General features: G+C 42.2%; 6 protein-coding genes across 23 annotated transcripts; 3 read left to right on the top strand and 3 right to left on the bottom strand.

Moving 5' to 3' along the window:
- Window positions 1–5997: 5997 nt before the first annotated feature.
- On the bottom strand, window positions 5998–39849 carry QPCT (glutaminyl-peptide cyclotransferase). Of its 5 annotated transcripts, none has more exons than XM_050950318.1 (8): window positions 30543–31457; window positions 28245–28483; window positions 22645–22791; window positions 18961–19242; window positions 12284–12460; window positions 11630–11729; window positions 10814–10930; window positions 5998–7963 (listed from the first exon to the last, which is right to left on the bottom strand). In XM_050950318.1, exons 2-8 carry the CDS (start codon window positions 28413–28415, stop codon window positions 7818–7820), a joined length of 1140 nt encoding a protein of 379 aa, XP_050806275.1. In that variant the 5' UTR covers window positions 28416–28483; window positions 30543–31457; the 3' UTR covers window positions 5998–7817. The 5 variants fall into 5 exon arrangements, with proteins under 5 accessions (XP_050806275.1, XP_050806278.1, XP_050806273.1 ...); XM_050950321.1 differs by having other exon boundaries at window positions 28245–28407; XM_050950316.1 differs by lacking the exons at window positions 28245–28483; window positions 30543–31457 and adding an exon at window positions 39546–39849.
- A 127-nt stretch (window positions 39850–39976) lies between these two features.
- Window positions 39977–132348, top strand: PRKD3 (protein kinase D3). Of its 2 annotated transcripts, XM_050950292.1 has the most exons (19): window positions 39996–40112; window positions 44098–45178; window positions 96684–96822; window positions 98703–98834; window positions 99744–99901; window positions 102679–102868; window positions 105973–106050; window positions 107404–107587; window positions 109030–109153; window positions 110810–110887; window positions 113101–113377; window positions 116465–116517; window positions 117300–117372; window positions 121590–121696; window positions 122331–122492; window positions 123381–123479; window positions 129092–129359; window positions 130774–130859; window positions 131817–132348. In XM_050950292.1, the coding sequence occupies exons 2-19, from the start codon at window positions 44888–44890 to the stop codon at window positions 131988–131990; spliced, it is 2673 nt and encodes an 890-aa protein (XP_050806249.1). In that variant the 5' UTR covers window positions 39996–40112; window positions 44098–44887; the 3' UTR covers window positions 131991–132348. The 2 variants fall into 2 exon arrangements, with proteins under 2 accessions (XP_050806250.1, XP_050806249.1); XM_050950293.1 differs by lacking the exon at window positions 44098–45178 and having other exon boundaries at window positions 39977–40112.
- A 3724-nt stretch (window positions 132349–136072) lies between these two features.
- On the bottom strand, window positions 136073–149596 carry NDUFAF7 (NADH:ubiquinone oxidoreductase complex assembly factor 7). 3 transcript variants are annotated; one of them, XM_050950313.1, is made up of 10 exons: window positions 149429–149596; window positions 148867–149030; window positions 147385–147465; window positions 145827–145937; window positions 143750–143963; window positions 143107–143165; window positions 142225–142338; window positions 139893–140036; window positions 139295–139468; window positions 136073–137824 (listed from the first exon to the last, which is right to left on the bottom strand). In XM_050950313.1, exons 1-10 carry the CDS (start codon window positions 149508–149510, stop codon window positions 137609–137611), a joined length of 1359 nt encoding a protein of 452 aa, XP_050806270.1. In that variant the 5' UTR covers window positions 149511–149596; the 3' UTR covers window positions 136073–137608. The 3 variants fall into 3 exon arrangements, with proteins under 3 accessions (XP_050806270.1, XP_050806271.1, XP_050806272.1); XM_050950314.1 differs by having other exon boundaries at window positions 143750–143905; window positions 145859–145937; XM_050950315.1 differs by lacking the exon at window positions 136073–137824 and having other exon boundaries at window positions 139319–139431.
- Window positions 149597–149691: 95 nt separating this feature from the next.
- Window positions 149692–176079, top strand: CEBPZ (CCAAT enhancer binding protein zeta). Of its 3 annotated transcripts, XM_050950282.1 has the most exons (16): window positions 149692–149920; window positions 150638–152163; window positions 153695–153926; window positions 155778–155952; window positions 156210–156298; window positions 156909–156962; window positions 159399–159501; window positions 159612–159680; window positions 165132–165198; window positions 166810–166904; window positions 168071–168131; window positions 169194–169402; window positions 171774–171857; window positions 174269–174330; window positions 174433–174514; window positions 175443–176079. In XM_050950282.1, exons 1-16 carry the CDS (start codon window positions 149783–149785, stop codon window positions 175580–175582), a joined length of 3186 nt encoding a protein of 1061 aa, XP_050806239.1. In that variant the 5' UTR covers window positions 149692–149782; the 3' UTR covers window positions 175583–176079. The 3 variants fall into 3 exon arrangements, with proteins under 3 accessions (XP_050806239.1, XP_050806240.1, XP_050806241.1); XM_050950283.1 differs by lacking the exon at window positions 171774–171857; XM_050950284.1 differs by lacking the exons at window positions 168071–168131; window positions 169194–169402; window positions 171774–171857; ... (1 more) ...; window positions 174433–174514; window positions 175443–176079 and adding an exon at window positions 168184–168445.
- On the bottom strand, window positions 174239–180690 carry CEBPZOS (CEBPZ opposite strand). 9 transcript variants are annotated; one of them, XR_007773998.1, is made up of 6 exons: window positions 180567–180690; window positions 178875–178979; window positions 175973–176017; window positions 175600–175705; window positions 175392–175505; window positions 174239–174336 (listed from the first exon to the last, which is right to left on the bottom strand). XR_007773998.1 is itself a non-coding variant. In XM_050950330.1 (5 exons), the coding sequence occupies exons 1-4, from the start codon at window positions 180673–180675 to the stop codon at window positions 175623–175625; spliced, it is 342 nt and encodes a 113-aa protein (XP_050806287.1). In that variant the 5' UTR covers window positions 180676–180690; the 3' UTR covers window positions 174692–175505; window positions 175600–175622. The 9 variants fall into 9 exon arrangements, 7 of the variants coding, with proteins under 7 accessions (XP_050806287.1, XP_050806288.1, XP_050806289.1 ...); XR_007773999.1 differs by lacking the exon at window positions 174239–174336 and adding an exon at window positions 174692–175174; XM_050950330.1 differs by lacking the exon at window positions 174239–174336 and having other exon boundaries at window positions 174692–175505.
- A 4129-nt stretch (window positions 180691–184819) lies between these two features.
- Window positions 184820–194604, top strand: LOC127049495 (sulfotransferase 6B1-like). Its single transcript, XM_050950325.1, has 7 exons — window positions 184820–185021; window positions 188837–188949; window positions 189212–189301; window positions 190444–190570; window positions 191234–191328; window positions 191613–191769; window positions 192650–194604. The coding sequence occupies exons 1-7, from the start codon at window positions 184820–184822 to the stop codon at window positions 192778–192780; spliced, it is 915 nt and encodes a 304-aa protein (XP_050806282.1). The 3' UTR covers window positions 192781–194604.
- The last annotated feature ends 30662 nt before the right edge of the window (window positions 194605–225266 follow it).

Here is a 225266-nt window from a genome sequence, read left to right as displayed (position 1 = left end):
TATATCAATGATGCAGAAAAAGAGAACACAGTATATGGCAGTGATGCTCTGTGTTTGTGGTACTGAGGGCCATATTGGCAACATGACTGTGCCTAATTTTCATGTACGCTTAACTATTTTTTAATAAACGGCTATCAATTAATCTGTTAACTCATGCGATTAACTCAAACTAATCACGATTTAAAAATTAATCATGACTAATTGCAGTTTTAATTGCATGGTTAAACAATAGAATACCAATTGAAATTTATTAAATATATGTGGATTTTTTCTACATTTTCAAATATATTGATTTCTATTACAACACAGAATACAAAGTGTACAGTGCTCACTTTATATTTTTATTACAAATGTTTGCACTGTAAAAATGAGAAAATAGTATTTTTAATTCACCTCATACAAGTACCGTAGTGCAATCTCTTTATCATGAAAGTGAAATTTACAAATGTAGATTTTTTTTTTTACATAACTGCACTCATGAACAAAACAATGTAAAACTTTAGAGCCTACAAGCCCATTCAGTCTCACTTTTTGTTCAGCCAATTGCTAAAACAAACAAGTTGGTTACCTTTACAGGGGATAATGCTGCCTGCTGCTTATTTACAATTTTACCAGAAATTGAGAACAGACTTTTGCATAGCACTTTTGTAGCCTGCATTGTATGGTATTTTATGTGCCAGATGTGCTAAACAGTTGTATACTCCTTCATGCTTTGGCCACCATTACAGAGGGCATGCTTCCATGCTGATAACTCTTGTTTAAATTTGTGACTGAATTCCTTGGAGGAGAATTGTATATCTCCTGCTCTGTTTTACCCACATTCTGCCATGTGTTTCATGTTATAGCAGTCTTGGATGATGACTCAGCACATGCTGTTCATTTTAAGAACACTTTCGCTGCAAATTTCACAAAATGCGAAGAAGGTACCAATGTGAAATTTCTAAAGATAGCTACCACACTCGACCCAATGTTTAAGAATCTGAAGTGCCTTCCAAAATCTGAGCGAGAGGAGGAGTGGAGCATGCTTTCAGAAGTCTTAAAAGAGCAACATTACGGTGCAGAAACTACAGAACCCGAGCCACCAAAAAAGAAAACCCACCTTCTGCTGGTGGCATCTGGTTCAGATAATGAAAATGAAAATGCATTGGTCTGCACTGCTTTGGATTATTATTGAGCAGAACCCATCATGACCATGGATGCATGTCCTCTGGAATGATGGTTAACGCATCAAGGGAATATCAATCTTAAGCGCATCTGGCACATAAATATCTTGCGACACTAGCTGCAACTGTGCCATGCAAACGCCTGTTCTCATTTTCAGGTGACACTGTAAACAAGAAGCGGGCACCATTATTTCCTGCAAATATAAAGAAACTTGTTCAAGTGATTGGCTGAACAAGAAATAGGACTGAATGAACTTGTAGGCTCTAAAGTTTTACGTTTTATTTTTGAATGTAGTTATTTTTTGTACATAATTCTACATCAGTAAGTTTAACTATCATGATAAAAAGATTGCACTACAGTACTTGTATTAGGTTAATTGAAATATACTATTTCTTTTGTTTTTTACAGTGCAAATATTTGTAATAAAAAAATAGTGAGCACTGTACACTTTGTATTCTGTGTTGTAATTTAAATCAGTATATTTGAAAATGTAGAAAACATCCAAAAAGTTTAAATAAATGTTTTTCATTATTTAACAGTGCGATTAATCGATTTTTTTAATTGCACAATTAGTTTTTTCAATCGCTTGACAGTCCTAATAAATATACATATAGCCATATTTCTCTAGGGTCCAAAAGTGCATCCCAAAAGGGCTCCTCCATTTTTCACCTTCTCATTCCCCCTTTGCCATGATGCTTCTGTGGAAGGGCCATCAGGCAATACTGCTTTCTATTTCTCCTCTTGCCCCCAATATTTGCCACACTATTCAGCTCCCAGACAGAAGTGGTCTCTACGTTGTCTTCTGCATCTCTCAGCTCTACACAAACAGGTTGCCCATTCCCATTGTCATCCTTGCCACCCAGCTCACCACACACAGTCTTGTCCCTCCCACTATCCTCGGCACAAAGGCTCTCCCTTTGCTAGCTTGCATGCTCACCAAATTAGTCCACCCATCTTAGATATTTATAGAGCACCAGTCACCATAGTCAGTATCTAAGTGACCCACAAGTTGAAATCTAATCAGATGTTATTTGAAGATAATGTGTTTGACCAGAAGGATAAAGGCCTATTTCCTCCAGAGCTAGTTAAATTAAGAAACAAACACTTCCCCAGAGCTTAAATCTTCACTTGAGGTTTTGAGACTTTGTCCCCATGCACTACTTGTGGAGTTTTGCCGTTCCACACACAAGGAAACCATTTTCACTTTATCTCCCCACTACTCACATCAGTCCACTCAGACACATGGATGAGGGCTCCCCCCACCCCCCGCGGGAAAAAAAAACAAACTATGTTCTGTAGAACCGTACCTTGGTGAGGACTGCCTGGGGCCAATCTGCTGAGACCCACAGCTATAGAGTACATTTTCACATGAGTTACAGATGGGGGTCTAACTCTTAGGGCAGGTCTACAGTACAAACTTGCATCAGCACAGCTGCGCGACTGTAGCGCTTCTTGTGAAGACACTCTAAGGCGACGAGAGAGAGCTCTTCTGTTGGCTTAATAACTCCACCTCCGCAAGAGGTGGTAGCTGTGTTGATGGGAGAAGCTCTTCTGCTGACACAGTGCTGTCTACATGGTGGGGGGGATAAGGTTGGTATAACTATGTCACTTGGGTGTGGCTTTTTCACACTCCTGAGCAATGTAGTTCTACCAAAGTAAGTGTGTAGTGTAGACCTGACTTACTCTTCCTAGCAGATGAATGAATGACAAACTGTCAGCTCAGTAAAGTGTTAGAAAGTATAAGAAGTATAATGGTATCTGAAAACCAAGCATAACCTAGTGCTAGTGAACTTTGAAGTACTGTATATTTTCAACTAGAAGAACCTTTGGTTCAATAATCACCTTTGTTTCATAACCTCACCTTCATTATGCAGCTTTTCATAGAAGTTGCATGCATTTAGGGTAAAATTCATCCCAGTAGAGAGGATATTAAACAGGTCGTTTGTACTACTTAAGCCTTAAATTGTATCACTCTCAATATAGCAGTTTTAGCAACATAAAAACTGTTCTTTACAGTATAATACTTTTTAGCTGCATTTAAGAATTGTCTCTACTTATTACATTAATTTTTGATTTTTTTTCATTTTTGTGAAATATATCTATTGTATTCATTGCATCTGTCTCCTTGCTTTTAGTAGAAGCCACATTTTAAATTGAAGACACAGTTGATTTAAAGCCCCAAAGGAGAATTGAATCCACAGCTTCTCATTAGAGATGCAGTATTTTTACTGAACTGTGCAATATTTAACAAGTACATTTAACAAGTATTTTGAATTGCTACTTTACTATACACTTTATATACTATACTGCACAGACGTGCAGGTAACAGAGGCTCTAATAGAAATACAGCTCTTCAGTTGACTTACTGTTGTAATCATGTTCATAATACATGTATAATCAGGGTAGAGTAAAATTAGAAAAAATAATTAGACTCATCTTTAAAATCTCTTGATGTGAGGAAAAAAATTAAAGGCAATTGTGGTGATTAAAAATAGAGAAAAACGTGATAACTTGTGAAAAGAATTGTCATTACCTTTTTGTATGTTGATTGTCTGAATTTCATAATAGATGGTCTTTTAGTTTTCAAGCAGCAAAGAGTCCTGTGGCACCTTATAGACTAACAGACGTTTTGGAGCATGAGATTTCATGGGTGAATACCCACTTCGTTTTCAGTCATGTAGATTATTAACAGAATTTACAGTATATATTTTGTAAATAACTTTATATATGACACTTCTGATACAAGATTTTTGTCATTCTTTTGCCTTTGCTAATTGTATTTTAAATTTCACTGTTAGCTAGTCACAATCAATGTGTTTGGTATCTAATCACACAAAAAAGCAAGTATCTATGTATGTTAAATGGGAAATGCTGATTTTAATTGTATTCACTCTCATGGCCATGAGGCTTCTGCCCTATCAGGATGACCTCCAGGGTTTGTGTGGACTGTGTTTTGTTGTGCAGAGGAGGCTGGCAGGATTCCACCTAGCAGAGGATTCTGGGTTAACCAGTAAATCAGCTCCAAATGCAATCTCACAGGGCAGTGAGTGCTGCAATGGAAGTAAGCAAATTGTATGGCCTGACTGGATCTGAGAGAGTATAAATTCTTGGAGACTGTCTTTTTTTTGTTTGTGGATAGAGTGCCTACCAGAATGGGGTTCTGGTCCATCACTGGGGCTCCTATGCATTACTCATTGCAATACAAGTAAAGTAATACATTGTCATTAGAGAGATCCTTTGTGTAACGACACTTAGTGCTTTTCCCTCTTTGTTATAACCAACACCCCACACACTTTTTCAAAGGCTCTGGTAGCAGCCACTGTATCCATACAGGAACCAAAGATTGAAGAACTGTCATATTTAGATGACTGACTGGTAGCAGCTTTATCCAAGCAGGAGGTCCAAGCAGCAGTTTTACAAGTTGTGGATCAGCAGATGGCCTGGAGTTCATCATCTTTGCTGTGTCCCACCTGGGCACAGTATTTGCCATGCAGATAGGAAAGGGGAGGTGCTGTCCAGATGCCAGCTCTTTTATACAAAGACAAACTCAGTTTCCAATGTGCTCTGAATTGGCCCCACCACCAACTTCCTGCTATTTGTCTTCTGAGGCAATGGTAAGTGATAACCCAACCCTGACTTTCTTCTACCAAATGTTGTTTTTTCTCTGAGTGTCTGTCTGATTGGACCAATCAGACCCCACCCCAAACTGTGCTTTTGATTTGTCAGTCAGCTTAGCATTTCCTGTGGCTAAGTCTGCCTTTAGCTGCTGTCTAGGCTCTTGGTGTTCTGGGTCACTTGTACCTTCCAGCACCTACTCTCTTCCAGCTGCACTGTGGACCATCTCCTTTGCTGATGTCTTCCTCCATTCTGGATCTGAGACTTGTGCCATTCCAGGTAAGCCTCTTTTGATGAGCCCTAGGGCCTGGAAACTCTTTAGGGAGGGTCCCTAGCTCTCTGAGCCCAGAGGACAAGTGTCACCTGAACCACTGGACCTTCTTGTCATGGCCAAGAATAGTCTCAGTCCTCAGAGTTGAGCTATTGCAACCCATTGAAGTCAATGAGATCTATGTCTGCTAAGTGCCTTTCAGTTCAGGCGTTAAATAGGGAGCTAGTAGCAAAGGGAAAAAGGGACACTTCCCGGGGCTAGCCTGAGGCCTCCCTTCCCCCAGGCTGGCCCAAGCCTTGCATGCCTGCCCCCTGCATGGCGCTGATGTCAGACACTGGCCCGAGCCATTACCTCCCCCCCAGTGCAGTGCTGGCCTGAGCTGCTCCCACTCACCTTCATGGGGCTGGACCGAGCCGCTAATCCCCCTTGGCCTGCGCCACTCACCCCTCAGCCCATGCGGGGCCAGCCCAAGCTGCTCGCCCAACCCCTCTCCCCATTCATGTGGAGCTGGACTGGCCCAAGTCATCCCCCCACTGCGTGTTCCTCTGTGCCCTGCTAAGGGTGGCACCCCACATTCTTGGTAAAATTGAGCATTTGTCTCATTTGCTCTTGACAGTTGATCAGTTGGCAAGAGTGAACGGGACAAATGCCTAGTTTTGCCAAAAAGTCAGGACAGCCGGGTCAGGACTTAAAAAAGGGACTGTCCCGGTCAAAACAGGACATACAGTCACCCTTAGCAAAGTGAATAAAAATCTACCTTCCAGAGGAAACCTCAGACACTTCATAAAGCTGGTGGTGTCAGCTAGTGACACTAGAATAAAAGTGTAGCACTTTTCTCAGGAGCAGTGGGGACCCTTAAATGCGCCATACTGATTTTGTAGGTCACACTTCAGACGGGAGTACATTTTTATGGGTGAGTTAGTGTAAAATAATGAATAGACTTGTAGGAATTTATAATTTCAGGCAGTTTCTTAGTAACACCATCTAACTCCACATATATGTCATACATGTTAAAAACGCCAATAAATTTTATTTTCAGAGGCCTTACAGAGCATGAAACCACAGCAAACAAACCACTTTTTAAAAATTAATAACTTAGAAGCCTTTAAATTCATGGCAGTTTCCGTACCTTTCCCTTTTGTTAATACTTTTTCTCTGCCTAATGACATTGTTTAGGTTTCTTTTATATTGCTTGGACATTAGCATAACCTCATTAATGTTCAAACCTCAAATGATTATAACTTAAAATTCTCATAATCTGTAAAACACACACACATACTAGTAATGACTCAATTTTTATATAATGTGACAACTTTTATTGTACAATTTCTTAAAAATTAGATAAACATGTATAAGTTTATTGTGCTCTGTTTTAGAGAATGCATCCAGATTATTGCATCTTAATAGGAGGATGTAACATTTAAAAATCTCATTTAAAAAGAAAAAATTCTTGCTTTTGTTACAGTGACTTAGATTATTAAAATTGAAAATACTTTAAAATCCATCGTGTGCTTTTTACCTTTTGCATTTCTCTCAACTTGGACAACGAAAATAGAAGATCAGAATTTCATTTTCAGGTTCTTATAATAGCACAATGCTGCAACTTTGTGTTGCAAACACTACAAGGGAATGTTCAGTGCCTTTAAAGTTTCTATTGGAATTTGAAGTTACGGAAATATGGATCTTAGGTTTAGAAAAGCTTATTTGTATAAAATCTAAAATACAGGCCAGTGCCATGACAATTGTTATCACTCTTGGGATGTTTCTGTTTGCTCCTCATTGTGTGGTGTTTAGACTCTCATTCTTTGGAACCTTACACCTACTCTAATGCTTATTTCATTAGCGCCACTACTCTACAGCTTGCATTGTATTTAAAAATATTTTTTAAATCCTGTAGTTTAAAAAATGCACACAAGTAAAATGTGATCAGTTCTGATTTTGCTTTGTGCTGCAATACCATCAATCCCTGGTGGGTTCTGCAAGGGCTTATTTAATTTGGGACAAACTGTGGTTGACTCTTGCATGGATGCACAGTGTGTGCAGGAACTCTGCTCTCCCTCCCCCCCTTCCCCGCCAATATCCACTCTTCTCTTACATGCCTGTGCAAGGGCAGGGCATAGGTGTAGTTCCTGCCCCCACCTTGAGCACAAACCTACCACCTCACAAAGGACAGGACAGAGAGAAGATAATATTTATGATCCTTTCTCTGCTTCACGGGGATTAAGCACATGCTCTTTTAAGGTGTGCTGCACTTGGCATGCCAAGAATTCTGGAAGCTCCTGCGGTGGGGTAGCTCCACACCATTCTCAAAACAGGCATAATCTGAACACTTATGGTTGGTAATGAGCTCTGAATTTCCATCTTTGGACTTTAAAAGTTATTCACTCTATAAAAACTGCAGCTAAACCCTAAACTAGGAAGTACTTGCATTCAGGATCTGGATTCTGTTTAGTTTTAATGTCTGGACCAAAAACAGTGATAGTGACATGGAAAAATTCAGGTTTCCCTTCTCTCTCCTCAGGTCAGAGGTGGAGGACCAGGTTCTGTCCAGGCTGACAGTTCCTGCTTAAAGGCATTTTTATCTGACTTAACTGGACTATGCAGCCAAAGACAGCTGACCTCTGACTAATAAGAGTTGTCATCACATCATGCTTTACTTTAGTGCTCTCCATTATAGTTATCTCCTGGTGAGAAATGATTAAGAACTTGACGCTTGGGGCTGGTAGCAGTATTTAAAACAGAGCAGTGTTTCAGAGCCACTGTGCTATCACAGATTGAGATATTCCAGCACAAACACTTGTAGGATTTTGTTGAGGTTGTCAACGGTGGGTTTGTGGAGGTTTTGTTCATTGTCCTCCATAGTGTGCCACACCTTAGGGAAAGGGGATGGGATCAAGTGAAGAATTTGAACACCTGAAAGAGAGGAAGGAATTTGGAGATACTCACCCAAAAGGCCTGTGTGCTAAATTAGCATGCATTACAGTACAAGTGGAGCATCTAAGTCATTTGGAATCCAGGGCTACAGTCAGACTATTACTCAATAGAGTGAATCCATAACAAGCTGGTATCGCCACAGCTTCCTTCCATTGTTCCTCTTACGCAGCTTGTGACTACAGAAGCTCACCACTGTATACGCTGTATAATTCCTAAAATTAATGAGGAGTATGGTGGCACCTTAAAGACTATGGCCAAATAAATCTGTTAAGCTTTTGTGGGTAACCCCCAACCCCCTTCTTCAGATGCATGGAGTGAAAATTACAGATGCAGGCATAAATACACTGGCATGTGAAGAGAAGGGAATCTTCTGTTAGTCTGTAAGGTGCTACCGACTCCTCATTGTTTTTGTGGATACAGACTAACACGGCTACCTCTGATTCCTAAAATTAGTCTTTTAAAAAAGACTAATTTTCCAGCACACTCTTTAAAAATACTTGTGACAGTAGTTGTGGTTGGACTGTCACAGCAGCTCTCAGCCTTGCAGTCATGCTCCTACTGTGCTTACCTGAGAGCTACGGAGGACATGTAGCCACTGTAGCTTTTCCTCAGGGTAACTCTGAATGGGCCTATTATAGCGTAGTGTTAGCCTTGCTCTGTTCTATGTAGCAATTATCCAGCTCCCTGATTGGGATTGGTTAGGATGCCTTACCTATCCCTTTACTGCCTTGTAAAATGGAGCATCCTTTGTTACACTAAGCTACCAGCATTTCCAGCATGATGGCTCTGTAATGCTGGTTAGGTGAAAGCCTCAGGCACCAAGCCATTGGAGGGGTGGGCGTGGTTGTGGTATGGAACTGTTTGTGGGAGGGACAATTAAATTTATTCTCCACCTACCACTGTTCCCTCCCCCATCCTGTTCCCTACCACCTCCTTGTTCACACAGCTCCCAAAAAGCAAACAAGTAAGATGCACCTCTCTGCCTCCTTCCCATGATGTTAGAGGAGCTTGTCACCTGCAGTGTCTGGTGACTGTGGTGGTTCTTCATCTTTTCACTGGGGCTTCTTTTTGGTAACCTCGCCATAGCTCACACATGGAAGGTGTTTAACAGGCTATGCCTCAGTGGCACCTGCCCTGCTTTCTTCAACTATGAGCTGTACCATACTGTGCTCATCACCCTACTCAGTTGTGCATGATCTGACCTTCAGAGGAGCTTGGGTTGGACTGAACCTCAGTTTTGCATTTGTCAAAGCCCTGCAGCTGGCTAGAGTGAACACATAAGATTGGCAACAGAAGCAGGCTGGGGGTCAGTACAAGCCTCATAATTAAAGTAAAAGCAGCAAATAGTCCTGTGGCACCTTATAGACTGTCAAACAGATGGTTAAGGGTTAATGCCTCTTTTACCTGTAAAGGGTTAAGAAGTTCACCTAGCCTAGCTGACACCTGACCAGAGGAACCAATGGGGGAACAAGATGTTTCAAAAGGAAGGAGGGAAGTTTTCCTTTGTTTAGAGTTTCAGTTTCAGCTGGACTGAAAGATCAAGGAACCAGCCTCTTATCAGAGTAGTAAGTTTTAGGAAGGGATAAATAGGTTTATGTTTATTTTCTTTGTAACTTGTCTTGGTACCATTAAGGAAATTATCAAAATTGGGTATTTGGGTATTTTTTTTGTAACTAAATTTGTGCCCAGGGGAACATCCTCTGTGTTTTGAATCTGTTGTCTGTGAGAGTAGCTGGTATGCTAATCTCCCCCAGAGGGTTTTCTTTTACCTTCCTTTTCTGTAATTAAAAGCCTTTTTCTTAATACCTGATTGATTTTTCCTTGTTTTTAGATCCAAGGGGATTGGATCTGGACTCACCAGGAATTGGTGGGGGAAAGGAGGGGAGATGGTTAATTTCTCCTTGTTTTAAGATCCAAGGGGTTTGTATCTGTGTTCACCAGGGAATTGGTGAAGTCCCTAAAAACTATCCAGGGAAAAATGTAGTACTTGGGGGTGGTGGCAGCGTACCAGATCTAAGGTAGTAATTAAGTTTAGAAGTGTCCATGCAGATTCCCACATCTGTACCCTAAAGTTCAGAGTGGGGAAGGAACCTTGACATAGACTAATTGATGTTTTGGAGCATGAGCTTTCGTGGGTGAATACCCACTTTGTCGGATGCACGTAGTGGAAATTTCCAGGGGCAGGTGTGTATATATATGCAAGCAAGAAGCAGGCTAGAGATGACAAGGTTAGTTCAATCAGGGAGGATGAGGCCCTCTTCTAGCAGTTGAAGTGTGAAAACCAAGGGAGGAGAAACTGGTTTTGTAGTTGGCAAGCCATTCACAGTCTTTGTTTAATCCTGAGCTGATTATGTCAAATTTGCAGATGAACTATGAAGCTCATCAGCTCAGGATTAAACAAAGACTGAATGGCTTGCCAACTACAAAACCAGTTTCTCCTCCCTTGGTTTTCACACTTCAACTGCTAGAAGAGGGCCTCATCCTCCCTGATTGAACTAACCTTGTTATCTCTAGCCTGCTTCTTGCTTGCATATATATACACACCTGCCCCTGGAAATTTCCACTACGTGCATTCGACAAAGTGGGTATTCACCCACGAAAGCTGTGCTTTTGGAAAAGGAAGATCTGTGTTCTGCTGCTATGAAATGTCTTTGAGATCAGTGGCGCTTAGCCCCTCTGAAAATGTATTTAGGAGCCTCAGATTTAAGGAACTAGGTTAACAAATGCTGGCCTATACCCAGTGCTCACTTGCTTAACATAAGCATCTGCCCCTGAAATTACAGTAAACTCATATGCTAGTTAGGAAATATTTAAAATGGATTCCAGTACCTCTTCTTAAAAATGGAATATGGTCATCCTCAATCGACCTTGGAGCGGCATTACCCCGGAAATACTGCCTTTCAGAACGGTGATTCTTCAGCAAACCCAAGCCATGTAGCTTTCGTTCTAGAATTCACAATTTAAACAAAGTTTAAATTATACTTGACAGTAAAATATCCTTCAAATAATATAGTCAACTGAACAACTTTTCTCGTGTAGTATAGGATATTTTTCACATCAAAGAAGGAAAAACAATTGGAAACAATTTGTGTTCACCTGGCATCAGTCAGTGGAGGAAGATGGCTGTTGTTTCCCCACTTGTAAAATGAGGATAACTGAAGCACAGGGGGAGGGTGGGGATGTGACCTGCCCAAGGTCCCACAGTGACAGTCTTAGAACCCATGTTTCCTGACTCCCATGTTTCTAGGCTACCCATTGGGCCATTTCATTAGAGGTCACAAGTATACTAGGGTTTTCATAGCAGTTTTCAAGTTCCTGCTAAATGTAAGATTTTTATTTTTTTAGAAAAAAATAATTCCCAGTTAATTAAACTACAGAATTATGTGAACCAGGTAATAAATTGTGAAATCTTTGAAAACCCCCATAAGTGATAGTAAAACAGAGTTTAGCAAGGACAATTTTACCAAAAACAAGCACCTTTAAAAAATTTAATAACTTGCTTTGGTTGGAAGTGGCTACCACAATTTTAGAGTCTGAACCTACAACTCTTTTGCATGAAGAACTGTTGAATTCCAGGGGAGGAATGACACTGCTGAAGAGGGCTTCCAGGATCGAGCCCTTACTTTGATGGATAACCGTCCTTACCGATTGCTTGAAGTCTGTTAAACCATTGGGCAGTGTTTGAAAAATAATTGGGAAAGGTTGGGTTTGAAGCACCGATTAAATCCAGTAACACAAACAGATCCTATAGAAGTAAAACAAAAATGAAAACTTTTAGCTTCATTAAAAATTCTTTTAAAGAAATAATATGCCATATAAATATGAGTACAAGTGAGAGAGTAGGACTTTGCTACTTCTCACTTCACTAATTCAATAATTCTGAGCAAAGAACCAGTAATAACTCATTATGTGTGAAGAGAGCTAATGAGAGCCAGGAGTGAGATTTAATATACAACAGCACCTTTAACCAGGGAAAAAAGGAGCAACATGATTTGCAAAATGCAATGGGCCAGATTCAGACCTGGTGTAAGCAGTTGCAACTCACACTTTTTCCTGCAGAAAAAATAAGAGCAAGTTGCCTCCAGTTGTCCCTGCTTTTCTCACTGAAGTGGCACAGGAAGGAGAAGCAGAAAGCAAGAAGGCCCCTCCCTCTCTCTCTCAAAAAACAAAACAAAAACAAACCCATATGTTCACTCCCATTATCTGGTGGAGTTCTCGCTTGGTGGAATTTGTTCTTTGTATTAGTTGTATGGTATTTAACTAGGAATTCGTTTGGAAATTAAAGGAGTTTTCACATACAATGCTCTGTAGTTGGTTTGTATTTGTTGCACCAGGTGGATGGGGAGTAGATTCCATTTTCTGAGCTAAGTGTCGAGATCCATAGAGAGAATCGGTAGGAGACCACCGCACAAAGGCTTCTTCACCATCAAAGAAAATCAGTTGAAGTGAAAGATCTGGCCTGGAGGCTGAACTGGTCTGTTGAGGAATGTCAAAAGCAATGTCTCATTCAATTTCTGTGGAAATACATATTGAAACACGGTCTGATCCTGCAGCTTTCTCATGAGTAGTCCGTTTTTAACGAATCGCATGAAAGGACTACCGCTCATATTCAAACCTTCCCACATCTTCCGCCTTCCATACCTATACTGTGGTATCACGATAAAGACTGTCATGCCTTAAAAGCAGCCTGTGTTGATACAATTCATTTATGAGGACTCTGTCGGTGGTTAGAAGTTTCACATCTCTGACTTATAGGAGGATGAATTCGATAACTTGAGAGAGGTCTACAGTACCAGATGGCTGAAACATTTAATGTCATCTGAGATTAGCATTTGTGGTAATCCTTGATATGAGTTCAGCCTCAGCAAGCAGACTCATAAATGAGCTGTGGTTTTTGTCATGTTTGTGTGTACTGAGTCTCATGAAAACAGTGAGGAACAAGGCACTTTTGTCATTAAAATAGTGACATTTCTTTTTCTGCAGGGTGATGTGCAGCCTTAATCTGACCCTAAAACCAAAGTTCAGGATGTGGGTGTCATTTTGGGGCTCACCCAGACCAGTAAAGGTTTCTGTCACTGCCTGTCTTGTAACATTGGGTGCCTTAAAACTGTCACTATCCTGGTATGGTGACTTCATTATTTAGGGTTGGGAAATTTCAGACAGGATGTCTTAATGTTGTCCCACTAATCCTAATGGCTCAGTGTTTGTCTTTATACAATCCAGGAAATGCTAGGTGCTTGGAGCTAATCTCCTAGGGCTGGGTGGGAACGCAACCCCTTCCTGCCTGATTGCTTCACCACTCTGCTGTGAGGTGGAGCTAAATGTTGCAGCACAGATCATGAGCACAGCTCTACACGTACACAAATACATTTACTCATAGCCATGTCTGTATACTGTGACAAAGTTCCTCCTCTACCTTGGTGGGTCCTGAGCTTATTGGCAGAGTTTCTCACCTCAGTGATCTTCCCCACAGTCTGGATCAACTCCTCCTGTGTTTGGTCAGGAGTTAAGAGGTTTGGGGGGAACCCGGGCCCACCCTCTACTCCAGGTTCCAGCCCAGGGCCCTGTGGATTGCAGCTGTCTATAGTGCCTCTTGTAACAGCTGCATGACAGCTACAACTCCCTGGGCTACTTCCCCATGGCCTCCAAACACCTTCTTTATCCTCACCACAGGACCTTCCTCCTGGTGTCTGATAACACTTGTACTCCTCAATCCTCCAGCAGCACACCCTCTTACTCTCAGCTCCTTGCACCTCTTGCTCCCAGCTCCTCACATACACTTCCTCTCCTCTGGTTCTCCCCTTCTTGACTGGAGTGAGCTCCTTTTTAAACCCAGGTGCCCTGATTGGCGTGCCTCGATTGACTGCAGGTGTTCCAATTAAGGCAGACAGGCTGATTAGTTCTAGCAGGTTCCTGATTACTCTAGTGCAGCCCCTGCTCTGGTCACTCAGGGAACAGAAAACTACTCATCCAGTGACCAGTATATTTGCCCTCTACCAGACTCCTGTACCCCACTGGCCTGGGTCTGTCACAATACATAAAGACCATCAAGTTCAAAATATTTACAAGCCTTCATAGAATACCTTACTTGGCATATTTTTGTACACAATGTATTGATTCAGTTGCTTACTCTTTGGGATTTTGACCCCCTGTTCTCCCTTTGGGGTATCTGGACCCTGGTTGCCACATTATGGAAAGGGAACACTGTAACACAGACATACCGAAGCAGGTATATTGACCCATGTCTAACCAAATTCTCAGTATTTCACTGAAGGGGGCTGTGTGTGGGCTCTGCTGAGACTTAAGAACTAGCTGATTGTCATGGTTATTTTGTGATGTTTGCACAGGAAATAATTTTAGTTACGTAGGATATTGAGTTTCAAAACTGTTGAAGTGAAACTTGCCACTTGAGGCAAGGCGGGTCTCTGGGCTAACTCAGTCAACACTGAGAACCATGGACGTCCGTGGAGCCAGCTCAGTATTTACTGTCTAGACCAGGTGCAGACTTGAGGATTTATGAAGAAAGAAAAGACCCCCCACCCCAAAAAAAGTCTCTGAATAAGGAACCCCCAGGGGTAAGAAACAGTCTGTCATTGTATAAGAAGTGAAAAAAAATCACAAGTTGTTATCTCCGCTGGCAGAATCTCTCCTCTGTAATGGATAGCTCATGAAAGGTGGATCCTAGTTTTCTGGACTGGACAAATGCTGTAAAAGCGAATTCATTGGGTGAGAGATACCTTATTAGCCAGGAAAGTAAATTATTAATGAGTATAGGCTAGAACTTGTATTTTATGTTTTTCTTTTACCTGTTACCTTATGTTTCCAAACCCTTATACTTGCTTTTATTTGAGTCTTAAGCCCTGTTAAATAAACTTCACTTTGGTTTTACTATAGATATAAGCAACTTGTGCGAAGGAGAGTGATAAACTGGGGTGCACTGCTTCCACTGCTGTGCCTTGCAGGCATCTAGAGATAAGAGACTGGGCACTCGAGTGTAACACAATGACGTATGTAAATTGTTAGCTTGCAAAGGAGAAGAGAGGGGCTTGCAGACCCCAGACTGAAGCGGTGTTGCCAGCAGCTTGTGGCTGCAAAGCGTCACCCTGGTGGGCACAGAAAGGGCTCCCTCCTGCTGTAAGCAGGTGGTGCTGATTCACCACAGACAGCTGAGGTATCCTGAAAAGTGTCAAAAAGACCCTTCCTCTTCAGCCACCTAAATAAATAAATAACGCACTGCCATCTGCAGAGAAGATGACATTTGTATTTAGGGCTGCAAAGGAGCTATCCATGTGGAATGTCTTCTCCTCTTCCACCACATGTTCCCAGCACAGGCACTGTCTACACTGTGGCCACTTCCTAAAATTTTCCACCATTGCTAATACCAGGTCTGTTCCACCCATATTAGTAACTTTGGGACACCTAGTCTAGAGAGTTGCCATTGGTGGTTTTACCATTGTATCCACTAATCCTATACCAAACATAGTTAAAACGGAGGTGGTGGTGGTGGCAGCATCCAGTGCCCTGTATGCACTAAAGCTCCCAACCTTGCTACCACAGATGGAGCTGAACCAGGGTAAACAATGGTGGGAAACTTAGAAAATTTCCCTTGTGTAGATAGGGCAATGTTGATATCCGCTCTACTGTGAAACACCTTCGCCAGAGGCTGGTCCTGGCGGGAGCCACCAGGGTCGGAGACCTCCTGGACTACGACCGGGGAGGCCGGCTGGATCCCCTGACACTCGCTCACCGCATGGGGCTCTCCAGACCTTGCACTCCCCGGCGCGTACTCCAGGAGGTGGAGGCCGCTTTGCCGCCCGCTGCTCGGGCCTACCTCGACCAGGTCCTGCGGGAGGGCACGCCCCGCCCACCCCCCACCCCAAGCCCTCTGGACCTTTTCATCGGGCCTCTGCCCCGTAGACCCAACCGGCCCCCCCGCCCCTTCTCCGCAAGCCGGCTGCACGACCTGCAGCCGGTCCGTTTCCAAACCGCGCCGAGGAAACAGCTCTACACGCTCGTGCTCCACACCCTTCACTTCCTCACCCTCGTGTCCCGCCCTGATACGAAGTGGCGGGACCTCCTGCCACCTCTGGAGGGTGAGGAGCCCCGGTGGGCCAGCCTCTACTCCACCCTGGTCCCAAGGACCATTGGGGATATCAGTTGGCGGCTTCTCCATGGGGCCATGAGCACGGGCGTGTACTTGGCGCGGTTTACCCCTGTCCCGGACACCTGCCCCTTCTGCGGCGTGAGGGAGACCCTGGCGCACGTTTACTTAGAGTGCGCCAGGTTGCAGCCCCTACATCGGCTCCTCTCAGCCATCCTCTTACGTTTTTGGTTACACTTTTCCCCTCACCTCCTTCTGTACGCACTCCCTATCCGTGGCCCCACGAAGTCCCGGGACCTCCTGGTCAACCTCCTCCTCGCCCTGGCTAAAAAGGCCATCCACGCGACCAGGGAGGGGAGGTTGGCCGATGGAGACTCCAGTGACTGTGGGGCTTGCTTCCGCTCCATGGTCCGATCACGCATCCGGGCGGAGTTCCTCTGGGCGGCGTCCACTGGCTCCCTTGACACCTTCGAGGAGCAGTGGGCGCTGTCCGGGGTTCTCTGCTCGGTGTCCCTGTTAGGTTCCCTCCTTCTGACCCTTTGACCTCACTCCTGTCCCTGTTCTTTTATTAGTTGTCCCCCGCACTCAGTGGGTTCTGTGGCCCTGTGGTTCCTCCCCTTAGGCTGGGGGAGGATCCTTTAGCAGTGGGCGGGCTTTGCCCGCCCACTTCCCAGACACCCAATAGGTACTGTGAAACACCTGCTATTTTGTAGAGGTTTCAGTTACTCCCCTTTGTTCTTTCCACTGCAAGACAGACCTCTTAATCACCCCAGAGCTCAATCACCCCAATATGTATACCAGGAGAATCTGAATTAAAATAACTTTAAGAAAAGAAGTATCTATGCCTGATTTCTTTTCTGCTTAAAATATTCCATGTCTGAATAATGTAAAAAGATATCTATGAACTAGAGTATTTTAAGCTTTACATAAATATAAATAAATTGGAAGAGCATTGAGATAGAAATCGCAACTCAAAGTCACTGTATATTAATAAATTTGGCTGAAAACATAATAGACTATTATGCTACTACAAGTAGAGTCAAAAGGTCATCGATAATGTATTCATCAGAGGAATCCCAACATACTTTGTACAAATGATGGCCTGTGAAATCTGTTAGCAAAGTAATTATTTCACCCACGTTTAAAATACTGTCTCTTCATGAAATGAAAAGTTGAAATTAAATACTGACCTAGTTCTTGCTAAAGATTCAAACCACTGAATTGGTGCCAGGATTTGTTTATATAAACAACTGTGCTACTTCATGCAAAATCAAGATTTTTAAATGACAGTTCATTAGTATATGCCATGGGGAAATACACCTCTACCCCGATATAACGCAGTCCTCGGGAGCCAAAAAACCTGACTGTGTTATAGGTGAAACCGCGTTTTATCCAGAGGTGAAAGTAAGCCGGTACACTGTGCTGGATTGGACCAGCTTCCCTGGTGGTGATTTAAAGGGCCCGGTGCTCCAGCCGCGGCCCTTAAATCACCACTGGAGCTCCAGCAGCAGTGCTTTAAAGGGCCAGCGGATATATATGTAATATACTTCGTTTTATGATAAAAATATTGTAACACTTCATAATGTTCAAATCCCCAAATACACTACTAGCACTAAAAGGTGCTATATCAACTTTTTGGAAACAATTGCAGCCATAAAAACAATGTTTAGATTACTTAGATACTTCACATCAGAACACCACAAAATCAAAATCTATCTATCATCTATACTTCGAGATTGCAGAGAGGATCAGCTTTACATATGAAACCCAGGCATATCTATTACAGGAGTGTTTTATATCTGCATGTGTGAAATAGTAGATAAGGCACTCAAAAATATGTAGCATAGCTCCTGGATTTTTTAGGGCCACTGAAACTTTTTGTGCATTGCAGATGGCCCTAGCACGAATTTACATCAGCTCTTAACAACATGGACAAGACAATTTAATATATATTACATTTCCTGTATTATGTCTTCCCATCATCCAAGACCACCACATACTTAATTCTGAATAATTGACTTATATTAAGAAAAACAAGGGAAAAAAAAACAGAAGTGAAGTTGCCATTAAAACATGGTGTATGTATCTCCTCTGTAACAGGCTGCTGCCTCTCTTTCTCACTCCAAATGGCTGCCTATCTCAGAAAACAGTAGACTTCCTAGAGATTTAAAAGTGCGGTACACACAAAGCAAAGACCTAGCAGTTACAGAGAGAAATACACCACACCCTTCTCAATGTTGTTTTGAGTGACTGAGCTTGGTGCAGGAATTACTACATGGCAGTGTATGGCCTGTATTACGCAAGAGGTCGGACTAGATGTTCATAATGGTCTCTTTGGGCTTAAAATCCATGCATTTATGACGATGGCTATGATCCATTAAATTATCCACCCTTTACATGTCATTATGAAGAGTTACTGTGTTTCTTTGTGAGGTTTAACCATTAAATTAATGGTATCAGACTTAGAAACAGAGATTATTAATGTATCCTACATTCTGAAAGCTGACACTATTAGGTTACTTTTTAGAAAGCATGGTTCTGTATATCCTGTGGTTAGAAATTTTTTTAAAAGTCTCCAGTCTTTAACTAAGTAAAAAAGTATCATTTCCATAGCATGCTATCAAATTGCTCAAACCTCTCTGATACCATTGTGCATCTATCAATGCATCCTCTTTTTTTTTTTTTTAAATGATGTGAAGTTAAACTCTTATGCAGTAATAGACCTGGGTCCCAGTTCTGTTCCCATTAAAATCAATGGGAGTTGTGCCATCAACATCAGTAGGTGAAGGATCAGGCCCATGATAATTGGGAATGACGATACAGAAGCCACATAAGCTATCACGGAAGCATGCAAAAGAGAAAAAGAAACAAGTACCTTAATTGACTGGAGCTGGCTGTCCAGGGCATGTGCTAGCTCCAGTAACATAGCGCAGGGCACAGCTGAGTCAGTGGCTCCCACAAACACTCTGCCATCCCACTGTGGACCAAAGTATTTTGAGTCATGGTGGCAAGCAAGTACCAAATGGCGCTTGGCAGAGGGATTGAGGGTGCTGATGATATTTGAGAACGTTCGGTATCCATAGGGCGTGTACCCCTGAAATGTATCTTCTTCGACTTCCCAGCCAGCCTGCAATCTTTGAATACGGCGCTTGATATGCTGGAATTGTTTTAAAAAAAAAAATCACAGTAATGTTCAGCATCAAACAGATGTTTGCAAACAAACTGTATCCGTAGCTAGTTTACAATATCAGCACTTTATTTTTTCTGCAAGGGCTATTGTATTCATAATAAGCATTTTCTGGGCTAGGCAGCTTATGGACTGAGTTCTCCTTGTGATAATCACCATCATTGTTTCACTGCTAACTTCTCTTCCTCCACTTTCACCCCATTTGCTTGGCCTCTCCCCTGTTGTCTCTTGTTATATGCTAAGATTGTAAACTCTTTGGGGCAGGGATTATCTTTTAGTACAGGGGTAGGCAACCTATGGCACACGTGCCAAAGGCAGCATGCGAGCTGATTTTCAGTGGCATTCACACTGCCTGGGTCCTGGCCACCGGTCCAGGGGGCTCTGCATTTTGATTTAATTTTAAATTAAGCTTCTTGAACATTTTTTAAATCATAGTTACTCTACATACAACAATAGTTTAGCTGTATGTTATAGACTTATAGAAAGAGACCTTAAAACGTTAAAATGTGTTACCGGCACATGAAACCTTAAATTAGAGTGACTAAATGAAGACTTGGCACACCACTGCTGAAAGGTTGCCAACCCCTGCTTTAGGCGCTACTGCAGTACCAATACTACTGTTGTTTGCTTTCTACAATAAATGTGCCTTACAAATAGCAACTGTCTTGAACAAGGCTTAAGAGTTCAACAGGAAACAACTAAATAGTCTCTTCTGTATAAACTGAGCAAAGAATGGAACACTGGAGAACAACTAACTTCAAAAATGTAATCACACAAAATATAATTCAATGTGAGGACAAAAAAGAAAACAATGGAACCTGTACAACAACCTACTCATATTAGGCAACTTCCTGCCTTGAAAGATTGCCTCTAAAATATCCCCAAATGTATCCAGTACAGAGAGTTCTGCGTCATCTTTATTATTGGTCTCTTAAGTACTCTCTCAAGGACATGTTTCTCTATATTTAGATAAATAGTGGAAAAAAGCCTCTAAAAGGGGAAAAACTAGCAGACCATTAAGAGCCCGAGCCAGCTCCTATTAAGGTCAATGGGAGTTTTGCCATTGACTTCAGTGGGAGCAAGAGTGTCCCCTTGAATGGTTTCCATTTTGTTCTGGCTAATGTTCTGAAAGTTCATGCAGCAACAAGTATTTTGTCCTGTTTGTTAACCTACCATTGCCATCTGCAGTGGATTGAGGGGAGTATGTAGTCCTAGCTGTATATCTCGGCCTATAGACTGAAATAAAAGTGGAATTTGGACCTTTCCGCAGAATGGGCTTGACATCCCAGCTGCGCTGTTGTTTTAACAAAACTCTCCTCTCTGTGCTGACAATGGAGAGTGTTTCTATGGTGTCATAAGGATCTTTATTTTCATACATTGTTGTTACCCGTAGCAGCAAAGATCCCCTACTTGAGCATGCCAGGTGGTTACCATGCCTCGGACTCTGCTCTGTTATTTTTTCCTTTACTTTGGCTGAGTAAGTCACTTAGGAACCTCAGAACTGGGTACTATGAACACTCACAGACACTGAAACAAGCTTCATTTTTCCACTCCACCAACTACAGATTGGCAAGTTCATTTATTGGACACAGTGGGCTCTGGTGGTGGTGTTAAGCCACAGCCTGCATGGCTGGTTGTGGGCACAGAGTGGTTCCACACTGGTGAGCATCCCAAGGGATGTTTTGAGTGACTCAGTCATCCTAGAGCAGAGACCATTTAACAGGTGCTGTTTGTATACCCCTGATGTGCAGATTCAACTCTGCTTGTCGGTGTGGAAGGGCAATAGGGTCACATCCCACCTTTAAACCCTCTTTACCCCCGTGGAGTCTCTAGTAGCTCCAGCAGCAGGAATCTCCTGATCCCTGTAATGGTGTAGCGCAAGGACTAGGGTTGTGCTGGTCTTTCCAAGGGGTATAAGGTAGCCTGGGGAAAGACCCCTTGTGCCCTTTCCCCTTGTGTGTGCACCTATGCAGAACTAGCAACAAACTAGCCCTTAGATTAGTCTCTTTCCATAAAAATAGCAACAAAAAATAGAATGGGAGTAAGTAGTCAGTTTTCAACATGACAAAATGTTAACAGGAGATGCGGGAGTCAAGGTTCCATGCTAGGTCTGGTGCTATTTAACTTCTTATTGCTGATTTTAAGAAGATGGATTATATAAAAGTAATGTAACTCAATAAGGCCATCAGTAAGGCCATTGTAATAAAAATGTCACCTAGCTAAGATTGAATCTCTCTAGTTAATATATTACAATATCTGGCCAGTCATGGCACTGTATGTGTGAAGGCTGAGACCTTCTCTTTAACTCTACTGCCATCTTCAATGATGACTTCAGATCATGGCCCAACTGATGCAGAAAGTAGTTCTCACCAACAGCATGTAACTCACTTTTTGGAAACTGATTAGATTACTGATGGCAGTGTCCCTTTAAATTCCATAGGTTTTTAGAGTGATTTGTATAAAACTTTGTATTATAGTTTTCATTCCTTTCCTAAAGTTCCCCAGGACTTTTCTAGAAGAGTGAGCAAGATTAGGTCTGGTTCTCCTACATCAGTGGTTCTCAGACTTTTGTACTGGTGACCCCTTTCACACAGTAAGCTTCTGAGTATGGCCCCCCCCTATAAATTGAAAACATTTTTATATACTTAACACCATTATAAATGCTGGAGGCAAAGCGGGACTTGGGGTGGAGGCAGACAGCTCACGACTCCCCGTGTAATAACCTCACACACCCTGAGGGGTCCCGACCCCCAGTTTGAGAACCCCTCTACTACATGCAACTCCCCTGAAGTTATTGGAGTTATACCAGGGCTGCATTTTGCCCACAGTTCTGTTTCAAAGTTCTACAGCACCTTTCTTCTGAGGCTCCCAAACTGAGGCTCCCAACCCACCACTAGAGCTAGATCTTTGGGGCAACTCTGTAAGAACTCCGCTCCTGCCTCAAAACCAGCAAGACCTCTCCAGGGAAGACATTTGGCTTGCCCCCCATGTGAAGTTCCAAGGGCAACTGTGCAAACATGCAAACATGGCATGTTTGTGTGAGTGCAAAGGCATCCAGATGAGTTGATTTTAGGTTACATGGAGTACTCTTTCACTTAAATATATGTTTAACATCTGATTTTCTTTTATACGTAATACTTATTGGAACTGCATAAATTAGGGAATAGAATTTAAAGTAGATTAAGTTTTGGGCCTATCAGCCTTGATATTGTGGCTTTATGGATGACATTTCTCTGTCTTCTGATGGTAGTGGTCTTACTGAATGCAGAAAATGTGTCTCCACACGTGGGTGGCCAGATCTCGGACATTTGTGGGCACTACCAGAATACAAGCAGATGGTGTCCTTTGTATGTGTAAAGGATGTTGTCTCACCTGACGCACAATATAACTTCCTGGTGATCCTGGGTATCTCTCTATCAGTATAGGATGCAGATCATTTTGCCACATTTGAGAAACATCTGTGTGTGCTGCAACTTGCTGGATACCAGAAACATTTAAAATACTTGGTTGGTGGAAGTACTGCAGAAGGAAAAAGAGGCAACTATTATCTGTTAGTTTGTGTTTTTTTCTTTAATATGAAAAATGTGATGCTATACAATGCAAATAACATACTGTACTACATTAACAACATATTCAGTACTAATCCTATTTACTGTGGCACCCTCCAGTAATATGGACAACAGCCCCTTATGAGTGTGGTTCTTCTCTCAAAAGTGACTCTAAAAATGGCATTGTGCAGTTCTATATCTCACTGGGTGCTAGACTGAATGTGCTCAGTTTACACATTTTTTCACACCCCTGAGCAACAAAAGTTTTGCCGACATAAGTGCTAGTGTACACATGGCCTAAGATAAGTTTCTTACCTAAACCAACCTTTCAGCATCACCCACCCTACCTGGTTGGTGATCCATCATTCAGGGAATGCAAAGAGTGCTGGACCCTTTATTCTCTCAGTGATGGATAACAAAGTGATTCTTTCCACTTCTTATAGTCCTATAATCCTTTGCAATGTGTTATTTTGAAGTGTACAGTATCCCCAGAAAAAGCTCCTGCTCCTTGTGCTCCCATGTGTTGATGCTATGCTGTTTTCTTAACTTCCTGATAACTTGTTTTTGTTGACTTAAAGTGCAAATGAAGTGTCCTTTGTGTTGGTTTCACAATATTTCTTTCACAGCAGATACTCCTTATAGACTAACAGACGTTTTGGAGCATGAGCTTTCGTGGGTGAATACCCACTTCATCGGGTGCATGACACCCACGAAAGCTCATGCTCCAAAACGTCTGTTAGTCTACAAGGTGCCACAGGACTCTTTGCTGCTTTTACAGATCCAGACTAACATGGCTACCCCTCTGATACTTAACAGATACTCCAGCAGCCAGGTTAAATCAACATCCCTTTGACCTTTGAGAAGAAGATTCCTGCTGCTGCTTTTGACTCCCACTCCACTCCTTTCCTTGGCTTGTGGGGGAGAAGCAACAAAGATCCTCTAGGACCTTGTGGGGACAAGAATCTAGAGGTGGTGGCTGATGAGTGTGGGGTGGGAGTTAGAGTGCTCAGATGCTCTCGTGATGTAAGCAAGGTCTGAATGAGCTCTCCCATGACATCTAGTGTAGTGACACATCACATTGGGGAGAAAAAGACTTCGGGAGCAGACCCTGTTTGTGGAGACATGCCTAGTCTGCCTAGCTGCACAGCATGATGGAGCTGCTTTGCTAAAGTGATCACTTTTAGCTGCTGTTGGTTACAAATCACTCTAGTATTCGAATGCAGGGGTTATTCTTAGTGTATGAGTAAAGGGAAACAGAACTGTACTTAGCCTGCCCTGATTGAGGAGGTCATCCTAAAGTGAACTTTACTTACTAAGCAAAGAGTAAGGGATGCCAAATCCCAGTGAAGATGAGTAGAGCCCTGCAAATCTGCAGATATCTGCTTTAGATCCACGGATCATTATTGCGGATTGGATGCATATACAAATTTTGTATCCAAGCAGGGCTCTAAAGATGAGAATGGATTGGGACAAGTGTTCCTGCCTGACGGTGTGGACTATTGATGGTAGTGGTCTTACTGAATGCAGTGAATGTTTCCACGTGTGGGTGGCCAGAGCTTCGTTTGTATTATGGTAGTGCCCTCATTGTACAACAGTGAGCTCTACCAGAATACAAACAACAGATGGTATCCTTAGTGTGTCCAGAGAATGTAGTATCACCTGACACACACCATAATTTCCTAGCAATCCTGGGTACTTCTCTATCAGTATAGGGCACAGATTGTTTTGCCACATTTGAGAAACATCCTAGAACCATTTGATCTACCCGTTTCCAGCATTTAATGATAGATCTGACTAAACTCAGTTAAGAGTCCTTGTTTCCAGTTGGTGATTCCTAGAGCTGACATCACTGCTGAGCAAGTCTAGGAGCTGAGTCTTAGCACTTCTGTGAAAACAGTTAAAGACAACATAGCGACTACACCAGCACTGAGGTTCCCCACTACCTGCTGGAATCACTGAGAGCTGGAATCACTGAGCTGATGGAACCTCAGAATGTTGTGTCACATCAATGGAGGACAGCAGCAGTGGTAGTAGAGAGCGACAGCAGAGACACAACAGTAGCAGGGGACAGCGGTCAGTGGCAACAGAAAGAGGAGGGAGAGAGAGATGAAGCAGCAACAGGAGTGCAGCAGCTGTGAGCCCGTTGCAGAGGTGAGAGCAGAAGAGGCATTGTTCAAGACCCACCCCCAGAGGTGGGAGGTGACTGCCACCTTGCCCAGGAACAGAACTCTGGAGTCTGTCTTTGCTAACCGAGGACAGCCAACTGTGAGTGGGCTGCAATTAGGGTGACCAGACAGCAAGTGTGAAAAATCAGGACAGGTGGTGGGGAGTAATAGGGGCCCATATAAAAAAAAACCCCACATATCGGGACTGTCCCAATAAAATCGAGACATCTGGTTACCCTAGCTGCAGTGGAGGGAGAGAGGAGGGGTGTGTTAAGAAACATTAGCTAGTTGGAGTTTCACACCATAAGGTCCGAAACAGAAGCAAAGGACACTGCCCAAAGCACTATGGGGTGGGTGTCTGCCTGTGGTCACATGCTTTTGAATTATGGTAGTGGTGTTTTCCCAAATAAATGTTGGGTCCCCTTTTAAAAAAAGTTTTTTCTTTTGTTATACACAGATTCAGAGCTTGCGAGAGGGGAAGTATTACCTCTTAGAAGTCCCCAGCAATAGTGTTTTGTTTTTCCAGATGACTGGGAGGGGGCTTGAGCTGGTTCTATTGTCTGTTGTTAAGAGAAACTCCTAGACCAGTGGTTTTCAAACTTTTTAGGCTGCGTATCCCTTTCCAAATAATGTAGTCTACCGCATATCCCCAACTGAGATAGGATCATAATATACCTATGATTAGATTGCATTTGATTTAGTAACACTTGGCGCTGTCTGCCATTACAGGGTATAATAAAATGCATTGTCCACCATTACCCCTTGATGAGCACTTGCGCACCCCTAAAGGTACACATACTTCAGCTTGAAAACCACTGCCCTAGACAGTGAACTCAGGCTTTATTGCTTCCGACTCCACGTGGTAGAATGGTTAAAGTGATGATGGGTGGTGTGAAGGCCTGATGTTTACACTGAAATCAATGGCAACTGGGTTGGCTCGGTAGATAGGACAGAGTGAGTATAGTGGGTGGGTGAGGTCAGAAGCAAGGTCGGTGCAAGGAAGTTTTGCGCCCTAGGCGAAACTTCCACCTTGCGCCCCCCCAGCCCTGCAGCAGTTCCCCTCTGCCCTGAGGTGCCCCCCCGGTCCGCAGCAGCTCCCCACCCCCAGGCCCGGGAGCCCTGCGGTACCTCTCCACCCTAGCTCACTCTGCTCCGCATCCTCTCCAAGCATGCTGTCCTGCTCTAATTCTCCTCTCAGGCTTGCGGTGCCAAACAGCTGATTGGCGCCGCAAGCCTGGGAGGCGGGAGAAGTGAAGCAGCGACTGCGCGGTGGAACCCCTGGGCTGCTGGTGGCGCACTGACCCAGGGGAACCCCTGGGCTGCTGGCTGCCGGCGGCGGCGTGCTGACCCAGGGGAATCCCTGGGCTACCGGTGTAACGACGCAAACAAATCCCGCTCCCGATTCCCTACTTTGGGTGCACTGAGCATGCTCACCCGAACTGAGCATGCCCAGTAACCTTCGCTGTCATCGCTGCCATCTCTCTGCCCCTCCCAATTTGCAACTCCATGGACCAGGCAGCAGCAAGTCCTGAGCAGGAGCCCAGATGGTTACATTGTCTGGCAGAAACTGCACCTAGCTGCAAAACGAGAGGGTTTCTAAAAGTGTCATCACACTGCTGGTGGTAGCTCAGACTCCCTCTCCCTCCCAGCGACAGCGGCCGCTCAAACACTTAAAAAAAAATTGGAGGGCTTTGCTTTTTGGCGCTCCCAAATCCTGTCACCCTAGGCAACCGCCTAGTCTGCCTAAATGGTAGCACCAGCCCTGGTCAGGAGAGGGAGGGTATGTATGGTGAGAAAAAGCTGGAGAGAGGTACTGATGCTGCTCAGCATTTTCTGTAATGACCCATGTAAGCATAGACTTGGCCTCAATTAGATGCTTGCTCAGTGACCTACAGTGTTGCCCCATGGATTATATCTGGAAAGATAAATATGAATTCACAACGATGAGCCAAACAGAATTCTACTGGGCACAGACCTCTTTAAAAAAAGTAAAATAATGAAAACAAATCTAACTAAACAAGTGGTAAAATGAGGATGTGAGAAGATGACAAAGAGGAAGATAATGAAAAATAGAACAGAAGAGAGCCTCACTTGTCATCTTGTCCTGGGCCTGGTAAATTCTGACTGCAGCCCTATACATCACTGGATGTTACATCAGATTACTGGAAGTCAGTCAATTCTAGAGGAACTTTGGGCTCAGATTCTTTATGATCAACTCAAAATGGGTCTAGAACATTTTTTCCATTTGAAAGTCTTGGAACATGTGATTAAATTAACCTCGAAGCTCCACGATCTATTATATTTCGTGCGGCTCAAATAACTTCTGCATGAAGAAACCATGCTAGTGTTTCATAATCAGGCCAAATAACTGTTATGTTTTGAGAGTCTGCCTGTATTTTTACTGCTGTATTATTCTATCTCACTAAGTATTAATCCTGAGATCTTATTGTTTTAATTGGTTTAAAGAAACTCAAATAACTCTGGATGAAACAAAACATGCTAATATTATCTTATTTCCACTAATTATGCAGCAGTTCTGTTGTCATTATCTGCTATAGCCCCTACCTGTATTTTCCATGCTAGACAGAATTTACTATTTTAACAGAGACCTTCATTTCCTTAGACCAACATATAATACTCTCTAAATCATTTTAATTATAGTCTCTCTCATTTATTTTCTGCAGTCCTAACAGTCTTAGATTTTGTCTCTTTTTTTCAAGTTCAACAATTCTCTGCAAAATGTTTCTTTTGTTGAGTTGCCAGTGCTAGGTTAGTGTGAATCTCATATTATCACAATAGCACATTGAGGAAAAGAATTATCTGCAGCCATTAAATTATGATGAAGGCCATGTTCTCTCTTTACCTGTCTGAGTCAGTATTATGTACACTCACAGTGCTAAGATTTACTCTGATCTCTACATTGTGGGTGGCTCAGAGAACTTAGCTCATCCACCCACACTGTATTATTATCACATCAGCAGCTCTTACACTGAAGACAGAGCCCTGATCACAGCCACAGGCTGCACAACAAAAATGCAATTCACTCCGATGTGTCTCTTATAAGGGAGGAGTAGGGATCAAATGAGTGTGTCTGTCTGAACTCCTCTTCCAGAAGCCTCCACACTGAGAGGAAGGCCTGGATTAAACAGCTCAGCTACTGATCTCCCCTCCCCACGCACACATACGCCAAAGCCCCACTCTGCATTTAAGTGGGGGTAAGAAGAGAAGAACCAGTTTGACAAATAAAACTGTGACCCACCTTCTCCTGTGTCCAGTCTGCTCTGGCTTCCCTCCCATCTGCCAGCTGAGAGAAGGTGATTGTTGCTAGGTAAAGTGCCCGAGCCAGGCAGAAGGATGCTGCTGCTTTTTTATGCCTGCTTCCCCCTGCCATCCCTCTTCTGCAGCTGCTGCTGCTCTTCTTCCTGTGCATGAGTCAGTAGCTGGAGCAGCTTCTTTTGCTGTCCACCCCTCCCCTTCTCCCTCTGCCTGACTAAGGATCTGGAGGTAGGAGGGAGAAAAGGGGCAGTGCTGGAGGAGGGGTTGGGTTGGTGGAGGGACGGACTTCCCAATGGTCTGCTGCAGGAGCAGACGCCTAACTCTATGTATGGTTTCAGAGTAGCAGCCGTGTTAGTCTGTATCCGCAAAAAGAACAGGAGTACTTGTGGCACCTTCGAGACTAACAAATTTATTTCAGCATGAGCTTTTGTGAGCTACAGCTCACTTCTTTGGATGCATAGAATGGAACACACAGACAGGAGATATTCATATATACAGAGAACATGAAAAGGTGGAAATATACATACCAACAGTAAGAGTCTAATCAATTGAGATGAGCTATCATCAGCAAGAGAAAAAAAACTTTTGAAGAGATAATTAAGATGATCCATAGAAGGTGTGAGGAGAACTTAACATAGGGAAATAGATTCAATTAGTGTAATGACCCAACCATAACTCTATGTATAATTCATTCAGCAGCCTCTCTCTCCCCTTTTACCCAGCCTTTCCCAGTTCATTTTCCTTGTGAAAAGAGCCCTGTCCCTAGCACCACGTCAGCAGCATCAGGAGTGCTGCGTGTGACTAATCCCCAAACCCTCAGGCAGCGATCACAGCAGGATGGTCTGTTCCTTCTCTCTCATGTGTTCCCTCTCGGATGTTTTCCTCCAGGGTTACAATGAGGCTCTGAGGGCTTGTGTTTCTCACTGGGAAAAGTGAGGAGAGGTGTGGATGGGTTTGTGTAGTTTTTTTGAGTGGAGATGTTAAGCATTCTCACACCTCTTGTCAACTGAAATGGGCCATCTTGATTATCACTACAAACATTTTTTTTCTCTTGCTGATAATTGCTCATCTTAATTAATTAGCCTCTTAGACTTGATATGACTACTTCCACCTTTTTATGTTCTGTATGTATATATATCTCCTTACTATATGTTCCACTCCATGCATCTGAAGAAGTGGGCTGTACCCACAAAAGCTTATGCTCAAATAAATTTGTTGGTCTCTAAGGTGCCACAAGTACTCCTGTTCTTTTTGCAGATACAGACTAACACGGCTGCCACTCTGAAACCTGTCATTAAAAAGCTGTTTGTTTTTACAGACAGGGTGTCATTCAAAGACATCAAGCACCCAACAGCTCCTGAGGCAGCGGGAGCCCCAAACCCTTTCAATAGCCTCCAGAGCCCTGCCGCCGCTACCCCAGGACTCTGGCAGGCTCCGGGGGCTATTTAAAGGGCCCTGGACCTTTAAATTGTCTCCGGAGCCCTGGAATAGCGGCAGTGGGACTCCAGCGGTGATTTAAAGGACCCGTGGCGCTTGCAGCGGCAGGAGCCCTGGGCCCTTTAAATTGCCACCCGAGCCCCACAGCCGCTACCCCAGGGCTGTGGCAGCAATTTAAAGGGCCCTGGGCTCCAGCCCTTTAAATTGCTGCCTCAGGAAGCCGGTCCACTCTGGTATGGCACACCAACTCTTGCTGGCAGGGATGGCAGGTTTGTAGAAATTTTGGTGATGCCCAGAACCTGCCCCTGCCCAAATTCTGCTCCTCTAAACTCCACCCCCACCTGCCCAAGACTCTGGGAGAGAGTTGGTGGGGGAGGAGTTCTGGGATGCAGGCCCTGGGCTGGGGCAGGGGACTAGGGTGCAGGAGGGGTGCAGGGTGCAGGCTCTGGGAGGGAGTTTGAGGATGGGAGGGAGTGTGGAGGGAGGGGGTGCAAGTTCTGGGAGGGAGTTTGGGGATAAGAGGGGGTGTGGAGGGAGGGGGTGCAGGGGTGAGGGCTGTGAGGTGAGGCTGGGGTGGATTTGGGATGTGGCTGGGGATGAGAGGTTTGGGGTGTGGGAGGGGACTCAGGGCTGAGGCAGAGGGTTAGGATACAGGGGGATGAGGGCTCTGACTGGGGGTGTGGGCTTTGGGGTGGGGCAGGGCTGAGGATGAGTTTGGGGTGCAGGCAGGCTCCCTTGGGACTGGAGCCAGAGAGAAGGATTCCCTCCAGCCCTCTCCCTGCTGGCAGCAGCGAGCTCTGGGGTAGGTACCCCCTTCTCCCCACGCCCCCGGCAGCACAATCACCCAACCACTGTCACTGCACATGCTCCTAGGGCCCCTCTCAGGTCCAGGAATCCCCCTCGCCTCCCCTATGGTGGATGCCATGCTGGAGGTGCGAAGGAGTCTGCCATCACATGTGCGCCTCCTCCCCTGCTGCTGCCCCTCACTGTAGCCTCACTGGGGCTGCCCCTTGCCCAGCGTGGGGCAAGAACAGTGACTGAGGGAAGAGGGGCAGCTGTACAGGTGGAGGGTCCCACTGGAAAATGAACGGGTACGATGGGGAAGGGCAGCCTGCCCTGGCAGTAGTGATGGTGGGCACTAGGACCCGGTGGCAGCAGTTAATGCAAGCAGGTAGCATGGAGCTGCAGGGGTCAGGGAGAGACAAATGCTCTGCTCTGGGACCCAGGGAGGTGCATAGGGGCAGCAAAGGGGAGCTGTGGCACACTCAGGGGCGGTGCGGAGGGGCAGCAGGGGGGAGACCTGGCCCTGAACATTCATGGAGCTGGGCTCCTGGACCCTCAATTTTGCTGGAGCCTGGAGGTGGAGTCAGAGAAGGAGAGAATGCTCCATTTTCTTGCCGGTAGCTACTGCACTTTTTCTTACCGGTTGAAGGGTTAAAATCCATGTGCATTTTATATAACAACTTGGTATATGGATTGTGCCAGCTTTTCTCAGACCCAAAGTCCAGAGTTTGGTCAAGAGACCAGAGGCCTAGCAAATAGCAATTAGGTAGGAGAAAGCTGGGGTAAACAGATAATCTTGTTTTGCTAAAATAGGCCTGGTCAGCAAATTGCCAGGTGTTGGAGCTAAGAACTAAATAATTGTGTCTTATTCAGAGCTGCAAATTGAACAAAGATCCCTGTTCCTATTGTGTCAGTCTCTTCTGTAGGGAACGTTCTTCCCACAGATCCAACCTTGAGTTTGAGAAGTTGGCACATGTCAATATAAGATATGGCATCCTTCCACCTCCCTTCCCAGGGACCAATGCCTGTCTTAAGACATAAGGGAGACAATCTTTATTGTCATATACTTTCACTGTTTCTTTGCTTTAACCTCTAGGAATGTACCTGTTGGACAATTAAAGGAGTTGCTCCATTCCTATGGACCCCAAATCAGAATTCAACATATATATTTTATACTAGTAACATTTCATCAAAGTATTAATTAAATGTTAACTTGCTAACTTGAGATCATGGGTGGAGACATTATGTAACCTTTTAACCATTGGCTAATGTGCTGTCTTGTCTTGCTGCAAAAACTATCCCAGGGTGTGGAACTGCCTACCCCTTCACTTTCCCCCGCCCATGGAAAATCTATATATTATATTGTAATCAATTGATTGACAGTGTCTCTGAGCCTAATAAGGCAGGTGACACTCGGCCAGTGCTGTGTGTAATAAACTCCTATGCTTGGTGTCTGCACGGTGTGGATTTATGTCTTCACCGGTCCTCTGTACCGGCCCATACCCGCTTACTTTCAGCTCTGCCACCTGGTCTCTGAGGCTAAGAACAGCAGGAAACTAGGACCTTGTTGGTCTGCAGACTTCCTGGAGTAACTAATGGATATATTAACCACTGTGGAGCTGGAATTCCCCAGGGTCATTATTTGTTGGTGACTTCAACCTAGACAATACTAAGGCTGACACAGCATCCAAAATCCTCTTCTGCATGGAAACATGTAATTCATTTTAACCACCTCTAGTCCTTCACACTCAGAGAAGAGACATGCTGGAGCTGATCTTCAGCTTAAGAGTGGCTCTCAGGGGCATCATAAAAGTTCCACTCCACAGGTCTGATCACCACCTACTCCAGACCAAGATCATGGCTTTCACTGCATTCCACCAGGGAAAGGAAGTGACAACAAAGCCACTTTTATTATGAAAAACTTGTGAATTTACAAGTTTACAGCCTGCCTTAGACAGATAACATTTCCAGCTGCAAAGCCAGGATGCTGGCAAACTGGTAGACCTTTATAATCACTTCATTATCACTACAGTTGATGCACAGGCCCCAAGTCTCCCTTTCACCCTGCACTGACCACAAAGCTCAACATGGGACACACACAAATGACATCAATCAAGATTATCCATGGGCAGACGTACTGACACATGACTAGACTACTAGTGGTGGGAAACTACTCTAAATCAATTTGCCAAGAGCACAAGGACTTCTTACAGTACTACATAATGGAACAAAAATAATATTCTGCTGCCTTGCCTTCATAGCTGCAAAATCATAGCCATCACAGCTATTCTGCATAGTGTACTGACTAATCAGTTCAGACTATGTAAACTGGACTTTGGACACAAGTACTGAACAATGCAAAGAGATCTTATCCTACCTGGCAGAAAAGCTCCATCACATATGGGAAGAACTTGCTGAGAAGTAAACTGGACTTAGGACTGGATAGTAGTATTTACTATACCACCTCTGAGCTTTGGTCTAAACCTAAAAATTAGATTGACCTTGCTGCGTTACTCAAGTGTGAAGAAGGAAAAGGCCAACTATTCTCTAAATGTAGCGGTAGACTCAAAGCTCCTATTTCTAACACAGATAAACAGTCAGGTCACAAAAGCCATCTCTCAAAATAAAAAAGTCCTCTGCACACTAGTCCATGAGGCTGGGAACAAGGTTAGGTGGGGGAATAGAAGGGGAAGTCATGTAGTCCATGTTCAGGAGTGATGGGTCTCTGCTGGGGAAAGCTTTGGAAGATAACCCTCTGAAAATTTTTTGCAACACTACAAAGCTATGGATGGAAGGCTAGAAAAAAAAGCTGATACTTTGACATCTTGCTTAGGGAAAATTAAAGGTCTTTTGTCTTGCCCATCCCCACCCCTCCAAAAAATAGGGCAGAATTCAGCCTGGAATTAATTGGAAGTATGGGATCTGAGTCTTAGTGCAGATTTCACTTGTTATCAAATCACAAAACTTCAAAGCAACTTTTAGAAACATGATATATATCACTGTTTCAGTATCTCCATTCTCGGCATGGGGCTGTCAGATAAATTATTTGCAATAAATAATTCTGCCAGCTCTATATAGTGTCTTTCCTTAAACCAGGTAATGTCACAGTGCCATCTGGTGCACACTGGAGGGAACATCATACAGAGAAAATATTTGTAAAGATCTTTTGTGAATGACTTTCAGTCTTTATTAGACTACATAATACACATATCTTACCCAAAACCAGACTCTCTCTGCAGAACTTTCTCTAGTAATTTTCTTGATTACCCTGGTTCTTAACTATGAGGAACATACATCCACTGCTGCTGACATAATGCAAAGTGTGATTCTCAGAAGGCCCAAACACCTACACATCCCATTGATTTGAATAGTCCTTTAGAATATGTGCTAACTAATTATGCTAAAACTGTCTGACCATGTATTTAGCTGTGACACTGAGAACCTTTCCCAGATCTGAGGAAGAGCTCTGTGTAGCTTGAAAGCTTGTGTCTCTCGCCAACAAAACATATTACTTCACCCACTTTGACTCTCTATTGATTTCAGCTGTCATTTTGGATGCTCAGGTCTTCTGAATATAAGGCCCAAAGAAAGGGGAAGGTAGGTATTTAATTTTTTTTAAATATCCCCTAACTTACTCAAGGTAAATTTGTGGCAGACTCATTGTATTATAGGAGTCATATAGGAATAGATTTTTGTCCACATTGTATTGTGCTAGTTTATCACAATTTGGCCTGATCCATTGCTCACTAAAGTTGATGGGAGCCTTTCTATCAATATCAGTTGGCAGTGGACCAGGCCCTTTATGATAATGTATAATCACAGGGACCCCATGTTCCCAACTGGCAGAGGACACAGGGATTATTTAGGGTTTTACAGAGACCTGCTTAATAGTTCACCAAAGGGGATCATGTGATGTCTTTACAGAGAGCCAATAGCTCCCTGGTCGTCATCATAAATTGTGAAATCATAGATGTATGTACAGATAATACTTAAGTTATGTATCTTTACTAATAACTATTCTCTTAAGGTCTTGGTGCTAAGGCAGGTCACCAGAAGTTCCCCTGCCTGAAAGGAACTTCTCCGAGGTAGCTGACATCTATCTCCCTTTATGGCCATTTGTGTATTGAGTATTGTATGCCTCAAAGTGTATGCCTGTTTGCATACTGATTACTGAGATTGCAAAGTCTACAAGAGAGGAAATCTACAGGAAGAAACAAACAGCAGTGGGTATCCTGTTTATGAATAAAGCCCATGGCATGATATGTCATGGAGTGCAAAGAGACACACTGAGTCCCTCACTTAGGAGGCAAAAATACAGTGTGCATGTTTCATGAAAGAAGGGTCACAGCCAGCCTGACTCTAAAGAGTTGCATGGATTTGGGCAAGTAATACTTCATTAGCAATGAGAATATCTTGTTAACTAAGTCTAGGCTCTAGAATGAGTAGTACGATTTTGTTTTATAGGTAACCATTTGTTTCCAGTACTTCTACGTGAACTTATATTTGATTTCACTATAAACATATGTAAGTGCTGTGAGTTCAGTGGAGTGGTGATCTAAGGTAGTACTGATAGATCTAAAACAGACCTGTTTCTTTGGAAGGAGTGAATCTGGGAATATGATGAGTGTCCCGTGGACCAGGGACACACTCGGCAAGGTCGGGCTTTGGAGTGTGCCCATCGCTAATCTTTAGACTAACAGTGGGGCCTGCAAGGCCAGAGCAGAATACTTACGTTCCTCTGGCTGGTAGAAGTGGGAAGCTGACCCATGGCTGACACAGACAAGACTTCCTCATGCTAAGGACAGGTGAGAGCAAAGTGCATTACAACCCAGGGTACCCCGGGAAGCATCACAGTGACTGAGATTTAAGGGCATCTGTTTCCTTAGACTGATATTGTCTCCAGATGCAATAATAATACAGCAGGATTCCATCCTGAAACCTTGCTTAGGTGAGTATAGCTTAGTCTTGCATTGACTTCATTATGGGAACAATAGGATTTGAATATGGTTTAAATGTGACTACTCACCTGAGCAAAGACAACTCATATCAGGAAGGGTTGCAGGATGATGCCATTATTGTCTTTATTAGTGCTGGGTGGGGGAATTCAAAAAGATTGATTGTTTTCAATGGATTTACATCTAGAATGAGTTTGCCTCCCACGATTTTAAAACCACAAGGCTTACTTCCCATTCTCCTGTTGGAGATGGTTTCTTAATGACAAAGTTTAACTTTGTGAGGAAGAAAGTTGACCTGCCCCATCAAGCCAAGTGGTTCAGCAAATTCAAACAGGCATCCAAATTTCAGGATTTTATCCAAACCAAATCTGTACTCCAGACCTATTGAGGTTCCCTAGTAATTGGAATAGAAATATATATCATGGGTTGTGACCTGCAAAGAAGGAGAAAAAATAATCCCGTATTTTACTTAAATAGCAGTTTCTATCTCAGGGTCTGAACCAGCATTCCTTGAAAACCCCAAATTCCCACTGACTCTAAGGGGAGCTTTGGTTGTGCAAAGTATGCAGGACTGGGTCCACAACAAGCAACAACCAAAACAGTGCATTGTTTCAGAGATTTTCAAACAAATGCAGAAGTCAAATTCCCTAGGACCTTTCCCCTTTTGCACACCATTTTAGATGCTAGAAGAACAATGTAAACCACAGAGAAGTAGAATGAAAAGGAATAGATTCACTTTCCTTCTAGCACTAAATTTTATCCTTATGTCAAACTTAGAACTGGAAAAAAACTCTTTTACAGTTGTTAAACAATTACTATAAAATGCACAGTGGCTACAAAAATAGTATACCATATGGAATATAAAACAGCATTTTACAAAAAATAAAACTTAGCAATAAGTCAGTTAACCCTAGTTTCAGGTATTATGCTAGAAATACCAATGGCCTAGCCAGCTGGCCCTAAAGATACCTGGGGGGGCTGGGGGGCGGTGCAAATTGGGAAATCCAGCTGATTCTGTGATTCTAATAATGAAAGATCTGACTTGTGAAGCCAGAGGACAAAGCCTAAATATATAGAGAGTGCCTGAAAAAGAGATAATTAAGAAGCCAAATATAAATGTATGAACTCCACAGGAAATATCAGTTAAATACAGATCGTGATGGTCATGGAAATGGTAAATTGGGCTCCTTATGCTGTCAATTAGTCTAGATGATCAATGCCCTAATGCTTCATATTACAGTAATGCTGTACAGTATAATCACATAAACTAGGCCCTGCGTTTATACAGCCATATGTGCTACTATATATAGATATTGAAATGCAGAGCAGCATTTAGATTTGTTTTGCTTAATAGCTCTTAAACTATGAACAAAGCATTTTGGGTGCTTCAGCAAGTCACAGTGTAGCCATATCATTCTTACAGTTCCCTGATTTGTTGTTTCTTGTGGTGCTATTTAATGGGCTATAAAAATGATTTTAACTAATTCATCTTCAATTCTAATTTCTGAAAAAGCAACTATTGTGGCTTAGGGCAACAAATCAAACAGCATCAGCCCTACTGAATGATTCAGAGTTAAGCTTCTTTACAAAGAAGCTTAATTGCTGACCAAATGATTGTTGTAGTATCTAATATCCATCTGTGATTGTTCATTAACCACTATTTTTGGGAGCTGCTATTCAGCATGTGAAATACTTGCTGCACTTAAAACTTTAGAGAGTGAATCCTAGCTCTGCTAGGGATCAGGAATAATGTTTACAAAGGTGATTTTTCTGTTTATAATGTTTGTGTGTGGGAGTCCCACTTCAGGGGAGAAAAGACACAGAGATTGCTCAGAGTTATCTTGTGCTTTGGCAACAAAATCATCTATTCATGGAACATGCTTCACTAAAAAGTTCCAGGGTGTTTTAGCATTGAGTTAAAAGCAGCATCAGCCACATTAACTTCTGCAATTTTTGTTTAAAACAATTCCGTATGTCAGCATAAAGCTCCACACTAAATATGATCTCATAACCTTGCTCCAGCTCATGGGCCCTGTAGCATTCTGTGTCAGCTGCAGTGTTTAAAGGTCTAATGTGAAGTCAGAGGAAAGACTCCCATTGACTTCAGTGGTCTTTGGATTTGTTCTTAAGAGCATAAGATGAAGGAAATGAAAAAATACATTGACCAGCCTTCCATGTCTATCTTGATGGGCAGAGATCTCAATCTGGCAACACTAAAGAGATGATAATTATTGTGCTTCTGTCTAGCTTTCTTCCTCCAAGTGATCTCAACGTGATTTAAAAATATTAAACTTAATAGTACCTCTGTACGTGAATAGGTATTATTACACCCACTTTAACATCTCTATAAAGTAAAATCTTTCAAAAGTGGCCACTGATTTTTAGATACCCATTTTGGTCCACAAAAAATAGAGGCCTCCAAAACTGGTCACCACTTCTGAAAATTTGGGCCTAATGCCCTGATCCTACAAAGACTTAGGGATACACTTAACTTTATACAGGGTGAGCAGTTCTCACTGAAGTCAGTAGAACTACTCACAGTGTGTAAAATTAAGCACAAATTAAGCATATGGACCTCAACAAACCAAGGGCCTATCCTGAATACAACCCACTAAAGCTGCATTCATCTTAGTCTAGTCATACATAAATGCATCACTTGGCCAGATATGTTAGCCATATTATTATGTATCAAGCTTATTTATTGGCCACAAAGAGTCCATTACTATCACTTACAGCGAACTCCACTCCCAACACAACCTTCCAAATAAGCATGCTAATATAGCCCAGCTCTAAAACATTCTCATAGCATGACCTACATTTTAAGGGGAAGCTTGTTGCATGGATTTCCTCCCTTTTTGCAATTCTGTGGATTATTTCCATTCATAACCACTTAACATCCCAGTAACTACAGCAATTCCCTGTATGCTATGGAGATATTTAACATATACTTAGCTGTCTTTAATGTGATTTAGCAGCTGAAAACAAGGAGAACTGGCACCATGTGACCAGTCAACTCTCCTCAGAGAAGTTGTTAAGCAAGTGCACAATGGACAATTTTCGGAACCTCTGTACTATGGTATTTTGTTACACAATTAGTCCATTTGTCCTAGTAGTTAAAAGGGTAGGTCCAGGAAGGTACAGTATCACCAAATTGTGTCAGGAGTAATCTGTTCTACAATTTACAAAGGAAAGATGGACATGGAAAGGGTGAATAAGGATACAGAGGTCTATGACAAGGGTAATCAATTATGTTTTGCCAAGGTCCAGACTCCAGAGAAAAATAATACAAAAATAATAATAGTAATAAGATTTCAAGGTCCATTCAAAAGTGTCTGGAGGCTCTGCTTTGGCCTGCAGTCTTATTGACTACCCCTGGTCTATAGAGTAATTCAGTGGTTTTTCAACATTTGTAGACACCTAAAATTTTTTGCATACAGGTGCATACTCCACTGGAAATTAGACATAGTCTGTAGACTCCTAGGGGTCGGTGGATCATGGGTTGAAATCTACTGGCATGATCTAATGAAGGGGAAGCACAGGAGACAGAGAGCAGAAAGCTGCCTAGACTTAGGGGTTTGAACAGTGACAACTTGATGAAGGACTTGGGTTTGGAAAATGCCTGTTGATTATTGTGGGTGTTCTGCCAGTTTTCCCACGTCTGGAAATTAATACATAAAGAAGGGGAATTGAGAAGCAGATTTCTTGTACTAACAAAATTACAGTGAAAAAAGTAGTAAAAACCTTTTGGAAATGTAACTTAATATTCCTGGTGGGAACTAGCAGCACTGGATGCAACACAATGAAATGTGTGGAAATTGCAGCAAGTGTGCAATGGAAGCAGGTGCACAGCAGCCATCGTGCAAATGTGCAACACACTAAGCAACTAGGCAGGGTGCAAACATGCAACACAATGAGCAGGTATGGGGCAGCGGTGACATGAAGGTGCAACTCAACAAGGCGCGTGGCAAACCTGCAACGCAAGCCGTGGTGCAACACAATGAGCAGACATATATGGCAACCCTAGTGCAAATGTACCACAACTTGGAGCAGGCGATTGGTAGCCGCGGTGCAAACGTACAACACAACGACCAGACGGCTGCCACCGTCACCGCAGACCTGCCCACTTTCCCCCACCCCGAGTGGGCAGGAGCGGGTGGGTTTGCGGGCAGGGTTCGGCTGCGCCACTCCCCTGCGATGGCGGGTTCGGCGGTTTCCTGTAGCGTTTCGGGGACACCAGTGTGCGCTGGGAGGGGCTCCCCCGGGCTGGGCGCACCCCGGGCAGAGGCGAAGCCTCTCATGGGCTCCCCACAGCGGCGGGAGGGTAATTGCACGGCGCCCCCAATAACTGCCGCGTTGCCTCCTCCTCGCCCTAGTGCCCCCCCCGCCCGCGGCCTCGTGAGCCATTCAGAGCATCAACCACCACAGGCAGAAAACTAACGGAAACTTTGGCTGGAGCTCTGCGCATGCGCTGCCCCACCCCCTCGCCCAGGTCCCGCAGGGCCTGGCGGGGGTTGTCGTTTCTTCGCGGTGCTCGGCGGAGGCAGGGAGCGGGCGGTCGAACCACAGCTCCCGGCAGCCCCTGCGCCCCAGCCTGTGGATGCGGGAGCAGCGGGGATAATGAGATGCGTGTGAAGCGGCTCTGTCCCGCGGGGCGCCGGAGTCGCTCTGTCCCGCAGGTGAGTAGCGGGCTGCGCGCGGGCGGAGGGGTCGAGGCGGGAGCCGTGTGCGGGGCAACCCCGCCCTTCCTGGGAGGCTGGGTCCGGGGTGCAGTCAGCGCAGGCTCCGGGAGCCCACGGGGCAGCCCGGGCTCCGGGCGCTGCGCTCCTACGGGGGCGGATTTCTCAGCGCCGACCCGGGCGGCCCCGGGCTCCCGTCGGGAAGGGGTGGGGACCTTGACTGGGGGGAACGAGCTGAAGCCACATCATCTCCGGAGAGAGGCGCGACCGCTCGGCGGGGGAGGTGTCGCTTGATCGCGGGTGACTTCAAAAGTGGTTCCCGGGGGGAGGTCTGGAAACTTTCAGTTCTCCCCGACTCCGAATCAGAAACGGTGTGAACGAGCGAGCCGGCTACTCCCGTTCCCGCGCGCTGCCCGGGACAGACCGACTTGTCCTCGCACCGTGCGGGGCCATCGCCCGCGCCCTTCTCCATGGTCACGGGGGGTAACGGGATCACGCAGAGCCCGCTGCAGAGCCACACGTGTGAGTAGCCCCTTCGAGCTCAGGGGCCCCATAGCATGAGTAGGGGGTTTGCAGGGCTGGACCCAAATGGTGTATGACGTGGGCCTTCTCGGTCAGTCCTGCCAAAAACTTAACTTCCAGGAGAGTGCGAAAACTAATAACAGTCCAACCAACCACTTGCCGATGAGGGAGAGGAGTCATGTTTTATTTGTATTTATTGTGGCACCCTGGAGTCTCAATCACAGACTAGGAGCCCATGCCCATGGTTCTGAAAGGTCTAAGTAAGAATAATGGGGATGAATTTGAGAGAGAAAAATGTAGGTTGAACATTAGGAAAAATTGTCTGAAAGATCTAATACTTTGGGAAACAATCATCAAACAACCATGGTGGAAGATCACTTAGGACTTTTGAAACTTGACATAACACATTGAAAAAGGTAGTGTATGGAGCAGTGTTGTACTGGCAGGGGAGAGGACCCTAGATCATCTAATAGGTCTTTTTCATCTTTGGTTTCTGAGATTCTGTGAACTATTTCATTTTTACAATTTTAAAGCATTTCAAGAATGAGCATTGATTTCAAAATTTGATTTTTAAAATATATATAAAGTAACTATTTTTTTAACCACTTTATAATTCTTGAATGGGGAAACTATAGAACTAAGTTACATTTACATGGAATAGTCTTGTTATGAACCTTTCTGGTAGTACAACAATCAGCTCCCATTTTCAATAAACTACTTTAAACATTTATGTGCAGATAATAAAAAATTGGTATGAAAAGACTTTAATACAAATATTTAACATTTTAAAATTTTTTTAGTATAAGCATTGGGAAATGTGATACCCTGGCCTACAGCATGTATCCAGTACCTACATTTGACCCGGTTTCTTTTAATTTCTAGCCACCAATGACCTCACTTCAGTTAAATCTTTCATCTCCTTCTCTTGCACACATCTCTGTGCCTCCTCCTATACTATTCCATATTCTTGGAATCCCTTCCCCAAATTTGTTCACTAAACCGCTTCTCTTGCTTCCTTTAATATGCCACCTAAAATATATTTCTGCTATCTCATCTATGAGAAGTGAGGGATAGGAAAGGAGCACATGGAAAGCACACACAACAAGCAGCTCTCAGAGTTAAAGGAACAGTTAAGATGTTCACGTGCTTTATTGCAGTGGTTCTCAACCAGGAGTATGTGTACCCCTGGAGGTACTCAGAGGTCTTCCAGGGGTACATCAACTCATCTAGATATTTGCCTAGTTTTACAACAGGCTACATAAAAGCACTAGCAAGTCAGTACAAACTAAAATTTCATAGACAATGATTTATTTATACTGCTCTGTATGCTATACACTGAAATGTAAGTACAACATTTATATTCCAATTGATTTATTTTATAATTGTATGGTAAAAATGACAAAGTAAGCAATTTTTTCAGTAAGTGTGGTGTAACACTTGTATTTTGGTCTGATTTTGTGAGCTTTTAAGTGAGGTGAAACTTGGGGAGACACAAGACAAATCAGACTCTTGAAAGGGGTACAATAGTTTTTAAAGGTTGAGACTCGCTGCTTTACTGAAAAAGCAGCAAAGAATCCTGTGGCACCTAATAGACTAATAGACGTTTTGGGGCATGAGCTTTTGTGGGTGAATGCTCACTTCATCGTATGCATGTCACCATGCAAGGCACTGTTTTACTGAGTAAATGCATTATTTTACTATCACTTTTGCCTTCTTCTCTGCTTTGTTTATGGCCCTAATTTGTATTGTGACTAATGTGTTCTTTGAGGCAGGGACTGTCTTAATTTTTCCTAGGTGGCTAACACACTTTTGAGTGTGCAAAAAGTAGTAATTTTGTTGTAACTAGTTACACTGAAAGACTAAATAGGTAAACATTTACTTTCCTTTTTTGGATGAGACAATTGTGACGAGCTACGATATTAACCTTGCAATAAGCCACCTTTATGTTGTGGTAGCAGAGCTCCATACCAGCAGTTGTGATTGCTGGATCAAGGGCTAATTTTTCTCCCATCTTTACATCTCTTTTATAATTTTTTACGTACACACACTCGTGGATCTTTGGTTATATGTGGATAAATATTCACCAGTAGTTTTAATCTGTTAAATTAGCCTTGTAATGTTAATCAGCGTTATTCGTACTCAGGGTAGTTTTTATTTCCTGAAGAAAGCATAGAGTTATTTACTTTCTTTAGGATTAATTTAATTGTTAAACATAGTAATATTCTCTATGAGCATCCCTCATCTACAAAAAATTTGATGAAAAGCATGTGAGCTTTTATGTCTTTTATTGATTTGTTTTTGAAAAAAGTACATTATATATAGTATCCTTATGCTTGGGTCACGTGAACATTCAGATAGTTTATCTTTATGGGAGCAAAGTTACATGGGGAAATGCAGAAATGTTTTTCTGTTATTTCAATGATATTTATTGAAACTGTGGAAGATACACTGATGGACCATTGACATTTCTCTGAAATGCTGTGCACTCTCTGCAAAATATGAGCATCCTTAATTTCTGAGGTTGTCAATGGGAGTCATAGAATTGCACCCTCAATCCTATTTCAGATTAGTATATGTCTGACATCACATTTCATTTTGTTTTAAACTATCTGTCATATTGATCACTGTTATGAAATGCAAATTTGCCTCACTTTGTTCTTCAATACAACCAAATAATAAAGCTCAGCGCTATTAAAAATTCAGCCAGAGCTGTTGGTGTAGACAAAATGTATTCAATGAATGGTTATTCAGCATTGCTCCTGAATGCTTGAAATGCTGTTTCAGGCAATAATATCTTACCACAAATAATCAGAGTCCATAATCACCAGATGCAGAGCAAAAAAGAATTAAAATAACAAAACAATAGTGAACCTGCCACTTTTTTGTATGTATTTACTATCAGGTATAAGAACATTAATATGGTGTACAGTAGCTCTTTTGAAAATGTTGTGTAAATATCTTCCTACAGCTAAACTTTTCTAGGTGCTGTATTTCACGTTTTTATATTGACTTGAATGAATAATGTTAGAAATTCCAAGTTAAGTGTCAGAGAATTTTCTAATGATGATATTGTGGTTTTGTGAATACTTGATTGCATTTAATGTATTAATTATCCCACCCGCCACCTACAAACCAATATGCCCATAAAACAGAGCTGTGCTCAGCCCTTCTGCATCAATAATTACAGTATTTCCTGTGACATTACTGGGAAAACAATCATGAAATGTCAAATGTAGCCGGTATGCTGGGTAGCTTTAGGCACCATATACATAGTATGGCATACAACAAGGAAGCAGTTAAGCATCTGTTATTAACCAACAAAATGAATGTAAAAATTGATTCATTACATTATATATATATATTTGCAAGGAATTAGTAATACTTTGAAACTAATGTGATTATACTGCTTTCTGCAAAATTATAAACTATTTTGAAATAATATCATTTTTTTTCCCTCTACCAGGCGGAATACGACGTTTCAAAATGCTGCAGATTATCTGGGTGAACCTAGAGATTAGATTTAATGTGCTTGTGTTTTTAGAAATGCTGTTCCTGCTTTTCATGAGAGAGAACACTTTACAAAAATGAAAAATTGGAGATTAATGAAGGTAGCTTTTTTACCATGTCTGTACATGTTAATGAACTCTGAGAAGAACTTTTGAAGAAAGAATAGATTCGTCATAAACACTGATATACGCAGTATTATTGGCTCAGGATGCTATCCACATGTTTTTTTGTTTAAATAGAAAAAGACATCTAAGTGAAGATGAGACTGTGTTTGATATATAGTGTCTGGAGTTAAGTGAGAGAAGAAATATTTTTAAAGATCTACCAACAATAATCTCTATCTGAGACCAAGATTTTCTCAAAAGAAATAAAATGAAGGACCTGTGTGAGAAAGTGGTATTGATTTATTCCTCTGAAGGAGACAATTTCATGATGATTTAAGCCTCTACCAACATCTGGATGTGATGCTAAAGGCAAGTCTGTGTCTTTGATCAGCTGACTGAAACTGTGGAAAGACTTTAAATTAAAAGGTCCTAACTTCTGGCTGAAATTCTCTTGCTCATCAGCTTGAACAGAATGAAAGGGAAAATGAACATGACGTATCAGTCAGGGGCCTCTTACTGAACTGAAAAAGGGAAACTTTAGACTGTCCTTTAAACTGTAAAATTATAACAAACACCCTGGTCAAATATTTTTTAAAAAAAGTTGACTACTAGGCAGATCTCTACAGATTTAAAGAAAGTCAGATGTCAGCAAACGATTCCTCTCCTCCATCCTTACAGAAGTTTTCTCCTCCTGCATCTCATGCTGCTGCACCACCAACCCCTTCTCTGTCTTCAAGTCCCCAGTCGGGACTCTCCAACCGGCTATCCAATGGCAGCCTCAGTACACAGAGTCTCACCAACTCCAGGGGCTCTGTGCATGGGGTCTCATTCCTGCTGCAGATCGGTCTCACTCGGGAGACTGTCACCATTGAAGCTCAGGACTTGTCCCTCTCATCTATCAAAGACCTAGTCTGTTCTATAGTTTACCAGAAGGTATAGTATAACAACAGAAAATGCTGTTGATTGTAATAATTGTTTTAATTTTACTATCATCGCTGTCACTCTTGTAATTTGGATACATCAAGTGGTTATGTGCAGAGACAAGACCAGTGTTGGAATTGTGTTAAGGTTGATCCCATGTAGTTCTAAAAGATGTATCTCCCAAGATGGGCGTTTCAATTAAAAGGAAGGGGGCTCTCCTTATGTCTGGCTTCTGAAATCCTACAACAATAGAAGTGCAGTAATAAAGTTGGACTCTTCATACAGTAATTAGTTTTGATAATATGGAAAGAATGTTATTTTTTCCCCTTGTGGTTGTAGTCAGTGTTGCTGCTCTCTAGTAGTGTTCTTCTGTGGTCATTGCTGCTATGTATTTGTGTTGAAGAAAACATTGTTCAGCAGTATTCTTGGTATAACACAGCAATTCTCAAACTGTGGTCCTTGGACCAGTGGTGGCTCACAGAACGATTGCTGGTGGTCTGCAGAGGTCTGGTGGTTCACATGGTATTGGCTCTTCTTGTTTACAGCTGCAAAATTTTATTAAAAGGCAGCTAATACTTTTCTAATATTTCTTTTCCAAGTAAGCAATTGCTATAGTTGTCACAAGGATGGAATACACTCGTCAGTGGGAGGGGAGGTATCAATGAGACAATTTTTCTATTAAGATGGGGTGTTAATAGCAGTGTGAAAAAAATCGAGGACCCCTGGTATAGTGCTAAAATGGTAGAAAGGAAATGTGCATTTCGTTATTTATATTCATGGGTTGCATTTATGTATAGATTATATGGTATTAACCAAATTCAAAGTTCATGTTAAGTTTCAAGCAAATAATAAAACCAATCTAATTTTATCAATTTCCCTCAAATGAGTTGTTATATTAAACAGTTTTATAGAAGGGGAGTGGGAAAAATCATGAGGAAATAAATACAATTGGAGTGTGGACTCAGTTGCTTTTCTTTGCCTGTAATTCTTTTTATTTTTCTGGACTATGTTTATGAATAGATAGGCTTATTAGACTTGGAATACAGTGTTCTTTTCCCATTCTTAGGATTTTTAGGGGGTGGAGGTAAGCTTGATATGAGCACCAGTATCTAGATAATCTAATTGCATTTCCTCTTCTCCATAAGATTTTTTTTGTATTCTCGTCCTGTATTCCACATTTTTGTTTAGAAATATAGTAAACATATTGATTTCACAGAAATTTTGTGACCTACCAAAAATAGTTCAATGACCCATGTAATTTTTGGTGGGGAAAAAAATATAGGTAGTACATAAAAGTTAGCATCACTATTGTTTCCAACCTTTTATGGTCCTTCTTTCTTTTTCTTTCATCTCCCTCTCTTTGCATCTGAATGTATGCTCGTTTCTTCCTGTCTTCACACTTGACACTTCTCTCTGTGTTCATTCTCTCTCATTTTGGCACTTCCTGTCTCTTCTTGGTGGCCTCAGCTATAGTCATTTCATAGCTCAAGTTCAGAAGCACATTATATGTGGAGCCATTTATATTGTAAAATTGGCTAGGATTTCAAGAACCTGCTCTTCCTCTCCCAAACTGGCTTTAACGCATCTGTATACTAACTGTTGTGACTGATGATCCCAATAGAGAGCTGCTTAGGGAGAGCATGCCCCATGCATGCAGCAAACAGCTGACCAGAAAATTGGGGGAAGGCTGCTTGTGTGTGTTGGATTTTGCAGCCAGTGCACAGTCGCAATACTGTATCCTGCCTGGAACTGATCCTGAGGTCAGGTGGCAGAGCCACAATTATATCCATAAATATGTTCTATTAACATAAAGTTCTCAAAATTACACTTTTCTCTGAGAATTATTCTGCACACAGCTACTTATTGTCCCATCAGGAATGCCTTGTAATTTGGTAATATTCAGACCTCACCTACCTGTGGCATTTCATAGCAGGCTCAGTGTTTCTTCTGTTGACCAGTTAACTTTTTCTCCCAGCCTCAGGAAAGTACACAGCTTGTTCTCATGCAGGTTCAGGAGATGTACACTTTTTAAAAACTGCTAATAGTACATTTGTAAACGTTTAGGATTTGATTTTGTTTTTTGCACTGTTTCTAACTTTTGTTCTTATTTAAAAATTTCTCAACTCTACTGATAGTTTCCTTTTACTCTTGGTATTTCTTCCCTATGTTTCTTATTAGTGCTTCTAAGTCGTATTTCAATTACATGTTATTTCTTTGTATAGCTGGGATGAGGGAAATCACTCTTGATCAGTCTCTGTAGCCTCAGCACCTCTGCATCTGAGGTTGAATTGCCTGCCTACCTTCAGTAGCTCCCTACCTCAGGACAAGTTGTAGAATATTAAAGAATGTTGGTTTGGGGAGCTCCAACTGTCCTCACAGAGTGCTGATTAGTAGCCCCGTCCTCCTGTCATAACCTAGAGCAGCAGGGGCAGGATTTCTTTGCAAGTCTTTCCAAATACCTCATATTTGCCCCTCCTTAAAAACAGTTATCTTCAGGCATGTTTTAATTTCTCTTAGGGGAGATCAGTATACTTGAAAACTACACTTCCATCAGAAAGTATAGTAGCTACTACAGGTAACAGCTAACACTTCTGTAACTGAAATTAGAGAGCTTTTTTATATATTTTTTTCAGTTTACTTAGTGTGTAGTCAGTTTTGCTGTTTTGACAATGGTCAATTGAACTTCCTGTTTCATGCACTGCCCTTGGGGGAGCTCAGATTATCCAGGGTCCTGCCACAGTAGCAGCAGCAGAATTGAAATTGAAGAGGAAGTGGGCATACCTTTTCACTGAGAGGAAGAGGAAGAGAGAGAAGATTAGAGGGCCAAATATGTCTGGTTTTGCTCTTGAACTTTGCCTCCAAAACTCCTTTTAAACATCAGGAGAGCAGAAATAAACCTTTCCAAATTGAAATTCAGACCATTCTGTGTTTAGAGTTTTCTATATCAGAACATTTTTTTAAAATTAGTCAGTTTAAACAAGTCAAGTTGTCAGTGTTCTTTAAATCTGATAGGGATGTTCCTAGAATATCCTTATTTTTACAGCCATGTGGTGGATTGTAACCATGCCTGAACCATAAATGGCACTGCTTCTGTCTTTTGTTATTTAGATTACCTGTGTACCAGCTACATTTTTGTCAGGGTGGAGTTTGGAGAAGAACCTTAGGCATAACCAAATAAAAATATAAACTTAAATTGCATGTTGTTAAAAATAGACATTCATATGTAACAAGTGTGTTAGAGCAGAGCGAGTCTTGCTATCTGATAAGATGTGGGAGCTGCCTCAATAGTCCCCGATTTATTGTTTAAATCTGCTGCTAACTGCAACTGCTCTCTTCCCTGCACTCCCTCTGATGTCAGGAATGAAGTGAAAACTAGAACTGTTTAGCAGCTCTCACTAGAAAACTAGTGTTTTAATGCATTTTGTGAAGTGTTCAGCTGACAGTGTGCTCTAAATTGTAGCTAGTATTTTCTTTGTTCTAGATAAGGTAGAGGCAGTGTTCTCATAAATTTATTGTAAATGAGAAAAAGATGTTTTACCGGTTTAGGTTTTTTGGTTCTGTTTTTCTTTAGAACAGCAATCTCTGGCAAGATCTCCCCTCTTTCCCATTCTAAAGACTCTCTTCTGTTATCTCTCTCTACCTGTCCCCATTCTTTCTCAACTCCCGTTATCCTTGATTCCCTCTGTTATTTTGGCTTTTTCTTATCTTTACCTGCAATCTCTTCTGTGGCTGATTTTCCTTTTGCCTTGAAGAATTATATTTTTGTGTTTGGAGTTCTCATTTTCTTTTCTAACTACGGTTCTCCCTTTGTCTCCAAAGTCATAGTGTGTGATTTTTTTTCACACTTAGTTTTTTTCCCCTCTTAATTTTTTATGGTCCTTCCAAGTTGGCTTCCTCCTCTCCATTTCCTGAAACTGTCCTGACTAATGATCACCACCTGGCAAAGTCAAGGGACACTCCTTGTTTATACTGATCACCTCTGAGATTTCTCTCCTCTTTGATTTCATCATTCTATGCTCTCCTTTTTCTCCTCCTATCGCCATATATGTTGGCCTTCCTGAGGGTTCTATTCTCAGTCCCCTCCTCTTCTTTCTCTGACCTCATCTATTTCCTCTGTTTCATCTACCACTTCCACACTTATTCCCAAATCTAGCTCTTTACATTCATTCTCATATTTCTTGTTTTGTGTGTCTCTTGGATTCTGATATCATTCCCCAATTTTCTGTTTTCTTCCTAATCTGCCTCCTTTAACTCTATTAACAATTCCTTTCCTTTCTGTTTGCCAGGCTCCCAATTCTAATATCTTTTTTTTGCTCTTCTCTTCTCCCATATGCAATCTCTTGTTATGTTTTGTCACTTATACCTTATCTTCAAAATCCTGCCTACCACATCATGTGCACAGCTGAAACCCATGTGTGGCACCTGGACACCTTGACTACTGTAACCTTCCCCTATTTGACATCTTTGGTTCTCATTTCTTCACCCGTCTAGCAGTAACATTTTGGATACACTAACATTGTCGTCTTCTCCCTCCACTCCAGCTGTGTTAGTCCCCTTTTGGATCCCACCATTAGCTTCCCATCTCTCTCAGCATCAAATTCAAGATCCTACATTATCTTGTCTCCTCCCCCTGTGTCTCTGGGTCTTTGTGTACTTCTTCATCCTTTTACCTGACTGTTACCTTGATCTCCTCTTTGCACGTTTGGCCTTTGCCTTTGATCATTTTGCCTTCCATGCTCAAATCTTCCTGTTATCGTCCGGCAAGATTCTGTTTGCGTACTTCACATTGTATAACCCACCTCCCCTGCCAGCAGTCCTTCATATCCTCTCATAACAATCTCCTCCATCCTTCCCTGAACTATTGCTTACTGTTTTGTCTTATCAGAATTGAGACCTCAGTCTGTTAAAAACTTACACGTGTGATAGTCTTATTGAGTTTGCAGGATCAGAGTCTTGAAGTATTTGCAGGATTTTTGGGTGGGCAGTGTAGTTGAAGGAGCACAATCAACTTGAAAGCTAGTCATTTTCAAGAAGGATAAGTAGTTTCAGATATGTCTGTGACAGAAATGGCAGTTTCCTGCAATATCTTTGGAAGATGAAGACCTCATTGTATTAAGTTTTGTATTATAGTGGGCCAGGATTATATGTAACCTCTTCAAGGGGGAGATGCGATAAATGTGAGACTTTGGAGTTCAAAACACTATACTAAAAATGTTGCAGACAAATAAGTACTTTAGGGACAATGAGTGTTAAGTGGATTTTCTTGGGATTTCATAGGGAGAGGAGGTTAATGCAAATTCCCCTACTCTGGTTATGCAGGAATACAGCCTTTTGAAGTTATGCCCTTAGGAGAGGGGCACTGTCCGCTGATCATCTGTTACAGAAGGCCAAGACCAAAGCTGTATAAATAAATGGTTGATTTGCCCAGCCTTCATTCTGGTTCTGAATCTAAGATGGATAAACTTGTAATCAGAGAGAAAATCTGGTTGTGGGTTTTGAAAGATTAAAACTTACCAGAAACCTAGGTTGTCGTTGGGGGTGACCTGGGAAGCTTGTTAGCATGGCTGTAGGTTCATTTATTGTTTTAATGTTTTGTCCGTAATATTTTTACCTTAAGAATAAATGTGCTTGCTTAGAAGGAGTTGTCTGGTAACTTACAATGGTGTGCTGTACACTGTTCATAGTCTTTGAAGAGAAAGCAAAGCACAAGCAGTGGCCTGTTAAGGCAGGTTAGCATGCCAGGAATATCACAGTGTAAGGCAAGGTACTGTGTAGTCTTAAAATCCCTAGTCTAAAGTTAGTGAGATATAGGTTTCCAAACAAGAGAGGTGACTGCTGGAACCCTAAAGTGGATGTCCTTGGTGAACCTCGGAGGTGGCATACAGGTACAGCTACCGTGAAACTGAGACAGCTATACCTGTTGCTAAGTTTCCCTGCCAATTTTTCTGATTTTGACATTTTTTCCTTTTTTATTAAAGTGTTTATCTTGTTCCTGTGTGAAAGACCAACACAAGCATTGGAAAAAATAGACTAATTGAGGGGAAACTGTGCATGTGACAGCACTTTGGTATGGTTGGTTTCAGTTAATAAATGTTATGATAATCTTGGCTGCTGCTTGAAATAATAGCAGATAAAAATCAGACAGAAGTGTGATTTTATTTTTTTGATCAGTCACTGTGCCCTTCCTGATCCATTGTAAATCTTTCTTTGATCTTTGTATAAATCTACCAATATTTTTCACTTGAAAATTGCCCAGTTCACTTTGAAGGCAAAAATGACATTTTCTGCAAAGTTTGAAGAGACTTGATCAATTTTTTTTTGAGTTAATGGTCATTTAAAAAAATTATCCTAATTTGAAATTTCTAATTGGATAACATTTAGTGTGTGTCCTAGACACAAATGGCTTAATAACCCCTTCACATTTTCTATATAGCAAAATCCAAGGTTGAATAGTGATGACTCACAGTAGCTAACTAGCCTGTACTTTTTTGTGGTGGCTGTCATTGTTCCACAATCTAAGCTTTCATTTAAAAAAAAAAAAGGCTACTAGTCCTTCTGTCTGAAGATAACTTTCAAAATGTTAACTAAGTGGTGTCTTCCTGAGTCTGCAGACAGCCTGAAACTATCCTAATAAGAGGCATTTGTTGCTTCTATTTATATGGATACACAAGTTCGCATTGAAACCTACTTATGACAGTTCAAGTGTGAGCATTAACTATTTTACTGTTGATCAAAGTAGATGAGAAATAGATCACATTATGACAGTATGCTCATGATCTACTCTGAGTGGTATCTCATGTTGGTGTCAGGAAAGAGCAGCTCAAGGGAGCGTACCACTATTGTCTGCCTTTAAGTTCTTCCCCTGGTTTAATCTTAAAAACTCATGCATAGGATATATTTGAAGAAATGAGGTTGTAATTAAGCAATGCATTAACTATGGTTGGATCTAGTTGTAATTGTTTTTTTTTTTTTTAATAGGTCGTGTACTCTCTAGTAGTTGATTGCAACAAAGAGTCCTGTGGCACTTTATAGACTAACTGACGTTTTGGAGCATAAGCTTTCATGGGTTATGCAATGTGTCTGATGAAGTGGGTATTCACCCACAAAAGCTTATGCTCCAATATGTATGTTAGTCTATAAGGTGCCACGGGACTCTTTGTTGCTTTTTACAGATCTAGACTAACACGGCTACCCCTCTGATAGTAGTTGATTGTAACTTAGCATGAGTCTTACACTACACTTATGTAAGGGATTGATTCTGCTCCCATTGATGTCAATGGCAGAACTTCAGTACACCACAATGCAGGATTAGACATGTACAGAAACTGGCAAACAGAGCTGAAAAACAGGGGATTGGTCCTGCTTTGAGCAGAGGGTTGGACTAGATGACCTCCTAAGGTCCCTTCCAACCCTGATATTCTATGAGTAGCATTATATGTTAATGATGAGGTAGACACCTAAAGAAATTAGAAGTGATGGAATGGATAAAACAGTCTGTTTGGATCAAACTGACTTTGGGGAAGAAAACTACCAGAGGTTCCCCTGGGATAGTGCTTGGGATATGCTGCAGATCCCCCCGGGATCCAATTCAGATATGAATAGAGACCTCTTTAATATTTTTAATGAAATAAAAACTACTGGGAATTGTGTGATTATGGCAGACTTTAACTTCCCAGGTATAGATTGGAGGACAAGTGCTACTAATAATAATAGGGTCCAGATACTCCTGGATATGATAGTTGACAGATTTCTTCACCAAATAGTTGCTGAATCTACAAGATGTGATGGCATTTTAGATTTGGTATTGATGGATAGTGAGGACCTCATAGAAAAGCTGGTTGTAGGGGACAACCTTGGTTTGAGTGATCATGAGCTAATTCAGTTTAAACTAAATGGAAAGATAAACAAAAATATATCTGCAATTATGTCCCTTGATTTCAAAAGGGCAAACTCTTTTTTAAAGGGTGTTTAGTTAGGGAAGTGGACTGGACTGCAAAACTCAAGATTCTGAATGTGGAGGAGGAGGCTTGGAATTACTTCGTCAACGTTGCAGAAACTATCTGAAGCCTGCTTCCCAAGCAAGGGGAAAAATTTTCTACGTAAGGGTTGTAGACCAAGCTGGAGGAGCAAGCATCTTAAACAGATGATTAAGAGAAAGCAGAAAGCCTACAAAGTATGGAAGATGGGATGGCTCAGCAAGAAAAGCTACTTCTTGGAGGTTAGGAAGTATAGGGAAAAAGTGAAAACTGCCAAAAGTCAAACAGAGTTGGATCTTGCAAGGGAAATTAAAACCAATAGTAAAAGGTTCTATAGCCATATAAATAACAAGAAAACAAGGAAAGAAGTGGGAATGCTAAGCACTGAGGATGGGGTGGAGATTAAAGATAATCTAGGTGTGGCCTAATACCTACACAAATACTTTGCCTCCGTTTTTAATAAGGGTAATGAGGCACTTCAGGGAGTGGCAGTGGAAATGAAGAAATCAAAGTAGAAATGATCACATCCACGGTGGAAGTCAAACATCTTAATGGGACTAAATTGGGAGGGAGGGGTTGGATAAATTCTATCAAATAATAATAAAGGAATAGATACATGAAATTGCAAGCCCAATAGTAAGGGTTTTTTATGGACTGTAAACTTAGGGGTTGTACCCTATGACTGGAGGATTACTAATGTAGTACCTATTTTTAAGAAAGGGAAAATGTTATCTGGAAAACTACAGGCCTGTTAGTTTAACCTCAATTGTATGCAAGGTCTTAGAACAAGTTTTGAAAGAGAAAGTAGTTAAAGACACAGAGGTGAATGATGATTGGGATAAAATACAACATGGTTTTACAAAAGGTAGATCATGCCAGACCAACCTGATCTTCTTTGAGAACATAACTGATTTTTTTAGACAAAGGAAATGTAGTAGATATAATTTATCTGGATTTCAGTAAGGCATTTGATACAGTTCCACATGGGAGGTTATTATTTAAATTGGAGAAAATGGGGATTAATATGAGAATTGAAGAGTGGATAAGGATCTGGTTAAAGGGAAGACTACAGTGGGTCATACTGAAAGGTGAACTTTCAGGCAGGAGGGAGGTTACTAATGGAGTTCCTCAGTGATTGGTCTTGGGACCAATCTTACTTAATGTTTTTATTAATAACTTTGGCACGGAAAGTGAGAGTGTGCTAATAAAATTTGCAGGTGACACAAAGTTGGAGGTATTGCCAGTACAGAGGAGAACAGAATATCATACAAGAAGATCTAGATGGTGTTGAAAACTGGAGTAATAGAAATGGGATGAAATTTAAGGCCTGGTCTACACTACGCGTTTAAACTGAATTTAGTAGCGTTAAACCAATTTAACCCTGCACCCAACACAACAAGGCCCTTTATATCGATAAAAAGGGCTCTTTAAACTGGTTTCTGTACTCCTCCCTGACAAGAGGAGTAGTGCTGAAATCGGTATTGCCATGTCGGATTAGGGTTAGTGTGGCCGCAAATCGACGGTATTGGCCTCCGGGCGGTATCCCACAGTGCACCACTGTGACTGCCCTGGAAAGCAATCTGAACTCGGATGCACTGGCCAGATAGACAGGAAAAGCCCTGCGAACTTTTGAATTTCATTTCCTGTTTGGCCAGCGTGGAGAGCTCACCAGCACAGGTGACCACGCAGAGCTTATCAGCACAGGTAACAATGCAGTCTCCTGAGAATCAAAAAAGAGCTCCAGCATGGACCACACGGGAGGTACTGGATCTAATCGCTATATGGGGAGAGGATTCTGTGCTAACAGAACTCCGTTCCAAAAGACGAAATGAAAAAACATTTGAAAAAATTTTCAAGGTGTGAAAGTAGAATGAATTATATTGTGAAAATAGAAAGGATTAAAGAAATGTTGTCTGTACCTTTAAGCAAAACTGTTGGAATGCTGCAATCCAGGTGACAGGAATACAGACATTCACATAGAACAATTGCACCATTTAAGGGCAATTGGTGAAGTATTAGCCTCAAATCCATAAGAGTTAGTAAGGAAGTAGGATATGCATGCTGTGCCCCAGGTGAATTTTACAGTTTTGCTTTCTTTGTCCCTTTGTCTAATTCCCGCTCTTTTATCTGTATAAATAAGATAGTTTGTGCCTTGCATGGTGCTCGCATATTCTGAATGCTATTGGCAGAGCGCTGTGCTAATAAAACAGAGTGGTCTGACAAATTGTGAGTCCTGATTCTAACTTTGACAATTTGGAGGTTCCACGGAGATGGCAACCGTCTTCACTGGGGCTGTGTGATTCCTGACTGTTTTTGTGGGATGACCGTGGCAGCCGGCACCTGGGCGTTTGGCCCAAGCGGTCCCCCACTAGAGCGGAAAGGCGCACAGCCACAGTGAGGTCTACGCCATCGAACCTGTTGGTTCCCACTCTGTTCTGGTAGGGATCCCGGGATCTGACATCAGGAATCTGGTCAGGTAATTATTTCTGTATTTTGTCCGGACTGAGGACTGTCCTGTCTCTGTGTCTATCTGTCCTCTTGTGAAGTGTTTGAGTCTGGGTGCCGTCTCTGTCTGGGGATCGGCTGACCAAGGGGTTCCTGTCCCCGCGGTCTGAGTGAGTGGAATCTGCACAATTGCAGCCGCACCGCACTTTGGGTAAAACCCCTGGTGTGAAAGCAAGGGCAATTGAGGCAGTAGCCTGTGGGCTCCTTTTGTGTTTGCAGCAGGCATCGCTCTGACGAACCTGAATTTCCTTCTTGTGTGATTGGTATGTAAAGTCCTCCTGTATTGGTAAACAGACGTCTAAGTCGGGACAGTTCCCTAAATAAAGGCCGGCTCATTTTATGTATTTAGGATGGGTCCAAACTCCTGTAAAAAGGGTCCAGACTCCTGTAAATTTCTGGGAAAATGGTCTAGGCTAACTCAAGGGGATCCCAAAACTCAGTGGCCACTGTTCTTAAAGGACAAACTCGGCCAACCTAAAACTAAATTTGCTAAAGGAAAGGTTAATTGTTTCATGCAGTGGTGGCAAGAGGCAAATCATAGGTGAACAAAATAAAAACTGGCCTCTCTCACTTATTCAAATAATAAGTTAAAAGCTTTATTAAAAGTCTCCTCTCCCACCACTAGACCGAGCGCTCCCCTTTACCCCGTTCTCCAAACCCCGGATCGATCCAAACCCCTTAATACTCCCATCTCATTGTAAAAAGGACAAAAAGTCCCTTGTTCTGTTCCCCTTCGTTATCTGCCTCAGAAACTGATTCTTTATAGTGTCCCACTACCAATTCAGCAAGGCTGGGGGTGGGGGGAGCTCCTCAACTAGCCCCCACCCTTCCTGGTCCCTTTCCTTGAACATTTCTTTCAAAATTGTAAAATAACCACAATATCACTCACAAATGGTTCAATGAAAAAAAAGCAGGATCGGGCCCAGACAAGCAGGCAAGCAACAGATAAAGAAACTGAAAAACAGGTTGGAAGCCCTAAGGGCATAGTGTCAGAAGTGTAAAAAAAAAAAGCAGTAAGTGCAAGCATAAATCCCTGGAACAATACTTAAAATGGTGAAATCTGAGGTGATAAAGGTGTCATTTTGGGACATAAACAAGTGATTTAACAAAAGAGAGTAAAAGTTAACTCTATAGAGGCTGGAGAGAATTAAGCAGTTAAATTTTGTGGAAAATGTTAAAAAGGACCATGTTAAAGAGAGAGAATTCTTTGTTTCTTTGCAGCCATTCTGAAGGGAAAATGGGCCCTTTTCCAGAAGAGTGCCTGTAAATAATCCATATATATATATATATACAGCTATGCAAAAACAAAGCAGTGTAAAAAAAATGTTAAGGAAAAGAAAATGTGTATGTATCTATTTGTCTGTGAAAATATGTAAAGTTCTAAGAATCTAAACCAACACATCTGGTTTGTAAAACTACTATTTTGTAGGTGTAAGATAAATTGATTTTGTTTTTGTTTTTAATGCCACTAAAAATTCATTTGAGTCTTTAATTCAAGGTTGCAAAACTGACAGACCTGTTTGCAAGACACAGGTAATTAGTGTTGTTTGGCTTTGGGCTTTAGCATTTAACCCTTAAGGGGTAACTTGATTCTTTACAAAAATTAAAATGTTTTGAAATAAAGACCAAGTCATGGCTGCAATAGGGCAGTCAGAATCAGGAGAATAGGTAAAGATTCTGGAGTCTTTTTGTTTGTTTGGTTTGGTTTTTTTTTTTGTAACAATAGCAGATAAGACCTGTAATGACAGAATAAGAAATTAACAGTGACCCTCTGAAGCAACAGCAAAGGTAAGGTGCACAAAACAAAAAGAAGCAATGTTAAAAACACTGAGCCTTAAAATAACTCTGTGTAATCAAACTGTCACTTTAATAAAAGTACATAAAAACTCTGTAAAAACAAAACAAACAGTTATACCTTATGTAAAAATTAATATGGCTAATGTTTTTGAAAAGTTATAGTATAAAAAGTGTGCATTTTCCGTAGAACATGTGCAGCGTATATTGTAGAAAGGAATGTAAAAAAAATAAATAAATGCAAATGAAACATGCTGCTAAATTAAAATCCTATTAGGGCTCCAAAAAGAGCCGCAATAGGCTGTGTTTTCTTTTTCAGATCCCTGTGTGTTAAGACAGAGTCTCTGAGCTCTGCTGATGGCTTTGAATCCAAAAGCCTAGCCTGTGTTGATGCAAATTACCTAACTAATAAAGAAAGGTGAGAACTGCCAGCACAAACGAAGCTGCAAATAAAGAACATACCTGGTCAGCACACAAACTGCCTACATAAAAGGCATGGTATAACAAGATACCTTTAATAGATTTAATGCTAATGTTACTGTTAATATTAACATTAAAATAACTTAATGTTAGTAAGTACCCCTGTAACAACTTGTAGTGTGTATCATTTTTGAAAAAAAATCCTTTAAAGTAATATGGTACTGATGCTTCTCAGCTATTACCTGTAAATAAACTTAAAGCTTAACGCAGCAGGAAAAACATTACAAACTTGGTCTGCTATATAAAAGGCAAAACTTAAGGTACACCACCTCATGAATTTAATAACTAAACAGTGGAATAATTTTTGCATAACCCTTAAAATGTAGAAGCCATTAAAACCTGGACTGCCTATAAAAAAAAAAAAAAAACCACAGGAAAATATGGGGTAATTCCTCTGTTTTGCCTGCAGTCAGGAAGGGTATTTGTAAAAGAATGGAATCTTTAAGCAATAATCAATGCCACCCCAAAAGGGGTAGAAAAATGTTCTTTTTGTCTTTCAGATAATCCAAAGTACTGTATAATGGACTATGTGTATGTGTTAATTCTTGGGGAAAAGTGTTTAAAAAGTGTTAGCAACCCACCAGAAGACAAATGTAAATGTAATGTAAGTACTGTGTTTACCAATAATCACATTTACTATTTGCCACAACAACAACAACAAAAAAGTCTCAGCTTACTGTAAGCACTGATTTACCTGAGTTCTCTATTAATCTTGGCATTGAATGGCAAACAATTACCAATCATCTGTTAAAAGGTAACATGGGTCCTAAATAAATAAATAAAACAATGTGGAAAACTGGGCTATTCATATTATACACGCCAATGGGGACATGTTAAAAATTGCTACTACAGAAAAGCATAACAGCTTACCATTGGTATAACATTTTCTGGATGGTCTCCCACAACTACTGGCATACTAATGTTACTATCCCTAATTGTTTTTGGTTTTACATTGTATGTGTTTAATTGAAATGTTTAAAATGTGCTAGTGGATAAAACAAATGTATGTAAAGCTAAAGCCACAGGCCCAAATCACCTCCCAGTGTTTTCTATTACGTGGACTAAATAAGAAGTGACACTGGCGATTAATAATCTTAGTGTCAAAAGGGGGATATGTAGGAGCAGGATTTTATAATGTCCCATAAGAACTAAAGTATAATTGATTTCATCCTGCTAGCCACTTTTTTTTAAATAGCAGAGAGAACTGACCCCCTGGGACTACAAGATTCTGTTTTCCCATATGCATTACAAATTGGGCCCCCTCTAACTCTTTGTTTTAAAATTTAAAATAGTATTTAAAATAGTAAGAGACAGGATTCTCTATTTTGTCTGTGTTAAGTAAATTAGAAAAACATTGAAGGCCTGGGTCTCAATGTAAATTGTCTTAGTTATCAATTGTAAAACTTAGCAAGGTTTAATTTGCAATGCCTCTTTTTGTTCTATATAAAATACTACTGTTTGTATTCTCAATCTATTTGTGTGAATGAGGAATGTATGCATCAGGAAAAGACAAGGTGTGAAGGCCATTGTTACAGCCAGAGTCAAGGGACAGCTGTTAAACTGTCTGGCATCTCAGAGTGGATACATGCTTCGCGGTGTAAGAATGCACCACCCCCAGTGAACCAACCACCACCACCTCAGGACCACGCAGAGTCAATTTTTTTTGACTCCAGAAGAAGACGTAGAGGAACAGCCTGCAATAACTTACAATCTACGCTCTCGTAAGGGTTGCCAGAAGCAGATGACTACATAAAGCAAGGCCCAAGAAGAAGCAGCAGTGAGCTTAGCGCCTGCTGCCTGGTGGACATAAAACTGTAACTGCAGTTCCCTCAGTTGAGGTTGTCAGAACCAGAAGGGCCCTGCCTCCAACATGCGCCTCTGGTGGTGCCTGTTCTTCGGCTGCTGGTATCTTAAGGTCTGGGGAATCCACAATGACAATTCTTTTATCCAGCAGCAAGTGTGGATAGCTCAGACCCTTATTATTTCTAAATGCTGGGTCTGCAGCCACATCCCAGCCCACTCTCAAACTGGTGTTCCTGTCCTGGCTATCCCACTCAATTCCCCAGACCTCACTGGAGGACCTTGTCCGTTTAACACAATATGGAACAGTCATGACACCTGGGAAGAGGCTATTGGCAGTTCCTTTATCCCACTTGGGGGAGCAATACACCAGGCAAAAAAAGGCTCCTAAGTAGTTAAAGGCAAATAAAACCAGAGAAAGTTTAAAAGCCCTGAGCAAAGAAACAGGGGCGATCGGACAGGTGGCCCTCCAGAACCATCAGGCATTGGACATAGTGCTGACGGCCAAAGGAGGGACCTGTGCTCTCACTGGAAAACAATGTTGTGTGTTTATACAATACCAATGAGGTAATAGATCGCTATAGCCACTTAGAACAAATCGCATATCTTCCTAATGAAGAGCTGAGTTCTTTATGGAAGTGGCTAAGTAACCTGTTCAATTTCTCTGGCATAGGAAACTGGTTGTTTCAGGGAGCCCTAACTATCCTGTTTGGAATCTTAGTGATTTTTATATGCTTTCAGTTAATCTCCTGTTGTATCTAAAATTGTGTCACCCAGATGGCTGCCCCAAAACAGAGTGCTAATATAATGATTTTGAATATCGCTGATGAACTAAGAGATAAGGAACGGTTAATTTGTGGAACTCAGTAATTGTTGGTCATGGCGTGCGCTTGACCAAAAGGAGGGATTGTGAAAGTAGAATGAATTATATTGTGAAAATAGAAAGGATTAAAGAAATGTTGTCTGTACCTTTAAGCAAAACTGTTGGAATGCTGCAATCCAGGTGACAGGAATACAGACATTCACATAGAACAATTGCACCATTTAAGGGCAATTGGTGAAGTATTAGCCTCAAATCCATAAGAGTTAGTAAGGAAGTAGGATATGCATGCTGTGCCCCAGGTGAATTTTACAGTTTTGCTTTCTTTGTCCCTTTGTCTAATTCCTGCTCTTTTATCTGTATAAATAAGATAGTTTGTGCCTTGCATGGTGCTCGCATATTCTGAATGCTATTGGCAGAGCGCTGTGCTAATAAAACAGAGTGGTCTGACAAATTGTGAGTCCTGATTCTAACTTTGACAAAGGCCATGATGGAGAAAGGCCACACCAGGGACTCAGTGCAGTGCCGTGTGAAAGTTGAGCACAGACAAGCCTATCAGAAAACCAAAGAAGCAAACGGAAGGTCCGGAGCAGGGCCGAAAACATGCCGCTTCTACGCTGAGCTGTGTGCAATTCTAGGAGGGTCCGCCACCAGTTCCCTACCCCTGTCCGTGGATTTTGAGGTGGGGTTGGTAATCTCAGCCATGGCTGAGGATTCTGCGGACGGGGAAGATGAGGAGGAGGAAGAGGAGGACGAGCTTGCAGAGAGCACACAGCACTCTGTTCTCCCCAACAGCCAGGAGCTTTTTCTCTCCCAGACGGAATTACCCTCCCAGCCCTCCCAAGCCACTAGCCCAGACAATGAAGCCATGGAAGCGACCTCTGGTGAGTGTACCTTTGTAAATATAAAACATGGTTTAAAAGCAAGCGTTTTTTAATGATTAATTTGCCCTGAGGACTTGGGATGCATTCACGGTCAGTACCGTTATTGGAAAAGTCTGTTAACGTGTCTGAGGATGGAGCGGAAATCCTCCAGGGACATCTCCATGAAGCTCTCGTGGAGGTACTCCAAAAGCCTATGCAGAAGGTTTCTGGGCAGGGCAGCCTTATTCCGTCCTCCATGGTGGACACTTGACCACGCCATGCATGTAGCAAGCAATCTGGTAGCAATCTGCCTAGCTGCGTATGGTCCTGGTGATTGCTGGCATTCAAGCAACATCCGTTCTTTATCTTGCTGTGTTATCCTCAGGAGAGTGACATCGTTCATGGTAACCTGATTGAAATCCAGGAATTTAATTAAGGGGACAAAGATGGCCATTCCTACTGGGCTGTTTGCCTGCTGCTTAAAAGAAATCCTTCCTTGTAGGTAGCCAAGCGGGGGGAGAGGGGGGAATGGCGCTGAGCTTTTTCGCGTTTGGCTAGTGAGGATCTTCCCTGCTACCAGCCACGCGGTGGGGAGGGAAGGGGGGTGTTTAGCAGTGATCTTCCATGATACCTGCCACGCGGTGGGGTGAGGGATAAAACAATCATCCCAGAGAATTGGATGAGGGGGGGCTTGGTTGCTGCTGCTACATGTTAACAGGAAAGAAGCAGCACTGAATGGGATTTGCTTGGTATTTGGGAAAGGAGGGCACTGTGTATATGAAGGCTGCAGAAGCTGAAAGACAATGGCTTACCATGGACGCATTCAAGCTGAATTCTGCTGCCCGGATCTGCATCTGTGAGATCTCTAATGCCAGAGCCGCAGGCACTCAATATTAAGATGCAAAATGCGACCTTGTAGTGAGATCACATGTGCTATGTAAGGTGAATAGTGTATAGGCATTGTTCTGTAAAATGTATCTTTTTAAATACTTCTCTCCCTTTTTTCCCTCCCTCATGCAGCTGCACATTCTGAAGGCTATCTCAGATAAGGCGGCGGAAAAAAAAGATGCGAGATGAAATGTTCTCGGAAATCATGGAAGTGACCCGCAGTGAAAGAGCTCATCTGAATGAGTGGAAGGACGTGATATCAAATTACAGGAAAGATGTCAGTGAACGTGAGGACAGGAGGGACCAACGTGAGGATTGGAGGGATGAACGTGAGGAGAGGAGAGACGCTCGAGATGAGAGGTGGCGGCAGGAAGATCAGAGGTGTAGGCAGGAAGATCAGCGGTGGCGGGATGCAACGCTGGGGCTGCTGCGTAATCCAAATGACATCCTCCGACGTCTGGTGGAGCTTCAGGAACAGCAGCAGGGTCACAGAGTGCCGCTTCAGCCCCTGTGTAACCACCTTCACCCCTCACCATGTTCCATATCTTCCTCACCCAGACGTGTAAGAACGCGTGGGGGAAGGCTTTGTGCACCCGCCCACTCCATCCCCGTGGACAGGCCAACCAAAAGGCTGTCATTACTTGAAAATATTTTTAATGGCCTTTTCCTTCCCTCCTATCCTCCTCCCAGAACACACCTGGGCTACCTTGTCAGTTCTGTCCCTCTTTTTATAACGACTCAATAAAGAATAAATAATTTTTAAACAATAGTGACTTTATTTCCTTAAGCAAGCTGTAATCGAAGGGGGAGGGTGGGTTGTTTACAGTGAATGAGTCAATCAAGTGGGGGGGATTCATCAAGGGGAAACAAACACAGCAGTCACACCGTACTCTGGCCTGTGATGAAACTCGTTTTCAAAGCTTCTCTGATGCGTACGACTTCCTGGTGTGCTCTTCTGATCGCCCTGGTGTCTGGCTGCACGTAATCAGCGGCCAAGTGATTTGCCTCAGCCTCCCACCCCGCCATAAAGGTCTCCTCCTTACTCTCACACAGATTGTGGAGCACACAGCAAGCAGCAATAACAATGGGGACATTGGTTTGGCTGAGGTCTGAGCTAGTCAGTAATGTGCGCCAGCGCGCCTTTAGACGGCCAAATGCACATTCTACCACCATTCTGCACTTGCTCAGCCTGTAATTGAACAACTCCTGACTACTGTCCAGGCTGCCTGTGTATGGCTTCATGAGCCATGGCATCAAGGGGTAGGCTGGGTCCCCCAGGATAACTACAGGCATTTCAACATCCCCAACTGTTGTTTTCTGGTCTGGGAAGTAATTCCCTTGCTGCAGCCGTTTAAACAGTAGTGTTCCTGAAGACGTGAGTGTCATGAACCCTTCCTGGCCATCCCACGTGGATGTTGGTGAAACGTCCCTTGTGATCCACCAGTGCTTGTAGCACCATTGAAAAGTACCCCTTGCGGTTTACGTACTGAGTGCCCTGGTGCTCCGGTGCCAAGATAGGGATATGGGTTCCATCTATCACCCTCCCACAGTTAGGGAATCCCATTGCAGCAAAGCCATCCACTATGACCTGCACGTTTCCCAGAGTCACAATCTTTCATAGCGGCAGCTTAATGATTGCTTTGGCTGCTTGCATCACAGCAGCCCCCACAGTAGATTTTCCCACTCCAAATTGATTCGCGACTGACCGGTAGCTGTCTGGCATTGCAAGCTTCCAGAGGGCTATCGCCACTCGCTTCTCAGCTGTGAGGGCTGCTCTCATCTTGATATTCTGGCGTTTCAGGGCAGGGGAAAGCAAGTCAGAAGGTTCCATGAAAGTGCCCTTATGCATGCGAAAGTTTCGCAGCCACTGCGAATCGTCCCAAACCCACAAAACTATGCAGTCCCACCAGTCTGTGCTTGTTTCCTGGGCCCAAAATCGGCGTTCAATGGCTGGAACCTGCCCCATTACCAGCAGGATCTCTAAAGCGCTGGGGCCCGCGGTTTGAGAGAATTCTATGTCCATGTCCTCATCACTCTCATCGCCGCGCTGCCGTAGCCGCCGCCTCCTCGCCTGGCTTTGCAGGTCCTGGTTCAGCATAGACTGGACGAGAATGCGCGAGGTGTTTACAACGTCCACGATTGCAGTCTTGATCTGAGCAGGGTTCATGCTTGCTGTGCTGTGACGTTTGCACAGTTCACCCAGGAAAAAAGGCGCGAAACGGTTGTCTGCTGCTTTCATGGAGGGAGGGGTGAGACTGTACCCAGAACCACCCGCAACAATGTTTTTTGCCCCATCAGGCACTGGAGTCTCAACCCAGAATTCCAAGGGGCGGAGGAGACTGCAGGAACTATGGGATAGCTTCGGGATAGCTACCCACAGTGCAGCGCTCCGGAAATCGACGCTAGCCTCGGTATATGGACGCACACCGCCGAATTAATGTGCTTAGTGTGGCCGCGTGCACTCGACTTTATACAATCTGTTTTACAAAACAGGTTTATGTAAAATTGGAATAATCCCATAGTGTAGACATACCCTAATAGTGCAAAGTGCAAGGTCATGCATTTAGGGACTAACAACAAAATGTTTTGCTATGAGCTGGGGACTTAAATTTAGAAGCTACAGTGAAGGTGAAAGACCTGGGTGTATTGGTTGATCATAGGATGACTATAAATGACCAGTGTTATGTGACTGTGAAAAGGGTTAATGCAATCCAAGAATGCGTCAAGCGAGGTATTTGCAGTACAGATAAGTGTTTTTGCCATTATACAAGGCTCTGGTGAAACCTCATCTGGAATACTGTGTGCAATTCTGGTATTCTATGTTTTTAAAAAATTGAATTCAGATTGCAACAGGTGCAGAGAAGGGCTACTGAGATGATCAGAAGAATGGAAAACTTACCTTGTGAGCGGAGACTAACCAAATAAAGGCTTTGGGGAGATATGATTGCTATGTCTGAATACATCAGAGGGATAAATACTAGGGAGGCAGAGGAGTTATTTAAGTTAAGTGCTAATGTTGACACAAGAACAGATGGATATAAACTAGCCATCAAAAAGTTTAGGCTCAAAACTAGGTGAAGTTCCGGAACAGCCTTCCAAGGGAGTAGTGGCGGCAAAAAACCTAACTGGCTTCAAGATTGGGGTTGATAAGTTTATTGAGAGAATGGTAGGCTCATACTGCTTGCGATGGTATATAGCCCATCTGTGACTGCTAGTAGCAAATATCCCTAATGGCCAGTGATGGGACACTAGATGGGGAAAGCTTTGAGTTACTACAGAGAATTCTTTTCCAGGTGTCTGGCTGTTGAGTCTTGGTGAAATGCTCAGGGTCCAACTGACTGTTGTGTTTGGGATTGGGAAGGAATTTTCCCCCAAGTCAGATTGGTAGTGCTTGTTTTTCTTTTTCACTTCATCTGCAGCATGGGGCTTGGGTCATTTGCAGGTTTAAACTAGTGCTAATGGTGGATTTTCTGTAACTTGAAGTCTTCAGATCATGATTTGAATACTTCAGTAACGTAACCAGAGGTTATGGGTCTATTACAGGAATGGGTGGGCGAAGTTATGTGGCCTGCAACGTACAGGAGGTCAGACTAGACTAGGGGTATCAAACTCAAATGACCACGAGGGCCACATGAGGACTAGTTCATTGTCCTGAGGGCTGCATCACTGACACCCCCTCCTCGCTGCCCCCATTCCACCCCTTTATGAGGCCCTGCTCCGCCTCTTCCCACACCTTCCCTGCTTCCATTCCAACCCCTTCCCTGAAGTTCCCACCCCAACTCTGCCCCCTCCCTGCTTCCAGAGGGTGCAGGAGGGGTGTGGCGGGGCTCAGGAGGTGTGCAGGGTGCGGCAGGTGACTCAGGGCAGGGAGTGTGGGGTGTGGCAGAGGGTTGGAGTTCACGCAGGGGGCTCAGGGCAGGGGGTTGGGGTGCAGGTGGGCTCCCGGTCAGAGCCAGAAGACGCTTACCTAGAGCAGCTCCGGGGTAGCAGCAGTGCACACTGGGGCCAGGGCAGGCTGCCTGCCCTGGCAAGCAGCTGGAACCATGTCCCTGCGGCCCCTGGGGGCTCCATGCTCTGCTTGACGCTCCTCCAGGTACCTCCTCTGAAGCTCCCATTGGCTACGGTTCCCTGTTCCCGGCCACTTGGAGCTGTGGGGGAGTGGTGCCTGGTACCAGGGCAACACATGGAGCCCTCTGCTCCCTCCTCCCACTCCCCGCCGCAGGGATGTGATGCCAGCTGTTTCAGGGAGCGGCACGGGACTTGAGGGGGGCAATCTGCTGTAGTTTTCCCACCCCTGGCCTGGAGCGTGGGCTGCAGGAAATAGCCCCATGAGGCATGTGTTTGAGACCCCTGGACTAGAGGATGAGAGTCCCTTCTGGCCTTAAAGTCTGAGTCTATGAGAGGGTTTTCCTTAGCTCAGTTGGTTAATGCCTGTATTTTGAGAGGTAGAGGGTTTGGGTTTTTAATCTCAACTCTCTTTGGTTTCATAAAATATCAGGCTTGGAAGGGACCTCAGGAGGGCATCTAGTCCAACTGCCTGCTCAAAGCAGGACCAATCCCGAAACAGATTTTTGCCCCAAATCCCTAGATGGCCCCATCAAGGATTGAACTCACAACTGTGGGTGTAGCAGGCCAATGCTCAGACCGCTGACCTATCCCTCCCCCAAGTTATTGTTAGCAGTTATTTGTATCAATGGTTTCCTTTCAGAATGGCATTCAACTCTATCTTTTATAAGCTATGAAAAAGTTGATCATGTCATTAAAAATTACTCTGGGTACGGGAGCCAATTAGCTGTAGCTCCATATTTAAGTTCTTTTTTAGACTTCCTGTATAATCCCTGTGTGTGTTTATTTCATAACTTTGCACAGGGAATATATTCTTGTGATTACTTTCGAGATAGCAGTTGATCAAGCTATTTTCAAAATATGATTGCTTATAAATTACTCTGTTTTGGCTCCCTGTAGCTAATTAGCATCTTTATTGTAAAATTTTGACCCTAATTTAAATAATAAAATCTAGGGCATTTGTTGATTAAAGATGCCTTAGAAAAATCAGCTGGTGGTTCTGATACAGTGAAGCAAGATTTGTAAAGGCCTCAGATTTATATCAACTCTTCAGGGGATTTTCTGACTAATACTACAGTTGGCATAAGAAACACTTTTAAATGCCTCCTTTCTGGAAATTTGTTCTGTTTCTCTCTTAGTTCTTTGCATTCCTCTAGCTAAACAACCATGGTTTCTTCCATATTCTTCAAGTAAACACCAATCCACTCCTCCAAAACCCTGAAATTTTCACATAGATATGCTTTTTTCCTAACAACTCTGATGTCCACTATTTTTGACAATTTAAAAGTGGAACACATAGTTATTCTAATTCAGGATAACATTTTTGAATTGCACAAGGATTAACAAATAGATCTGCTCAGCACCATCAACTGTACATCTGCGTTCTCTTGCATCTAGCCAGGGTGGATTGATTTAAATCAAGGCAATAGAAATCAGCAATTTAAATCATTAAGTGGAAAGGCTTGAATTTAAATAATCAATTTTAATCTGCTTTTTCCATTTGTACTTCAGTTATTTTACGGTTGTCACAACTAATAAAACGTTGATTTACAACTAAATAGAGCCTTAATTCTAGGGCTGTCAATCGCAGAATGAAGTTGGTGGTGACTGAACAAGGGGGGAAACATCCTGCCACCTGCACCATCCCTTCCCCACTTGACAGGGTTGACCTTATGGGTGGGCGAGGGGGGACATGGCCCAGGGTGCCATGCTCAGAGGTACTCCAGTGCATGCTTCTAGGGCAAGGATGCCCCTTCTCCCTCTGTCATGCTCCACTGTTGCTCCCTCCTCTCCCCATGTATCCGCTTGCTGCTGAGCTGGAATCAGGGAACAGGGTAAGCCTGTCTTCTGCTGCGCCTGGCTCAGGAGTGAATGCTGTCCACAGCTGCTGCTGCTGGCTAAAAAAGCATTCAGGCTCCTGAGTGGTAGTCTTAAAGAGACAGCCCCCAACACACACACACACACTCTCTCACACCAAACCAAAATCTGAAATAGCACCCCTGGTGAGCCAGGAGTGGCCAGAGGGCTGTGGGATGGCCAGCAAGATGCAGCCCCTCTGCGAGAGCACAGAGCCTGCCATGAGCTGCAGGATGAGTGCCAGGCACCACGAGCCTCCGCAGCAGCACAGAAATAAGGGTGTGTTGTAACTGAAATCAATATATTTGAAAATGTAGAAAACATCCAAAAATATTTAAATAAATGGCATTCTGTTGTTAACAGTGCAATTAAAACTGGGATAAATCACAACTGGTTTTTTTTTAATCTCATGATTAATTGCAATGAATTTTTTAAATTCTTTGACAGCCCTACTTTATAGTACATGTAGTATATTTTTTTTCTACCTAGTAGGGTATGTTTTAACTGTATACACTTATTTAAGCAATTAGATAGCTTAGTATTTTCAGAGTCTTATTAACTGAACATTTTTAGTATGCTAGAAAATGATGAATAAATATATTGCTTATTTCCTTATAATTTTTGCTTGTGACTTGTCAGACTTTATCAGGATATTAACTTGAATTGAATTCAACACACAAAACAGCAAATAAAATATATATTTATTAATCAAAGCAACTTTAAATATTTTGGATACATAACCATATCAAAACATGTTTCACATTTACTACTAAATGATTTATTAAATGAACAAAGGTATTAACTGTAGTTGGTGAATTAAACTGATTATTTCAGGTCAGCCTGGGAAAATTTTCAAATATGTCTAAGTGAAAGTGATTGGAGCTTAAGTTCCTCCTTGCCTAAGTCTCTTGAAAATTATACAAGTCTCCTAAATTACTTAGGCTGTCCTTCAGATGTTTAAAACTGGTAGATCTCATTCCCTTCCTTGTTGTTTTTATTCATAGATTGGAAGAGAGAGGCATGTTTTCTTACTTTCTCAACTCGCAGTTGATTTTTCAGCTTTGAATGAATTAGTCCAAATGAAGAAAATATTCTTTGTGTCTGAAGAAGAGGTTATTGTTATACAAAATTGGTTTAGTTCTTCCACCAACTCTGGTTCCAGGTGCTTAGCTAGTGACTTGCACCAGGACACTAGTGTGACTATAAAATATCATCAGCAAACATGTGCTGCTTGAAAGGTTCACCTCCAGCCCTGACATTTATTATGGTTGGCATGATTGCTGTATGACTATTAGATTTCCACCCCATAGAGGCAGCATCTTCTTCAGCAAGTAGGTGTCTACCCTGGTACTTTAGATTGAGAATATTGGCATGAAAATGAGGTGGGGTTAAGTACTTGATCCATCTGCTTCTTTACTACCTGCAATTTAACTTTGTTGTTCGCTATTTCTTTCTTCAGTGTTTCTTGAAGTTCTTTCCAAATTTCAGGAGCATCAGCAATACACTAACTTTCTGCAGTTTGTCCAAAGCTATGGAAATAGGTTTCAGTATATTCAGCTTATCTTATACATTTCTCTTTAGTCTGATGTTGACTTCACAAATTGTCATCAGAATTGGCCAGTTCTTAATAAATAGCTTAAAACAGTCAATCACTGAATTCCATCGTACGTTTTTGGGGAGAATTAGTGTGGATTCTCCTCCTCTCTTCAGTGAAGCTGAAGCAAAATGGCTGTTCTGGAAGTATTTTGCAATTTCAGCAATGTTTTCCTTCATTCCTAAAGTTAAGTCTTTGGCTAAAAGAAGCATCAATTGAGTGCTCCACCTGTATAAGTTTCAGGTTTCCTTCATTATCGTTTGATTTCTTCATATCTTTGCTACATTTGCAGCATTGTTTGTGACAAAGCTACGCACTTGACATATGAATTTTTTGTTCAGTTTTTCATAGCTCTTAATGCTAATTCTTATAAGTATTCTGCTGCATGTGCATTTCCTGAAGAATCAGCTGTTTCTGTGAGAGAAACAACCCCATCTTTTGTTGTTGCAAAAGCATGTATTTCTGGATCATTGTGTACATTGCTCCACCCAGCAAGACTCAGATTAATGAATTTCTAGTCAATGTTTTTTGCACACTGTTCAGTTTCCTTCTCATACACTATATCTAGCAACCTTCAAGGAAAGTCTGCTCTGCTGGGTAGAGTGTAGCATGTTCCTAATGATTGAACAATGTTAACAAAACATTTGTTCTGAACAAGATGAAAGGGAGAATTTGTTGCATAAACAAACCAAGCAATCTTTTCATCTATGGTGTCTTGCTGGAATTTGCTGGTCCTGATTGTGAACTCATCCTTGGTTTAACTGGATGATGAAGGAAGTCTTTTTTGATACAAATAACTTACTGTCTGAGGGGCATTTAGTTGCAACATTGTTGGTAGTACCAGCAGACACCTAAAACTGAATTTCAGAGTTATTGCAGAGATGAGCATTCATAATCCCTTATGTTGAAGATAGACTCTGAAACAAAATGGTAAAAAAATAAATCACTCTGAGTATTAGTCAGTACACTGCTTTAATACTGAGATTGTTAATTAAATTAAATATATTTCCTACAGCAGCTGTTTGTACTACTATGTAAATGATTTAATTTATTCTAAATCCTGTTTTATAGAGGAAAAATTAATACATCAGAAGGATTATCATCTAAATACATTTAAACCCTTATCTCCAGTAACATACGAAACAGGTTGGAATTAAAAATATATATATTAAAATTCATAAATGCCTAATAAAGTGTTGCTTTTAAACAGGAAATCTTCACCTAGGATATTTGATTACATCGAGCAATAAAAAAAATAATTTCAGAAGTCCAGCAGTAACAATAAACATGTAATTGATAAATATTCTCTCAATAAACTAACATACCAATTATATTTTCAACCGACATTTTGAAATTCATAAATAAGGAATACACTCAAAACACAAATTTATGACAGTAGTATAGATTATTATTTACTAGCATAGTAAGACTTGGTAGGCAGTGCATAAGAATGAGTTTACTAGCCGGTTGATACAGATTGTTCAGACACGTCCACATCCATCTTCAAAGTCATTACCTTCCGAGGAGCATTTTTTCATAATGTTGTTTCATCCTGAGAACCAGGCCTTGCATTTCTTTGTTGCACAGTTTACATTTGGCACGTGTTCCTTTTTTACCGAGAGGTATAGTAATTTATAGAAAATATTCCCAAGTAGGGTCTTTTTAAGACCTGCAGCTATGGTCTCCAGTTCCCAGATGTTGAAATGAATACTTAGAGGCTGTACTCTGATGAATGTTGTCCCTTCTTCCTACGGTGTCCTGCTTGTGACACCAGCATCCTTCCACACTCTGCTGCTCAGGGCAGTGGGTACTGTAGGCTGGGGGAGGCTGTGCCTCGCCAAATGGCTGAGCATGGCCTGCCCACGCTCTGCCCCCAGGCTAGGCCCCATCCTGCAGTTTCCAGTGCTCTGTCCTGGTCCAGAGTGGCTAGCTTGCCTTCCACAGGGATTCAGGGCAGCTGCCACTTGGGCCGCACTTCCTGGGGCTGGGGTGCTGCAGCTGCACCGCCTGGAGCACTAGGGCTGGAGGCGCTGCAGTCACGCTGCCCGGCGCTCTGGTGCTGGCTGCCCGGGGCTTGGAGCACTGTAGCCATGCCACCCAGCTGCCCGGCGTACCAGGGCTGAGGGCCTGCCTCCTGGTGCTTTCAGGCTGGCTGCCTGGTGCTCCAGGCCTGGGGGCGCTGCAGCCGCATGACGCTGTGCACCGGGGCTGGGGTCTTGCTTCTCGGCATTGAGGTCAGGGACTGTGGTGGAGGTGCTCTGGACTCCTGTGGGGGGTCAAAAAGGGCAGTGAAGGGGTGGGAAGAAGGGGAGAGGCAGGGCAGGGGGCTAGCCTCCCCCAATGGCGGGATCACCGGCTGTTTATGCTGCTCCTTCTCCCTTGTTATGTAACTCTCACTCCCTATCCCCAGAAAAACAAAAGAAGTAACAACAATCAAAGACTTATGTTCATGTAACTCACATGCCTTTTTGCACTGCAGTGTTTTATTTATTTAGAGACAGAGGGGGAGACAGTTGAGAGAATAATAGGTTTCTGTTTGTGTCTGTCTGTGGACACATGCAAGGAGATGGTTCAAGGCCATTTACCTGAAGTGCCCAAAACCATCCAGAAGCAAGGTCTGGTAGTTACTGGGTGAATCATTATTTTTGCATGACCTGGAGAGTAAGGGTTTGTCTACACTGCAAAATTAGGCCGATTTTATAGAAGTCGATTTTTTTAGAAATCGATTTTATACTGTCGATTGTGTGTCCCCACTAAGTGCATTTAGTTGGCAGAGTGCGTTCGCAGTACTGAGGCTAGTGGGTAGCTATCCCACAGTTCCAGCAGTCTCTGCCGCCCATTGGAATTCTGAGTTGAGCTCCCAATGCCTGATGAGGCAAAAATATTGTCGCGGGTGGTTCCGGGTACATGTTGTCAGGCCTCCCTTCCTTCCTCCATGAAAGCAATGGCAAACAATCGTTTCTCGCCTTTTTTCTGGATTATCCGTGCAGACGACATACCATGACAAGCATGGCGCCCACTCAGCTCACTGTCACTGTACGTCTCCTGGGCGCTGCTGGCAGACACGGTACTGCAGTGCTACACAGCAGCATCTCCTTGCCTTGCCTTGCCTTGCCAGCGGCAGATGGTGCAATATGACTGTTAACCATCGTCGTGTTGTGGGTGCTCCTGGCTGACCTCAGTGAGGTTGGTCAGGGGCACCTGGGCAGACATGGGTGCTGCTGGCCGACCTTGGTGAGGTCGGTCGGGGGCACCTAGACAAAAATGGGAATGACTCCAGGTCATTCTCTTCTTTAAGTTTCGTCTAATGGAGATTCAGTCCTGCCTGGAATATCATGCCAACGGGAGGCTTCTGCCTCAGGCTGCTCTCCCAGCCGACCACATCATGCGGTCACACCTACCCCTTGCTCCCATGGCTCATGAAGCCTGGACAGTAATTAGGAGCAGTTCAACTATAGGCTGAACAATTGCAGAATGGTGGTAGAATGTGCCTTTTGACGTTGAAAAGCTCGCTGGGGCTGTTTGCAGACTAGGCTGTTTGCGATTAGATTAGAAGAGCACAGCAAGGCGTTCTGCGCATCACAGAGACTTTGAAAACCAGTTTCATGACTGGCCAGGTTTCGGTGTGATGGTTGTGTGTGTTTGTCCTTGATGCAAACGCGCCCCTTTGTTGATTTTAATTCCCTGTAAGCCAACCCTATAAGCCATGTCGTGAGTTGCCACTCCCTCTGTGAGAGCAATGGCAGACAATCGTTTCATGCCTTTTTTCCGCAGATGACATACCACAGCAAGCATGGGGCCCGTTCAGATCACTGCGGCAGTTATGAGCACTGTAAACACCACACACGTTATCTTGCAGTATGCAGCACCAGAAACTTCAAAAGCAGGCGAGGAGGCGACGGCAGCATGGTGATGAGGACATGGACACGGAGTTCTCTCAAAGCACAGGTCCTGACAATTTTGACATCATGGGCTAATGGTGCAGGTTCATGCTGTGGAATGCTGATTGTGAGCCTGGGAAACAAGCACAGACTGGTGGGACCGCATAGTGTTGCAGGTCTGGGATGATTCCCAGTGGCTGCGAAACTTTTGCATGCGTAAGGACACTTTCATGGAACTTTGTGACTTGCTTTCCCCTGCCCTGAAGCGCAAGAATACCAAGATGAGAGGAGCCTTCACAGTTCACAAGTGCGTGGCGATAGCCCTTTGGAAGCTTGTAACGCCAGACAACTACCGGTCAGTTGGGAATCAATTTTGAAGTGGGCAAATCTACTGTGGTGGCTGCTGTGATCCAAGTAGCCAATATGATCACTGAGCTGCTGCTAACAAGGGTAGTGACTCTGGGAAATGTGCAGGTTATAGTGGATGGCTTTGCTGCAGTGGGATTCCATAACTGTGGTGGAGTGATAGATGGAACACACATCCCTGTCTTGGGTCTGGACCACCAAGGTATCCAGTACATAAACTGCAAGAGGTACTTTTCAATGGTGCTGCAAGCACTGGTGGATCACAAGGGGCATTTCACCAACATCAACGTGGGATGGTTGGGAAAGGTACATGACACTCGCATCTTTAGGAACTCTGGTCTGTGTGAACGGCTGCAGCAAGGGACTTACTTTCCAGACTGGAAAATAACCACTGGGGATGTTGAAATGCCTATCGTTATCCTTGGGGACCCAGCCTACCCCTTAATGCCATGGCTCATGAAGCCGTACACAGGCAGCCTGGACAGTAGTCAGGAGCTGTTCAACTATAGGCTGAACAAATGCAGAATGGTGGTAGAATGTGCATTTGGGTGTTTAAAAGCGCGCTGGTGCAGTTTACTGACTCGGTTAGACCTCAGTGAAACCAGTATTCCTATCGTTATTACTGCTTGCTGTGTGCTGTCTGAGAGTAAGGGGGAGACGTTTATGGCAGGGTGGGAGGTTGAGGCAAATCGCCTGGCCACTGATTACGCGCAGCCAGACACCAGGGCGGTTAGAGGAGTGCAGCAAGGCGTGCTGGGCGTCAGAGAAACTTTGAAAACCAGTTTCATGACTCGCCATGCTACAGTGTGAGAATTCTGTTTGTTTCTCCTTGATGAAAACCCACCCCCTTGGTTCACTCTGCTTCCCTGTAAGCCAGCCGCCCTCCCCTCCCACCTTTGATCTCCGCTTGCAGAGGCAATAAAGTCATTTCAGATTCATGAATTCTTTATTAATTTGTCACGCAATTGGGGGGATAACTGCCAAGGTAGTCCGGGAGGGGTGAGGGAGGAGGGAAGCACCGGGTGGGGTGGGGGAGGAGTGAAGGACAAGGCCACACTGCACTTCAAAACTTATTGAATGCCAGCTTTCTGTTGCTTGGGCAGTCCCCTGAGGTGGAGTGGTTGGGTGGCTGGAGCCCCCCCTCCCTCCCCCCTGCTGTTCTTGGGTGTCTGGGTGAGGAGGCTATGGAACTTGGGGAGGAGGGCGGTTGGTTACACGGGCTGCAGCGGCGGTCTGTGCTCCTGCTGCCTTTCGTGCAGCTCAACAATGTGCCGGAGAATATCAGTTTGATCCTCCAGTAACCTAAACCTTGCTTCCTGCCTCCTCTCATCATGCTGACGCCACCGATCATCTTGATCCAGCCATCTATCCTCTTGCTCCTGCCACGTGTCTTCATATTCCTTTTGTGCTTTCCTGCACTCTGACAGTGTCTGCCTCCAGGCATTCTGCTGGGCTCTTTCAGTGTGGAAGGACTGCATGAGCTCAGAACTTTTTGTCACAAGTGCGTTTTTTTCGCCTTCTGATCTTCGCTAGCCTCTAGGACGGAGATGATACGGGGAGTGTTGAAACATTTGCAGCTGCGGGAGGGAAAAAAGGGGGAGTAGTATTTACCCCACCGGTGACTCTGCCTCAGGAACCAACCGAAAGGCCCCCTGAGCTGCAAGTGAGGCAACCCGTCGATCACGCGGCAAACCCACTGCCTACACCAGTCGAAGAACTCGAGCAACAGCGGCCGAAAGATAGGCCAGCCACACCTTGGCAGACCGTCTGGATCGAGGAGCTCCAAGCGGCAGCTTCCTTCGAGGACTTTGACTTGCTCATTGACAGGCTCATCCGTGAGCTCTCTACAGAGGCTGCATCAAAGAGGGCACCAAACCAAGCGACCACCCGGCCTGCCTTCAGGCGGCCCGTCCCGAATCATGCCACCACCTCCAGAGGAGCTAGAAGAAGGAACACCAGCCGTCGCTATGACCTGGCAGCAGCCTCCAAGATCCAGAAGCTGTACAGAACGAACCGCCTCAAGGCTGTAAGAGAGGTCCTCGATGGCCCCCCGTCCTACTGCACGATCCCGCCCGAGCGCCTCTACAGCTGCTTCCTTGGAGTGTTTGGTGGCATACCCAGAAACGACGCGCAACGCCCGGAGTGCCTCCGCCCCCTGCCCCACATCACCAATACAGGTGACCTAGAGGCTGACTTCACGCCCAAAGAGGTGACAGCCAGGCTTTCCAGAACAGAGAACACCGCGCCCGGAAAGGACGGCATCCCCTACAGCCTGCTCAGGAAGCAAGACCCTGGCTGCTTCGTGCTCTCTGGCATTTTTAACTTGTGCCGGCGCTTTGGCAAGTCTCCCACCTCCTGGAAGAAGGCCATGACTGTCCTGATCCACAAAAAGGGCGAACGAGACGACCCCAGCAACTGGAGACCCATCTCCCTCTGTTCCACGATGTACAAACTGTACGCCAGCTTCCTGGCAGCCAGGATCATGGAGTGGGCAACGGCCGGGGGAGCCATCAGCCCAGCCCAGAAGGGCTTCATGCCATCGGAGGGGTGCTACGAGCACAACTTCCTGCTCCAGACCGTTCTCCAGATGACCAAGAGGGCGCGGAAGCAGTGCACGATAGTGTGGCTTGACCTGTCCAGCGCCTTTGAGTCCATCCCCCACGACCACATCTTCAACACGCTACGGGAGTTCGGGATGCCGGAGACCTTTCTTCACCTGATCCGGGAACTCTACGAGGACTGCAGCACCACCATCCATTCGGTAGAAGTAGAAATCACCGAGATCCCGATCCACAGCGCCGTGAAGCAAGGCTGCCCCCTCAGCCCAATCATCTTCAAACTTGCCATGGAGCCGCTTCTGCGGGCGATCTCGGACTGCGCTGATGGCCTCGACCTGCACTGCGAGAGGGTGAGCGTCTTGGCCTATGCGGATGACCTGGTCCTGATCGCGGAGGACCTCGAGAGGCTCCAGAGCATGCTCAACACCATCGGGGGAGTCGCAGACCGGACGGGACTCCGCTTTAACGCCAAGAAGTGCGCGTCCCTCCACGTCGACGGGAGCAAGAAAGACTCAGTGCAGATGACGGAGTTCCAGATCCAGGGCGAGTCCGTTGTTCCCCTGGCAGAAGGGCAGGCATACCAACACCTCAGCATGCCGAGGGGCGTCCGCGTCCGGCAGACCCCTGAGGACACCATCCGGGAGATTCAACAGGACGCTGCCAAGATCAGCGCATCCCTGCTGGCACCGTGGCAGAAGATCAATGCCCTCAACACTTTCCTGATCCCCCGCATCGCCTTCGTCTTGAGAGGTTCTGCCGTGGCAAAGGTGCCCCTCAACAAGGCAGACAACACCATCCGGCAGCTGGTTAAGCAGTGGCTGTCCCTGCCCCAGAGAGCCAGCAACGAGCTCATATACATTGCCCAAAGGCACGGTGGTGCCAACGTCCCCCGCATGGGTGACCTCTGCGACATCACGGTCGTCACGCACGCCTTCCGCCTCCTGACATGCCCGGACGCCATGGTAAAGAACGTCGCAGTGGCCGCCCTACGCACTGTCATCGAGAAGCGAATTGGCAGGCCTCCGTCCGGCCCGGATGTAGCCACTTTCCTGAGCAGCTCTTTAGACGGCGAATTCGCCCGGGACAGGGGCGACATCGCCTCACTGTGGTCCTGCAACGCCACGCGCCGGCTGGGAAAACGAATGGGCTGCCGCTGGGTATGGAGCGAGGAACGACAGGAGCTGGGAGTCCTGGTGCCGCGGATCGAGACGGAGGGCAACACCATCGTCGGCCCCGGAGCCAGAGGCGTGCTGGAGAAGTCACTGAAGGCCGCTGTCCACACGCTGTACGTGGACACCCTGAGGAAAAAACCCAACCAGGGCAAGGCCTTCGAGGTGACCAGCAAGTGGGACTCCAGCAACCACTTTCTCCCCGCGGGCAGCTTCACCCGTTTCGCCGACTGGCGGTTCATACACCGCGCCTGACTGAACTGTGTCCCGTTCAACGGAGCCGTCCACCACGGGAACTGAGACAAGCGCTGCAGGAAGTGCAGGTATGCCCTGGAGACCTTGCCCCACGTCCTGTGCAGCTGCAAGCCCCACGCCAGAGCCTGGCAGCTGCGCCACAACGCCATCCAGGACCGGCTGGTGAAGGCCATTGCCCCACACCTGGGTGAGATCGCAGTCAACCGCACCATCCCCAACACAGACAGCCTGCTGCGCCCGGACATTGTCGTCACGGACAAGGAACGGAAAAAGATCATCCTCGTCGACGTGACGATCCCGTTCGAGAACAGGACCCCAGCCTTCCGCGAAGCCCGAGCCCGTAAACTTGAAAAATATGCCCTTGGCTGACACCCTGCGGGCAAATAGCTACGAGGTTTACACCAACACCCTGATCGTCGGGGCGCTGGGTGACTGGGACCCCTGTAATGAACGAGTACTTAGGGCCTGTGGGGTGGGCCGTCGCTATGCACAGCTCATGAGACGTTTGATGGTCTCGGACACTATCCGGTGGTCTAGGGACATTTACACAGAGCACATCACCAGCCACCGCCAATACCAGGAGTGAGCCGGCGTGGCTTCATGCACCCATGGGGGGGGAGGAGGCATATAAACCCCCCTACTGAACCATATCCCCTGAGCCCTAAACCCACCGAACTGGATTCCACCATACGAGGGTCATCCTGTCCCTATTACCCGGCCCGCTTACTTATACCCATGACTGCGTGTAACCCACTGTATGAGCGATGTACCCTCACTGCTTCCTTACTGCTTCTTGATCCCACCCACAGTATACCCCGCATTGGGGACCTTACAGACTGTATATGTTATGTGCTAACCAATTTCCAAATACCAGCGTCCCCCTATACTCTGTATGTTGCCCCCAATGACCAATAACTGATGCTTCAAACTCTTTGTATCATCTTTATTTAAATATTCTCTAATAAACTTTTAAATCTGTTTAAAAAGACACACTTTAGAAAACAACGGGTAGACTCTTTCACTGTGAACTAAAGCTGTTAACATTACATAGCACATGCGTTTTCTTTACAAGGTTGCATTTTGCCTCTTATTTTGAGGGCCTACCGGTTTGGTGTGAGAGATCACACACGCAGGGCCGACAGGCAACAGAATTTGGCTTGCAGGCAGACGTGGTAAGCCACAGTCTTTTGGCTTCTTTAACCTTCATAATGTGGGGATGGTTTCAAACAGTAATGCCCTCATTTCCCATACCAGGCACCCATTGGGTTGGCCATTTAAAACGAGGGGCTGCAGTTTTCGGGTTAACGTGCAGCACAAACCCAACTAATCACCCCCCACACACACACCCAATTCTCTGGGGTGTTCGCTTCACCCCTCCCCCCACCACGTGGCTAACAGTGGGGATGATTTCTCTTAACCCACAATTAAAGAGCCCAGCAGGAACGGCCACCTCTGAATGTCCCCTTTTATAAAATTCCCCTATTTCAACCAGGTGACCCTGGGAGTACATCCAGGAGAGCATCACTGAGACATCCCTGGAGGAGTTCTGCTCCATCCCCATATATGTTAACAGACTTTTCCAGTAGCTATACTGGCTGCCAGTGCATCCCAAGTGTTCAGGGTAAATTAATCATTAACCACACTTGCTTTTAAACCATGTATTATATTTACAAAGTTACACTCACCAGAGGTCCCTTCACCTTCAAGGTCTGGAAGCCCACCTTGGGTGGGTTGGGAGGGTACTAGATCCAGGATGAAAAACAGTTCCTGGCTGTCGGGGAAAATGCTTTTTCCACTTGCTTGCTGTGCGCTATCTTCAACCTCCTCCTCATCTTCCTCGTCCCCAAAATCCACATCCTTGTTGCGTGAGAATCTATTGACAGAGTCCACACACGGGGGTGGGGGAGTTGTACGGGCACCCCCTAGAATGGCAAGCAGCTCATCATAGAAGCGGTATGTCGGGGCTCTGACTAGGAGCAGCCGTTTGCCCCTCAGGTTCTTTGGTAGGCTTGCCTGAGCTCCTTAAGTTTCATGTGGCACTGCTTTGGGTCCCTCTTATAGCCTCTGTGCTTCATGCCCTTGGAGATTTTTTCAAATATTCTGGCATTTTGTCCTTTGAAATGGAGTTCTGATAGTATGGATTCATCTGCACATATAGCAATCAGATCCAGTATCTCCCGTTCGGTCCATGCTGGAGCTCTTTTGTGATTCTGGGATTCCATGGTCACCTGTGCTGATCAGCTTGCCACGCTGGCCAAACAGGAAATGAAATTCTAAAGTTCGCGTGGCTTTTCCTGTCTACCTGGCCAGTGCATCTGAGTTGAGAGTGCTGTCCAGAGCAGTCACAATGGAGCACTCTGGGATAGCTCCTGGAGGCCAATACTGTTGAATTGCATCCACACTACCCCAAATTCGACCCAGTAGGGTCAATTTCAGCGCTAATCCCCTCATCGGGGAGGAGTACAGAAATCGATTTTAAGAGCCTTTTAAGTTGACAAAAATGGCTTTATCGTGTGGATGGGTGCAGGGTTAAATTGATCTAACACTGCTAAATTTGACCTAAACTCGTAGGGTAGACCAGGGCTAAGTTTCCATGATGGGTACAGTCATAAATATTCATAAATTGAGGACTGAACTAGTCAGAGCTCAGGTAGGGAGAAGCTATAAAATTGGAGTATGAGACCACCCAGGTGAACTAAGTGGATTCTCCTGATGAAATACATGATGTTGTCTTCTGGAGTCAGAGACTGGGTCTCAATGCCTATGTTGACTTTTGTCAGTCTCTTGCACACAGTAGTATAGCCCCTTGGTATTCCCAGAGGATCAAGCCCTGAGTAGAATACATGACCTATTGTGCTGTATTTATAAAACTTGACCTCAAAATTTAATGTTTTTCCCCTGAATTTTTCTTTATATTGAAAAGCAACCTTTAACTCAAAGTTTTTGATAGTGGCTCAGTCATGGAGTCAGCATATTTATTTTTTTATTTAAATATTTTGAGAGATTTTAAGAAGTTTAGGCCTTAACATATTTTGTGTTAAATTCAGATTTCATTTTAAACATTAGAGGGGTAGCTGTGTTAGTCTGGATCTGTAAAAAGAGACAGTGTCTTATGGCACCTTATGGACTAACAGACGTATTGGAGCATAAGCTTTCGTGAGTGAATACCCACTTCGTCGGATGCATGTAGTGGAAATTTCCAGAGGCAGGTACAAATATGCAGGCAAGAATCAGTCTAGAGATAACGAGGTTAGTTCAATCAGGGAAGATGAGGCCCTCTTCTAGCAGTTGAGGTGTGAACACCAAGGGAGGAGAAACTGCTTTTGTAGTTGGTTAGCCATTCAGTCTTTTTGTTTAATCCTTAGCTGATGGTGTCAAATTTGCAAATGAACTAAAGCTCAGCAGTTTCTCTTTGGAGTCTGGTCCTGAAGTTTTTTTGCTGCAGGATGGCTACCTTTAAATCTGCTATTGTGTGTCCAGGGAGGTTGAAGTGTTCTCCTATTGGTTTTTGTATATTGCCATTCCTAATATCTGACTTGTGTCCATTTATTCTTTCACGTAGTGACTGTCCAGTTTGGCCAATGTACATAACAGAGGGGCATTGCTGGCACAGGATGGCATATATTACATTGGTGGACATGCAGGTGAATGAACCACTGATGATGTGGCTGATCCGGTTAGGTCCTGTGATGGTGTCGCTGGTGTAGATATGTGGGCAGAGTTGGTATCAAGGTTTGTTGCATGGATTGGTTCCTGAGTTAGTTACTATGGTGCAGTGTGTGCTTGCTGGTGAGAATATGCTTAAGGTTGGTGGGTTGTCTGTGGACGAGGTTTTAGCTGAGAACTGTAGGTGATGGCCAGTGGAATTCTGTTGGTTTCTTTCTTGGGCTTGTCTTGCAGCAGGAAGCTTCTGGTACACGTCTGGCTCTGTTGATTTTTTTCCTTATTTACTCGTGTGGGTATCGTAGTGTTGAGAATGCTTGGTGAAGATCTTGTAGGTGTTGGTCTCTGTCTGAGGGGTTGGTCTCTGTCTGCGGTTGTACCTCAGTGCTTGGCTGTAGACAATGGCTCGTGTGGTGTGTACAGGATGGAAGCTGGAGGCATGTGGGTAGGTATAGCGGTCGGTGGGCTTTTGATGTAGGGTGGTGTTAACGTGACCATCACTTACTTGTACCGTGGTGTCTAAGAAGTGGACCTCCCATGTAGATTTTTCCAGGCTGAGGTTGATGGTGGGGCGGAAGCTGTTGAAATCATGGTGGAATTCTTCCAGAGTCTCCTTCCCATGGGTCCAGATGCTGAAGATGTCATCAGTGTAGCATAGGTAGAGAAGGGGCGTGAGTGGACGAAAGCTGAGGAAGCGTAGTTCCAGGTCAGCCATAAAAATGTTGGCATATTGTGGGGCCATGCGGGTACCCATAGTGGTGCCACTGATCTGGAGGTACCAAATTTGAAATAATTGTGTGTGAGGATGAAGTCACAGAGCTCAGCAACCAATTGTGCTGTGGCATCATCAGTGATGATATATTTTTAAAGAAAAAACCTGATTATAATTTAAATTAACAAAATAAAATCTGATTTTTACACTTTTTCAAAAAAAAGTCAACTTATATCCACCCGGCTACCAGCTTGCAGCATTGACTGACCTGTTTATGCTTTCCATGTGCCCCTGCTATGACAGGGAGGCAGGCTTTAGTGGGGAGTGAGAGAGGGTTTTGGTGGCATAAGGAGGCATGAGGCTAGAGGAGTGAGTCAGATTTGGGGTACAAGGAAGTGACCAGAGTGGTGGAGAGATGAGGGCAGAGAGGTTAGCAAAACAGGGATGTATGCAGGTCAGGCGGGAGTGGTGTGTGGGGGAGGAGGTGTGTGTGTTTGCGCCAAGGCATTGACACTTGCTGGGCTTTCTGGTGTTCCAGGTGGCAGCACCAGTGAAGAAATGTCTATATGGCAAGGCAGAGGCTGGAGAAAATATCTTTTACTGGATTTTGAAGTCTAGTTTTCCAGACAGTGGCATGAATTCTGACATGACTGGGGTGGGTAGCTGGCTGAGGGGGTAATCAGAACGATGTGACTTCAGTTAATTATAAAAATTGACAAGATTACAGATGTTTTGTGATATTAGAAAGAAGTTGGGATTAACTTTCAAATGGTATAAGCATTTGTTTTGAGTTATGGTGGGTCATGAGCTACTGGGCTGTAAAACAGTATCCGCCTTCACTAGTCCCTTGTGTAAGAGTTTTTGACGATTGGTCCAGAATTGTGTAATGTAAGTTCTGGAACTTGAACCAGAATAATTTTAAATTATTGCCAAGATAGAGGAAAAAACCCAGTTGTTTTTTTCACTCCAGCAATACTGGTTGCTGTACACTGCTTTAAGGTCCTCAATTTAATTCCAGTAATATTATTATATAAAGTGGATAATGAAGTATTGCTTCCTGAAACGTTAGTAAGTACCACTAGAACAAAGGGCAAAGTTAATTCCTGATGTAACTGCACTGATGTCAATGTAAGTTTACCAAGGCACAATCTGTTGTATAAGCAGACTTCCCCCATGTGATATCCTGTTAGATGCTCTTCTGGAACTGTTATACTTAATAACAGGCTCCATTTTGCTTTTAGGATATTTAATAATACTGGGATTAAATTTTATGCTTTGAAAAACTGCAGATTGTTCGGTGACAGGTTTCAGAGGGGTAGCCATATTAGTCTGTATCAGTAAAAACAACAAGGGGTCCTTGTGGCACCTTAGAGACTACAATTTATTTGGGCATAAGCTTTCGTGGGCTGTAACCCACTTCATCAGATGCATAGAGTGAAAAATACAGTCATCAGGTATAAACATACAGCACATGAAAAGATGGAAGTTGTCTTACCAAGTGGGGGGTTAGTCCTAAAGAGGCCAATTTAATCATGGTGGATGTTGCCCATTCCCAACAGTTGACAAGAAGGTGTGACTATCAACAGAGGGAGACTTACTTTTTGTAGTGACCCAGCCACTCCTAGTCTTTACTCAGGCCTAATTTGATGGTGTCAAGTTTGCAAATTAATTCCAAGTTTGCAGTTTCTTGTTGAATTCTGTTTTTGAAGATTTTTTGAAGAATAACAGACTTAAAAGTCACCATTCTTCAACAAAAATCAAAAAACCTTCAACAAGAAACTGCAGAACTGGAATTAATTTGTAAACTTGATACCATCAAATTAGGCCCGAGTAAAGACTGGGAGTGGCTGGGTCACCGTTCTTATAAATAAAAATAAACTGTTCTTAAACTCACTCATCTGTATTTTGTTTTAAATTTAAATTTATCTTGTGACTCTCTCAAAAAAAATAAAAAATTGAAAAAGGGTCTGATGGTTCCCCCTCAGGTATTTATTCATGTAATTGTCTGGAAGATAAACCAGAAAAGCTTTACTAGTTACTGCACTACGAAAGGGAGAATTTCTGGTGTTTTTTTATAATATTGCTTGAAAATAAGAATGTATGCAAAGTTTAGCTTTAAGTTGCTTTTCTAAAAGACACTCTTTGTAATATAAAACCCCTGCTTGTTTGCCTGTAAGACCATTGGCCAGAGATCCACATACTGCTTGTTAGCTGAGATGGCAGCAGAAGTGTGGAGCTGGTAGCTGAGCTCCTCACCGCCCCTACTAATGCAACAGGGAATGGGTGAGGTGGGGGAGGGTAGCTGAAGGGCTGTGAGGAATAAAGCTGCCAGCTCCACTCCTTCTGCTGAAGCCCAGCCAACTACAGATATGCTGACGAAACACCTGTGGCTCATCAGAGCAGGGCTTGTAGCTGGCAAACAGCTAGTAGTTCTCTAGCTGAGGAATTCCAGAGCTGGAGGTGAGAGGGGGATGCTGTGATGGATTTTGGGGATGGGGCAGAGTATGCAGCCTCAACTGGATTTCCACTGCAGGATTGCCAGATGTGGACCTGCAAGCTGGACTGTGTGATGGGGCAAAGACGGAGCAGTTAGTATTGGAGTGGTGTGGCTGGGGGGCTCTCTCTGGTATTGGGGAGATATTAAATATGCTGAAAGTATGATGAGAGGCACAAAGGACACTCTCAGCTGGTGATTTAAAGACGTTAGCCAGCTGAGGTAGTTACCTTTTGATAGCTGTAAAAGGTGACAGCTCTGTTGTAATCACTGTGAGGCAACCCTAGTGTAGACACAATAGCAAACCTTACACTAGTTGAAGTTGGCAAATGTAGATGCACTCAATCTTATTTTGCATTAACAGAAGCAAAAACAATTGAGCATTATAATGCAGACAAGGCCTTGGTTTCTTGAATGACTGTTTGGTTCAAAACCGGTTATAGAAAATGAAGGTTAGGTCTGTAATAAATTGCCTTCAGGTGAGGATGCTGTGACCTATGCATGTATATAGATACACTACAGATTTTGTGGTGGGATTCTTATGTATCTTATCTGAGGTCTGTATCTCAAGAGGCAGATTACCAAAAGGTTGAAAAATATATTCCCCTAAAATAAATGATTGCCTGTTCTTAAAATCAAAAATGAGTTTTTTTAAAGAGGGGGAAACAATATAGCATATACAGTTGCAGATATGGGGAGGCCCAGGTGCCCTACTGCTCCTCCTGGACTGCTCTTTCCAGACCGCTGCTTTGGGTCAGAGCCCAGGACCAGCTGCCTGGGGCTTCCCGAACAGTGGCTGGTGTGGCTGGTCCCTGGGCCGCCCTATCTGCTGGGGAGGCCCTGGGGTCAGCTACTGCAGCTCTGGAAGTCACAGAGGTCCCGGAAAGTCATGGGATCTGTGACTACTGTGACCTTCATGAAAGACTTGCAGCCTTACCTGTAGTACATAGTCTTCATTTCTAACACACAAGGTAGCCTCCTACATTAAATTGATTTTACTTGCATACGTCAATCTGACACAGACATCTTCCATCAATGCTTTCCTTTTCAGAAACTAATTTAATCTATCATGTAGAGCATGTCATTTGTTTGAGAGTCAAGTCTCAAAGTTCTTAGCAATACTGTAATTCTTACACCTTGCTACAGACACTTTGGAATTAGATCCTAATGGTGAGAGACTTTTAAAGCTGTTTTTTAGTAAGGAAAGAGTACTTTCCTGAATGTGGAAAGAGAGTCTGGTATGTTTTACGATTTGCAGCTACAAAGGGGATTTCCACATGGCATGCACAGTCTCTTAACTGTAGTTTTCCTGTGAGCTAGTTGCTATGTGTTTATAATTTTTTTTAATGATTTACAATTACTACAATGAGTTTTAATCTAGGACTTGTACATGAGGATGGTTAAATAGGTTTAGTTACAGCTTAAACTTTATAACCAAACATATTTTTCACCTTCCTTCGTGATTTCTAGTTAGCTGGGGGGAAATTGCTGGCGCGCATGCCCTAAAAGCACAGAACAAGGAAAAATTTAACTGAACAATCTTCACAAAAAGAAATAGAAAATGACTCCTTCAGTTTAGCCCCCTAGAAACTGCTTGTTGGTGAATCCGTGGTGCATAGTTGATTCTGTATGATCTGTCCTGAGAGAGGACTGTCAATCCTTGCTCTCTGTCAATGGTTGTCTCCCTTGATTAGTAGAACCGTCATTGCATCCATAAAAATTCTCACTTCTCATTGCAGGCAGACATAGGTGACCCTGAAAGCAAGTGCCTGCATGCTGACTTTCTCCCTGTTGCTGAAGTAAATTATTCTATAATGTGTAGTTGGTATGCTCCAACTAGGAGTCGTCATATGCATAGAATTGATTTAGGCATTAACGTACCAACTTCTATTATTAATAATACTAAAGTACCTGCAGTCTACAGCTCACAAAGCACTTTATAAACATTTGTGAATGAAACTTGATATCCCTATGATGCAGGAACATTTAATTCTCATTTTTACAAATGGAGGCACAGAGGTTATATGATGACTTACAGAAGATCATTTGAATGCCCTAGTTGTTGGTGGGGGCCACTGGGAGAGTAGTAGTAGTAGCTGACTGGCCAACAGTTCACATCTCTTATGGGGAGGTGGGGCAATCAGCACTTAGTGGCCATCTGATCTCCCCCAGCAGTGCCCCTATGACCTTGTGTGATGTCTTTGGGAGGGTGAGGAAGAAACATGTTTTGTAGGGCTTGGGATACACATATCTCTGTTGTTTTCTCGCCCTGGCCCTGGCCTTCCAGTCTCATATCTTCTTGGGTGCTACATCCCCCGAATCTCACTTGTCTTCATTGCTGCAGCTTAATTGATAAGCAACTTTATTGGAGAGGAAGCTCTTTTTTCTATAACAAGGAAGTAAAGGGATTTAATATGGACCAAAGTACAAGTATTTTTAACGAAGACTAAAGATTGGTCTTTTATATTTATATAAATATGGTAGTTGCACTCAAAACAGTTTATCAACAACTCTTTCATTTTAGAAAACTAATGCGTTGAACTTAAATAAGCCCTCTAACTCAAAAATGTCAGAATATTTTACAAGGATCATTTCCTTGTTACTGTTATCCAGCAAAGTGAAAATTGTCCAAGACACCTTCTCAGTTAGACAACTTCTGATTTAAGAGACTGTTCCAAACATGTTCAGCATGAAATGTTGGATGAAATGTTCTGCCTGGATGAAAAATAAGAGCATAAATGGTAAAATTCAGTTATTGGAAGGCTTACCTCTCTGTTAAGCTGTTGATATTTTCCCTGAGCATTTACTTAGCATAGTTGTCAGTGTAGCTTTTCATTTTGGAGGTGGTATCTTCCTTGATTTCTTTTTGTTTCTGGTAGGTGGAAGTGAGAATTACTATCTAGTTGAAAATTTAGTAATGATAACTTTGAATCATCTGTAATTTCTCAAGGTTTAGTTAACTAATACTCTTTTTATCTAACAGTCATTTTAAAATTGTAATTAAATATGGAACTTTAATAGGATTGAGCTACAACTTCAGAGTGTTCTCTAAACTCTTAACAAACTCTCCCTGTGCATATACATCATTTTGAAAACAAAGTATGAATGTCAGGAGCCACATCACCTTCTGTGTTGTAAATACGTCCTCTTTGTGTTTTGTGTAGAGTAGTAGTTTTCAACCTATTTACCATTATGTGCCTCATATGCAGCTCTCTATATATTACGTGGGCCACAGCCACATAATATATATACTACCTGCATAGGCGCTGATTCCGTGAGGCGGGAAAAAAAATGTGGATGCTCAGCTCCCACCAGCCATAGCTGTTAGGCAGCACTGTTGATCAGCTAATCGAGGGCACTGCCAAACAGCCGTTTGGCGGCTTGGGAGAGGGCAGAGACCAGCAGTGAGAGGTGGGCAGAGGCCTTGGGGAGGGGGCACAGTGTGGGTGGGAAGAGGCGGAATGCAGACAGGGGACCTCAGGGCAAAGCAGGGGTGGAACCCCCCTGGGGAAAAGTAAAATTTGGTACATATAATAATAATAATAATAATAATTAATAATTATTATTTATTATGATTAATAATAAAAAGGGTTTAGTATTTGTTATGACAGCCCTGCCCACCTGCTGCTAGTGATCCTAGTGCCGAGTAGCCTGCTCCAGCTAGGGTAATTGGACCTGTGATGCTGCATGGTGAGGGGGTGCTGAGCACCTGGCCTCTTGTTGCTGCAGGGCCCGATCCTGCAGGAGGGTTGGTGAGGGCGATGCCGCTCAGCCTGATCCTGCTCGGGGGAAGGGGCCCGATGCTGGGCCCGATCCTGTGCTGTGCCATTTTTTGCAGCACCCTCCCCCGCCCCCTTCTCTGCTCCCAGGGTAGGTTCCCCTCCTGTCGTACCCTAGTTATGGCCCTGAGGAAGTCACAAGGGCCACAGATGTGTGCTGATTGGCCACATGTTGAGAATACTAGTGTAAAGAGAGTCTGTCTTTCCTCTTTTATGTTTGTTACATTTTAAACTCACACATGCACTTGGGGCTTTGGAACAGAAAATGCTGAAACCACTAGCAGCTGGTTATTTCAATTTGAGTAGACTGTATTGGCTTTGCTGGCAGAGTTTGACCTTGATGTGGTGTAGTACAAAGTAGATTTTTACAGAAAAAGCTAACATTAAAGAAAATCCCTCTCCCCCATGGATCAGATCTGAATTTTAAAGTGCTTTAAAATCTCTTCTATGATCAGTAGAAAACTCTTGTATCGTGTCTCCCCCCCCCTTTCCTCCTGCCCCCCCCCTCCCAAAAAAAAAAAGATTTCTAGACTGGCTTTTCTCAGTCATGAAAACTTGAAGCAGTCTGGTGGAAGGGTAAGTGCTGCTTATGTTGAAGGTAATATGCTACAAGCTGTTAAAAATCTGTAGGATCCCTGGGTTCCTATGAGCAATGCTTTATTTATATTAACTAAAATATCTGGTCCAGGCTGATTATACAAGTGACATAGGCAATTTTTTTAAGCAGGTCACAAACTGAGTAATTTTGAACGAGTTAATAGTCTTTATCAGAGGTGTGAGATACCCCCCCTCACAAAGGTATGTAACATTTAATATATTTGGCATATAGTGCAATGTGTTGCTTTCTAAAGGCAAAAGTATTTACTTTTGTGTCAGGGATAAGTCTGGTAGAGATGGTTTAGTAATAGCCAGAGAAGGGGATGAGTTCCACCAAAGATGAGAGAGAACCTGTTTCCTTCAATTGAAACATTGTTGGTAGTTATATTAAATATATGAGAGCCAGAGATAAAGCATTCTCAGTTTGGGTCTGGTGGTGGAATGAATTTTTAGTAGAGATGATTAATTTAGAGTTTGACTCCCTTGAGGTCAAGCTGCAATATTTTCCTCTTTGGTAAAGTTTTCCTCCATAATCAAAATAACGTTTACAGGCACATCTCTCTTCCCCCAAATTAAAGATACCTACTCTTAGCAAAGCTTCTTATAACGCAAGAGCTGAACACTCTATTAAAAGCAACCTGGGACTTTGCTATGCAATCTAATAATTATGGTGGTGGGGACTTGAACAAAATGTTAAAATACATTGCAATAAAAATATCATATAAAACATGGTATGGTAAAAAAAGGTTTTATTCTGAGTTTCTAATAGCTGCATTGTTCTTGAGTGATGTGAGGTTTTGAATTTTCCAGACATCCCAAATGTTATAACTGTCATACCATATTAAACCATCATGTATCCTTTACATGCCATACCTTGTAAACAAAAGCTATTTGATTATGTTTGAGTCTTCAAATATTTTTACTGAAGCTATATTTTGTAACCCTTCTGCCTCTAAAGTTAGATTTTGTTAGTATAATGATTTAGCAGGCCAGGCTTCAGAGAGAGAAATTAATTATAAATACATTTCACAAATCTTTAAATAACATAAAATTACTCTTCTGTACTTAATGCCATAATAATAAGATCTGATACTTAGAATTCTGCTATGGCTAAATGCAGAAATCTAATACCTTTGGATGGGCAGATCACTTAATTCTTTCTAATGGCATAAAAAGCTTCCATTTCTGCACTGATATTCTGTAAGATATCAAGCTTCAAATTAGTTACTGGCCTGTGACTGAGTATTGTACATCCTGGAAATCAAGCCAATAGAATATTTTTTTTGAGAGAGAAAAAAGATGGAAACACTTTTTGCATGCAGTTGCATTTTGTTTTCAGTGGGACTGGCTCTAGGCACTAGCAAACCAAGTGCATGCTTGGGGTGGCACAATTCCAGGGGCGGCATTCCAGCCACCCCCTAACCCCTCCCCCCCTTTTTTTTCCTTCAGCAGTTGTGCTCTCGAAAGTTGATTTTTTTTCTGGGATTTTTTTGGCTTGGGGCTGCAAAAATCTAAGAGCCTGGCCCTGGTTTTCAGTGGATGCTGTTTGAGGCTCAGAGGATGAGTACAGGTTAAGAAGGCAGTAAAGGTAATATATCACCCTTTTTTGTGTTTAGGTATGTGTATATATAGGTATTGGTGTGTGTGTATTCCACCCCCCCTGCACACACATATATACAGTGTATACTACATGTGTTTTTCTCTTAGAGCAGTGTTTCCCAAACTAGGGTTTGCAAACCTTTGGGGGTTTGTGAAATGTATCGGGGAGTCTCAGAAAAAATTCCATAATGGCAGACAGAGACATCCCTAGGAACCTTAGGCACGGGGGCCTGGCAGCCTGACCCGTGACCATGACTTCCTGGTGGAACATAACCTTTGTTTGGATCAGTACACTAAAACCAATATAACTGCACACCTAAAAGGACTTTGCGCAACGTTCAGGCAATACTTTCCAGCTGTGTCAGGTGGTGATAACTGTATTTGCAACCCCTTTGATGATGCCGCTTTCTCAATGCAGATATTGAGCACTGAGGAAAAAGAGAAATTGATTGAGATCTCATGTAATTACCAACTGAAAAAGAGTTTCAGAAATCTGTCATTGATCAACTTTTGGCTGAGTTTAAGATGGCAGAAAAAGTTAGGATAGTTTTGTTACCGTTTTCAACAACATACTTATGCAAGAAAGTATTTTCCTTATATGCACATCTAAAAACCAAATACAGAAGCAGACTCAATGCTGAACCAGACCTGAGACTTTATCTTTCTCCGATGGTTCCGGACTTCCAAGAACTATACAGATCAAAGCAAGTGCATCCATCACAGTCAGGAGATTTAAACTTCAAGACTCCGTATAAGAAATGGAAGGGGGAGTGGATATTTTTTACTGTTTCTGAAATTAAATAGGCTGCTAGTGTTGTTTTTAAAATTATGAAGAACAAGTTTAAGCTTTGTTGTCGTTGTGCGTTGTTTGCCTGGACTGCTCAAGACCTGAATGCTTGTGGGAGGAATTCTTTATTTGAGTTGGCTTCTTAAATACCTTCAGGCTGTTTCACGTCTGGTACTCCTTGATGAAACATGTAGGAGGCTTAATCAAAGTGATAATGAGCTACAGAGGTGAAATCTTGGAAGAGTGTTGCCATTTCATAATGTAATCAAATTAATATGTAATAATAAATAATATGTAATAGTGTCGTAAAAAACCCAAATTATTTCTAAGATCACTGCTTCTATAATTTATGGTCCAATAAGGGAGAAAATCCCTGGAAATATTCATTTTTAGGATGGGGTACGTGAGATTTGATATTTTCTTGAAAGGGGTTCATGGATTGTTAAAGTTTGGGAACCACTGTCTTAGCGGATATCCTCTAGTGTTCTGCTGAACACAATAAGCACAAATGGCATCCCTCTGAATCATCAGATTCTCTGCTGGCTATGGTTTACAAGGAGACAAGTAATAGTTTAAGGGTGTGAAAACACCACATCTATGAGACATCACTATTGGTTACTGAACCTTCAGATGTCCACCTGCCATGGTGTAGCATTGCTTCATCGAGAAGGAAGAATTTATCACTGATGTGGTTGATAGCAGCTTCCTGGAAGGATGGCAAAGAGGCAGTCCTGAGAGAGAGAGAGACAGACAGACACTGGAGAAGTCAAAATTTTGAGTACAGATCTTAAAATTAGAGGTACACCTCTACCCTGATATAACACAAATTTGGACATAACATGGTAAAGCAGTGCTTGGGGGAGCTGCACACTCCGGTGGATCAAAGCAAGTTCGATATAACGCGTTTTCACCTATAACGTGATAAGATTTTTTGGCTCCCAAGGACAGCATTATATTGTGGTAGAGGTGTACTGTGTATTACTCTTATTTACAGCATTTAAGGCCATATTATCTATGCTCTGCTTAATGCAGTTCTCTTAATTCTTCACACTCTGTTTTCTCTTTTAATTCATTACTCCATATCCTATTTTCTGTCACAGCCAGCTGTAGTGTGCTGGAGCAGTACCAAAGAACACTGGAAGCCAAAATACGCTTACATTCTGAGGCCAAGAAAGTGCAGATGAGGTCACCCTGGAGAAGCTGGCTTTGCCAATAGAAAACCACCCGAAAATGAACAGTAACCAAGATATTAAGAACCAAGTCTAGAAGGCCAATTATAAAATCCTAATATTTTGAGTAAAAGTGACTTACAACACCCTAGCATGCTATTACTGATCCCTAGTATCTAGTTTGAAATGTTGAGGAAGAGGTGGGAGTTTGGTTAGCCAAACATGGGAAATATTACTTTTACAATGCATCAGTGTGCGTGTTACAAAATCTCTTCTTATGATTCAGGCACAGACTATGGCTGTACAGACATTCCCACCCTCTTTATCTCCTCCCCCGACACAGACCTTTGGGAGCTTGATGGAAAAATACTACTTTCTGATAATTCATGGATAAATGCCAGTTACCAAGATTCATCTGTGGATGATTCTGCTTGGATGGAGAGTGAAGTCGGCAATAAATGCTGGAGATTGCTCACTTAGCAAATAAGTGGGGAGATGTAGGTAATATCGCATGACAGTGATGGAATTTTGTTCTCTATCAGCTCATGTTTGATGGTTTACAATGCTCTGCTTTTGAGAGCAAGGTTATGCTGCCATAACCTCTTTCCAGAATACAACTGAAGAAAAGAGTAACAAACGTGTGTGTGGAGCATATGAGAATATTCTTCTTGCCTGATCCAAACAGCCTGCTTCTTCTTCGGAAGACAATAAATCAACTTCACAATGACTGGGAACGTGGGACGGATAACCTCAGCCAGTGTTTGTAGATGAAATGTGCCACAGTATCCACCAAGCTGTCTTTTCTTTTCTTCCTGATGTGTGTGAGATACCCATTGGCACTGAACAAGAAGAGCTGCCTGTTTTCGTGACTGCTCAAGTACATTCTGAGTGCTATGCACTGTTAACTGCTGGAAACCTGGTGACTCCTGAGTCTTGTACACAATGGTCATCCAAAGTAAACATGGATGGCATGCCCAGTAAAATAAAGATGGTCACATCAGTGTTGCTGAAGAAATGCTGGCATAAGGAAGGAAATTGTTTCCTTACCAACTGGTAAGGAAATAAGATCATAGCCATTTTGAAGCCTGGAAAAGAGGCCCCTGACCTCCAAAAGATACTGGCTCATTCCCTCCTTAGCAGTTGCTATAAGAGCCGCTATAGGAGCGGCTCCTACTTCAAAGATTGTAGCTGATACTGGAGCTACTGGTCCCCAAAGAGTAGGCCAGATTTAGAACTAGTTGCAACTGCTGTGACTAGGTGCTGGCTTTAACCAGCTACATAAAATCCGACTACCAGTGAAAATTAAAAACAGTGGCATCATTCATTGACCTTCTGCATAAGATACTGTATGGCGCAGAAGTCTCCTACTGAACTAATTAGCTTTTTGGTGCTACTCAACCATCAGACTTATCACTGAGATGCTGAGTAACAGAAAAATCACTGTACACCTTGATGAATCTGCCAACACATCGTGGAGATTGAACAATAGCCACCCGCATGGATCCATTTTAGTGCCTGCACTGTTCTCTCTGTACCAGCAACATTCTGGTCACATCGTACCGTAAATTCATCTATGCAGATGACACTGTGCAAACAATGCAAGCATCATCTTTGAAGGCCACAGAAAAGGTCATGAACAACTACCTCTGGACATTTGAGAAGTATTTCAGAGCTTGGCAACTGAAACCCAACACTTTGAAAACACCTGTCTCTGCCTTCCATTTGAATAACCATGAGGCTGAAGTGCCAAGGAAAGTGGACGTCCGTGGTCTGCCTCTACTCCATGACCACAATCCTGAGTACTTTGGAGTTACCCTTGATCAGATGCCAAGCTGTCACCAACATGTTGACAACACCGAAAAGAAGATAAAGACAAGGGTTAATATCATCAAGAAGCTCACAAGCATATCCTGGGGATGTGCAAGCACGCTTCGAATGTCAGTACAAGCCCTGGTCTTGTCAATGGTGGAGGTGTTGTATGCCAGTTTGGTAAAACAGCTCCCACACCAATCTCATTGACACTGAAATCAGCGATATCCTCACAATTAATTATTAGCAGCTCTCTCAAATCAATGCCAATACTGTGATTACCAGTTTTGGCGGACACTGTGCCAGCCAACATCAGGTGAGACATTGGTGGGGTCCAGGCGTACAAGAGGATCCTGGCCACTCTGGATCTGCTGATACACTAAGACCTTATTTCGTTGCTGCTTTCCCTGTTCAAATCCAGGAAGCCTTTCTGGATCTATGTGTCAATGCTACAGGCCAATGGAAAGGATGCAAGAACTCGCTGGCTTGAATCTTGGGCCGCTTGTGTGATATTCTGAAGACCTGACTGAAGATCCAGCGAAAGACATCCTAACATTCTGCCTTCCCCACAGGCAGTGGACTGCACTCAACCGTGTTTGGACAGTGCTCAGGGGGTGTGGATATCTCCATCACAAATGGAAAATCAAAGAATCGCCATATTGTGACTGGTTAACTACAAACAATGTGATGAATCAGACAACTGACCCATTTTTATTTGCAGTGGTGGCACAAGGGGGAATGCGGTGGCTACCCGAGAAGCATTAGAATGGTTTTCAAATCTCAAAATTTAGTTACAATCCAAGCCCATTTCTTTTCAAATGACATACAAAAGAAGAAAATACAGAAACAGTGGACACAATCATTGAATCTGTACAAATTCCCTGGCAGAAATTCACCATCAGTTCCCTTGGTTAAAGAAAATTATATGCTGTATGATACTTAAGTAATGTGGTACCATAAATGTTTAATGTGTATATTTTGAGTTTACTGGGTATGTAAAGAAATTGTAATCCAAACTTCACTTTTTAATTAAAAGTTTTGTCCCTTGTTGTATACTGTGATATGTCTCTCCTATGTTCTCCTTCCTCCCTTCTACAAACTGCTTTTGTATATTCCTTTTCACCCAACCTCTGAGTACAGACTGTTTGGACGCAAGGATGGGGGAGGCTGGGATGATAGGTTTTCACTGCTCTCCAGGACCCATTTGGGTTCTCCTTTTCCTGTGTGAACTACTATATTGATGTACACAGTCCAAAGAAAAGAAAACTCTTCTTTCCTACTGCCAACAATTGGTAACAGTACTCTTGGAAAATGGGCAAACATGGAGTCAAGTAAGGTATGGTCAGAAAAATGACAGTGTTGTAAGCATATTTGCTCCCTGTGTGTATTCAGAGTCCTATCTGCTGTCTTTGACAAAAATAAGATTTTACTCTTTTTTTATGCCTGTGAATCTAAAGGGTTGTAGGACACTGAGTTGTATTCTTCTCTGTCTCACATATCAACAGAAGTGTTAACTAAGTTCTAGTTATGTAATCTTTTATTTGGAGGTGAATGTTTACAAAGGTTAATACTTGAATAGCACCTCTGCTGGATTAGGATTACTGGTGGTGATGTTGAGTTAGAGCAAAGCTTGGCTTTCAGATTGCATGTTGAATTTGCAGATCTTATTTTCCTTTAAATGATCAAATTTGTTCTAGAATCATTGGCTGCATCTGGCAAAATTCAGACCTGTAATTCTTCACCAGTGTATCAGCATCAATGATAGCAAGAAAACATGGCTAAAAGCCTCTTTCTCTTTAGTGTAGTTTTAGGAAGTTTCCATTTTAATATACATATTTAATTTCTGCCTTTTTTTAGCCTGTGCTGTATTTCAAGTCTGATTAACTTATTTTTCAGAAGTTGAGGTATTAACCGCATCATGGTGCTCTAGTGGAATGCTTGCAGCACACAAAAGTTCTGTAGTCATATAGAAAATATTCAGTTTATGGGATTTAGCAAACTATGGCATGCACTAATTTTGAGTCTTTTTTGTTGCAGTTCCCAGAGTGTGGTTTCTTTGGCATGTATGACAAAATTCTCCTCTTTCGCCATGACCTGAACTCAGAAAATATTTTACAGAGGATTACATCAGCAGAAGAGATACATGAAGGAGATCTTGTTGAGGTTGTGCTTTCTGGTAAGTCCTTTGTAGTTGTAATGAAGCCATTCTTCTTATTGAATAAAACAGTCACACTATTACAGTACACTGTCTGCAACACTATAACCATGGGCTGTTGGTCTTGAAACTATTTGGCTGAGCAAGCTTTGAGGCAGATTTCCAAAGAAATCCAACGTGTTCTCTGAAATGGTATTTGTGATTCAGTGAATTGTCTTCCCTGTGACTGCATCTGCACTAACAAACTTTGTGGTCTTAGTCCTCAAACTCTGGTATTAACTGTGGAAGCTAAAGTATAGATAGAACTCAGGTGTGGTTTCTTTCCACCTCCCCTTTTCCCCCAGAAACCATGTTGTTTATACCTAGGTCTGCACCCTTTCTATTTTACAATTTCCATTAGTGGTGGATTACAGCAAAAAAGTGTGCTAATGTAGATGAGTCTTCTGAATCATTACCTGTCAGGATGTGGTGTTATGAGACATTGTGTTGCTTGAGTGAACCATCTCGTACAGTGGTTCTCAAACTTTTGTGCTGGTGACCTCTTTCACATAGCAAGCCTCCGAGTGTGACCCCCCCCCCTATAAATTAAAAACACTTTTAAATATATTTAACACCATTATAAATGCTGGAGGCAAAGCGGGGTTGGCGTGGAGGCTGACAGCTTATGACCCCCTGTGTAATAACCTCATGACCCCCAGTTTGAGAACCCCTGATCTTGTAGATGATGCAGAAAACAAAGGTGGTGGTTTTTAAAGAACCCATTGCATTTTTCAGAATCTTTGTGGTGTTGGTCTTTATGGATCTGATTCAAAGCCTATTGAAATAAATGGAGAAACATCCATGGACTGTTGGCAAAGTTGGAAATGGAAATCTAACAGTGTGTGTCTATTCTGCATTTTAAAATCTGTGCAGTGAGTCTTGGAGCCCGGGTCTACAGATTATGGCCTGCAGGACTCTCACTATAGCGCTAAAAACAGCATTGTAGACGTGGCTCAGGCTCTGAAACCTGCTCCCCTCCCTGGGCTTTAGAGCCAACAATTTGGCTTATATCAGTAACCCAGGGGGAATAGAAAGCAGGGGTATGATAACTGAGGCTCAGAATGCCACCTTGAATACTGAGAGGAATTTCTTGCCTAGTTTCTGAGACAGGAGTTAGATCCAGCCAGGGAAATAGGAATTGCATTGGTCACTTCTCCTTGACTTGTCTCAAGCAAAACTGGGAAGGCAATTTCCTTGAACCATGTGTCGTACCACAGTGGTGCCACAGGACTCTTTGCTGCTTTTACAGATCCAGACTAACACGGCTACCCCTCTGATACTCTAATGACTGAAAGTGCAAAATGGTAACCCAGTTTTCTTCCTTGTCTCTTGTTGGCAGAGTACTTCAGAAGACAGCAAAATTTGAGTTATCACCTTGGTAGCCTGGTTTAGCGTTACCCTTTGATTACAGTCCTGCCAGTTCTCTATTCACATAATATTGTTCCAAGTTATTTTGAATTATCTTTTAAGTAATGTTTTGTGAGGCACCCTATCAAATGTTTTAATAAAATTAAATGATACTTAATCTGCTGGGTTTTCTTCACTCATTAATTTTGTGGCTCCATATGCACCACCCCCCACTATCCAAGTTTGTCAGCACTAAATATTCTTCAGTAGCAAGTGCTGTTTGGTATTCATGATTCTATTATCTTACAGATACCAACAGATTAAAAAGTTTGGCTAAAAACTGTGCATGAGTGTGTATGAGAAATCTTCCAAATGTATGGAATTTTGGGATGTATTTTTTGTATTAAACAGCTTGATGGTGTTCTTTGCAACTACTGTTTTAAAACAATGAACTGTTTCAATAAATACTTATTCTTATAGTCACAAATATATAATTTACTGCAATTTTTTTAAAGCTTTGGCTACTGTTGAAGATTTCCAGATTCGTCCTCATGCACTTTATGTGCATTCTTACAAGGCCCCTACATTTTGTGACTATTGTGGGGAGATGCTTTGGGGTTTGGTACGACAAGGATTGAAATGTGAAGGTAAGTCAAGTGTTAATAGCTGATAGGTGAATCATGATGTTTTAGCTTTTATCTTTAGAGAAAGTTACAGGGAAAGTATATAATGGCAGGCTCTGTACCTTAATTACGTTGTATAATTAATTTGTTGGTCACCAATGAATTCAGTTTTTGGGAAGGAGCATAGTTCAATTGGAGCTTTGACTGTATATCAGGAAACCTGAATTCTGTTTGTGGCTCTGACACGCAATTTGTATGACCTTGGGCAAGACACTTAACTTCCCTGTTCCTGTTTCCCAGCTGTAAAAAAAGAGAATAATACTTAATTCCCAGGGGTTTTGAGAGGCTCAATTAGTGTAGAGTTTGAGTTCCTTGAAATAGCTTTTTTAATAGTTTAATGGAGAGAGTCCCAAAGGGGAGCCCTTTTCCATATGGCCTTTGTCCAGCTGGATTGTGGAAAATGTTGCAGCCTGTTGTCATCAGGCTGCTGTCCAGGTACTTGAAACACACCACTTCCTGCCCATTGGCTTCCTCTTCACTCCTGTGGCTTCAGCTTAGCCATGAGAGCCTGCCTGTGGAAAAAGTGAGGAAGATCAGTAGCCACACATGATCTGAGAGACCCTGTTTCCAGGTTTTATCAAGTATCAGGCAAGAGTAATTGGAAATCATTATTTAGGTAAATAGTAAACTCCAAAATTTTTAGTGCAAAGCAAGCCATTATTGTAAATTACAGTAATAATAAATACTGAGTTTCCTATTCTATTACTTTAACTGAATCTGAACAAATTGCTACATTTGTCTGTTTCTGGATTTATATTTTTCCTCTCTGCTTTATAAAATATTAATACAATACTTGCGATTTTAAAATATTTTAACTATTTGTGCTAAAGGAGGAGTTCTCTTTAGATAATTTTTTCAAACTGACATTTTTAGGCTGTGGATTAAACTACCATAAGCGGTGTGCCTTCAAGATCCCAAATAACTGTAGTGGAGTGAGAAAGAGGCGTTTGTCAAATGTGTCTTTACCAAGTGCTGGGCTTTCAATTCCCAGACCAGTGCAAACTGAATACACAGCCACAGCCACTGAAGAGGTATGTAACAAAAATGTAAAAACAAAATACACTTTATACGCAATAATGCTGAGTTAAATCCATCATGTTTCTGGGAACTAGAACCAGCCTTATATCAATTGATTTAAATTGAGTAAAAACTAGTTCGGATTAACCATTTCAGACCATGCTTGTTTATTTTTTACTTATTGGTGAATCTTTTACACTATGACATTTGATGATAATTCTTTTATTACAGGGATTGTGAGAAGTGAAATTTGAGGTGGATTATAATTTATGTATAATTTTGCCATTAATGTGTCATTCACAGTAATGTGTATTCTTTAAAAATCTTGGGATAGGAGATGATAAAATGCATTGATTCCTTTTGGAATATAGGTTTAGTGTGCAATTACTTATCAGTCTATAATAGTTAATTGGGTAAAACACAGTATAAATTGTACATTTACAGTGTGAGAAGAGAGAATGTTCCACAGAATTCAACAGAGACATTTATGTAGGGAGTAAAGATCTTACAGGAAGTATTCTTCTCATAGATATTATCCACAGTAGTCCCCCATTATTAAGAGGGATGAGAAATTAACACAAGCTCTTATATCCCAGACACAGCAACAAAACATCCAAGGGCCAATGGGGTCATTAGATCAGTTATATTTGTTACTAACTGTGACCGGTGGGTGGGAGTAAGATAACTGAAATTAAGCCTGTTCTTACCTTCTAATTGTCTGTTTCAAAAATAAAATCTAAGAGTTAATTGCAATTGATAGAAATAGTATTGTGTGGCCAGAGTTATGGCAGGGGTTATGTTGCAGTTACAAAATTTCTGCTTTGTTGTCTTTGTCCAGGATTCTGCATCTTAATTTTTGTCAAGTTTCTTTGCTGTCATATGTGTTGGGTTGAGGTTCATTTACTGAACAGATGGGTCTAAGAGATATTTATTATTGCAAAATATTCAGCCAGTAGTGATCAATTACTTATAAGTGGGAAGCTCATTAGGACAATCTTACCGCAGTTGCCTCCAGCACCAGACAGTACAGCTTCAATGTCCCTTTGTTACACAAACTTATTTATATAATTTTGTTATCTTTTCATATACATGTATACACCTCTACCTCGATATAACGCTGTCCTCAGGAGCCAAAAAATCTTACCGCGTTATAGGTGAAACCGCGTTATATCAAACTTGCTTTGATCCACCTGAGTGCGCAGCCCCCTCCTTTACCTGCTTTACCATGTTATATCCGAATTTGTGTTATATCGGATTGCGTTATATCGGGGTAGAGGTGTATTAGTTTCTCCTTTCCATATTAACTCTCCTCCCTTGTCAGTACAAGTTTAATGTTGTTCAAATTGGTCTTTTCTAGGTCTGTAGTTACTTTATTTTTTCTTGTTCTCAGAAATATGATTACTTTGCAGTTTTTTACACATACACACTTCTACATATGCTTATGCTTTTAAACATTTTAAGAGTCTGTTTTGATAATGAACAGCAGGCTTCTGCCAGGCCTAAATATGTCTCTGGTCCCAACAATATGATGCCAGAAGCTATAATAATTCCAGGCGTAAACAGTTTTAAATTTCGCTAGAGAACACAGTGAGGCATCTGCCCCTTTCAGAGCTGTTTTGTAAAAATTGGTTTTATTCCTTGAGTGACTGAACTCCATTGTGGGAAGGGGATACCAGACTTCAGTGAAGCCAACTTCACTTCGTATCAGCTGAGGATCTGGTCCAAGGTCTTTAAGATACTGTCCTGATCATTACTGTCAGACACTATTACTGTCATTTACTATGTACTGTTGGTGTGTTTGGTGTTCTACAGTATGTGGAGGGAGATGCATTTCCTAACTTCAGAGACCTTACAGTATACATTTTACAGACAGTACCATTCAGGAACACAATACGCCTTTTGGTCAGAGACGAGAGGGTCCAGTCTCAGAGTACTGAAGATAAATACAACTAAGTTATCACTGAAAATCTTTGCAGAAGTTCAGTTGAATTATGATAGAATAATCACTATTTCTCCACCTAATGTGGTATATCCAATTTTTTTTGCATACAAATTCTGCATATTTGCCCAGTGGATCTTAGATTTCATCTTTGTTTTTGTTTTCAGCGTTAAGGGGATTACATTGACAATATAGGTTACTGGATTTGCAGTCTTGTCAGTTGGTCCTATGTTACTATAGTTTGAGTTTTGCAGTGCCATATTCCTCCACCTTCTCTCATGTTCAGTGTTTTCCATATGGTTGTCCTGAAACTAAGTACTATTATTTTACTTTCATAAACAATGCACCTAGATCAGCAGTAAAGCTTTGAATATTTCATTTAAATCTTTAAATTACACATTATTTTGGATTTTTACCTAATTTAGTAAATTGTCCCGGCATGCAAGGCTTTCTGAAACAGCGTGATGTGGCAGGTGTCTATTTCTGGGGTTATTGCCTGTAACGCCTCCCATTTTGGAGGAGTCTGCACGTGAGGCTGATGTTTGTCATAGGCCTGTGCTGTTTCTGAGCCTTTACCATATTACCTGAAGAAATCAAAAGTGGGTATTTTTGGTTTTGTTTATCATTTTAGTCCTTGTGGAAATACAGATTCATAAACTTTTTCCTGCTCTCTGCAAATCTTTACAGTATGGTGCTTCCTTCAGACTTCCAAAATTACTTCTTAAAACTGCTTGGCCAACATGCTCTGCAAAAAGATGTTTGCTCAGTGTCTGGGCCAAACGCCCCTTGAAAAAAATTGTTTCTAAGCTTGACGTGTTCTTATTAGAATCTCATGTGCATCCTCTATTCCAGCGCTGCCAGCCAGAGCCCAGCAAGAGAATTCCCTCCTGGAGTGGGCGTCCAATCTGGATGGAAAAGATGGTGCTTTGCAGGGTGAAGGTTCCTCACACCTTTGCTGTCCATTCCTATACTCGTCCCACCATATGCCAGTACTGCAAACGTTTGCTCAAAGGCCTTTTTCGCCAAGGAATGCAGTGTAAAGGTAGGAGTTCAGTGCTCTACAGCAATCAGATTAATTTCAATGAATGTTACGATATTTTAAAAGTGAATCTCATTATCTAAGATAGCAGCTTTATTTAAAACAGGATTATATATTTAAGATAATTGCAGTTTTCATGCTTTGCTACATTCAAAAAGGTATTAATTGGATGTATAATTTTGTGAATAATGTACTTGAATAATAAGTTAGTTCACATGTGGATCAGCAAAGAAGGTAATCCTCCAAGGATCATTCTGAGCAGCTAAAAAATATTGTGGAAGACATTCCCTCCTTTAAAAATCACTTGCATTTCAACCAGAAGCTTTTAAAAAACAAATACAAAAACTCTTAGAGACACTGTCAAGTATCGTACTTAAAAGGACCTAGATCACATTTTTCCTGTACCAATTTAGTTTCTTTCCATTAGGTGCACCTGTGTTTATAGGGAGAACATATTAGCATATCTCTACCTCCTTGTTTATATTCTCACATCTTTCTCACAGCTCTCAGAACATGGCATATTATCACATTATTTCTCTATTGACTCTGCATTTGCAGAATACCAAACACTACAGACTTTACCTACTCAGTGTTTCATTGCTTTGTTTGTGTAAAGAGGTTGTCATTCACTGCTCATGAGCGCATCCTCAGCCCTTCTGGTCACTCTGCCTTTGGCCAGTGAGGGGGACCTGGGCCCACCCACTACTCTGGGTCCTAAGCCAGGGACCCTATGGCTAGCAGCCACCTGCTGCTTCCTTCACTACTATCTATTGAAGCATTCCTTGGGCTGCTTCTCACTATGTCCTATCAGCTTGTTGGGTCCCCAGCCTGTTCCCTGTTTAAGCAGGGTCCCTCTCAGGGCTCATTGACCAGAGAGTCCATAATAATCTGTGCCCTGTGCTCTCAGGTGCATTCACCTGGTGAGCTTCTAACAAGTTTCTGGCCCTTATTGTAAGGGCTATTTCTCCGAGGCCTCTGTGCCTGCAGAGCTTCCAAGCCCTACCCCTGCTTGGGCAGTTTTTCTCCCCAGTCTCCGTACCTGTGGAATTTCCCAGCCCGCGATTGCTCTGTCCAGTTGCTGCAGCTTTCTCAGCCAGCCAGGAACAGCATTCTTCCTCCTCTGGCTCCAGCCAGCAACTGAGCTGTCCAGGCCCTGCAACTTCTTTTATATGTGCCTTCTAGGCTCTGGTTGGCTGCCTCCCCTGCAGCCTCTCTAGGACACTTAGACAAATCTCACTGTATTGCCTTTTTCTGGGGTGGGATGTAGTAAGACTGCAGGGCCTTCCAGAGGGCCTCAAAGGGCCTGGTACACCATCACAGTTTGTCACAGAGAAAGCTAAAAATCCCAGAGTGGTGAATCTTAAAAATTAACATAGAATATTTTACAATCTGATGGACATTTCTTCCTGGAGTAAAGCAGAAGGTCCGATTTGGAGGCTAAAGTATTTGGTCATGTTTTAGTTTGAGACATGTTGCCCAATAAATCTACAGTAATCCTGTGTGTAAAAGGTTTTAAACAAAAGCTATTCTTTTGGTTTTGTTTTCTTTCATCTGTTATGTAAAAGTAACTGTAAAATTGAACACCAGACATCAGTAGATTTCTTTGCAATGGGAAGAGTTATAACCTCACATCTTTCATCTCTGCTGGTATTACAGCTTGAAAATTCTAGGCTGCATCCAGGATTATTTAGGTTTTAGAATCTGTCTTGTAGGACATGCACTGTTGATATGTAATCAAATAGCAAAGCTTAAAAAGACACTTGAAACTTTATTTTAAACTTTAGAGAGTGAAAATGGTTGACAGCAGTCACTTCAAAGAGAACTGGTCTTGAATCCATCCAGACACATGGAATTCCTCTATCTGCAATTTCAGGGAAGTGAATTTCAGTAGATATAGATAGCAAAAAAGCATACAGAAGTGAGAAATGAGCGTGAAAGAAGAGAGATGAAAAATAAAGATAACTAGCATTTCATGGAGTATGACACTTTCTTCTCAGCTCCTTATTGGGTTTCTGAGCATCTTCATTTCTCCGGCTACTCAAAAGTAAACCAAGAAACTGACCTTGTTCTGTAAATCTTACTAGAAACAGCCCTGGAGAAAAGAGACAATTACTTTGTTGACATTTTGTCACTCTAGGTGCTCAGAAGACTAAATAAGGAAGTGGCGGGATCCAGCATTTAGCTTCTTAGGTTAAAAGGTAGGAGGCTGAGCTGTTTCTGTTAATCCTATGGAAGTGAAAAACCCCTGGTGACTCCTGCTTCATGCGGGCAGCAGCAGGGAGGGCCAGATTGTTGGTTCAAAAGCAGTCCTGGAGACAAAGGAAATCTTTTAAGCTGTGATTACTGTACTGAAGGGAGAAGTATCATGGCCCTGGCAGAAGGGGAAGTCTTATAACCTTGATGGGGGTGGTGAAAGACCTGGTGTCATAGTGGCCATGGTGGTTGCAATGAAGGTCAGAGCAAAACTTTAGTCCCATAACAGCAGGCAGAACAAAAGGTGGGGAGGAGCCAATCTTTGATTCCAAAACAATGGGAAAAAGGGAACTGGGGATGGAGAAGGGAGAGTATAAAATAAGAGAGAGAAGGAGGGAGGGAGGGACAGATAGCTCAGTGGTTTGAGCATTGGCCTGCTAAATCCGGGGTTGTGAGTTCAATCTTTGAGGGGGCCGCTTAGGGATCTGTGGTAAAATCAGTACTTGGTCCTGATAGTGAAGACAGGGGGCTAGACTCAATGACCTTTTGGGGTTCCTTCCAGTTCTATGAGATAAGAATATATGGAAATATTCCTGTTTTAACTAGTGCAGAATAATAAAATCAGGATTAAAAAAACAAAACAAATGAGAGAGAGAGAGAGACAGAAAAGAATAATATATTTCTTGGAGAGAGAAGAGATGAAAGGATAGTCACAGATGCCAGTATGATTTAATGAATTTCAGTGGAGGCATCTCAGCAAATGACTTCGTGACAAGATTGTTGACGTTCTTTCTGGCCTGAAGTTTTTGAATATCATGTTGAAAATAATGTGATAGTTATTTTAGAGGCTCTTTCTGAGTCTGAATAAAACTAAACTATATGTAATGACATATGTGGGTTTTTTTCTATTTTAGATTGCAGATTTAACTGTCACAAACGTTGTGCATCTAAAGTACCTAGAGACTGTCTTGGAGAGGTGGTTTTCAATGGAGGTAGGAAAAACATGTTTTCAAATAGTGGAATATCTCTGGAGACATAACAAAATACACAAACCTTATTTTTGTTACTTTCTGATCCTGTCAACTCTGAGTATTTTAAGGCTAAAGATTATTAAATGCCCTTTTCCACTCGTCCTTTTTTATTCCTGGAGAAGAAATGGTTCCTTTGAGGTAATTGAGAATTAAAGATTTGGCTTTAAGACCTATGTGTCTCTGGTGGTTTAAAACTTACTTAAAAAAATCTTAGCAAACTCAGTATACTTCATTTGATGATTTCTCTTGAAGTCAAGAATTTGGAACATTTTTTCCTGTCCAAAGATGAGTTTAAATTGTGATCAGTCTACTCAATGTTTTTCATGAAGGACAGCTTTCTTTGTCAAAAAAAGGGCCACTTTTAATGGAGTAAAGTGGAAAATAGCATGGGGAAACATTCTCTCTCAACAATTCGTTTTTAATAGCCAGTCAGCCAAACAATACTTTGTAATGTGCTAGTAACAGTTCTGTATGTATCTGAAGAAAGAGAATTTCCACTAACTTCTTAACTTGTTGGTGTTTTGGTTCGTTTAATAGTACTCTGTTCCCAAAGGGCTTGGGGAGAAGTGTCCTTTCCTCCTAAATTCTTGAGGTTTTGTCCTTTCCAATATCATTTCTCCCTTGGCTGTCCTGACCTATTCAAAAGAGAGGACATAGGCTTGATTCTCCATTCTGTCTGAGCTTTGTGAAGAGAGGATGGAGAGGGAGAATCACAGATGACTGATTGCATCTCCCTGGTCCTGGGCCACCTGGCAATATAAGTGAAATCTTCTTCAGGGGAGCAGTTTTAACTTATGCCAATGAAGAATTGAGTGTGTATGAACTCCATTCTGCAACACCTGCCTTTGGATTGTCCCCAACACCCCCCTCCTCTGTATGCTGGAGTGGGAGGTCAGCTGGCACAGGGGGAAGCTTTCCATTGGAGGAGCATTCCCTTGGACAAGGAATTGACCATCTCTGGCCACTTTAAAGCCATTTTGCATTACTCACAGCATATGTGGTACAAAATCATTTTAGTAAAACAGTGAATCCAGACCATAGAATTTTCCCTGTAATTTTCTTATGAGGACTGTTTTGGCCAGACCTCCTTGACCTGGTATGATATGAAATGAGGCCTGTAATATGTTTGTTCTTTATACTCTTCTGCATCAGTAATGAAAAACTTTAGGGTTCCTAAATGGTTTCACAGGTGTGGTTGGCTGTCTTTTTGTTTGTCTGTGACTTGATTTTTGTGTGTGTACATGTGTGAGACGAGATCGGAGGGGAGAGTTCTGTGAATTGTCATTAACTTAAGATAATTCTATCTGTTGTTAGAACCTTCTAGTCCAGGCCAAGATTTGGACATGCCAATGGAAGTTGACAGCAATGAAATAAACAGTGACGGTAGTCGGGGTTTGGATGATGTAGAAGAACCCTCCCCTCCAGAGGACAAAATGTTCTTTATGGACCCTTCTGATCTTGATGTGGACAAAGATGAAGAAGCTGTCAAAACTATCAGGTAAGCAGCAACACAGATTGTTGTGCTACAGGCATCCCATTCCCCAATACTATATACTAAAACAGTGTTTAGCACAGTTCCAAATTTGTTGTTGCTAGTCAGGTCTTCATTTTCACAGTTTTACAAAACATTCAGTCCCAAATAAAGATGAAAACCAAGTAAATTAAAAGCCTAGATGTATGCTGGGATTTTTTTTTCTTGCCAAAGCTGCTGAACTGTGACTGTCAACCTGGAAATAAATCAGCTTATTGAAAAATGGCTTGAACTGCAGATTAGTCAATGGAAAATGCTTTGCTGACCAAGATCTTCATGCCTATTTTATGCTACTGACCTTGGACCAAATTAATTCCTACTGTAAATAGATTTAAATGGTTTTAGCTCTTGTGTTTTAATTCCTTATGAGCTGGGCTAAAGGGGGTGATATTTTAGTTTTTGTAGCTTAGATTTTGATGTGAGTGTTGATTTATCCGTGTACAGCTTGTAAACCAATTGTCTTTACTTACATAAAGTGGGGGGGGGGGGGTATTGACAGTTTGAGAAGAAGAATTTGCTACCTGATTTGACTGAAATTAAATATCTTCTTGGGCTTGAATAGGACAATCGTTATCCAATTTGGGTTAGTGTACTTTATTTTATTATGTATTTTTTTTTTAAATTTCTGTATTACTTTGAAAAGTGTCAGCGGGATTCTCTGAAGCCATGTTTGCAAACTTTTCCCACCAGTGCTACCATCACTTTCTGGACAGGGCATTGGTGGTTTTTACCCACAAAGTTGGATAAACCTGCAGATTTAATTAATTAATGTAAAAAAATGTTAGAAGCCGCCAGAGCCCTGTCCGCCCTTGAGCTAACACTAGTGGGATTTTTTTTTGGTGGGAGGGGGTTAAAATTGTTTAGTACAGGTATGGCTCAAATGAAGGAAGTCCGTCTCTAGCTAGATGTACACATATGACATAAGCTGTCCAGGCACAGATGACCAAAGGAATAGCAGTATTATGAATAGTGTAATCAGTGAAATAGAATAAGGGTATATAGGCATTAGTGATACTATTTTTTGGTTGTTGGAGAAAAAAAAAAAAGACCACTTCAGTTAATCTTTAGTGAGACTGTCTTATTTCTCAAGATATGCCTGGTTGGAATGAGAGTGACTGATCTTCAGTTTTGTAAACATATCACTCTGTTGTAAGTGCTTTGGCATTTGTACTGGGGAAGCTAGTAGGAGCCCTGTGACATGTCGCAACTGAAAAATCCTGCTATTCAACTGGATGCTCATTAAGCTAATGACCTTCAACTTATTTAGAAGCTGACCTTGTCAATCAAAGAAATAGCTTTAATAGGTAAGAAAAGATGTCTGTTCCTGAAAACACACAACATAGTACTGGTATAAATGTCTTTAAATCTTAACAGTTTCTGATTAAGTTATAACCTTTTTTAAAACTTAGTCCATCAACAAGCAATAATATTCCACTAATGAGGGTTGTACAGTCAATCAAGCACACAAAGAGGAAGAGCAGTACAATGGTGAAGGAAGGATGGATGGTTCACTATACCAGCAGAGACAACCTGGTTAGTAACTTGAAGTTTCTTCGTATATCTATTTTATTTTAAGGGTTACTTGTTTTAAATCAATAAATTTCCCTTTTTTAAAAAAAAACTGGTTTAATAATGTATTGATATCCTTGTTTAGAATTTCATTTGAATATGTTTAGATGTATACAGTAACAATATGGCTAAGCAAATCTAGCAAGACTTGATTCCCTGTTTGCTAGCCCTGCAATTATCTAGAGTGTCTGTCAACTCCATAAGGGTGTATTTAGCAATAACAGCTACGTATCTTCCTCATATCTGGGGCCAGATTGTATTTTCCCATCCTACAGTGGCAAGATTCCTTAAGGACTTCATTCGTGTCCATCCGTCCGTCCTCCCCCACCCCATTTTCCCCCTTTTGAACCTCAGTATACTGTTAGCAGAGTTGATGGGTCCTTCCTTTTGAGCCCTTAGCAAACTGTTCCCTATGCCACCTATTGATGAAGTTTGCTTTTGTAGTAGTCCTTACATCAGCTCAAAGTTTAGAGGAGAGACTGACTCTCATGACATGTTCCCCTTGTTTCAAGAAGGTTGAGTCAGTCTCCAAGTTACTCCCCAAGGTTGTCTCAGAGTTCCAGCTAATCCATTTACCTCTCAGTTTTTTTCCCCCCTCAGACCTCATTCAGCTCTTGGGGAAGCTAACCTTAGCTCAGGTGCTATAGTAAAGATACTGTCCTTTTACATCAACAAGAAAAAATCATTCAGTTATGTACCCAGACTATCCATGGCCTTTGCTGATAAGAGTTAGGGGACAACTTGTATTCTCACCAAGGTTGTCCAAGTGGGTCTTCAATTTTATAAAAAACAGTTATGAGCTAACCAAGTTAGATTCCACATTAGCACTCATTCCACTAGAGACCAGGCAGTCTTTGCTGCCTGTTTTGGTGAATGTGTCCGTAAATTTTGGGTAGCTACAGAGAGCTCCAGCCCACACTTTTACAAGACACTACTCTTTGCCAGAGGCTTCCAGATTGGCTATCCTGCAGTCATTTTTTTAAGTGGAACTCCTGGTACCCCCTCCAAGCAAATAGACAGCTTTTTGTTAGTCACTAAGAATGGAATGCAAGTGAACAGTTACTAACCATTAGCTAACTGTGGTTCTTTAAGATGTGTTGTCCACATGGATTCCATGACCCATCCTCCTTCCCCACTACTGCAGTGTCGTCCTCTGGGATTCTGTATTGGCAAAGGAACTGAGGGATGGTTGGGCCATCTCAGCCCTTAATACCCTTGGGTGGGAGGTGTGTAAGAACATCTAGGATACAGGTGTGGCCCCAGCAGACATTGGTAGCCAAAATAATTTGATCTTGCCTGCATGGGACACATGCACTATGAGTGGAATCTACATGGACAACACTTCTCAAAGAACCACAGTTACCGTAGGGTAAGTAACCATTCTTTCCAGTTTGTGGAATGTGTCTGTTCTTGAGTTTTAAAAATTGGCGTATTTATCCCAAAGTACATACTGCTTCATGCTCCCAATGTAAACTGAAAACTCTAGCAGTCGTAGCCTGACATTGTGTGCAATATATCTTGTATACCGTAAAACAACTCTGTACTTTAAGTGTCTGGAAACTGAAGTTTTAGCTGTTTCATTTGTTTGTGCCTAATGATACTCTGTGGTATGTCTTGTAGAGAAAGAGACATTACTGGAGACTGGATAGTAAATGTCTTACGCTATTTCAAAATGAATCTGGAACAAAATATTACAAGGTAAGTAATAATACTCAGCAGTTATATAGCACTTTACTTGTTACTTTACAAACATCCAGTTTATCCTCAACAAACCTTTGAGGTAGAACAGTAAATATTATCTCTGTTTTATAGATCAAAGCTGAGGCAGAAAGGTTGTGATTTGCCAAAGGCACCAGATAGGAAGAGCTAGGACTAGAACCGTAGGAGATCATGCTTCCCATTCCTCTGCTTAATCACCTGGACTAAATGTATCTCACTTTAAAAATATTTAAACTGTTCTCTAAAGATGTGTTAGCTTAGTATATGAAGTGTCTTAGCAGTTATTGGATAGTTTCACTAATTGGTGATACTCCATTCTACAAGTAGATGGTGTGTTGTACAGTTGGGGCTATAGCTTAGAATCACAGCAATGTAGGGATGGAAGGGACCTTGAGAGGTCATCTAGTCCACATCCCTGTGTTGAGGCAAGATCAAATATACCTAGACCATCTGTGACAGGTGTTGGTGTAACCTGTTCTTTAAAACCTCCAGACATTCCACAACCTCCCTGGGAAGATTATTCCAGTGTGTAACTATCTTTATAGTTAAAAAGTTCTTCCTAATATATAACCTAAATCTCCCATGCTGCAGACTAAGCTGATAAGATTTGTCAGATTTTAGAAAGAGAATGCATTGGAAAATCAAATTCCTTTTACAAAAGGTATTGGTAAATAAATAACTATGGAAGTCTCAGGGCCTTGACAAGGAATTTAACATGGATGATGCTCAACTTTACTAAGGGATTTTTCACTCCATATTACTTCTGTCATCTCACTTATTTCTGTAATTTGCCTGCTCAATCACTTCTGACAGATGGTTTTATTAAATGCTGGAGTCTTCTCTTACTATACATGTTGACTGTAAATGTTCACATGGGTTCCTGTATTTACTTTTAAGTTCCTAAGATAAAACTTGAAATTGTTCTCTGAGGAGTAATTTAACCAAGATCTGTTAAATGCATTTCTGTATTCTCATCCTGCTGTGCAGCCAATCAGTAAATAGTCAAGGCTTGCCATTAATTCCAGCAGATTGTTAATATAGTAATACATTTTGTAGTGAAATGCTCAGAATGTGCTTATAATATAAGCAGAGATTTCCCCCCCCACCTCTTGCTGAGAACGTTCAGGCTGTGTCCAAATCTTGCAGTTTCTTCCCCCAGAACATCTCTAAGATCCAGCTTCTTCTCTGTGCACGCAGCTAAAATTCTTGTCCAGGTCCTCCTCCTTCCTGTCTGGACCAATGCAATCTTCTCCTCTCAGACCTCCCTGATGCTCATATTGCTCCACTCCAGTCCATTCAAAACACAACTGTTCAGATTTTCTTCACTCGTTGCTCACGTCATGTTACTACCTCTTTAAATCCCTCCTCTTACTCTTAGTCTTTTCTACTACTTGAAGGCTTTTTGTCCTCACCTTTAAAACCCTTCACAATTTAGTCCTTCCTACTTATCTGCTCTTGCCTCTTATTGAGTGACCACAGTGCCAGCCTAGTTCACCTGCTTACCCCCTTTTTTTACAAGCGTCTTTGCACATGCTTTCCCACGCACATGGAATGCTCTCCCCTAACTGGTCCATAAACTTACAACCCTTTTTCTTCAAATCTCTCTCCAAGTCCCACTTCTGCCATGATCCTATGGTAATTTGCCAGCTGCTAATGGCAAGGTAGAGTGCCTGTGTGATTGGCTAATATTTATATAGAAGGGAATTCTTTAGTTTTTTGTAATTGTGCATGTAACTTGCCTAGGTAACCACATATTCTTAGCACTATTCCTTCTTGGTTTTGGTCACGCTCACTAGTTGTATGTGTATATTTTGCACCTAATGCAATGAGGTCCTGGCCCAAATACAAATAATACCGCTATTTAAAAAAATAAAACACAGTCCTATTACTAAGAGCCTGATCCCGTGATGTTTACTTACGCTGTGCTCCCATTTAAGTTAATAATGTTTCTGTTTGACTTGAGAGTACTGGATTGGGCCCTAAATATGAGATAAGCAGCAAGGTTGGAAATATTTCTGGGCTTGTATAGAGCAGTTTGGGAAAATTGGGGAGTTTGTAGCAATATGAAGTTTGACATTATGAAAATATCCAGTTCAATAACTATAATGACTCCTAACTTCAAGAAAGAGTTCCAATATGTTATAGCTACATGTACGTTTTCAAGTTTTGTAACGCTTAATATTTTTCTTCAGGAGATTCCACTTTCAGAAATTCTCCAGGTGAATCAGCCTCGAGATTTCTCAAACATGGTGCAGGGCAGCAACCCACACTGTTTTGAGATCATCACTGACACCATGGTATACTTTGTTGGCGAAAATAATGGCAACAGCCATCACAATCCTGTTCTTGCTGCCACTGGAGTTGGATTTGACGTAGCTCAAAGCTGGGAGAAAGCCATCCGTCAGGCTTTGATGCCAGTCACTCCTCAAGCTAGCGTGTGCACTGCAGCAGGACAAGGAAAAGATCACAGTAAGCAGGCAGACACGACACTGTTGTTCATATACTGAAGTGGTTACTGATTTAGGCTCCAGTTTGGTAAAGCATTTAAGCATGTATTTAAAGTGAAGTATTCATGTAAATGCTTTGTTGAATTGGGGGCCTTACTTAATTTTTAAACACGCACGGAATTTTATTTTAACTGTGAAAAGAATCCTTTTCTGTTGTAGCACTAAACCATAGTTAAGAATCTGTTGTCATTTCTATCATGAATGCATATTACAAAATCAGATATTCCAGGTCAATCTCTCCAAGTGCCTCCTTGAAGCCTCTTGGCAACAGCATTCATACTGTCACCCTGCTCAGGCTTATGCCTCCACACTTGATTTCTCCCTCAATGATGTCCGCTGCTGGGGCCCACGTGCACCTTCATCTGCCTATTGTGTCACTAAATTTGCAGGGAATCCTAGGATAAATTAATTTATCTCTGACTATATCAGATCCTTACCTTTCTATGGGGGTGGTGATATCAACAGCAGAATGACACTCAGATGCTGCCCTCAATCAGTGTGTGAAGGTAGATTCTGAAAACAAAATATGCTCTCAAATTAGTGTGATGCATATCTAGCAAACACCATATTGGTTTTTAATTATGGTGAGGTATTGTTTCTGTGAAATGTGATTTGTTACTATAGCTTTTTTACCATTCTTTTAAAATTATATACAACTCTACCCCATTACAACGCCACCCAATATAACATGAATTCGGATATAACGTAGTAAAGCAGCACTCCGGGGAGGGGCTGCATGCTCCGGCGGATCAAATAAAGTTCGATATAACGCGGTTTCACCTGTAACGTGGTAAGATTTTTTGGCTCCCGAGGATAGCGTTATATTGAGGTAGAGGTGTACCACCTTCTCAGCTTTAACTCTAAGATACTAATATAGGCCGAAGTCCTTTTTGGTATTTAAAAAGCCAAAAGTAATTATTTGTAACCCTTCTGATAACACGATAGATCCTGGAAACCAGTGATTTCAGTGCATTTGTTAGCTGCAGTGAACATCAGTCTGACTATAGTCATTAAAGTGGTAAGGGATATAGAGAGGTTAGCAGCTGCATACATCTATCAGATCACATGAAAAATCCATATAAATTTTCTTTTCTGAGCACTGTTTTTCATATCTGTACTGTCAATTTAGTATTTTGGTTTATGTATGTATGAAAGGAGCTTGCAGCTCCCAGGCTTCTTTTCTTAATTGATGAATCACTGACATACTACTGTCCCTCAAAAAGGATGGCTCTCTGGGTCTTTGTCTTAATAAATTAGAATGGCAGAGCTCCCCAGTGAGTGTAGCTTGACTTAAAATGAGAGGGAAGGAGACTGAAGGTAGATTCAGTATATTTCTATATCATATAGTTGTACACAGTATAGTTATAGCTGTGTTGGGTCCTGGATGTTAGAAAGTCATGGTGGGTGTGGGTTAGGTAATATCTTCTGTTGGATGAGCTCTGTGGCTCAAAAGCTTCTCTTTCACCAACAGAAGTTGATCAAATAAAATACCTTGCCTCACCCACCTTGTCTCACTAATTAACATATACAGGCAGCTTCTGAGGGAGTACTTTGAATGTAAATTAATGATGTTATTGGGTAGAATAAGTTATGCTCTTACATCTCCTCAGCTATGTGGTCAGTGGAGAACTGTCAATCTACATGTTATTTTTATACATGAATCAGCTTATCTGGAAGGGGCCGCTAGTTGCTCACCATCCATCTGCACAGTAACTGGACTGATTTAATGCTCTTTAAGCATCTCTATAGATGGGTGTCACATTTCTTAAATAACTCCAGTAATGATGATTTTACAAAGTTCCTCTTTCATTTAACCTACTTTATCCTTATTGCAGTTTAGGCTATGTATATTTTGATGTTATTTTCTACATTTCTTACAATTTTTGTTTCTTACTTCTTGAACTCAACTGTTTCTTGGACAGAATTGAATACTTTGTCCCAACTGAGGTCTAACCAGTCTCAAGTAGAAGAAGACAATCATTAGACATGTGTGAACCTGTAGAGGTTCTGGTTCAGGTGCAATATTAAGAGGAACCTGATCCCAGTGAGTTGGTATTTGTTGCCATGCCAGTTCTGTAGAGCCTTGCTTTGAGGGTGGAGCATTGATGGCAACAGGCCTTTCTCTTTTTGCTCTGGAATTGTATTCCTAGAGTTCAAAGCTCTTTCTGGTTTGACATCTGCCTGACATTCATATTGTCCAGGGATTTGTTGAGCATAGTCTGAAAATTCGCTTGGCAGATTAGTCTCTCTCCTTTTGCTGAGAAGCTTAACTCGAACCTAAAGTCAAAGGAAAAGGCAATTGTTGCTGTTTTGTCTATTTTCTTGCCTTGTACATTATGAGGTTATACTCCTAAACTTCATGTCTAAGTTGGTTCTCTGAAGAAATTTTGTGTGCTCTCAACTTCTATGGCTGCTGCTTTTACTCAAAGAGCTCTCTGATCAACTTTCCAAATTTGCTGTCAAATTTAGCAGATTTATGTCCTCCTATAGCAGATCTACAAAACTAACATTTAGAATAGAACTCAAACAGATAATATTTTCAAAATTATGATGCTTGTCTGTATCTTGCTTGACTTTATATTGTCCTTCCCTTAGTTGCTTATATTTACCTACTCAATTACATATAAGTTCCTTAACTCTGCAGACAGCTAACAATTCCTTTTGGTTAAGATAAATGATCTGTTTTACTTTTACTTTTCTGTATCACTGCCAGAGAATTGCTGCAATTTACGATGCAGTAGGCAAATTACTTTCATCTTCAGTTTCCAGCTCCTGTCCTCGTACAAATTGTTCTAATCTTTTTACCTCTTTTCCCATCAGTTTTGGCATTTTACTAATCCTGAACTATTGCTTCACAAAACAAAATCCAGACCAGTTTGTCTAAATCAACATGTGACTTTTGAGTTTGAATATATATTTTTCTGCAGAACACCAGTGCACAACCATTCACCCTAGCTCCATTGCTAGGAGTCTGTTAAATTATTTTTAACCAGTAACAAAACTTGACTTTTTATTCTCTTATAGTATTATATTTTCCTTCTTATTGCAGAGGAGTTATCTCTCAGCATCTCTGTTTCAAATTGCCAGATTCAGGAGAATGTGGTGAGTCATGTGCAAAAATGGTATTATGTACCCAAACTCTTTTAAAGCAATTGATAGTAAGATAGAATGTCTCATAAAACGGTCAAGGTAAAACACCTAAAGGTTTTACAGCCACGGAACTCTCTATTCTATTAGGTACATAAAAGCAGTCTCCCTTATTGACATCATTGATATTTTGGTGAGTGTATGTCATCATATGTAATACAATGACTAGAATTTCCTGAGAGAGAGTTCCTTCGCTTTTATTTCTTTTCCAAACTAATGACACACACAAGGGGAAAAATAAATTTGTAAGTGATGCAATAATACTCCAAATACTTAGGCTTAATTTTTTATATTTTCTTTTACTTAAGGGCAGGAGATTTGGGTGAAAAATAATTAATGTTAGTAGACAGTTTTTTAACCTTTTGTTTGACTGTCTTTATTAGAACCCAGAACAGATTGAACTAACAGTGTGTTCTGGAATTCTGAAGAATGAGATAGCAGATATTCACCAACATTCAGAATAATAAGTGTATGTTCTGTATATATGTCAGTTAGTACAAAATTATTCATTTTCTTTACCGTCACCATAGTATTAAATACAATGAGGCAGATACGACAACTTACAGCAGCTTTGAATCTGCCCCATAGTTTTAAAATTACCAAAGCAACTTTAATTTCAAACTATTTGTTAAAAGCATGATTAACCATTTAGCCTAGCCAGTACCATTGAATCTCCAAATGGACATTTGTTCTCTGATTGCTCCTAATGTTTGTGGCTTATCTCTTTCATGCAATAGGATATCAGCTCTGTATATCAGATCTTTGCTGATGAGGTCCTAGGTTCTGGTCAGTTTGGCATTGTATATGGAGGTAAGTTACTGTGAACTTTTGCTTTGTATGTGTTCATGCTGGAGGTGTAGTTGGCTAGTGTACGTATATTAGCTACAGTCACATTTCATATATCTACTCATATTTAAGTTGTCGCAATGACCTACAGCTCTGCTTCTGTAATCTTTTGTGTTAAAATGCTTAAATTACAACATATTATTTGTTTGTAATGTGAAAACATGAGCAAATGAAATTCTGGAAACGAGACAAAATCATCTGAACTGTCTTGCTAGTTTTCTTCCATTTCATGTCTCCTCTTCCCATAGCAGAATCATTGTTACCTGTTAAGACTCCACCTATCAGAAAGCAAGGAAGGAGGCAAAAGAACAGTAATTAAAGGTCAATGGAAAGAAAGAAAACATCCTTTTCATTTTGCCTTTATTGTCTACAAGCTTTGAAACTTTAATTCTTCTGTATATTAGTTGTGCTATTAATACTCTTCTTACTCTGAAAATTTTCTGATGGAGATATAAGTTGATGGGCTGGTAGCTGTATACCAGTCTTGAAAGAAATTTCTTTTGCTTCTGGACTCTATGGAAAGTGGTAACATGACATTTTGTGTAAAGATTCTCTTTTAAGGTGAGAGCCATGGAGTGGGAAAGAGAGATTATGACAGAATTAGACAATTTTCCCTGTTTATCATTTTTTTATCTACTCCCATAATTATGCTGTCCTTTGTATAGAAACTCCTCTTGATGCTGAGTACAATTACTCCTTGATTCAATACTTATTTAAGCCAATATATTTAATGCTTGTATGAAGCATTTGTCCAAAATCTTTTTTAGTTCACTCCACCATTTTAAAATGCATATATGGTATAACACATTTAAGATACTACAATCACAAAGAAAATGGGAGAGCAGGAAAAGATAATGTAACCATAGTCTAATATTAGTGTTATGTTCTGACTGCATTGATCTATTTATTGCTGAGACAAAGTTGGATGAGGTAATATATTTTGTTGGACCATCTTCTGATGAAGAGAGACAAGCTTTTGAGCTTACACAGCTCTTTGTCTCCAGAAGAAGAGTTCTGTGTAAGCTTGAAAGCTTGTGTCTCTCAAACAGACGCTAGTCCAATAAAAGGTATTACCTCATCTACCTTTTCTCACTAATATCCTGGAACCAACACTGCCACACTATTTATTGTCAATGGTTCACAGGTTGGATCTGGTACCCATTATACCGTAAATAAGAATATTCTTATTCATTTAAAATTTGGATCTACATCCTTCCAGTTAACATATAGTGAATAAAATACTTTTGGTTCATTTTTGTGTTCCTGTATTTTAGAAAAGTTCACACAGAACATTCTATTGGTTTAATTATGTCTAGGTATGAGAAAAATGTTTTGCTTTTTTTCAGAATTTAGGACAAAATTTGAACTTGTAGATACAGAAAATTGAATACATTTTGAAGTACACCTCTACCCTGATATAATGCTGTCCTCTGGAGCCAAAAAGTCTTACCGCGTTATAGGTAAAACTGCGTTATATCGAACTCGCTTTGATCCACCGGAGTGTGCCGCCCTGCCCCCCTGGAGCGCTGCTTTACTGTGTTATATCCGAATTCATGTTATATCGGGTTGCATTATATTGGGGTAGAGGTGTATTGATATCTAGCTTTTATTTCTATTTGCCCCTCTATTACATTACCTTTCATTTTTGAAAGGTGTAAAAAATGTTGTAGGGCTATGGGAGAAAATTTGGGTGATCTCTTGCTGGTGTAAGATTTCACAGCAATACCATTTTAAAGAGCTATGTTTAAAGCCATTTTGAACCAACATACAGTATTTAATGTTAATCCTTCACCTGTGTGTGAGCATAGCTCTAGTCTGTTCTGCTTACTTAACCAAATATTGTCACCTGGTTGTTTGATCTTTAATCAAGTCCAGTATCCAGAAGGAATATGTCTAGTCCACTGTTAACTTTATTTCTGTGGCATTTTGATATAATTTGATGTTTAGTGGAGCTAGAACCTCTTCCTTTGAATTATATATATATTTAACCATTACAGGAGGCTACAATTTGTCATTTTAAGAATTGCCATATGTCATCCAAGGGTTTTATTTGGTATTGATACTGAATGCCTTAAAACAGATCTCCTAAACTCCTTTGAAGGATTTGAACCTTCATGCCATTTCTTCTATCAGCCCAGGATATATTGCAAGCTTTTCATTGTAATAGTCTCTTCTAATCTGATTTAATAATTTTTACTTTTCAGTTATTGAAGTCTGTTTGGCTAGTCTGTTGCCATTTGGAACTTCAGTCATGCCTCCATTAAGTCCATTTTGTCCAGTGGAAATAACCCTTTTTTTTAACCCTTTATTCATCATATAAATCTTTAAGGCAGGTATATTCTCATGTTGATTGCTCCATCCAACAACCTTCAGGAGCAATTACTAAGCCATGACCACCAGTACTGAATACAGAACTCCAGGTGAGGTGTAGCCTAGGTTGTTTATATAGCAGTAGTGTGACCTCCTTGTAGTATTTATCTAGCAGTGCACCGTAGTATTCTCTGCGCCTCTTACACTGTAGCTGTGGACTTTTCTGTGTATTTTATACATTTTTCTAAGAGTTTTCAGCACTTTCACTGATCAGACATTCCCTTTTGTTTTTGTTACAGTCTCATTCTAGATTTAATATTGATGTGTGTGTTACATTACCAAGGTCCTTCTGTATCTGACCTCATTAACCTGCCCTCTTCATTGAGGGCTTAATTCTAACATCGCAGGAAACAACTGAGTATGGGTGGGGGTACTGGGTGGACAACTGCACGATCAGCATTGAAACATCCTGTCTGTGTAGGGTATGTTTTTCATTGAATCATAGAATCATAGAATATCAGGGTTGGAACGGACCTCAGGAGGTCATCTAGTCCAACCTCCTGCTCAAAGCAGGACCAATTCCCAACTAAATCATCCCAGCCAGGGCTTTGTCAAGCCTGACCTTAAAAACCTCTAAGGAAGGAGATTCCACCACCTCCCTAGGTAACCCATTCCAGTGTTTCACCACTCTCTGAGTAAAAAAGTTTATCCTAATATCCAACCTAAACCTCCCGCGCTGCAACTTGAGACCATTACTCCTTGTTCTGTCATTGGGTACCACTGAGAACAGTTTAGATCCATCCTCTTTGGAACCCCCTTTCAGGTAGTTGAAAGCAGCTATCAAATCCCCCCTCATTCTTCTCTTCTGCGGACTAAACAATCCCAGTTCCCTCAGCCTCTCCTCATAAGTCATGTGCTTCAGCCCTCCGCTGGACTCGTTCCAATTTTTCCACATCCTTCTTCTAGTGTGGGGCCCAAAACTGGACACAGTACTCCAAATGAGGCCTCGCCAATGTTGAGTAGAGGGGAATGATCACATCCCTCGATCTGCTGGCAATGCCCCTACTTATACAGCCCAAAATGCCATTAGCCTTCTTGGCATCAAGGGCACACTGTTGACTCATATCCAGCTTCTCGTCCACTGTAACCCCTAGGTCCTTTTCTGCAGAACTGCTTCCTAGCCATTCGGTCCCTAGTCTGTAACAGTGAAGGGATTCTTCCGTCCCAAGTGCAGGATTCTGCACTTGTCCTTGTTGAACCTCATCAGGTTTCTTTTGGTCCAGTCCTCTAAGGTAAGATGAGGTGAAACATAGCACAGCAAGACACACACAACAGGATACGCCTGTTTTCCCTAACCAGTCATTTAGAGCTTTCAGATGGCAGCACACCTGGTTGGGGCTACCACATCCCTCTTCATGTAGACTATACCCTATTGGGCATATGGCGTGCCAGCCAGTGTATTAGCTGGATTTACCTTCTAGCGCATTCCTGCACACAGTGGAAGTATCCTTTTGCTGCTGGGACAACAGGAGAGAAGAATCCTTACACCTTTTTCTATCCCACCCTGAGCATCAGCGTAGAAGAGGCCAGGATTTCACCATCTATATCTATATCTATATATATAATATCAATGCACAGATTGGACAGCAAAGCAACAGTCACTTTAAATGTATGGTGCAGAAAAATCCTGCATTTCAGGATTGAGAGAACTTACTGTCATAATTACATTCATATCACAGATACAATTTTCAACTGAGATGTGTATTAACATTTATGATTGTGAAAAATGTACCCATTTCCACAAAGAGGGCTGTAACTTTGTTAATGAATGATTTTCTGCTGTTTGACGGGTGGTGCTGCTTTTCTTTTAGGAAAACATAGGAAGACTGGAAGGGATGTGGCTATTAAAGTCATTGATAAGATGAGATTCCCCACAAAACAGGAAAGTCAGCTTCGCAATGAAGTTGCCATTCTGCAGGTACAAAATACATTTTAAATAAAATCCACATTTGAGCTTTTCGTCCTGTCAAAGGAAAAGCTTTTCTGTGATTCTGTGACATGTGCTTAAGTGCTTTACTAAGCTGGGCATAAGACCCAATCCTTGAAATCTGAGCCTATCTGTTAGAGGGGGTGCTGAAAGACAGGGAGTCTGTAAGCAGCTGGAAGCAGAGTTGTCAGCATATTGTTGGCAGTTGTCTACTTACTGCCAGCACAGACCCAGGGAGAAGATGTACTTAGGCTTTCTGGGGCCTGCCTGAAGCAGCAGCTGAAATTCATGTGACTTCTGTTCTGTTGATTGCATAACTTGTCCATCAATCTATACAAACATTTGCTCTTTTCCTTTATATTCCTGTCCGTATCATATACAAAATTGTCCACTTCAGATATTACCTTTTCCAGACAAAAGTAATCTTAATATTGGCAATGGGCACATTTCACGTGTTAAATCTTGCCACTTTGAAATGCCTTCTGCCTCATGCTCTGTTTCTAATCCCTAGCTTTCCATTTATATATGCTTTCTGATTTTATAGCTCAGTATAAGTGTAATTTTCCTATTGTTCAATCAATGCTATATCTCTTTTGTTCTTCATGTGAATGTTGTAACTCGCTAGAATTTGCACCACCCTGGGATTGTAAACCTGGAATGTATGTTTGAAACCCCAGAACGGGTGTTTGTTGTGATGGAAAAGTTGCATGGAGATATGCTGGAGATGATTCTTTCTAGTGAGAAAAGTCGGCTGCCAGAACGAATCACAAAGTTCATGGTCACCCAGGTTGGTATTCCATCTCTGTTTGCTTCTGTGAAGAAGAGGGGCTAGATTTTGGTTTCTTAAACTGGTGTGAATAGAATTTAGCCCAAGGTATTGCCTAGATTCAATCATTATTTAAAGAAGACCAAGCTTTAACAAGCGACAGAGAGTCCTGTGTCACCTTGTAGACTAACAGACGTATTGGACCTTAAGCTTTAGTGGGTGAATACCCAGTTCATCAGATGAATGTAGTGGAAATTTCCAGAGGCAGTACAAATATGCAGGCAAGAATCAGTCTAGAGATAACGAGGTTAGTTCAATCAGGGAGGATGAGGCTCTCTTCTAGCAGTAGAGGTGTGAACACCAAGGAAGGAGAAACTGCTTTTGTAGTTGCTAGCCATTCACAGTCTTTGTTTAATCCTAAGCTGATGGTGTCAAATTTGCAAATGGACTGAAGCTCAGCAGTTTCTCTTTGAAGTCTGGTCCTGAAGTTTTTTTTTTTGCTGCAGGATGGCCACCTTTAAATCTGCTATTGTGTGTCCAGGGAGGTTGCCATATACAAAAACCTGTAGGAGAACACTTCAACCTCCCTGGACGCACAGTAGCAGATTTAAAGATAACCATCCTGCAGCTAAGGTGTAACTGGTTATGTTTTAAAGGAGACACTTCAAATTTAAGTTTTCATAAAAGTCTATGTGTGGTATAAAAATATTCAAAAACTTCCTTCCCCCAAACAAAATTAACAATTGTGATTTTGATCAGGAAAAAAAATAGCACTTGCACAACGTGAAAGCACAGCAAATTGGAGATGTCTGTATTGTTCTAAATTATTGTACAACTTTGTGTCTGATCTTTGGTGCGTAGACACTTACAGTCCTAATAATTTTGAAAATACCTTTCCTCTTTTTGTAGATACTTGTTGCTTTGAGAAATCTACACTTCAAGAACATTGTGCACTGTGATTTAAAACCGGAAAACGTACTACTAGCATCAGCAGAACCATTCCCTCAGGTGAGTGAAAATTTAACAAAGGTTTCATCCTAAATCACTGTTCCACTAAAGAAGAAATATAGAATTTAGAGCTGAAAAATGATCTGTTATAGGACAGTATTACTGATGTTTTCACCCAAAATATAACTAGAATTATGTGAGCTGCCTGTATTGTTACCTTATGAATTATCTATGTATTTTGTGTACTGATTTATTGAATAAGTATAGATGTTCTTGTTTGAGTGATTGCAAATGTCCATTTTACTTCAGGTGTGTGTCAGCTGAGTGCGCCAGAGTCAGAGATTTTTCCCTTACGGGTACCTATCAGGGTGGTGTATGTGTTCTCATGCTGCTGCACAGTGATATAAAGGGCAGAGCTGCCCCTGACCCTCTTCAGTCCCTTCTAACCACCCATGATCAACGGGGTTGCTAATATTCTCTTTTTCAGGGATTTTTTTCTTGTATATAGTTAGTGTAGTTATCAATAGTTGGACCTTTAGAGTAAAGTTTTATTGTTATTTAACTTAGTTTTGCTTAGATTGCCAACTCCTGGTACCTGGGCTTTAAGGCTTGCATTGGCTGTGAGAAGTCTGGTAAGTGACCCTCATTGCAGTAGTCTAAAGTGCTTCGGTGAGGGTCACATCTGAGATTGTTCCCATAGCTGTAGAAACTTCAAGCCTTGGACCAAAGGGATGGACATCAAGTACTTCTGCCTCTGTCAGAAGTGCCCCTCCAGACCTTGCGGAAACTGTGTGCTATTCCCCTTCCCTGGTAACAAGGAAGAAGCATGGACAATGTGTCTTGAAGGAGCCAGCCTCCTCCAAAAGATCAGGGTCACTGGTGCTGTCTATCAGCAAGCAAGCTGGAGGGCAGTGTAGAGTGTCTGTCTTTGGGGAAGAGGTGCTCCCGGATACCGACTTTGTCCAGCCCAGAGTAATTGACTCTGGTGCATGCATCATTGAGGCTGAACTCTGCAATACAACAGCAAGAGACTCTCTTGGTACCAGTGACGCTGGAGGCATATGCCATGGTGTGAGACCTGCTACACCTTTTAGTACTGGATTCTTCAGCAGTGCAGGAGATAAGTTGTCTGGTACCAATGGAGCCTCAGGCTTCATCAGATGTACCTGCAAGTATGATTGGTGCCGTGGCTGGCTTCAGATTTCCAGTGCTTGCTCGCCTGGTGCCATCAAGAGGCAAGCCCAGCATGCTGTCACCAGTACTGATGTCTCTGGAGACACAATACTCCATATTGGCACCGTGTGGCACAGTGTCTTTGTGGGCAGGCAACTTGGGTTCCTCCTTGGAGTCTAAGGTAGGCTCCTGTGCCTTTCGCTCCAGGGCTAGAAGCATTACTCACCTTTCTTTAGAGGATTCAGCTCCTGGTGCCTGGCAGAGGTCCCATGGTAGTCCAGGGAGCTGGATCTTTGGGCTGGTAGAGGGTGAGATCCTATACCCTGCCAATGGATTTATGAAACTCATGGGGAATGCTCGACCCGGGTGCAACAGGTCTTGCTGGGCAGCAGAAAACCCTCCACCAGAGCAACTTACCTGGCAAAGTGGAAAAGGTTCACGTGATGGGTTTTGGAATGACATGTCCGAGCTGAGAAGGCCTCACTGCAAGTTATCCTGAATTATCTTCTGCACTTCAAACTTCAGGGCTTGTCCCTGTCATCGACTAGGGTTCATCTGGCTGCTATTTTGGCTTTCCACCCTCCATTCCAAGGAAGGTCAGTCTTCACTCATGATATGATGGCTTCGTTCGTGAAAGGTCTGGAGTGTCTTTACCCTCACTTCTGGGACCCTGCTCCTTGGGATTTGGATCTCGTGCTGTCGAGGCTCATGGGACCTCTCTTTGAACCTCTGGATTCCTGCTGTCTTCTCCTTCTCTCCTGGAATGTTTCATTCCTGGTGGTGATTGTGTCCACCTGCAGGGTGTCTGAGATCAGGGCATTCATGTCAGAACGACCCTATACGGTGTTTTACAAAGATAGGATCCAGTTGCAGCTGCATCCAACATTCCTATCAGTTTCCCAGTTTCATACTGGCCAGGACATTTTCTTACCGATCTTCTTTCTGAAGCCCCATAAATCCGAGGAGGAGCACAAGTTTACATGCCTTGGACATCAGGAGGGCACTAACCTTCTATATTGACAGGACAAGGCTGTTTCGCAAGTCAGCACAGCAATTTGTTGCGGTGTCAGACAGGATGAAAGGTCGCCCAGTGTCTGCTCAAAGTATTTCGTCTTGAATCACAGCCTGCATCTGATACTGCTATGAGCAGGTGAATATACCTCCACCCACAATAGTCAAGGCTCGCTTGACTAGAGAGCGGGCATCATCAGTAAGGCTATGTTTTAGTCACAGGTATTTTTAGTAAAAGTCATGAACAGATCATTGGGAGTAAACAAAAATTCACAGCCCGTGACCTGTCCAGGACTTGTACTATATACCCCTGACTAAATCTTGGGGGGTGGAGGGGACACTGGTGCTGGGGGAAGGAGGGGTTGGTGGAGCTGACAGGCTCCCTACCTGACTCCATGCCTCCCCGGAAGTGACGACATCCCTCGGCTCCTAGGTGGAGGCTTGGCCATGCAGCTCTGCGCACTGCCTCCCTGAGCGATGGCTCCAAAGCTCCTATTGGCCGGGAACTGCAGCCAATGGGAGCTATGGGGGTGGCACCTGCAGGCAGAGACAGTATGCAGAGCCTCCTGGCTGTACCTCTCCCTAGGAGCCAAGGGATGTCACTGCTTCCAGGGAGTGCTCCCTGTCCTGAGCTAAGTGCCGCACAGAGCCCTCATCCCCTCCTGCGCCCCAACCTACAGCCCTGAGCCCCCTCCCACACTCAAACTCCTCCTGCTGCTGGGGAGTGTGGTGGTAGCTGCTGCAGAGGCCATGGAAAGTCACAGAATCCATGATCTCCATGACAGACTCGCAGCCTTAGTCATCAGCAGCCTTCTTGGCTCAGATGACGATCCAAGAGATCTGTAGAGCTGCTACCTGGTTGTCTGTCCACATGATTGCGTCTCATTATGTGCTTACCCAGCAGGTCTGGGATGATGCTGGGTTTGGCAGGGCGGTGCTGCAAGACCGTGAATTCTGAGCCCACCTCCACTGGCGCTGCTTGTGAGTCACCTAGAATGGAAGTGACTTGAGCAAGCACTCGAAATAAAAACAGTTACCTATCTTTCATGGCTGTTCTTCAAGATGTGTTGCTTGTGTCTATTCCATTACCCATTGTCCTGCCCCTCTGCTGGAGTTTCCAGAAGGAAGGAACTGGGAGGGTTTAAGATCTGCTGCGCCTAATATACCAGCACATGAGCATGGCACTCCTGGGGGCACCACTGCTGACCCTACAGATACCACTAAGGCAAAAATCTCTGATGACCAGGCATGTGGGCATGCGCGCACCTAGAATGGAATGGACATGAGCAGCACATCTCGAAGAGCAATGGTCATGAAAGATAGGTAAGCATTTTTTCTCCATTCTGCAGAGCCTCTGTCAGGGCTCTTTTGACGTTAACATCAGAACCCAATCTGATCTTGCAGGACCACAGTTGACTCCTGCATCACAACCTGTCTGCTGTCCATTTTATGGCTTGGATGCTCCATAGTTACTGCCTTAAGAGGCAGAGTATTCAGAGAATGTACAAAACATCTTCCTGAATAGCAGAAAACCTTCTAGTCGAATACTTTTCTGTTGAAGTGAAAATGATTTTCCTTATGGTCATAGCAGAAAGATGTTTTCCAGTCTAGGCCTCTTTCTACCGTGTCTTGGATTACTTGTTCTGCCTGAAACAACAAAGCCTGTCCATTAGTATCATCCGGGTTTACCTGGGAGATATCTCCAGTTTCCACTCTCCAATCACTGACCACTCAGTTTTCTCTAATCCAGTATTCTTAAAGGGTCTGGACAGGTTATATGCCTAGGTGGTTATATCCCTAGGGTTCAAATCTGGTGTTAATGAAGTTGATGGCAGCCTGCTCTTTACTTAATCTGTCCATGAAAGTAGCCTTTCAGGTAGCTATTACCTCTGGGAGAAGAGTTGGGGAATCACAAGCCTTGGTAGCTGAGCCTCCTTATACAGCCATTTATAAGGACAAAGTTTACGTCCACATCTGAAAACTGTGCCAATTGAATTCCATCTCAATCAAGTGATATAATTTACCGACTTTCTTTCCTAAGCCCCAATCTCATAAGGATGAAGAGACATTCCATACTTTGGATGTCAGAAGGACGTTAGGTATTTATTTGGACATAACCAAATTGTTTAGGTTGTCATCCCAACTATTTTTAGCAATTGCAGAGAGGATGAAGGCCCTTCTAGTCTCAGCACAGAGAATCTCATCATGGATTTCCTCTTGCATATGTATTATGACATTGCCAACATATTCCTGACAAGCCTGGTAGTAGCACACTCAGCAAGATCTCGGGAGTTCTGCGGGTTTTTTAGCTCAAGTGCCTGTAACAGACATTTGTAGGACTGCAACTTGGTTATCGGCACACACCTTTACAACTCATTATTCTGTATCTCAGCATTCCAGAGACAACGCCTAGTTTGGACGAGTAGTCCTTCAGTTGTTTTTCAGGTAGACTCCGAAATGCACCTCCAGATTGAGCTGGTTGTGAATCACCTGAAGTGAAATGGACGTGTGCAAGACAAAATGGTTACAAAACTCTTTTGTAACTGTTGTTCTTCGAGATGTGTTGTACGTGTCTATTCTATGACCCTCCCCCTTCCCCTCTGTAACAGAAACTCTCCAGTAAGGAGGAACCAAAGGGGTGTGGGGCGGCTTCACGCTTTATGCCATCACAAGGCAACATAGGGTGCATGTGTTGCCCTGACAGGTACCACTCTGAGACAAATGGGGCGGGATAGCTCAGTGGTTTGAGCATTGGCCTGCTAAACCCAGGGTTGTGAGTTTAATCCTTGAGAGGGCCATTTAGAGATCTGGGGCAAAAAATCTGTCTGGGGATTGGTCCTGCTTTGAGCAGGGGATTGGACTAGATGACCTCCTGAGGTCCCTTCCAACCCTGATATTCTATGAAATCTCTGTCTCTGGTGCAGTGAGTGTGCACATATCCGAAGTGGGTTAGACACGTATGGTCTCAAGTTGCAGTGGGGGAGGTTTAGGCTGGATATTAGGAAAAACTTTTTCACTAGGAGGGTGGTGAAGCACTGGAATGGGTTACCTAGGGAGGTGGTGGAATCTCCTTCCTTAGAGGTTTTTAAGGTCAGGCTTGACTAAGCCCTGGCTGGGATGATTTAGTTGGGAATTGGTCCTGCTTTGAGCAGGGTGTTGGACTAGATGACCTCCTGAGGTCCCTTCCAAACGTGATATTCTATGATTCTGTGTGCAGTGAAGTGTAACACATCTCAAAGAACAGCAGTTACAGAAGAGGTTACTAACTGTTTTTTCTTAAGTTTGCTAGTAAGTTTCCAAAGTCAAGTATGTAAAGGGAGACCTCACTGAAGGAATAGGACTAATTGCTTTTTGCTTCAGTTTGTCCAGTGCAAGCAATAATTAAATGATGGCAAATGTAATGCCTGATACCATACTTTTGTTTAGACAGTTGCTCCTCTGAGATCTACTAGAGATTTTTCAGTTAACAGTACTGTATTTATTTACAGGTGAAGCTGTGTGACTTTGGTTTTGCGCGCATCATAGGCGAAAAGTCTTTCAGGCGCTCTGTGGTTGGAACCCCTGCCTACCTTGCTCCTGAGGTGCTCCGGAGTAAAGGTTACAATCGCTCTCTGGATATGTGGTCAGTGGGAGTAATTGTCTATGTGAGCCTTAGTGGTACATTCCCATTTAATGAGGATGAAGATATAAATGACCAAATCCAAAATGCAGCATTTATGTATCCACCAAACCCCTGGAAGGAAATTTCTAGTGAAGGTAAAGAAATTCAAGAGAGCGTTTGCTTTTTGAGATCTTGTTTTTTATAGCATTTTATTTACATTAACTCTTTGGAATTCAGGTATTTTTGAATTGCATTATGAGTTTGATTCAGACAGGAATGTGAAAATTGACAGCTGAATGACCCTTTGGTTAAAGGCTAACCTAATAGGTGTGAGCCAGCATGAATTTATGAAAGATAAACAATGTCAACTGGGATTACATTTAACAATTGGTCTAGAGAAAAGGGAGAACCAATAGATATAACTAGATTTCAGAAAGCTGGTGATAGAACTTGACATAATGGCTTATTGTATGAACTCACCAAATGTGGGTTTAGGTAACTTTTCTCCTGGGTGTAGAAGGTGGTGGGCTGGAGGTAAAGATGTGTACTCTTCATGAAAACTAGAAAGTTAAATCTGGCATGGCTGTATGTTGGGACTGATAGTTTAAAATACAGGCATGCATACACCTCTACCCCGATATAACGCGACCCGATATAACACAAATTTGGCTATAACACAGTAAAGCAGTGCTCTGGGAATGAGGGGTGCGGGGGGAAAGGGAAGCGAGTGGGGCTGTGCACTCCGGCAGATCAACGCAAGTTCGATATAACATGTTAAGATTTTTTTTGGCTCCCAAGGACAGAGTTCTATCGGGGTAGAGATGTATAACTAGAATTCTGGATACAAACATTCTGGTCCAGTGCAATAACGAAATAGGGGTGAGTGAAGATATTCAGATCTGGATCCAGATGTTAGCAGATTTCAAGGTTGTTCAGACCTGGGGTTTTAGCATGGGCCTAGCTCTAGCTGTGAAATTTATGATGATGATAAAATAAGTGGTGTATATACTTAAGACCTGGAGGGATGTCTGACAGTAGTGTGTAATGGTGGGAACTTACTGTTAAGAGAGAGCACTTTAAAAAGATAAAATTTTCAAAAGAGCCTAACTGGCTAAAGAGGCTAAATCTCATTGACTTCTGATGAGACCTACGTTCTTAAATACCCCAGTAGTTTTGTAAACTTTACCCCTTTTAATTTAGGACCAATTTTAGCAAAGCTTCCATTGACTTCAGTCGGACTAGGATTTTATCCTTACATTAGTACATTATTTTTAACAGTAAATCTGAAATCAATAAACTCAATTTGGAGTAAATCAGTAAACTCAGTTTTGAGTAGTGTTTTTTAAAAACAAACAAAACGCTAACTTTCTGGCTTTCTCCTAACACGAGTTAAAACGTATTGTAAAGACCACTGGCTTGGCTAAGATTCACACAATACATTGTGTATATATTTTAGGTAACACTTAAATTTCAGAGTTACATGTAAACTACATTAGAGATGACAGATTTGTATTTATACTGTAGAATTGTTGATAATTTGTTTGTTCTGTGGCATTTCCCCCACCCCAGCCATTGATTTAATAAATAATTTGCTTCAAGTGAAGATGAGAAAGCGTTACAGTGTTGACAAATCTCTTAGTCACCCCTGGCTACAGGTAAGAGCTATTGCCTGCCTTATTTTCTATAAAAGCAGCGTATAACTGTGTCCTTTAAGTGAATCACATTTTAAATTAAGTAGCTCAGAGGCTTTGTAAAGATTGTTTTTACTGCAACATTATGAAAATATCTTACAATGGACATCCATGAAGAAGGCAACTAGAATTAATCTAATATGAGAGAGAACCGAGCCTCATTGACCATGCTTACCTGCTGCATCTTTCCTATCTCCCCTTCCCACCTCTGGGATTCTGCCCATCTCGTTATGTGTTCCTTCCCTCTGACCTTCAGAATCTTACCTGCCCTCTTGTTCTCTACAATACTGTTAATTTTTCTCTCTGTTTTTAGTCTTTACTGTCTATGTGGCAGTGGTGTGGAGAGTTCATTCCCTTAGTATTGCCAATTATCAACACTCAACACCACTTGAAATACATGGCAGAGTGAGAAGCTATTTGATCTCAAGTAGAGAATGAAAGCAGAATGTGTACCATGACTCATTTTAGAAGCAGCAAGATGAGGTGAAGTGTGTTTGTAGAAGGAAAGTGCTGATTCAGTTTTCATTCGGGTGCCTTTTACTTTCTGATCTCTGACAACTACATAATCTCACAATTTTGCACACAGACAAGAGAACTCTGATGGAAAACCCACTCAATTATTTGATGGAATTAGTATTTCAACTGAAAGGACAGCATTTTTACATATATCTGAAAAATTTCTGTCTTGGAATCATTACATTTTCATAAATTGTATGTAGTAATACTTAAATCCCTCTGATTTCAGTAAATTTCAACTCATGCCCCTTCTGGTGAACCTAGTCCTGTTTGGGTTTGCACCATATCTTGTTGACTGTAGTCACCTAGCCATATTAAAGTAAAAGTATTGAATTGCTAACTTGATTTTAATGACTGTTTTGCTGCCATGGGTTTCATAAACCATTCACCTTAATTTTTTTAAAGGATTATCAGACTTGGCTTGACCTTAGAGAGTTTGAAACTCGCATTGGAGAGCGTTACATTACCCATGAGAGTGATGATGCTCGCTGGGAAGAACATGCTTATGAACACAACCTTGTGTACCCCAAACATTTCATTATGGCCCCTAATCCAGATGATATGGAAGAAGACCCTTAATATTCACCATGCTAACTTCATTATAGAAGGAAGCTTCAGATAGAAACTGATGTTGATACTTTTCTGGACAGATATTGCTCTTTGAATGTTGTTCAGATGATTCAATCTACAAAACCATGAAGGATCCTGCACTGGCAGGTGGATGAGCAAAATGACCTAACAAGTTTTTCTTCATCTCTAATTTCTTGAACTATGAAATGTGATCTGGCAATGGGATAAGCAACTTAGGTAACATTTCACTAGCTGTATGGTTACGGACGATGTTACCGAGGTGTAATGCATACAGACTGAATGCATGGTGTGTGTTTTCTGTGTTTTTTGTAGCCTATGCAATAACGAAACAATTTTTTTTTATGGTTTCCTAGTCCCTTATTTACTAAGCCATAGAGTACTGTTTTCTGGTATTTAGATACATCTCCACTTTCCTAGTTTGTACATTGTGGAAAGAGGCTGTAAAAAGAAATCAAAACCGTATACTTTGACCAAATCACAACAGAAAATGCTGGATTAGGACTAATTTAAAAGACTGAATGTTTGACAGGTATGCTAAAACAATCAAGGTAAAGGAACATGCTCATTTGCCACTGTTTTAAGCAGTTGAACACTTGACTTTCTTTGCCCTGGTAGAATTGAAAGATCTTTCTCCAGTTGTCTGAGATAAGATAGTAACACCGGATTTCATATTTCTGATGAATGCTGACAATCAAAAAGCTGTGGTAGCCCTCAATATTGTCTGTTACAATAGAGCAATAAACCACAACAGGGTGTGCATTAATATGCAAGATTGGGATGTGTCTTTGGTGTGTACCAAAGGCGTTTTGTCTTAAAATCACCAAAATAGTGCACAAATAGCATACACACTTTTATGTAGCATATCCTTCCACTGTGGAAAAATAGTTTCTAGCAGGATATGCAAAATAGTAAAGAAAAGTATGAACACTTTTTTCCTCTGCTGATTTGAATAACTTTGAAAAACATATTTTATGTTCATTTTATGTTCCCCGGACTCAGCCTGTCTGCAGTAGTTTGTGGCCTGATAGCAACTCTCGATCCTCATTTTCTATTGAACAAACTAAATTAGGAGCCCTGTTGAAAAAATCAAAATGGAGCATGAGTTAAAGAGGCTGTTGCACCACAAACTGTTGCCAACAGGGCAGCTGGATTCATGAACTAACAGGAGGAAGAAGCATTGCCTTCTATTTCAGCCTTCTAGTCTTTAACCTGCAATTCCACCCCTTCCCCACTTCCTAAACTTCACAGATTATGAAACTGAATTAGGCGCTCTAAAAAAACTCTTAATTCAGCTTCTTAACAGAAACGTCCATTTAAACATACCCAGCCACATCTTGAGAACTATGGCCAAAGGGAGAGGGAAGCAGAAGTTTCCTTCTGAAATGATGGTGCAGGAAGATAGTTTGGCAGTTAAAGTCGGCCATGTTTCAAGAAGAAAGCCTTATGTCCGCTATATTAAATCAAGGCCTCCATTTACTTAAAGTTGTGAGTTTCTGATGAAATTTCAGCCATGTATTATTGAGAGTTGATGCAAGGTTGTGCATCTCCCAGATAGGTCCAACTAGCTCATAACTTGGCTTTGGGTAATGTCCTTATGTTTTTTTGAAATGTAAATTCTGTAGGTTTCAGCTGCAAAGGTAATTGAAGCCTTTGAGGTCTCCTTACTCTTCTAGGTGAGGTAACGTTTTTGTAGGCTGACTAAAATATTTTTAATTGTAATTCTCAAAATCCGGGTGGGTGAGTAGACTTTTGTGCCCGGATTGATGCATTTTCATGATGATTTTCCGTGGTTGCTTCAGAGTTGTTAGCTGCTCTTAGATACATAAGTGAACTGGCAGTGAAATTGGTGGAAACTGCCTAAATATATCTGAGGGAAGAACAGGACCCATAATCAACTCTTTTCCTGCTTGCTTAGCTGCTGCATTTTATAGGGATCTAGGCTGTTAGCAACTAAAAATTTAGGGCCAGGTTCTGTACTATACCTTCGCCAGCGGGAAATACAAGGTGCCATCTTTGCACATCTGGGATACTGACCTACTCCTGGGACTACTCTAATGTTTGGCAGAATCCCTCCAGCCACCAATGTCAAAGCCTTCTGGCCATTTCACCCTGATGCACTCTTGCCTTGCCCCTAGTCTGAGATTTATGCAAGGGGTTGGCATAGAGCTGCCCCTACCACTCCTGCATTTGGGGACATCTCCAGGGGATTGTCCTTTCCCTTTTGTGGTGCTGGAAGAGTGTAAAGGAATTGTAGTAGGAGACAGAATCTGCCCCCTTAACCTTGCAGCCTCACTGAGGGGAGATTTCAGGATTGGTCCCTCCACAGAAAGTACTGAAACAGTTTGCATGCTAATTCAATTGTAGTTTTAACTTTTGAAGTATCATAGAATATCAGGGTTGGAAGGGACCTCAGAAGGTCATCTAGTCCAACCCCTTGCTCAATGCAGGACCAATCCCCAGACAGATTTTTACCCCTGTTCCCTAAATGGCTCCCTCAAGGATTGAACCCACAACCCTGGGTTCAGCAGGTCAATGCTCAAACCACTGAGCTATCCCTTGTAGCCAGATCTCCTGTGAAATCATTGGCTTAGTGTTTGGCCTAACTTCCTGTAAAGTTTGTCACATCCAGGCTTGGAGAGGGAAGTGACACTTTTGCTTCTAGCTGCCATCATTTGTCTAGCACTTCTGAAATTTGGCACTGGGCCTCTTATGGCTGTAATGCTTCAGACATAGTTGGACTTTCAAACATTTCTGAGTTGAGGCATTTCAGGGTTTCTGTTTGCCAGAAGCTGGGAATGGGAGAGAGGGGATGGATCACTTGATGATTACCTATTCTGTTAATTCCCTCTGGGGCACCTGGCATTGGCCACTGTCAGAAGACAGGATATTGGGCTAGATGGACCCTTGGTTTGACCTAGTATGGCCGTTCTTATGTTCTTAGGGTTGGAGGAGAGGGTTGTATCCATGGAATGAAGAGGCCTAACTGTCCTCCCTCCACCCCCTGTGAAGTCTGTTTCTATTTCAACACACAAAATAAGACCTATTCAGTATTCCCAATTTAGGTTTAAAAACAAAATGAGAATTGAAATTGGCTTTGGAGCACAAACTGTTAATGCCATTTGGACTCCTGGGGTTAGAAGCAGGTAGTGGAAGTTGATTTCCCCTCCCTCAATACACTGGAAATATTCTTATTCAAATTAGAAGTAAACGTGTGCTCCAAATTTGTTGCCCTTTTGTCTAATCCTTCTACAATGAATTCCATAGAAGATATGTTGTTTAAAATCCTCACTCATGATTTTAAAACTAATGAATTTTAGAATTAAGTAGCCATATTCTAATAGCAATAAATTAAGCATGTGCATTCCTGGATCACTGATACACTATTAAGATGAGTCAAGTACTTCAAGCCTCGAACACCTATGGCACAGGCCAGTACTGTAGCAATACACACCCTGTTGTGGCTTGATGCTTAAGATTAAAAATAACTGGAACATTTGTATTACTCTGATAGTTATCACACACATTTTACAAGCCATGAAATGAATTGCACAGCTTGCACTCTAACTTTTTTAATGAAAGCCTAAAACCTTTTCTATTAAATTTTAAGCTTTAAGTCATTGACTAAGAACCTGGAGTTATTATAATAATCAGTTGCTCCAATGCTACATAATCATTAACCTGTTTTGAATTAAGAAGTTGCATTCATGCAAGAAATAATGCTTTGTTGATGCTAGAAAAAGCTCAAGTAAAATTTGTAGCCTCAAAACGACACTGTCAAGTACTTTTTTATATTTTTATACATCCCATTGTTTGTAAATATCCTCTAAGCTTGAAAATAAAATTTATTTCCCTATCAGATTTGTTGTCCTCCAGTTACATGGATACCCTTCCTTCCCCTGTGTTAAAATGTCCTTGAAAACAACTTGTCTGTGTACCTGTTTGTGTGCTGGGATCTCTGATGTAAGCACGGCTGCTGCCAAGGGTGTACTACTACTCCCCCCTCCCCTCCATATCTTTCAAAACATTTGATTTCTTAAAAATGGATTAACGGAATTACTGACAAGGAGTGCTGGGATTTAAACAACTATACATATTTAGAATCCACAGTACATTCCCCAAATGTCTTATTACATCAAACAATGTTAATGTAGGTCAAGTATGATAATCTCTTGACAGTACCTCTTAATTGCCAAAGTTGTTATGCAATTTAACTTTCAGCTTCTAGAACTGTCATATTTCAGCTACCTCTTGTTCACCTAGTCATTCCTCGTTTGTGTTTAAATTCTTACAGAATAGGCAGTAACAGTGTAAGCCCTAGAATAGTGTCAAAAGGAAAATAAACATATCAAGGTGTATTCTGTTGCAGCATGAATGTAACTTTACTGTTAAAAGTATACTCAGAATGGAGCAAGCAGTAAGAAAATGTGGCCAAATGAGTACTATTTACTGGCTGTACAATGTAAACCTTTTATGGTAAAGTGATTTATTCATCTAACTCTTTGTTGCAGTTGACACCACCTACATATATACATGGGTGCCTTAGAAGGCAACATTTTCATTCCACCTTGGACCAGCTGCTCTGAGAAAATTCCAACCATAGAAGTGTATCAGCTTTCTCCCAGGAAAGGAGAAATGAGACTCCTGGAACTATAGTAATTAACTTTTTTTGTCCACTAGGTCAGTGGTGCTCAACCTTATTACACAGGAGGGCCATCTAAACCTACACACAATCTTGGGTGGGTCAAAATATTCAACATATTAAGATTTACAGTCACCTCTATTGATTTATATTTGTTCTGCTTGTTTCACAAATATTTAGACAATACTGTACATAGAAACAACCTATTTAAAAACAAGAAATCATTAGTGTTATGTTTACATCATTTTAGTTTACACTGCATTGGCTGTCAGTACTGTGTTGAAGCAGGCCCCAGGCCTTAGGAAATGTTCTGGTGGGCTGTAGAGCACCCCTGCAGTCGGTGATTGTGGCTGTATGTCAACTAATAAGTACAGTAAAACCTGATTTCTTAGGTATGTCGTTCACAATCAAAGTGTTACAAGTAAAAATCCACTGGAACTGTTTGAACAAATTTCAGCAGAAATATATACACAGTAAATGAGAGCAGTTTTATGTTAGCTTATACACAGGTCATTCTAGTCAATTACAGTAGCCCAGTTACCCACAACAGATCATCATATAGTTTTATCACTGCAGCCTGTTTGAGGTGTAATGGAGGGCTGAAGTTAAGAGGGGTGTAACCAGGGAAATCACTGAGAATCTGGGGAGAAATCTTTCAGCCTTCGATGCTGCCTCAGGTTCCAAGGAAACCACAGGTATGTTCCTAAGATGGAGGCACAAAGAAGCTGTCTGGGAAAGCAGCAGACCAGAACAAGGGTACATTTCCTATGCTTGTACATCAGCACAAAGACAGTGCATAACCCGGTTAAACAAATCCTGGTTGCATACAGACAAGTGATCTCTTACAAGAAAAGTTTATTTTCTTGAATATGTAAAACTATAAAATGCATAGACTTCATTTTCTTTACTGTGACTTTAATAGTTGCTAGCAGGCTCCCATCAATTATACAGTGTCTAATCTTTGGCTTTACTTCCAGACAAGTTCACCAAATCCAGCAACAGTTGCGGAAAGAGATCTTGAGTGTCGTAGATTCACTTTCTGATCAGAATGTGCAAGTCTCTGATGAGGCAGCAGGGCAAAAAAATGAAAGCGGTCCCCCATTTTCTTAGGATTCATTAACATATCATAGCCTTGAAGCAAGTGTTTGTGCATTGCTTTGTCACTTGAATTTTGCAATAGCACCTGAAAAACAATGTTCATTATACCTTTACTCCTGTTCCTCCTCTCCCACAAATAACCCTTCTACACTAGGAAGATCAGGAGACCAGAATCTGTGTATAACTGGTGAGATCCAAATGGGGCCTTATACTGAATGGAATATAAAATGTAAAACACCATTGATTGCAGATCATAATTAAAAATTAAATTTTAATAAAACTTGCAACCAAGTGACAGTATATCGAAACAAGAAGGTTTTTACATAAAACCCACTTTTAATGAATGCTTATTGCAGCAGAAGCATAGAATCATATGCTTGAGATCTCGAGAGGTCATGTAGTCCAGTCCCCTGCACTCATGGCAGGGCTAAGTATTATCTAGAGCAGGGGTAGGCAACCTATGGCACGGGTGCTGAAGGCAGCACACAAGCTGATTTTCTGTGGCACTCTCACTGCCTGGGTTCTGGCCACCAGTCAGGGGGACTCTGCATTTTAATTTAATTTAAAGTGAAGCTTCTTAACCATTTTAAAAACCTTATTTACTCTACATACAACAATAGTTTAGTTCTATATTACAGACTTATAGAAAGAGACCTAAAAATGTTAAAATGTATTACTGGCACGTGAAACCTTAAATTAGAGTGAATAAATGAAGAGTCGGCACAGCACAGCACTTCTGAAAAGTTGCCGACCCCTGATCTAGACCATCCCTGACTGGTGTTTGTCCAACCTGCTCTTAAAAATACCCAATGATGGAGATCCCACAACCTCCCTAGGCAATTTATTCCAGTGCTTAACCACTTTGACAATTAGGAAGTTTTTCCTAATGTCTAACCTAAACCGCCCTTGCTGCAATTTAAGCCCATTGCTTCTTGTCCTAGCCTCAGAGGTTAAGAACAATTTTTCTCCTTCCTCCTTGTAACAACCTTTTATGTACTTGAAAACTTATGTCCCCTCAGTTTTCTGTTCTCCAGACTAAACAAATCCAATGTTTTCAATCTTCCCTCATATTTTCTAGACCTTTAATTATTTTTGTTGCCCTTTTCTGAACTTTCCTCAGTGTGTTGACATCTTTCCTGAAATGTGCCCAAAACTGAACACAAGACTCCAGTTGAGGCCTAATCAGCACAGAGTAGAGTGGAAGAATTACTTCTCTTGTCTTGCTTACAATACTCCTGCTAAGACATCCAGAATGATGTTTGCTTTGTTTTGCAACAGTGTTACACTCTTGACTCATATTTAGCTTGTGATCCACTATTACCCCCAGATCCCTTTCCACAATCCTCCTTCCTAGACAGTCATTTCCCATTTTGATTGTTCCTTCCTAAGTGGAGTACTTTGCGTTTGTCCAGATCATTTTTAATCCTATCCTCCAAAGCACTTGCAACCCCTCCCAGCTTGGTATCATCCACAAACTTTACAAGTGTACTCTCTATGCCATTATGAGGTGTGTGCGCATTAGTAATAGTGTCTACACGCAATCATTAGACCCTACCTGCAGCCGGACATCAATGCCCATATTCTTTAAGAATTCATGTTGATTTAGTGGTCCCAACGTGGCTACTCTTCCCTGTGTCATGGTTCGGAGATAGCTGAAGTCAACATCTGCTGTCAGGTCTGCTGTACCTGGAGCTATTAATGCATCATGAAGTTCGTGACTGCGGAAACTCTGAAAAATGAAGTTACAAGATAACTTAAGCCAGTGCAAACATAGGTGGCAGTCTGTCTTTAGGCCAAAAGCACCAGAAGGAATAAGACCTGACAGGCAAATTGTGTGTTTAAAGTTTACTTTCTCCAATTGCATAAACAAAAACACTGTGATAGAATCAAGGGCCCACCTCACCCATCCCTTCCCTTTTGGGGGAAGCCCCCCATATTTATTTAGAGCCCAATTCTGCAACTTCTACTTGTGTAAACAGCCCTTCACTCAAAAGTAATTTCTCTGACTTTCATAGTAAGGAGGTTAATAGCTTTTAGTCATAGGTCTTCCTTGGGTGAATCTCTTTCAGAACTTTGGCTACTTTCTATAGTCATGGATCTACATATGCAGTAAAGAGTGAAAGATAACTGAGCATTTTAACTATCAAACTTACCCTGAAAGTGTCAGTCTTATTTCCATTGTGACCATAATCAGCAATCAGTGCAGCTCCCCCATCCTCTTGAATACGACAGGCAAGTCTCTGAATGAGGATGCCAGCATCAGGACATACTTCGACGTGATCTCTTACTTCTTTACGCTAATGCAGGAGGTAAGGATTAAATGCATAAATCAGCACACAAAGTAACGAGCTGATTTGGAGCAAAAAAAAAAAAAAATCTTTTAGTTCCTCTGTCTTGTACCTGTTTTCAGATTGTTTTGTCATACATGGATCATACCCCATATTCATCTGCTCTAGGTCACCCTAGCAGTTTCTTGAGCTGGTTTTGGCCAATGCTTTCTTCAGTTATTAATTTATATGGGAAGTGTATTGTGGTGATAGAGAAGTAGTGGAAAAAACCCACTGTAATTCAACTTCCCCATCTACCTGCCCCAGAGTGTTACGAGGAAAATTCTCCAATGAAAATGAATACTAGCATCAGATTGTCATTACTATGCCATTCTAATTGGAGGTTGAAAATGCTACTTCAGCTACCTCTCTCTCTCGAAAGGACCTCCTCAGATGAAATGTCTCACCTTATAGTCTTAATCCAAAAAAATTTTTGTAAGTAGTTTTAAGTTGGCAGTTTTGCTTCACTCAGAAAATGTAGCTTTGTTTTTAAAAGCTGACCCTAGTTTAGAAAAATGCAGTTATCACTTAAATATTGTAATGGGCATATCTAACCCCATTTCAGCAGAACACTGAAGCATACTGTTGCACCTCTGAATTTAATGATTCAAGACTGTCAAACAACACGATCAAATGGAATTTAATCAAAGGTTATTTATTAATCAGATTACTACAGCACTGTGCAATACATAATACAGAACGAAGAGATACATTATCACCCTTGGCATAAAGTAAAGAGCTGGCCTCTGCCTCTTTCTCCCTTCTGAAACTGGTGAGATACCAGTAGTTTTGCATTCTCCAACTTATTTTTCAAGCCCTCTATTTTTCATAGGGTGTGAGACAAAGAAACCCATTTTGTGTATGGAAAAATACTTTCCCCATGATTGATTTTGCCATATGTTAAGGTTTTCATTTATTGTATCTTTGTTACAAGATTGATAAGCAAAAACAGAATTCTTATCTGGTCATTATTTCTAGCAGCTAGGACAACCAGCCATTGCCAAAAACATCTTTTAATTGACCGGTTTCATCATTGCAGAAAGCATCTGCAATAACAGTTGCTCCTGTCAATCAAGCAATCCTTCTTATATTCTGTAGACACTTTTGGTAATTTGAGGGACTCTCTTTCCTGGACATTTATTTTCCCACAGACTTGGAGGGGCCAGTATGGATTATAGTCTAATGGTCAATCATAAGAAATTGCTGAATATAGGTCACTCACAGGTTATGGACCAAACATTCTAGACTTAATATCCAAATACACACTCAGTACCGTAAAGATTTTGAGAGAATAGTTAACATGTAAATGAAATCAATATTCAAAGGAAGACTTACAGGATTAATATGTAATGGCAGGTACCACCAACATGCTTAAGAGCTTTGCTGAATCAGAGCCAGTGACAGAGAGGGATGGTTTTGGGGGTAACATGCTAGCCTGGGCCTCAAAGTCTGGTTTCAAGTGCTGGCTCTGCCAAAGATTTCCTGTTTAGCATTTTGTGTCCCTCTGCCTCAGATCCCCATCTGTAAACTGATACTTTGTTTATTTAGGCCCCAGCTCGGCAAAGACTGGTGCATGTGTTTAACTTTATGCCCTACGTGAAGTCCCATTGAACCCCACTCAGAGTGCATAAAGTTAAGCACTCCAAGACTGGTCAGGATCAGGACCTGATAGTGTAAGCTCTCTAGGGCAGGAATTGTCTTTTAGGAGATGTACATGCTGCACTTCACAGAAGGGGGCCAAGAGCTACTGTAATGAAAACCAAACAACACAATGCATCAGAGTTATTGCTACTAACTTCACAAAGACATACCAGCTTAAACTTTCACACAAGCAAACAGTCTTTTGCAAGCACCGTCACAGCCAGCATTACATTTGGAAAAGGAGAGGTAGGTTGATAAGGTTTTGTAACTATTAAATGCTCCTACTTATTACTCATGAGGAGCAAAGCTCAACATTTTTCCTGAAACAATAAAACTTAAAACTGTGCAGTTTTATATGAGGCTAACAAAAGGACCGGGTGATACAGCATGAAGTAGTAGATTCTCAGATGAAGATGTTCTGGAAATCACAGAATTAACTGAAGAGCCAGTAATAACCAGATGCTTGAAAGAGTACGGCAGTGCTAATCTGATGTAATTCAGGTAGACACAATCGTACCTGTATGAAGTGTTCTGTAGCAGGCGTGGTAGATGGTGCCAGAACAAACCGCAGTTGGTCAGGAGCTTCTGGATCTATATCAATCAACACTTCACGCCATCCTTTTTCTGTTCTCTATTTAATAAACCACAAATATTTATTTGATGTTCCAAACTGTAGCCCATCAGAACTCATTAGCCTATGTATCTATTAGATTTAACTAAAGATTTATCAAAACACAGAGATGCTTATATGTTTTTATAACCATATCAAATATACATTGGACCAGAACCCCCAGCCAACTGCCTTTAGGAAAAGCCTGGGAAACTGGTCTGATAGAATGCTCTGAAGGTCAATAAATGCCGGCTTAAGTACATCTATGGAAGAGTAAGTTTAAGAGTTGGGATGTTATTGCCAAATTCATATAAAACACCCAGCTCCAGCATTTTATTCAAGTTATCTAAGCAACCTATTCCCATAAGAATCTGGAAAGATTTTTGTTTCTCCTAAAACCTTAGAAGTCTTTTTTTATTTGTTCAGTAAAATATACATACAACATAGTATCTTTTCAATCCTAATTTTTCTTCAATTACAATTTAATATATATCTCTGTAAGTGGTGGGGTTAGTAAACAAACCCCAGTCTGACTTGGTAATGAGTTTTATTCTTCCATATACACCGCTACCTTGATATAACACAAATTTGGCTATAATGAGGTAAAGCAGTGCTCCGGGGGAGGCGGGGTGGCGCACTCCGGTGGATCAAAGCAAGTTCAATATAATACGATTTCACCTATAACACGGTAAGATTTTTTTGGCTCCCAAAGACAGTGTTATATTGAGTTAGAGGTGTACCACACATCTCTTAAACAGAAAGTCACACACAATGGGCTTCTAGATGTACCTGAAATTTATGTATTGGCAAGGCATCAAAAAATTCATGTGCTAAATAAAAGCTGGTACCTGTTTAAAAAAAAAAAGTGTAAAAAGGCCATCAATGTTTCAACGTAAGTTGTTAACAGTAGTACTTTGTACTTCTAACAACACCTTCCATTTGGGAATCAAAATGTACTTTATAAACAGTAATGAATTCAGCTAGTCAACATCACTATGAGAGATGTAATTATTATTATTCCCATTTTATCTAACTGAGGCACAGATACATTAAGGACCAAATTTTTAAAAGTGGCCAATATCTTTGGATGACACTGATTTGGGTTGCCAGCTTGAGCCTGATTTTCAGAAGTCCTGCTGGTATCCAGGAAGTGAAGATGAAGTCAATGGGACCTGTATGCATTCACCACATCTGAAGAACAGGCACAAAGGGTATTAAGATGGGCATCCACAAATGGAGGATGTCAGAATCAGTGGCCACTCAAGAAAATCTGGGCCCAAATCTTGTTCAGGCTCACAAAAGAAGTAGGGGTTATTTCATACAGAATTACTTTTCTATCCATAACCACACTGCAGAGAAGTTATCAATTATACAAAGGTTACAAATAAGTGAAGAAAGCCATCATTACAATTAAAACAATAATCATAACTACCTTGTGGTACATCTTGCAGCTCTCGGTACCAGAAGATTGGAATTCCAGCCTTGCTAATACCTTTCATGTAGACAGGGGAAGTAACATCAAGCTCTGGTTGTATCTTCCCTCCTGTCAGCGTCAACGCTTGGATCTCACTTAGTTTGGGGCTCACCTCTACCAGATGAATAGAAATGTCACATTTATTGAGTAAAGAGCCAAGCTGATTAAAGACCTGTAAATAGAGAAAGAGGAATTCTGATAGAGGCAGTTGTGTGCTGCAGTACTGTAAACTTGGGTTAGGAGTGGATTTTAACTGCTTGTGCTGTTGGAGACTGAAAAATATGAAGGGAGCGTATCTGGGGTTAAATCCTGGACTCACTGACTTCAGTGGGACCAGAATTTCATCCTTGGTCTCTGGAGAGGAGAATACCCAGCTAGCTCGTCGAAGGCCTGATCCTGTCACCCTTACTTATGTGAGTATTACCCTTGGTTCAGGTCACTAGTCAGCAGCAACAGAAAGCTGCATGTTTTTATCCCATTGTTCATACGAACTAATGGCATCAATGTGGCCACATGGGAAAAATCAAAAAGCACAGTCCAAAGTGAAAAGGTAACTCCCTCCCCCCCCCACAAAGAAAAAACCAACCAAAAAAAAACAACCAACCAACCAATCAATTCAGGCTGAGAGAGCATTTTAAAAAAGATCCTCTCTCCCGCCCCATAACTGCAGGGTTCTTTTACAATAAAAGGGGTTTCCAATTTTGCTCCCATTGAAGTCAGGGGAACTTTACCATTGACTTCAACAGAAGCAGAACCAAGCCCTATGGTTCTACAAAACCACCCAATTAGAGCAGGGGTTCTCAAACTTCACTGCACTGTGACCCCTTTCTGACAACGAAGATTACTACACGACCCCAAAAGGGGGGCCAAAGCCTGAGCCCTCCAGAGCCCGACCGCCCTAGGTGATAGGGCCAAAATTAAACCCTGAACCGACATGGGGGGAGGGAGGGCAAAGCCCCAAGGGCTTCAGCCCCAGGCAGGGGGACTGTAACCTGAACCCCGCCACCCAGGGCTGAAACCCTCAGGCTCCGGTTTTGGCCCTGGGCAGTGGGGCTCGGGTTTTGGCTTTGGGCCCAGGAAGTCTAAGCTAGCCTTGGCGATTCCATTAAAATGGGGTCCCAACCCACAGTTTGAGAATTGCTGGACTAGAGGATGGAAATGCAGACCCACATCCTCAAGAAGAAGTGATAATGAATGAAAGCTTATTGAGAGTAACAGAAGTCTGCCATAAAGAAGCAACTTTTCTGACACCTACAGCAAATTTTGCTTTTGGAGTGCACTGGTTCACCAGCAATCTCGAATTTTTCCGAAGTAGGATACATGAGAACAATGTATATTATACACTCTACAATCGTTATTACATTTGACTTTTGTTTGTGAATGAAGGAGTGGGAGCTCTCAGTATTTTCCCTGGAGTACTGAATTCCAATAACAACCTTTCGGTTGATAATTTAATTAGTACTTATTAATGAATAATTGAGAATGGGCATTACATCAGAAAGGGTCTGATATCCCAGGAAGTGATAAGCCTCTGCCATTCCCACTGGAGTAAATAGGAGTTCAGGATGCTAAGCACCTCTGAGATTCAAGCCTGTAATACTGTCCTGTTTCTGTAGCTCACATTAGGGCCTCCTAATTACGATCAGCAACATTCATATAAACTGCTTACGACCCTGGGTAACTTTTCTATAAGTGTATTCTAATGGGGTACTCTTACCTCTTCCTCAATGTAATTGTATATTACAATGGATTAGTGATGGATCTGCACAATTGTGCTTCTAATATCCAATGTTCTCATCTCACTTTTGACCCCTCCCCCCCATTTCCTCACTAAAAATAACAGGAATACAGATAGATATGCTTAGGTAAAATCCAGTGTTGCAGTCCAGTAACTAAAATGCATTCAGTAGATAAGGAAGTTCCAACACATTATGGAATTTCATTTCAGATTTGAATATGTTAGTTGTGTGAGTCAAAGAGAACCCCAAACTAGTACATTCAGACACACAGAGAATATTATATTCTTTTTACGTACCCGCAAAATATCATCTGTAAGAGTGCCCCTACCTGGGCCTAGTTCCACCAGTTGGAAAGTTTTAGGTTTGCCAGTGGCCATCCATTCACTAACATACCATATTCCTATTAACTGTTGAGAAGAAACACACAAAACTTACTAGAATTTATAGCATTATTGATACATACACCTGCATTTCACCTGCAGAAACCAAAACATTTAAATTATTTTACCAGTCTTACAGCATGGGTCTACACTGAAAAGTGGCTACGTAAAAATCTCATTATTTTCCTAAGCAGCCAACATGACTCCTGAACCTCTAGAGCACGGGTGGGCAAACTTTTTGGCCCAAGGTCCACATCTTGGTATGCAAATTGTGTGGAGGGCCATAAACGCTAACAAAATTGGGGGTTGGGGTACAGGAGGGGGTGATGGCTCTGGCTGGGGATGCAGGCTATGGAGTGGGGCCAGAAATGAGGCATTCAGGTGCGGTAGGGGGCTCCATGCTGAGGCAGGAGATTGGAATGCCGGGGGGGAGAGAGGTGGAAGGACACAGGCTGGGGGTGCGGGCTCTGGGGTAGGGCTAGGGATGAGGGGTTGGGGGTGAAGGAGGTTAATCTGGGCTGGGATGGAGGGATTTGGAGGATGGGAGGGGGATCAGGGCTGGGGTGTGGGAGGGGGCCAGGGGTGCAGGCTCCAGGCAGTGCTTACTCAAACAGCTCTCAGGAGCAACGGCATATTCCCCCTTCGGCTCTGTCCGCTGCCCTGTCCACAGGCGCTGCCCCTGCAGCTCCCATTGGCCACGGTTCTGGGCCAATGGGAGCTGCGGGGGTAGTGCTTGGGGTTGGAGCAGCATGCAGAGCCCCCTGGCTGCCCCTACATGTAGGAGCTGGACGGGGGACATGCCACTGCTTCCGGGAGCCATGTGGAGCAGGGCAAGCCACGGACCCTGCTCCCTGGTGGGAGCTTGAGGGTCAGATTAAAACATTTGGAGGGCCGGATGTGGCCCCCGGGCCGTTTTTGCCCACCCTGCACTAGTGGGAGCAGATCTGAGTACTGTCAGCCCTGAAGAACTAAAACTGCTCTGGGAGATTGAGCTGGATTCTTTTCTGGCTTGTGCATTAAAAGAATTGTTAACTATCAAATGCAAGTCACTTGTGGATACCAATTTAGTTATACATAGGCAACCAGCACTGATACAATACCTTTTCATAAGGGCAACTGAAAGCAGAATTTGGCCTGTACAGTCTTTATTACTGGTAATGATGCATCAGTCAGAAAGCATGGGATCTAAAAGTCAAGCTGTGTTCTGAGTTTAAGCTTGGGAGTTACAACAGTTTTTTGCTTATGAACCAAACAAATTTGGTATGAAAATAATTTATACACAATACACGTGAAGGCTCCAAATGCTTTTTTCTTTCAACAAAGTCACTTTTCAGATGTCTATTTATTTTTGCTTCTCAACAAATGTTATCAGTACTGGTAACATATATGACCACATGTTCATAAACTGTATTTGTAAAAGTATGTTTTAAGGATGAAAGGAACATTTAATTTTTTTTATATATATATATATTACCTCCCCAAAGATTTGACTTATTTCAGGTGAAGTAACAAAATCTCCTCTTTCTCCCAGCATGTCATGGTGCATATAGTAACCCTAAAGTAAAGTAAAAAAAATAAATGAATAATATCACATTTATTTTCCGATCAGTAATATGTAAGCCTTCCTAGTCTCCTGAGCTTTAAAAATTAAATCACTTTCCAGTCTACTGAACAAATGTAGTCATTTTAATGCTGAAAAAAAATGAAAAATCCAAACTACCCCACAAAACTCCTCCTACGGAAAATAGCGAGAGTTTGATTGATGCAACAACAAATTTTACATTAAGTTAAAAATAAGAAATGAACTTGGGTTTGTAGAAGAAAAAGAGTAAATCTTAAAACAATTACAAATTGTTTTTTATTACTGAGCCTATTACTTTCCCTTTTTATGAGTTCCTAGAAATCTGAACCTGACAGTGTTCTGTATGACAGCTTAACTTTCTATGATCATTTGATCAGCATGAGTTAAAATTACAAAATTGTCAATTCCATTTGAGAGAGGACAGTCTGATTTGTACAGCACCCAGAATTAATTCTTTTGCAGACTTTACAACCAACTAAAGAAGTCATTCTTCACATCACAACAGAATTGAGCATTGCAATAATAACTGAAATTAACAAGGTAGAAGAGGAGATGATGCCAAGCTAACTAGAACAGAGACACATCTAATAAGATATTGAATAGCTAAGCGGCTAGTCAGGAGAAACATGATTGCAGGTGGTTCTTCCAGAGATAATGCTGCTGCTGATGGCAATGAAATGCAAATGAGAGGTGTACATCTCAAATTATAAAGGAAATTTTTACCAGGATTGAGGAAAATCTCATTAATGAATCCTCCTCCCATCTCTCATCTGCCTCCCCTGACTGATCACAGCATTTTCCAAGGAGGGAATTTTTGTGTAGTTTACCTAACATCTGACACTCATGACTATTTCTGTAGGAGACCCAAATGATGGAATTCCAGCATATATTATCCTATTAATCCTCTGAAGGAAAGAATGCACACGAAGTGAAACTGGCAGCACCTTCTGGGATGTCTGTTGTGTCCTACCCCCAGAGAGTTGGGAGGAGGACTGGACAACCCGATAACACAGGCACATTTAGGGTTATACATTGCAAACCACCCCTCTGCTTCCCATCTCCACCCTAAATAAAGCTTCCCCAAACCAATTATAGGAAGGCAACTGTGTGCCACCGTTAGCTATGTTGGTTACTAATTAACAACGTGATATGTGGGCACAAACAATGTGATATGTGTGCAAGGCCAACCATTAGCAAGTTACCAGCCTGGTTACAAACTGTATTATGAGCTGGTGTAGTTTATCTATCAAAAGAAACAAAAACATGCTTTGAAAGAGGGGAGTTTATCAGAGGTAAAGGATTATCCCGTCAACGTGTTGCGATGTTCTCTGTTTCACACGAACTGCATTCAGAAGCACCATGCTGTGCACGTACCTTCACGGGATTAGTTAGCACTTCCCGCATATATTCAGCGACTGTAATAGGGCCAGTTGACTTTATTTTGAACATGAGATGCTTTAGCATTGGAGTAACCTGACTGCTGTCTTCTGCTCTGCTTCCGGCACTGAGACACCGGCGTCTCCATGCAGCCGGGACAACTGGAGAAGCGTTAGGGGAAGAAAACACACGGACCCTCACCACAGGAAGGAATTTCGTTCTGTGACTAGCTGAGACGCTCGCGGGAAAGGGGGAGCCCGACCAGCTGCAATGCGGGGCGGGGGGAGACTTGGCCCGGCGGCCGGTCACGTTAATGCCCGTGAGGAAGCGCTGCAGACACGAGCCCCGCGCGCCGGGGCTGGGGATAACCCCGCCCCCGCCGTGTCCGGGGGCCGCGCTGAGCGCGGGGGGTGGCAGGCGGCGTCCGAGCTCCAGCCTGACCCGCTCCCAGCTCAGCTCGGGGCGCGGGCGCCTTTCCCCCAACGCCCCCGAGGGACTCGGAGCGGAGAAGCAGCCGGGGGTGTGGGGGCGCAGAGCGCTGTCGAGACCCGGCCGTTACCATGGTGACCGAGAAGTCGCTGCTGCCAGGAGACACCGAGGACAGCCGCGAGCAGAGCGCGTCGCCCAGGCAGCCGGGCCATGTTTGCAGCACCCGTACCCTTTGACCTTCCACCTCTGACCTGACGCTGCCAGTTCCTGGCTGCTGTGTATGTTCCCTCCACCTCGAATACAGGCAGGGGACTGAGTCCTAGGCCGGGCCAGGGCACAGGCGATGCTTGCGGGTCTGAAGGTTTCTCTGACTGGGGCGCGGCCGCCCCTTTCTCCCTTCTCAGACACCGGAACCTCTCACTCTCTCTCTAACTTGCCGGACCTGCCACCTTCCAAGGGCTCTGTCCGGAAGTAGGTGGAGCGCATGCTCGGTGTGGCGGCGGCCTGCAGCGCAGTGATGGCGGGGCCGGCCGGTCTGAGGGAGCTGGACGAGACTGATGAGGAGGATGGAGCCGAATCCGGCTTCACGCTGGAGGAGGTGCTGCGCCTCGGGGGCACCAAGGTGAGAAGGCGTCGGGGAGGGACGGCAGCGCGTTGCAGGCAGGCGCGTGAGCACGTGGGGCCCTGAGAGGGCGCAGCCCCCCCCGCCGGGCGCGTGCCGGGGTGCCGGCCGGCGCGAGGGCTGACGCGGGTCGGAGGCGTTAGAGGGTGCGGGGAGGCGTAGCCGGCAGGGAGCCCGCAGGCCGGTGACAGTCCCCCGCGCACTGATCCTTACCTGGCCGGAGAAGCGGTTTGTTTGTAAATGGCGGGCGGGCGGGCAGCCGCTCTGGGGCCCGTAGCAGTTCCCAGCCAGAGCCTCTCCTCTTGCCCGTGGTCCCCTGGCACGCGCCTGTCCTGTGCGATCACTGTTCCACTCTCTGAATCCCCAGACTGGCACATGAAGGAAAACCGCAGCCTCCTGGGCACCCACCAAGAGTGTTTTTCCTTCTGTATTAAAAAAATGGAGATATACCTATGTCATAGAACTGGAAGGGACCCCAAAAGGTCATCAAGTCCAGCTCTCTGCTTTTACTAGTCGGACTAAGTACTGATTTTGCCCCAGATCTATAAGTGGTCCCCTCAAGGATTGAGCTCACAACCCTGGGTTTAGCAGGCCAATGCTCAAACTACTGAGCTATCTGTCTCCCTGTACAATATTTGTATGGTGCCCCTTAATGTTGCTGTTTGCTTTTATAAATATTTGATTTTTTGTGTGTCTGTTTGCTTTTGCTTCATGCAGCAAGATTATATCATGCTGGCTGCTCTGGATGAGACTGAGGACCTAGTGGATGGTGGTAAACAAGGAGCAATTGATGACCTGGGGCAAGGTGAACTAGAAGAATTTATCCAGTCACTAGGTGTGTGCAAATATGCAAAAAAAATCATGGTGGAAGAGGAGAAGGAAAAAAAGGACAAGCCAGCAAAGAAAGAGAAAATTAGTAAAAAGGATACCAGTGCCCCTTCCCTAGAAGGAAAGAAAGAAAATCAAGTCAAAGAAAACAAAGGAAAAGCACAGATAAATAATGGCAAAGACGGGAAGAAGAAGACAGCTCAGCGTAATGAAGAGCACATTCCTACAGTGCCAGTGGTGAAGAAAGAGAAACAAGAAGAGGTGTTTGAATTTCATGCTAGGCAAGTACTGCTGATCAAACCAGGGGGCAAATGGTATGATCTAGAGTACACCAATGAATTCTCTTCTGAGCAACAAAATCAGGTGTTCGTATCAAAGTATAAAGCCTTGGCCCAAAGACTGTATCAGCAGGAGACAGACCTGTATAAGAGTAAGACAAAACTTCAGAAGGGTACCTCCTCAGCTTGGATGAACAATGTTGTGTCATCAGGTACGCTAACTGACAGAATGGCAGCCATGACCCTTCTTATCCAAGATGGGTCTGTCCACGCTCTCCAATTTATTGAGACCTTGGTGAACCTTATCAAAAAGAAGGGCAGCAGGCGTCAGAGCCTAATGGCTTTGGATACTTTCAAGGAGCTTCTCTTGTCAGATCTGTTACCAGACAATCGTAAACTCCACACTTTCTCTCAACACCCTTTCAACAAACTGGAGAAGCTTTCAAGTGGCAACAGAGATTCAAGGGACAGGCGATTGATATTATGGTATTTTGAGCATCAGCTGAAACACTTGGTGGCAGAATTTGTGCAGGTATTAGAAACACTGACTCATGATTCTCTGGTGGCAACTAAGGCTCGAGCCCTTGCAGTTGCTTATGAGCTTCTCTGTAACAAGCCAGAAGAGGAGAAGGCTCTTCTTGTGCAGCTGGTAAATAAATTGGGAGATCCTCAAAACAAAATAGCCACCAAAGCCTCTTATCTTCTGGAGACCTTACTTCATAAACATCCAAACATGAAAGGAGTAGTGTGTAATGAAGTGGAGAGGCTTCTCTACCGATCAAACATTAGCCCAAAAGCTCAATATTACGCAGTTTGTTTTTTAAATCAGATAGTCCTCAGCCATGAGGAAAATGATCTGGCTAACAAACTGATAACTCTGTATTTTTGCTTTTTTCGGAGTTGCATCAAGAAAAAAGAAGTTGATTCCAAAATGCTTAGTGCTCTTCTGACTGGGGTGAACAGAGCTTACCCTTATGCTCAGATTGGTGATGAGAAAGTGAAAGAGCAGATGAACACTTTGTTTAAGGTGCTACATCTTGTGAACTTCAGCACCAGTGTGCAGGCCCTGATGTTGCTTTTCCAAGTAATGGACTCTCATCAGACTGTATCAGATAGATATTACACAGCATTGTACAAGTAAGTGATTAATAAATTCTCTGACTCAGTGATTGAAATTTCATTTTATGAAATGGTAACTTAACTAAAAATACTAGTGTAGAAACACATGAAGCACTTTATTTTGTCATTAATGGCTTCTCTGATCCGTTTCCAATCTTGCTGTGCTAAAATTTCTGATATTTGTTATTAAATGCTTACCTATGTGTCCCTCCCTCCTATAATGCAGGTTGTAAAGAGTAAAGAAATGACAATGACATGACATTCACACAGGTCATCAAAACAGAACATTTAAACTTAACCCATTGGTCATGCATTGTTTTCCAGTTGCATGTTTTAATCCCATACTTAAAGTTTGAAACTTCTTGATAGTCATCTTCTTCTGTAACCTGTATTCTAGCTGTCTAATTTTTGTTTTAATAACAGTTTGTCTAAACTCTTGTATCCATACTTTTGTGGGGGGCAAGAGGTTGAGAATCCATCGAACTGGTTCTCAACCAGGGGAGTACACAGAGGTCTTCCATGAGGTGCTTTCACTTATCTAGATATGTGCCTAGTGTTACAATAGGCTACATAAAAAGCACTGGCGAAGTCAGTACAAACTAAAATTTCATACAATGACTTATTTATACTGCTCTGTATACTCTACACTGAAATGTAAGTAAATACTATATTACAATTGATTTATTTTAGAATTACATGGTAAAAATGAGAAAGTAAGCAATTTTTCAATAACAGTATGTTGTGACACTTTTGTATTTTTATGTCTGATTTTGTAAGCAAGTAGTTTTTAAGTGAGGTGAAACTCGGGGTATGCAAGATAAATCAGACTCCTGAAAGGGCTACAGTAGTCTGGAAAGGCTGAGAGCCACTGAGTTAGACTATGGTAGAGGCCCTGCATTTTAAAACCATCCTTTTTGCAGCTGACTGTTAGGAATTCCCTTCAAAACTGTCACTTCTTAACTGGCCAAAGAAAGTCACTGATTAATCCAGGACACTCAGATTCCCTTTGTTCCTCTTTGTGCAAAACATGCTGCTTCTGCAGTGCTTTCCAGCCCTAGCTGACCTGAAGAATAAGACAGTGGAATTCTGACTGGCACCAGGTGGTTGGCCTGACTGTGGAGTGCTCCAGTAGGCTGATCCTTTTCTTTCCACTTTTTAAAATAGTTGTTTCTGTTCTTTGAAAGTATGAGGAGATTACATAGATCAATTTAACCTATTCCTTTTGACATTTTAAAACCTGATCATGAAGTTTTGCTTTCTATTGAGACATGTCCAACCTTTTCTTACACACAGGTTGTTTCTCTGTCACCTGACGGTTCAGAGATATGTTTTTCATGTTAAATATTGTGTATAGATGTCCCAACAGTTGTCGTCATTAACAATTCAGTATTCTACTGTACAGGAAAATAATACAGTGAATAAGAACTAACTACTCTTTCAGATACCACTATGTAATATTAAAAGGTAAATGTTAATACTAATGGTAACAACGCTATAATAGATAGGATTATCAGCAACATTTGCTTCTATTTATCTCTGTTTTCCACAGGAAACTGCTGGATCCAGGGTTAGCAGCATGTTCAAAGCAGTCCATGTTTCTTAATCTTGTTTACAAGTCTGTGAAGGCAGATGTTGTGTTGCGGCGGGTGAAGGCCTTTGTGAAAAGATTACTTCAAGTCACTTGTGGACAAATGCCACCATTCATTTGTGGAGCCCTGTATCTTGTGTCCGAGATTATGAAAATAAAACCAGGATTACGAGTTCAACTACAGGATCATGTGGTATAGTGTGACTTTTAACAACTTCTGTAATATTGTGTTGGGTCTCCACTTACTAGCTTTGATAACACTAAAACCTTTGGGTTTTTTTCCCGGATCTGTTTTTCTTGACAAGTGATTCTGGTCCCTTTGGCTTTATTAAATGTATTCATGAACATCTCACTAGGAGTAACTAGTAATAGTTGATCTCTCATCTGGTCTTTTCCTTAATATGCTCAAACAATTTTATATGTGGCAAAAAACAGAACAGATTTGTATTCTAGCCAGGCCCAGAGGTTCCAGTCAGGATCAGGGGGCCTCACTATGCTAGATGTTATGTAATAATCCTGCCCCGAAGAGAGTTATCTAAATAAACATTTCTTTATGTTTCACATATTTCTTCCTCCCAGTCCTCTTGGCTTCACCTTTGTTGCTTGATTCAGCTTTCCCCCTTCAATTGTGCCTGTAATTGCCTTCCATGTGCCTTCTCTCCTCCTTGAAATTTACTTTTTCCAGGAATATTTCCTACTTTATTCTCCTTCCCAGTAATCTCTCTACATCTTTACATTTCCTGAACAATTTTTCCTTGATGTGTGTTTGTCTTGTCTAACTTAGGGCCCAATTCTGCTTCCTTCGAAGTCAATAGGAATCTTGCTATGGACTATAGTTGGTAAAAGATCATTCTTTTTACTTGTAAACTGTTGAAGGCAGGTATTTTGTCATTATTTTGTAAAGCACTGTAAATTATATTTAGTAATGTTTCAGCATCAATATTTTGTCAAGAAATAACTAATGTGGTTTGGTCACCATGTCAGCCATTTAGCCTTCACAATTCTTTTATCCGCATCTTAGAATAGGTTAGGCAAGCATATTTCATAGTGGGTAATAATTTAAAGTTCTTAGTGAATTATGGTTTCCTATGGAATTACTTTAGAGGTGATCTGCACATATTTTGACAAAATGATGTAAAACAAGGGTATACTTTGTATAGAATCCCTGAACTTTGTAAGACGGGTGATTTGCAACCACCACAAAAGCCTACCGGATCATGGAACCTGTTCTCTTCTGCACTAAAGATTGGACGAATGGTGCCACTAAGTCCTGTCGGTTTTTATTATGTGATGTTATTTTGCCTTTTCTGCCGTTTGTGCCCCCAGCATTAAGCTGGCCCCATGCTCCTGTGGAATTCTTTGATGGTTATGACATGACCAGCTTAGTAGTGTATATTTCGAGATTTCCCTTGGGTCTGCTTATACTAGGAAAGTGACCTGCTGATGGTCATAATTTCCATCAACAGATTTCCCTGATTCACCCCTCTGGCTGCTAGTGTCGAAAGGGGCCAATCCATTTTCCAATACCATTACAGAAAGTGCCCTAGTTACTAGTGGAATGTAGAGTGCTTAGTGTAATGGTGTTGGAAATTGTTTTGCCTCCAGCAGCCAAACTGTTTTCAAGACTAGTAGAGAGCAGGTCAGGGAGAAGGCATTTAACAGTGGGATGTTTTCCTAGGCCCATGGTGTTAAGAGTCAGTGGTACTATGTTTCAAGTAATGTGGTAAGAATAAAATAAGTTATACGTACACTGACATGCCAAGTGTCCCTCTTATCTCTGTTTGAAATATTAATAGATTTTGATGGCCAGAAAATACCATTATGATTGTCTAATCTGACCTGATGCTTAATGCAGGTTATAGTATTTCACCCAGTAATTCCTCCATAACACCCAATAACTTAAATATCTACAACACCAAGATCACTTTGTTTATATTTTTGTGTTACCTTTAACACAATTATGTAATCTTGTCAAACTGAATTCGTAACCTATTATTACTACTATGTAGAAATGAAAAAAGTCATGAAAGAATGTTTTACTTAGGAGTCTGAAGAAGAAGAACACTTTCATGACCTGGAAGAAGCTGAAGAGGATGAGGAAAAGTTCACAGATGCAGACAAAGAAACGGCAGCAGAAAGAAAGAGCATGATGGAAAGTTCTGTCAAAGGAGACAATACAAATTCAGCAGCCTCCTGGGTGCATCATCAGAACATGAGTGGTAAATTAACTAGAAAATCTAAATCATATTCAGCAATACTGTTATCTTCTGGTACATTGATAGAACTCTTAGTGGAAATATGAAAGAATGAATTAAAACATTACTTTTAAAGAATCTCTAAATTAGTCTGATCCAAAGGAGTCAACCTTCAAATAGAAGTTCTCTTCTATAATTTGTTTTGAATATAAGTTATGTTCCCTTATGTTTATGTACGCATGTATGTTTGAAGAAACTTAAAGCTTTTGTGCGTGCTTCAGGTGGAAAGAATTCAAGTTGCTATGATCCATTGCACCGAAATCCATTATTCTGCGGTGCTGAAAGCACAAGTCTTTGGGAATTAAAAAAGGTAAAGTGTCCTTATGACTTTGTTTAATTGTTTTTTATGCTAAAACCCAGTTAAGTTAGAAAACAATTTGGCTTTAATGTCATGGACTATAGACTTATCTTTGCTCAAACTCACTCTTAACAGTTACTGAATTTTGTGAAATTTTAATCAGATGAGAGTAATATTGGATTAAAATGATATCACTTATTCATATTTAACTTGCATAGATTACATGTCATGTCAATAATTATACAGGGTATGTGGAATTGCAACATTTAGATAGAGATTAAAATGATAGCAACGGATCTTTTCCATGCTCTTACATTTCCATAGTTTTTGTACTGAATAAGGTTGTAGTACAAATAGTTATAACAAGCTTTAATCTTTATTTTGTAATAAATTGTTCAGCTGTTCTCAGGTAACACATCAGACTTTCTTTAATTCAAAGTGGCTATGATTTGTGTAGCTAGTAGCTGAACAAAATTCTGGATTCTTACAATGGGGACATTCCAAGATTCTGCTAAGACATCATGTATAATGTTGCTGTAGCAGTAGTCAAATGGGAGAGGCTTTTGTTTTCTGATTGCACACATCTTTTAAGCAGAAATATACAAATGTTTTTATTTTTTAGCTTTCTGAACACTTTCATCCATCTGTGGCTCTTTTTGCAAAAACTATCTTAGAGGTAAGTAATTTACCATTCCATATTGTGAAATTTCATTTTGTATTGGCATTACAAAGACTGGTGAATCACAAGTATAAAACATAATGGAATAACTAGGGTCCCAACAGTCTGTGGTTTACTAGATCTAAACTTTGTAGTGGGGCTACCTGATTTCTGGGTTGTAACAGCACTTGAACTCTGCAAATATAGCTAGGAATTCTGCGACATCATGAATTACATGGTTAAAATAAAAGGTCAAAAAGAGTGTTTTTATGGATTTAAATGTTTAACCTGAATGAGAAAATGCTTAGGAAGAGCCAATATGGATGGCTTTTTCTTCATAAGATCACATTTCCACACACAGTGGGCATGGCCAATTGAGGTTTCACAGACCTGGCAACATATCCTCCACTTTTTGCACTGACATTTGTTCGATGAACTTTATGCAGATTGACAGGTGTCTCATCTCACTGATTTATCTATTGGGTTTTCTTGGATTTGGGTGCAGATGGAGGATGAATTTACTTTTTTCAAAATGTCATGGTGCCTTTTTCTGCTATATGGGATTCATTGCTCTTCTTTTGTTGCCTAAATGTATGTAAATCTCTTAATGGAATCTCTTTCCTCAAAGAATAAGAGGGCTGGGTAAATTTGCAAGATGTTTAACGTGCTTGGTTCTGGTATATAAACTTCAAGGATTAGGGGCCTCTTCCAACCAGTCCTTGCGTAGCATTTTGATTGCAGAATGATCTATCTCAGGGGTAGGCAACCTATGGCACATGTGCTGAAGGTGGCACGTGAGCTGATTTTCAGTGGCACTCACACTGCCTGGGTCCTGGCCACCGGTCCGATGAGGGGGGTCTACATTTTAATTTAATTTTAAATGATGCTTCTTAAACATTTTAAAAACCTTGTTTACTTTACATACAACAATAGTTTAGTTATATTACAGACTTATAGAAAGAGGCCTTCTAAAAACGTTAAAATGTATTACTGGCACGCGAAACTTTAATTTAGAGTGAATAAATGAAGACTTGGCACACCACTTCTGAAAGGCTGTCGACCCCTGATCTATCTGTTTGTATTGGTAAATTGAGGAATCTTACTTTAATTTCTTGGAAAGTCAATATGCACTTCCTTTTAAAAAGATGCTTCCATGTGCTCATACTGTTAGAATCCCACTTCTCTAAACTTCAGCTTCAGATTCCTAATTGAAATGCTATAATTCTTCTTCTTATGAATCCTTTCAGTTAACTAAACCAGGCTGAAAGGTTTGTTTACTCAAAGGAGAGGTATGTTAATTGAAAGTACAGAGCTATTTACATAGTACCGTAACTGCTCTCACATCTTGACTTATTTTTTGAGATGGATTTTTGTCAAAGGGCCTTTTTAGGCATATTTGTCTACTTGCCACCCCTGCATATTCTGCATAAGAGCAAAGATCCCTTCTCCAGGCTTTTCCAGTTTTCTCTCTCACTTAGTCTCCTGACAACGTCCTCTGAGTCTCTCTTCTTTTAAAGTTGTGGTTATAAAGAGATTATAAAGGATTAGCTCCCAATACGTGGGAACTGGTTTTGTATTAATCTAAGACGTACAGGATGGTGATGGATGCCAAATAGATGCATGTCATAAATACTAACGGTAGAAGAGATGAGAAGTGTTCATATAAATAAATACTTGGATAATTGTAATGTTCTTTTTGTTTTGAGTGCTTTTCACAAAATGACAATGTAGTCAGAACAAATAAAAGCAGCAAAGAATCCTGTGGCACCTTATAGACTAACCGACGTTTTGGAGCATGAGCTTTCGTGGGTGAATACCCACTTCGTCAGTTGCATCTGACAAAGTGGGTATTCACCCACGAAAGCTCATGCTCCAAAACGTCTGTTAGTCTATAAGGTGCCACAGGATTCTTTGCTGCTTTTACAGATCCAGACTAACACAGCTACCCCTCTAATACTTGTCAGAACAAATGCGTTCTATGGCATTATGCTGTTTGATACTGTGCCGAAGTGAACATATAAAAAGTGTAATTCAGAGATTTTGTTTTGACTCTGTGATAGCTAACTAGTGCTGGGCATAGATTGTTGTTTACTATGATATATGCACCTTCTTATCTAAAGGACTTTAAAGTTTGTAATTGATCAAGCGCTTCAGAGTTTATGCAGTAAACCCATAACAAGGCTATGGGAAGGTATCATTGAACTGTTGCAGTGGTCAAGAGCTGGTGAAGGTGTCCTAGTGCTAAGAAGAAAAATAAACCACAGAATTTGAAAATCTGAAAAGAAGTATATTAACTTACAGGTTCACATAATTAGATATCCTCTAACTTAGTTGAATATTGTATTCTTTTTGTTTAAAGTTCAAGTTTGATGCTAGAGCTTTATGTAATTTGAGTTCATTTCTTGTGCAGTTTGAAATTAAGACCTTGATGGTTTTGGGCTTTGTTTCTTCCAGGGTGGTTACATTCAATATGCAGGTGACCCTCTACAGGATTTCACACTAATGAGATTTTTGGATCGCTTTGTGTACCGAAATCCCAAACTTCATAAAGGCAAAGGTGGGAATCTTTCTATACATTATAGGACATGATCTTTATTGTTGATATATGTAGTGGTAATGTGAAACAACACATTTTGTTACATTTGATTGATTTATGTTCTACCACAGAGAACACGGGCAGTGTGGTAATGCAGCCAAAGAAGAAACAGTTAATGAATGATGTGCGTAGTCTTGCTGGTAAGCGGAAACATTTCCAATTGAAATATTGCAGTGGCTAAGGAATAATAATGTTCACGATGGTGTACATAAGGTGGTAAATGCCTTTTGTGTGTAGTTGTTGCCTTCAAGATACATATCTGTACCCCATGTGGTGAACATTATTCCTGTTTCATCAAGAAAATAATAACAAAAAGAAAATTGTTCTCCAAAGGCAAGCAAGTGATATGTGATCCTTGCTCTTCAGTCCAAGCTTCTTACACATGAATATGTATGGAATGTTCACAGCTCAAAATTCAGGATTGGTAAGCCACCTTATCAGCAGGGGGTGCACACCTGTCTGATAGAGGCAAAATGCTCATAACTGTCTCAGCTATCATTTTCAGTATCTATTAATGATTAAGAAAATCCTGTAGCCTTTGCTTCTGCACATGGCTTGGTTCAGCACATTTCCTGATGCACCTTTTTAGTGTTTTTTAAATCTTTTCTTTATGCCTGTAGTTCATTCACTGTCAATTTCTTTATAGTGAAGTAGTTTCTTTTCCTCAGGCAATCAGTGAGCTGTTGCTCTCTGGTTAGGCATCATAAAGAGAAATGCACACTAGCAAAGGAAGGGGTAGAACTACTGAAACAGCAGACCTTGCTGTCCACGAAGCCCTGAGAGACCCTACGGGAATATAGCAAATGGAGTTCTTTTTGTAGTTTTTATGTGCTGGACAAAACTTTCTCATTTGTTTTATGAGATCCTGCTCCAGTAAGAGGCTCTGGGGAGAAAAATAGTCACATAGCTCATGAAAAGGATGGAAAATAGCAGACTAATTGGCTCTTGTGACAAACATCCCTGCCAGCCATGTGTCGCTAAGGTAACTTTGGACGTCCAGCCATGCTTATTGAATGATGGGTGCAGTAACTGCCAACAGTGGCGTATTAAAGGCATATTCTGGATTTCTTTGATTTCCAGTTTCCCTAAGAGAAAAGCCAGTTGCACCTGAGGCCCTGAAAGGCACATGAATGTGGAAGGAAAATGGGAGTAGAGGAATTAAAAAGCAAAGGGGGAGAAAGATTGGAAAGGAGGTGAGCGTCTCTGTAGCTAGTGATGGCCTTGCAGAGGAGTAGGGAATAGCAGAGATCCTGATTCACCCTCCTTTTCTTTCCCATTCATTTTCCAGCAAGTGTAACGCAGTTACTGACAGATCCCATGCATCTTTTTCCACATTCTCCTCTTCCACTGCCAGAATGTATTTCCTCCCTCTCTTCCTCTTATTTCCCACACAGCTTGCAGTATTTGTAAGCTCTGACAGCTGAATTCATGAGGGTTTAAGGGCATATCAACACACATATCGGTGTGTTGGATATTTAAAAAAAGAACTTCCTAGATAAAAAGCTTAAGCTAAAATTGTGCCATTGTAAAATATATGTATATTTAAATTATTTGACTATCGTATTCGTATTAAAATAAAGAAATAAAATTTGAAAGTTAGGAAACTCAGTTCTACAATTAACAGCCATCTGGGTGACCTTTATATCAGCACCTGTACCTACCCATCAGAAACTCTTTTACTCCTCACCTTTTACTCCTGACGGAATTATGCACCACTGGATGTGCGCAGAATTAATGTCTGCTGCAGATTTCTTTGCTTCCTTGCAGAGAAATGCCTTTCTGACAGGGAAGCAAAGGGAAGCCGCAAGAGCAGTCACATGCCCCTCCCCAGCAGCATGGGTGCATTGTTATGGGCACCTGAAGCAGCTGACGGAGAGGTAAATCACTGTGTGGAAGCGGGGCTGGGGACAATGCCGCGTCAGACCCATCCCCTGGACCGCTGTGCATCTGGATTTCCCACCCACACACACCCCTCCTCCCCATGGAGTCCCCTGTACTGAGACCCCCCACCTACACGCACCTGGCCGGTGGCTCCTACCCTGTGCCGGGCTCAGCTGCTAGTCCCAGTTGGGCTGGGGGAGGAGCGTTCTGCTGCTGCATGGAGCGCCTGGGGCTGGGTCAGATCCACCTCCAGAAACCTCCCCTGGCTCTGCACCCCCCTCTCACATCCTGCCTCCATCATTCCTCAGCTGTAGGGGGGATCAGTCATTGTACGGGGAGCTGCTCACCCATTCACCCAATCCCCATGCATCTAGACTCCCTTCCCCCTGCTGAATCGGCCACTACCAGACCCCCCCCTGCTTATCCCCATCCCCACATAGCCAGACCCTGCTGAGCCCTAATGACCTTCACCTGGACCTTCCCTGCAGAGTTTCGTTGCACCCTCACTCAGAACCCCCCGCAAGAAGCCCCTCTGCTTCCAGATGCCCCCACTGAGCCGCCTGCACCCAAATTGCCCCACACAGAACCCTCTCATCCCACACCTGGATCTGTCCACACTGAGCCCCTCCACACTTGGATCCTGCCGGGCTGAGCCCACACCTAGTGTGCATGGCGCAGAGGGGCAAGGCTCTGGGGTGTTTCTGGGGCAGGCCAGCCCTTGTGCTGTGTCAGGGTAAGGTGCAGCCCCACCGCCAAGTCTGTGGCCTGGGCAGAGGGGGGAAGGGAAGTTGCAGGCTGATCTCCCACCTCTGTCCAGCCAGTGGTCTGTGCTCCCCACTGCCATGCTGGAGCCACATTTATTTATTGACAAATTTGCAGAATTTTAAAATATTGTCCTCAGATTTTTTTTTTTTTTTTTTTTTTGGGCACAGAGTTCCCTCAAGAGTAACCTTATCTATTTTTCCACTGCTGACAACATTCCTCTATATACTGTTTCAAGAAATGTCCTCCAGTTCACTTGACCATTCAGAGCAAGATACACAAGTGTCTTGCTGCTTATCTATGTGTGGTACAAAAGCACTTGCTGTCATCCACCATTCTAGAGAATCCTACCTGCTTCTTTCACCCCTTCTATTCTGTATCTACCTCATCTGTGCTCCTCACTTGGCTCTAATACCCTGCGCTTCAGAAACTGCTCTGATGTGTGCTGCTTTCAATCCAGTTTATGTAAGATGGGTAGGGTAGGGCCACAATTACTGAGGGTGTGTTTAGAATATTGTTACAAATTCACGTGTTAGTGATGTAAATTATTAAAATAATTTCAGAACTGCTAATGGTGCAACAGCATACTCTTATTCCCAACAGGAAGATGGGGTTGGGATACAGGGTCAGAGTTAAGGTTGTTTGCAGACGCTTAACTGAATTTCTTGCTTTATAAATATTTGTTTTAGTTACAACATTCTAATAATTAACTGTTTAAAATGAAATGAGATTTTAAACACTTAACTGTGTGTAAAATATTATATAAGTTTGTGCTGGATCTCTAGTTTCAATTCATATTCCTGTTCCCAAGTTATCATATAACCACATTTATTCTGCATAAGTGACTTAAATAGGACAGGTGATTTAAACCTCCTTGAACAGATTATATAATGATTTTAATCGCATTAAGATCTGTCCATAAGAGTATTGATTACTATGTAAAATTCCTAATCTGCAACTATTGTTAGGATTAGGCATCTTTGTCAACATTATGTTGGTAAGATTCTTTCAGAAACTGGCCAGTTTTTGTCTGGCCCTGCTCCTTCCAATGCTTAAGAGCAGGGTTTGCCAGCAGGAATGGATAGTAATGGAACGAGGAGGGAAAGGGATTATAGTAGTTAATCTTCACATCCTCTCTGTAGTTAATTTAATGTGCAACAACAAAGAATGAAATTCTTGGGGTAGAGCTAAAACTCCTCCCCCCCCCAATAAACAAATAGTCTCTCCCTTTGCTGCTGAAGATAGTTGCCATGACTTCTGCTGAAGGATTTTTGTAACTCTTTTTGGCTCTTACTTATGCCTCTAGTTATGTTCTCTTTGAGGTGCTGTAGCCAATACTATGTCATGTTAGTATATAGCAGTGGTTCTCCACTTGCGAATTAGTACACAGCTATGGCCCAGCTCAGCTGTGTGCTAAAGGCCAGCTGTGTGCCTAGGTTCCCAGCTACATGGTGCGGAGAGATCCAGCCGGGCTCCTGGCGGCCCCTGGAGGGTTGAGGCCCTAGGCAGCCGGCCCACCACGTGTTGGGGGTTGGGAAACCACCCAGCCTTACGAGGTCTGGGGCAGCCACGCAGTGGGTTGTTCGCGGGCGGGGCGGCTGCTGCCCTGCCACCCGGCCCCTGTGGCCCAGGTAACATATTGTGGGCTGTATATCAGTTGAGGACTACTTGTGTATAGAGTAGTCCATGTGTCTTTAATGGCACAAGGTTTCTGTGGCAGTATGAACACACAATCAGGAACTTTTACCTAGAATTCATTCAAATGGATGGTTCATTTATTGCATTAATCAAGGAGCAGACTGAGCATTTTAAAAACATGGAATTAGTCAATTTATGCACTTTAGAAATCCTTATTTTGTATAGCACATTTTTACTAAATATATCAGGGCGTCACATTTGTGATAGCTATTTTACCAGCCTAAATTGAGGTGTAGAGGATTTAGAGTGAAAAGCAGTTGTGATTTGTCCTTCTGGAAACCAGTGCTCCCATGCAGGAATCCAGCTAATAAAAATTGCAATCAGGCCACCCTAGCAAATTGAAAACTATGTATTTGTGAGCAGTTACTTTACTAGTGTTCCACTGTACATTGTTTTCCCTTGTAACCTTGATTGTCTGAAATCCATTTCTATCACCTGCTTTTATCTGAAACAGTCATCTCGCTTGACTTCACTACTGAGGCCATGATATGGCTTAAGATGCTGTGACATTTCTCTCTACCAGAGGGAGCAGGCAGTTTTCTGCATGCAGTGAAATGGGACATGGCTCTTCTTGTCTCCTTTTGAATGTTTTTTTGGGGTAAGGGTTGTGTGGCAGGAGGAAGTGAAGTGCTTGTCACCATTGGTCTCCTTCCTAATCCAGTCACAAGATCTTTTTGCCATCTCTGGTCGAGGGGGCTTTAGTACCTGTTGAGTACTTGCAGATACTTATCCTTTTTTCCCCACCATCATTAGTGCTGGACTTCGGAAGTGGTGGGATGCTTGATCCTGCTCCAGTCACTCCTTTTTTGGCCAGCTGCTGAAGAGCGTTTGGTCATAGGAGGAGAGTGAGAAGGACTTATTTGTGGTGGGAGAAGTGCTGAAGTTACAGGTTCCCCAAATCTATCCCACCTCCAAACTTTATTTTACATACATCCATACTGGGTTGTTACTAACCCTAATTAACATATAGAAATGATGAGGATCCAGGGGATAGTTAGGGCTAATGCCTGTAAATTGTGGTAGGGTGGAATGTTAGCCCACATTTTAGCATTTTAAATAGTAAATATAGTGAAGTTCTTATTTTAAGAAATTGAGGAGATACACCATATATCAGAAATTTAGTTTGGGAACAATTTTACTGTAGTGTTTTCATAACAAAACATAAATATTATATAATGGTATTCAGCTTGCTATAAAATCTTGTCCCTTTAGTGAAGCAAAGCATAAAGCCAGGTCTGTTATTTTTTCAGTCAACAGTAAGGAATTCCTTGCCCAAGATGAAAGTAAAATCCCAGTGGATGAAGTGTTTTTCCACAGGTAATTAAATATTTATGAATACTCTTAACAAGCTTTGTTTCTGAAATGTAACTCTTTAGAAAAAGAATTAGAATTTGTAAATTTGTCCTGACATATTTACTCTGAGAAGTTTGTAAGGATTTGGATTAGCTCAAGTGATTTATGTAATGAAATGATCGATCTTTCCTTGCTCAGTGTGGAATATTGAAAGTTGTGAAAAATGTTTTAGAAGGCAGTAATAACATAATCTTAAAATTATAAGGAAAGCCATTCAAAATTACGGTCTGCTACTAACATCACATAGTTGACTTAATAGCATGGAGTCGCAAGCACTGGTTGATCACGAATAACCTGTGTGCTGTAATACCTAGGCACAAGAAATTGATTGAATCTATTTTAAAATATATGTTACTGATAACTTGATTTATTAAAATGGAACAATAAAAAAAATCTAACTGGTAGCTGTTTATGGTATTTGTATACTTTTTGTGTTTTTCACCATTTTTCCTCTATTTATAGTCTGTTTTATTTTCAGGTTATCATATGCTCAAACAATGCTAGTGTTTGAATTACAAACATTGCATGAGGAATGACTTTTTAAAAAAAAAAACTTTTCATTGGTTTTTTTCTTAATTCATAGAATCTTTTCTAGTGGTCTCAGGTTTTGCAAACATTTGTTTTTCTTAAACCCGAAATTTGGGCTGAACTTGGCAGTATCTCTTTATTGATATTCACTCTGAATTTGGCTTTTGTGGTTTAATTTTAATTTTAAATAGTAGCAAATGGAATGGTCCTGTTAACACAACTATGGGAGGTCCGTTGCATTCTCTTTTGATAAATCACTATTCCAAACCATTTTCATGTCAGTGTAAAAGTGTGCGCAAGTTTCAGTGATATCAGAAGCTTTTCATAGATGGGACCCTGATATTAGAGACACCAATTTAAAAAACACACTTCTGCCTGAAAAAAATATTAATGATTGTTACAAGTAACACCTAAGATTATTATAACGTTAAGATTAGAGACTGTTTGTTTATTTCTTCAGTTTACTTTATGCACTTTTGCTAATGCTTTGTGTAGTAAAATTCATGTTTTCTCCCCATATCTAGTCACTTTTCCCTCTTATTTGTGTGGATCTTTCATGCTGCAATAAAGGAGAGGAAAATGTTTTTAAAAATAGGTAACTGAGACTAAAGCCAAAAAAACTGGCAGACGAAATCAGGGGGAAAGCATAATACCTGAAACTACTTTTGAACTTTTTTTCCCAATCAACTGGACTTCAAGTTGACAATGTTAATTTAATCACACACATCATATGTGTATTGTTCCTGTCATTTTTTAAATTCACAGTGATCAAAGAAGCTTCTGAAACCACAATCCAGGCATTTTCACTGCTTTAAATCTTATACACTTCACCATTTTACACTTTTTTTTAAATTTGAAAAAAAACCAAACTATAAACCTTTGAATTGTGATCCACATTTGAAACCATTAACTGATACTTAAGTGATAGCTGGCAGACTTTATATACAATGCATGTAATCCATGTTGTGGCTTTATTAAAATCATTGTGTCCTAGGAACACATCAGTAATGTAGTGTGTGATTGCAGAGAACTTTTTAAATATTTCAGATTTTATAAAAAGCTTGATAAAGAGAAACGAAAACGTCCAGTGGAGGAAGAAAGCGTGGAAGATGTAGATGATGATGAATTTGAAAGAATACTGGGTAAGGCTGTATTTTTCATAGCAGTAAAGCACTCTCAGCACTTAGTAGTCTGCACAGGCTGTTCCTTGGTGGACTATTTTTTCCCTTTATTCAGTTGTCTATAGTGAGGAATCTGTGTAATGTGATTATGCATCTCTGCCAATGGCTGCATATGGCTACATGACTGCTCTTTCTTTTGAACTTGGTGTAAGTTTCTGCTCTAGATTTTAAGATTATCTGTGCATGATGCAACTTTAATTTGCAGCTTCATATTTTGCTTGTGCAACTTAGACCAACATTTTGAGAATTTAGTCCTAATTATAACACAGTATCTGTAACTTTTTGTTGATCCCTTTTTTGTTTTATCATTGGTCTTTTTAATGAACAGTCTGCCTCTAATGTTAGGCCATTTGCTTCACGAGTTTTGAGGCATGGATCCAAGGCACCCTTGTTAACTTTTCTTTGCCAGCCTATCTTCAGTCAAGGATTTATAGGAAGAGGACTTCAGTTCCTTGAGAGAAAGGTGTCATAGATTTTTTTTTGACACGTCATTGTTCTTAGTTGGTGTCTTCCTTTGTTTAGATCTATATTCCTAAATTCCATCAGTGGCAGTGGCCTTTAAAGTCCAAGGTTGTTTTGCTTCTCTGTGATGGATTGTGATGGATACTCTTAAATCCAGAGTCGAATGTGCAATCCCTGCAGTATTCCCTGTATTCTGCACACCTTGGTTATGGGTGTCACAAGATAAGAGTATGAATCATAGGGGACTATTTTCTCATGTGATGCTGAGGTGGGGGGAAGGATTTATGTATATTTCTCTGCACACTAGCCAGAAAATAGACAAAATGAATTTTAAGATAACTCTTTAAACAAAAGCTGTTTCTCCAGTGCAAAGGAATTATCTTTCAAAACTTTTACTATGCTATTGTTTTTGCATTATGAAATGCCTTATGACTTGGGTGTGTGTGTATGTATATGTGTGTCTGTTAAATGGTATGTAAGTTAATTGGCTAGTTTTCCGTAGAAGTAAAATCTACTGGGATTCTTCCTTGATGAGTCAATAAATGTAAACAATGTATGCTTGAGAAAATGGATGAGCATTCAGTCTATTTATTAAATAACTTCAAAATATTTGGCTTCACTTCGTGTTGCAATAACAAAGAAAATTCCCCATGTCTTTCTTTCAGACTCATTTGAAGGTGACAGTTACTTTGATACTGTTAGCAAGGATGACATTGATTTTGCTGGGTAAGATTCTTGATTCTGCTCCTTCTGTACTAATTCAGTGCCACTCCTACAGGTTTTTACTCGACACGGCTAGATGGAACTTTTTGAAGAAAGTCAACCCTGCTCAGTATCATTTTGCACAAGGCTTCACTGTTGAACGCTGCGTGTCTCTCTTCCACCTCCCCCTGGGTTGAGCAGGCTGATGCTATGGCACTTGCAACTTGGCCCAGAAAGCATGAGGCTGGGCACTTTATTTATATTATAGAATGATCCAGCAAGCAAGTCTGTATCTTCTTGGTTTTCACGGTCTCCGGTTTCATGGTCAGATAATGCTAGTGAGTGTAATCATAAATTGGAATCATACATGATGTATGAAATCTAAAAACTGGGATTCTGATCCCGCGGTAGAAGTCCAGAGTTGAATAATTTAATTCCCAGTAACTCATTGGCTCCATTAATGATTGAATATGCAATTTTATTTGAAATGTACTTTTAAAATTCGCTGAAGAAATGGAAATTTCTTTTGGGAGGGAGAAATTATAGCTTAAATTTGTAGTAAACCATGAAAAACTTTGATCCAGATCTTGTTCCCTCAAACTCTTCTTCATTACCACCTCTTTGCCTCACCAAATCCCCTCCCCCCCACAACCATGTTTCAGGATGGGTCAGTTCCCCTCCTTTATTCCATTAAAGTGCTATAGTAGGTCAGATTCTCAGTTTTCCATTTAATAGGCCTGCTAAGGCTTCTGGGAGTGTCTTTGAAAGCAGCTCAAGAAGGATTTCTGAAAATGAACTGGGACCATTAGAACATGTAACAACACATCTAGCTGCTGTCAAAAGAGTACCTTAATCACAGGATTCTGTTCAGACCTTTTCAATTGGGTGGATTGTTAGCAGCATTCCTTGTGTTAAATTCAGTTTGATGTATTTTTAATATTCTGTGAGTGCCAATTGATTATGCCATGGGTTACTTTTAAAATTCTTCGTAATGATTCTTAACTTCCTAGTATAGCACTTTGAAATAGGTGGGTGTTATCTGTAGACATGTAATGAGGCTGGAAGTGCTATTATTGTGTATTTTAGTAATATCAAAAACAAGCCCAAGGGTGGTAAGAAAAGCAAAAGAGATGAGGAATGCAGTGATGACTTGGAAGATTCTGATGATGAAGATGAATTCAATGAGATGGATGATGAAGTAGTCTCCCTGGGAAGTATGGATGAAGAGTTTAGAGATGACATTGATGAAGAGGGAGGTGCGTTTATGGATGTATCAGAGGATGACAACAGTCCAGGTAAGGTAACATTCATTACCAGCATTGAAGCATAGAATACTTTTTAAAATTTGGTTGCACAGATTAGGTGTTTAAATCCATGTATAGGGACCTAAATCAGAGGCCTGGCTTTCAGAGATGCTGAGATACCAGCAGCTTCCACTGAAGTCACTCTTTGTTCAAGAAGTTCCCATTGAATGCAGTGAGTTACAGGTATTTATTATCTCTGAAAAAGAGGCCACTCTTATTTAGGAGTTTAAATATAGAATTAGGTGCCTAATTTTAAGCACACATCTTTGAAAACTTGGTCTTAAATACTTCATAAACCTAGATACACTATTCTCTGCACACTTAAAACAAAAAACCTCCAAAAACCAAATGAACAAACAGGTCTTTACACAAATAACTTACACAGTGACCATTATGCGGCACAAAGGAAAAATAATAAATCAATCAGTGTTTGGCAAATTCTAGTTTTAGGTATGCATGATTTGAATCAACATTCATTAAATTTTTCCACTGGTTAATTAGAGACCAATTAATGTTTTTTAATTAGTGGTTAATAAGTAACTATTTGTGACTCCTGTAATTATATTTAGCACCACAACAAAAATTCCTGTGCCTAATAATTTTATTTTTCTATAATAAGAATCTGAAGCTGTGACTTAACCTGATCCCAGGTTATTACGTTATCAGAGAGATTGTTTATATGGAAACCACTTTATAATGTGAAGAAATGTATGAGATTAAGGGAGCGTGATCAGGGACTAAAGTAACCTATTCAGATAGATTTTGACGTCTGTCTTTCATATGGGCAGTACTACGTAATATACAGTAACTCCTCACGTAAAGTTGTCTTGTTGCAGATCTACTAGAGAACATGCTCATTTAAAGTTGTGCAATGCTCCCTTGTAACATTGTTTGGCAGCCACCTGCTTTGTCCACTGCTTGCAGAAACAGCAGCCCTTGGAGCTAGCTGGTGGGTGCTTGGAACCTTAGTGGACCGGCAGCCCCCCTAAGTTCCCTGTGCAGCAACCACCCAGCAGGCTAGCAACTGCTGGGCAGTTCAGCTGTCCCTCCCACCACTGCCATGCACTGCTCCTGCACTCTGCCTTGCAGCTGCTCTTGGGAGCCTACTGCTTGTTTGGGGTGGGGAGAAGAGCGCTGCTAATGTCAGGGTGTCATCTAACTCCTGCCCCCTGTCCTTTACCCCATTTCCACAGAGCGGGTGGGGGGGAGAGGGTGAGACATGAAAGGGCTCAGGACAGGGAGCTTGCTGGCAGCAGCTGCTGTCTAAACTTGCTGATCTACTTAAAAAGGCAGTGTACTTAGCATGCGGTCAGCGTACTTAAAGGGGCAACGCATGTCTGTCTCTCTCTCTCACACACACACACACACACACACACACAGAGACTGTGTCTCTCTCGCTGTGCTGTGCTGTCTTATACAGTGTGAGGCTACGTTAATGTGTTAACCCTTGAAGGCTCAGCCGAGTGCTAGTTCATTTAGCAGAAAGGCATTCCCTGGTAAATATCGCACCCTCTGACTTCACAACCTCAATTTAATACTGGCTACACAGCAATGACTTGTTTAAAACTTATACTGTTTATATATGTATGTGTATGTATATATATATATAGAGAGAGAGAGAGAGAGTTTGTCTGTCAAAAAAAAATTTCCCTGGAACCTAACCCCTCCCCCCATTTACATTAATTCTTATGGGGAAATTGGATTAACTTAAATCATTTTGCTTAAAGTAGCATTTCTGAGGAACATAACTACAACATTAAGCGAGGAGTTATTGTATTAGCTTGGTGGCATTTTATTTTTCTTTATAATTTCAACAGGTAATATCTATGTTCAATTTAAAGCATTTTTTTCCCATTTTTATCGATTTTAAATTTTCATAGTTGTGGGAAATCATGGGAGGGATGAAACAGTAACTTTAATGACAGTAGATGTTATCAATAGAAATATTTTTTCATTGATTTGTATGTACAGTAAAAATATTTGACTATTACGGATAAAAATCTAATCTTTCCAAGCCTAACAACATACTACACTATTCATCAAATATATACATTTTACATAATGCAACATTTCTTTTGAACTTTTGTGCTGAGTGCTTTATTTAATATGTCTTCCATGCTGTGGTAGTAGGCAAAAGAGGCATTTAAAGCTGGCATGAAAAACTTAATTTAGCATTTCCCAGGATCTGTGGGTTTAAATTAAAATTGAGTATGTCTATCATGGTTTTAATGTTTTCTAAGAGCAAGCTCAACAGAATAATGGGGCAAATGTGCCTTAATGGACACGTTAGTCTTCGTAGTTAATGTTTTAAATAGAGTGTATATTATACAAATTATAAGTGACCTATTTTCCTTGATAATAGATGTAAACAGTAAAGATCAGGTCAAATCTGTCAGTAAAAAAGGCAAGAGAAAAAAAGATACTTATTTTGCTGGATCATTTGAAGGTAAGAATATGTTTGCATTTAAAGTTTGAGAAAGTTTAATACAGATGTATGCTGTGGGAAGTATGTGGAATGGTGGAGGGCTTTGTGTTGTATGGTGTTTAATGCACTGATCTTGTGCCTCTGGAAACATGAATTCAAATTCCATTTTAGTGAAAATGAATTTCTCACCCCTGTACATATCACAAATCCAGTCAGTCTGGCACAACTGAGTATTAGTGATGCCTCTTAAGGGGCAGTTAAGGTTGAGTTGAATTAGCAGATATATGTAGAGCAGATTGCATTGTATCTGGATACACTACATGCAGCACAAGTTTGTGCTACTGACCTCCCTATATTGTAGTCTAGATTTCTTTAAAAAGGGAATCTGTGGTTTCCTCAGATTCTTCTAGAGCTGTGGCTTGCTGCTGGATGAAAACAAAACTAAAATACAAACTATAATGCAAATTTGATATAAATTGAGTGTTAGGCATGGAAAGCGTGTGGATGAATTCAACAGGTGCGGTGTCTTTTTTCCACTTCCACGCCAAAAAAAAAAAAAAAAATCCTACAGCACCCGACAGCTTTGCACTGTTGCTTTATATCAGTGCTATTCAGACTGAGGCTTGGGAGCCACAAGTGGCTCTTTAATGTGTCACCTGTGGCTCTGTGCAGAACATATTAAAACACTGATTTAATTATTAATCAAGATGCTTTTATATGTTAACCCATTGTAGTTGATAAAATAATACTTGGTCAGTCATTTTGTTGTGAAAATATATAAAACTAAGTATTTTGTCATACTACTTAAATATGAATGTTAATTACTATTTTAAATGAAACAATGAATTCACACTACTGTGGCTCTTTTGGGTTAGTGTTGATCACTAATTATGGTCTTGAACCACTGAAGTCTGAGTATCACTGCTTTAGATCTTAAAAGCAACATGCAAAAAAGGTTGAACCCATTTTTGCTACTTTGTTGATGTATAAAGTTTACCTAAAGTTTTTTTTAAAAATCTGCTTGTTGTGTACATTAGAAATTCAGATTTTGATGGCTGGAAAGCTGGAGAAATAATGACATCATAAGAACTAAGTGAAAGTTGTGCATCTGAAGGGAAGGGATTTTTAATTAGACTAACATTTTGGTTAAAGGATGTGTGTATTAAAGAGTCAACATATCCCATCCCTTAAAGTTTGAGAGCTAAAAACATACAGTAGAACCTCAGGGTAATGAACACCTTGGGAATGGAGGCTGTTCCTAACTCCCGCCAAAACTGCTGGGCCCTCAGTCAGCAGCTGCCCCTCTCTAGCTGCCCAGCTTTGATAGCAGCAGCACAGAAGTGTGGCATGGTATGGTACTTGCCACCTTTACTTCTGCTCTGCTGCTGGCAGGGCACTGTCTTCAGAGCTGGGCTCCTGGCCAGCAGCAGCCACTCTCCAGCTGCCCTGCTCTGAAGTAAAGGTGGTAGTACCAGGACCAATAACCTTATGATCTCCTGCAACTCCCTTTTGGGTCTGGACTCCCAATTTGAGAAACACTGGTTTACACAGATTTTACCAGGGCTTACAGGGTAAAAGCACACAAAAGACCGGCTTTCACAATTTGTGACATGTTTTAAATAGCTGTGAATTTAGTAGGGCCCCAGTCATTAGGCTTGGATTCTATATGCTTTTACTAAAGCAATCCTTTTGGGGAGAAAAAAAAATACTAGCACATAATCCCTGATCTTATCAACCATCCCTTCTCTCTGAGAGAACTAATCCCTCTTTTTATATTAAACTATGTAGATTTTAAATTTTCTAGCGTATTTTTGTTACAAACACTAGCAGACTACTTTTGTAAGATCAGTTCCTTCTGTGTGCTAGTCAGTGCTATTTAAAATCTTCTCCCTGAATGGCTCCAAAAGAATTATTACTCTCAAGACGTTTCTGCTGCAGCACTGATTTGAAGTCAGCCAGTTAATAGCTACTTGAGGGATAGATGGAGATAAGATAATTAACACTTTCATTTGATTATAAATACTAACAGGTATATGAAAATTTTGGATTGTAGCCCTCTCCCTTGACTCTTCATCCTTCACTTGTCTTCAGCTGTAAGCTGTACAGGACAGGGACTATGTCTTTGTACAACACCTTGCACTAGGGGGCCTTGATCCTGATTGGGTCCTTAGATTGCTATTACAATGTATTACATTATAAAGCACTCTGTTCACATATTTCTCCCTGCAGTGAAATAATGGAGGATTTCTCTATCTTCTAGTTACATTCTAGCTTCTTAAATGTATTAAATAGATGCTTTTCCAGGAGCTAATAGAAATCAGATACTTTGGACAGTTATTAAAGGATGATTTTTTTTTTGTCTGGTGGTGGTGCCTAGGAGAATGTAGAATCTTAGCTGTTGATTACAATTTTCAATAAAACTTTATTTGAAGGATCAAAGCAGCAAAAGAAAAGAAAACTCAAAAACACCAGCATGCTTGCTGCTGCAGAAGAGGTAGGTCTGATTAGATATATAATTAAGAAAAAGTTTGATCTCACACATTGCCTGGCTATATCTTTCCATAAACAAAATACTAATATTTCTCTCTCTTTAAAGTTTGGCACTCTTCTGGATGAAAATGTTACATCCAAGTTTGATAACATTGGTATGAATGCAATGGCTAACAAAGATAATGCAAGTAAGTGCAGTTACATCTTCTATAAACAAACTATGCCCTTACCCTCTCTGAGTAGGTACTTATGCACAATCCTGATATTAAAACAATTTCATTGCTTAGTTGATATTTTTAAAAATATCAACTATTTTAAATTGAATACACAAAGTTTAACTTAATCCACAAAAAAGATAACTGAGCCACTGCTCCTGTATAACTTTATTTTATGTAGGTACATGTATAGTACAACAGTACTTGTTTAAGGACTCTCGCCCTAGTCTAGATTTAATTGTATTCTTACTCTCAGCACTTGCAAGCATTTTGCGAAATGATATGCAGCTTTTGACTTGCATCATTAAATATCGAATTCTAAATTTATGTAGCTTAACTGGTTTTAAACTTCTAGAGGCGTATAACTTTCTCCCCAATGGGAATTTTTCTGGTATAAAAGCTGATGTAATTAAGGTTTAGCCAAACACACCACTCCCCAGCTTTGGTGTACATGGAGCAAAAACAATTCCCCCCCCCCCCCCCATCTACATCTGTGTAACCCCATTTTGAAAAGTAGGTATTTTATCAAACAGATAAAACTGTTGTGTTGAGTATAATTAAGGCTTTGTATTCTTTGCATCATTTCTCTAGTCTAAAAAATTTATCTCCCATCCTGGACATTGAGTATTTCTACTTAAACAATAGTGTTAAGGCAAACTATAACACAGGATACATGAAAGCAATTTTAAAATTTGTGCCTTTGCAACAGGTCCAAAAGGTTCCAGGTATAATAGTTTCTACATAATGGAAAAATTTCTTCTGAGGTGAAAAATCCAATGGTTCACATTTTATTGGTGTTCTATGAATTTATCAGAATTTATTCAAATACAAAACTATGTTCAAAGGATACATCAGTTATCCTCCACCTCTTATTTGCCATGTTTCTCCTCTTCCCTTGTAGGCATCAAACAGCTCAAGTGGGAAGCAGAGCGTGATGATTGGCTCCACAACAGAGATGTGAAAACTATTATCAAGAAGAAAAAACAGTTCAGACACAAAGGCCTGAAAAATAAGCACAAAGGCAAAAAGTCAAGAAAATGAATGAGACATTGTTTTACACTGCTTCTGTTTTTACTTACTTCTAATTTTTGCTGCTTAGCCATTTCAGTTGGTCCTTCTCCCTTATTCCATGAACTCCAGCCCATTCATTGCTTTTGTAATAAACTGTGAAAACATAAGAAAAGGCATCAGTGTCATCTGTTCCTCTTATGTGCATCTGAATGTCTAGGTCTAATTTTATTGGCTTTGTATTCATCTGATTCTGAGTAGGAAAGAGATCACTAGAATTGTCTCTAGCTAAATGTACATTTTACAACCTCTGCACTTCTGAAAAACATTTAGCAACAATACAAAACTAGAAGATAATTCACTGTCAAAAAGACATACGAGCTTTATCAAGTGGTTTCTTTTAGTTGGCAAGAAGTAACTTACCTTCCAGAATGGATGGAAATCTCTTGTTCATTGTATGCCTAAAATCTGATAAGGGAATAAGAAAAAAATTACAATTGTTCTCAAAAAAAATAAATGAATTGCACCAATGGAATGGACATTTTTGTATTCTAAAGGCAGCTTTCTTAGTCGTTAGTTAGATACCATTAAATAGTGTGTAATTTAATTTCAAGATTTTTGTGTTCATCAAACACATTTGAGCTCCTTTTATTTACAAGTTGAGACACTTTGAGCCTATTCCCACTAGTGAAATGGGCAAGAAAAACCTGATGGGTCCCTCTGAACATCTGGCTCTTAAGGTTAAGTGAAAAGTCTTTCCTTTTGCAAAAGAGATACAAAAAATTCCCTCCCCTAAAATCAAGGAGGTTGTGGAATCTAAAGCTTTTTAAAGGGAGGGTTGAGCCAAAGAGCCTGTCCCAAGTTTATTACAAGTTCAAGAATTGAGCATCCCCCAGCGCAGTGTTTCTCAACCTTTTTGATACTAGCTTGCTACCTTCCTAAATCTTGGGGACTTGCACCAGCCCACAAACTGGCTAAGAAACACTGCCTCAGAGGGGCCGTGAGCAGGTTTTAGGGGGTCTGCCAAGCTGGGCCAGTGTTAAACTCGCTGGGGCCCAGGTTAGAAAGCCGAAGCCCCACCATGTGAGGCTGAACCCTAGGGCACTGAACTGTCACCTGGGGCTGAAGCAGAAGCCTGAGCGACTTAGCTTCACGGGAGCCCCTCTGATAATGTCAGCCCTGGCTTTTGTATGCAGAAAACCAGTTGGTGTGGCACAGGTGGGCAGTGGAGTTTTTATAGCATGTTGGGGGGAGGAGGCTCCTCCTAGAAAAAGGTTAAGAAGCTGTGTCATAAGTCACATATCTCTAGATAGAATGAGAAATTTTCTGATGATTTTATTTGGAAAGTACTCAGATACTAGAGCAGAGGTCAGCAACCGGTGGCATGGGTGCCAAAGGCAGCACATGAGCTGATTTTTAGTGGCACTCTGCTGCCAGCCAGTGTCCTGGCCACTGGCTCCACTCAGCCCACTGCTGGACGGAGCTCCGGGCCAGCAGCAGGCTGAGCAAGGTCAGCGGCTGGGATCCCAGCTGGCAGATGGAACCCCAGACCAGCAGCCTGGCCAGTCAGGGGTTCTGTCTGCTGCCCCCGCTGCCAGTCTGGGGTTTTGTCTGCCAGCCCCAGTAAATGTAAAATGTATTACTGGCATGCAAAACCTTAAATTACAGTAAATAAATGAAGACTTGGCACACCACTTCTCAACAGTTGCTGACTCCTGTACTAGAGTAAAGGGTGGCAGTATAAAATTCTCTTGAGAGAGCCTTATAAGACAGTGAATCTGCTAAACCCTCTAGGTCTGAGGGCTCAGTTGATGTGAGCAAGGCTTTGTCCTGGCCCTAATTTAATCTCTCTCTCATATTTTACATGCTATAGATTACTGCTGGGGGAATTCTGCACCACTGCACTCACATAGAATTCTTGTTCCCCACAGAATTTTTTGCTTCCCTGTAGAAATACAACTTTTTGCCAGGGAAGCTGCAAGAGTGGTTACATGCCCCTCTTCAGCAACACAGGTGCATAGTTTCTGGTGCCTGGAGCAGCCAAGGGAGAGCTAAAGCACCACAGGGGACAGAGGTGGGGATATCCTGGCCTGTGGCTCCTACCCTGTGCTGAGAAGGATGGAACTTCCTCTTCCCCTGCATGGAGCGGCCAGGGCTGGGTCAGACCTACTCCAGAAACCTCCCCTGGCTGCTTCCTGCCCTCATTGCTCCTCAACCGTGAGTGGAGCTGCCCACATCTACCCATCCCTGGTGCATCTGGACCCTGCCCCACTAAACCCCCAGGCTGAGCCTCACCCCTTGCAGCTGGAGCCCCCTGCACCCAGAACCTCCCACCAAGCCTTATCCCTGCACTTGGAACCCACCCCTGCACCCAGATCTCCAATCCACCAAGCTTCACTCCCCCAGCACTGACCTACCCCCTGCTGAGCCCCAACCACTTTCACATGTACCCTTGCCCATGCACCCAGACCCCCAACTGAGTTGCTCACACCAAACTCTCCCAACCCACACCTGGATCTCTCCACATTTGGATCCTGCTGGGCTGAGCCTGCCTGCCCACACCTGGTATGCCTGGTACAGAGAGGCAGGCCTAGCCCTTGCGCTGTGTCACGGTCTTAACCACCAATCTGTGTCGGGGAGGAAGCACTGCAGGGTGATCTCCCATCTTTATGCAACCAGTGGCCTGTACTCCCCACTGCCACGCAGGAGCCTCCCCATTTATTGACACAATTTGCATAACTTTAAAATATTGTGCGCATAATTTTTATTCTTTTGGCACTGAATTCCCTCAGGAGTAATCTAATAGATGAACAATTTCTTTTTCATCAATACAATATTTCAGCAACAAATGCTTAGATGATTTTTTTTTCTCCTACTTGAAACCTTGTCCCTGTCCTTAGGGTAAGGTGTTTTGGGGAGGTAATAATTCCACCACAGATGACTAATCAGAACTCATCTGTTACACAGTTAACATACAGACTGCTCAAACAGAAGTTACCTCAGTACACATCTAACCTAATAAGTCTCAATCATTTACTATTAGGCTAAGTTCTTGGGACATAGCCCAGTAAATTATCTGCCCTCTTAAATACAGTCTCCCTCACCCCAATATTACATGCACAGTTGGTTTCTTCACAACTAACTACTCTGTTTACAGAAAACAGAGAGTAGAAAAAAGGATGGACTGGTGTGAAGAGAGGTTTCAACTTTTTAATTTAGGGAATCAACATTCTGCTACCTTATTCACTCTACTAATTTTTCCACTTTTCTTATAAGTAACGTTGGTACCCACCATCAGGAGTAATTTTTAAAACTACTTTATTACCTTGATTTGTGTCCATTCTGTAAAATAGTAAATAGGCTCCAGCAATCCCAGCCACTTCCAAAAGTAAAACTCCTTTGAAGATCTTCCTTGCAATAGGTTCCATGCCTAACTTTTAAAAAGATGTGGATAAGCATTTTACTACAGAGATGCTAACATTTTCATTCTTTAACTAAAACTAAAATTATAATAATGACACCTTAAGAATTTCGGCTTATTCTTAAATGATTTAACATCTTCATCTGGGGTCCATCAGAGTACTGCAAGTGTGGAATGCCTCATATATACTTAACAAGAAATGAATCTAATATCCAAAGTCCATGGGAGTTCCTACTGACTTCAGTGGGTGCTGGATCAGGCCTGACAAGTGGCATTTAGCATGTTACCTAGAAGCCTACAGGTTTTTATTTTTTTCCCTAGATCCTTTTTATATATTTAAAAGGAAATTTTACAAAAGTAAAGCTCTGGATGGTTAAATATAATGCTCAACGTTTATCTGAGCCATATTCCTAGGCAGGGTTCCATGCATGATGTGACATCAGTAGTTAAATGGGTGCTAGTCCTCACTGGTCCACCTGCACCCTCTTCAGCTTGACTATGGGTCTATTGACTATACTGCTGCAGTTGATGGCACCTGAAGAGGTGGCTTGCCAGTCACCTTTAACATCTGGAATTTACAGCTCTGAAAACAACTTTTACTGTAAGAGTTGGCTATTCCCTGGTGTCTCTTCCTCTCGGCCAGCTCCAGGCGCCCAACTAGCTCCCATTAAAATCAATGCAGCGGGCCCCACAGCGGTCAGGGAGCTGGAAAGCTGTCCAGGTCCGTGCCAGCTGAGAGGGGCCCCACACAGGGCCAGCGCGAGCCTTCAGCCGACACACGCTGCACTGCGGCCATTGGCCGGCCCCTCGCGGCCTTGGGCTCAGGCCAGGCCAGGGCTGCAAGCGGCCGGCCCGAGGCCCAGCGCGCTGCAGGCACCGGGCGAGGCCCGGATTCGCCTGCAACCAACGGCGCTAAGGCCTGACACGGCGGGGGCGAACAACGACGGGCCGGCGCCCTGCGGGCCACACGCCGGCAAGACCCGCGCTCGGTGCCCTGGCGCCCAGGGCCGCCACACGGGGGAGCCCAGCAGCGGAGATGGGAGGAGGCCGGGAAAGCGGCTGGCGCGGGAGGGACTGGGAGAGAGGAAGGGGAATCAGGCGGGAACCCGCCCAGCGGGGAACGGGGCCGTTGGCTTTCCCAGTTGCTCGCTAACGGACACGAGAGCAGCTGGGAACCCGGGGCCGGGAACGCGCCCGCGGCCACGCGCCCGCGCCGCGTGAGGGGCCGGAGCCACGTGTGAAGCACGTGACCCTCCGGTGACGGGCCTGGGCGTGGGGGAGACCTGCAATGTTGAACCCCCCCCCGGTTTCCAAGCTTCGCCCCTTGTATTCGTGGCCCCGCCCAGCTCACTCGCTACAACTGCAGCAGCAGCAGCAGCAGCAGCGTGACCCGGAAGCAGAAAAGCTTCTACTTCCGCATCATAAACCCGCGGGCCCCCAACGGTCACCCGCTGCAGCCCGCAGACACCCGCCCCTTCCCAGGGGCGCGCGGCCCACCCACCAGCGTCCCTGATCACAACGCCGCGACACGGCCACCTCCGCAGTAGCGACCAGCACGCGCCCTTCCCTGGCGGGCGGGCGGGCAGCGCCACTCACCTTGCGCCTTTAGAGGGGCGGGACTCGCTCCCCGGCGCAGGTGCAGTTTGGTTCTGCGCCCATCGACGTGGGTGGACACAGTAGTTGGAGACGCTGCCCATGAGCGCATGCGTACAACGACCCCCCCCCCCCCGCCAATGATCAGTCCCCACAGCGTAGGGGGTTATAAGTAGCCTCCTCCCAGCACAGCGCCGCCTGCCGTGAGCGCCGGGCCCTGCGCTGCCCAAACTTAAGGAGCGGCCGTGACGAGACTCTGAGCCCCTCCCACCACCACACATCCCGGGAGCCCGCCCTCCAGCGCGCCCCCAAACCTGGGCCCGTCGCAGCCTCCTGTCCCGGGACTCCACCCTGGACAGGTGCAAAGCACCCCGCCCTCGCTCCAGGACGTAAGCCCTGTGCACCAAACCGACCCAACATTCTTCCCCAGGCTCTGCACTGGCATCCTGCCCTCAAGCCTCTACCTCTCGAGATCAGATCCACTGATTTTTTAAAGAGCTTTTTTGTGTTTTCCAAGCAGTGGAGGATTCTTTCCTTTTGGAGGTCGTTGCCCACAAACTGCATCTTCTGTTTTTTAAACATAGCAGGAAATGGGAACTGTGTTTGGGCATTCCCAACAAAGGAAGCACAGGACTGACAACACACAGCTAATGCTGCTTTGACTTGCAGTTGCTTTTGCCCAAACAATGGTGCCTGATGCCTCAAGTAACCTGTAGAGCTCCATAGTTAGATCTTCAAACTATAGGGAAGTGGGGGAAACTTTTGTGGGTTTGTCTGGGCAAGGAAAAGGCAAAGCTCGTGCTCTGCCTGGCCTGGTGATGGCAACTATGAACTTCCTTTCTTACAGGCAGCTGCTTCTATCATTAGAATAACAGAAATGGTGGCCCAGAGGCTTGGAACCTACTGTACAGGAGATCTTAGTATTTCACAAATGATATGTCTAGCAGTAACACCCAAATGAGTGCACCAGCTCAATGCAGTCACAAAGATCACATATACTCAGGGCTGGAGTAAGGAAGCTTCGTGCCCTAGGCGAAACTTCCACCTTGTGCCCCCCTCCACCCTGAGGTGCCCCCACCCCTGTGGCAGCTCCCTCCCTGCCCTGAGGCTCCCCGCACCCTGGGAGCTGTGCAGCACCTACCCACCCCAGCTCATGTCTGCTCCGCGTCCTCCCCAAGCACGCAAACCTGCTCTAATTCTTCTCCCAGGCTTGCAGCACCAAACTGCTGATTGGTGCTGCAAGCCTGGGAGGCAGGAGAAGTGGAGCAGCAACCCTGTGCTCAGGGAGGAACCGCTGTAAAAAAAAAAATTGAGGGCACCGCTTTTTGGCACCCCCAAATCTTGGCGCCCTAGGCAACCTCCTAGTTTGCCTTAATGGTAGCACCGGCCCTGCATATACTCCCTTCTCAGTAAAATGTAGCTCAATAGCCTACAATCTTCTGCTTGAGTTCAACTTCCAGCCCTTCCTCAACATAGCCTTCAATATTATGATATGCTGCTGACCTGCTTGAGAACTTGAGCAGGAGTAGATGGAGTTGCTCTCAAGTAGCTCCATTCCTTTCTTTGGAAGAAGGTCCAGAGAGAGCATTGGGGAATTGTTCATTGGCTCAGAGGGATCTCTCTTGGGAGCCACTAGGAGAGTTTGTAATTAAGTATGGATTAGTGTCTTCCATATGCTAATATTACTCAGTGGCTGTATATTTCAATCTTTTCAGACGTTGCTGGTGTGATTGTAATAATGATCTGGCCATAGCTGAGGGCTCATAGACCAAACTAGTATTGAACTTACAGAGTAGAGAAGCAACCAGAACAAACTGTATTTGAACATTTTTTTAACATAACAAGTGATTATTTCCCTCTTGCTCAATTATGTCTGTCATTCCCTGCTGCATTCCTTCCACATCTACACATACTGTTAAAGTCCCTTCGTTGCCCCCAATCTGCCAGCAAGGTACAAGGCAATAGCCATGGTCTCTTCTCCCATCAGAAGGGGAAGGAGAAAGTTGCCCTTGGTTGTTGTTCTCTGGTGGGCTTGGCTGTATCTCTACTAAGCCTGCCATTTGTGATACCCACCTGACCTTTCTTGCCTCTCGTCTTTGAGTATAGGGCTCACAGGCCCCCTGTTTTCCACAAAATGTGTCAATAGCTCAGTCCAACTGTGATTGCAGCTCCAGGTGCTGAAGATAGACAATTACTATATATAAATCACACACTGCTGCTAGAAACCTTGTCCTTCATCAAGGTTCTCAAGCAAATGCCTAACTTTAAGCATGTGAGTAGTTCCACTAGAGTGATTGAGGCATAAAATTAAGAATATGCTTATAATGTTTAGATACAGATTTCTGCTGTTTGAACTAATGGAAAAGTCCCTTAGCTACTACTAGTAAGTCCCATATTCTCTGTCTGAGTCAACTGCTAAAGAGAAACTTGATTATCTACATAAATTCAGTACATTACAAAGGGATCTAAATCTTATTAGGGGCACATGGAGGGGGGGGGGGGAAGCCCTGCTAAATGTAAGCTTTCAGCATTTTATTGTCTCTTTAGCATAAAAGGGGGACATTAATATACAATAGCTTCTAGTGTAGGCATTGGGATTTTAAGCTATGATGATATTTTAAACACTATTTTAAAGCAATGATGTTAGTATTGCTTTCCTGGAATTAATTTGATTGTTATTCTTTATGCCTTATGCTTTTTATTGTACTGTCTCCTATTATTTGTTACCCATAGACTTTACATCTGTTTCTTCTAAATCAGTGATACAGGACTGAAAAGCTTTCTTTAATTACAGAAATAACTTGCTGCCAAAATAAAAACAACTTTATATTGGTGTGAAAAGCTTGCTTTCTGTTAATGTTATATAAGGTTAAATTTAATATTTTGCCTCTCATACGTACTGATTTGTCTCCTATATCTGTTTGTCTCAGTAGGCCCAATCCTGCCACTCCAACTGGTATTCAGTAGTACTGCTTCTAAGAGTAAGCCTTACTTTTAGGACTATGTCTTGCTGAATTGGACCCTTTCTCCAGTCCCAGGAGGATGGAAAAGGAGGAAAGAAATATACCCAATTCAGTGCCAGGTTTACAATGGCACCAGTGGCTCCATGGAACTGAGCCCATGCTCAGAAGGGGCCCTGGCCTACTCCACTTGCACCGTGCCCCGAGACCCTGCTCCTCCCCCTGCCTACCACTTGCTCCTCTCAGCCTGCCCCCTGCCTGGCCGAGGACTCCTCTATGCCCCTTGGCCCCACCGCCCCTGCTCCTCTCTGCCCCCTGGCAGGACCCCAGTGCATCTTTGGCTCCAGGCCTATAGGGCCCCACCTTTCTCTCGGGAGCTGAGTCACCTAGGACTGGTGCAGAAGCCTGGTCAGTCTCAGCCGAGGGGGGACAGTGTGGGTGGCTTGTCTGGGCTCCTCCAAGCAAGTGCTTCTTGAGGAATCTGGCTGGGGCAGACCTTAGCCTGGCTGATCACACCACTCCTGAAGGGACAGAGGGATTCATGGCCCCCGGCTGCACTGCTGGCTCAGCCCAGCAGACACAGTCATCTCCCAGCAGGGCTAGTAAGTGCAGCCGGGAGACAGGGCATGGGGGAGTGGGTCTCTGGGGTGTCCGTGGGGGTGCTGGGCTGTGAAGGGGCAGGGAAGATCTGTGTGTGTTGGGGCAATAGGGAGGGAGGGTTGTGGGGGGGTGCTGGACAGTTGTGGTGGGGCTCTGGGCAGGGAAATACTAGGCAGGGGTGGTGGTGTGCAGGGCATTGTGTATTTCTGGGGGACATCTGGGGGGTGCTGGGCATAGTGGGTCTAGGGGGGCTCTGGACATAGGGAGTTGGGGAATGTTGGGCAGGGGGCTCTGTGGCATGGCATGGGCCACCCCCCCAGGGGAAGGGGCATGCTGGCAGCACAGGGCCACTGTGCATCTGGCAACTGCTGGTTTGTAAATAGTGCCCTCACACTGAGCTGGGCCTACTCTGCCATGCCATGCCCCTGGCTGGGCCCTCAGTCTGGGGACTGACCTCCCTGCGCCATGCTCCATTGCCTCAATGGGGGCTCACAAATATGTTTGGCACCAGGCCCCTAAAAGGTTAATCTGGCCCTGATCCGATTGGGTGGGGTTTGCATGTGGAGAACAACATGAGATATTTTGTTCTCAAGAAAAAAAAATGGGAGGAGTACCAGGTTTTTTACTCCACCCTTCAGATCTGTCCATTTAAAGGCACTTGTTCTAACACTGCAGTTTCACTCAAGGGCAACAAACATGGCAAAACAACAGAACAAATTAGCTGATGAAATAGAGAAAGTGTTGGAGAAGTCTAAAGGGTTTTCCCTTAAGGATCTGCTGTTTTTCTATCAGGGAACCCCATACCCTGTCACTGTATGCAGTGCAGAGACATTCCAGGCCCTGGAAAACTTAGAAGCCAGAAGAGATGATATGGTGTTGGTGTCTTACCCCAAATGCGGTGAATACAGTCAATGTTATTACTTGCTACAGTGTAAAATATAAAATGTCATAAATAACCACATGGTGTAATAAGAGGGAAAATAACATCTATTGCAGGTTTTAGTTCTGCAAAAGTTTTGTAGGGATTTTAAATTGGGCGTTGCTGATACAAACAGAGACTATAATGTTTTATCCTGTGTCATTTTAATTGTGCATTGTATTGGATTGTTTCTTTTCAGTATAGTTTGCCTTTCTGCCAGGATATCTTTCTTTAATTATTCCGTACTGCAGGTGGCTGCATACTAGAGAAGATGCTGTACATGAAAGCAAATTCTGCTCATTTGATACCCTTCATTTGAAAAGATGGGTGTAGCCTACTGTGCAATAAAGTTAAATGTAACAAAAAAAGAATAATTGTTACTAATTATGATGGAAAAGTGACAGGACGTATTGGCTATTTTTGCAGAAGTTTAAGCTTTTCTTTAATATTCTTAAATTTCAGGTTGTTTTTGCCAGATCTGATATGATTTTCCTAGTGACTTAGAAAACAGTCCAGACCAGAATATAGTACACCAACAGTCTATGCTCCTTTTTCTTGTGGACTGTGGAGAGAAACATTTTGAGACTGAAGCAATGGGGGTTTATGGTTTTAGGAGATATGGATGTAAGAGAGGCTCTCTACCTTACCAAGTGGTCTGCAGAGGAGAACCTGTGCAACTGTATTTGATCTTTTGTTGAGAAACCTGTTACAGGATTCATAGACTTTAGGGTCAGAAGGGACCAATATGATCATCTAGTCTGACCTCCTGCACAAAGCAGGTCACAGAATCCTACCCATCCACTTCTATAACAAAGTATGAATGAATAAATGATGTAATCCAGTTGGGGCCCAATCAGACCTTACTGCAGGTCTAATTGTGAGATATGCTGATCACCCATGGGAGTTTTGCCTTAGTAAGGACTTAAGAAATCGGCTTGCAGTGGTTAAAGTAAATATCTCAACCATGGAGAGACAGAAAGCCAAAGCAGTGGAAATAGGACAAATACAAAATGAGAGGTGAGCTGAAAATGTGGATCTGATTAGGAATATCCCATAATTTAGGGATTTTGAGGATCGTAGGTTTTTTGTCTGGCCCAATATGAGGATGAGGGCTATTTAAATAGTTTGGTTTAGATTTCAAACACCACTATAGTTTGGAGATATTTAGAAATTTAGTTAGTTTAATGAGCCACACCTGACTCTATACCTTTGTCTGTGCTGGGGGGATTTTTTTTAAAATTCCCCACTATTGCTAATACTAATGCATCTTGTGATAAATCAGTGATGGGAAATTTTAACAAGGGTCAAGACATTGCTAATAAGTTCAGAGGAATGAATCTGGAGCTCCATCTAACAGAGTGGGGCAGCTGGAGAATTTTGAAACTCTGCAACAGGCTTACATCAATGAAAAGGCATTTGTTAAGGGTTACACTGAACACAGGAGAAAGGAACAGAAAATATTATATATGTCTAATGTGGTGGAGTAACCCATTACCAGCAAAACCTTTTTTTTTTTTTTTCCAATTTCCTGTCATTTGAGTGCTTAATCTCACAATTTTAACTAGCATTAAATGGAACTTTTGCATTTAATTTGCCCAGTTTTATAAAGGAAAAAATGGAGAGGATGGGGCTGTGTGTAAATAACTAAAAGGAACACAGGAAATTAGGTGGTGCAATTTAAAACTCTATCTTTGAGGTGCTGAGCTCCATTGATTCCCACTGGTATAATAAGCAGAACAGGTGCTTAGTCCCTTGCAGGACTGAGCCTAAAGATCCACAGGTCAGCTCTGTAGGGCTAAACATTTGTTTACAGGTATCTTTACCACACAAACAAATAAAGTTTAGCTATTTGGTAACACTATAAAAACAGGTGTCTGATTTTCCCTAGCCAGTTTCTCAAATATGTCTGATATTGAGCCCAATTTTGGAAGGAACTGACTGTCCCATTCCCAGTGCTGAGCACCCACAACTCCCATTGACTTTACTGGGAATTTTGTATGGTCAGCACCTCAGAGGATTAGGCCTGATGGAAATTCTCACATATGAATCCAAACTTATCTTCATCTTCCAAAGTCTTACTGTTGTCATATTTCTGGTTATTTATTCAGGATCATGAAAGTTAAACTACAGAAAATCTCACTGTGTGAAATGCTTCCCACATCTTGGGTCCCCACAATAGAAGAGAAAACGTTAACTGATGTGGAAAATCTTTATGCCGTGTGGGGTGAAGGAAAACTTAGGGTCAGAAGGCAATACTCTCTGCTGTTAACCCAGACCTTTGAGGGGTCGTAAGGAAACTAGAAACTTGGTATTTCAGGCCTATCAAGTAACATCCTTAAGAATGTAACTTTTATTTGTGCATTGATGGTATGTAATGAGCAAGTGAGGGCATAGAATTGTAGAGAGTGCTGTTGCTGACTCTAGTCTGCATTTAAATAAGGAGAAGAATATAACTTTATGAAGAAACAATAATAATAATTGGCACTTCTACTATCTGGGAATCTCAAGGCGCTTTACAAAGATAGGGTGAATTCACCCCAGGACAGAGTGCCAGTGCAAGGCCAGTGGATCACTTGAGACCTAGTGCCTGGTCCTCATTTGGCTCCCAGTGCTTAAGTAGGATTTAAGTGGTGCATACGCCTTGTACAAGGGTGAATTTCACCCATTCAGGAATTTAGCCTCACAACACTTGTTAAGTAGGGAAGTACAGTTAACCCTCTCTTACAGAAAATCACACTGAGGCAGAGATTCTTATTTATAAAGCAGCACAGGCATGCATGGTGCTTTAGCGGTGAATACAAAGACAAGAGCTCAACCCCAGAGAGCTAACAATGTAAAGCTAAATATGAAAACACAAGAGACTGAAGAGTGAGGAAGCTGGGGAGAAGAAGGATAACATCCTTTCAGGCCACAGCTTTCCACAGAAAGCATGAGGTTAAAACTATTTGCATCATGCATTTTTTGTTTCTGGCATGCACAGGGGGATTTCTCAGTGCACAGGAAATTATGGCTCAGACAACTCTGCAGCACCATCTCCATGGACCCTGAGGAAAACCTTCCATGGGGATCTCCACAAGGACCAGGGAGATGATGCTATGGACCAAGGACACACATTGTTGTCATCCATCCTTGCTACCCCTCTATGGCAAACAGCAGCAAATCATGCTGGTTACCTTAGAGAAGAGTACTCATGGAAACCTCTGAAGAGGTAACTCCAAGGAGCAGAAACAGGTGGGGAGTGACCTAACAATACAGTTCCATTGGAGCAACCCTATCAGGTAGCCAGAGAGGTGATGGGACAGCGGGCTCCAGGCCCAGTGTAGAGATGGATTTGGACAATCCATGAGCGTAGTATTGCTTGTTTATTTCTTAATAGGGGGTGATAGACACCCTCTCCCTGACAGAATGATCTGAGGCTCTCGGTGAGCTTCCTGCAAGTTATTGCAGGAAAGGAGCTGTGTTCCCCTTGTTTTTACTCTATTTTTAAAAAGTATTTCTAAAATATACAAATACATCAATGGCTAATTTCTGTTCCTATTCCACACATAACTAGGTCTCAGTAAGTTTGACCCTTACGGGATCTGAGCAGAATAAAGCCCAAAGTGCAGGCTGTCAAGTAGCAGTTTAGGATTTTGTTTTGTTTTTAAGATTTTATTGTATTTAGTCCCTTGAGAATTTCAGTAGAATAATTTTCACATTGACAAATTGATATTATACTGTGTTAAGCGGTGTAATGAGAAGGTTCTGAGATTTTTGATAATCTTCTGATCCATTGTATTTTTCTGTTTGCCCAGGTGCAAATTGGCTTATCCAGCTCTTAAATGATTTGATATTTACAACTTCCCAGACTAAACATATAAACACGGAACTGCCATTTATTGAATGTGGAGACCCAGAAAAATATCAGGTTAGTATGAAATAACTACTGAAACAATTAAAGTCTGGTCTCTCTCTCTCTCTCTCTCTCTCTCTCTCATGCCTACACATACAAGTTATTGAAATAAGCCCATGCATGCTAGATTACTTTTTCTCCTGAAGAAAAACCCTGGATAACTACTGCACTTTGATTAGCATGAGAATGTGCTATTCCACATGTGCCAACATTTCACATTGTGGTTGCACCCACATAGCAAAACTGTTCTCCCTTATTGTTTTATTTATATTTAAAGAGGATGAAACAGTTTCCATCTCCAAGGATTTTGGCAACACACCTCCATTATGATAATCTCCCCAAGTCTATCTTCAAGAATAAAGCCAAGGTGAGCTTCCTGTCTGTCAATATGCACTTGTATAATATTTGCACAGCATCTTAGAGCCCAGATCCCTCACTAGGGTCAGAATCCAAGGTGGTGGTAGTGAAGTGAAGGTGACTCTAAACCACTTTTACAGTCCTGTCCTGGAGCCAGGTTAATACCTGGTGTAACATAGAGCAGCGTTAGGGTTGTTCTAATTGACATCAGCAGGAACAGCCCTCTAGAGGCTGTTCCAGTAGCCATGAATCACTGGAGTGCAGTGCTTTACAGCTACCCTCTGTCCTTTGTGCTAGAACAGTGGTCCCCAAGCTCTTTCATCTGGCGAGTGCCAAACAAAGAACCGTGGCTGCGGTCGAGCATCTGCCGAAATGCCGCCGAATGATCAACCGCCAGCCAGGATGCAGGCACATTTAGATGCCCATGCGGGCACCATGGCGTCCGCGGGCACTGCATTGGGGACCCCTCTGCTAGAATTCCCAATGCAAAAGGACAAACAGTTGAAGCCTTAACTTATTACAAACCAACAACATTGTATCTCTGGGCAGTAATAGATGTTTTCAATTAAGGAGAGGACAGAAAACCAAGAAGTAGAAGGGGGAGGTGATCAAAGGGAGATGATGATGATTGTAACTGTTTTGCTGTTGATCTTTTGTTAAGTTTTTCTAATCTGTACACATCCCATGTGATCAAAAATGCTTACAGGAACTATCCAAAAAAGTTGACATAATGGTTGCCATAACATAGAAAATGGGAACAAAAGGGGATAACACAGCTACAGTTTCCAGAGGGAGAAAGCAATAGTGCTTTGCACAGTAACAGGCTGTAACCTGCAGTGGAAATTTCACCAGGTCTAAGGTAACAGTAGGGAGCAATGCCCCATGGACAGGGAAGGATATTAATGATAGTAATATAGGCTTTTTCATTCTTTCATTTTTATGATTCTTTGACCACAAGATCAAGCTTTAAAAGTGGCCAGAGACTTTACTGTGGCCATCATTTTGAGCTTGCTTTTCATGTCTGACATATAAATGAAAATATTTAATAGCTACAGCACATTACTGGTTACAGAATGTTTGGTTGTACTTTCACTGTAGTTATCCCAGGAAATAAAAGATCTAAAACTTGCTAACCTCTTCCTCCCACTCCAGATACTAGTGTTGTTTCGAAATCCTAAAGATACAGCTGCATCGTTTTTCCATTTTTATAACAACGCCACAGAGGTCCCCAGTTATAACTCCTGGGATGAGTTCTTCTCAGAGTTCATGAGTGGAAAAGGTACAATCACTATTTTCAAATGAATCTGAAAGATTAAGCAGCAATGTTTTAAATAAATTAAATAGGGGCAATATGAAAACAGCTGTGTAATGCTAAAATTAATTGATCATTATTGTTCATGATAAGATGCAATTGAACTCCAGAATGTGAGGAAAGTTCTAAGATAGCGTTGCTTTCTGAGCATGATGTTGTCCCTGGAGTCATGAACTTGCATAGTAGTTTAATGTCTTGGGCAAAACCCTCTGCCAACTAGGGCCAGCTTCAAGCAAGATGTGATCAGAATCAAAAGTGCTAGTGAAGGCAGTTCAGTTTCTGCATCTGGGACCAAACCAAAATCCCAGTTCTAAGCATTTCCTAGATCTAGCTAGAGATCTGGACTTGACTGCTCAGAATGATCCCTAATAACAGCATATGTACTTATGGAAGCTAAAACAATGGTATAGATAGAGGAGTTCATGCTTCAGGACATAAACCTCTTGCCTACAGGAGTCAGAGAGAAATCTCGCCTTTTCCATTGTACAACACTGCACAACTGGAGAGGTGTTCTGTTATGGTTTTCTGCACTGGTATAACCTGAAGGCAGCAGAAAGTGATTCTTAGTTAGAAATAAAAGCATAATTATTGAACATACAGGCTGAAGCTTGTTTTCTATCTCCTTTTCAGTCAGCTGGGGTTCCTATTTTGACCATGCAGTTACCTGGAACAAACACACTGAGGATGAAAATGTTATGATCATAACATATGAAGACCTGAAAGAGGTAAAGCTTTTGCTACTTGCAGGCAAGACTTAGCTGATCCTGCTCCTACTCAAATCAATGGCAAAGCTCCTAGTGACTTCAATGAGATATAATGGAACCCAAAACATCTTATAGCAATAAGTTGCGCATGGATGCAAAGTGCTACAGATTTGTATCAAGGTGATGTAAAATGCACTGTGTGTGAAAGTACTATTAATGCATCAAGATCACACACCTGTCAAACAGGGAACTCCATTTTTCAGAGCAAGCATATTATGTTACCCCTTTCGCTACATTGCTTTCAGAACCTGGCTTCTGGAGTGAAGCAAATAGCTGAATTCTTCGGATTCTCTCCAACGGCAGAGCAAATTCAGTTTATTGCAGACAGGGGAAGCTTCCAAGCAATGAGAGAGAAATCCCAGGAGATCTATGGCTCAGTTGGTCCGATTCTCTTCCGTAAAGGTAAATTTGTGTCAAAAAAAATTCCAAGGATTGTCAATGGTTATATTTCATTTAATTTTGGCAGGAATCTGGAACAGGAGGCAATCAACCTTTCTTCCTTTCTAGTTATCTAGGTTAGAAATGGTTTGAGAAACACAGATGGTACTTTCAGAAAATCACCTGATTTTTCCTCATGGGTCAAAATCAATAAATAGACCACTTTGATTACCCTGTTTCTTTAAAGAATAGCACAGCTGGTACTCTGTTCAGCCTTCTCCAGCTCCCATTACAGTGATGGAAAGATTCCCACTGACTTCTGTGGGAGCTGGAACGGGTTCTAAAACTAGATTTAGGCCATTAAATCTCTATAGAATTTTCTTCTTGAGTTTTAGGCAACTACTGGGATTAATTATGGTCCTGAATCAAAATCTTGGATTTAAGCAATCTATAGGTTGACAACTATCTTTGGAATGGGCCAGACTGAAGTCCCAGATCCATACATCCTTAGATTTAGGAGTATTCAAAATCTGGATCCAAATTTTGCAAGTGGGGACAATCTGTTCTTGCAGTTGAGTCATACTTATGAACTCTTTGGGCCTTTGCACTGCACCTTTTATAGTCTTTTTTACACCTGTGCAAAAACAACCAAAACGGAACAAAAGCATTATACCCGCTCTTTATACTCACCTTGTAGTGGTGTAAATGACTATACAAGGTGCAGGCAATCATGGTTCAGGCCCTGAATGCACTTTTCCTCTTCTGAACAGATGTTTGTTTATGGCACATAAACATGCATTGTCCCCAAATATCATAATAAAGGAATCTGAGATTCTTCTTTTAAATCAGTCTCTACATTCATCATAGTCAACAGTATCCTTTTTCTTACTTTTGTTTGTTCCAGGTGCTGTTGGAGATTGGAAGAACCTTTTTACTGAAGCTCAAAGCCAGGAAATGGATGCTAAATTTAAAGAGTGTTTAGGGGGAACCAAGCTGGAAGCAAATCTGAAATATGATGTGCACTGCAAGGCCTGAGAATGGTTACAGAAAAGTCTCACTTCGATATGAGCTTTTTAATTTTTTTATATATACTCTAAAAGGAATACTTTAAATCAGGATGTATATCTCAGTTGTAATTTTGTAGCTTGTTAGTGTAAGATTACAGTTCTGCTAAGTTTGGTTCTATCCTATCATTAGCAGGCAGGCTTCAGTTCGGTAAATCACTTTAGCACATGTTTAATTTTAAGCACCTGCTTAAATCCCAGTGTAGTCAGTGGGATTACTCATAAATTAAACAAGAGCTTAAGTGTTTTGCTGACCAGAGATAAGATTACTTGCTTTAAATTAAATTATGCTTACATGGTTTGCAGAATGGAAGCTTGAATGAAGAAGTGTTATCTATCCATGTGTAGGTTGAAATTTTTATGTAATCAAGTTAAGAGAGACGTCAGTGGCACTGCCCAAAAATTCTGTTCACTCTTTCTGCTAAATTGGGAAGTATTATGCAAAGACTATTGAAGGCAGAGAAATAATGAAAAGGGTACTAGAGTGCTGAGCGGAAATTAATATAATAGATGTAAATTGGAACAAAGGCATTTAGTGGGAGCAAGATACTTGGAAAGCAGTGATGGAAAAGAGACCTAAGGGTGATTGTGGACTGCTAGTGAGACATGAGTTTGTAGTATGACATTGGCAACAAAAAAGCCAATTCAATTTTGGGATGCAAATCCAAAGGTTTTGTATCATGGACCAGGGATGTGACATGCCTTTGGTGTGTGACAGTGGGGAGATTCCACCAGGAATACTCCTGGTATCTAGGTGTCCTAAAATACAGAAAAACTTAACCAAACTGGGGAAAATTCATGGAAACGTGACATAAGTGATTAGGTATTTATAAGGAATGAAATAGTGTAACTATGCACTGTGGATGGTTGTATCTCCATTATTATACTAGAACAGAAAGAGTGGAATTGATCAGAGTGCTGAAATAGCTAGGAATAATGAGATGAACACGAGGAAAGAAATGTTTAGCGTGCATATCAGAAAACATATCCAGAACCCTAACTGTGGAAGTGTCCCAACGGGTTTCTACAGCTTCTCATTGCATGTGTGATTTTAAAACTAGATTGGAGAAAGCACTTGACCATGTTCTATAAAGAACAATTCTACAGAGGCAGTGGGGTGGACTAGACCTGCTAGGCTTTTTCCATCTCGGATTTCTATAGCTCAAGGAGTTCTCAGTCCATGCTCACTGATGAAAATGAGCTATGTTTCTAATATTATTAAAATGTACTTTGGGCTAGATTGTGCTTTTAGACACATCCCCTCAAGAGTCGTCCCGCCAAAGCACAATTCCTCCCTGCTTCACTTTTGCTCCAGGTAAGGAATAAGTTACATCAGCCCTTGAAAGGGTGTAGTTTACTTCTCCCTCTTGCACTAAGCCAGCTATTCCGTGATGTGGGAGGAGGGGTAAAGGGTAGAGCTAAGACACTATCCCCTTGCTGTCCACTTTCTTGAAGCAGAAAGTATCTGAGAGCAGGGTCTGAGCTCCACAACAAACCCAGACCCAAAATCTAGCTAGGCTGGAGGCCTTACTTGCTCAAGTGAGTAAGACAAGGGCATTAATGTTGATTAACTGCATAGTACGCTACAGGCCTTTAAATGTAAATGTATATTAAAGGTAATATATGCACAGTTGGTTTGGAAACTATCAATTCCATGTGATTCCATTGTGATTCCATTGAGTTCAACGGGAGTACTTGGATGAGTAAGGACTGTAGGGTCTGTCCCTGTTTTTTAAACTCCTTTTAGCTGCAGTGTGCTGTTTTTGGTAGAATTCTGTGTAGAATGCAATAAAGTAAGTACTAGCATTATTCAAAGCTGATTAAGTCATTGGAAAACTATTCATCATGTTAAATTGATTTTTCCAAGAGCTTTGTTTAAAGCATTCTGTATAAATGAATCCTTTCTAACTGCCTGCCATTGTTTCTGGAGAAAGAATGGATGTTGCAGACCAGAGGAGTTAACTGGACTTGCTGGTCTGTTTCCCTGCCCCTAGATAGATACCTGGAGAATGACTGGCAGGTGGAGCTCACCTCATTTTTTTGCTGTCTTGTTTTTATCTTGTTTCCTTTCTCACTTTCCTTTTTGATGGTGTCTGCCAGCTTTTGTCCCAGAAATAATCGTTGCGAGTGAGATAAATGGCCTGACAGAAGGAGTGTTTGCTCCAACTAAATTGAGAAAAGGAATGTCCTTGCACTTTCAACCTCCCTCACCACGTAAAAGAACTGAGGCTTTACTACAAATGCTGTGTTCAGACAGCATGAACACACACTGGCACCCAAATACTGTAAGTCAGCACAACAGAGTCATAAAGGTCCAGTGTTTGGCTACCCTCTCTAAGGTATTTTAGTGACAGCTGAATAGTTAAGACACTTTAGCCTCAGTATGTAGTTAGAAGGTGTCCTGCTATTTCCTTATCAAGTCACCCTAAAAATGTGGTTTGTTTTTTTTTCTGGTCTGTTCCCCATTTTATTTTCTTACCCTGTAGCAGCCATGTTCACTTCAGTAGGGAAAGCTGTCTGCAGTTCACTAAAAGATCAAAAACCCTAAGCAGTTGGGTTTTTAACATCTTTTGTTTATCCCATGAGCCTGCTCTAAATGCTGGTAGAAGAAAATAAACAATAGACATGCCAAATAAATGTGGCACTACCAGGGAGGGAGGTGAGGGCTGTGTATCTAGCTGATTTTGTTTGAAGAGTATAGGCTGCGGGTGGGAGGGGAGTGGGGCAGGTTAAAGTGAAACATTCCAACACAATTCAAACTGACACAGCTTGTTACCTTTAAGATTCAAATGTAGGTGAAAACAACATGATTTCTCAGGATTAAACGTGCCTCTCCTAATCCATAGAATATATTCATGTGATCTTTTAGACAGCAGGTTGTTTAACCTAGAGCTGTTTAAGTATTTGAGGAACTAGGCTATAGGTGCTATACTCTATATATGCTCACCCCCCCCCCCCCATGAGCCATCTGCTGGAATTTAAAAAACAAACAAACAAACCAAGTTCAAGATGCTGATGTAGAGGCATCCCTCTACTAAGAGAAAATAAAAGAAAACCGAAACGATTGATTGGGGTGACTCTGGTGGTTTCATTCAGCTTCAATAAGCAGGTATACAGTTGAAAACTAGCCAGTGGTCTCATTGACTCAGATGTTTTAATGTCAATAGACTTGCTCGCTGACTACCAGTTACTTGCTTGTGGGTGTCAAATCTGAGATGACTTCTACCACTCAGTGGCCCTCCAGGAGGGAGGAGGAAGCACAAGCCTCTTGATCAGACCTGCTGGTATTAGGGTGACCAGACAGCAAATGTGAAAAATCAGGATGGGGGTGGAGGGTAATAGGAGCCTATATAAGAAAAAGACCCAAAAATCAAGACTGTCCCTATAAAAGCGGGACATCTGGTCACCCTAGCTGGTATTGCATGGCCAGCAGCCAACAGTGGCAGCAACAGCCACGACAGCAGCTATTTCAGGCAAGCAAACAAAGGCTTCTTTCTTTCCTTTAGTTTTTAAAGATGGTGGTTTTATGTCTGGTTCCTCCCCCTTGGAACTCTTCCACTGGCAAACTAGAATGAGGCACTCTCCTTCTGAGGCCATGGGCATCACCTAATGGGGTCTGACTAGATCACCTTTATCTAAACAAAGAACCTTCCTATTTCACTAATGTTGGGCTCAGAAAGTCCACAAATCCAAAATGATATCCAGTCATAGTCAGCTGTTCCACAGGCATTTGAGGTCATGTGTCAGTCCACAGGCATGTGAACCATCGTACAAAAGACCTGACTCAAAATTAATTAAAAAATGCAAAGCTAGTGTAGTCATCAGCAGGCAGGGTTGAACCTGCGGCCTCTGGAGCTTAGTGCATGAGCCTCTACTGCGTGAGCTAAAAGCCAGCTGTAGAGCAGGGGTGGCCAACCTGAGCCTGAGAAGGAGCCAGAATTTACCAATGTACATTGCCAAAGAGCCATGGTAATACGTCAGCAGCCCCCACATCAACTTTCCCCCACCCCACTCCCAGTGCCTCCCACCCTCTGGCATCCCCGGTCATCAGTGCCTCCACCCTGCCCCCAATCAGCTGTTTCGTGGCATGCAGGAGGCTCTGGGGGGGAGAGGGAGGAGCAAGGGCACGGCAGGCTCAGGGGAGGGGCAGGAAGGGATGGAGTGGGGGCAGGGCCTCTGGCAGAGCTAGGGCTTGAGCAGTGAGCACCCTCCAGCACACTGAAAGTTGGTGCCTGTAGCTCCAGCCCTGGAGTCAGTGCCTGTACAAGGAGCCGCATATTAACTTCTGAAGAGCCACAGGTTGGCCACTCCTGCTATAAAGCAAACTCATTAATCAATCTGTCTCTCTCTAAGTGGTCTCGGTGCCACTAGATGGACAGAACACCGCACCCAGGAGGGGCATGGGTTACACTAGAAAAAAAATAAGAACTGAAATCCTAGGAAAACGCCAATCACACATTCTCTCAGCCATGCACAGGGAAGGATAGTTCCTCTTCTACTGACAGTTGCTTATAATTCCCCCTTTATATTTTGACACTCAGCAGCTCAACTTTGAAAAGCATTTTTGATACACATCTGTTGGGAAAGGTTAGACTTTTTGACTCAGGATGAATAAAAGCCTTTTTCTCCTCTGAGCACAGTTCTGGGGCTGAGTTTTTATGTATAGGTTTATCTGCCTCACATGTATCAATCCATCAATAGTCTGCTGTTGTGTCTATTTACTATGTCGCTGTCTCTAATAAGCAGTAGATAGTGCTCTATTAGTCCTGTTCCTTCCATCTTATCTTTCATGAGCTCAGTAACAGTCGAAAAGCAGTAAAATATTTTAAAATGCTCGTGGAAATGACAGAAATCCTGGAAAAGGGAAATAATAGTGTAAATCTTCTATAAGAAAGATGGTTCCCTGTGTGTATTCAAGATATCAATAACCTCTGACTGAAAAGGAAGAGAATTATAGTACCAAAGTGTAATAAAGGTAAAATGCGATCAAAGCCGACTGAAATGAGCTCAATTTTCTCATTTACAATATCCAAGCATTTCATATAGCACCATTTTGCAGGGCATTAATGAGAAGTATAATTAATGTTGGATTACAATAGAAGTGCCATAAAAGCACAAGGTACATATGACATCCACAGAAACATTAAATACATTCTTTGCCAGGATAGCCTGGCAATTAGAATGGATGCCAAATGGATTTATAATGAAGGGGGACTTGAAATATAGTCATGCCCATTACATTACCATACCAATTATCTACAATTGTATTCACTTTAATGGTGGTTCTTTGGGAAGAATACTATCACCTTATTCTGAATGTTTGGCTAAAAAGCTCTTCGCAGAATTCGGCACCCTTCTAGTCTACCCTTACTGTAACACGGAGCTGAGCAACATATTGAGACGTTGAAACGAAATTGGTTTATGTTTATTATGAATGTTACTAGCTCTGGATCTACGTAGAGAGGAAGTGAGAAGAAAACATAGTGAGTGACAGCACATTATGTCAATTAAATGTTTGAGTGCGTTATTGAAATGTTCAGATAAAATGCTATTTATTTATGGCAGGGGTTCTCAAACTGGGGGTTGGGACCCCTCAGGGGGTCGTGAGGTTATTACATAGGGGGTCATGAGTTGTCAACGTCCACCCCAAACCCCGCTTGCCTCCAGCATTTATAATGGTGTTAAATATATTAAAAAGTGTGTTTAATTTATTATGGGGGTGTCACACTCAGTGGCTTGCGATGTGAAAGGGTCGCCAGTAACAAAGTTTGAGACCCACTGATTTATGGTAAGAAACCTATTTGTTGTTAATTGCTACAGCACTTTCCTAACATTAATACATCTGGTAATTTCAGCTAATAGGCTCTAAAACAATGGATTTCAACCTGTGGTCTGCAGACTATGTCTAAGATTTCCAAAGGGGTCTGCAGTTCCATGTGAAATTTTTTAGGGGTCTGCAAATGAAAAAAAGGTTGACAACCACTGCCCCAAATTATTATATAACAATAAATGTCACATTTTAGGTCGTAACTAGTTATTTCTACCAAATAGAAACACTGTTTGCTTTAAGCCAAGGTTCCTGATACAGTGTGTACCATGTAGAAAGCCCCAAATACTGTGCTGTGCTTAAACTTGCAAATGTTCAGTTTGCCCTTGAATAGAAACTTCCTGAAGACAGTTCAGATTTGTTTTTACAACTCATTTTCTTTCAGCAAGATTGGCTGGAAGAACTTTATAGAGACTTAGCACTGAAAGATAGAAACTTGCTTATAGACTTTATAGAAAATATGGTGTAGTGGGGGAATGATAGGATGTTTTCAAGTTAGTGTCTTGGGAGTTTTATATTCTTGTGAAAATGAGAGTTTATTGACATTCTTATTGTGTTTCTTAGTGAGTCCCCTACTGTTTTGCTTTTAAAGCTGTCTTCTCTACCTTTAACTCATTAGTATTATATAACCCTTTTTCCAATTATAAAATGTATTACTTTACTTCATAAAGTGCAGTTTAATATAAACCAGGCCAACAAGTAAATAAGCCGTACTTTCACTATTGTATATTTCCAATATAACTAAAACCAAACTGTTCCCTTTTAGAGGGAAGATGACATGAGAGATCACCTTAGACATTACATACGTCAGCTGAAATAGTAAGAAAGAGAAATATATGAATCATATGGGTTATTTTCTTTCTGTTTCTTAATTTCTTTTGCCAAAGCACAGAGATTTATTTGAATCATTTCTGCAGACTGCCAGACCATGCTCTTTTCTCATTCTTCTGTCAGGTATTTGTGCTCTGTACAGCTTTCATTCCATTCTAATCTTCCAACACATTCCACTCCGTCCTTTGTAAAACCTGTTGGCATGGCAGTTTTCTGCTGATTGTTATTTATCTACAGAATAGGCTTATTTCCTCCTGGTGTGTTTCCAACAAACAACTGTGTTTTCCCCTCTTGTTCACACTGTGGTTATTGTGAATATTGAATATTTGAAACATTCAGATCGGTTATTTATTTAATTTCAAAATAAAAGACTTGAGATACCATAAATAGATTAGCTTTATGTCAGTTGTGATAATATAATGTATAGGAAAGTATAAAACCCACCTGTTGAGTAGAGCTGGTCTGATTCAGAGCAGGGACATGAACCTGAATTTTCTGCATTCCAGATGAATGTCCTAACTACCCAGGCTATTGGGTATTTTGGGGTAGGTTTCTCTGTCTCTTGTTTTTCATGAAAAACTTGAAAGTTCTTTGTTTCATTCTGATGTGGAATGGAAATTTAAAAGAAAATCTATTTTTTTTTGGTGGGATGGTCTGACAGGTGTATGAGACCCCAAGGCCTCCTGCTGGAGGCCTCATGATCCTACTATACCCTGTACCAGAAAAGAGCAGTGGAGGTGAGTTCTCCAAATAACCAATCAGGAAGAGACTGCAGGAAAGCAGCCAATCCAGGCCCAACAGGGCCATATAAAAAGAGCTGCAGTACCTGAGCAGAATCAGTTGCTGGGTGGAAGCAGAGGATCAAGAATGGTGTTCCTGGCTGGCAGAAGGAACTGTAGTACCATGGACAGAGCAGTTGCTGGCAGGGACCGGGGAGTAAGAAGGAGCTCCTGGCTGACTGCTGAGACTTGGTAGCTGAATGCTCTGAGGTAAGAGTGAAGTGTTCATGAGGGTGAAGAAGGGCTGTAGGGAAGTAGCCCAGGGAACAGTAGCAGGAGCAGCCGAGTTAAAGAGGATGCAGTAGCACATGGCTGCTACTTATAGGGTTCCTGAGCTGGGACCCAGAGTAGTGGTCATGTCAGGTTTCCCCCAACTGGCCACAGATGGACTGGCCTAAACCCAGAGAGGGGAGTCGAACTATCTCTGGGATAGGGAATGAAGACCTCAAAGAGGGTCAGTGATATTGGACTTTGATACACCCCCCAGAAAGGGACCTGAACTGTTTAAAGCAACAAAGAGTCCTGTGGCACCTTACAGACTAACAGACGGAGCATAAGCTTTCGTGGGCAGGGGCGGCTCTATGTTTTTTGCCGCCCCAAGCACGGCAGGCAGGCAGCTTTCGGCAGCGTGCCTGTGGGTGGTCCACTGGTCATGCAGATTTGGCGGCATGCCTGTGGGAGGTCGTCTGGTGCTGTGGCATCGGTGTCCTCGCTGCCAAATTGCTACTGAAGCTGTGTAACCGGCGGACCTCCTGCAGGTGTGCCGCCGAAAGCTGCCTGCAGGGCCGGCAGTACCATTTAGGCAGCTTAGGCAATCGCCTAGGGTGCAAGGATTCTTGAGGGGGCGGCATTTTGCCGGGGGGGGGGCGGCAGGCGGCTCCGGTTGACCTGCTGCACAGGGTCCTGTTGGTCCGCAGCTCCGGTGGAGCTGCCGAAGTCATGCCTGCGGACAGTCGGCTGCTCCCGCGGCTCCGGTGGACCTCCTGCAGGCATGCCTGTGGCAGCTCCACCGGAGCCACGGACCAACGGACCCTCTGCAGGAATGACTGCGTCAGCTCTACCAGAGCCGCGGGATCAGCGAGGGAGACGGTGAAATGGCTGTGCGCTAGGGCGCGAGAAACCCTGGTGCCGGTCCTGGCTGCCTGTCTGCCGTCCTCACAGTGACCAGCAGGCTGCCCCCATGGCTTGCCACCCCAGGCACACGCTTGCTGCACTGGTGCCTGGAGCTGCCCCTGTTCAAGCTTATGCTCCAATACGTCTGTTAGTCTATAAGGTGACACAGGACTCTTTGCTGCTTTTACAGATCCAGACTAACACGGCTACCCCTCTGATACGGAACTGTTTAGTGGCCTAGCTGGGGCCAGTAGGGCCAGAGAGGGTGAAGGCATTGGGTCCAGGGAGGAAGCTCTGGAGGTATGGCCCCAGGCCAGGGCCAGGACTGCTTAAAGACTCTGGGCCTATTTAAGGGACTGAGCCCAGGGAGGGCTGAAGCAAGAGATGTTCCAGTCATGGGGTACTGAGATAGACCCCTGTCAGACTATGTATCCCAGAAAGGGTTTGTTTTGCTTGTGTTGCACTTACAGACTGCGGGTGAGTTTGCCAGAGGGCTGAATCACTGAAGACTTACTGCAACCAGAGAGAGAGAGAGGTGAGTGCCACCCTGTTACAGACAGGAAAAATGTTTCTCACTCAGTCCTAATATTGAAACCCAGAAGTTTTCTCACTAAAACAAATGTTAAAAAAAGGAAATGATTAGTTAAGTCACCAATGTCTAAGCAGAAATTCCAAACAACATATGCTCGTTATTGAACATATTCCTTATGCTACATATATAGATCCACAATCCAAATTAAAAAAATGCAATTTTAATTTCAACCAGTATTCATTAATATCTCCTTATTATGTTTTTAAATAACTAACATCTTAAAATTATTATCAACGTGTCAGTTGTAAGCATAACTCCATTTACCGTCAACTCAGTCACTGTAGCAGAGTGGTTAAAGAAATATAAACATCCTTTTCACCACTTGAACTGCGGAAAAATAAGGTCACTGACGTAGGCAAAGAAATGGGGATGTGATTAATTTGCACAGAGTAGACTTGATGCTGTGCTCCAACCAAGATATACTTGGCACAGCAACTAAGCACCTTCTGGTATTCTGGCCCCTGACGCAACACAGAGCAGCCTTAGGCTTGCTCCAGCTTGCATTCTGGCTGCTCATGGCTCTATAGCCACCACACCTATTCCAGGGCCAGGTAGGGGGGTCAGCCTAAAGCCATTGTAAAAGCTCTATGCTAGCCAGGGATGTCCGTAGAATGGATAAATTTCTCAAGGGGTGCCATTTCTAGTTTCAGCCCCTTTACATCTCTCCAAGAAATGGGCCCAGTGAATTTCCATTGTTATCTTATTTGATTGCTGTATGTGTGGCTGGGAGAAATGCACCCAGCACACTTAGACATTTTTTTGGCAGCTAACTTTCCCTAAATGATCAAAAATATTTAGGATTGTTTTCTCTGTGTTTGTACATTCAAAGCAATGGCAAGCAGAGGGGTGAATTACAATTCATTCAACACTCCCCCAGCCAAACAGCAAGCCTCACAGCAAGCGGGTACATGTTGTTTGTGTTAGGAGCACTGGATGGGGTACAGGGTTGGAGGCAATGATGTTTAGTGTGTCTACAGCTGGCATGGTTAGAATGGCAATTGATTCCTGGAGCAGAGGGAATGGCAGGGCAAGAGAGGGGAGCTGGCAGTCAAAAGCAATATGATTAGGATTGGAGAGAGGGGAAAAAGTAAGTTACAACAGAGAAACCTTGATGGAAAGAGGGATAGGTATGATGATAAAGTGGTATTCTCCCCTTGTTCTGTGTCTGTATGTTGCCTAGCAGAATGGGGTCCCAGTCCATGACTGGGGTTCCTTACAATAATACAAAATAGCTATGAGATAGACAATGGCAACATCCAATTCCTTTCCCTACACAAATACTACTGCTGTTATCCAGTGTCAGTTTCACTTTTGCTTTAATTGCCTCTTAGGGTCCTGTGCCATAAACATTGTCTTTTTAAACAAACAAGCTAAAACACAGCAGGCAGAGCATGCATTGCTTACATGGGCAATTTCATTGTTTTAGTGCAATGAATGACAGAGCCAGCAGGGCTCCCTGTTGCACTATTCACTGGGAATGTTTTGTATAGCTTACAGAATAGGGCCTTGCAGGTGCTTCCCTTTCCTTCTCCCCCTCCCCACCAATGGACTGGGCCCTATAAGCCCAAGGGCTCTGCAAGAGATGAAAAAGGCATTAAGATAGAAAGACAACTATGTAATGCAGTAGAATAGTATCAGTATTAATGGTTGTAAATACAAAGCTAGTCACCAGCATGACTACCTCCTACAGAAAAAAACAATAATAGAACTAACTAGAATTCACTTTAAAAGGAAAACTCCTCAAAGTTCAGAATTGCATAAAAATCGTTGAAGGTAAAAGGAAGAAAAGAGAGAGTGTTATCCAGAGCATTGTGATATCGCAGCTTTCTGGAATATGCACCAGGCAGACAAATGCTAACATACTAGTGAAAAATGCATATCAAAAGAATCAATGGGGCAATTCACAACCACTCAGTATAGAGCAGCTCAGCTGGGGAAGAAACACCTCTGCAAAACATTAGCATCTCATCTCAAAGGAAGGAGCACATATAACAGAACAAATTAAAACAAAAAGAAGCAAAGGAAAGGCATGGATCCCTGGGGCCCAGCTGAGCTATATTTGCATACCTGCCCACATCTTAAATTTACATTTATTCACATAATTTTACACAAAGTTCTGCCTCCTTCTGCATGTGACTTAATACTGCTCTGCATCTCCCCAGCACATACTTTAATTCTGTCCTCCCAACACACTATTTAAAGGCCCAATTCTGCAGCTGCCCGTTGCCCTGCTCTCTGTGCTAGGGCCTGGAGATGTTCCCCCTAGGGATGGGGCCTCTGTTGGAAAAAGCCATGATTCAGCAATTTAATTGTGGCTCTTATTTAAGGAAAGAAAATGTAAAAGGAAGCATCTTAATTTTTTACTTTTCTTGCCCTGGAAAATAAGGTATTAACTGTTCATGTCTAACAATTACAACTATAGAAAAGTCAGTGGCCCTTTCTTTTTCAACTTTCATCTCCTTTCTGTGTGTATTCTATGTCTGATGTGACAAAAACAAGATTGTTATGCCATATAGGAGCACCAGTCATGGATCAAGGCCCACTGTGCCAGGTGCTGTATATACACACACACACACACACACACACACACTGTCAGGTGCTGTGTGTACATGTAAACAGCCCCCCCCCCCCAAAAAAAAAGATGGTTCATGCCCCAAGAAGTTTACAACCTAAGTATAAGACAAGAGTCAACAGATAGATACAGACAGACAAATGGGGGAACACAAGGAAACAAACAATATTGGTTAGCACGACAATGGTTTCAGCACACCAGTAGCTTAACCATTGTTTTTATTGTTTTTTTAAAAGGCATCATGGCAAAGGAAAGCTTTACGGGAGGATCTGAAGGAGAAAAATAAGATAGCTTTGTGGCTGTTTACAGAGAACTCTCCTCCCAAGATTTGTCAAGAACAAATCGTGTCAAACCAAACTCACAGCTTTCTTTGACAAGGTAACAAGCCTTGTGGATGGGGGGAAGCAGTAGATGTGGTAATATTGACTTTAGTAAGGCTTTAATACTGTCTCACATGACATTCTCATAAACGAACTAGGGAAATACAACCTAGATGGAACTACTAGAAGATGGTGCATAACTGGTTGGAAAATCGTTCCCATAGAGTAGTTATCAGTAGTTCAGTCATGCTGGAAGGGCATAATGAGTGGGGTCCCACAGGGATCAGTTCTGTGTCTGGTTCTGTTCAATATCTTCATCAATGATTTAGATAATGGCATAGAGAGTACACTTATAAAGTTTGCAGATGATACCAAGCTGGGAGGGGTTGCAAGTGCTTTGGAGGATAGGATTACAATTCAAAATGACCTGGACAAACTGGAGAAATGGTCTGAAATAAATAGGATGAAATTCAATAAGGACAAATGCAAAGTACTCCACTTTGGAAGGAACAATCAGTTGCACACATACAAAATGGGAAATGACTATCTAAGAAGGAGTACTGTGGAAAGGGATCTGGGGGTCATAGTGGATCACAAGCTAAATATGAGTCGAGTGTAATACTGTTGCAAAAAAAGCAAACATCATTCTGGATGTATTAGCAGGAGTATTGTAAGCAAGACAAGAGAAGTAATTCTTCTGCTCTACTCTGTGCTGATTAGGCCTCAGCTGGAGTCTTGTGTCCAGTTCTGGGTGCCACATTTCAGGAAAGATGTGGACAAATTGGAGAAAGTCCAGAGAAGGGCAACAAAAATGATTAAAGGTCTAGAAAACATGACCTCTGAGGGAAGATTACAAAAATTGAGTTTGTTTAGTCTGGAGAAGAGAAGACTGAGTGGGGGCATGATAACAGTTTTCATGTACATAAAAGGTTGTTACAAGGAGGAGGGGGAAAAATTGTTCTTAACTTCTGAGGATAGGACAAGAAGCAATGGGCTTAAATTGCAGCAAGGGAGGTTTAGGTTGGACATTAGGAAAAACTTCCTAATTATCAAGGTGGTTAAGCACTGGAATAAATTGCCTAGGGAGGTGGTGGAATCTCCATCACTGGGGATTTTTAAGAGCAGGTTGGACAAACACCTGTCAGGGATGGTCTAGACAATACTTAGTCCTGCCTTGAGTGCAGGGGACTGGACTAGATGACCTCTCGAGGTACCTTCCAGTTCTATGTTTCTATGATTCTAAGTGTGAGGGACAGATAGGAAGAAAGCATGAAGGTGCTTGCTTCAAAATTTAACACGTAGGAGATCAAGGCTGGCATCATTGGCAGAAGCAGGCAATGGCATCTCAATAGCTTATGAGAAGGGATAGATCGGGTGGAAACTGGCCATGTAGGGCTTTGAAAGTGAAGACAAATAGCTTATGTTTGATGCAACAAAGAAGGGGGAGCTACTGGAGGGATGCAAAGAGGGGGATGCCATGGTCAAACTGACAAGCTACGTAAATGATCCTTGCAACAATATTCTGCAGGGATATGAGTGGGGCAAGATTACATTTGTCAAGGCCAGAGAAGAGGATGCTGTAGTAGTAACTGAGAAGATGGGAAGCTGAATGAGAGGGTGGTTTGTTTTTGTTTTTTAAACTATTTATTTTTTTTACTCTGGTATAGAGTGCTGGATTCTATTCTGTTCTATTCCATTCTGTTAACAATGATTAAGTATGTTTTGATTATAGAATCATTATTGCTGGCACTGATATATGAAATGGAAAAAGCCTACCTCATCTCTCAGGTTCAAGGTAGAGCTTCAGCAGTGCCAGCCCCAGGGTTTAAAAATAATTAGTCAATCCCCCTAAGTCATAAGATTGGCTTCAAAATCATATTCTAAAAATAATAATTTTAGGATTCTTTTAATTTTACTTCTGTTTTTTCAGCTTTAGGGGTCATATTTTCAAGCTTTTCTTGAGACCCACAAAGGCTAGATACTTTGTTTTTTAATGATAGCTGAGATTTTGCTCTTAATAACATGACTCCAGAAGCTGGGTCTTTTAGAAAAATCATCAAATATAAAAAGATTCAATATTATGAGCATTGGCAACACTGGAATTTGCAGTTAAGAAAAAACTCATCTCTTTCCTTAGAGTAAATTGATCATTAGGAGATACACATGGATGTCCGACAATACGAAAGCAATTACTCGTGCTTAAAACTGAGCACATGCATAAGTGTTTGTATGAACAGAGCTTTAGAAAGCAAAAAGAAAAATGAATGTGAATTACGATGTAGAAGAAAACAAATTATCATATCCTAATGCCACTATATAAATCCATGGTGTGCCCACATCTTGAATACTAAGTCCAGTTCTGGTTGTCCCATCTTAAAAAGGATATAGTGGAACTGGAAAAGGTTCAGAGAAGGGCAGCAGAGATGATCAAGGGCACGGAATGGCTTCTATATAAGGTGAGACTAAAAAGATTAGGGCTGCTCACCTTAGAAAAGAGGTGACTAAGGAGGAGATATGATAGAGGTCTATAAAATCATGAATGATGTGGAAAAAAGAATGGAAAAGTGTTATTTATCCTTTCCCAAAACACAAAAACCAAGGGTCACCCAATGAAATTAATAGGCTGTAGCTTTAATATAAACAAGAGGAAGTACTTTTCCACACAACATACAAGTAACCTGTGGAACTCATTGCCATGGGATGTTGTGAAGGCCAAAAGTATAACTGGGTTTAAAAAAGAACTAGATAAGCTCATGGAGGATAGGTCCATCAATGGCTATTAATCAAGCTGGCCAGGGATGCAACCTCATGCATGGAGTGACCCTAAACATCTGACTGCCAGAAGCCAGGATGGGGTGGATCACTCCATCTGCTCTGTTATGTACTCTCCTACTGAAGTTGTGGTAGTGGCCACTGTTGGAGACAGGATTTGGGTTAGATATACCACTGGTCTAACCCAGTATGGCAGTCCTTATGGTCTTATTTTCCTATTTAAACATTAACATGCACACTAACTAGTCTTTTTAATGTATTTGTGTGTGCATTTGACTTTGCTTTGGAGTGATTACATATAGTTCCTTGCAGAGATGGATTGTTTAGAATTAATTGAAATATTATATTACTGATTTTTTGAAGACCTTTACTAACCTGTCTGAAAGTAATGGTTGGTTGAGCTTCCATTATGTATATTACTAATCTGAAGCAATGCGATGATTTTTTTTTTTTTTTTTTGCAAAGATAATTGTTAAGTTGTCATGTAGAGAGTTTCTCTAAATGGCTTCCTGGCATTTTAAAGGACAAAAGAAACTTCACATAAGTAACAGGTTATTAGAAATGGATTGATGTTTAATTATTCACAGCATCAGAAATGGAAATTTAGTTCACAATGGAATTCTTCAGAAAACTATAGCTACATTATTTACATAAAGTAACATCTGAAATTTGCTGTTGGCCATGTTGCCCCTTTATAATCCCTTATGTAAGTATTACAGCAGTAGCTTTTTGAAGGATTCCATTAGGATTTGAATTGTGTTCATTCTGATGCTGCGAGTAATTGGGCAAAATTCAATATAATGAATTGTTTCTTTTGGCCCCTTAAATATCAAAGATCCTTCCTAAGGGGATATGTGCTTGACATCTTTCCAGTAATCTTTTTCTGTTTCATTCTCTAATGCTGTTTGCATGACATTGGCATTCAATTAATACTCTAATTAGGAGCTAATCTGTTTTTTTAAACCTATATTTTCCTTTGGAGAGCACAGCAGAATGATGGGATTTTTATAATGATAAAAGATACTTTTTCTGTCTTGGAATGCAAATCTCTTCTGAAATGAAACGTACAAGGAGGACTGTGTTCCATTCTGCTCCCAAATAAATGCTTTTCTTAGCAGCAGTAAGACAAAAATCATCTCTGCTGTAATGGCATCTGCATCAGTGGAGCTATGCCATGGATGATCTTGACCCCATAATTGCACTGACGTACTGCATTGGAACCCAATCCAGCTCCCTTTGAAATCAAAGGGAGTCTTTCCATTGACATTAAACAGGAATGGAATTCCTATGATTTCTTTAATTGTGATTTCACATTACAATAACATTGCTGGATGGCTAGTAGTTAGTCTCATAAAAGTACTAATGTTGTTCTAATTATTTAATTACAATTAATTTTTAACAAAGTTCAGGTAAAATACCAAAAGTCCATATAAAAAGGTGTTACAATGAAAAATCACATGATGCTGTCCAATAAATATCACTTTATCTGTATCCTAACAACTTCCCTCTTCACACAAATAAGAGTTGAAGTATTTTCATAGTATTCATGGAATCATATGGGGCATACCAGTTGCATAACAGGGAAAGTCCTGATGGACAATGACCTGGCCTCAGTTAGACACAGTTTTGTCACCTCCTGGCTGGACAACAGCAATGCAATACACCTGGGGATGAAGACATCAGCACTTATGAAATGCCAACTAGTACAGAAAACTTCAGTGCATCTCCTCACCAACACTGGCTACCATGAGCATATCAAACCTGTCCTCCAACCTCTACATTCACTTCCCATAGAATAGCGAGGCAAGCTCAAGGTCTTGGTCCTTATCTTCAAGTGCTCTGTCTAAAAGATTGTGTAAGGCTCCAGGCTGAAGACCACAGCTGACAATTTGCCCCTCAGGCACAAAGGGTTCACTTCTCTGTGCGGGAGAGAATTTTGTTGGGGTCTAGTCTGAGGCTGTGGAATAACTCCCATGGGAACCAAGGAACAGCACAAATGTCACTGCCTTCTATTCCAAGTGCAAGTCACACTTCTTCAACCTGCTTTCTCTATCATAAACACAAAGCAGTATCTACATAACCCCCACCTCCCAAAAAAATCCTCTACATCTAATAAAACCCTACAGAGCACACATAGTTTGCCTCCTCTGGAAAGGCTGAGAGAGAAAGTGAACTACATGCAACAGATGTTAGTTACATTGCTTAATGCACTACTGGAATGCACTCAGATACTACAGGATGAAGGCAGTGCAAAAACCTATGCAGAACAGAACAGACTAGAATAGGTGCCTCAAGTTAGGTACCCAAAATCAGTGGCTAGTTTTAACAAATTTGGCCTATGTGACTGGCCCAAATTTACACAATAATCCATTGGCAGAGTTGGGAACAACTCATGTCTCTCAATTCCTATGCTCAAACCACTAGAAAACATTGCTTTCCTGCAACATCAACTGACTAGTTTTTGTTATTTGTGGATGCTGTTACAGTTTGGTGGGAAGAGGCTCACTCAAGTCATATGTATGGTACATGTAGGGCTATTATGTTATCTGTTTCTTTTACTGATTATTAGATATAATTAAAGTTAGTTCTAACTTTTCCACAGCTATTTTTCTTAGGTTTAGGATTTTTCTGGCAGTACACACAAAACCTCTGCTAATGAAAGCAAATGTCTACATGGAATGCTAAACTTTAAGAGGCAGAAGAATTTAAAATAAAAATAATTCCCTAATTAGAAAAATATAATTTCACTTGGCCTGCCCCAGGTCTTGGCAGACAGCATCCAGCTGATATGTATATACAAAACCAATGATACCAGTCTTTTAGTTTCAGGAAAGGGCTAACTCTTAATCCTCTGAAGATAAATCTGAGAGCACTTAGCTGCTTAGTGAGAGCAAGTTCCTATTTCTCCCTGAAAGCCTGCTCTCCTTCCCTCCCACCCCTGCATCCTGAGCAGGTATGAGAAGCTAGAAGTCTGTCCTTTCCCTCTCCCCCCCCCCCCGACTTCAGAACCAGGGAGGGTTGAAGGAGCAGGAGCAGCTGAATGAGCCAGCATGACAAGTGGAAATGGATGGGAGAGGGCAGCGGAGGAACCAGGAAAGGGAAGGCAGCTGGGACAGCCTGAGGAAGGTGGGAAGTTTTTGATGAAGTGAATGTGGGGAGTGAGTTAGAGATCCTGGAGTGTGTCCTCCATCATTATGCCCTGGCTTTGCATTAGTTTCCATCCTTCTGCCCAGCTCCCTTCTTAGCCTTGCCCCTCTATACTGCTCCTGGTGCCGTTTCCCCATTCTGTAAAGGGACCGCTCAGTGCACAAGAAACCCACTTTACTTGCAGAACTGCAGGCCGGAAACCTGCTGCTTTATCCAACTACATGCAAACAGAGAAAGAGAGAGAAAACATACACTAAACAAGAAGGGAGGGATGGACCATGATTCCAACCCATAATACTGTCAGTAACACAACTAACCACTGGATGACAACTTTACTACATTGCCTCCCACTTCATTCAGTGCCACTCATTCAAACCTCAAGACCATTCCCAGCCTGTGTGTGATGGATTTGATAAACAGGACGGAGACTACAACTTCCATCAGCCTTCTCCCCACTACATATTCCCCTACTTGCTGGCCAGGTAAGGTCCTGCACCTGGCCAGCCTTGGTTCGAAAGCAGTGGCTGCCTGGCTAGCCAGGAGCTGCAGGAAGCTGGATGAGAGAGGAATCCCCGGGAAATATACGTAGAGTCACGTGTGGAACAGTGCAGAGGGAACCCAATGAGAGAGACACCACTAAGTGATCCTGACCTGGAAACCTGCAAGCTCCTGTTTGCTTGAATAGAGACTGGACTGCAGAAGGTTCCCCAGACATTAGACTTGAGAACCCTGACTCACTTGGGCTGCCCCAGGGATCCAAATAGAAATTGCTATTGCTCATTTTGAACTGTAATTGAAGGGAATCTGCAACCTTTCCCTTTCCTGTCAGGCCTAGTAAAATACCCTCTCCCATAACCATGTGTCTGACAGGTTATTGGGACCCACCAGGGTTAGTTCTACAAGGCCTAGCTGTTGAAGCAGCTACAGTGCTCAGAAGTTGTGGTACACCTGGCATGCTACTGGTACCTGTAGGGATTTGGTGTATCCCGGCCATGAGTTCCTGTAATAATTACACTTGTCACCATGGCACTGGAGCAGACACTGCTGCCTCCTTCTCCTCCCAGCTGCTTCACACTAGATAAGACAGAAAGAGCAGAGAAAGTAGAGGAAAAGAGACCACCTGGTTGCTTGCAGTTCCTCTGCCAGTACAGCTCCAAGTGCCCTGGAGGAGAAACTATCCGTGCAGCACTTCTGGATGTGTGAGAGGTATGAGGGGGCTGCCAAATGTGGCAGTGTCAAGAGAAGTATCACACATGATAGCCCTGGACATGTCACTAGCTATGTAGTTCCAATTCCCAGCTTCTGACGTGTCCCACCTGTTTCCTCTGCAGTCTCCAAGAAGAGATTTTTTTCAAAGGCACAAACGAGCGTTAGAAACCAACCCCCTTTTGACTTCTGATTCTTTGGGGAATATCTTATTGGAGAGGTGAGTCTTGCAGAGTCATCTGAAGATGGCAAAGGTAGGTCTCTTCTTGATCACCTAGAAGACCAACTACTGGGAAGATTTCCACTGGCATATGTATGTGAATTCCACACTATTACTCATGCTAACAATAATCTCTTTACTTCAGATTTTTGTGCTTTTACTGGTGCTAGATTTAAAGTCCTGGAGTGGGAAATTTATCCAAAGGATGAGTACAGCATGGTCACCATTAGCATGGACTTTGTTGTACTGCCCTACCTATGCTCCTTATACCTGAACTGAAGAAGAAACTACAGGGATAAGAAAGTAATTCAGCCTTCATGTGTATCCTATCTTTGGTCTTTCCTAAAACTGGCTAGTAGTGCTAATTGTAACGATGTTTTTTGGTAACGGACTAAGAGCATTCACTGATTTCATAGAGGCCACTGAACAGCCATTGGATGATAATGACCTACAGTCAATAACCACCTAGGCTGGATTCAAATCAGTGACCTAGAAGTCTAGAAACAGTTATTTTTAGTCACTTCATCTACAGTCTCCTTCAAGGCTGTTACTTTTCCTCAGAGAAACTTGCCTGTGTAATGCTAAAGAAGCAAAGGTGATCCCCAGTTACATGTTACCAGAGCAGCATGTGATGTGAAGTCTGCTATTATGTAGAGTGACAAAAGGATATTTGTGGTCTTGGGGCTGCCAATACAGGCAAAGATCTAGTGGCACATTCCCAAACTGAGTGTGCAGGGAAAATCATTAAGGCTGGAGAAGTGGAGAGCAATTGAAAAGTAGTGAGGAAGAACTGAAGAGCAAAGGAGGAGAATAGCAGATTATGGAAGAGATTAGAGGGTGAAAAAAAGGAGGCGACGAGGGGCAAACTGGAAGGTAGAGCTGTGACAAAAGAAGCCATATTAATTCTGGCAAGCCCAAAGTTTTGTTATTAGCTCATTTGTCTTTCACACTACAAAAGCCTAATCATCACCATCTTAAATCATATGACACAAACCACGACTATCTAGTAGTGCACCAGTTGCTTTTTCTACACAGTAGCACATTCAAAGAACAATTTGTACACGATTATCACTCTTGTGAACTTCTCATTATCGATCCCCAAGCAAAAGCTGGAACTGCTCTAGCCATTGTTTATTGACCACCTAACCTCAGCCCTACTTCTATCACTGAACTTACTGATTTTGTAATTTTACTGCTAATGAAATCTGACCACATTTTAGCTGTAGGAGGATTTTAGTGTCTGTAGTGATGTTGCAAGGTTGGTGCTAGAGATTCCAATTATGTTACACCACTTCCAGCAGCAAATTCATTTTCTGCTCATGTAGAGGGACATACTCTGAACCTAGTTTGCCCACAATATTCACTTTGAATTGAAGAAACTAATTTTTTTTCTGATAATGCCTCTCTCTCTCTCTGTCTCTCTCTCTCTCTGCATCTTAGACCTATCACGTTATTATCTGAGGTCCTGGTTTAGGAAAATACTTAAGCATGTGTTTAAGTCTGTCTGTCTGTGTTCAGGAAAGCACTTAGGAACATGCTTAACTTTAAATACATGCTTAAGGGATTTCCTGAATTGAGGCATATGATCTTCTCAGCTGTATTAGATCAAAATAATGAAGCCCTAGTGGATCATATGGAGTCTACAGCCATGGAAGGGAAGAGAGAAGGAGATTTTGCATGGTTTAAATGCATAATCATGTTAAGGGGAGAGGTAAGGTTGGAAATTTCTTTTTTTCCCCCTCCCTTAATTTTAAAAAAATATTTCTATCCTGAATAATAATAATAATAGTGTCAAATTGTGGTGGAAATGCTTCCTCAAAAAGGAAAGTCTTGCTGTGTGCCTGAAAGGTGGTCAGCTGCGGAGTTAGTCTGACTTCCTACAGGAGCTTGTTCCACAACCTGGCGTCATCAAACTGACAGTACTTTTTCTCCAGTTCTCACATTCTTCATGCTGGGCTTTGTCAACTGTCTTGTCCCAAAGGAGGGCAACTATCTTGGCAGGTCATGGAGGTAAATACAGTCATTGATGTTGCTGGGTCCTGGTCCATTGATGGCTTTGTAGAGCAAGACTAAGGCCTAAGGCTCATTGCCAAAGCACACCTCTTTGTTCAACATCAAATCTCTTAAAAATATGATGATAAGGACTACATAGGACTCATAGTCAGGTCACCTAAACTAAATCATACTACTAATATTCAGAAACACTGTCTGCTTGCTATTAAAATATTCATCAGAACAAAAGATGGGCCCAAGGTGTGTGATTAGGAACTGGATCCAAATTTTGAATTCCTTAAAGTTTGTGTGTACTTACAGCTGGGGATTTGTTTGTCCCATTATAGAACCAGAGATCAGCAGAGAAATGTGGATCCAGATTCTGAGCCACTCTCCCTCTCCAAGGTCTTTGTATGGCAGTGTTTTAATTTGGGACCCAAATGAGAGCCAAATGTAGAGTATAGCTAGACTGATCATTTCTATTATCCTGCAAACACTGACAAATTTAATACAATACATAAAAATAAAGATCCTTTATACGGTGTATCACAGAAGATTCGAGAGAGGAACAGAAAGAAAGAATACATAGAGGGGAAAAAACATTTTCACAGACTGGAGTCCTTCCATACAAATAAACCACTCAGCACAAAAAGCCCCAGATTGTGATCAGAGCCTCTGGGTGAAATTACAATACAAATAATAAAGAATAATTAATGCCTTAATCTCTCCTTGACTGGATTGTCCTGGTTTGCCACACAGAATACCAAGCTCCCTGTGATGGGGGTATCCATGCCATACAGGATTGGAAGGGGTTAAGTTGGCCAGGCTAGCCAATCAACTCCCCAGGCTGCACCTGGAAGAGGAGCTGGGGAGCAGGGAACTAACTGAATGCATGCAGGCTCACCTGTGTGAGAACACCGCGGGCCTATGAAGCCAAGAAGCTGGCTAGACAAGAGTTTGCAGGAAGACAGGGAAGCAGGTTATAGCCACTCCCTGGGTGGAGGAAGTTGGAGGAGAAAGAGAAAGAAACCTTGGCCTGGAACCAGGTGTAGAGGGCAGGCCTGGTGGGGGTGGCTTGCGGGGGCTATAGCCACCCCAAATTTTGCCTTCGCTACCCCCCATACAAAGGTTATGCAGAAGTAAGAGTAGCATGGTATGGTATTGCCACCCTTACTTCTCCACTCCTGCTCGTGGCAGTGCTGCCTTCAGAACTGGGCAGTTGGAGAGTGGCAGCTGCTGACCAGTGCCCAGCTCTGAAGGCAAAGCAGAGAGAGTGGTGGCTGCTGGCTGGGCATTCAGCTTTGAAGGCAGTGCTGCTGCCAGCAGCAATGGAGAAGACAGTGAGAGGAAGCAAACCAAACCCAGTTCTGCTGAGAAAGTACTGAGGGAGCCTGGGGAGTAGCTGTGCTGTGAGCCCCACCTACCAAGCAGAAGCAGGAAGTTTGCAGCCACGCTCAGGGCTGCAAAACTTTCTGGTGCCTGGAGGCTGGGTGGCATTTCTCCTCCGTTCACAGCATCAGCATCTAGGTATGTGGGTTCTTGGGTTGCAGCCTGTTGGCTGACTCACACAGAGGCACCTGGCTCAGGGATTTGCGGAGCACTTCGGGGCAGACAGATTGACAGGGGATGTATTGGGGTCCTCATGGTAAAACATACACACACACACACACAGCTGTACTGCTAAGCTACCCTCCAGCTCCTTGGCAGTTCAGCCATGACTGTGGAGTTTGTGCTTTTCCCCCGCTCCATGTCACCAAAGGGCAGAGATGGAGAGTGATGCTGGGCAAGTGTTTGGCAAGCTAAGCTCTGCCTGAGGCCGCAGCATCCTCCCTCTGCAGTCTCCTGGCTACCTCTCCAAATGTATTAAAGATATTGTTAAAAATAAGTAAGTATGTGTGCCCACAAGATGTATAATTCAGCCCCCCCCCCTCAATTTTCTGTGTAGCCCACCTCATCCCCACACTGGAAAGAGGCTGGCACTGCCACTGGGAAGTGGCAAGGGTGAGGGAGACAGGATGCTAGAACAATTTGTATAGTGCGGGGGTGCTGAGAGTCATTGAACCAATACTATAAACCTTGTAAATGATGGAAACCATTACAAGCCAGGGGGTGCGGCAGAGGCTGAGTTCTTGTTGAGTTAAGACCCTGCATAGCAAGGATACAAAGTAGAGTATATTTCAGGTTAAAATTTAAGACTAATCTTTCACAGATTCCAGCTTACTGCAGTTCCAGTCAAGAATTGTGGCTCTATGCCAGACTGTTTCCCTCAAGCTTTATCTTTCTAGGAGGCTAGCTCTTTGCTTTTGCTGAATTCTCATTTAAACAACATTTTTTGCATTCTGTGGTATGTCTTCAAAACACATTTTTCTTTTTCACAGGTGGGCTGGTTTTTGTTTTGGGCCTTTTTAAGAATATAGGGATTGCCTTGCATTATCAGACCAGGGGTCCATCTCTTCCAGGATCCTCTCTCCAACAGTAGCCAGCACCAGATGCTTTTGAGAAAGGTCCAACAAACCCCACAATATGCAGATGTGAGGTAATTTATTCTGATGATTTTTTCCACCTTAACCCGTAGCAGTTTAATGACTACTGAAATAAAAACTGAAAATATTGTAGCAATATAATCTAGGCCTAATCAAGTTATACTACATTTGCTTCTCAACAGTTTGCATAATTCTAGTTGTCTTTCTTAAGTGAAGCATATATGGCTCTACTTCCTTACTTGCTTGCTTTTTTTCTGTAATGTGCATGGCATATAAACAGAGAAATTAAATAAAAAATATAAACACTTGCTGGAAGGATGTGATGTCACCAGGACCAGCTCCAAGCACCAGCCCAGCAAGCAGGTGCTTGGGGCGGCTAATGGAGAGAGGCGGCAGGTCCGGCTCTTCAGCGGCGAATCCCTCACTCCCTCTTGGAGCGAAGGACCAGCTGCCAAATTGCCGCTGAAGAGTGAAGCGGCGGCGGCAGAGCTGATCACGGCTTTTTTTTTTTTTTTTTTTTTTTGCTGCTTGGGGTGGCAAAAACCCTGGAGCCGGGCCTGGATGTCACACTAACTTATTTCTTAGAATTCAGAATGATAACGCACAAAACCTCCAAAACACACAGAGAAAACAGGCTGCTTCCTAAGACACAACTCACCTCACCTGTCTGTCTGCTGACTGCCTCTGCTTGCATGCTTTCCTGCAGAGCCCCCTAGCCTGCAAGCAGGACCAAGAACCCCCTGATCATTTAAAGTGATAGCTCTAACATTTTAATACAGTTTTCCATACACCATATTAGCAAAGCAAATATATGGAAGAAGTCTGGCCCAGATCCTCAATGGCTACTTAGGCTCCTAACTTCCATGGAAATCAAAGCCTAAATACCTTTGAAGATCTGGGCCTCTCTTGTCCTTAAATTAAAGGGATCAAATGTTGTTTTGGCATATGCTTCACATGGACTGCCAAAGGCTTCGGACAAGGATTACATAAATCTATTCTTAGCAACATGTATGGAATTATGGATGTTGAAGGTTCTATTTCATAAATTAAGAGCCTAGGATAATTTCAGCTGCTGGAGTTGAATATGAGCTCTTGTCATCTTTCAGCAATAGCAAAATTGAGTATAGTTGAACTCTCGTGTTTATCGAACTGTGTTTATGGGGAATTTGCAGATATAGCAAATGTTTTTTTCAGATTATTGACACCTTTCAATTTATGTTAGCCACATGAAATAGTCTTAGTAAGAAAGTATTCTAAATATATTAAAATTTGGGAAAAAACAAAAACAAACCCTAAGTCCCTTTTTAAAAAAATCAAAGGAAGTTTTATATTATAATTTATGGACCAGGGTGGAGTGACCAGAGATGAAGTTGGACCTTAATATTTAAATAACACTTAAGAGTTAAGACAGAAAAAGCTTGTGGATTCCAAGTTCAGGTTCTTGTGCTTTGGCACAGTAGCGCAAATAGTATCATCACACATTTTTCTGAAAGCAAAACATTACTTAGGGCTCAATTTTGCAAGCCTTTCCTCATGCAATTTTTACTCTGTGAGTGGTCGACGTTTATCTAAGTACCCTCGTTGTCTTCAATATGACAACTTGTGTGTTTGCAGAATCGAGCCACAAGCTGTACCAATTTGACTTAAAGAAGCAATGACAGATGTAAATGGCTTTCCTTCCTTTTCTTTAGTTGAAGTAAGCACCTTTAGCTAAACAATAGTGGAAGGCTATGTGGTACAGGAGCTAGGGCATTCAGGAGGTCTGGATTCTATTTTTGGGTTTGCCATGGACTCACTGTTTGATCTTTGCCAAATTACTTAGGCCCAAATATTTTTGGGGAAGACTTTGAAAGATGCACAGAGCAATTACACACTCCATTTTCATTGACATTCAATGGAAATTGAATGACTAATTGCCCTCTGTGCCTTTGAAAGTCTCCCCTGAAGTGCCTAAACTTAGGTAAGTTGCCTGAATTTCAGAGGTACTTGAGCACCCACTGCTTCAACGCTAGCACCTCTCAAAATATCAAGCCACTCAGGCCAAGAATTTCCAAAGAGGTTGCCTAAAAGTAAGTTCCTTAATCCATATTGAGGTTCCTAAATAAGTGGCCAGATATTCAAGAGTGCTGAGCACCCAGCAGCTCCCATGGAAGTCAATGGGACTACTTATGTGAGTAAAGTTACTCATGTGTGTAAGTGTTTGTAGGATCAGGTCCCCTATAACAGTGGCAGCTCCAGGCACCAGAGCTCCAAGCGCATGCCTGGGACGGCAAGCTGCGGGGGGGCACCCTGCCTGTTCCTGCGAGGGCGGCAGCCTTCGGTGGTGCACCTGCGGGAGGTCCACCGGTCTCGCAGATTCGGCGGCAATTTGACGGCGGGTACCCTGAAGCCGTGGGACTGGCAGACCTCCTGCAGGTATGCCGCTGAAAGCAGCCTGACTGCCGTGCTTGGGACAGCAAAATACATAGAGCCGCCATTGCCCTATAAGTAGCCCTTTAAACAGGATACTTTTTAATTTTTATACATCACCATTTAACTAGAACAACTTAAATATGAATAAAGGTATAGATACCTTCTTGAGATAGCTGATCTGTTTATGGTTTGTACTTATTCCTCTGCTTGTTTACCATTCCATGAGAGGCAGAGATGTCTTTGGCTGGTCACCATGATATTTTCAATTAAATGCTTTTTTCCCTGACAATCTTTTCCCCCCCCCTCTAGTGCTTCTTTTTTATTACTGGCCTGAGCTTTCTTTAGCCAGATTCACTGTGCTCCCTGGGCCTTGGAATTTTATAAGGCTCATATTTAAATCTGCCATTCATTTCTGTTGCTACCTTACTTCATAAACAAGAAGCCTTTGAAATTGATGTGACATGGCCACAGAAAGCAGTGAAAATGTCATTTAAAATAGTTGTCGCTCAGTGCCAGTATATTGAGAAACTAATAATACGGGCAGCTAAAATTAGCCCACATTTCAAGGAAGGATCCTGCTTTTTCCTTGGTAGAGTTGAAAGTCACATTCCTGCACTGCACCTTTCCCAGAAATCGTTGCATGTTATTTTCACTACTAGGTTTTGCTGCGGCATTCTCTTGCCCTTTTGAGTATGCTCCCATGATGGTATAGACCAGAGGTTCTCAAAGTTCATTGCACCGCAAACCCCTTCTGACAACAAAAATTACTACACAACCCCCGGAGGGGGCACCAAAGCCTGAGCCTGCCCGAGCCCCATGGAAGCCTGAGCCCAGGGTGGTGGGGCTCGGGCTTCAGTCCTGGGTGGTGGGGCTCAGGCTTCAGCTTTGGCCCTAGGCCCCAGTCAGTCTAACGCCAGTCCTGGTGACCCCCATTAAAATGGGGTCATGACCCACATTGGGGTACCGACCCACAGTTTGAGAACCGCTGATATAGGCAAGGATCAGAGTATGCTGGGATTCCACAATTGGGCTCACCACAGTAATGGTGAGACTATGGTATCACTATGCATTTTAGTCCCAACTGCCAAACACTACTGCACATGTTTAATTAAAGTTAAACTTTAAATATTAAAGTTGGCTTCAGTGGGATTTCCTCACGTGCTTGAAGTTAAGCACGTGCATAGGAGTTTGCAGGATGAGGGCCCTAATTTATTGCTGATAAAGAAAAAATATTGCCTCTTGAGTTATAAAGATTTCTCATTATTTTGCCTTGAAATGAAGCAGTTTACTGTATTAGCTGTGCTTTGATCACAGCTATATATCCAGAGAACATTTCACCTGTATTTCAGGCTTTGATGTCAATGTTGCCTGCACAGTATATATAAGATAGCAGTCATTTGTTCCTTCATCCCACAGCCACTATTCAATTCCCAAATGGTCCTAGCCAACATTTTTTTGGCAGGATTTTAATCTGTCTATCCCTTCATATCAGTGACATATTATCTGCACAATGACTTTAACTGCGTGATGTCAACTTCTTTGGACAAATAGTCCAGCCTTATATGCACCTGTGAGAGCCCTCTACTGAGCTTGATTAATGACCTTGCACTAGTGGACATTGGAAGACTCTTACATTTAAAGGCATATCTTTATCCTTTCCCCTCTTCCTAGTTATTCTTTTTTCATTGATAGACATTTTTATTTCATAGGCTTTAGTTGTTAAGTGGTTGATGCTGATGTCCGCAGTAACTTCATTTCAGAGCATGCCACAGTTTTAGTTAGTTTTGCTGAGGATCGAACTCAGTATGACCTAGTGGCTCAGCCACTAGAAGAGTATTGAAGAGACATAGGTTCTGGTCCATGGCTCTGCTGTGATCTTGGGTATGAAACATGGGAGGGCAAAGCTCCTCATTTCACAGCTTATTTAAAATATAAATCAGAGTCATGACCCCCCCAGAGGAGAGGAGGTCACAAACAGGAGTCGGAGGGTTCCAACCACCATATCCTTCCCATACTGAGAAATGGGAATTTAAATGCTCTATTTTATACAACGTCTCCATATTCATTATTTGCAGCTAAGCAAGAGGTTTTTATTTCACAAAGTAATAAATGAGGGAGATTGGCTGCATGTACATTAATCCCTACAGTTAATGTGAAAGGAGATAGGTACATAGATAATGCAATTACCACTGCTTTCTCAGAGTTTTATTTAAAAAGCAAACCAAACAAATACATAACTCTTTGCCTCATATCAGATAATTGCTCTACCCTAATGGAGGAATTTGTGAGTTGGATCATTGTCGTGGTTTTGGACCAAGAGCTGAGGGAACAGCCTAATACATTTATCCAGCTAGAGAAAGTTATCTCTGCAATTGTCCAGCTCAAGTTGCTCAGGGCCCTGTTAGGTTTGGAGCTGCTGTGTTAAACAGTTGAGGCAATCTTTGGTTCCTGGCTCATTTGGAGTATACAATCAATCTTTTCCTGGGAGACCTCTCCCACTATTTATTGAAGTTAGCCCTTATTTCTTTAATACCAAAATCTGGAAGGGACCCTGAAAGCTGCATCTCTTTTGGCCTCATTTCCTTCCTGAATGTAGATGTTAAATTTATGTCTAAAATGTTGGCCTCTTCTCCTCACCCCTTTGGTTAAATTAAATCATATTGGCCTTGTCCTAGGCTGCCACTTGGTGTGGGATCTATGAAGGACTTAGGCATTGCAGCACTGAGCACCTAACTTCCAGGCTCCTAGAAAAGTGCGGGAACAACATTGTGAGCCAAAGAGCTGAGTTAGGAGCTGTAAGCGTGCGCAGAATCACCTGGCAGTACCTCTTGCTGGTTGTCTCAGGGAATTAGCTCTTTGACCCAAGAGCACCCTCTGCAGGCTAGTGTCCTGCTTGCCGCTGGGCCTGAGTCCCTCTTGGACACCAGTGCCCCTTTTATCTGGGGTGCTGCCCCCTGGCAATACCTCCACACTCTGCCTCTGGGTCTCCCCTCTGTGGGGAACCCCCAACCCTCTAATCCCCACCTTGCCTCATCAACAAGCCCTTGCTCCCTGGGGAAGACTGCAGTGTAAAAGGCCACTCATCACAGGCAAGGTTGGGTCTGGACCTGCTGCCTCTCTCTGCAACCCAGTGCCTCAGAGAAGGTCCTGCAGCCTAGGGAGTTGCCAGCCTGGAGCTCCCCAACCCCACCTCACTCTAGGCACCCTGAGCTTCCCAGCAGCCAGGCCCTTCTCTCTCTGAAGGCAGAGAGAGTCTGCCTGTGTGCGTGGCTCAAAGCCTTTTTATAGGGGCTGGCAGTGGTCTGTTTGGGGCGTGGCTCCCAGCTGTGCCTACTTCTCCAATCAGCCTGGGAGCTGCTTGCCCCAGCCACAGCCCTCTGCTGGGCTGTTCTAAGCACCTCAGGAACCTTCTCCCAGTGCTTAATGTCAGATTCTTTCAGTACATCTTTGCTTCTATGTGTCTGAGAGATCTCCAAGACTTGATGGTTACACTGGATATGGAGAAAGCTTTTTGACAGGGTTGAATGGAGGTCTCCTAGTGAAGTTAATATACAAAGTTTATCAAATTGGTGCAGATTTTATACATTTCTCCCAGAAATGCTGTGACAACCAATGATTTTTGCACCGATTATTTAACTGTAGGCTTAGGACAAGGCAGAGATTTCATCTCTCTCCCTTGCTCTCTGCCTTATAGAAACCGTAACACGGTCCATTAGCTTTCCAGGTTCCATTGAAGGCATTCTGGTGGTTGGAGTCTTTCAAAAGGCAGCTTTTTATGTTAATAACATATCTCTTTTTAAACATCCATCCCAGACTTAATTTCCTTCATCGACCATTGTGGTGAAATTTTAGGTGTCAGAATTCAGCTGTCTGATCTGTTGAAAATCAGCTGTCTGATCTCCAGGGATTCTCTTGTCTGGGAAATCATGTTCTTCTTTTAATTGCAATTTGGGCAATCTCTTTATTAGCTAAGGGTCTCCAGCCCTTGCAGGCTTTCTGATCTGCTTTCTGGCAACTTCTATTCAAAGTTTAACAAAATAAGGGCTCTCCTTTCCTATCCCTAATGGGTAGGGAAAAAACTATTTAAAATATTATTCCCTAAAATACTATGTGTTGCGAATGCTTTCCTAATTTTTAGCCAAGATAGAGGTGTCTGTCTTGGAGGGTGGTGTTCTCTCACTTTATCTGTTATGGCAGACATCCAGGTTTATGTCTATTAAATCTGAAGGGGTTTAAAACAGAGGGAGGTATTGGTTTTCCCTGTACCAGACTCTAGAGTACTGTATGTTAGCTTTGTTTAATCAGTGATTGGATGAGTGAGGTGGGAAAGTAACTATGGTCTAGAAAGGGAGGTAACATGATCTAGTGGATTAGCCACTGGTTTGGGATTGAGCAGACATAAATTCTATTTGTAGTTCTGCTGTGTGACCTTGTGGAAATCACTTCTCCTCTCATCCTTTGTTGCTCTAATTGTTAATTCCCCAGGGCAGAGCTTGTTTCTCACTACAGCAGAACAATCCAATTTATCTGATCTAATTGGCACTGGGGCCAGACTGGATAATCAAAAATTCGGATAATATGGAGAATGGGAAAGTGCGAGGCTGCAGCGCCACCTAGCAGCCACAGGAGAGATTACCCACTTCTGGACCTCTGTATGTTGGTTGTTCAGTTAATAGGGAGAGCTGGATAAAGGAGGGTGGGATAAACATGGTTCTGCTTTATGTGTTTGTACAGCACTGAGTACAGTGGGTCTTTGATTTCACTTATAAATCTATATATGCCTTTCTTGCAAGACATACTAAACTGCAAACATATCAACTCAAATCTTTACTCAGGGCCACATATGGGCGTAGGGAAGTGTATGTAACTTGTTGGGTGAGTCTTTGGTTCTTTGGTCATTTCAGCCTAACATATGTTTCTCCCAAGCCAGGACAGCTCTATCTTTTTAAATTATTGGTGCATGTAGAAATTAACGTTTTGATCCATAGCCCATTAAAGTCAATGGGAGTCTTTCCATTGACCTCAGTAAGCTTTGGATCAGGCCTTTAATGCATTGTCGATATGTTTAATGAGGAAGGTGATGTTCATTCATAGAACTTCAACACACCTTCAATCTCCTTCTAACTAATTATTTTTATTTATTTACATCTTCTGCATTTAAATAATTCACAGATTTGTTAAACTAAAGTGGAATTATCTAGGTCTTCTGGGGAAGCACTCCTAGTCACACCTGGGTCTAATTAGAGGTTTAATTTCCATTCTACATGAAGCTTTAACTAGATCCTGTTATATCTCTGGGGTGTGATAGTGAGAAAGAGCTGGGAGGATTGAGTAGAGCCAGTTACAGAAGAACTGAAATCTTGTTGGATGGTCATAAAGTCTCCAAAGCAAAGGACATGCTGCAGATTCAGAATAAAATAGCTCACAGACTGTATATCACTCCATCTCTCTCTAGTTCAGGGGTAGGCAACCTATGGCACATGTGTTGAAGGTGGCACATGAGCTGATTTTCAGTGGCACTCACACTGCCCAGGTCCTGGCCACTAGTCTGGGGGGCTCTGCATTTTAATTTAATTTTAAATGAAGCTTCTTAAACATTTTGAAACCTTATTTACTGTACATACAACAATAGTTTAGTTATATATTATAGACTTATAGAAAGAGAACTTCTAAAAACGTTAAAATGTATTACAGGCACGCGAAACCTTAGAGTGAATAAATGAAGACTCGGCACAACACTTCTGAAAGGTTGCCGACCCCTGCTCTAGTTGATTTGTTTGTAGCTCTCGGTGTGTTTAAAATAAAGGAAGAGGATTGGTAACTAGGCATGCTACTGGTAGAACTGTCCATGGTCATGCCTTTTGGGCCTGGGTTATTTTAAGAAATATCTGATTGCTTTAGTGTGCTGATTCCAGATCTATCATTCTTCACACTTCTGAGTGACCCCACTTCAACTCCTGACTGTTATTACTATATTATTTATTTGAATTACAGTAGCATCTTGGAATCCCAATCAAGGATCAGGGCCCCAATGTACGGATGAATGATAAAGTAGACAGTCCCTAGCCCAGAGAGCTTACAGTCTACATGTCAGACAGGATGGACAAAACAACAAATGGAGTGGGGGGAAGATGATAGGACAAAATGAGCAGAAAAAAAGAAGTGGTTTCCCTACATTCGAAAGGGTGTGA

This window comes from Gopherus flavomarginatus, chromosome 4, assembly GCF_025201925.1.
Source record: "Gopherus flavomarginatus isolate rGopFla2 chromosome 4, rGopFla2.mat.asm, whole genome shotgun sequence".
NCBI classification, from domain to species: Eukaryota; Metazoa; Chordata; order Testudines; family Testudinidae; genus Gopherus; species Gopherus flavomarginatus.
This window is presented reverse-complemented; position numbering and strand designations above follow the sequence as displayed.

What these genes read in the sequence shown, in the direction of transcription:
- QPCT (XM_050950316.1), bottom strand. Translation starts at nt 39,734, where the DNA reads ATGAGAGGCTTCGCCTCTGCCCGGGGTGCGCCCAGCCCGGGGGAGCCC. An exon ending in GGAAAGTGGGCAGGTCTGCG is followed by an intron (nt 22,792 to 39,545) that starts GTGACGGTGGCA and finishes TTCCTTCTGCAG; the next exon opens with TACTTCCACCAACCAAGTAT. An exon ending in TATTCCATTTTTAAGAAGAG is followed by an intron (nt 7,964 to 10,813) that starts GTACTGGAATCC and finishes CCTCTCTTTCAG; the next exon opens with GTGTTCAAATTCTTCACTTG.
- PRKD3 (XM_050950292.1), top strand. Translation starts at nt 44,888, where the DNA reads ATGTCAGCAAACGATTCCTCTCCTCCATCCTTACAGAAGTTTTCTCCT. An exon ending in CAGCAGAACCATTCCCTCAG is followed by an intron (nt 123,480 to 129,091) that starts GTGAGTGAAAAT and finishes ATTTATTTACAG; the next exon opens with GTGAAGCTGTGTGACTTTGG. An exon ending in GAAGGAAATTTCTAGTGAAG is followed by an intron (nt 129,360 to 130,773) that starts GTAAAGAAATTC and finishes CCCCCACCCCAG; the next exon opens with CCATTGATTTAATAAATAAT.
- NDUFAF7 (XM_050950313.1), bottom strand. Translation starts at nt 149,510, where the DNA reads ATGGCCCGGCTGCCTGGGCGACGCGCTCTGCTCGCGGCTGTCCTCGGT. An exon ending in GCTGCAAGATGTACCACAAG is followed by an intron (nt 143,166 to 143,749) that starts GTAGTTATGATT and finishes TTTTTTAAACAG; the next exon opens with GTACCAGCTTTTATTTAGCA. An exon ending in CTACAGAACACTTCATACAG is followed by an intron (nt 140,037 to 142,224) that starts GTACGATTGTGT and finishes CTCCTGCATTAG; the next exon opens with CGTAAAGAAGTAAGAGATCA.
- CEBPZ (XM_050950282.1), top strand. Translation starts at nt 149,783, where the DNA reads ATGCTCGGTGTGGCGGCGGCCTGCAGCGCAGTGATGGCGGGGCCGGCC. An exon ending in CAAACTTCATAAAGGCAAAG is followed by an intron (nt 159,502 to 159,611) that starts GTGGGAATCTTT and finishes GTTCTACCACAG; the next exon opens with AGAACACGGGCAGTGTGGTA. An exon ending in TGAATTTGAAAGAATACTGG is followed by an intron (nt 166,905 to 168,070) that starts GTAAGGCTGTAT and finishes TCTTTCTTTCAG; the next exon opens with ACTCATTTGAAGGTGACAGT.
- CEBPZOS (XM_050950330.1), bottom strand. Translation starts at nt 180,675, where the DNA reads ATGCGCTCATGGGCAGCGTCTCCAACTACTGTGTCCACCCACGTCGAT. An exon ending in CAGAATGGACACAAATCAAG is followed by an intron (nt 176,018 to 178,874) that starts GTAATAAAGTAG and finishes TTCCCTTATCAG; the next exon opens with ATTTTAGGCATACAATGAAC. An exon ending in ATTTCCATCCATTCTGGAAG is followed by an intron (nt 175,706 to 175,972) that starts GTAAGTTACTTC and finishes ATGTTTTCACAG; the next exon opens with TTTATTACAAAAGCAATGAA.
- LOC127049495 (XM_050950325.1), top strand. Translation starts at nt 184,820, where the DNA reads ATGGCAAAACAACAGAACAAATTAGCTGATGAAATAGAGAAAGTGTTG. An exon ending in AGAGTTCATGAGTGGAAAAG is followed by an intron (nt 190,571 to 191,233) that starts GTACAATCACTA and finishes TCTCCTTTTCAG; the next exon opens with TCAGCTGGGGTTCCTATTTT. An exon ending in CATATGAAGACCTGAAAGAG is followed by an intron (nt 191,329 to 191,612) that starts GTAAAGCTTTTG and finishes CATTGCTTTCAG; the next exon opens with AACCTGGCTTCTGGAGTGAA.